At 39.3% G+C, this 260,805-nt stretch overlaps 3 protein-coding genes and 1 pseudogene across 8 annotated transcripts; all 4 read left to right on the forward strand.

The window, feature by feature from the left end:
• The first annotated feature begins 7,755 nt into the window (after nt 1-7,755).
• Nucleotides 7,756-12,706, forward strand: RIPPLY2 (ripply transcriptional repressor 2). The gene is made up of 5 exons (XM_058736162.1): nt 7,756-7,770; nt 7,901-8,036; nt 8,086-8,597; nt 8,922-8,986; nt 12,427-12,706. The coding sequence occupies exons 1-5, from the start codon at nt 7,756-7,758 to the stop codon at nt 12,572-12,574; spliced, it is 876 nt and encodes a 291-aa protein (XP_058592145.1). The 3' UTR covers nt 12,575-12,706.
• On the forward strand, nt 8,596-109,944 carry LOC131514504 (cytochrome b5 reductase 4). Of its 5 annotated transcripts, none has more exons than XM_058734616.1 (17): nt 8,596-8,883; nt 18,766-18,919; nt 44,420-44,520; nt 48,326-48,407; nt 59,201-59,230; nt 63,591-63,651; nt 65,310-65,367; nt 67,102-67,195; nt 70,559-70,591; nt 72,612-72,734; nt 88,571-88,711; nt 90,254-90,406; nt 93,199-93,349; nt 93,878-93,964; nt 104,888-105,046; nt 108,794-108,917; nt 109,416-109,944. In XM_058734616.1, the coding sequence occupies exons 2-17, from the start codon at nt 18,793-18,795 to the stop codon at nt 109,425-109,427; spliced, it is 1,536 nt and encodes a 511-aa protein (XP_058590599.1). In that variant the 5' UTR covers nt 8,596-8,883; nt 18,766-18,792; the 3' UTR covers nt 109,428-109,944. The 5 variants fall into 5 exon arrangements, with proteins under 5 accessions (XP_058590599.1, XP_058590598.1, XP_058590595.1 ...); XM_058734612.1 differs by lacking the exon at nt 8,596-8,883 and adding an exon at nt 15,064-15,289; XM_058734615.1 differs by lacking the exons at nt 8,596-8,883; nt 93,878-93,964 and adding an exon at nt 15,063-15,289.
• A 34,229-nt stretch (nt 109,945-144,173) lies between these two features.
• LOC131515440 (tigger transposable element-derived protein 1-like) lies at nt 144,174-185,190 on the forward strand (annotated as a pseudogene).
• Nucleotides 185,191-193,789: 8,599 nt separating this feature from the next.
• On the forward strand, nt 193,790-247,795 carry MRAP2 (melanocortin 2 receptor accessory protein 2). 2 transcript variants are annotated; one of them, XM_058734618.1, is made up of 4 exons: nt 193,790-194,034; nt 217,121-217,254; nt 229,744-229,843; nt 246,257-247,795. In XM_058734618.1, exons 2-4 carry the CDS (start codon nt 217,128-217,130, stop codon nt 246,648-246,650), a joined length of 621 nt encoding a protein of 206 aa, XP_058590601.1. In that variant the 5' UTR covers nt 193,790-194,034; nt 217,121-217,127; the 3' UTR covers nt 246,651-247,795. The 2 variants fall into 2 exon arrangements, with proteins under 2 accessions (XP_058590601.1, XP_058590600.1); XM_058734617.1 differs by lacking the exons at nt 193,790-194,034; nt 229,744-229,843 and having other exon boundaries at nt 217,142-217,254.
• Nucleotides 247,796-260,805: the final 13,010 nt, after the last annotated feature.

Here is a 260,805-nt window from a genome sequence, read left to right on the forward strand (position 1 = left end):
ATAAAATATCAGAAATAAATTAATGAATTTGACTCTGTTGTCGCTCAGACACAAATGAATAATTATCCTAGAAATGAGCACACTACATATGTACAGTCTTTTAAAAAGGAGTCGAGCTAATGAGGCACATATTATAATTTTCCTTAAATAATGTTAATAAAATCATGGAGAAAAAAGGATGTGTATAAACTGAGATTGGTCCTGCTTTCGTACAAGCAAAACTGGCATTATTCAGGAGGCACATGGTGGCAATAGCAGACATGAGTCATCACATTCCCCTCATTCCTTCACACTTCTTTTTCTCACCTTCCTTTCTAAGTGGAGACTAAGTCATACCCTAGTTGAGGTCATCCTGTCCATTGAAAAGGGGGGGCAACATCAGATCACACTCAAAATGGGAACCTAGTTCAAACTCTAATTTTTCTTTTCATTTGCAATTATTTCCTGGATAATAGAGAAGCACTTATCCATTGTTTTTATGTGGTTTTGATCTTTTCCATTTGTCCTCTTCTAGGACCACTGCCTAATACTCTTTCTCCAGAGTATTCTTCACTTTTCTCATCTTATGGTCATACAAAACTCAAAACAAAACAAAAAAACTTGTTGGGGCACCGGTGGCTCAGTTGGTTAAGTGACCAACTCTTGATTACGGCTCAGGTCATGATATCACAGTTTGTGAGTTTGAACCCCTGGTTTTGGGCTCTGCATTGACAGCGAGGAACTGCTTGGGATTCTCTCTCTCTGCCCTTTCCCTGATCACGCATGCTCTCAGTCTCTCCTCTCTCTCAAAATAAATAGATAAACTTTTTTAAAAAGTTTATAAAAACAAACAAAACACATTAGGTACACAGGCACCATGTATAAGGTAAATTTATAATACTTTTTTTTTTTTAGTAAATTACAAAAGTTGGTGGCTTAGATGTCTGTTAGAATATAAACTCCATGAAGGTAGGAAGCTTTGTTTGTTTTGTTCACTGACATAACCCAAGCTTCTAGAAGAGTGCCTGGCACATAGTAGGTGTTCAATAAATACTTGTTGAATGAAGTTTTTATATTTTTAATCCTAAAAGATTATGTAGAGCAGGCTACCTCATTGATATGTTATATAAAGCACATGTTTTAGAAATGGATAAATTTGTAGAAAGGCACAATCTACCAAGTCTGAAGCATGAAAAAATAGAAAATCTGAACAGGACAGTTACTAGTAAGGAGATTGAATTAGTAATCAGAAACCTCCTAATGAATAAAAGTCCAGGAACAGATGGCTTTACTGGTGCAATCTACCAAACACTCAAAGAAGAATTAATGCTAATCTTTCTCAAACTCTTAAACAATATAAGAGGAAGGAACACTTCCAACCTCGTTTTATGAGGACAGTATTACCCTGATACCAAAATCAGACAAGGATATCATAAGAAGAGAAAATTACGAACCAGTGTTCCTGATAAACATAGAGGCAACAATCCTCAACAGAATATTAACAAACTGAATTAAAGATTACGTTGAAAGGATCATATACCAGAATCAAGTGGGATTTATTCCAGGGATGCAAGGATGGCTCCATATCTATAAATCAGTCAACATGATACACAACATTAACAAAGTAAAGGATAAAAATCATATCATCTCAATAGATGAAGAAAAAGTATATGACAAAATTCAACATCCCTTTATGATAAAAACTCTCAACAAAGTGGGTATAGAGGGAATATACCTCACCATAATAATGGCCATATATGACAAGCCTGTATCTAACATCATACCCCATGGTCTAAAGCTGAAAACTGTTCCTCTAAGATCAGGAACAAGACAAGGACAACTGTTCTCACTGCTTTTCTTCAACACAGAATTGGAAGTCCTAGCCAGATTAATTTGCAAGAAAAATAAATAAAAGATATCCAAAATGCAAAGGAAGAAATACAACCGCCTCCATTTGAAAATGACATGACATATACAAGACCCTAAAGACTCCACCAAAAAATGTTAGCTAATAACTGAATTCAGTAAAGTAGCAAGATACAACATTAATACATAAAAACCAGTTGGGTTTCTATAAGCTAATAACAGAATATCAGAAAGAAAAATTAAGAAAACATTCCCACTTACAATTGTATTAAAAAGATTTAATTCCTAGGAATAAATTTAACCAAGGAGGTGAAAGATCTATACTTTGAAAACTTTAAGACATTGATGAAAGAAATTGAAAATGACACAAATAAATAGGAAGGTATTCCGTGTTCATGGACTATAAGAATTAATATTGTTAAAATTCTTTTGATACTCAAAGCAATCTACAGATTCAATGCAATCCTTTTCAAAATTCCAATGGCATTTTTCACAGAAATCAAACAACCCTAAAAGTTGTATGGAACCACAAAACACCCTGAATAGCCAAAGTAATCTTGAGAAAGAGGAACAAAGTTGGAGTCATCATGCTTCCTGATTTTAAACCATATTACAAAGTTATACTCGTCAATACAATATTGGCATAAACACAGGGACCACATAGATCAATAAAACAGAATAGATATCCCAGAAATAAACTCATGCACATATAACCAATTAATTTATGACAAGGGAGGCAAAAATATACAATGAGGAAGGAACAGTCACTACCATAAATGATGTCAGGAAAACTGGACAGACACATGCAAAAGAATGAAACTGGATCAATATCCTGCACATACATAAAAGTCAACCCAAAATGGATTAAAGACTTGAAAATAAGAGCTGAAACCATAGAACTCCTAGAAAAAAAAAACATAGGCTATAAAATCCTCGAGATCAGTCTTGGCAACGAGTTTTTTAGATCAGACACTAAAATCAAAGGCAACAAAAGCAAAATTAACAAGTGGAACTACATCAAACTAAAAAGCTTCTGAGTAACAACAGTAACCATCTACAAAATGAAACGGTAACCTACTGAATTAGAGAAAATATTTGCAAATCATGCATCTGATAAATCTGATAAGGGGCTAATACCCCAAAATATAAAGAACTCTTGCAACTCAGTAGCAAAAAAGCAAACGAGCCGATTAAAAAATGGGGAGAAGATCCGAATAGACATTTTTCCAGAGAAGATGTACAGCTGGCCAATAGGGAAGTGAAAAGGTGCTCGACACCACTAATCATCAGGGAAATGCAAATCAAAACCTCAATAAGATACCACCTCACACCTGTTAGAATGGCTATTTTCAAAAAGATGAGAGATAACAAGTGTTGTGGAGGATGTGGAGAAAAGGAAACACTTGTGCACTGGTGGTAGGATGCAAATGGTGCAGCCACTATGAGAAATAATATGGAGGTTCTTCAAGAAATAAAAAATAGTGGGACACCTGGGTGGCTCGGTTGGTTACGTGTCTGACTCTTGACTTCAGCTCAGGTCATGATCTCATAGTTTGTGGGTTTGAGCCCTACATCAGGCTCTGCACTGACAGTGAGGAGTTGGCTTGGGAGTCTCTCTCTGTTCCTCTCTCTCTGCCCCTCCCCTTCTCTCTCTCTCTCTCAAAATAAATAAATAAACTTAAAAAATAAATAAATAACAGAACTGCCATATAACCCAGTAATTGCACATCTGGTATTTATCCAAAGGAAATAAAAACATCAGCTAGAAAAAATATCTGCACCCCCATTGCAGCACTATTGTCAAAGCCAAGACATGGAAGCAATCTAAGTGTCCATCAATAGATGAATGGATAAAAGAAAATCAAAACCACAATGAGATATCATTGTTTTATATAGATATGTGTGTGTGTGTGTGTATATTACATAAGAAAGTAGTACATACACACACACACACACACACACACATATATATATATATATATATATATATATATATATAACATAAAAAAGAAGGAAATTGCGACATTGGGACAACATAGGTGGCCCTTTAGGGCATTATGCTAAATAAAATAAGTCAGGGAAAGACAAATAACATTTGATCTCACTTATGTGGAATCTTTAAACAAACAAACAAACAAACAAACCCACATCCATGTATACAGAGAAGAGATTGGTGGTTGTCAGAGGTGGGGGTGGGTGGGTGTGCATGAAATGAATGAAGGTGGTCAAATGGTACAAACTTCCAGTTATAAAATAAATAAGTCCTGGAGATACAATGTACAGCCTGGTGACTACAGTTAATAATAATCTTCTGTATATTTGAAAGTTGCTAATAGAGTAGATCTTAAAAGTCCTCATCACAAGAAAAAGAACCATAACTATGTGTGGTGATAGATGTTAATTAGACTTGTGATCATTATTTCATAAATATACACATATTGAATCATAATGTTGCACACTTAAACTAATATAATATGTGAATTATATCTCAATAAAAAGCACATATTTTAAATGCATTAGTGGGACTCATACAGAATTCTAAAATAGATTTTAAATGTAACATGAATAAGTTATATTGGCCTTGGACACACTGGAAACAAGCCTCAACATCTGTTTAAATAAGTGGAATAAATGAAATAAGTATATAAATGGAACACTTGGGATATTCTCTTTCTCAGTTTACCTACATTTGGTCAAGTATAGATTTTAACCATATTTTTATTAATTGGTTCTTCCTGTTTTCCTTCTGGTAATGCATTTTTTTCACAACTTTAAGACAATTGATATTGTCGCAGGTTCATTTCTCATCATCACATTACCCCCTCCTTTTTCACCCCAAATCTAGTCACCTTGATTAAACTTGTTTCTTGAGTAATCATGGGTGCATACATTCCAACTGCATGACAATCCTCCCCATGGCTTCTGATCACATTTCTTCCTTCCTCCTTGGGGACCCCAGGCCATTGTCCAATCCCCTTTATCTAGAGGCCTCTCCCCTCCTGCCTCATCTCTTCATCTTATAAACAGTTTCCTGCTTTTTGCACCCTAAAAACAAAACCCCTCTACTGACCCAGCATCCCTCTTATCTCTTTTTTCCTCTCAAAAAGGTAGTCTCAACATACCGTTTTTATTTTTTCACCTCTACAGCTCAACTTACTGTACGAAAGCTTTGATCTCCAGACCCTCAAGATATTTTAAAGTCACTATACCCCCTTAATTGCCAGATTCAATTAACATGCATCCTGGTCTTGTTTGACCCCGTGGTGGCATTTAATGCCTTAGACGTTTCCTTCCTCATTGCGAGTCTTTCATCCCATGTTTCCTCCACACCTGCTCCACAAGTGCACCTTTCACCACCTTCACCATTCCTTTTCAGGGAGGTTTTGTTTTGCTTTGTTCTCTTTTGCATCTCTTCTCACTTCACAGTCAAATGTTGCTCTCCAGAGCTCTGTCCTTGGTACTGTTCTCAAACTACAAAATTCCCTGGGGAGACCAATCACTCCCTACCGTTTTAAACCACTACTTCTTTTCTTATGACTTCTGCATTTAAATCTTGAACTCTCTACTGAACTTCCGACTGTATATCTCTGATTGTCCTTTGGATATCTTCTCCACCTATATGTTACTAGGTCTTTAAAAATCTATTAATTTTATTCCCTTTCCCCCTGTTACAACTGACAACTGTTCCAGAAGAAAGAGGTTCCATGAGCTCATACCCTTAAGTGAAGATGAAGTGGAGCAGATCCTACCAACCAAAAATAGAACACAGCATGACTCAGAAATAAACATTTGTTATTTTAAGTTTATGAGAGTTTGGAGTTATTTGTTATTGCTACAGAGTCCTGCCTGACCTAACTGATGCAGAATCCAAAAACCAAATTTATTATTTTTCCCTGTGCACAATTAAAAGAATAAAACAACATAAATGTATCATTTGCTCTTCCTCCTATATTTCCCGTTTTATCTGTCTTTGTTTGAGCCATTGGCATTTACCCACTTAACCAGGTTGGAAACCTGGGGAGCATATGTAGACTCCACTTTCATGTCCACCCACATTTTATGATTCAGGTAGTAGTGTAGATTCTATTTCCTAAGTATCCTTCAAATATGTTCTTTCATTTCCATCCTTACTATGCATCTTCTCATTACCTCTTGACTGAGCTATTGCAATGACTTTGTAAGTGATCTCCTTGTTTCCAGTATTAGGCTTTCTTAAATCTGTGTTCCATATGGCTGTCAGAAAGACTTTAATAAAATGTAAACTTTGACCATTCTACTCTCCTGCTTAAAATATCTCACCAGTGCTTACAGAACAAAGCCAAAATGTTTTATTATGGTATATTAGGCTCCTATCAGCCCAAGTCCTCCTATCTCCTCAGCCACATCTGTTCCAGCAGTCCCTACCCTCCAGAAGTGCTGCTCCTTCTCCTCTGCCTCCCGCACCACACGCACAGACTACACTATTTCTGTAATGATCCTTCTAGAAATCCCAATTTAGATTTCTTTTACCCTGAAAGGCTTTCCTGGTTGTCCCGAATAGACTTGTCAATTCCCTCCCTTGTACCACTTCTCTGGTTAAAATGTGCTTTTGAATCTGGCACTTTTCAAACACCTTTGCTTATCTGGCCATTGCAATGGTCATAGATCACAATGACTATAACCTTCTTGAGGATAGGGGAGGATATCTTATTCACCATTACATCTGGAAAGCACAGTACTTATCCCATTACAGACACCTTAAAAGATGTTTATAAAATTGAATGATGAAACATTTCATCAGATAGCTTAGTATCTGTTAAGGGTTTAGGTTTTTAAAAATAGCTTAAGGGGCACCTGGGTAGCTCAGTTGATTGAGCATCTGACTCTTGATTTTGGCTCAGATCATGATCCTAGGGTCATGGGATCTAGTCCTGGATTGAGCCCCACATTGAGCCCCAAGTCAGGCTCTGCACTGAGCTTCAAGCCTGCTTGGGGTTCTCTCTCTCTCTTTCTCTCTCTCTGTCTCTCCTCCACTTCACCACTTGTGTGTTCTTTCTCTAAAATTAAAAAAATATATAAAAAATTGCTTAAAATTTGTTGAGGGCTTTCCATGTGTGGCATTATAGCAGGCATTCTATAAATTTGATTTAGCCAACAATAATTCTAGGGCATTAAGACATGCATTAGGTACCTATCTTACTGATTTCATTATCTGAAGCAAACAATAAGTCTCTTAATATGTGGATCATTATAGATCTTGAAGCATTAATTACATTATTTTCCTACACAGTAGCTGAACGAATAGCCGAGACACTATGGCTTACATCCAAAAGTTTTATCTACAACTTTTAAGAAGCTCAGCTCTATTATTTAAAACATTTCCAAAAAAATGTGGCATTTGTATATCATCTTTCCTTTGAAGCATAACAGTTCTTACCAAGTATAATGGCCCTTTGTAATAAGTGAGGGCTAACTTAAATAAGAGAAACAGGGGCACAGAGAGGTTGACAACTTGTCCCATAACTTTTCAAGATTTCATTATCATTCTACACAACCCTGCCTCCATAAAATAATTTTCTCATTATCATTGAGAAACAAAATGCCAGCTAGTGACCGAAGTGTATACATGAAATTCTGGACTTATCGTCAGGGGGCCACTGATTAGATGTTGGGGAAAACCACACAAAGATATGAGAATTTAATACAGAGCTATATGCCTAAATCACATAACTCCAATCTCCAGCTCTGGTGGCTGGAACAGTCTTTTACGATCCACCTTTTGTGAATTTTTTTATTCTTTACAAATACCAGGCAGAACCCAGTCTATCAATACATTAACAAAGATATCCCTTTGTCAGGAGCCCATTGATTCACCCAGTTTTAATTCTGCCAGAAAGAGGAGTTAAGGCCATTCCTTTTCATTTAGTCCGCATGCCAGCCTTTAGAGTACGGGGATGCCGAGCTACTTGCATTTACCACATTCTAAAAAGGCCCGAGTCAAGCAATTACCAGCCACTTGGCCTTCTTGCAGAAATACACAAAACGTGTAGAATTGCTTCATTTTATCCCCTCCTAGACTCTTCACTTGGAAATTGGCTGCTCGGGCGAGTGTTGTTTTTTCCCCCCGCAGCCATGTGTCGAAGAGCGATTAACACTCGCTCGACAAAACCCATTCCCGGGCCATTTGGGAGTTGCACGCGTTCGCACCCGAGGTTCGGCCTGCCGCGCCTTCACGCGCAACCTTTTTGTTTCTGCGGCTAGCTGGGGAGAGAGGGGCGGAGAGGGCGCGAACCGCTCAGTATGCAGCAGGCAGCCGGGGCTATATAAAGCTCGGGTCTCGGACCTGGCGGGGGAAGAGGTCTGGCTTGCCCGAGAGCAGGCAGCCGCCTTCCGCCCAGCCCCAGCCCCAGCCCCGCCGCGCCATGGAAACCTGGCAGCCCTCGGCAAGCGGGGCCGGCGAGCGCGCACGCCGCCGCCGCCTGCCGCCCGCGGCCCCCGACCGCCCCGCGCCGCGCGGGGGCGCGGACTCCGGCTGCGGCGCCTCCCCCACCCCGGCCCTCCCGCCCGCGTCTCCCGAGCTCCTCCCCTCCGCTCTCCGCCCCCCACCCGCCCCCGGTCCACGCTCTGCTGTGGGCTCTTCTCCCGGGTCTGGGCTCACATCTTCCCTGCGCGCCTTTTGCCCCCCACCCCGCAGATCCGCAGGCCTCTGGAGACCTTGGGTTGACGCCAGAGGCGACGGGGAGGAGGGGGCGAGGCACCACGCGGCGGAGGCGGTGAGTGAGCCGCGCGCCTCGGGCCGCGCCTCCCAGGGGCGCAGATGATGTACCGGGACTGGGTATGCCCTGCCCGAGGGGGACACACGCCCGGCCTGCCCCTCGCTTAAGATCGCGCCGGCCCGAGGCCCTACCAGAGGCCCTGTGGGTCCTGATGCTGCGAGTTTGTCATCCAGAGCAGCGGACACACGGATACGGTCAGGAGCGAGGCTGCTGACAGCCCCAGGGTCACATTCCCTGCCGGCGCGAGGAACGCTAGATCGCGCGCTTTCCCCGTTTCTACAAGGTGAGTGATAACTGCGATTCGTGTCCTTTCGTCCCCAGATGCCGGATGGCCCCGGGATGACCGAAGCCGCAGGAAAGCTTTCCCAATACAGACACCCAGTCAGGTGAGTGACAGGCCTCCCCGAAGGTCTCCCGTTCCTCCAGCGGGAATCGCACCGCCTAGCTCCACGGCTGGCCTTGCAGCATTTCTGTCTTGGGAAATCTGTCTTCAAGGATCGCAGAGGTCCTTTACTAATCGAATTGACGAATGTAGTTCACGCTCTCACCTAAAAAAACTGTTAATCAGTGCACACTGAGCAAACTCTTAAAAAATATATTATAAAGATGGAAAGTGGATGGTGTCGTGAAAGTAGACCGGTGACAGCGTGTGCCAGCAAACCAATTTTTTCTTTTTTTTTTTAATGCTGAAGAGGTCCGGTGAAATTGACTTCACAACAGGCAGACTGTGTATATTCTTTTTTTTTTTTAAGTTTTTTTCCCAATTTTTTTTTTTTTTTTTTTTTTTTTTTGAGAGAAAGAGAGACAGAACGCGAGCGGGGGAGGGGCAGAGAGAGACACACACACGCACAGAATCCCAAGCAGGCTCCAGGCTCGGAGCTGTCAGCACAGAGCCTGTTGCAGGGGCTTGAACACGTGAACCCTGAGATCATGACCTGAGCCGGAAGGCGGAGGCTTAACTGACCGAGCCATCCAGGCGCCCCAGACTGTGTATAATCTTATTCTCTTGCAAATCAGACGGAAGAATGGTGTTCAAAGTGGCAGTTTTATGGCAAAATGAGCGTGACATGTAAGAGAAAATGGAGTGTAATGAAAATCCTAAAGATCGCTAAACACTGTAAAAAGGATAGAAGTTATTCGACATAACAATGAGGAGCTACTCTACTGTTCCTAGGCACAGGAAGTCGGCCTTTCTGTAGAATTCTTTGTAGCTTTTATTCAGGTGAAAGGTTATTCTGCAGTTTGCTTGCTTCAGAGAGCTGTGAAATGCAGACATGTATGATATTCATATGTACGTGCTTATAAACAGCATGTAGAAGGCAATATATGTTGATTAATTTCTTACCAAGTGCCAGCACTAGTAACGGACACAGGAAAAAAATAATCACACCCCTTTAACAAGTGTTGTCATGGTTTAGTTTGGTCAGTTTTACCTGTATGGGCCAAACATAAGCACCTAACTCCGCCAGAGGGAGTGGGGAAAGATCTGGAAAGTGTGTATGATAGGTTGTGGTTACCTAGCTGAGTCTCAAAGTTAGCCAGATGGATGGTAGGTGTGGGAAAAGGGGACAGAAGAAATAGCATAGGAAAAGGGATACAGAGTCATAGAACACCATAGCTCCCTCTGGGAGTATCAAGGAGCTGGAATTTGGGTAAGTGAAGGTGTGGTCATTCCAGCAGGTAAGCCAGAGGCCGGATCTCGCACACCATGGTAGAGAGTTTTGTCCTAATCCTGTATGTGGCATTGGGAACCCATGGACTTAATTCTGTAGATGGTATTGGGGGTTACTCAAAGGATTTTAACCAGAAGAGAAGTGTGATCAGATTTGTGTTTCAGAAAAAGCACGAAGAAAATGGTATATAGGCTTAGTGAGAACACTGAAGTGAAGTTGGAAGTTATTGTAATTCAGGCAAGATATGCTAAAGAGCCATTCTGACACATTGGAAGTGGAGCTGGGACTGACAGAATTTGGGAAAGGCTTGGGTGACATAATAGGGTTATAATGTATTGGATATAGTAGGTAAAGAAGAGGTAGAAAGACAGAATGGCTCCCAAGTTTGTGTCTGATGACTAGATGAATGCTGCACCAACAGAGTGGAAATTAGGGCTTAAAACAGATTTGGGGAACAAGATAACGAGTCTAGTTTTTCATTTATCACATTCAATGGGCCTATGGGATATCCAAATAGATGTGTCCAGTAAAGAGTTGCATCTGTAGGTAACGGGCCCACAGTCAAGATTTTAAATGGAAATACGGACAGCTTAGAGTCTTCAGTAAATGAATGTTTGGGGAAATCATGGTGGTGAGTAAGGTCTTCCGGGGGACTTCGGGAGGAGAGATGATCACTCTTGATAAAAAGCTTGGGATAAAAAACTGTATACAGTTTTAACCTGTATACACAGAAAAAGGGATCCACAAAGGAGACTGAGAAGAACCATTCAGCTCCGGGGGGAGAATTCAGGAAAGTGTCAAGTCCCTGAAAGAAAAATGGTCAGAGATTCTGGGAAGAGTGTGGTAACAATTAAACAACATTCTTTGGATTTGACAGTTCTAGTTAAGCATTAGAAAATCAATTGTTTCCTATATAAGAAATTCCTTTCTTCTTCTGAACTACTGTAGCCATTAATTAGTACTTCTTTAAGTTTATTTTATTTTTATTAATTTCTATCTTGAGTACTATTGTGTGTTTCATTTTTTTAATTTAATCACCTTCTTGAGGATAGGGACCATGATTTTTTTTATCTTTGAATGATGAATTATGTCTGGCACAAGGGATCACTAAAATTTTTACTGAACAACTGAATTATTGATGATTGCTTATTTAGGCATCAAAATTAAAAAACTTTTTTTTTTTTTTTACCAGTTGTCTAGAAACATTTATAAACTATATTACCTACTTTTCTGCCCTTTAAAATGGAGTATACTGGGCACAATGTAACCTTCTCTTTGTTAGAATCACTCTGTTATAAATGGGTGCCTGGGGCTGGGGCTAATTACCCTACACTAAAATGACTGCGCTGTTGCTGGTGAGTCAGCCATATCCTTCTTTTCTTTTCCTTGTATGAAAAATAATAGAAGGCCATATGGCAAGATTAATATTTGTCAAAAATTTGAAAATATGAGGTAATTGGGTTACATGAAAATTATTGTATAAAGCCAGTATTATTCTCAATATCTTAATATGGATTTTCCAAATTTAGTTGGATGGGGAAAAGGAAGGGAGATGTGATCAAGGTTGGGGTCAGAGGAAGCTTTTTTATACCCCTGGTGTGAGTGCATAGAAAAACTTTTTAAAATATTGCTTTTTGTACTTTTCTAAACTTACATTGGCTACATCTGTAACTAACAGTTAAATTTGTGGGTTTTAGTTGAGATACTAGATGATTTCCGCTTTTCTGGAAGGTGCATAACATTTTGTTGTCTTTATAAAATTGGCTATCAAAAATTTTAATGTAATAGTAGAATTCATTTTTTTCCGAAAGGAATTTGGAAATTTGAAGACAACCTTCTTCTGTATATTGTAAGAATAAATATATCAGTAATACCTGAAGAAAGCTAAATACTGATCTTATGCTCATAAAGGGTTTAGTGTGAATTTATTTGATCCAATTTATAGCTTGGATAAAGATTTAAAAATAATTAACTAGTTATTGATACTTTGGCAAGTAGACTCCCATGAAACCTGTGATAGTAACATTTTAAAACTCTATCTAAAGGCATATATCAATTGCTAAGTATGGAGCTCTTGAAATTTGAACATTTCATGAATATAAGGATTCTGAATGTGCAAAAATAAAGCATATTATGTTGTCTGCTTCTTTCAGACTATTTTGGCCCAAATCAAAGTGTTATGATTACTTATATCAAGAAGCAGAAGCTCTTCTGAAAAATTTTCCAATTCAAGCCACAATTTCATTTTATGAAGATTCTGATAGTGAAGATGAAATTGAGGAGCTGATCTGTGAAAATTAATCTGATTAGTTACTTTTGATGACATTAAAAGCTTATAGAATTTAAATTTAGTGTACAAATGTATCATAATCCTTTAAACTAATTTATTTGTATATAAATTATTAATAAAATGAAATATTTTGGAATTACAAAGTAGTTTGGCTTTTTTTTATCCTTACACTATAATCCAATGTTGGAATTGAAAAATAAGTGCAGTGTACAAATGTCTTGATTGTATTGTAAACATTTTAGGCTTACAAAAGATAATTTTGATCTCTTCATCAAATTACAAATTTAACTTTAGTTATAATTCTGCAAGTATTTAGCTAAAACTTTGCAGAGAGTGACTATATTTAATTTTCAACCTAATCTTGTAACATCTAGTATTTCTTACCGATCCTTATTAGATATTGTAGTTGCAGATGAATACTATTAGATAATGAAGAAAGTCACCTTATGTTACTAATCACACAATATTATGTGTTTGCTTGCAAATGGTGAAAAACACTTTAAATCATTGTCCATAATTGAGAGTGGGAATTAATGTCAGGGCTATTAAATTTTAGAGATGTTTAATGAATGAAGAATCAAGTCATTGTCACTTTAATACTCCTCTGCTGTCCTTAAATCCAGTAGTAAAATAGCATGGGTGTTCAATAATTGTAGTGCTACATTGAGGGATTCCCAGAACTAAAACAAAACAAAAAAAAAGTGAGTATGACTTACATGGAGTCAATAAAAGGGGAGCCAAAGGCTAGAATTTGATATTTTTCCATTTCTGTCCAAGGGGGAACGAAGAAATTTGGCAGATATGAAGTGATTTTCAACAACATCACCTTCCTTTGTTCTGGTTCCTTGCTCCTAATATTGTCATGTAAAAATTTTTCTCGTGGGAAGTGAATAAGAAATTGTCAGTGATTGCTTTTGTAAGTTTTTTTTTTTAAATCTTTTTAAATGTTTATTTATTTTGAGAGAGAGAGAGAGAACGTGAGCAGGGGAGGGGCAGAGATAGACAGAAAAGAGTGAATCCCAAGAAGGCTCTGCCCCTTCAGCGCAGATCCCAACGTAGGACTTGATCCCAGGAACCATGAAATTATGACCTGAGCCAAAACGAACAGACGCTTAATGGACTGAGCCACCCAGGTGCCCCAAGCTTTTTTTTTTTTTAATGTAGACTTATGAAAGAACACCTTATTTAATGAAAGAGAAAACAGGAGCACATTGCAAGGTAAAGGTAACATAGTAGATAGACTATGGTTGTGAAGTTCTTTAGCTTAAATACAATTTTTCACAATAAGCGTTTTAATCGCCAATAAAATGTTTCCTAATATCCCAGAATGGTGATAGGTAGACGTGAAGGTCCAAGATGGTTACCTGGCTAAGAAATCCTCTTACTTGAATGGCTAGATTCACACAATTTGCCTTCTAACCTTAAGGACAAGGCGGTTGAAATAGAGTAAGTTCAAATCATGTGTCAGAGTCAGGAAAAATTAGTAATGGCCTCAATTAGAGTTATTTACAAGTATATTTTTTCTCCTGAAAACGTTTTCTCTTCACTGGATTCTACACTCAGGAGGTGTGTGTACCCCAAGGGATATACAAAAAATCCACCAGGTCATGAATCTGGACTTTGATCATTAGGGACTGGTTTTTACCTGCATAGTATTCGAGCTTCTCTCATCAATATGTTGGAATAGTATGAAGAACCACCGCCATTTATTGATTTATTGGCTACTACTAACCAACTAGGCACTATACCAGGTAGTTTACATATGACATCTCATTTAATCCTTACTGAAATCTAAACCCATTAGGCAGATGGGGAAAATGAAACTTTGAGACACTTAAATAACTCGCATAAGGCCTTATTTATTAAATGCAGAGAGATGGCATTCAAACTAAACCTATTTGACTCAAACATAACTGCTCATCACTCCATTTGGGGTTGTATCAGTAGGCAATTCCTTGTATCTTTCAGTGAAGACAGGAAGTTAGATGAAGAGGAAATGCTTGTTAGTGGTGATCGGAGCAGGAGACTTTACTTCTTCGACTCATTCGTTAGTCATTAGCGGGGGTTCTTAAAGGTGAAGCTTCACCTAGTAGGAGTGGCTGTTTGCATTTGACACCTTAATTCTTAAAGGTTCTCTTTCCTGTACAGACAGGTGTCTTACAATAGAGAGTTTCAGAGAAATCAAAATGCTTTGAAAGTGTTATTTTGTTCCATATTTCAAGTAGTGTGGTGGTAGTGCTTAACAATAGACAGACACTTGTGTTCTGGTTTAACAGTCTATAAGAATTTATTTTCAGATTCTGTCAGCACCAAGGCTAAGGAACAGCTTCCCTCTGTCTTTAATGCTACCACGGAATAGCTGTCACCTCCCTGCGGTGCTGAAATTCAGAGTTCATGACTAACGAAGCATGCGTACTTCTCTCTGGTTCCTCCCCTGCCGGCGCTCCGTTCTTTCCTTCGGCTCCGCCCTCCACGGCCTCAACGTGCTGCGTCATGGCGCGCCTCACCCCGGGCGACCCCGGAAGTGGGTCGGGGGCTTGGCCTCTGCCCGGCCTCGGAGCCGGAGCGGTAGGTGTTACCGTAGAGGGGGTCGAGCCGAGAAATCTTGTCCGGCGGCGGACCCCGGGCAGGGCCCGGGCCAGGGGTCCAGGATGCTGAACGTCCCTTCCCAGCCTTTCCCGGCCCCCAGCTCACAGCAGCGCGTCGCCTCCGGGGGGCGTAGCAAGGTAAGCGGGTGACACCGTTGGTCTCATTCAGCTCGCCGCCCGCCGGCGTTCCTTGCTACCCAAAGGTCCATTCTCTCCTAAGGACCCCTCTTCCACCTCCTGTCCTCCGCTCTCGCCTTCGTTCCCTCCTGCCCTTGCTGGCGAGCTCTTTCTGATCCACTTATGTCTGCAATCATTGAGTTCTCCTAACCTCCCTCCCTCTCACCTACTAGCCCCTTTCCTTCCCATCCGCAATTCTCTTAATGTGAAGTCTTTTCCCGCGAATTAAATTTAGTCGTGTATGACTGGACCAGCACAGTGCTTGACGTTATCATATAGGTATTCAGTATTAGCTTCTTTCCCTCAGCCTATCCTCATCTCCAGTCTTTTGTTCTACACTTGCCGGAAGGAATTGTGAGTGATGTGGTTCCCTAAGAGAAGGGAAAGGTTGGGAAGTAGCGACATTGGCCAGTGACCATCCCTCCAAAGGTGGCAACTCCCGGAACTAGGCAAGATTGGGGAAGCGAGAACAAATGTCTACAGTCCTCCGGAGGGTTTATGGACACTTCTTTTAGTCATGCTCCCTTTCTACTTTTGGTACCTGTTTAATCACTGCCTTTTCTACTGATACCACTTGCTGACTTTGAAGCTAATATAATACACTTTAACTTTTAGTTAAACATAGTTACTGTTAGCAACAGGTGGAATACAAATGTATTTTATATTTACAAAATTTAATAAAATTGTCTCCTGTGTTCATTGCAACATTGATAATTACTCCAGTTATTTGTTAGTTCCTCATTCTATAACTTCATGTTTTGTTTTTGAAACTTCCACCTGCTTGGGCCACTTCCCCCCACCCCCCAATTCTGAATTCTTGGATCTTAGCATTATTTAGGATCTTTACCGACTTTTTTTTTTTCCCCCCTCCACTTAAACCTGGAGTTTGACTCTGGATTAGAATTATGGATTCAGGAATCTGTAGCTTTCATTAGCTTTTCAGAAGTCTGTAACTCTAACAATAGTAATAACATGGCTAAAATTTATTCGGTGCTTACTGTGTATGGTAAGTGTTTTGAGTGCTTCGTGTGTATTAACTCTTTTAATCTTTACAGTGATCCCATGAAATGGGTGCATTTGCTGTCTCTATATCACAGAAAGGGAACTGTTTAAGACATGTTGCTTTGGACCCCAAAACTTGATGTGATATGACTCTGGCTGGGACATTTCATTTATTGCTACATGTATCATCCAGCCATCTAATCATCTGACCCCTCCTCCTTGATGTTTGACCCGTTTCTCTCCTTAAGCTAAATTCTTGGCTAAATAGTATAGCCTTTGCAGAGAAAGAATATCTGAATTAGAATATGAGTTTCTGGCCTTCTGTTCAAACTACAAACCATGTTCTCAGCATCATTTTAAAAGAGAAAGGTCAGAGGCAAAGACAAAAGGTTCACAGATGGTGATTGCAAAGGTGAGTCTTTGGGTCCAAAAAGAGAACAAAATACAATTATTGTGCAATTCAAGAGGAAACTCAGACAACCTCCTCCCCCCCCCCCCCCCCCCACCAAGTACTTTATGAAATAAGGTAATCTTGCAGTGTTAGAACCTGAGTCTGGCTTGTGTGACATGGGTAGACATTGAGAAAATAGAAGCTAGTTGGGGAGGTTGTATATCATAATAGTTAAAAGCATAGATTTTTGAGTGAGAAAGACCCAGATTCTTTTCCCAGTTCCCATGACTTAATCTCTGAGTCTCATTTTTCTCAGGTGTAAATGAGAATAATAGTACCCATTTTATAGGGCTGTTCATAGGATTAAATGAGATAATGTTTCTCTTAGCACAATCTTGGTATATGGTATGCACTCCTCTGTGTTACTTGCCCTTAGGCTTTTATTCAGACCCCATGGATTGTTGTGGGATTGTTGTATAAAGCCTTCAGCACAGTGTGTGTTACAGAATATGTACTCAATATATGGTAGCTTTATTATTTCTACTGACACTAGTAAATAAATATTTATTGAGAACCTACCATATGCTGGAGATGTGGTCTCTGTTTCCAAGGATGTTAGTCTAATAAGCTCATAGGCTGCACAGACAAATAGTTACAAATGTCATAAGAATTGTAACAGTATGTTATGACCACAAGGGGTTAGGGTCAGAGAACACTTCTGGAGGAAATAATGTCTGTGGGAGAGAGGAAGGGAATTGATCCAGGCAGAGGAGCAGGTGTTTTATACTAATCAAGGAATCAGTTCCCATTTAGCTAAAGCATGTAATAGGAAGGAGCAGAAACTAAAACTCAGAGCTAGTGAGGTAAACTATGATCAGATAGAAAGGGCCTGGTAAACGAGGGAATTTAGAGACATTATTTATTGTAGAGTAGTGTGGAGAGCCACTGAAGGAGGGAGGGCCCATGACTAGAGTTGCTTAACTACTCAGTAGATTATGGAATCCTCATAGATAAGAGAGAGAAGTGATTTTGGTTTGGGATGGGAAAGATCATTTTCTCATACTTTACTTCATTTACTGGGACCAAGAAACCTAGAGAATTTCAGGGATGGTAAGAAGGGGATGATGTAGTTGGTAGGAAGGAATGTGAAATTGCAGTGGTACCACAGACCTATTAGTTTGGTTATTTGGGGGGAAATGAGTGCCTGCAGTAGGTAGGATTCCGGAAAGTGAAATTGATAAATATCTTAGTCAATTCCGTCTGTTATAACAGAGGGCCATAAACTTTATAAGGTGACTTACAAACAATGGAAATTTATTTCTCACAGTTTTGGAGGCTGGGAATTCTAAGATCAGTGCACCAACAACTTCAGTGTCTGATGAAGGCCTGATTCCTTGTTCATAGCCATCTTTTCCCCACATCCTCACATGGCAGAAGGGCTGAGAGCCCTTTGAGGCCTTTTTAATAAGGGCACTAATACCATTCATGAAGGCTCCACCTTCCAGACTTAGTCACCTGCCAGAGGCCCTACTTCCTAATATCATATTGGAGGTTAGGATTTCAACATATGAATTTTGGAGGGGCACACACATTCAGTGTATAGCAATATGCTTCCTTGAGTGTGCCTTCTTTTACATTAAACATTTCTCTGGTACTGTGTAACAAACTAGTTATATAAGTATAGGCAGGAGCTTAATTCCGTGTGACAGAGCCGGAACTAAGACTTGTTTTCTGACTCCAGGTTCAATGTTATTGTTTTACTAGATACCATTCTGATGACTGTTTGTGTGACAGAGTTTCTAAGCCCTACCTCATAGCCCAGGTGTTTTATATTGTTCTATTTATAATTCGAATATAGCAGAGATGATTTTGACAACCACCTAAATCTATTTAAAAAAATGTAGAATTATTGATTTGAATTTTCTTATTTTTTTGAATGAGGGTAAGAGTAACGAAGTAGCCTTAAGAGAAGTGGGAGGAAGGGGAGGGGAGAGCAGCTGACTCGAAGAAGCCACATTGAATTCTTCCCTTTTCCTTTTTTCAGGTCCCTCTAAAACAGGGCAGAAGTCTTATGGATTGGATTCGACTCACTAAAAGTGGAAAGGATCTAACGGGATTAAAAGGCAGGTTAATTGAGGTAACTGAAGAAGAACTTAAAAAGCACAACACAAAAGATGATTGTTGGATATGCATAAGAGGTACGTGGTTATTTATTTTGTACTGCAAATGGTTTTGGCTGGGCTTTCCAGTTGAGTGCCATATGACCTCATGGTCCTATTACTTGGTGTTACGATACACAATAAGAGAAGAAAAATATACCTTACACTGGGCTATGAAATAATTCTGAATTTGCACAGTATTTCTTAGATAACTATTTACATAGCATACCTGTGCTGTACTCCCTTTGAAAGAAAACAAGTGTTTGTGGGCAGTTTATTCAGTAATACTCTCTGTATAATAATGTCCTGCCTTAGTGCCTTGTAACAGAGTCTTTTTGAATGGGAGAAATTGTTCTGCCAGAAAAAAAAAATGTCTCTGAGAATCGAAAGTAAATCAGAAAGACTGTGTTTAAACCAAATCTTCAGTTCGCACATGAAGCAGTTTTTATTATTCAATATGTTTTTCTTAGCAATATTAATTACCTAATTTTTATAGCCTGTAGAAAATTAATTTTTTTAATGTTTATTTATTTTTGAGAGCCATAGCATGAGCAGGGGAGGGGCACAGAGAGGGGGAACACAGAGCTGGATGTGGGGCTCGAACTCATGAACCGTGAGATCATGACGTGAGCCGAATTTGGGCGCTTAACTGACTGAGCCACCCAGGCGCCCCTAGCCCGTAGCAAATTAGAAATGCCAAACCAGAAATAAGTGGATTGGAGAGAGTGAGCAGATGTAGAGGAGGGGAGCTGATAAAAGCAGACCTCATGGTCATCAACAACCTGACATCTCGGAGGGGAACAGAAGTAATAAAGGGCATGGAAATGTATGGTGGGCCTCCGTAGCAAGATCACTGAGTCATACAGACATGGTTAAATATGCCCACTACCCTCAGTTTAAAGAGTCATTTAGTCATGCAGTGCTGTTGCACAATTGTGATTTTATCATTGTGTAATTATGGTATGTTGTCAGTTATCCTGATCAGTATCCTGATCATGTCCTGTAACCAGTATGAGAGAGACCGTGTCATGTCAGTCATACTGTTCAGTCCTTCATGCCTGGCACATAGAGGACATCAATATGTGCTTGTTGAATGAATGTGCTTAACGTTGTTAAGAAGTTCTATTAGGGAGGTGTGTGGTTGTCATAGTAGGTTGGTGATGTGATCAATGGAAAGATACCAGTAGGGACAATGAGTTTGCTAGAGTTGCACAGACAGAAGCACAAACTTGGTGGCTTAAGCCACAGACAGTTATTGTCTCACAGTTCTGGAGGCGAAAGTCTGAGATCAGGGTGCCTTCTGAGCGCTGTGAAAAAGAACCTGTTCCATGCTTCTCACCTAGCTTCTGCTGGTTTGCTGCCAATCTTTGAAGTTGCTTGGCTTATAGAAGCATCAACCCAGTCTGCCTTCAGCTTCATGTTGCATTCTCCCTGTGTGCTTGTCCGTTTCCAAATTTCCTGTTTCAATAAGGACACCAGTCATGTTGGATTGAGGCCCTACTGTACTCTAGAATGACCTCATCTGTTATATCTGCATTGACCCTATATCCAAATAGGGTCATGTTCTGAAATACTGGTGGGTAGACCTTCAACATACGAATTTTGGGCTGTACACGATTTAAGCCATAACACATAATTAAAGAGTGAAAGTGTTTCCAGTGGCAGAGAGGATGGACTCTCCTAGCAGGTGATGACATAACAGAACAGCTGCTCAACCCCCCAGAGTTTCTCAGGGGAATACAACTGTGGCTAGTACCTACAGGCTGGAAGGAGGATTCTGCTAGATGCAAAAACCTCCTTTTGCCCTTTTAGAGGGTTTTTAATACCCTCTTTGCTCTCTTTCCATGCTGCCTACCTGTTTTAGCAGGTATAAGTATCTGGTACACAGTGACCGCCCCACTCTGCCTGAGTGTTCTCTGCTAGACTGGGCGAAGTGGAGGTCGGTGTCCCAGGAGCATCTCTCAGCTGGTCCAGGCCACAGGCACGTCTGAGTTCTGTTTCTACAGTAGGAAGCCACTTCTCCAGAAAACTCACTTCTCCTCCGTATCTTAGTGATGTTAGATAAATGAGGCATTAATGAAACACAGTCATACTTTACTATTCATTTAATGTACTGCTGGAGATAAGGGACTTGTTTGCTATGTTTGAAAAGCAATATGCACACTGCTCCCAGTTATGTATCTCCTGTAAGAATCGAATGTATGGTAGGACTGGTAAGGTTGTTGATTTGAGGATACATTTATTAAAATTTCTATTGGAGGATGTGTTCTACTCTACTGACAATAAGGCTTTTTTTCCCCTTTGCATAAAGTGTGTCTTTTTTCCTTCTTGACAAGTTCAGTTTATGTTATCAAGAAACACTCAATTTAGGCCCTTCTCTTTGAGCTTTCTCTCTAGTAGGAGAGGATAAATGACTGACTGTTAGACGCATCTGAGTGAAGTGTCATAAGAAGTTCTAAAGAAAATGACATCAGATTGGAGGGAGGGAGACACGTGGTAGTGATAGCCTGAAAGCTGGGGACAGGTTTTCACCAGAAAATGAGGAAGTGCATCTAAGTTGAGGGAAAGGCCTAAAGTATAAACACAGAAAGGTTTAAGATATGTTCTGGATGACCTCAACCGTAGCAATTTCTTACTTGACACATCCCCAAAGGTAAGGGAATTAAAAACAAAAATGAACTACTGGGACCTTATGAAGATAAAAAGCTTCTGCACAGCAAAGGAAACAACCAACAAAACTAAAAGGCAACCAACGGAATGGGAAGATATTTGCAAATGACATATCGGACAAAGGGCTAGCTAGTATCCAAAATCTATAAAGAGCTCACCAAACTCCACACCCGAAAAACAAATAACCCAGTGAAGAAATGGGCAGAAAACATGAATAGACACTTCTCTGAAGAAGACATCCGGATGGCCAACAGGCACATGAAAAGATGCGCAACGTCGCTCCTCATCAGGGAAATACAAATCAAAACCACACTGAAATATCACCTCATGCCAGTCAGAGTGGCCAAAATGAACAAATCAGGAGACTATAGATGCTGGAGAGGTTGTGGAGAAATGGGAACCTTCTTGCACGGTTGGTAGGAATGCAAACTGGTGCAGCCACTCTGGAAAACAGTGTGGAGGTTCCTTAGAAAATTAAAAATAGACCTACCCTATGACCCAGCAATAGCACTGCTAGGAATTTACCCAAGGGATACAGGAATACTGATGCATAGGGGCACTTGTACCCCAATGTTTATAGCAGCACTCTCAACAATAGCCAAATTATGGAAAGAGCCTAAATGTCCATCAACTGATGAATGGATAAAGAAATTGTGGTTTATATACACAATGGAGTACTACGTGGCAATGAGAAAAAATGAAATATGGCCCTTTGTAGCAACATGGATGGAACTGGAGAGTGTTATTCTAAGTGAAATAAGCCATACAGAGAAAGATACCATATGGTTTCACTCTTATGTGGATCCTGAGAAACTTAACAGAAACCCATGGGGGAGGGGAAGGAAAAAAAAAAAGAGGTTAGAGTGGAAGAGAGCCAAAGCATAAGAGACTCTTAAAAAATGAGAACAAACTGAGGGTTGATGGGGGGTGGGAGGGAGGGGAGGGTGGGTGATGGGTATTGAGGAGGGCACCTTTTGGGATGAACACTGGGTGTTGTATGGAAACCAATTTGACAATAAACTTCATGTATTGAAAAAAAAAAGATATGTTCTGGAACTTAGGTTAAGTGTTGGAGAATTATAAAAAAGAAGACTAGAAAAGTATGCTAGGTCAGATCGTAAAGGGCCTCAAAAGTCAGGCTGATGTGTTCTTTAAAAAAAAAAATTTTTTTAATGTTTATTTATTTTTGAGAGAGACAGAGACAGAATGCGAGTGGGTTGGGGCAGAATGAGAGGGAGGCACAGAATCCGAAGCGGGCTCCAGGCTCTGAGCTGTCAGCACAGAGCCCAACGCGGGGCTGGAACTCACCAGCTGTGAGATCATGACCTGAGCCAAAGTCGGACGCTCAATCGACTGAGCCACCCAGGTGCCCTAAGGCTGATATGTTCTTAATTTAGATGGCAATGTGAGGTATAGGAGGTATATGAATGTGGGGACAGTGTCATCCGAGTATGCCTCAGAAAGATTAGTCTGGTGGTGGATGTAGTGAATTAAATGGGACAAAAAGCATTCAGCTCATTACAGAAGTTCAGGTGGTAGTAAATGAACCAGAGTGTTGACAAAGACAATGCAAAGTAGGATGAATGGGAGACAAACAGGTTACTGGTAATTTCTAAAACAGTCCTAAATTACAGTAAGCATGTGACTAAATGCAGTCACCTTTTTCTTTTTAGCTGTTCTAATTAAAAATATTAATGATACTTTCTGAAAAGGGAAATATATGGCAAATTTAGCTTTGAAGGGCAGAGATGTTTGGGCCCAATTTTTAATCAAACCTATACCATAGGGAAACATGGTATCATGGTATCATTTCTCCCCCTTGTTAAAATATTCAAATTTACTTGTCTAACAATTGCCTCATTTTTAGTTCTGTTCAAACTTCAGCTGATTGGGTTAAGGGAGACACAATTAGTCTTTTTAAGAAATCTTATAAAATATACACTGTGGTATGGGTTTTAATGGCTAATATTATGGAGATTATTTTCCCTTTTGAGTATATATCAGTATTTTTGCACATGTTCAGGTTTGTTGAGTCCAGTCATATTCCTAAAAATGATGGTGTACAAAGAGCACTTAGCTGGCAGCAGACTAAACCATGAACTAAAATGTGAACACTGGCCTAAAACATAAGACAGTATATGGAGTTTCCAATTTGTTCACCTAGTAATCACCATTTTCTGTGAAGTGTGTAATTATTGTAATGTAATAGGAGGTAATTGGAATGTTGAGGGAATGGATAGGAGAGAGAATGCTTTTTAAAAGATCTTGTGGAATTTACCATTAATGCAGACTTTTGTAGTTTTCCTCATTATTGTTGTTTCTCTCTCAAGGACTAAAGGTGATTTATAAACATGTGAAACTTTGAGCAAACATCTAAATCACTCATCTGTGAGAGCTTCACAGAGCCTAGATCAGAATTTGTTTCCCCTGTAGTATATTTTGTTATAGTATGTACTCAGTGTGGGTAGTGGTGTAGTGATGTATTAAGTCATGAAATCATTTTTTGGCAGCATGGAATACAGCCTTTAATCGTGGTGAGAGTGAGGGCGAGTGTAGCCTGATACTCAGTAACAGTCATTTGAATGACTACTATTTAGAAAAAGTTGGTTACTGTTAAGTAGACTGGCCACTCTGTTACAAACTTAGAGGAGTAAGTTGTTCATAAGGGATTTAATGGATTTCGTTTACTACTTGGAAATAAACATGCTTTGATTTTTCCTAATGCTGATTATCATATACCAGTAAATTGAAGAGGCCTGCTTGAGACCACTGTAAAAGTGACTTTGGGGGTGCCTGGGTGGCTCAGTCGGTTAAGCATCCACCTTCTTGATTTCAGCTCAGGTCATGATCTTGTGGTTTGTGAGATCAACCCCTGCGTTGGGCTCTGTGCTGGGAGTGCGGAGCCTGCCTGGGAGCCTGCCTGGGATTCTCTGTCTCCCACTCTCTCTGCCCCTTCCCTGCTCATGCTCTTTTTTCTCTCTCAAAATAAATAATAAACATTAAAAAAAATGACTTCGAATGGGTCGGTGTTTTTCATGTTTCATTACTGATTGGAAAATATTGGCAAATGGATTCCAAGAAGTAGTATTTAGTCCTATTGTATTTCTAGTCCAGCTTCCTAGATTTCTAGGTACATTTACAGTAAACCTTTTAAAAACTTATTTGTGAGATGTTAGTATAGATTTTTGTGAGTACAGTCAATCCTCATTATTCATAATTTCAAATTTGCAAATTTGCCTACTCACTGCAATTGCTTGAAACCTCAGAAATCAATACTCACAGTTCTTTCATAGTCATTTGCAGACATGCACAGTGCAGGGAAAAATTTGTTTGACGCTAGCACACATTCCTACTTGAGGCGGAACAAGGTGATGCTCTGCCTTCTTATTTCTGCTCTCATACTGTAAAGATGTGTCTTTTTTTGAGGTCTGTTTAGTGCCATGTTTTTCATATCTTGTGCTTTTTGTTGGTGGATTTTGGTTTAAAATAGCCCCCGAGGATAGTGCTGAAGACTGTGATGTGCCTTACAGAGAAAATACCTGCGTTAGATAAGCTCCATTCTGGCATGAGTGACAGTACTGTTGACTGTGAATTGAATGTTCATCAACCAGCAATACATGTTGGATAAGGTGTCTTTAAACAGAAACACACTGTAAGCACAGTTATATGTTAATTATTTGAGAAAACTGTGACCAGAGGCTTGGAAGAACCTCATGCTGTCTTTTCCCCAAGGAGCACTGTTTCAGTATTTGCTAATTCATTGTTCACAGTGACTTTGTAGAACATAACCAGTGAGAAGAAAGAGAATTGACTAGGCTATTTTGTATTTATACTCCAGAAATAATAAAATAAGCTTTATTCTTTTTGGGTTAGATTAAAAGTCACCAGGAATAGAGCTGATTTTTCCAACAGTAGGCTCTTTTCTTGAGGTTTCCATAGGTCCTTGCTTTACTTTTATTTTGAGAAACTGCAGTATTATTTGTCTCCAGCAAAGAAACCTTTTTTTTCCCCCTAAGAACAGCTTTTCAAATTTGGAGCTAACTTTTTAATTTATAACGGAATGCATTATCACAGTCATACCGAGTGTATCTAAACACTAATGTATTGTTATTACAGTTAGCTTGGCTATGCTGTACACGGTCTGCTTTGTGTGCTGTTCTCGTTACTCCTCAACGGCAGATTTCCAAACACCTCTCTTCTGCTATCACTTGCTTGTTTAGGAAATACAAATCAACATTTTTTATAGCTACATTTCCCCTTACTCATTTCTTTTTTTTTTCTTTTTCTTTTAAATATACTTTATTGTCAAGTTAGCTAACATACAGTGTATACAGTGTGCTCTTGGTTTTGGGGGTAGATGCCCATGATTCATCACTTACATACTACACCCAGTGCTCATCCCAACAAGTGCCCTCCTCAATGCCCATCACACACTTTCTCCCGCCCCCCTCCCCCATCAACCCTCAGTTTGTTCTCTGTATTTAAGAGTCTCTTACAGTTTGCCTCCCTCTCTGTTTGGAACTATTTTTTTCCCCTTCCCTTCCCCCATGGTCTTCTGTTAAGTTTCTCAAGTTCTACATATGAGTGAAAACATATGGTATCTTTCTTTCTCTGACTTATTTCACTTAGCATAATACCCTCCAGTTCTATCCACGTTGTTGCAAATGGTAGAATTTCATTCTTTCTCGTTGCCAAGTAGTATTCCATTGTATATAGAAACCACATCTTTATCCATTCATCAGTTGATGGACATTTAGGCTCTTTCCATAATTTGGCTATTGTTGAAAGCACTGCTGTAAACATTGGGGTACATCTTCCCCTATAAATCAGCACTCCTGTATCCTTTGGTTAAATTCCTAGTAGTGCTATTGCTGGGTTGTAGGGTGACTGTTCATGTCTTCTGCCCATTTCATCACTGGATTATTTGTTTTTTGGGGGTTGAGCTTGTAAGTTCTTTATAGATTTTGGATACTAACCCTTTATCCGATATGTCATTTGCAAATATCTTCTCCCATTCCTTCAGTTGCCTTTTAGTTTTGTTGATTGTTTCCTTTGCATTGCAGAAGCTTTTTATCTTGATGAGGTCCCAATAGTTCATTTTTGCTTTTATTTTCCTTGTCTTTGGAGATGTGTCAAACAAGAAATTGCTGCAGCCGACATCAGAGAGGCTGTTCCCTATTTTCTCCTCTAGAGTTTTACTGGTTTCCTGTCTCACATTTAGGTCTTTCATCCGTTTTGAGTTTATTTTTTATATGGTGTAAGAGAATGGTCCAGTTTCAGTCTTCTACATGTTGCTGTCCAGTTCTCCCAGAACCATTTGCTAAAGAGACTGTCTTTTTTCCATTGGATACTGTTTCCTGCTTTGTCAGAGATTAATTGGCCATACAATATTGCGGGTCCAGTTCTCTGGGTTCTCTATTCCACTGGTCTATGTGTCTGTTTTTGTGCCAATACCATACTGTCTTGATGACTACAGCTTTGTAGTAGAGGCTAAAGTCTGGGATTGTGATGCCTTCCACTTTGGTTTTCTTTTTCAACATTACTTTGGCTATTTGGGGTCTTTTGTGGTTCCATACAAATTTTAGGATTGTTTGTTGTAGCTTAGAGAAGAATGCCAGTGCCATTTTGATTGGGATTGCATTGAATGTGTAGATTGCTTTGGGAAGTATTGACATTTTAACAATATTTGTTCTTCCAATCAATGAGCATGGAATGTTTTTCCATTTCTTTGTGTCTTCTTCAATTTCTTTCATAAGTTTTTTACAGTTTTCAGCATACAGATCCTTTACATCTCTAGTTGTGTTTATTCCTAGGTATTTTATGGCTTTTGGTGCAATTTGTAAATGGGATCGTTCTTGGTTTCTCTTTCTGTTGCTTCATTATTGGTATATAGAAATGCAACCTATTTCAGTACATGTATTTTGTATGCTGCGACTTTGCTGAATTCATGTATCTGTTTTGGCAGCTTTTTGGTGGAGTCTTTCGGGTTTTCCATGTAGAGTATCATGTCATCTGCGAAAAGTGAAAGTTTGACTACTTCTTTGTCAATTTGGATACCTTTGATTTCATTTTGTTGTCTGATTACTGATGCTAAGACTTCCAATATTATGTTAAACAACAGTGGTGAGAGTGGACATCCCTGTTGTGTTTCTGATCTCAGGGGGAAAGCTCTCAGTTTTTCCCCATTGAGGATGATATTAGCTGTGGGCTTTTCCTATGTGGCTTTTATGATGTTAAGGTATGTTTCTTCTATCCTGACTTTCTTGAGGGTTTTTATTAAGAAAGGATGCTATATTTTGTCAAATGCTTTCTGCATGTATTGACAGGATCATATGGTTCTTACCTTTTCTTCTATTAATGTGATGTATCACGTTGGTTGATTTGTGAATATTGATCCAGGCCTGCAGCCCAGCCTTACTCATCCATCTCTATTCTGATCTGTAGATTTTTACATTCTGATCCAGAGATTTCACATTCTCCACCATCAAATGCAGATAATCTCATCTTTGTTGATTTTATTTGTTCTGTTCTACTGACAAACGATTTGCTTTCTTTTACTCTTTTTCTCCTAAATTGTCGATCTTTTCCTTTTTTTTTTTTTTTTTTAAGTTTTCCTCTTTCCGTACCTCCCTTTCATTCACTAAAAATTCAATAAAGGAAAAAAAAAACTGGTGGTCTTGGGGTGTCATCTAACCCTCAGGTGTTTTGTTGGGTTGGCACAGTGTTTTATGAAATTCAGCCAACATCTTGAAATTTTCCTTGTGGGAATGTTTTTGATTACAAAATTCAATTTTTAAAAGAGATATAGGGCTATTCAAACTTCTTTTGTACTTATGTCAATTTTTGTAAGTTATGTTTTTTCAGTGAATTTTGTTAATTTTATCTCAGTTGAACATATTGTCATAAAGTTGTTTAGAACATTTCCTAATTACATCATTAATGTCTTTAGATTCTATAGTGATATAGTTCAGATATTGCTAACTTTTGGCTTCTCTTTTTTTCCTTGATCAGTCTTACTAGAAGTTTACCAATTTTATTAACTTTTGGTTTTGATTTTCTTTGTTGTTTGTCCATTTTCTATTTCATTGACTTCTACTCCTATCATAGGAAGGTGGCTATTTTAAGACTCTGTTTCCTGCAGCATTGGCATCAATATATTTATGGAGATAATTTGCAATAATGATATTTTTGGTGAATATGTGAATTGCCTGATTTCTAAGTTCTTATCTTTAGACTGTTAGAATCTACTGCCTCCTGTTTTGTATTCAACTCTAGATTGAGTCCTGGTTTAGCATTTGAGGGTTACTCACTTTAAGGGTTATATGTAAATTAATTCATTAAGAAATTACTATGGGGTGCCTATTACTTGTAGTTGTTTTTTTTTGTTTGTTTTAATTAACAATCATATAGGCTATCCTTCTGAGACAGTTTTTATTTATAGTAACCATGAAACATGGCTTTTGCTTTTTTTTTCTGTTACCTTATGTATAATTGTCATGCATAAAAAATAGAGAAGATGGAATCGAACTATTCCTCCATCTTGGCTGATTCATTTAATCAGTATTTCTTGTCATGCACTCTACCAGGTTCTAGGGATAACTTGGAAATATAAAATGGAGGTGGCTTTTAATCTTATGGAATTTACAGTCTGGTAGGGAACACAAAGCATTAATCAAGTCTGACAAGTATCGTGAAGGAAAGGTACACTGTGCTGTGAAGACAGCAGAAGATTGAGCATAGATCTGAAAGATAAACTACAGTTAATTAGGCAAAGAGGAATGGGAACAGTATTCCAGGCTCCCAGAAGAAGCATGTGCAAGGTCTGGGTGGTATGATCATATGAGAGAGAGATGACGTGCACACACATCATAAGTGTTCACTGTGAATATAAGGTGTTTAAATTAGTGATAATCTCTATTCTTTCTTCTCTTCTCTTGTATTGGAAAGACACACTCTTTTCAAAAATGTCATTCTTTCCAAGACATTTTCTTTCCTAAGGCTAGTCTCTTTGTGCTCTTATCAGTCCTCTCTAGCCTCCTCATGATCTTCGGCAGTTGCCCATCCAACGTTGTTTAGCATCCTCAGTTCTCTCTTTTCTTTCTTCCAGCAGTTTCTTCCGTTTAGTCTCCTCATGACTTTGGCCCTCTCTCACTGTTTCTTTCTCTGGGCTTTCTTCCTTAGCACTTGGTGCTGGACCACTATTAGACCATCTATAGCATATATATTTTTTTTTTTTTTTGGCCATTTTTAATAGTCTCCCTATTTAAATTGAGTTTTGGGATACTAATATACTGCTTCTCTCCCTACCCCAAGCATCTGGCACAGGGCATGGCTCCTGGTTAGTGTTCAGTAAATGTACCTTGAATCATGTGTATACAGTAAAACCTTGGATTGCGATAACTTGTTCTGCGAGTGTTCTGCAAGGTGAGCAAACATTCCTAATAAATTTTAACTTGATAAATGAGCAGTGTCTTGCAATACCAGTAATATATGATGCCAAACATCACATGATCACAACTAAGCCAATGGTTCTTCTCTCTCTCTCTCTCTCTCTCTCTTTCTCTCTCTTTCTTTTGCTGTGGGATTGTGGGTGATTGTCTCCATGCTCAGATGCTTGGTCTCAGGCTGTGGTGTTCAGCAGAAATCAGTGATTTTTCAGAACATTGGAAGGTGCCCACAACTGGCACTAGTGTGTTTTTTGTCACTTCAAAGCACCTATGGACAGACAGTCTTTTGCTTTTCCATAGAAGAGAAAGCTTAGGTAGGAATACTTTGCTTCATTCTACGTCAGGCTGCCTGCAGATATAGACCCTTTCCTCTGCTGCCTTATTGCCAGTTACATTAAATACAGTGTATGACAAGAATTTATTAATACTGTACTGTAGTCAGCATCCGTGCAAATGTATACAGTGGCCCCCATGCAGGAAAATGTTGAAAAGAAAGGCAGTAAGGAGAAGGAGGAAGTTTATGGAAGAAGGAGAAGATTATGGTGGAGTTAAGAAGGAAATCATCAAGAAGTATGAATGAGGTATGCGAGTAGCCAAAATTGCAAGATTTTATAAGAAGTCTCTGTCTGCATCTCGTCTGCAGAGGAGGAGGAGAGAAAGGTGGAGGAATCCCTCACTTCAAGTGAGATTAGGGAGATGTGTAAAATGTGGGAAACAGTGCAAAATTTTGTAGAAAAATACCACTCAAATAAGGCTGTAGCAGTGTAAGTGATGAATCTGTTTAACAATAATGCAATGTCACATTTCCATGAAATCCTCAAAAGGAGGCAAAAACAAGTGTCATTGGATAGGTTCCTTGTTAAAGTTGTATGAAAAGAAAAAGATCCCATAGAACCAATAGATAGCAGTGATTCCATTAGTGATAGTGAAAGTTGTCATACACAATAACCCTCCTGTCTCTTGTCTCCTTCACACCAGCTACAATGGTTTTCAAAGGTAAGTGCAGGTTAATTTTTTTTCTTTATATTTCATATTTTCTTTATTATATTTTATTATGTTACAGTTTGTAATCATTTTTATATGAATATTTTTGGGTTGTGGAACGAATCATCTGAGTTTCCATTATTTCTTATGGGGAAATTTGCTTTGATATACACGTGCTTTGGATTACAAGCATGTTTCTGGAGTGAATTATGCTCACAAACCAAGGTTTTATTGTATTTTGATATGTGTAGGAGTTATAAACCACATTATGGCTTTAATTATTTCACAAAATAGTAACCAGTTGAGAAACCTGATATTTGATGTTTCTATGTTATTGGCCCTTGGAGTTCCTTAATCAGTTTGAAACTTTGTTATTTGTGGATAGTTTTCTTATATAGGTTCAAGGTCCATTATTCATTTTTGAGCCCCATTTTAAAATGTATTAGTATTTCCATTAGACTCCTTTTTATGTTTCTATCTCTGTGAGGAAATTTCCCCTCCATTAAATGTCATCTACATTTTCTATTAGATTTTTTAAGATATCAATTATAGTTATTTTAAGATCCCTGTGTAATAGTGCCAACATATGCACGATCTTAAGTCTGGTTGTGTTGCTGTTTTTCTCTTTTAACAATGAGTTCTTTTGTCTTTTTTTTTTTTAATGTGACTTTTAATGTTTGATTGAATGTCACATGTTGCACATTGGTGAACAGTAGAAACCCAAGGTATTTACCCTTAGAAACAGGTGCGCTTTTACTGGCAGACAATTAGATCGAGTCAGTCTAGGTAGTAGTTGAGCCGGTTTGGGGGTTTATTGTTGCTAGTGTTACCATCAGTATACCACAGACTTCAAATTCCTCCAACAGTGAGTTACTGCTAACTTGTTTTTAGTGTGCAGCCTGCAGCGTTGGAGGGTTTTCTCATTGTTCCTGTTCCTCTCTTAGCAGACTGCTTGCCTTACATACCCATATAGGGTCTCCTTCCATGCTCTTGCCCCTCTCCCATTGGCGGACTTCCCTTGCTTGTTACTTGATGCAAGACTTGTGGTGGAGACAGAAGGGGTTTTGCAATTTCCCTGTTTTAGCCTCAGTCTTAGGCAGGTCCTGTGCACCTGCCCCAGAGGCTGAACTTTTCCAGTGCTTCTGTCACTTCCCCAGTGGAGATGCCCTCTGCCTTATACTCAGTGCAGGATCTAGAAAGCAGGCAGGTTTTCTGCCTCTCCCCCACCCCCTTCCTGACAGCTGAGCTTTGCCTTGTATCTGTAGAGAAGGAGGAGGACAGGGCAGAGGGTGTAGGCTGGGAGCAATTTCCCTGTCTTCCTTCCAGTGCTAGAAGACCTCTATTTTGTATTGGCACAGAATCTGGGCACGAGTGGGCTTTCTGTCCCTTCTCCAGTGTTTATCTTGCATTTGCCTAGTGTTGGACCAGAATAAAAGAGGAGCTGTGTTTTCTTCCCTTTCCAGCAGCAGCTAACTTTTGCTTGGTATCAATACAGGGACTCGAAGGTGAGAGACTTTACTGTACCTTCCCAGCAACAGGCAACTTTTGCTGCGTGTCAGGATTCAGTCTGAGGCATGGGTGAATTTCTCACTTCTGCCCCACCAGTAGCTGATAACCACCTTGTATTCATGCCGTCCAAAAGTGTAGACGGACTTTTCTTGGCACTTCTGCTCTACCCTCAAATCTTAGAGCAGGCACTACACACCGGTACCAGCAATATCCCTTTCTCAGCTCTGCTCATGCTGGTTCTCAGGAGCATCTCAGGGGGCGGGAGACTATGAAGAAGAACTTTGTGAGTGGGTACAGGATTTTCTGTGTCTGAGGCCCTCAGATTCTAAATTGGCATCAGTGCACATTTGACCCTTAAGCATTTTGTTAAAATTTCAGTTGTTTTATAGCAACATCTCTTTTTTCTGTGCTTTGTCAAAGATGAAACAATTCTTGTGTCCCATCTCCTCTGAGGGGCTCATCGCTCTGGATTTTAGATAAATGGTTGACTTATGACCTCACCTCCCTGATGGGCTCAAAAACGTGTGGTTTTTCTGGATTGTCTGGCTTTTTCTTTTTGTTAAGAGTAGGAACAAATTTTTCTTGTGGCTTTCTCTTCTGAATGTTGTCATTATATCTTAGGTAATCTTTGCAGCTGACTTACTTTAGAAAATAAAAAATAATCCAAAGCACAAGGACATATTTTCTTCTTTTTTTTTTCCCAAGTAATTAATAGCAAGTCAGTCGAGTGCTGGTAGCTATCACTGGTAGAACTAAAGCATGGGCAGGCAGGGAAATGATCCCATGGAATAGGGAAAACCCATCTTTTAGAGAGAGGGTTTCTTGCTTAATATGGATGTAAACTTTAAATCCAGCTTAAGTAGATAGTACATGTGGCTCTTGCTAATGATGTTTGCTCATTGTTCTCCCTAGGAGAGGTTTGTGAATTGTTTTCAAAATATTTAGACTATAACTGATTGCTCAGACCGTTGGTTAATTTTTAATGCTTTTGCTGATTAATTTCCTTTTAGATAAATATCAGGGTCGTTTTTACTTATACTAATGCCACAAGAGATGATCTTTGATAATTATGTCCTGTTGACCTTCTGAAGTGCATAGAGGCCTTTTTCACATTCTATTTAAATTTTCTCATGCAAACTGAGGCATTCAGGTCAGACTCTTTTAGCTTTTTTGTAGATTGAATTTACCATCATTGAAGTTGTTTGGTGGAATTAGAAGCTCCAAGTTGTATTCCGGACAGTTGTTACCTAACTTTTCTCTAGGTTCTGTAAAGTAGTGCTGGTCCCATTTTTCATCTTTCTTTTCCTTTTTAAAATTGCACCACAGGTTGACAATTTAAGTTGTTTAGAAACCAACCTTAATTTTAGAGGCTTTTTTCAAATGTTTGTCCTTTTATGTCGAGAGTGATGAAACAGAGCTAAATGGAAGCTCTCTGTGTGTGGACAGAACTTTTCTATGAATTGCTGCACTGGCAGGTGTCCCCAGCCTCCTGTATGCAAGTCTTTAGGGGTAGAATCCTCCTCCTCATCTGTAAATAAGTATTCTGAGGGCTCTGTGGGAAATAGGAGCTGCTGGGATGGTGGTGGTAGGAGGTGGATCTTAATGTTTTGACATGTAAACTTTGCTTCAGGTTTTTAGTTCTGACCTCTCCTCCAGTCCCAAGTGTGTTTCCTTTAGTAAGTGTTTCTCTGGTTCATCCTCTCTAGAGAGTAAACTGCACTTCTTGCAGGGTTGGGGAGGGGCTGGTCGCTTGGTTGTGTAGGATGGGGGAGGGGATTTAAGGCTTATGTTGCTTCTATATTGAATTTTGAGACCTTCATGCACCCTGACTTCAGAAGGGCCTGGAATCTCTGAGTCTTACAGTTTTGGGGGGTTATTTTGCACACATTGGCTTTTTATAGGTTCTCCTCCAACTTATACAAGCTTTATTTTTACCTTTCTTCATGCTGCTAAGTATGTTGTCACTCATGCATTTGGCTTTCAGGCTTCCAAAACTTTATTGCTGTCATCTCCTCTTCTGATTTCTGTGTCTTTATGGCTTTATGTGTTATTTGTCCTTCACTGTCATTTTAGAAACTTCTCAGGAGTGTGGGAGACAAACGAATGCTTTCAATCTTGAAATGCTTTCAAATCTTGAATTACTATCCATCATCTTGTAAGCCTAGTTTCTAGTTACTGTTCTTAAATACCAAGGCCACGTTTACTTTAAGTTGTTATGAAATCCATTTGTCTTTCATAAATTTCTTTTCCATTTTTCTCCGTTGAAATTAGCAAGGTATTATTACCTAGTTTTCTAAAATAATATGCAGGGTTGAGTTTTAGGTTATAGCTAATTGTCTCCTATTGGACTAACACTTCAGCAAACACCAACTATAAGCTCAAGACAAAATATTTTTTAAAAATAACTATCTAAAGAAACTGGCAAACAACCAAAACAGACAGAAACTAGAGGTTAGGAGTTATCCATATTTAGAAGAAGGAACTACTGGGTGAGTTTCCCATTTCGGATGGTATTTAACTTGAAGTCATGCCCAGCTTGGTACTGTAAGGATGACTAAAACTCAGGGGAAACTCCCAGTCGTACTGGCTTGAAGAACTAGATGACAGAGTTTGGGGCATCTGGAACAACTGGAAAGTGAGGGAGAAAATCCAGAAAAAGAGAAATCTAGAGATGAATATAAACTATCTAAATCTTGCATAGACAGACTCTGACTGTTCCAGTAAGGCTAAAAGCACTAAATAGAAGTTTCAGTTTTCATTCCCACAGAGGGGAAACAGAGTTTTGGGGTTTGAGTCCAATTAATTGCGTACTAAAACAATCATTCTCTTTGGAGGAAGGTAACAGAATTTAGAGTTTCTGCAACATATTATTTACAATGGCCAGAATATAATTCAAAATTTGCAGACATGCTGAAGAGAAAAGGCAATTATCGGAGAGTGACTCTGAGATGATCCAGATGTTAAATTTACAAGGATTCAAAAAGGGGCGCCTGGGTGGCGCAGTCGGTTAAGCGTCCGACTTCAGCCAGGTCACGATCTCGCGGTCCGTGAGTTCGAGCCCCGCGTCAGGCTCTGGGCCGATGGCTCAGAGCCTGGAGCCTGTTTCCGATTCTGTGTCTCCCTCTCTCTCTGCCCCTCCCCCGTTCATGCTCTGTCTCTCTCTGTCCCAAAAAAAAGCAAAACAAAAAAACAAAACAAAACAAAAAAAAACGTTGAAAAAAAAAATAAAAGGATTCAAAAGGATTTTAAGGCACCTATTATAACTATACTCATGAAAATAAAGGAATGCATGTATATAATGAATGAACAAATAGGAAATCTCAGCCGAGAAAAAGAAACTATAAAGACGTGGAAATTTAGCATTGAAAAATATAATACATGAAATAAAAATTTTTACTAAATGGGCTTAATAGCAGATTAGAGGTAACAGAAGTAAGATTTAGTAAACTTGCAGATAGATTAATAGAAGTTATATAATCTGAAAAAACAGAGAGGAAAATGATTAGAAAGAATTTGAACAAAGGCTCAGGGACCTACAGGACAAAATAAAAATGTCTAGTATATGTGTAGTCGTAGTTCTAGAAGGAGAGGAAAAGGAGAATGGGGCAGAAAAATATTTGAAAACATGATGGCCAGAAATTTCCCAAATTTGGTGAAACGCATGAAGTTGTCAATTTAGAAGCTTAGCAGATCCAAGCATAATCAATACAAACCATATTACATAGAGGCACATTATACTCAAACTGCTAAAAGCCAAAAATAAAGAGAAAATATTGACAACAGTCAGACACACACACACACACACACACACACACACACGGAAACAATAAAAATGATTTGTTGAAGGAAAAAAACCTACAGCATCAGCCCTGAATTCTGTATCTTTAAAGTTACAGAATTCCTTAAAGAGAAAAAGGAAATAAAGACTTTTTCAGATAAGCAAAAACTGAGAATTCAGCACTAGCTGACCTACACTGTAAGGAGTTTGACAGGAAGTTCATCAGGTTGAAGGGTAATGATACTAGATGTAAGCTCAGATCTTTAGGAAATGGTAAATATGTGAATAAAGAGGAAAAAATTACTTTTTCCCCTCTTACCTGTTAAAAAAAGGTAACTAATGTTTAAAGCAAAAATTATAAGATTCTACTGAATATTGCACAAAGTATAGGGAATGGAGAGTGGTAAATGGTTTTTATATTAAATGTAAAAAGGGGTACAGTATTAACTCAAGTGAATTGGTTATAGTTAAGGACATATACTGTATATCCCTAGAACAATCACTTAAAAAATAATGTAAAGAGGTATAACTAAAAAGTCAGTAGATAAAATGAAATTCTAAAAAATACTTTGTTAACCCAAAAGAAGGCAGGGAAAGAGGAACAGAGACACAGGCAGAAAACTTGGAAGAAAAAAAAGAAAATTTGAGAATAAGAATGAAGACTGATAAAATGGTAGCTCTGAATTCAGCCACATCAATAATCAAGTATAAATGGACCAGTTATTTGAATTGAAAGGGATTGTGTGTTTGTGTGTGTCAAGACCTAACTACATGATGGCTATAAGGGATACACTTTGTTGGTTTGTTTATTTTAGTGTTTTGTATAATTTTGTCTTTAGTTTTACATTCCCAGTCAAAACATTGGTTTCCAAAGTACCTTAGGTCAATTCCTTTCCTTTTTTTTTTCTTTTTTTATTGAAGTATAATTAACACACAGTGTTATATTAGTTTCAGGTGTATAGTATAATGATTCAACAATTCTATACATTACTCAGTGCTCATTACTATATGTGCACTCTTAATCCCGTCCATGTATTTCACCCATCCCCCAACCCGTCTCCTCTCTGGCGACCACTAGTTTTTTTTCTCTGTATTTAAGAGTCACTTTTTTTGTCTCTTTTTTTCTTTGTTCATTTGTTTTGTTTCTTACATTCCACTTACGAGTGAAATCATATGGTATTTGTCTGTCTGACTTATTTCACTTTGCGTAATCCTTCTAGGTTCATCCATTTATTGCAAATGGCAAGACCTCATTCTTTTTTTATGGCTGACCAATATACCACTGTGTATATAATATACCACATCTTTATCCATTCATCAATCAATGGACTCTTGGGTTGCTTTCATATCTTGGCCATTGTAAATAATGCTGTAATAAACATAAGGGTGCATGTATCTTTTCAAATTAGTGTCTTTGTTTTCTTTGGATAAATACCCAGTAGTGGAATTATAGATTCTACAGTATTTCTATTTTTAATTTTTTTGATGAACCTCATACTGTTTTCCACAGTGGCTGCACCAATTTGATTTCCTAGTGCCCGTACGTGAGGGTTCCTTTTTCTCCACATCCTTGCCAACACTTGTTATTTCTCATGTTTTTGATTTTACTCATTCTGACAGATACGAGGTGATATCTCATTGTGGATTGATCTGCATTTTTTTGATGATGAATGATGTTGAGCATGTTTTCATGTGCCTGGTGACCATTTGTATCTCTTTGTAGAAATGTCTGTTCAGGTGCTCTGTATAAGGGATACATTTTAAATATAAGGAGACAGAAAGGTTGAAATTAAATGCTTATAAAAACATATACTGTCTAGATAGTAAGTATAATAAGATTGGACTATATTAAAATTAGATAAAAGATATAACCAGACAAAGACAAGCAATCTTACTAGAGATAAAGAGTCAGTTCATTAGGAAGACTGTTTATGCCTTGTAACAAAGTTTCAAAATACATGAGACAAACATTAATAGTATTGAAAGATAGACTTAAAATCCACAATCATTGGTGCATATTTTAACACCCTCTCTCAGCAGTTGCTAGGAGAAACCAGATAAATATCAGTAGATGTAAAATAAAAATAATGTGCTATTTCTTTATTGAACACAAGATGGCAAAGTAGTCACAGTTTCACTTGCAAAACTGGATCTGCATTTGAATACTGTGAAATAAGCTATGATTTTACTGTGTTAACCCAGTAAACATGTTTCCTTTAGAGCCCTTCATTTATTTTAGAGCCAACAAAATGAACTGTGGTGAATAGTGAAATAAATAGAAATACTACAGGGGCTCCTAAGTGGCTGAGTTGATTAAGTGACCAACTCTTGATTTCAGTTTAGGTCATGATCTCGCGGTTCATGGGATTGAGCCCTATGTCTTAAAACTGGGAAAACTCGGGGCGCCTGGGTGGCTCAGTCGGTTGAGCGTCTGACTTCAGCTCAGGTCACGATCTCGCGGTCCGTGAGTTCGAGCCCCGCATCGGGCTCTGGGCTGATGGCTCAGAGCCTGGAGCCTGCTTCCGATTCTGTGTGTGTCTCTCTCTCTCTCTCTCTCTCTCTGCCCCTCCCCCGTTCATGCTCTGTCTCTCTCTGTCTCAAAAATAAATAAACGTTAAAAAAAAATAAAGAAAAAAAACTGGGAAAACTCTAAAGTCAGTTTTTAGTCTGATTTCTCATTAGTACAGGACTTAACCTCTATAAGATCTACAGACCATCATCCATCATGTACTTAAATAGTACCAGTGTCTCGGAGCTCACTGCTTATTTAAAGGTTTGAGTTCAATGTTCAGTATCATTTTTATACCTAAAAACTAATGTTGCCATTTTACACAGAAAGAACTCTTCTCCATCTTGGTAAATGCCTCTCGTTTTTCACATATACTTTTTATATTTGTTGTCATTTAAACCCTAACTGTTACTGCTGAAGACTAAGGCATCGTGCAACACAATGTTTAACTTTATGTGTAAGAATTTTAAAAACCCACAATAAAACATAAAAGAAAAGAAAATATACCAGTTGCCTAACCTAGCTAACAGTATTACTGTGATTGAGCATTAAATGTAGTCCTGAACTTCCTAGCAGCCAAGTAAAAGAGACACTGGTAACACTGGTCACATGATCTGAACTTAAAAAGTATTAAAAAGAAACAAGCAAACAAAAGGAGACTCATTAGTTTTTTGAAAAGGAGAAATCATCTTTGAGTTTTTGATACTGATGTTGTGAAGAATCTGAGTCCCTATATAGCGGTCACTGACCGCAGATGCTATGGTTTAGCAATATGCAGAAACATTCTTTAGCCATCCTCCCCAGCTCTAGGTAACCACTAATGTCCTTTCTGTCTCTTGAGACTTGCAAATTTGGGACACTTCATTTAAATGAAAGCATGAAATATATGGTCTTTTGTGTTTGCCTTCTTTCACTTAGTATACTATTTTCAGGGTTCATCCATGTTGTAGCATGTGTCAATACTTCAGTCTTTTTTCTGGCTGAATATTACTCCACATATGGATATGATACACTTTCTTTATCTGTTCATCAGCTCATTGACATTTAAGTTATTGTGAAGTATGTTGCTATGAACATTCATGTACACGTTTTTGCATGAGCATATATTTTTCTTTCTTTTGCGTGTCCACCTAGGAATAAATCTAGATCACATACAGTCTATTTTTAACCTTTTGAGGAACTGCCAGACGTGTTCCATTCTCGGCAACATTGTGTGAAACTTCGTTTCGGAGCACTCTTTTTCAGTTACCACTCCAACTTCCCATAGGTAGAAAAAGCCTTTTCCCACCTACAGAACCTGAATCACATATCTCAGATAAGTGAACTCACAACTGGATTGCAGCAAGCCTCAACTTATTCTCAGTGCCAGCTCTATAGCAGACACCACAGTGTAAGACTCAAGTGACATTTATACCTATTAATCTATCTCCCAGATGAGGCTCCCATACTTTTTCAGGTTATGTAACCATATGTGAACCCTAAAAGCTCACCAGTAAGGAGTGAACTGCATCCCCATGATTCAGGCCACACACCCACTAATAATTGGTCATTTTTTCTTTGTTCTATTTTATGTCAGAGAGTCTCAAAGCATGATCCAGGGGTTCCTGAGGGAGCTCAAAACTCTTTTGGTGGGTGGTCCAAGGCCAAAAATTCTTTGTAGTAATACTGTTATCTGCCTTTTAAAAAAAATACTTCTTTCACAGGTATATAAGATTAGGTGCAGAAGGTGACATGAGAATACAGGTGTCAACTGTTAAGCCACACTTTAAAGATATGTGCCAAAATTTAAAACAATGGCACTTCTCTAGTTTTTTTTTTTTGAAAATGTAGTTATTTTTCATAAAAATACCTATTATTTGGGATAACATATAGTGAGCTTATTGTTTTTATTTTTAATTTTAAAATATTCTTTAAATTTCTTTCTTTCTTTTCTTTTTCTCTTTGTCTTTTTCTCTTTCCTTTTTTCGTTGTTTTATTAAAGAACAGGGACAGGACCCGTGGGCAGAAAGAGCTGCCTTTTTAAATTTCTTAATTTCACTTATGAAAGGTAAAAACATCAATAGATATAAACATCATAAACAAAAGCTCCTTCGGGGGTCCTCAATTTTTTAAAGAGTGAAGAGATCTTCAAGTCCCCAAATTTGAGAACTACCGCTGTAAGTAAAAGTGGTATTTTTGTAGTCAGATTTAAAATTAATCTTTGTTTAAAATTCAAACATAGATTTAACTCTAAAGCCCCACATGGTATTCATTCAACAAAAATTTATTTACTGCCTATCACGTACATGCCAAGTATTATGCAGTATTTCTATGGTTTTAAAATTTATTTATTTTGAGAGAGAGTGTGTGTGCAAGCATAAGCTGGAGAGGGGCAGAGAGTGAGGGAGAGAGAGAACCCCAAGTAGTGTAAGTTTCTGAGGATGCAAAGCACTAATTGGTCATTTTAAAGTGCGTAATTTTTATTCTAAGAACTTAGTTGAGAGCTCGGAGTTCCAGACCTATTAACACAAAAGAGATAGTTTACTGCGAAAATATTGGCACAGGTACTACCAGTACATTGCCTAAAGAACTTAGTGTAGCCATTGTTCTGAGTGCATGTTTTCGATTGCACGGCAACTCTGCTAGGATGAGTTAGCTAAAAATGTACCCCTGAATATTGCTTGGGCATTTAAAAGGTGATGTATTTAAACATTAGAGCATATGTTCCTAATAAAACTGTTGCATTTTAATTTTAATTTTTAATAAGTTGTTCTTTTTTATCTATATTTTTCCCTTACATTGAGATATAATTGACATATAGCACTTTTTAAGTTTATGATGTACAACATTATGATTTGTATGTGTATATATTGTGAAATTAACTTGCTTTTATTAACAGTAGTCAGGCAATCTGTCCCTGGTTAGAATTTATAAAACAAAATCCAGAAAAAAAAAGCAGTACAAAGGAGGGAACGGATAGATAAGATGGATGGATGGATGGATGGATGGATGGGTAGATGGGTGGATGAGTGGATGGATAGATCAACTCATCAATAAAGTCAATAGATACTCTCCTTAAATCTTCCCCTGCAACTGAAGGTGACCCAAGTAGATGAGCACCAATGATGACCCAAGTAGTGCAGCACCAATTGGACTGTAACCAGAGGATCTTGGCCACAGCAATTTTGTACCATTCAGGATTGGTGTTTTATGAATCTCTTCCTGCCTATTTTTGTTCTTAATGTCATTATTAGGATTTAGGTTTTGCAGAATTTATTAATAGCCTAGCATAAAGTTGAGATTATGTCTGTGGTCCCCCAAATACTATCTGTTTAATAGGCAATCAGTTGTATACATCTGCCATACTTGAGCAACTAAAGCTGTAGGAGGCAGTTGTGTCGTTGCAAAATTTAGAAAGTTGCAAAATTAGTTTCTAAAAACCAGGTAGTAAGGATATAGGAAGCTAGAGGCTTGTAAAAAGCATATATAGTACAAACAGAATACAGTGAAGCACAGAAGGAGAGCATAAGGTTCGGTTCTTTGCATTTGTTTTCTTCTGCCACATTCAAGTTTTAGTTTTCAGGAACGCTTTTGAAAAGGAAAAGGGAAGGACATAAAATAGAGGAAGAAAAAGAAGAGTGAGCCTCGGCACCAGACGAAAAACATCATTTGCATTTTTGGAGCTAGGTTTATGTGTCATAATTAACAAATCATGAGCCAAGTGTGGTTGGATCTAACATTTCTTGGGCCGAGACATTAAGTCTCAATTCCTTATAGTGAGGGATTGTCTAGGCATTCCTGGTCTTGTCCATTTGAAGAGCATGGGGAGTCGTTCAGGTCCAGAGTGAGTTGATGAGAGAGGCTGAAGGTCAGTCTAAAGGGTCAGGAGGCTGAAGAGAACTTGTGTGGGGTGTTTTAGCCTTTCTATGCTGATTCTGGATAGCTGGCAGGGCTGCCTGCCTGTTTGTCTTTCTGCTGGTTACTGACAGGTAATGAGATTCCATCAAAGACGGTGCGTGATCATGTGTTCTAAGTCTCATGTTCTTGAGAAACTCTAGTCAAGGTTTGGTTACAGGGGAAGTTTGGGATTCTTTTGTCTGGAAGGCATTCTGTCTTTAAAAAATCAATTGGGAATAATTCTAATCCTAATCATTATCTCTGGCATTTGTGGACTATAGATTTCGAAGCACTAAACAATAGGAAAAATTCCTTCCAAATTTGGTGGAGAAGATGGATAGGGAAGAAGGAAGGGGGAAACTCCACTAGTTGCTTTTTTTTTTTTTTCCCTCAGACTTATTTGGAGGACTGCTGAAAGATTTTGTGAATTTACTTCTTTTTGTTGCCTAAATTGCTTTTTAAGCAGTTTTATAAAGAAATCTACCTAGTTGGTTATTCTCTAAAATTAAACTTGTGGAAAAACTACAGTGCCTTTTTGGGTCCGAAACCCAATCACTTCTTCCCTCCCAAGATTATTCTGTGGATGAACATTTTAAGTTATCTGAGGTGATTTAAATTCATGGAAGTCATAACATAGAGAGGGAAATGTCCTGGATAGAAGAAAACCACTTGTTCTCATGGCACCCTTGAGGTGTCTTCAGGGCTGGATTTGTCTACTCTGTAGTTTTCAAGTAAAGGACTAAAAAGCAACTCATTTCTTTGAGAAGGCTAGCAACTCCTAGCCTTCTTGCTTTGAGAACAAAGCAACTCCTCCTTTGTTGTTTCCTGTTCTTTTTTTTTTTTTAAATTATAACCATACATTTAAATGTATGAACAGATGAAATAAATACTCCGGGAAGATAAAGGGTTTATTAAGATCTAAACAATAATCTTTGTTCCTTGGGCAACCGCAGAAAAGAATTGTGCTTGCTTTCCCAGAGCATGCCTAAGTGGCCCAGGCATCCTTGATTGCTTGGCTTTCACTGAGATGATCAGACACATGGATGAGACCTTGATTCTTTTTCATCAGATTCTCCTATCAGGGCAGTAGAGGATGATGAAGTAGAAATATTAGAGAGAGAGAGCTTTTAAAAATTATAAACAGCGTTTGATTATTTCTTTGTGTTAGGAGGCAATTTTCTATAGGGTTTTCAGGTTATCTGCACGCCTTATGAGCAGAAGTACTGACTGTCTTTTCAAGGATGTGTGCATAGTAAACAACCTCAAGAGGTAGAGATAGTGACTCTAGAGCAAAGGACCACTTGCCTACTGTTTGCTACAATAAAGATAATGTCTTCCTCCAGAACGAAGGACACGTGTGCTTACTGCTCGTTATAAAAGACTCGACTTTCCTAAACTCAAATTTCCCCTCTTGTCATGCAGCACATTGAGTGTACAGGTATGATCTGACCCTCTTCCCAAAGGTCTGTAGGAATTGGGGTTCAGGGAACTCATGCAAATGCTGATATTGTGGCTACTGCTAGTGATGTGAGTACTAAACTGTCCTCTGTGTCTGATGTTTTCTGCCGAGGACCCATGAAACTGGCAGGCTAACTTGTTAGCTTGCGAGTATGGTGAAATCTTTGACCGTTTATGTTTTTAATACTTAGAAATAATAATTTGTTAAAAAGGATGTATTTGAAAAGATTTATTGAAACTTACATTTCTAGTTTGTATAATTTTTAAGAAGTTTTTTTATGATATTATTTCCTCTTGTTTTGATACAGGGTTTGTTTATAATGTCACTCCTTATATGGAGTATCATCCTGGTGGAGAAGATGAACTAATGAGAGCGGCAGGATCCGATGGTACTGACCTTTTTGATCAGGTAAGGTGGTGAAATTAATCATACTATTACAGTGGGAGGGTTCTCTTAGATTTAGCAGTGTGATAGTTGTAGAAAAAAAATAGTTGCACAAATTTCATATGCATTGGCTTGAATTTTGAAATTTGGGAAGATGCTCGAGAGTAACAACTGTTTAATTTGCCTTTAAATTATTTTACTATAATTTTAGAGATGGTTTCAAATCTGTATCCAGGAGTCTCCTCTTAAGTGCTTGCTGTCTCCTCTGCTAGCAGCTGATTACTCAGTTTTTATTAATTTTGATTATGATGATGATTGGCTTATGGACGACAGTAACAATTGGAAAAAAGAACACTTTTTCCACTTAGCTTCTCTGCCCTTAGTTTTTTCTCATTTGGGAATTGTTATATAATTGGCCTATCTTGCTGTACTGAATCTGCTTATCATGTAGAAAATCAGATGATTAATGAATAGAAAACTTATTTTTCCTAGAGTGATAGCAGAGATTCTGAATGTATATTTCAAAAAACGCTTATTTAAATTTGTCATCTTTCCCCTTACATTGACTAAAAATAAACATTGGCTCTTATACTATTTTAAAGTTACATAGAGTTATGTTTACTGCTGTCAATAGGGTGAACTGTTATTTTGAAACAATCTTGAGAACAGAAATTTGCTTTTGTCTCACATATACTTTATTTTGTATTTTGTGATGGTTATACACGTTGTAGTACTGTATTTCAGATACCAGAATCAGATTGGGTTATTTTTAGAGTTGACTTCTGAACAAATATAATTTGATTTCTGTTCCTTCTACTTTTTCATCCATTTTAGGATTTAATTTTTGACCAGGTTGCCAGAAATATAGTTTGTTTTATATTTAAATGTACTTAATGTGCATCTGCTTAAATAGCAGAATCCTATTTGCAATTAGTGTTCTTCCTGGGTTGGAGAAAAGTCATGTTTGGCCATTGGTCATAATAGCATTCTCCTTGGGACGTTCTTATTGCTGTTTTGTTTTGTTTTTTTTAATTTTTAACTTTTAATTTTTACTTATTTTGAGAGAGAAAGAGACAGAGAGACAGCATGAGCAAGGGAGGGAGAGATAGATAGAGAGAAAATCCCAAGCAGGCTCCACACTGTCAGCACAGAGCCCAACGCTGGCTCCAACTCGTGAAACTGCAAGATCATGACCTGAGAGCCATATGCTTAACCAACTAAGCCACCCAGGTGCCCCCTTATTGCTGTTTTAAGGCAAATTCTCATCGTCATTTGGTAGTTGTTATTGTCTCTCAATGCAAGCCAAATAGAAAAGTTTGGAAGCGTTTGTGTGAAAAATTGTCTGCCATACTTTTTTCTTATATCTATTCTGTAACCTCTTGATTCTGAATATACTCTTCCACAAGAAGATTCCTCAGTAAAATCTAGTCCTATTTATATTCCTCAGTGTTGTGAAGTTATATGGACCTTACTTAAGCAAAATTGTTTCGGAGAAGTCACAAGAACTGCTATAGTGTTAAATTCTTTAGCAGTTTAAACAGTATGTTAGTTACCAGATTGCTGCGTTCCCCTTGGCTTTCATAGGACCAGTGATGTTTATTTAAGACTTTCACTTACCACAGAAGTAAACAACTTTATATTCTAGATTCTGTGGTGAAGCTTTTTATATCTTTAAACACTAGAGAACTTATTCAGGGCTAGTATTTGAGTTGTACAAAGAATATTAAGTAATCTTTTCTCTGTCAGATTTGTCTTTACTTTAGATCCCGCTTCTGACCTCTTGTTGTGTATTTTCAGATGCTTGATGGGCAATTTGATAACCTGTTGGCACTTCAACTCATTTTGCTCTCAAATAATATCAACCCATCTACTTCTCTTTTATTCCCCCTCTGTTTTCCTCTTTCTGGTAATGGGGACTTGAAGCCACTTAAGTAATTTTTGCCTTTTCTCATTGTGCACCACTATCTGGTCACTAGCGAAATCCCATGATGCTGTCTTTAAACATTACATTCTTGGGGCGCCTGGGTGGCTCAGTCGGTTGAGCGTCCGACTTCAGCTCAGGTCACGATCTCGCGGTCCGTGAGTTCGAGCCCCGCGTCAGGCTCTGGGCTGATGGCCCAGAGCCTGGAGTCTGCTTCCGATTCTGTGTCTCCCTCTCTCTCTGCCCCTCCCCCGTTCATGCTCTGTCTCTCTCTGTCTCAAAAATGAATAAATGTTAAAAAAAAAAAAATGTTAAACATTACATTCTTTTCTCTCTTCCCACTGCCTTAGATCAAGTCATTATCACCTTCTCTGGCCCTACCATTGTAACACTGTACAGATCCCTTTACTTTCCAGTACCAATGTAAATAACATGACAGCTAGATTAGTGTTCTTAAAGACAGTCATCTTAGCACCTTGTTCTACAGCTCTCTGATGCTCACCATTGACAATGGGATAAATCAAAAGTCATTATCATGGCCTTTGAGGCCTTCAAAAGACTGTATTAAAGTTAATATCCTCAACATGCATTTGGCTTTGAGCAAATGGAAGTGCTTTGAGCCAATCACCCGTTCCATGATTGAATACCTCATACTTTTGCCTCCTTGGATATTCTTCTTCTTCATTTATCTGTTAAAATTCTACCCAATGCTCTAGCCCCAGGGATAATGCTTTACATGTCATTGGATGCTCCATAAATATTTGGTATATGGAATTTTAATTTATATTAATAAATGGAGGCTCCTTTATAATTATATACATATATTGCATATTTGTTATTTTAGTATATATTTACTAACTCAGGAGTGTACACAAGCATTCTCATATCAGTATTATTTGACCTGATTATTTTCCTGATTATCTACTATTTTATTGAATAATTTATTAGTTTTCTTTTACTGGTCTTTTACAATTCGACATCTAGGTTGTTTCCAATATTTTGCTAATGTAAACAGTGCTGTGATGAATATCCTGGCACTTGCATCTTCGTGTGTATGTGAATATTTTCTCAGGTAAATTCACAAATTACTCAGTGAAAGAGCTGCATATTTTTAGGCTTTTAATGTATATTGAGAAGGTGTCCTCCAGAGGGTGTTTAAATTTAATTCCCACTGATGAGTCAGGCAACAAATAATGGCAGTTGTTTTCCTTGACGTGACAATCTCAGCCTGTTCGTTTTCAAGAAAATGTCTGTCAGATACCCAAGTCTGAAAAACTAGTTTGTTTATCAGTCATTTTTTTTTCTTTTACATATAAATGGTCTTCTGAGACAAAAGCTCGGTTCAGTTTGCAAATCAAATAATTGCCTGGGTATTTTCCTTCAAGGTGAGGATCTTACTTTGCAGCAGAAGCGTTTTTGAGAACTTCTCATTTTGTTACACAGAATGTAAGCAAGGCCTCTACTCAGACGTTGAGACTTAAGAAAATTAATAGTTTCTTCTACTTCATAAAGCATATTCTTAAATGAAACCAATCCCCCGGCCCCCATGGGTATGTGATGGTGAAGAATATAAAGATTGAAACCTCTGCCTTGACTTGCCAGCATGCAAGCAGTTTTACCTACCATTGCCTTTTCCACATTAGTGCAAGCGTCAACAGTGGTGAAAAAGACAAATAACATCTTAGTATTATTATGAAACTAGTTGAGACCTCATGGGTATCTGAAAGGTCTGTACATGGCACTTGGAGAACATGGTACGCTGCCTTCCTGTCAGTCCCTTACTGGCTAATTGAATCTGCTTAGTTTTCCAGAGCAGTCTAAGTATGTTTAGTTTTGCTCCGAATAAAATTAGAGCATCTCATGGAGTCAGAGTCATGTCGCTTCTCTGTCATTTACATCCCACACCAGGTTCATCGTTGGGTCAATTATGAATCCATGCTGAAAGAATGCCTGGTTGGCAGAATAGCAGTTAAACCTGCTCTTCCTAAAGGTAAGTTGTGCCAAGTGCTAACCTGGCAGTGATGTGTAACACGCACATACTTTTTTTTACTTAGATTTCGACAGATAGATTTAAATAAATCACTATATTGTTCTTATTTTTCACCAGCCTCCTGGTGCAGCCACTGTAAAGATTTTAAATGAATAAATGAATGAATGAATGAAGCAATGACTTAACCTTAGAATATTGACAGCTTTTGAGAGAACATTCATACGTGTGAGGAATGAGCATTATGGAAATGAATGGACTCTATTTACTTCTTATTTAGTTTTCATTATTAGTCTTTTATTCTGTTGTTACATGGGTTAGCTAGAACACTTGGTTAAAGCTGAATTTTAGACTCGTTTTTGAGAATTTATTTTTTTGAATATGTAATATAGTCACATGACTCAAAACCCAGAAATTATGATGTTACACAGTGAAATTTTTCCTCCCAGCTTTGTCTCCCATTTGCCTTGAACATTCCCCTCCTTGCCCCTATATTATGGAAAACCCGTGTTCTGATTTTAAACTACTTTTAAAATAAACCCAATTCCCTACCCTAACCTTCTGACCTGACTCTACAATCTGTATGGTGTTGGAGATCACCTCTTTGCCTCCTAAGCTTCTTTCAGAAGAGCACCCTCTGAAAATTTTGGACATGCAACAGGAATAGCAGAAATGCTGCACTTAATTCTTGACTGTGGATAGAACAGTAGTCGTTTCTTTTACGTAACTCCTGACTTTGACACTCAATTAAGAATAAATTGGCTTATCTGACCTGAGTCTTCTGTTTATTAGTTCAGTGAATTTTGTCATTCAAGGCCTCCGTCAGCAGTGTGGAAATAGCACAGGCATGCCCAGATTTGAACCCTAGCTCCACGGCCTATTGACTGTGCAGTCTTTGGGCCAGTTTCTACCTCTGACCCTCAGTTTTCATCTGTACAGTGATTCATAGGACTAGGAAGTAACATGAGTAAAGTTCCTTTCACCGTGAGTGTAATAGATGCTCAAAAAGGATTATTTCTTTTTCTTCCCATTGTTACAAAACAAATAAGCAGTATGTGTGTATACCAAAAGCACACTAATGTGACTTTTAGTGTCTGGAAGTTCTTCCAAACCAGTTTACGTTTTAAGCCAATTCCTTTCTCCTTTTAACTAACTCCTAAATTCACTAATTCACTGCCAGCAGGAGACACAGTATTAATTCGAGTTTCTGAATGACTACTTTTACCTCATCCTGACTGTTCCTTATCTCATTTACATAATCTGGTACTAATGGTCATGTCTTCTTCTGTAGTATCAGAAAGTATGCGGGTTCCTGAGGCTCTTATTCCATAAGGGATGTGAAGTTAGAAAAAGGACTTTTCTGGTTTCTTTCTTCCTCTCTGGAAATGAAAGACAGATGACTCTCAAAATACTTCACCAAATATGATAAGCACCATTTAAAATAAGCGGATTGGTTCAAAATCTCCAGATATTTCCCCATACAAAAAGGGTAAGTTCAGGCAGCAATCCAGGGTGATAAGCTAGCTCTGAAGCCTCCGTTTCCTTCTAGCACTTATCTAGATGATCTGGGTATCATCTAGATTAAGAGCCATGCCAGAATGTTAACGGTCACACAGTGGGTGGAAGACCAGATTGTGGGTCTCTAAAAGCAGGGAGTTGGAACCGAGATCCCTTCCTATGGCTTGGACTCTTGAAGGTCTGTGTAATGAGTGAAATGGGAAAGCATGAAGAAAATCTGTCCAACACAAGGGAATGTCAGGTTATTTTGTCTGCCCTGACCTTATTTATGAGGTGACAGGGGAGAGGAAAGAGAGATTTCCTCAGAGAATTTGTAACCGCAGCCCTGCCTACATAAGAGTTGGGAATTCAAGTATATTCCACCTATGTGTTCTCAGAAACCTCAAACCAAAAAATAAAATGGCCTCCCATTAGTAGTTTCCCAGGCTGTTTGTCAGAGGTGTATACACATTTTTAATCGTGAAACACGCTTATGACCTAAAGCCCTCAAAATTCCCACAGGTACACATCAGATAATTATTAGTGTCCAATAAAAAATTAGACAACACATGAGGAAACAAATCATTGTTTCTTGTTTCTGCAAGAAACAAGAGTAGAATTTCACCCTTAGGGCTTCATTATTCATATACAGACTAAAACTAGTTATATTTGAAATGTTAAGGGCAATAAGAATCTATTAGTAACATGAGTAAAAAACAAGAGACTGTTAAAATTGTTAACAGAGACTGTTAAAATTTAATTGTGTTGAATTAAAAAACAAGAGAGAATTTCCAGAAATGAAAAATAGAGGTGGTGAGTTTAAAAATTACATAGTACAAGTAGCCAAAGAGTTTAGACATAGTAGAAGAGCTCAGCGAATGGCAAGATTGAGCAGCGTAAATTATACAGAATGTACCACAGAGAAACAAAGGGGTAAAAAAATATGCAAGAGGTGTGGGGGATCCAACACTTGTAATCAGATTTCCAGAAGTAAGTAGAAGTGAGACTGAGGAAGAGGCAACATCTTGAAGGGATAATGGCTAAGAATGTTCCAGAACTAATGTCATAAATCCTGAAATTCAGCAAGTTTGGCAAATCCCAAACAAAATAAAAAGAAATCCACACATGAACTCTTTGTAGTAAAACTGCAGAACACTGAAGACAATGAGAAGATCCAGAAAGAGCCAGAGAGAGACGGATTTAGTAACAGACCAGTGCTTAGTGAATTGACAGCTAAGCTACTAGGTGTAATTTATAAGCCGCCATAGCCTGTTTACCAGAAGAACAGTAGAAGCCAGAAAACAATAGAACAGTATCTTAAAACTGCTGAGAGAAAATAACTGGCAACCTAAAATCATTCAGTAACGAGGAGGATTAGATACAGGTAGGTAAGACTGAAAAGGAAAAATTAAAAAATAAAACAGCACACAAAACCAAAATCAGGAGGTTCGAAGGGTCGAGGAGACAGGCTTTCTGAATCCTAATCATAAAAAGGGAAACTGTGGTGAGTATTCTTTCTCCTCGTCACCACCTGGCTCAGGGGGGTATGAACACATTTCCTACGCAGAATGAGATATGGAGTCAGATATTTTGTATTCATAAATTAAAAGATTCCTTTTTAACACTGTCCTCAGCTGTCACTGTCCTTAAATATTGATTAGAGGCAGCATAGGATCTATAGAAAGCACAAATTTCATGAAGCTGACGGGGTCAGAGCACATCTCTGCCACTTATAAGCTGTTATGTTCTTTGGTACCAGTTGACAGATCTGAGAGTTTTCCCTCAGCAGTAAAATGGGATTTAAGAAGAAAACATCCTAACATTATTGTGAGGATTAAGCAAAGGCATGTTTGCTGACCACTAGCGCCTAGTAAGCTGCAGGGCGTTGGGCAGTGGAGCTGGTAGAAGTGATTGCCGCGGTCCTAGCTGCCTTCACCCCTCCACCCCTGCGGTACTGAGGCTGCTTACATTCTGTTCCTTTGTGTGTCCCTACAGTTATCAGGCGTAAACCAGCATGGACTGAAGTGTTTCACCTCGAAAGATGGTTCTGTTTCCGTAAAAAAGAAAGTATTATTGCTGGAGCATGTGAGATTAGGGCTGTGAATCCAGGTTTCACTCTAAAGCCTTTTTGGAGTGTAAGTGTTTTTGCAGGGTGAGGCCAGTAGCTGGGAGTGATGAGACAACTTGAAAAGCATTAGGAAGCAAAGACAAGAATTTTACAAATCAGAAAGGTGTTGATTCCAAGTAAGTGGATCGTTTTTGTTATTTGTTTTGTTTTGTTAACAGTAGAGACTCAAGATACAGTTTGGACTCCAGGCTAACCAGCAGGAGTAGAGCATGTAAAAGGAACAGAGTAACTAAAAAGAAAGATCTAATGTGTCAGAAATAAGGAATGTTCCTGATAATTAAGGTGAAGTTCCATTTTAACATAAGTACCAATTGTGCCTTTCGTGTATGAGCAGGGATTGATCATTGAACTCTGCTGGGCCTTATTGGTAGAAATTATTAGAACAGGGTAACTGTGTAATTGTCCAAACTGGGGCAGCTCTGAGCAGGCAGGGAGGCTCTGTGAGTAATCGTGGTGAGACAACAGGGGATAAACTGTGACTGGCAAACTGCAGCATGTGTTCACTCTCCGGTTGGAACTTCTGGATGAAATGGGAACAGAGGATGAAAAGAGTTGAAGGAGGAGCAGAGAATGAAAACAAAGATGAAGTGAGAACAGTAGGGGGAAAGAGACTGTCGCTGGCATGGGGATTTGTGGGGGGGAGATGGGCACCCAGGGGCTACACTGAAGGAGAATTTTAATGCATGGGCGTCTTTCAGTACCAGATCCCTCACACACTCTTTTAAGGAGGTGGTCTGCCAGACCCCAAAGCAGGGGAATCCAGAATTGCCATTTTATGGCCGTCTCCACAGCTGGGCAGTTCTGGGAGGATAGTTTTCAATTTATCTGGTGGTTTCTAGCGTGGCCGTGGTGAAATGCACAGGTATGTAGGAAGAAAACAGCAAAGCTAACTGCACCAGAATATAAAACATGATGCTGGTGGATCTTTATCAAGCAAAGAATCAGTGTTTTTTGTAATCCTTTGTTTGAAAAGCATTACCGTTTATATTGTGCTTTAAAAAGATCAATAATGAATAAAAGGAGAAACTTCCCTTGGAAAGTTAAGCTTCGGTTGATTATTTATTTATGTGGAACACTACATTCTCTGGCAAAGATGAAAAATGTTCTTGCTTCTCGCCCTGTTTTAGTTCTCAGCTGCCATTATTGTAGCTGCATGCCACATGTGGCTGTTGAATGCTAGGATGTGCCTCGTCCAAGCTGACATGTGTTAAAAGTGTAAAAGACTGCATTTTAAGACTTCATTGTAGGGGCGCCTGGGTGGCGCAGTCGGTTAAGCGTCCGACTTCAGCCAGGTCACGATCTCGCGGTCCGTGAGTTCGAGCCCCGCGTCAGGCTCTGGGCTGATGGCTCGGAGCCTGGAGCCTGTTTCCGATTCTGTGTCTCCCTCTCTCTCTGCCCCTCCCCCGTTCATGCTCTGTCTCTCTCTGTCCCAAAAATAAATAAAAAATGTTGAAAAAAAAAAATTTAAAAAAAAAAAATAAAAAAAAAAGACTTCATTGTAAAAAATGTAAAATATCTCATAAATTTTACATAGATTACATATTGAAATGATAATATTCTGGATCTATTGTGGTTAGTAAAAATACGTTACTAAAATTAATTTAACCTGTTACTTTTTGTTAATGTGGTCATTAGAAAATTTAAAATTATGCTTATGGCTTGCATTATATTTCTTCTGGGCAGCACTGTTCAAGACCAAATTTTTTAAAGTGGGTAACTTTAATGAGTCAATTCTTTGCCTTACAAAAGGAAGCATCTATGAGTTCTATAAATGGAGGGATTCTCCAATTGAATAACCATGGCCTTTAAATAAGGTACATTTAAATAAAAACCTCAGTATCTCCACTTTTATTTTTATACTTAAAAAATGTTAATGTAAGTAAAGTAAGTAATGTAAGTAAAGTAAGTGTACTTTAAAAAATTTTAATGTAAGTCATATTTTAAAAATACTAATCATATTTTCCAGTGGCATAGTGCAGTGTCAGAAATGTCTCTCTCTGTTTTTTTTTTTTAATTTGTCTTAAGTTCGTTTATTTTTTAGCTCAAGAGAGAGTGAGCAAGGGAGGGGCACAGAGAGAGAGAGAGAGAGAGAGAGAGAGAGAGAGAGAATCCCAAGCAAGCCCCCCACTTGTCAGTGCAGAGCCCAAAGGGGGGCTCAAACTCACGAACTGTGAAATCATGAACTGAGCTGAAATCAAGAGGTGGACACTTAACTGACTGAGCCATCCAGGTACCCCAAAAGTGTCTCTTCCTAATTTCTCATCAGTTTATCATGGTTTCTAATACTTTGTTTTTTGTTTTCATACCCATTCTCTCAAGCAGTTACTGATTGTAAAGCACTTGGAACCATATCAGTAGAATACTTAAAGGTGGAAGAGGGTTTAGAGCTGTTTTAACACCTTTACTTTAAAAGTGAAGATGCTATATGTTAACTCACTTGAATTTAAATAAAAACTTGAAAAAACCCCAATAAGTGAATAAAAATAAAAGTGAAGATACTGAGGTTTTTATGTATATGTACCTTATTTCAAGGCTGTAGTTATTCATTTGGAGAATCTTGCCATTTATAGAACTCATGAATGCTTCCTTTTGTAAGGCAAAGAATCACTCATTAAAGTTACCCACATTTGCATAATTTTTTTTAATTTATGCCAGTGATTTTCAACAGGGGTTGATTTTGCTACTCAAGGGGCCACTGTCTGGAAACATTTTGGTTGGCACAACTAACCTAGGTGCTCCTGGCATTCTAGTGTGTAGAGGAGAGGGCAGTGATGCCACGGAATAGCCTACCATGCACAGGATAGACTCCCACAACAAAGAATTGTCCAGCCCAAAATGTTACTAGTGCTGAAGTAGTGAGACCCTCTACTTTAGTTTTCTATTCTTAAAAATGATAGTATCCACAGCACATGTATGTGAAGCTGGTATGTAAGACAACTATTGAATGGGCTGGCTGCTGGCTGGAAGTTCGAAGTAGAGTCAAAGTTCTCTCATCGAGGAGCTTCAGTTTCTTCGGTAAAATGGGCTCAGTGGGTGGGGGGAAAGCAAGGCCAGCTGAGGCTTAACTAGTGGAGAGAAAGAGCAAGGTGTTGTGGTGATATGGACCTTACCAGATGAGTAAATTTGCTGTGTTAGTCAGGCTGCCTTAATTTGCTTTTGCTGCTGTCAGTCCATTGTCTGAGTGATTCCTGCCAGAAAGATATAAGGGAGAGGTCATTGAAAATGGGGGTGAGAAGTCCCTGGTCAAGGGCAGGTGCAAACCTGAATAGGAAGTGTGTCATGCTTTGTGGGTGCTACTGACCAGTGTTTGGTTTAGGTTAGTATTTGTTTTGTTTTCAGGGAAAGATGATTTTTGAACATGTGTATATTCATGTGCAGGTGATGCCAAATAAGGAAGGAGTGGTTAACCCTAAGAGGATATGACAAGAATGGAAAATAACTCATAAATTGGGGGATTGAATAAAAAATATCAAGTATACCCTACCTACAGAGAAACCACGAACTTCTAAAAATGCAGCTTATTCTGTGACTAGTTAAATGAGTAGTAGGAAGAAAACTGACCAGGAGTACCTACACATTCTAGTACTTTGAAATCTCTTTAACCCTGGAATTTTTCAGAGTATGTATTTCAACTATTAATTACTTATTTTAATTCTGCCAGTAAACTATTTCTAGGGTGAGGGGTAATTCTGAGCCTTGAAGTTTAAGGGATGTATAAAATTTAAAGGTAATTCAGAAGATGATTACAAAGATGAGTAAAGGAAAGTAAAAGGTAAAGATAGTTTAGAAATATTGAAATCATTAAATTTTATAAGATTTGAGAAATTAGTGTGTAACTTGAAACGAAAATAAGACTTAAGCCTCATTTATGTTATGAGGAGTTCCATTTAGAAATATGGAAGAATTTCTAGAGAAAAAATGATTATTAAACATATTGTAGAGAGCCAGGGAGCCATCTTCTGGCAAGCCTGAGTAGTTAAGGGAATATAGAATGCTGCATTTTGGTCTTGGTGATAAGATCTCTGGTAATAAGACTGAGCTCATATCTGGTGGTTACGTGATACTGACCTTTGGAAATAAGAAGATGAGGTATGTAGCTACATGTTAAATGCTCAAATATAAATACTCAGCATTTGTCTTCCTAGGATGCTTTTCTTCAGGGCCTCGGTGACAAATGCCTGGATATTGTCAAAACGTAGCTAAAATATTACCTCCTCAATGGAGTCCTTTCAAATTCCTTCCAACTAGAGATATCCCATTCTATGCTTCTAGGTATGCTACATACCTCTTTTAAAGCATTTATCATATTGTGTGTGTTTAAGAGAATGTATCAACATTTTATTTTTAATTCCATTTATTTAATTTTTTTGAATAAGTAATGTATTCACATGATTCAAGTATGTGTAATGCATTCAAGTATGTGTAAGTAATGCATATCACATGATTCATACCTCGGTCTCCCATCTACTGGTTTCCCCTCCCATGTATACACAAAGGTAACCATGTTATTCTAATTTCATTATGAATCCTTCCAAATTTATGGGTGCATAAGCAAACAATATATATTCGTATTTTCCTAACTTTTTATCAAAATGTTTTCACATTATGTCACTGTGTTTATTAAGATGATGGCCAACAAATATTTATTTTTTTAATATTTATTTATTTATTTTGAGAGAGAGCGTGTGCATAGGGGAAGGGCAGAGATAGAGGGGGAGAGAGAGAATCCCAAGTAGGCTCCATGCTCTCAGCGCAGAACTTGAGGTGAGGCTCAGACCCAAAAGCTGTGAGATCATGACCTAGGCCGAAGTCAAGAGTTGGATGCTTGACCGACTGGGCCATGCAGGCACCCTGATCAAATATTTATTTAAAAAATGAGTATACTGGTAAAACAGATTTTTTTCTTTCTTTATTGTGGGGGTCCTCCTGTGGCTTCACCCAACAGAGGTAAACTAGATTGGGGCCACAGTTGAAAATCCTTACCTACCCTTTTACCACAGAAGAGTAGAGTGCAGTCCGTAAACTGCAGTGCTGGCTTTCAAAATTACTCTGATCTCTCCAGAAAGCAGAGGTTCTTATCAGAGTAATGCAGTTTAACCAACATTATGAGAAAATACAAATTCTCTTGGCTATGGAATTAATGATCTAGACAGAACATCAGATTTCTTGTCAGTCTCATGTGACTAAAAGGACTCAGATGTAAATATGCTTAATAATAAAAATAGTCTTTTATTTCTATGTGTCAGTGTTTTGAAAGAGTTGCAAAAGTAGAGTTTTTAAAAGTAATTTAGACCGTTTAAGTAGAAAAATCTCTTCCTACTGGTACTTCTTGTATTAAAAAAAAAAAAAAAGATTCAGAAAAAATGACCTATGTAGTAGGATCCAGAAACTTCTGACAGGTTCAATCAATTCATGTCAGGCGGGAAGTAAATCATATAAGATAAACATATGTTTTTCCTTAGAAACAAATTATGTGGGGCAATTTTTCAAAAGCTGTGATCCTCTTAGATAAAAACAAATTGTTTTACTTGATAAATGACATTCATCAAACTGCCAAGTATGTGGTACGCCGAAAATAGATTTAATTTACTTTTATCTGTGTGTTTGTTGGTTGTTCTAAGATAAAACAAATAATTACAACTAAGTAGGAAAGACAGATGAAACCCACTGATGAAAGTAAGTGATCAAGCAAGGACATCAGTGATCCCTTGCAAACTGTAATGACTAGATTTTTATTTGGCACTTGATAAGCAGAGCTCATTTTGAGGTATAAGTCAAGTGGTTTTTAGGTCTTTTGCCTTTCCAGAAAGTATTAACACTAGCAATGGCATAGTAAGAAATATGATGCTGAGTCTTAGAGGCTATGAAGTCTAATCTTGGCTTTGTTGCTAAAAAGCTGTGGATTTCATTCAAGTCCTTGACCCCTGACTTTCAGTCTTAAATGAGGGGATCAGATGGTAATTTGCTGCATGTTGTTAAGATCCCTTTCAGCTTTGAAATTATTTTGGTAAAATAAAGAAAATAAAAAGAATAGTCATCTGGCCTCCTTAATCATGATTATTTTATGATAGTTGAGTGAAGCAGAGGTAATTGTGGTATCCCTGGTTGATTGAAAATCAGAACATAAAAGATTTGCAAGCCTTCATTTAAGTGGTTTAGTTTTTGTTTTCTATAAAACAAGGTTACCTCAACAATTGATATATTGATATCTACCAGTTTACTGCTTGGATATTTTGTTGGCTTGTCATTCTTTTCTCCTCCTCCTCCTCCTTTTTTTTTTTTTTTTTTTTTTTTTTTTTTTTTTTTAATTAACGTTTATTTATTTTTGAGACAGAGAGAGACAGAGCATGAACGGGGGAGGGGCAGAGAGAGAGGGAGACACAGAATCAGAAGCAGGCTCCAGGCTCTGAGCCATCAGCCCAGAGCCCGATGCGGGGCTCGAACTCACGGACCGCGAGATCGTGACCTGGGCCGAAGTCGGACGTCTAACCGACTGAGCCACCCAGGCGCCCCTTTTTTTTTTTTTTTTTAACTCTGTTAACTTGCTGAGGGTTTTATTTTGACCATATGGTGTAGCATCTTTGGTGGTCAAAATACAATGTAGATTTGTGAGTTGGTTGCCATCCTGAAAGAAAATAACTGTTAAATATTATTGTGTTGTACATACAAGTGAAAGTCTTATACTTTCATCATTTTGCCGTTTAAATTTGGAGTAAGCAATAATCTTTTTAAGTATTGACCTAGATTAGATAAGAAAGGTATAAGGTGTCTTTCTTTGAGTTGTTAGCATGAACATTTTATTTATAATGTGTAATATAATAAATTCTGAATAATTTTGATTACTTTGGAATATGATGACCTAAACAAAACTTGGGTTTTTATATGCTTTCTAAAGAAATTAACCAAGATATTAGAAAAAAGTATTCAGAGAAGTAGAGAAAAGCTCAGTGAAGTGGGAGACAAACACCTGTGGAAGAAATGGCCCAGCAATTTTCAGAATGAAGCTTCCTTGTTTGAAACATCGACCATCTATTTATTAGCCTTGTTTTTCTCCTCAGACCTGAACAGAAAGCTCTTCAAGGAAGGGGCTGTTATCTTCAAATATTAGCTGATACTCTCTTTGATGTTATAGTATTATTATCTGACTTTTCTTTTCTAAATCACTGTACAGACTATCATGAAGAAAAGAAAGTCTTAAATGGTAAGTCATATAAATTTATGATAAAAAATGGATCGTATTCTTATGAATTACATTCACATAGAGAATTGTTTTACAGAATTATTTGGGTAGTATTTGGATTTTTTTTGGGGGGGGGAGGATATTTTTTATACAAAAGATATCTTTACTTACCTAAACTTAGAGGCTTTGGCAGAACTTTATAGATCCCTTACTCCAGCCATTACTCTTAGAGTAAGTAGTCCCTCCTGGAACATCCCTGAACATGGTGTTCATCTGCCTGCAGCTTGAATATTTGTAGTGATGAGGAGTTCCATCCTCAGAAGCAAGACAGAACAAGTCATATCCCTCAGGCATTGAGGTGAATGCCAGTGTTTGCATATAGATGCTGAATAGCCTATTACTACTCTTTCCAGGCTCAGCAGCCATTCAGTATGACCGAGAATTATGACTGACATTCTCCCCTCCCCACCTCCAATCAATCAATCAATCAATCAATACATACATAAATACATACATATATACATACATACATACATACATACATACGATGTAATGGTCAGTATTGACTCTTAGGAAATGCCTGGGGCTACATTGATTGAACTACTTGTTTAAGGTATGTTTTTTTTTTTTTTTCCTCTATATTTATTTACTTATTTTTTTTATTTTTATTTTTTTCAATATATGAAATTTATTGTCAAATTGGTTTCCATACAACACCCAGTGCTCATCCCAAAAGGTGCCCTCCTCAATACCCATCACCCACCCTCCCCTCCCTCCCACCCCCCCCATCAACCCTCAGTTTGTTCTCAGTAAGGTATGTTTAGAAATAGGTTTTTTTCTCATGTTTGCAAAAGAAAGTTATAGAAATTCAACTATAAGCTAGATTGCCAGATTAGTTACCCTTCCTTTTTTAACTTGAGGAATACCGTCGTCTGTATTGTAGACTGACTTATTTCAGTTTTTGATGTAACACCTGAGGCTTTTTGTCTGATAGTATAGCACTGTATTAAATGAAGGGCCTATCTTGGGTTCCATATAATGATTGACTCTTTTGTGATAATAGGCATAAAACCATTGCTTAAAGACTAATTACTGATACACTGGGCATTTCCATTTTCACCACATATGGCTTCCAGAACCATTACTTTCCTGTTGCCCTCCTCTGGATGCACTGCATTTAACTAATACCTCGGTTCAAGGTGGCCTTAAGAATGGAATATTAACACATGTCCCTAAGTGTCTGGCTGGCACAATTACCTATCATGATCTTGTATTCTATAAGATTGTGATATTTATATTTATATTTATTAGCTGCTTCTCATTTTGGTTCATTCAAGACTATGTGGTAAGTCTGTGTATTTGCAGATGTGATCTGTCTGCCAGCAATGCCGTTATTCAAATAACTATTTTAAATCCTGAATGAGACAGATTATTGTGGTATTCCACTAGAGACCTGATCCCTTCAAATTAACAACAGTCATCAAGCAGCACTTTGGGGAAAGAATATCCATTCAGTCCACCTAACTTTAGTTAATTATTTTACTCTACCCTCATTCACCACAGATTCCTTCAACTTTTCTAGAATGATATTATATATAAGGTGTTTTATTTTGCTTGGCAGATGTTGAAATCAAAGCACATTCCACAGCCTATGACATTATTCTGTTCTAAAAAGACATATTTGTATGACATTGTATAGTCTTTTAGAATGTTTGGAAATTGTCTCCTTTGCTGTCTCATGAGATTTCAGGGCAAATTTCTTTACTAGTATAAATTTGAGGAAGCAGAAATGGTGGTTTTTGTAAGATCACAGTGCTGATACTAACTTCAAATCCAGATTTCTTGGTCCTAATCAGGTCCTAATAAGACCCTAATAAGATCAAAATTGAGTAACAATCTGTGAATCCTGTTGATAGCTTTTTCTTATGCAAAGTCTTAGATCGTGATGCATTTGTTTTTTATTTATATATCTAAGAGGCCTCCATATGATAAATGACATTAATCTCATAGTGAAATATCTTTTAAGTGATTTTTCAAATAATTTATTAAGGTTATCTTTTCTTATTTTTTGTCATTTGAGATAAAAATACATTTTCATTTTTTTTTAAATTTTTTTAACATTTATTTATTTTTGAGACAGAGAGAGACAGAGCATGAACAGGGGAGGGGCAGAGAGAGAGGGAGACACAGAATCAGAAGCAAGCTCCAGGCTCTGAGCCATCAGCCCAGAGCCCGACGCGGGGCTCGAACTCACAGACCGCGAGATCGTGACCTGAGCTGAAGTCGGACGCTTAACCGACTGAGCCACCCAGGCGCCCCAATATTTGTTCATCTTTAAATGATGACAGTAATTGTATCTACCTTCTAGGAATACTTTTTTTTTTTTTTTAATTTTTTTTTAACGTTTATTTATTTTTGAGACAGAGACAGACAGAGCATGAACGGAGGAGGGTCAGAGAGAGGGAGGCACAGAATCTGAAACAGGCTCCAGGCTCTGAGCTGTCAGCACAGAGCCCGACGCGGGGCTCGAACTCACGGACCGTGAGATCATAACCTGAGCCGAAGTCGGACGCTTAACCGACCAAGCCATCCAGGCGCCCCTACATTTTCATTTTTATAGTCCTGTTGTTATACTTTTAGTTTCCTGGTAGAGCATTCTTCTTTAGGATTCACTCCTAGTTAGTTCATAACTGTGGCTTTGTTATGTCCCATCTTGAGACTTCTTTTGTTTATCTGAATATTAATTATGTTCTGTAGAGTTGCATAGGAAGAGATGGAAACTGAGTGAGTAAGGCCTGGACTCAGGGCTCATGATCAGCCTCATCCCCCAAAATATGGCTGTTTGATATCTTGTGCTTGCACTTAAGTTGGATTTAAACAGAAGCTTCTATGGCTGGAAATAATCTTGAAACCTCTACACTAGTTTGTCTCAAAGATGCCTCCCCTCTCTGATTTTATATTACTGTGACTTTCTTTTAAAGTTTTTAATGTTTATTTATTTTTGAGAGAGAGAGAGAGAGAGAAAGCAGGGGAAAGGCAGAGAGAGAGGGAGACACAGAATCTGAAGCAGGATCCAGGCTCCGAGCTGTCAGCACAGAGCCCGATATGGGGCTCGAACCTACAAACTGTGAGATCATGACCTGAGCCGAAGTTGGTCGCTCAACCAACTGAGCCACCCAGGTGCCCCATATTACTGTGACTTTTTAAAAAAAATTTTTTTTAATGTTTATTTTATTTTTGAGAGAGAGAGAGCATGATCAGGGGAGGGACAGAGAGAGAAGGAGACACAGAATCTGAAACAGGCTCCAGGCTTTGAGCTGTCAGCACAAAGCCTGACACAGGGCTCGAACTCACGAACCACGAGTGAGATCATGACCTGAGCCGAAGTCAGACGCTTAACCAGCTGAGCCACCCAGGCGCCCCAACTGTGACTTTTGATGTGAGACCTACAGGATTCACCAGAGACGAAACATTAAATTTGTTTTCCTGCACAGTTTGAGGAATAGAAATGTAATTGTTGCAGTGATTTGCAACAGGCCTTTTAGCAGCAGGCCTCTTTTTTTTCCAAACTGATCCTTCCAGATACCAACAGCACAGTCCTGTTGTGGGAGGGAAATACAGAATGCTTTACAGAATCTCTAGAGTTCTTCCACATCTCTGAGTTCTCAACTAAAAATCACAGTTTTAGTGGGCTTTTAAAATGCTGTGTTGCTGCATGCTGACAGGATTGATTTCAGTGAGATTGTGGAGTGACTGGAACCCTCAGACATTTCTGGTATTAAATATAAATTGGTACAACCACTTTGGGAAATTGTTAAGCAGCAGCTAGTAAAGCCAGATCTACACACACCTTGTATACTTGCAAAAATGCGGATATATGTTCTTTAAGAATGTGCAGGTACATATACAAGAATATTTATAACAGTGCTATTTATGTATAATAGCCCAAGACTGCAAACAACCCAAATGTCCAGCAACAGAATGTATAAACTCTCATATTTGTACAATGTAGTATAAATACAAACTACTGATGCATTTAACAGCATGGGTAATAGTTCAGAAACCTCAAGGTTTGATTTATTGCTTACTATCAATCATACTTACTTGACATAATGCCAAACAAAAAAAGCCTCAGACCAAAAGAGAACAGATCTTGTGATTCCATTTTTATAAAGGTCAAATACAGGCAAAAACTAAGGATGCTAAAAGTCAGAATAATGATTACCCTTGGGGGGAGGGGTGGTGCTGGCTACAAGGTAAGTTTTTGTACATCTATGATTTGTGTCCTTTTATAGTATTTTAATAAGAATTTTACTAAAAAGAAGAAAAAAAATAAATGCTATCTAGATGAACCGTAGCTGTTTTGTTTTTCTTTGTGAAGGCATGCTTCCCAAGACCCAAGTGGCAGATACACTTGCCAAAGAAGGTTGTAGTTCTCCAAGGTATGGATTCTTGTTGTACTTTTTAAAAGCTAAATTACTTCTACACCAAAATAGACACATTAAAAAAATAAACAGCTCTGAGTTTGAGTTCATGCTTACTGTATTAATCATGGTTCTTTGACATAAGAACTGTAGTGCTCATTTATCAGGCATTGTGGGAGGATGGGCTGTTTTCTGTATGTGTGAATTTTTAGTATAACTAAAGTTTGATCCATTTTAAACACTTATGTGTCAATATTTGTGTTTAAGAAATTTTAAGTTAAAAAATTTCAAAAATATTTTTGACTTTAAAAACTATTCGAAAATATTTTTCTGATTATAAAATATACATTCATGGTGGAAAACTTGGAAAATCTAGAGAAATAGAAAAGAAAGTGATAAAATCAGTTGTAATCTATCAACTCTGGATGTATACTTAATATTTGGTCTTTTCCACCCAGCTTGATTCATATAATACCTATTTCCATATTATTCTATTTTGATAATACTGGCATTGCAATGTATTTTATGAGCAGTATTCCTGTGTCATATTCTGCAAAAGCCATTTTTTTGTCTGCTTTCCATCATATGACCATACCATAATTTATTCAACTACATTGTTTTTCATATATTTAGTTTGTTTTACTGGTTTTTATGGAAATCCTTCAAAATGTATTGAATGGCAACTGTCTTAGTAAATTATGTGATCTCTATATATTTTTGTTAATGTTAACATTTCAGATGCCCTCAGGGTTATATGTATTCTTTGTAATTTTTTTCTCTTCCTTTCTCCCCACTGCCAGTCTATAATATAATAGCATCCTGCTATATTTGTTAGATTTATTAAAGTATTTCATATGCAGTTTTAACTTACGAGCATAAGGAAATCTCCTCTAGGATTTACCCCAGGGTGTCCTTATATTTATAATAAGTGCAAAAACAGTATCAGTTTAATGAACATCTATTACAAAATGGAAGACTTGGTTTTACCTTAACTTTTACTGTTGAACCATTAAAAGACCTTGATGAATTATTAATCTTGATAATAATATATTTGTGATAGGGAGGAGTGAAGGTAATAAGCATGTAGATTTTGTCATGCTTCTTAAGAAAGTTATGTTGTGTTACTGCTCTTATATAAAAGATTTTAATATAATGTGTAACCTTTCTAAAAAGTATCTTTTCAAGGATATTGTTTGTTTCAATCCAAGTTGGAATAATTACCCCCTAATTGTAAGGCCTACCCCCATTATTTAGAACAAAGTTTACCTAGAGAAATATATTTTTCACTATAGCTTTTAAGCAGCATATTTAAAATCATATACTTATGTTGTCATATTGCATATTTTTAAGCCATATATTTTTTTTTAAACATTTTTTAAATTTTTTTAACATTTATTTTTGAGACAGAGAGAGAGCATGAACAGGGGAGGGTCAGAGAGAGAGGGAGACACAGAATCTGAAACAGGCTCCAGGCTCTGAGCTGTCAGCACAGAGTCCGACGCTGGGCTCGAACTCACGGACCGTGAGATCATGACCTGAGCCGAAGTCGAACGCTTAACCGACTGAGCCACCCAGGCGCCCCAAGCCATATATTTTTAAAATCACATATTTAATGACTTAATATGTGTTACTGTACAATTATTGATATAATTATTCATTCTTTTAATATTTTATAGCTATGACTGGTTCCAGACAGACTCTTCAGTGACTATTGTAATATATACTAAGCAGAAGGTAAACAATGTCTTTAAAATCAGAAAAAAAGTGAAGTCTTAATAAATGCCAGCTATTTTCTAAGCACTCTTTTTATATTATTAACTTCTTTACTCACGGTAACTCCATGGAGTAGATCCTTTTGTTATCCCTATTTTATACATGGGGAAAACAGAAAGATTAAGTAATTTACCCAATGTCACACAGTAAGTGGCAGATCTAGCAGTTTGAACCCAGGCAGCCTGGCTCCAGAGTATATACTCTTAACAGCCATGCTATAGCATCTTAAAAAAAGCTAGACTACAAAGTATTTTATGTACTTTTCCACGCACACAAGCATCTGTGTGTGTGTGTGTGTGTGTGTGTGTGTGTGTAAACATGGATAACAAAAGTGAGAATCCCAGTTAACTTCATTGTAAGAACTAATTTCTTGTGCATAAATTGGAATTTGAAGGACAGTAGAGACTATGATACTTGGTTTAGTATGCTTAAAACACTAATGGGATTCAGACACCCTCTTGAAACTAAAATTAAGGGGTTAATTGATTTACTAAGTACGTATTGAATTTCTGCTTTATTTGCAGCACTATTTTAGAATTCAGGGATCTAATGATGGGCTAGATATGTACATACTTGGCTTTCATGGGGCTTGCATCTGAGAAATCAGATCAATACACAGACAACTTACAACATCTGCAAACACATCCTTCAGCAACTGGCAAAGTTCTCACACTGGAGGAACCATGTAAATTTAAAGACAAGTTCTGGCAGCTAGGGATTTCTGAGAATGCATGCTACTTCTGCAGTAGCAGAACCACAGATGAGCTGTGAGTTCCTCTGACTGTTGCAGCATGATGTGACAACAGGAGTGATGGTAATCTGCTTGATACAGCCAAGAGGACCAGAGGCACTGCCTGAACCGCTTCCACTCTTTCTCTGTATTGTCTCCTCATCACACAGTCCAAAAACAAGAGGGCATGGCCTAAGGGGGTTGGGGTCTGCTCCCGTTGGTAATGTCAGTGAGGCACAGAGGATGAATTATTAAGGGAAGGGGGAAGATTTCTATGTGGAATAATGCATGCATTATACAGTATACATGATAGGTGTCACAATAACTTGTACCAAGGCTATGTAGAAATTAGAGCTGTCTAGAAACAAGAGGTTGTGTAATTTGCACAGCATCATGCAGTAGTAAAAAGATTAAAATGAAGATACATATCTTGATTTCTGGTCTGATTCTAATTTTTTCCAGAGTATTTATTCAATAAATATCTACTGAGCACTTACTAGGTACCAGACAATATTCTTGACAGTCTCATACATTCAGAGCTTAGAGATGAGTGGGTGAGATAGATATTAAGCAGAAACAAATATATAATTAAAATTGCAATATGTGCTTTGAAGGAGAACTAAGTTGTATGAGAGAGAAAAAACAGGAGTAGTATTTATTCACCTTGTGGGTTCTATAAAGAAATGCCTTATGGGGGTGCCTGGGTGGCTCAGTTGGTTAAGTGTCCAGCTCTTGATCTCAGCTCAGGTCATGATCTCACAGTTCTGTGAGTTAGAGCTCTGGACTGACAGTGTGGAGCAAAAGATAGATAGATAGATAGATAGATAGATAGATAGATAGATAGATAGATAGATAGATAGATAGAGCCATATGAACATCCACTGATCATCTTAAAAATATAGTAGTTATAGAAATTTGGGGCAAATTTTACTTTTTAATCTTTCTCTTTCTGCTTTCTGTTTAAGGATATTAATCTAGACTCAGTAATAGTTGATCATCAGGATGATTCCTTTAGAGCAGAAATACTTATCAAGGATTATTCATATATTATACATGTTGGTAAGTACTTTATTCTTTATTAATGGAAACAACTCCAGTTTCCCTTAATTCTGGCAATAAACTTGGTCTACACTCTAGGTAGCAAAAATATTTTATCTGATGGTGTCATTTTGTTTTGTCATTTTTGATTTATCTTTTTTCTATTTTTTTCTTTACACTAACAACAGTGCAGGCAAATGGCAGCCTGACCTCACCTTTCCCAAGTTTAAACAATTCAGTGCAATCAAAGTCAGTAATGATATGAAATATTTGTTGCCCTGGCTTTGTTAAATGTCTTTTACTTGATATCTGCAAACAAATCTCTTAGCCATCACTAAGTGCTGATTTCATTGGCCTGTTTTTTTTGCCAGCTCCACCACGGGAAGTGCAAGGTGGCACCAAAACAGCGTGGACTGTAAAGTTGTATTGTATCCCTCAGCTGCCTGTTCCTTCATAACCTGTTCCTTCATAACGTACAATTCACTCTGTCTGCTTTGAGAAATTAAAGATCAAAAGAAAGAAACCAGAACTAAAATCTGGAACCAAAGATGCCAGATTTAAAAAAAAAATTTTTTTTAAACATTTATTTATTTTTTGAGAGACAGAGAGAGACAAAGTGTGAGAGGGAAGGGTGGAGAGAGAGGGAATCACAGATTCCAAAGCAGGCTCTGGGCTCTGAGCTGTCAGCACAGAGGCTGATGTGGGGCTCAAACCCACCAACCATGAGATCATGACCTGGGCCAAAGTCAGACACTTAACAGCTTGAGCCACCCAGGCACCCCAAAGATGCCAGATTCTTAATCCACATTTCACCCATAATGACTCTAGGATTTCACCCTTTTCTGCTCCAGTGAAGGCGATATTGTTCTAGTTAGAAAAGAAGCAAACAACAACAATAAGAAAATTATGCTTTAAGCAGTCATTCTTTTTAAAAAAAAATTTTTTTAATGTTTTTATTTATTTTTGAGACAGAGACAGAGCATGAGCAGGGGAGGGACAAAGAGAGGGGGAGACACAGAATCTGAAGTGGGCTCTAGGCTCTGAGCTGTCAGCACAGAGCCCAACGCAGGGCTCGAACTCAGAGTGTGAGGTCATGATCTGAGCTGAAGTCAGACGCTTAACCACCTGAGCCACCCAGGCACCCCTTAAGCAGTCATTCTTATATGAAGAACATCATTTACTTTTGCAAAACAGAGACTGATTCTCCGGACCTTGGGTGACTCGGGATTCTGTTTGCTGCCTTACTGTATTTTTTTTTCCTGACTCTTTCCTTTTTTTAATTTTAGTTTTTGGTTTTTTTTAATTTACATCCAAATTAGTTAGCATATAGTGCAACAATGATTTCAGGAGTAGATTCTTTAGTGCCCCTTACTCATTTAGCCCATCCCCCCTCCCACAACCCCTCCAGTAACCCTCAGTTTGCTCTCCATATTTATGAGTCTCTTCTGTTTTGTCCCCCTCCCCGTTTTTATATTATTTTTGTTTCCCTTCCCTTATGTTGGTCTGTTTTGTCCCTTAAAGTCCTCATATGAGTGAAGTCATATGATATTTGTCTTTCTCTGACTAATTTCACTTAGCATAAGACCCTCCAGTTCCATCCACGTAGTTGCAAATGGCAAGTTTTCATACTTTTGATTGCCGGGTAATACTCCATTGTATTTATATACCACATCTTCTTTATCCATTCATCCATCGATGGACATTTGGGCTCTCTCCATACTTTGGCTATTGTGCATAGTGCTGCTATAAACATGGGGGTGCATGTGTCCCTTCGAAACAGCACACCTGTATCCCTTGAATAAATACCTAGTAGTGCAATTGCCAGGTTGTAGGGTAGTTTTATTTTTAGTTTTTTGAGGAACCTCCATACTGTTTTCCAGCGTGGCTGCACCAGCTTACATTCCCACCAACAATGCAAAAGAGATCCTCTTTCTCCGCATCCTCGCCAACATCTGTTGTTGCCTGAGTTGTTAATGTTAGCCATTCTGACAGGTGTCAGGTGGTATCTCATTGTGGTTTTGATTTGTATTTCCCTGATGATGAGTGATGTTGAGCATTTTTTCATGTGTCAGTTGGCCATCTGGATCTCTTCTTTGGAGAAGTGTCTATTCATGTCTTTTGCCCCTTTCTTCACTGGATTATTTGTTTTTTGGGTGTTGAGTTTGATAAGTTCTTTATAGATTTTGGATACTAACCCTTTATCTGATATGTCGCTTGCAAATAGCTTCTCCCATTCTGTCGGTTGCCTTTTAGTTCTGCCAATTGTTTCCTTCACTGTGCAGAAGCTTTTTATTTTGATGAGGTTGCAGTATTCACTTTTTTACTGTATTAATGAAATACCTTCAGTCCTGAATTTGATCAGAGTAGAAAAATGTTTTTTCTTTCCTATTTTCTCCATTCGGTAGGTTAATCAGACTGGAACCTTAAATTTTTCTTCTAGAAATAACCTGTCCTATTTTTTCTTAGCATGAGACCTAATGTATATTGCCTCTTGGGGAAGAATTTTAAACAAACACTCTGGTCTCTAGAAAAGTATACACTACTCATTAGTACTGCATGATTTTCCTTTAAGTAAAACCTCCTTGCCACCATCTATTATGTTTCAAATACTTTATGGCTAATTTTGTTCACACTGTAGCTAACAATATTGTAGCACACAATACAAAAGAAAAAAAAATTCCACAGTCAAAAATAGTCACATTTTTTACTCCAAAATACTTTTGGATTCTGATATTGGATTGGAAGGACTAATGCAGAATTTTAAGTTCCAGATAGCCTTGTTAACACAGTGAAGTTTGAAGCAGATGTCTGTGAAAATATTTCTTCCATCTCCTCCTTCTGGAACATAATTTCCATCAGGGCAGTGGTTTTTCTTTCATTAACTGTTGTATCCATAAAGCCTAGAAAGTAATACATACTCAGTAATTTTCTTTCAATAATTGAATGAATATTCAACCTCAGAGTACAATAAGAAAGGAAGAACTAAGCCAGACCCAAGCCAGGCCCGTATACACACCCATGCTTGTGCTCACACTGAGAGCACGCACGCTTCAGGTGCTGCACGCCTTCCCACCGTCCTCCTGTCTTGGTCTGTAGGGACGGCAGTCTGGGACCATACTTTGGACTAGTGTGGGTTACCTACTTGTTGGCAATTGAGTATTTGCTCTTCGATAGGGAGAGAAATTGAGAAGTTGAAAAAATGTATTTATATTTAAATACTTTGACATTTTGGTTGTGCAGTTTCTTTCTCCTGGCTCTCAATGTTTTACTTACCTTGAGAGATTTGAAACAGTGTATAAAAGAACCATTTAAGTGATCTTACATGGTGTTCATAGACTGTATGAATTGAAGTTGGATTTTAACTAACATATTTTTCTTTCCTAGAACTAAGCCATGAAATTGAAGAAGATTTTTCTGGTAAGCTACCAAAAAATAATTACATGTATGCATGCACACATACACACACACACACACACACACACACACACACACACACATGCACACAGGGGAGAGAGAGAGGGAAAGGAGGAGAAAAATCAGCATTTGTCTTATTCTTCATATGTATATTTTCATATTACAAAACAAAGATGTGACATTTTCTTTATAAACAAATATGTTAATGTTTATAAATATATTCTCCCAGGTTTTTTCTCCCTCTTTAATTTCCCCTTATTCCTTTCATCTCTCTACCCTTTCCTTTTTCTCTCCTTAGAAAAAAATTCCTGTCTTCTTTCCATTCTTCCTTCCCTCCTTATCTCCACCCCACTCCTGACATGCAGCCTGTAAATATACTAGACCAGACAAATTTTTCTTAGGTGTATATATTTAAATATGTAATGTTAACAGAGCTTATTAAATTATGAATTTTTCTGCATATAAAAGTGCAATGTGGATTTTACAAAGCTGTTAATAACATAAGATTCATAGAATGGTGGTTTTTTGGGTTTTTGTCTTTTGCTTTTAGCTTTATTGAGGTATAAATGACAAAATTATAATATATTTAATTGCATGATGATTTGATATATGTATACATTGTAAGAGAATTCCAAAAATCGAGTTAACACATCCATCACCTCACATATTTACTGTTTGTGTGTATGTGAGAACACTTAAGTTCCACTGTCTTAGCAAATTGGAATTGAACAGTATTATCAACTGTAGTTACCATAATTATACATTAGATCTTCAGACCTTATTCATATCTTAACTGAAAGTTTGTATGCTTTTGTCATCTTCTCCCCACACCCTACCCTTAGCCACTGGCAACCACCATTCTACTCTCTGCTTATAGGAGTACATGACCTTTTCTTTTTTCTTTTCTTTTTTTTTTTTTTAAGACTCTACATATAAGTGATACCATGCAGCATTTGTCTTCTCTGTCTGGCTTATTTCATTTAGCATAATGCCTCCAGGTTCATCCGTTTTGTTGCAAATGGAAGGACTTCCTTTTTTTTTTTTTTTTTAAAGCTGAATACTTCATTAGAGATATGTACACATATATCTGTAAATATATATACTTTTTTAAATATTAGTCCTTTCCTGTTTTAAAGTACTGTCAGAGTACCCTAGACTGGTTCTGTGCCTTCTTTTTTTCCATATAACATAGTAAACTCTGTAAATTGTATAAAGTCAAGGACCATGTTTCCATATTTGTTAAGCTTCAAATCAATGAATGTTCATTGAAATGAATGTATTTGACTAATCTATCTTAAAAAGTTATTGTTAAATTGCTATTGAATTATGTGTTTACAGTGAAAAAGAATAGAATGTTTCTAAACACAAAATGAAATATACTTTAGGTCTTCAAAAGTATATTCAATTCATAAAATTTTATCAATATGTAAAGTCTGTATCTCATTATTATACCCATATATTCTGCACTATCTTAAAAAGTCAAAAATAAAAAGATAATGTAAAGGGTTTTTAATTATTTAAGATTCATATGCACTTTTTAGTGATTCATGAGGCTTTTTCTGTGTTTACTAGGCTCAGTATTGATCTACTGAATTTAATCATAAGAACCTCTCAAATCTCAATTGAGAAATGTTAAGAGTATAAATAAATTAAATTTGCTCTTATGAGTCCATTCAATGACTAATTTATATGTCAGCCAGCCCCTTCCTTTTTTGTTTTGGTTTTTAGCTATGTGTTAATTACTTGCCATGTCTATATTTGAGCTTATATGAGAACTGTCAATACGTATTAGTTTGGCCCTTGATAAATCAGTTTGAAAGAAGTTAACTTGAATCATAAAGTAAGTTAAACTGGATTTAACATCACTTAAGGCATAAACAATTTTGATATGTATACAAAGTCTTACTAATGATCCCTGTTATTCCTATCAGATCAGGACATTTGTATTGTTTGAGAAAGATTGATTTTAGAATAATGTATTATATTTAGTTTCAATGAATACAAATGGAATTTATCTTTTCAGTGCGGGTTGTTGAGAATGTGGGAAAAATAGAAATTGTCCTAAAGAAAAAAGAGAATGCTTCTTGGAAACGTCTTGGTCACCCCCTCGAGAATCATAATTCGCTTATTCTAAAGAAAGATACAGGTATGCTGTGCTGTTATTTTGAGTCCTGTGTTCATGAAAATATTTTGTCAGTAGTACAACTGTACCAGAATTTGGAAGGCCATTTTGAGATGAACCTTTAAGAAGTTGAGAAAGAACATAGTGTCTTTTTTACTCCTTTTTTTAAAAAAAAATTTTTAGTGTTTATTTATTTAAGAGAGAGAAAGAGACAGAGTGCAAGCAGGGGAGGGACAGAGAGAGAGCGAGACACAGAATGCAAAGCAGGCTCCAGGCTCCGAGCTGTCAGCACAGAGCCTGACATGGGGCTCGAACTCATGAACCCCAAGATTATGACCTGAGCCGACACTGGCTGTTTAACCAACTGAGCCACCCAGGCGCCTCTCCTCTTTGTTTTCTTTTATTGAGGTATAATTGACATATAACATATACTAGTTTCTGGTGTGTAATGTAATGATTCGATATTTGTATACACTATGAAATGATCATCACAGTAAGTCTAGTTAACATCTGTCACCGACAGATTTTTTTCTTGTGATGAGCTCTTTTAAGAGCTACTTACTTAGCAACTTTCAAATATTCATTACTGTACTATTAGTCACCATGTAGTAAATTATATCCCCATGATTTATTTACCTTTTAACCCATTCTCCCATTTTTCCCAACCCTGACCCCTGCCTCTGACAGCCACTAATTTGTTTTCTGTATCAGTGAGCTTGGGTTTATTTGTTTTGTTTTGATTTTTAGATTCCACATATAAAAGAAATCATACATGTTTGTCTTTCTCTGTCTGACTTTTTTCACTTAGCATAATATCCTTAGGGTCCATCCATATTGTCCAAATGACAAGCTGACAAGGCTTTATTCTTTTTTAAAACAGCTGGATGGTATACCGTGTGTATGTATATGTATGTGTGTGGTGTGTATGTATGTATATAAATATATATACCACATCTTCTTTATCCATTCATCTATCAGTGGACACTTAACTTGTTTCCATATCTTGGCTATGGGGAGGTGCATGTGTCTTTTTATATTAATATTTTTAATTTTTGTTTTCTTCAGATAAATACTTAGAAGTGGAATACTGGATCATATGGTAGTTGTATTTTTAATTTTTTGACAAACTCCATTCTGTTTCCCATAGTGGCTGCACCAATTCAGATTCCCACCAACAGTGCACAAGGGTACCCTTATGCAACTCTTATTTTGTGTTTTTGAGAATGTCAGTTCTCAGAGGTGTGAGGTGACAGCTCATTGTGGTTTTGATTTGCATTTCCCTGATGATTGGTGATGCTGAGTACCTTTTTATGCACCTGTTGACCATTTGTATGTCTTCTTTAGAAAATGTCTCTTTAGGTTCCCTGAATTTTATTTTTAGATTTTAATCTATTTTTTTTTTAATTATTTTTTTTTTAACGTTTATTTATTTTTGAGACAGAGACAGAGCATGAACGGGGGAGGGCCAGAGAGAGAGGGAGACACAGAATCGGAAGCAGGCTCCAGGCTCTGAGCCATCAACCCAGAGTCCGACGCGGGGCTCGAACTCACGGACCACAAGATCGTGACCTGAGCTGAAGTCGGACGCTTAACCGACTGAGCCACCCAGGCGCCCCGATTTTAATCTATTTTCTAATCAGATTGTGTTTTTGCCATTGAGTTGCATGAGTTCTTTATATATTTTGGATCTTAACCCTTTATCACATATATGATTTGCAAATATTGTCTCCCATTCAGCAGGTTGCCTTTTCATTTTGTTGGTAGTTTTCTATTATTATAGAAGCTTTTTATTTTATTTTAAAAGTTTATTTTATTTATTTTTGAGAGAGCGAGCAAGCAGAGAGGAGGGGCAGAGAGAGGGGACAGAGGATCCAGAGCAGGCCTACACTGTCAGCACAGAGCCCGATGTGAGGCTTGAACTCACAAATTGCAAGACCGTGACCTGAGCTGAAGTCAGATGCTTAACTGACTTAACCCAGGGGCCCCTTGTAGAAGCTTTTTAGTTTGATGTAGTGTCTAACTTTAATTTTGCTTTTGTTGCCTTTGATGTCAGCTCCAAAAAATCATTGCCAGGATCGCAAGTAGCTTACCATCTGGTTTCTTCTTCTTCTTGTTACAGGCCTTACATTCAAGTCTTTAATCTACTTTAGTTTTCGTATATGTTATAAGATACTAGTCTAGTTTCATTGTTTTGTATATGGCTGTCCAGTTTTCCCAACACCATTTACCTAAAGGGACTGTCCTTTCCCCATTGTGTATATTCTTGCCTCCTTTGTCATAAATTAATTTACATATATGTGTAGGTTTATTTCTGGGCTCTCTATAATCTTCCATTGATTTATATGTCTGTTTTTATGACTACTATATTGTTTTGTTTACCATAGTTTTGTAGAATAGTGAAAAAGGGGAGTATGGTACCTCTAGCTTTCTTTCTTAAGATTTAAGATTGCTTAAGATTGCTTTGGCTATTTGAGTTTTTTTGTGTGATTTCATACAAATTTTAGGATTATTTGTTCTAGGTCTGTGAAACATGCTATTGGTATTTTGACAGTGATTACACTGAATGTGTAGATTGTTTGGGGGAGTATGGACATTTTAACAATTTTTGTGGATTCTTCCAATTCATGAGCATAGTATTTCCTTCCATTTGTGTCATCTTCAGTTTTTACCATCTATATCTTATGCTTTTCAGACTACAGGTCTTTTACCATCTTGGTTAAATTCCTAGGTTTTATTCTTTGTGATACAATTTTAAATGAGATTGTTTTCTCAATTTCTCTTTCTGATAGTTCATTATTAGTGTACAGAAATGCAACATATTTTTTTTTGTATATTGATTTTGTATCCTGTAACATCAATTATTATTTCTAACAGTTTTTTGGTAGAATCTTTAGGGTTTTTTTAAATATGTAATATGTCATCTACAAATAGTGACAGTTTTACTTTTTCATTTCTAATTTGGGTATTTTTTATTTCTTTTTCTTGCTCTGGCTGGGACTTCCAATATTATGTTGAATAAAAGTGGGAGAGTCAGCATCCTTCTCTTGTTCCTGACCAGCTTTTTACCATTGAATATGATTTTAGCTGTGAGCTTGTCATTAGCAGCCTTTATTAATGTTGAGGTGTGTTCCCTCTCTACCCACTTTGTTAAAAGTTTTTATTATAAATGAGTGTTAAATTTTGTGAAATGCTTTTTCTGCATCTGTTGAGATAATCATATGGTTTCTGTCTCCCATTTATTAATGTAGTGTATCACATTGATTGGTTTGGGGATGATGAACCATTCTTGTATCCCTAGAATAAATCCTTCTTTACCATGGTGTATAATCATTTTAATGTATTGTTGAGATCAGTTTGTTAATATTTTGTTGAGGATTTTTACATTTATGTTCATCATGGTATTGGTTCTGTAATTTTCATCTCTTCTGCTGTCCTTGTCTCGTATTAGGGTAATACTAGCCTTGTAAAATGAGTTAAGAAGCATTCCTTCCTTTTCTTTTTTTGGGAAGGATTGGTATTAATTTTTCTTTGAATGTTTGGTATTATTCACCAGTGAAGATATCTGTCCTGGACTTTGTTTGTTGGCAGGTTTTTTTTTTTTTTTTTTTTTAAATTTTTTTTTTCAACGTTTTTAATTTTATTTTTGGGACAGAGAGAGACAGAGCATGAACGGGGGAGGGGCAGAGAGAGAGGGAGACACAGAATCGGAAACAGGCTCCAGGCTCCGAGCCATCAGCCCAGAGCCTGACGCGGGGCTCGAACTCACGGACCGCGAGATCGTGACCTGGCTGAAGTCGGACGCTTAACTGACTGCGCCACCCAGGCGCCCCTGTTGGCAGGTTTTTAAATTACTGATTCAGTCCTTACTAGTAATTGGTTCATTCAGAATTTCTATTTTTTCATGATTAGGTCCTAAAAGATTGTATGTTTCTAGGAATTTAAATACATCCCATAGGTTGTCCAATTTGTTGGTGTATAATTATTCATAGAATTCTTTTATGATCTTTTACATTTCTGTGGTACCAGTTGTAATATCATCTCTTTTTTTCTGATTTTATTTGAGCCCTAATTTTTTTTTTAAGTCTAGCTAATGGTTATCCAATTTTATTTATCTTTTTAAAGAACCAATTCTTAGTTTCAGTGATCTCTTTTATTGTGTTTTTAGTCTCTGTTTCATGTATTTCTGCTCTGATATTTAATGTTTTTTTCCTTCTACTATCTTAGTGCTTCATTTATTCTTTTTGTTCTGGTTCCTTGATATATAAAGTTAGGTTGTTTTTTTGAGATTGTTTTCATTTATTGAGGTAGGCATTTGGTACTATGAAATTCCCTTTAGAAAACTGCTTTTGCTGTATCCCATATTTTGATATGTTGTATTTCCTTTTCATTTGTCTCAAAGTTTTTTTGATTTCTTCTTTTATTTGTTGACCCATTGATTGTTCAAGCATGCTGTTTCATCTCCACACATCTGTGAATTTTTCACTTTTGTTCTTGTAATTGATTTCTAGTTTCATACCATTATAGTTGGAGAAGGTGTTTGATATGATTTAAAATTTGTTCTGTGGCCTAACATATGTTCTGTGTGCACTTGAGAAGAATGCATATTTTGTTGTTTTTGGGTGGAGTGTTCTGTATATATCTATTAAATCAGTTTGGCCTAATGTGTCATTTAAGGCCAGTGTTTCCTCATTGATTTCCTTTCCGGTGTAAGTGGCATATCGAAGTCCATTACTATTAATGTATTGTCAATTTCTCCCAATTAGGTCTGTTAATATTTGTTTTATATATTTAGATACCCTAACCTCTGTTGGGTATATAATATTTACAAATGTTATATCCTCTTTTTGGATTGACCCCTTTATCATTATATAATGCTGTCTTTGTCTCTGATTATGGTCTTGGTTTTGAAGTCTGTTTTGTGTGATAGAAGTATAGCCAACTCAGCTTTCTTTGGGTTCCATTTGCATGGAAATTCCTTTTTTCATTCCTTTGCTTTCTATCTGTATGTGTCTATCTGAAGTGAGTCTCTTATAGGCAGTGTTTAGATGGATCCTGTTTTTTAATCCATTCAGCCGCTCTATGTCTTTTGACTGGAGAATTTAGTCTATTTACATTAAAATGATTATTGATAGGTATGTACTTTTTGCCATCTTGTTAATTGTTTTCTGATTGTTTTGTAGTTCCTTTCTTCTTGCTCTCTTCCGTTATGATTTGATGACTTTCCTTAGTATTATATGTAGATTCCTTTTTTGTTATCTTTAGTGTTTACACTGTAGGTTTTTGCTTTATGGTTACCATGAATGAGGCTTACATACAAAAATCTATATTTGTAATGGTCTATTTTAAATTGATAACAACTTAAGTTTGAATGCATTCTACAACTCTACATTTTTGATGTTACATTTAACAAGAACTTTTTTCTTGTGTAAATCTTAAGTAATTATTGAAGTTGCAGTTGTTTTTATCACTTTTGTCATTAACCTTCATACTAGCTTTATAAGTGATTAATCTACTACCTTTGTTATATATTTACCTTTACCGATGAAATTTATACTTTCATATATTTTCTTTCTACTAATTAGTGCCATTTCGTACCAGCTTAATGAAGTCTCTCTAACATTTCTTGTAAGGCTAGTTTAGTGATCATGAACTCCTTTGGCTCTTACTTGCTTGGAAAACTCTTTTTTTAATAGAGATTAAATTTTAGTCTCTACTATCTAATGTTTAGGCATTACAAAGTTATTAGGTAGTGATATCTGAATAGGGAAGCCTCCTTGTTCTCAGACTGTTGTTCAACCATTTACTCCTTCAGGTTCCTTTTTATGAAAGGTGCAAAAACAAGTTTAAGTTTATGCCTCATATGCACATCACCTTTTTTTTTTATATTAAAGACAACATGTTTATTGTTTTTCTGTTTATTTAAACCATTTTCTCAGTTTACTCCTAAAAGATGTAATTCATTTCCTTCATTTCATTTCTTCATTCATTTCTATTTTTTGTTTATTTTTTAGGTTTTTAATCTTAGTATAACATATTTATAAAAAGAGAATGCATATTATAAGTGTTCCACTTGATGAATTTTCACATAATGACATCCTCTATATTTGTTTGTTTTAAGTTTATTATTTTGAGAGTGAGGGAGAGAGAAAGGATCCCAGGCAGGCTGTATGCTGACAGTGCAGAACCTGCCTGACATAGGGCTCAAACCCACGAGCTGTGAGATCGTGGCCTGAGTTGAAATCAAGAGGCAAATCGACTTGGCCACCCAGGTGCCCCGATCCAAGAGTTTTAAAATTTCACAATATGATATGCCTTAATGTGGGTCTGTTGTCATTTATCTTACTGGCTCTTTATCCTTTGTGTTATTTTTCATTATAGAAACTTAAGACCTACAGTTCTGGGAAATATTGATTTTTCTTGTCTTCATAGTCTGTTTTTTGCTGTCCAGAATAAGAAGTATTCTTATTTGAAGCCTTTTTAAATAAGTCTTCTAACTAGCTCATCTTTTCTCTCTTATTTTCAGTATTGTCCTTTTGTTCTATATTTTGTTGGGTGATTTCTTTAGCTGTGTCTTTCTGTTCTTCTATTGACTTATTCATTTCTACTATCATATTTTTAACTTCTAAGAACCCTTTTCATTTCTGTTCCTTTGTTTTAGTATCATGTTCTTCACAGCCTCACTTATCTTTTTAAGAGTTACTGACAGAGTTTTAGAGTTTCCTTCTCCCTATTTAACCTGTGTCCCCAAAGTTTGTTTGTTTTAGTTTGTCTTTCATATTAGATGCTTTCTTTGAATGTCTTTTGATCCCTGACTATCTGCTCATATATCTGGGGGTGGAACTCTAAAAGCTGCTTAGAAACTTTGTGCATGTGGGTGAGACTTGTTAACAATAATATTACCTATATGGATGGGTCGTTTCCTTGGAAGAAGTTCGATGCCAGTATTTTGCAAAGTCTTAAGAGTAGACAGTGTCCTACTTTGCACTCAAAATTTCAAAAGTCTTATGGGGAAAGTGGGCTGGGTGTCTGTAAATTTAATTTCTTTTATTTGTTTGTTATCTAGTATACTATATTAATTTGCTAGGGTATTTGCATAGCAAAGTACCACAAACTGGGTGGCCTAACAAATTTTTCTCAGTCTAGACGCCAGAATTCCAAGATCAAGGTGTTAGCAGAGTTGGTTTCTTCTGAGACTTCTTTCCTTCGCTCATAGATGGCCATCCTCACATGGTCTTCCCTTCATGTGTCTGTGCCCCTCATTGCCTCTTTTTACAAGGACATCAGTCATACTGTATTAGGGATCACACACTAATGACCTCATTTTCACTTATTTAACCTTCTAAAATAACTTATCCCCAAATACAGCCACATTCTGGGTTACAACTTCAACATAGGAAAATTGAGGGGGACACAGTTCAACCTTGTAACGTATACCCAATCCAGAGACCCTTTGTTTTACCCACTCTAGAGAGTAAACTTCTAATATTTTGCCAGAATAGGAGAGGGCCAATATGTGTCTATTATAAGTAGGGCAGGACTTCATAAAGGGTGAGAGATGGGAGATTTCTTATAAGAACATCTGGAAGGTGGTGTCAGCTCCATCTTCACTCTAATTCCAGAGATAATTGGTCCTGCCAATTCCTGAGCCTTTGGGGATTTTTTTTTTTGTTATAAATGAGTTGAGTCTGGCTTTCTTTACTTCTAGTTTAGGATTCAGCTTTATTGAGTCTGTTGAATCAATACTAGTTACTAGTTACTAGTTATCTCTTTACTTTGTCAGCTCCTAAAGTTTTGTTGCATTTTTTAATTTCCATTCTTTCTGTCCTTGTAGTCTTATGCCTTACAAAACAACCGAACAACCTCCTCTCCCCACAAAAAAAAAAAAAAAAGAAAAAAAAGAAAAAAAAAACTTCACTATTTTTTTTAGGGGAGTTAGGAGGAATTCACTGCATGTATTCACTGTAGCATCTTTAAATATTTAAAATTATTATAGGGGTGCCTGGGTGGCTCACTTGGTTAAGCATCTGACTGTGGCTCAGGTCGCGATCTCGCAGTTCGTGAGTTCACACCCCGCATTGGGCCCTGTGCTGACAGCTCAGAGCCTGGAGCCTGCTTTGGATTCTGTGTCTCCCTCTCTCTCTGCCCCTCCCCCATGCTGTCTCTCAAAAATAAATGAATATTTGAATTTTTTTTAATATTATAAATATTTAAAACTATAAAGATATATTTGTGGATAATATTTAATTTCAGTAAAGTATCAGTGTTATTTTGAGTATATGTTGTGACTAGAAGGCTGTTTTAGGCACAATGTGAATTATTTTCCCAAGTGGAAGAACATACACTGACATGAGATTGAAGAGTACTTTTTTATAAAGAGACAGACTAGCAGCAGCCAGTTCTCTAGTACAACCTGAACATATTCTGAGGTAACCCCAAGTGAACAGATGCTGATGAATTTGTGAATGACTCCCTGAAAGAAGCAAATTTCAAGCAGTGTTGTGAAAGTAACTCTCAAAAAAGTAATAAGAAACTATGAAGGGTTTTCCAGGAAGAGCTTCAGACTGTTCCTAGGTACTTATTGTGCTAGGTATTTTGCAGGTTGTAGAGAAAGAAAAATGTAGGCCATGAGTGAGGAAAAGTCAAATAGAATTCTTTTATTGTGGTATTAGGAAGGGAGAAAGAACATAGAGAAATAATAGTGTGATCTAGCAGATCAGAAGAAAATAGATAAAAGATAGTGATGATGAAAAGAGATACTATTAAAGTGAAATCTCTTGCCCTGAAATGATGTATCTAGTGATTGAAAAATCATGGCAAACCAGATAAAAGCCAAGCCCAAGAAATAAATGATGCTAGGAACTAAGAGTGACCTCTGTTTGGAAGTTGTTAGAATGAGTATCTCTCAGGTTTTCTCTATAATTTCCTGAGGCTTCCTAGAAACTCTTTTGTCTCTGCCATACATTTCTGCTTGAGTCATGAACCACCATAGTTAGCTTTAGCTTTCTTGTCTAAAATTGGAGCAGTGCATGTATTTTTCATTGAATTAAGTTTTTCACCTTGGAAAATGACTAAGAGTTTAGGGGATACTTTTATTTATTTGGCTGAATTAGCAAAGATAATTTCTCCTTCCTTTCCCCTCCTTAAATGGTGACAGGAATTGTAGATTATTTTATTTACTAGCAAAGTTGAATACTTATATCATCAAATTATTGTGATTAACTTGCTGTCAATAACATAAAATGTTTATAGTCCATCACGTGGTTCCTAGGTTTTCAGTTTGTTGAAATTATTGACTTTATGATACTAGCATGCTGGCTTCCTCTTACTGAAATGTCTTAACTAAAAGAATTGTTGTTTGAAATGATATGTAAGTTGAAGACTTAATGCAGTACCTTCTCATGTCAAATCTAGAATTTACTTATACAAAAGATTAAAATACAGCAAAGAACATAATTAGGGAAGAGAAAACTACTTCATTTTTGCCTTTAATCCAAATGTAATAGGTGATATTTTAAACTGTTTATCAGTGGGACTAGACTACCACTTATAAGTTGGATGCCTCCCACTTTTACCCCCAAGATGACAATTATGAGCAAATAGTTGTGTCTGTGTGTGTGTGTGATGGTGAGGAACTTGTTTGTCTGTCAAGGTTCAGAAACTGATAGGTAATTGGGTTACTGTTTCTATACCCAACCTAAAATTTTATTTTAATGCAGTTACCTTTACTGTGGGGACTTTGATCACCAAAGTTAGTATTTTTTTTTTAATTTTTTTTTTTAATGTTTATTTATTTTTGAGACAGAGAGAGACAGAGCATGAACGGGGGAGGGTCAGACAGAGAGGGAGACACAGAATCTGAAGCAGGCTCCAGGCTCTGAGCTGTCAGCACAGAGCCCGACGCGGGGCTCGAACTCACAGATGGTGAGATCATGACCTGAGTGAAGTCGGACGCTTAACCGACTGAGCCACCCAGGCGCCCCCAAAGTTAGTATTAAAGATTTGCCAACAAACAACTCAGTACATGAATATTGGGATACAAAATTGTAAAAAAGAATTTTTAAATTTTTGTCATAATTGTGATGTCAGTAGCCACTTATAAACCTTTATGTTAAATATATTTATTGAATCTGTAACTGTCTTTTTAATGTAAATTGAACTATGTGAAATTGCTGATACTCTATTTTTAACCTAGGAAACTTGACAGTTTTATGTGGCTTGACCTATACTTTCATAACAGCTTCTTTTTAACAATTTTTAAATTTTATTATTAGTTTTTATTTTTTGAAAGAGAGCATGCGTGTGGGTTGTAGAGGGGCAGAGGGTGAGGGAGGAAGAGATTCTTCAGCAGGCTCCATGCCTGGTGTGGAGCCCGATGACACGGCTCAAACCCACAAACCATGAGATCGTGACCTGAGCTGAAAATCAAGAGTTGGATGCTAAGCCACCCAGGTGCACCTCATAATAGCTTCTTAACTACAAAAACCACACACACACACACACACACACACACACACACACACACACTGAGGTACTGTCTGTACTCATAAATGTGCTTGTTGACATACTGTAAGCAATCATTTAATTGAGACTTTCTGTAGGCCCATGATTCTGCAGGCAAGCTGCTTGCTCTCTCAATGGAACAGACCTTCTTGAAGGTGTAGGAAGAACCACCTCCTCACTGCTCCCCAAATTTTGCCTGTACATCCATGTTTCTTTGCTGTCTAAAATAAGCATTCAAAAGTACTAGAAATGAAGAAATACTGAAAATAGCAAAGAAAAACTTCTTGTGGTTTGTTCTCTTAAATTAACTCCTCTACCCAGCAGGCATGAAGTTGTCCTATACTCAGTAACCATACAATGCTTTCACATCTTGCTGTCTTATTTTCATCTCTATCAAAATGGCCCAAATGTGAAATCTGAAGAAACACAGAATAGATGGGGCAGACTGTAACTGTGTAAGAAATTATTTACTGTGTTAAGAGATAAATGGAAGAAGTTTAAAACCTTAGAATTCAGGTGATTCAGGGACTTGAGTATACAGTGTTGGCTGCATTACTAGTTGTGGAACGAGAGAAGAAAGGTGATGGGTATAGAAGTGTTCCAGTTTAGTGCCAGTCTTGCTAAATGGTGTGTGGTCTAAGACTCCATTGAATCTAGTCTTGGAGAAAGAGCCACCTTTCTACTACTGTTCACTGTTACTGTTTAACTCCACAAAATCCTCACTTTGAAAGATTTCATTCTCATCAGTCTAAGGTAGTAAAACATCTTAGTATAACTTTAGGAATATTTTTTTTTAACAGCTAAGACAAAGAGGAATCTGTGTTTTATTGTCAGTTTGATATTACTAAATTACCAATTATGTATGAAAATTCTCAGTTTTTGAGCATTCTGCTTCATTGTGTTTTATCCCAGTATATGAAGAGACAGATGTATGCCCACAGATAACTGTCATCCTTAGCGTTGGAAGACAGGTTGTGAATGTATTCTTATTCATATATACAAGAATGGTTTGGGCGAGGATATTAAAACTGTACTACTAGAGATTACGTGCAAGTTTTATCAAAATTAGTGAAAAGCCTAAATAATTTTTTAAAAACAACAAAATAAATGCAGTTATGTAACTCTTTTAAAAGTAATATAACTTAGGGCACCTGGGTGGTTCACTTGGTTAAGTGTACGACTCTTGATTTTGGCTCAGGTCATGATCTCATGAGTCCGTGACATCAAGCCCATGCCTGCCTGGCATTCTCTCTCTCTCTCTCTCTCTTTCTCTTTCTCTTTCTCTTTCTCTTTCTCTTTCTCTTTCTCTTTCTCTTTCTATTTTATAAATAGATAAGCTTAAAAAAGAAAATAAAAGTAGCATAACTCAAATTTGTTATTTCTTCAGTATAGGAAGATATTCTAATGACTTCATAAGTTTGAATTATTTTATCAGTAGTCAAAATGTTATACATTTGTACAGTGCTTGAAAATAGTTTATACTGAAGTGTTCTAAACATCATTCGTGCAGTCAGGTTCACTGCTTATCAAGGTTCACTGCTCATCAAGGTTACTGTCTTGGCACAAACAGATGGCTAGCAAGGCCCATACAGTATGAACTGTGACAGATTCTAAGTGAAATGTCTGTTGGATTGAATGGCTGTAAGTTGTGGTTTTTTTCCTGTTATGGACATATTTAGTACGTACATATATTTTTAAGTATTATAGATGTTAGTATGTTTTGGGTTGTTTTTTTTCCCCCAAGACTGCATTTTTAAGTATGTAGTCCCACTAACTGATTGCCCTATGTTGTTCAGGAAGATCTGGGAGGAATCGATGAGTAAAGATAGATAGCAAATTAGGAGGTAAGTAAATGACATTTAGGTGATTGACAGTAGTAATGAGTGCTAAGAAGAAGTATCATCGATCAAAACAGAAGAGAATGGGGATATTCAAAAAGAGATATATGTGGGATGAATCTTGACTTGCTGAACTGATTCCTTAATTTGTACGTTATATAGTAGGAACTTGTAAAGGATAGAAGGATAATCTATAAATTTATGCTTGTACTGACATAGTTAGAATGGGGAGGAAGGCACTAAAGAGCCATAAGCTAGTGTTGAACAGTGGTTCTCACACTTTTTGAACAAAGCTTATGAACTGGGGTAAGAAACTCATTAATAACTTCTTGCCTCTTTCCACATCTTCTCCAGCTGCTCTGTGACCTTGCACAAGCTATTTACCTTCTACAAGCCTCTGTTTCCAGTAGGGAAAATAAGAGTGGATAGGTGCTTTAAAAGTATGCTAAGTTGGAGTAGGAGTCGAAGACCAGATTGATGGCAGTGTGAACTTGTAAACCAGGGTTCTCTCTCTGCTCCTTCTCCCACTGAAGACTTCATCTGGATTTTAGCCTTGTGAAATTCTTTTCTTTAGAAGAACAGAAGAAACGTGTTTTTCATGTTTCTTTTCAACCAGAAGGAAAGAGTATGCCCAAATTATCATATTGGCCTTAGTATTTCAGTATTACCCTGAGTGATATCATATGTGTGTTATTAAAAGAAGTGAGGTATTTGGGATGGAAATTTTTCTGTCTCATGCTTTTGTTTCACTATCTTATATTTACTTCAGTTTCTCATTTTCTTGTCTAATTATTTATGCTCACGAAGCCAAAAACCTGACACTTAAATGATGGCATTGTGCAGACTGAACTAGTCAGCACATCTGCTTCATAGTCTTTTTTCCTCCTATGTTTCGGGGCCATCTGTCTATGCTGTCTCTCTCTTCAGTATAATTAAAAGATAAAAGCTTCCTTAAATGTTTCTGAAATTTTTAGAATCTGGATGTTCTTTGAAATTATAGCAGACTTATAGGCAAGATGTTGAAATTATTTCGTTGGTGTTAAATAGCAAGAATACTCTATGAACTCTAACAAGAAGTGTCAGTAAATTACTGTAACCCAGGGTTTTGTTGTGTTTTAAATATAATCGAAGAGATGCATACTTCCTGTAGCACATCCTTTCTGGCAGACACTAGAGTTGGCATTGTCATCAGAGGATGAACCTTTTCATCCATCAGTAAAGTTTTCAGAAGGGCATGATTACATTTCATTATAAGATAGCACTAAGGCCCTTAGGCCTAGGCAAGACAGGCACTCGCCCTGGACTCCAGACTTGGAAAACTCCCCAGTGGCTCTCTTCCAGTCACACCCCTCCCATAGGATGAGAAGTGTGCAGGGCCAAGAAATGTCCACCTACTGTTCACCCTCTTTCCTTCAACACTGCACTCTGAGCATCTGGAACCCAGAATTCATGCTCACGTTTCCTCAGATCCAATTGCATTCAAGGAGTGGCCAAGGCTATTTATGAGGAAAGCAAGTAGATGAGCTTAAACATAGGGGATGTGTATCCACACCCACATAAAGCTCCACTCAGTGTCAGACAGGGTGGGGGGGTGAGAGGAGAAGGGGGGCAGGCCATAGCTAGTCAGTGGGGGTGCAGCTCTCATCCTCTGCCATCTTCCTGCATGGAACTCCGAGAAATTCAAGAATCCTGAATTTGAACCTCACCTGCTAGGACATTATTTAACAGTTATTCATGTGATTTATAACTTTTAAATGTTTAGACATATAGTACATGGATCTCTGATTGTATTCTCACTCTGAGTCCCAGAAAGGAAGGGACAAGTAGATCACTTGAACCTGCATTTCTCCTTGTGGGTAAGCCTATGTCCATTGATCCTTTGTCAGTTGAATACTGGATTAGGTGCTCTAGGATAACTTTACAGTGATTCCTTTAGCTGTAGTCTGGTCCAAGCTATGCCCTGGCACTAGAATGAGGTGACTCGAAGAGTGCCCCTTGGTTTTGGTGTACAGTGCTATACTCGAAACTTATGTGCGTGCTGAGCTACCATGGAAGCAAGTGGAAAGATTTAGTGACTGGGGTCTTTAGGGCCCACAGGGACAAGGGAACATGAGAAATTGGATGATACTGTGGCCAAAATGATTTCTTAGGATTATAAGTGAATTTCAGTTTTCCACTCACTATTGATTATTAGGTGTTGGGCCTTCACCCCCTAAAATCTTGAGTAAATCTGTACCTACTTAAATATTTTTAGGTGTAAAAAAAAAAAAAAAGGTGAGAGAATAATTAGGATAAGAAATTATCAGAGTTAATTCCTTTCCATCTCTGTAAATGCTGTTTTATAAGAGAGGAAATAACAAAACAAACCAGCATCATCAGTCTGTCTGGTGTACTATTTATGTCCAAAAAAGAATTTTGTAAGTGAAAATGTTAATGCTTCCAGAATTCCGGTAACAAGTGCTTCTAACTTAAATGATATTAGTTTGTTCTATGTACAAATCATATTTCCTGAGCTTGGGATATTAATTTCAAATATTTTCAAAATTTATAGAAATACTTTGTTTCTTTTTATTTGTTTATACATTAGTACCACAAACTGGGAATTTTCATTTTTCTCTTAAGTTAATTTTTTGAATAATGAAAACTTACACCCTTATATATAAAAGTTTTGCTGTAATCATTTCTTAACAGTTAAAATTATATAATTTATATACATATATACATAAACAGAGAAATAGAATGTGTATTTTTCCTGTGTTTATCAAAGAAATATTTCCAAATTATTTAATAGTACTGATATTGTTAAACCTTAAATACTTTGAATTTCAAAACCATTTGGTAAGAAAAGACTTTAGAATGTAGATTTGTTGATTATCAAATATTTTTCACATCTGTAATTTAATTATATAGCTGTGAATATAAGGCTTAAAAGATGAAATTATTAAAATGAATTTAAGAAGAAATAAATTAGGCTTTAATTTCTTAGAATGTAATGCTTTTAATATGTTACAATTACAGAGATATGAGGAAATAAGACTTAGTGAAGTCATTTTTCAAACTACAGAGGTATTTACAGTTTTAAAAATAGATATCTCAGAAAATAAAATGAAAAAATTTCCAACTTTCAGATATTCAAACTACTGATGAATATTTATTTATTTATTTATTTATTTATTGTTAATGTTTATTTTTGAGAGAGAGAGAGACAGAGTGTGAGTGGGGGAGGGGCAGAGAGAGAGGGAGACACAGAATCCGAAACAGGCTCCAGGCTCTGAGCTAGCTGTCAGCAGAGTCCATCATGGGGCTCAAACTTAACGAACCGTGAGATCATGACCAGAGCCGAAGTCAGACACTCAACCGACTGAGCCACCCAGGGGCCCCCTGATGAATTTTTAAAGCATGTAGGCATTTTAGTGAAATTTGAGCTTACCTAAGTATAGAAGCTGAATCTGTGCTTTCACTTAGTCTAGTGTTACTTTATTTAATTTATTTATCAATGAGAGAAAATGAATCACTTTCTAGGTTTATACTACAGAAAGTGCCGGTTAATTTCCAAGGAAGGCGTTACTCATGATACGAAGCTTTTCTGCCTGATGCTGCCACCAAGCACTCATCTTCAGGTGCCAGTTGGGCAACATGTTTACCTCAAGTTAACTATTACAGGTAAGGTAAATAAAGGTTTTGGGGAAACCGTTTCTTTCCTTATTAGCAGTTGCAAATCAGTACTAATCCTTTTAGGAAGTAACCATTTAGGTTATTAATAAATGCTTCTGGCAGCTGACTGATTAATAGCCAGGTTCTAGGTTCGTAGATGCAGCGTTCCTGCATGTGGGAGCCGCAGCCCTGCCGTATCACTGTAGGGAGCGAAGAAACTGCCGGTCAGAGAGAGAGCTCCACCAGCACTGTTACTTATTACTGAGAACACTAAGGGAAAGAGGGGAGGGAGTGCCTAAGTGGTCCTTCAGGGAGACAGCCACTAGAAACACATCCCAGTATCTCTTAGTAACCACATATGGTTGTGTCATTTCGGAAGTTGAATGTGTAAAACTGAAAATGAGTGATGATTAGAAATGATTTCCTTACATGTGCTGCCAGTATAAGAAGTTCTATAAAGATAGTCCTTACTTGAATTCTTTCTCCCTCATTTTCATCCTAAAGTTACTTCATTTACTCATTTCAAACACCCTTCTTATCCTTCTAACATTTTCTTGGCCTTCTGAAGCTGCAGAAGGTCACATTCTCATGTCAGTTAGTCTTCTCTGCAGTCAGTCTAGCAGACTGCCAGCCGGGGTTGGTAGGTACAGTAGGTTCCCACAGCACTATTAAGTTTCCCTCCTCACCATCACCAGTGCCAGGCTGTCAGTCAGTAGCTGCTGTCTTCCCAGTGTGGTCATTGTCGATGTATTATAATCTTACGGGTGGATCAATTTTTAGATGTCAAGGAGCCATGTATAAAATTTTGGTCTTAAAAATGTGTGGGGGCTCCTCTTTCTTTGGAATTTGGCTAGCTAAAATATAACACAAATTCTTATTAGATTCGTGTTTTTTAATAGTATATTGTTGGAAGTAGTTGGATTAACATTTTTTCTTTCAGTTGCCAAAGCAATATATATTAAAAAATTAAAACAGCTCACAATGTATAAAGTAAAAAGTGAAATTCTTCCTTTTCTTAACCCAATAATCCCAATGGCCATCTGTAACCATTGTTAAAAATTCGGTGCATAATTAAAATTGTTATGTAAGTACCTTCTTACACCTCTGTGTAAACTTTTGATGTCTTTTTTTTTTTTTTTTTGTGGCCCATTACAAAGTTTATATGCTGATGGAATAGATGGATGTCTACATTTATTCCCATGAGTCCCTATCATACTGCACATAATAAATGTACATTGTTTATATGATAGGTAAAATATTGATTTGTTAAGTTTATTTCAGCATGCATAGGCTTCAGAGGGGTGTGTGTGTGTGTGTGTGTGTGTGTGTGTGTGTGTGTATACATCTAATGTGTATATGATTCTAACTACATGTTCTCTGTATATAGTATGTGTGTGCATCTCTAGGGAGAACATATAGTTAGAATCATATACATATTAGATGTACAGTTTTCAATATGTAGTGATAGCATCATAATATTTGTATGTTTTGTCTTTATTCAGGGCTTTTGAGATTTTTAAAATTGAATTTCTGTGTCATGACTTTTTCTAGGTACTGAAATTGTGAAGCCATATACACCTGTATCTGATTCCTTACTCTCAGAGTTCAAGGAACCAGTTCTTCTCAACAATAAATACATCTACTTTTTGATCAAAATCTATCCTGCTGGACTCTTCACACCAGAGCTTGATCAGCTTCAGATTGGTTCGTATTCTTTTTTTAAACCTCATTTCTGTTCTAGATAAGAGCCCGTGTTATACTTATCCTCTGGTTATCTCCATGTGGGAGTCTATCAAATATCTCAGACTCAACTTGCCTGAGACCAAAGTCATGTTCTCTTCGTCCCACCTAATCTACCCTTACTCCCATATTCCTCATCTTTATTATTTATAGCATCACAGTTCATTTTTGACACCATCGAGAGGCTTGAGTTATCCTTGAATCTTCCCATTTTCTCCCTCCCGATCTAGTCTGCCACTGAGGTCCAGTGAATCTACCTCCCAGTGGCTTTTTAATCTTTTCTTTTCCTTCCCTTCTGCCACCTTCTCGGATCAAGCCTTCATCATCCTTCTCATGACCTCTAACTGCTCTCAGTCGCCTCTAATGGAGTCCTTCTGTTTCTGTTTATTTGCATTTCCAAGATGCCCTGAGGAGAAATTTAATCATGTTTCTCTGCAGCTTTGAGATGTCTGACAGGTGTCCATTACTTAACGGTTAAGTCCTCTGCATGGCCTATAAAGACTTTCATGATCCCTCCAGCTGCATCTCTCATGTAACTACTTGTATAAATACAAAGTACTTATGCTACTCAGAGTTCCACAAGCTTGTCACCCTCATTCATAGGTACATGCAGTTGCCTCACGTAGGACACCCATCAGTCCTTCCTCTACCTGTCAGGTACCTTTTTTTTTTAAAGACCCAAACAAAATACCACTTCTTTTATGAAGCCACCCTTCTCGTGAACCCCTCAGTAACACTTTGTTCATAGTTCTCAGATAATAAATAATATTCCTTCTTTACAAAACTTTGAGTTTGAGGGTAAAGATTGTCTTCCTTATCTTTATAGTTCCTATACCTCAGCATGGCAATTGGCACATAACAGGCTCTCAATAAGTGTACTTTGAAAGAATTAATAAAAAGACTATGATGAAATCTATTGTGATTTCAAGACCCCTATTCCTGTTTCTATTCCTTTTTCTGTACCTTCAACTTTTCACTGCCTTTTGTTTGACAGTAAAAGTGCCCTTCCTGTTTTTAACATAGCATTAGCAGTAACATTGAGGTGCCAGTGAGATAGGTCATTAAAATTTGGAAATAAAGAAAATTTGTTGCTTTCTGGAAGTTAAGCCAGTCTCTACATAATGGATATGATTAGTCCTCTTTGGTTACAAAGATCAAAATATTGAATATGAATCAGAACCTAAAGAATCTTGGGATCCCTGCAAATCTAGTGAAGGTGACTATCATTTTGTGGTAGCCTGACATGTGATTATAGACAGCATGTGGAAACTGAACCAGTGTTATTATAACCTTTTCATAGAGATCGTGTGAACAGATCAGGGTGGAGATTTAGCCTAGAGCATGAAAGGGAAAGCCCAAAGAATAAGATGAGTGTTTTTTCAGTTTCATCCAAGGGAGCTAGACATGGCCCCAATACCTGTGTCCCTTGGAGGGACACACTGGCATGATAGTGATAACTCATGAAAGCCTCGTCATGGCTTAAATGAGCTACGCTATAAAATTATCCACGTCTTTGTTTCAACTCCATGTTCACCAAGCAACTCTTATATGATTATGTTGGCTTTCCAAGTGTTCTGATACTGAGAATGAGATGCCCTGGAAGGGGTGTGTGATGTTCAGGTCACTAGGTACAGATAGCCTTTTGTAAATCAATTCTGTTCTGGCCGGTATACTTTTAACATCTTGTGAACTGGATTAAAATCAGGTATCTTGCCTGAGTCTAGTTTTATGACGTTGAAGGACTGGACTGTTGACAGAAGTTATCAAGTTAATGTCATTCTGTGAGGCATCTTTAGTAAACAACCAGCTGACTTTTTCCTGAAGATGTTCTGATCTTATGGTCCTTTTGAACTATAACGGGGAGCTTCTGTTACCTTCTGATACTTAATTCATCAGTTACTGCAAGATCCTTACTATCCTGCTGTGGACAAGAAGGAAAAATTATGAACATCCAAGCATTTAAAGAAATAAAGCAAATTATTTGAAATTGTTTTTAAAACATGTTTAACTTTTCTATTTTTAAAATTACATTGAAAATTTCTGAAATGTCTTAAAGGCAGTTCTCTTATATGAGTGGTACATAGTGGTTATATAAAAATGCACTACAGAAAATGTTTTGCTCAAATATTTTTATTCTAGATTGAGAAGTAGCATGCTCTAAGTACAGTTTCTGATCTTGCTTTGTTTTTATAGGCGTTCAATTCAGAACAGCTGTTGTTCTAATAGGTTTTTCAAAGATTTCATGAAGGTGAAGTTAGCACATTTACTAACGTAAGATTTTAGAATACTTTTCTATTTCCATTTTCTCTCCTACTAGTTTTATTGCTATGGCTAAGAATCCATATGTAAGCAGTGAGTATATATTCTCCACCTTGTACCGTGTAAGACAGGTATACATAGACACTGCTTTTGAGGTGCTTATAATTTAGTTTAGCAATCAGTCCTTTACTGAGAATTTGTACTTAAGTGCTTGTCAGTAGTTTGTAAAATCGAGACTGCAGATGGTTTGGGAAAATAATGTTGGGAAATGAGTGTAATAAAACCTCATTATCAATTTGGTTATAAGGATATAATCCAGACATACTTGGGGGCTTAATGAGTATTCCCCAAACTCCTTACATACCTTAAAGACTAAGATGTAGTCTGAAAGTTATGAATTCATCCTGTTACTCCTCAGTGTTCTAAATTTAGCTAGGCTAACGTCAGTTTCCCTGATTTTTTTTTTCTTCTGATTTAGTTTATATTTCATTGTTTAGGAGATTTTGTTTCCGTAAGCAATCCTGAGGGCAGTTTTAAAATATCCCAGTTCCAAGAATTAGAAGATCTCTTTTTATTGGCAGCTGGAACAGGCTTCACACCAATGGTTAAAATACTGAATTATGCTTTGACTAACATACCCAGTCTCAGGTATGTAACTTTATCTTTTTTTTTTTTTTTTTTTTTTTTTAAATTTTTTTTTTTTTTTTCCAACGTTTTTAATTTATTTTTGGGACAGAGAGAGACAGAGCATGAACGGGGGAGGGGCAGAGAGAGAGGGAGACACAGAATCGGAAGCAGGCTCCAGGCTCCGAGCCATCAGCCCAGAGCCTGATGCGGGGCTCGAACTCACGGACCGCGAGATCGTGACCTGGTGTAACTTTATCTTTAATTACTATCCTTTATGAGGCTATTAGATTAGTGTAAGGTATTCTAAATTAATTGCTCAGTGGACCTTAATAGACGTATTCTCATTTCCTCATTTATCATTTCCTTACCCTACGTCTTCTAGTCCTAGCTGTTTTACTAACTTGATTCTTTTATTTTTGATACTTTGGGTTACCTAATTGGCACTAAAAAAACATTCATGCCACTTTACGTTTAGACTTTTCCATTCATGCATATTTTAAATGTAACTGAAATAGTTCTTTTTGAGTTGTTGTTGTTTTTTCTTTTAAGGAAAGTGAAGCTGATGTTCTTCAATAAAACAGAGGATGATATAATTTGGAGAAGCCAGTTGGAGAAATTAGCATTTAAAGATAAAAGGTATTAAACCGGTGTTAGCTCTGCACTTAAATATTCAAAAATGTATAGTCAGTCTAGGCCTTATCTCCTTTGATTGGAGTGCTTAATTAGCCAGGAAGCCCCATCAAAGAAAAAATAAACTAATCAATAATTCCCTCAATGCAAGTAATGTTAATATCCCTCCCCCAAAGAAATACTGTTCGGTAAGATTAATACGACATCATATATGTATTGATAAAATATATACTGGACGTTATGTTTTAACGTGTTACTTATTCTGAGTTGAGTTTCACTGAAAATGATCTAGTATAGCCAATTTGATGATTCAAGATTTTCTTGCTATAGTGGGTGCAAATCAAATAAATGTGATAAGATGGATCAAGCAAAAATAAATATATTTCCTTACTATAAGATTTCTTAGAGCCTTTGTGACTTTTCAGAGGGGGTCTTCCTTATGTATGTTTAGTTAAGATTTTCTTCATTTTTGTTTGTCTACATTAAGTAATTAATAGCTGTTAATACTGGTGGTCCTCAGTACGCACCTTGGGGAATGCTGGCATAGGCAATAGAAAAAAGTGCGAGCCAGGCTGAACTCTGGTAGAATGAGAAAGCATGGGAATCTGTTTCATTGAAGAAAGCCCTAGCACAGTCAGCTGAAATTAGATAGTTGAAATGGGCATATGCCCTATCTCCCCTAAAGAGAGTTAAAAGCAGCAGGAAATTCTGAAGGTATTGTTTGGAAGAGTGAATTGGAGGAGCTGTCATACTTTGTAAGCATATCTGTAGTCATCCAAAGCTATGTTTAAGAAATTCAGGACTTCATAAGGACTTCACACAAAATATCTGAAGTAAGTATGTTTAAGATTGTACAGGACAGATAAAATTCCAGGCTTTTTGAAAGTTCGAGTTAAAGATGTCAACAACTCAGCTGTTCTGGGACTCTGTTTCTTGTGACTACTTTCCAAACATCCTTGCTGTGGGAATGAATGGCCACCTTTCGTTTTTCCTCCCTCCTGTCTTCCATCCTCTTCCCCTCTTTCTCTTCATAAATAACGTTCACAAATTAAAGATGACCTGACTCACTTTATCCTTGAAGTATTGAGTCTTCTTACATACTTAAACCATAAACTTAAAAGTATTTGTATTTAGGTAGCCGTACAACAGTTTAGAGCATGATTTAAAGAAATACAAATTCCTAGGTTTTCAAGCGTCTTTTTCACACTTTTGAAAGTGGAAAGTTAGGCATGTACCACAAAGCCTAAAGCCTAAATTCTGGTTTTCATTCTACCCTTCACCAGCTTGGACCTTACTCAAAAATTACTTAGCTCTGTGGGCCTGTCTCTTTATCTTCCAAATGAAATAATGACATCTTTCCTACTTACTTCATAAGGCTAATGTGAGGATTGGAGAAGATGTGTAACTGCTTTGGAAACCGAAGCCCTACCTCAGATATTTGAATTGTGGCTTAGAAGAACTCTACGTACATGCGTTTCATTTCTGCATTAACTGAGCTCCTGTTTTCCTGATCAAACATTTAAAAGAATTTAAACAGCATTGCTAAGCTTTTTAACTGTAGGGTTGTTTTAAAAAAAATGTTTCTGGCAGCGTTTTGACAAAGTTATTTTTGAACATAGTTCCCTTGTACGAGAGGATCCATTTGCTATTATTTTCATGAACAGACATTGTACTTTTAGACTTTCAGTTGGAGCTAAACTTGATTTAAGAAGTACTTGGTAAAAAGAAATGTGTTGACAGCCTCTGAACATAAAGTGTGTTTTCTTTTGTTTCATTCTGTTTGTTTTGGTCTACATAATTTGGGTTGGTGGATTGCATAGGCTGGAATACTGAGGGTGAGGAAAGGCCCCTTTTTTTTCATATCTGGATGCCTGGCTCTAACAGCACTCACCAGGTGAGTGGACTCTCCAGCTTGCTGAGAGAAGTGATGGCGCTCTGACTTCTGGCCTACCTTTATCCTCCCTCTTCTCCTTCTGTTTCTCTTCTTACCCTCCCCTCGTGCTCCTGGGTGCTCGCTCTCTCTACTCGCTAACCTCCTCCTTCTTCTTGGAGACATAATTGTCCTTGCTTGAGGCACTCTGTTGGCACGGACTTCTAGTGTTGTATGATTGCCACTCCCTGGAGACTCGTGTCATGCCCTCACTGGAAAACAAAAAGGCCGTGCTTGTATGGAATGTTTACCAGGAATGTTACCATATTCTGAGGCTTTATGAGAAACCCAGCCTTAAAGGCTTATTGATGGGTTTTTAGCACTATTGTTGAGTCCCATACAAAAAAGGAAAGTAAAAACTCAGATTTAATATAAGGTTATTTTAATTAGTCACATCTGTATTTTAGTTAGTATTTAAGGGCATCTTTTATGTATTAAACCATCCTTTCCTACATCTTGACTTTCCTGTATCACTCCTAATTTTAGTAATAAAGTTTCTGATGACAAAATGTGACACCTGAACATATTAAAATAATTATTGGGTTGTAAGTATCTTTTTAAAAATCCTTCTAAATTTTGTAGTTAAAGCAAGTGAAATACCTTACTCTGTAGGATTAGGTCTCAGCCTTCCACTCAGTCCTTGTGGAACAAGAAGGGACAGATAGGATGGATATTGAGGCTAAGATATGATCTAATACTCTGATTTTCAGCAAGCATGCTATGCTTGTCCTCCAAGTTTATCTAGATAATATTAACAGATGAAATTCTTAGAAAAATCATTGCATAATGGGACCTTACTAACCTTGTGACCTCGGGCAAGTTATTTGATCTGACTGAGCCTCAGTTTTTCCGCTTGTAGAAATAAGGATATCAATTACCTACATCATAGAATTATTTGGCTACAGGGGTCAGTGAGACAGTTTGTGTAGGTGCCTAGCCCATAATTAGCGTATTTGTAACATTCATTCATTCATTAAATAAATGTGAGCTCTGCTATTTGCCTCTCTACACAGGGGCACAACAGTGAACAAGATACTATGCTGGCTAATTTTCTCATACAATCCAGGGAATGTATCTCTTCATTTACCCACATTGCTAAACTTAATAGAATTGCAAAACATAGGTACACTATAAGTACTTTTATGGGATGTTTCTATTTCAGTCAAGTTTCCATGTCATTAAATATAAAATTTGAACAGAAAACAGCTCACTTGAATTTTATCCAAATATGTCCAGTAGTTAGGACTCCATTCACAACATTTCAAATCTAGCAAAATCTCACACATTTATTTTTCTTAAGAAATTTGAGAGGAAACAGAAGGCAAAAATGTGTGGTAGTAGCTATAGTTAATTACTATGTAAACTGGGATCCAAATTAAATTTTGTTTATCTGTCTCTTGACCTCTGAACAGTGTTATGCATGAGGTCCCATCCCAGTAGAATGCCCTAGCTCTGTGAATTCTTAGCTTTTGCAAAATGATTTTTGAGGGGCAGGATAGCTTGACATTGAGATTGACCTCTGGACAACATTTTGTAATATATAATTTTTTTTTTAATGTTTATTTTTGAGAGAGACAGAGACAGAATGTGAGTGGGTTGGGGCAGAGAGAGAGGGAGGCACAGAATCCGAAGCAGGCTCCAGGTTCTGAGCCGTCAACACAGAGCCTGACGCAGGGCTCAAACTCATGAACCACAAGATCATGACCTGAGCCGAAGTCGGACGCTCAACCAACTGAGCTACCCAGGCACCCCTGTAATATATAAATTTAACAGGTATTTATTTTCCCTTCCCTTTCAAAACAGTCATTTTTGGAGAAAATAACCTTCTTTTAATAAAGCTATCTCCTTGTCTTGCTCTCTGACACACACATGTGTGCACTTATACACACTCATCTTTTTATTTTGTTTTTTAAATAATGTAGTCTTAGGGCTCCTGAGTAGTTCACTCAGTTAAGCAAACGACTTCAGCTCAGATCATGATTTCGCAGTTCATGAGTTCAAGCTCCATGTTGGGCTCTGTGCTGACAACTCAGAGCCTAGAGCCTGCTTCAGATTCTGTGTTTCTGTCTCTCTGCCCCTCCCCTGCTTGACATTCTCTCTCTCTTTCTCTCTGTCAAAAATAAATAAAAAACATTAGAAAAAAAATTTTAAATAATGTTGACATACTGATTAAACTTTTTATAACTACATTTTCTACTTAGTATATTATGCACATTCTGTGTGTCGAATATTTTAATGTTTATTTATTTTTGAGACAGAGAGAGACAGAGCATGAAAGGGGGAGAGTCAGAGAGAGGGAGACAGAATCAGAAGCAGGCTCCAGGCTCCGAGCTGTCAGCACGGAGCCCGACGCCGGGCTCAAACTCACGGACTGTGAGATCATGACCTGAGCCGAAGTCGGACGCCCAACCGACTGAGCCACCCAGGCGCCCCTGTGTGTCAAATATTTTATTTTATTTTATTTTTTTTTAATTTTTTTTTCAACGTTTTTTATTTATTTTTTGGGACAGAGAGAGACAGAGCATGAACAGGGGAGGGGCAGAGAGAGAGGGAGACACAGAATCAGAAACAGGCTCCAGGCTCCGAGCCATCAGCCCAGAGCCTGACGCGGGGCTCGAACTCACGGACCGCGAGATCGTGACCTGGCTGAAGTCGGACGCTTAACCGACTGCGCCACCCAGGCGCCCCGAGTGTGTCAAATATTTTAAACCAGTTTTTGTCTGCCACCTCAGTCTGTCTCTCCACCCTGTTCCAATGACTTTAGGGGACATTTATGTCTGAAAACATTTTTTATCATCACAACGGAGGGCATCTAGTTGGTAGAGTCCAGGAATGCTTCAACATACTGCATACACACAACAATCTCCCACAACAAATAACCAGCCCCAAATTCCAGTAGTGCCAGTTGGGAAAACTGGCACGTTACCATGATTTTTAATAGCTGCACTATATGCAGTCATGTAACCATACCATGACTTATTTAACCAGTCCCCTGCTGTTTGGCATAGTGATTACAAGCTGCTTTGTACCTCCATATGCAGGATAAAAATTCATCAGAAGAATCATCAGGTCACAGAATACCAAGGCTATTGATACATTTTGACAAATAGCCTCGAGAAAGGTAAATTACCAAGCACAGAATATTGTACTCCCCACACTTGATATGTTAGTGTCGTTATTTTTCCTTTAGAAAGGATGAGGTTAATGTTTAGGGCATAAGGGAAGGCGAAAGAGAAAGGGATTCCAAGCAGCACAAGGACAGGGGATTGTGTACCCCATTATGGGCACCGGTGGACCAGGCACATCACTTCAGTCACTTGTGTGCTCACTCTTTGCAAAATGTGCTTAATGTTGGGGAAAGATACAAAATGAGTAAGAATCCCCAAGTGGTGGTGAAGTTCTCAAGTTCGGCAGTAAGTGTAAAGTCTTGAGAGGAATGAGTCATATGTTCTAGAAGTCTAGGAGGAGGAGTGATTCTGTTTTTGTGAGGGTGGGGATGTCAAAGCTTCATAGAGGAAGGTCTGGGCTTTGGGGAGCAATTAGCATTTCTGTGAACAGGAAAAGAAATTTGTATAATAGGATTTTTTATAAGCAAAAAACCAAGAGGGCCAGTATGTTGAGTCCAATTATGTTGAACTGTGTGTGGAAAGGAAAACAATGTGAAATAACTTTGTGAAAATAAAACCATTAATTATATCCATATTAGAAGGAATCTTAGTGGTGATCACTTCTAATCCTCTTATTTTACAGTCAACGAAACAGGGTAGTTAAAATCTGGCAATGGAAGACCTTAAGCGTAATTCCTGTATTACACTTAGTACATGGGAAGTTCCGGCAACCTGGGAAGCACATCTCCCTTTATTACTGACAGGGTCTGTAGATAATGACTATGTTTCTGTACCCTGGTGTCAGCATTAAGACTAGCGATGTTTCAGTCTAATTGAGATAGCAGATGCCGATGATCTCAGAGGCACAAGTACATTGGAAATGTGCCTGAACCCCTTTCTTTTTCTCCAGCCTGTGATGTGCTCAAATATGTGGGCCCCTAATATGGACCCATAAGGGACTTTCTTCCTCCCAGATGTTCCTCAAATGGTGTGTTTCTTGGAATGTGTTTTTTTAAATGTCCATGTGTTCCCCTGACCAAAGGGCTCTGTGATTAAATAAGTCTGAGACAGAATGTGTACTATATTACCTTCTTGAAGATTTGTTGCGAAGTTAGCATATTCAAGGTTTTGAGAAATTCTGAAGAAATCTATTTAACTTTTCTTAACCCAGTAGTCCCAAACTCATTTGAGAGGTTAGCCTTCTCTTATGGATTACCACTCACATCTGGAAGAACACTAGTGTTTCATCAGATTCATTTTGAGAAATGTCTCCGTAATATGTGTATTTTATCAAATTTTAACCCCTACCTGTTTATTTTGTGAATTATTACCCTATGAGCAAATAACTAGTTTTCCTGTTGTTTCTAGTATTTTTCTCTTTTTTATTGGTTTTTATTTTGATTCCAGTATGGTTAACATACAGGTATACAATATAGTGATTCAGGAATTCTGTATGTTACTCAGTGCTCGTTGTGATGGGTGGGCTCTTAATCCCCTTCACCTGTTTCACCCATCTTCCCACCCACCTCCCCTCTGGTAACCACCAGTTTGTTCTCTATAGTTAAGAGTGGCTTCTCGGTTTCTCTCTCTCTTTTTGTGTGTTTGTTTTGTTTCTTAAGTTCCACATATGAGTGAAATCATGTGGTATTGTTCATCCATCAAAAAATGAAATCTTGCCATTTGCAATAACATGGATGGAGCTAGAGAGTTTAATGCTAAGCAAAGTAAGTCAGTCAGAGAAAGACAAATACCTTATGATCTAGTATTTTTCTTTATCTAGAGAAATCAGGAAAAGCTGGGGCTCCAAATACCCTGAAATACCCTTCTCTAGGCAGTGACTAATCACAGAAGCTTTCTGAGCAGAAAGTTGTAAGATGGGTTCTGGGTTTTTAGAAGAACTAATATAGCCATGATGTGTCAGATAGATTAGGGCTAAGGATATTAGAGCAGTATTTTAGTCGAGAGATATAAAGGCCTATTGCAGAGTTGTGGCACTAAAAATAGGAAGGCAGGAGATATGTGTAAGAAATGTGAAGGAGGTACATTTTGGAAGCTGATTGGCCGGAGGGGGAGGGAATCAGTTGTTGATGACTGCAGGCTCTGCAGTCATTTTAGATTGAATGCATACATTTGTATTTCAAGACTTTTCATCTTGGATCATTATCAGTCTACTTTAAAATAATTATTTTCAACATGAATAGATACTTCTCTAAAGAAGACATCCAGATGGCCAACCAGGCACATGAAAAGATGCTCAACATCGCTCCTTATCAGGGAAATACAAATCAAAACCACACTCAGATATCACCTCACGCCAGTCAGAGTGGCCAAAATGAACAAATCAGGAGACTATAGATGCTGGAGAGGATGTGGAGAAACGGGAACCCTCTTGCACTGTTGGTGGGAATGCAAATTGGTGCAGCCGCTCTGGAAAGCAGTGTGGAGGTTCTTCAGAAAATTAAAAATAGACCTACCCTATGACCCAGCAATAGCACTGCTAGGAATTTACCCAAGGAATACAGGAGTACTGATGCATAGAGACACTTGTACCCCAATGTTTATAGCAGCACTCTCAACAATAGCCAAATTATGGATAGAGCCTAAATGTCCATCAACTGATGAATGGATAAAGAAATTGTGGTTTATATACACAATGGAGTACTACGTGGCAATGAGAAAGAATGAAATATGGCCCTTTGTAGCAACATGGATGGAACTGGAGGGTGTTATGCTAAGTGAAATAAGCCATACAGAGAAAGACACTTGCCATATGGTTTCATTCTTATGTGGATCCTGAGAAACTTAACAGAAACCCATGGGGGAGGGGAAGGGAAAAAAAAAGAGGCTAGAGTGGAAGAGAGCCAAAGCATAAGAGACTCTTAAAAACTGAGAACAAACTGAGGGTTGATGGGGAGTGGGAGGGAGGGGAGGGTGGGTGATGGGTATTGAGGAGGGCACCTTTTGGGATGAGCACTGGGTGTTGTATGGAAACCAATTTGACAATAAACTTCATATATTGAAAAAAAATAGTAATTATTTTCACCAGCTTGTTTACTTCCATTGACATTTAGACCACATAGGTATTTACCAGAAGCAGGTCTACTTTCTCTCGCCCACTTGCTCTCTTTTTATTTTGCTTTGTTTGCACTTAATAGATTATCTAAATTTATTTTCAGGTAACCTTCTCAAGAGTTCTAGTCCTTTCCTGCATGTTGAGATCACAGGGCAGAAAAGAGTTTCAGAACATTTACTCTTATGCCTCACGGCTATAATTGGTTGCATACAGCAAATTGGCCCTTATTCATAATAACCCAGAAGAGAGGATTCCATAGTAATCATCTGTATCTTAATATGATAAAAAGGAATGCTTCTTTAAAATATTCCTGAGTCTTAATTTGGTATTGCTCCTATCCCACTTTAAGCTCTTCTAATCCTGTAGCGGCTAAGCAGGAGAGCATCCTCTTCACAATATCCCTAAAAATTATATCCATGTGGCTGTGTGTTTTTTCCATTAAGTGCCCAAAAATTATGGCCAAGGGACCGCTGTGTGAATAAATACGAAATGCATGGGAAGGTTACACCCTTTATGTAAGGATCTCAGTTATTTATCACCCTTTAGTAGATGCCTGCAGAACGTATGCCAATGACTAGGCTTTTTTTTTTTTTTCTTTTAAATATCTCAGTAAAGGAAAATTAGGTGAGAGGGACACCAGTATTAATTTATAGATCTTAGCAGTTTTATTCCAGTGACCAACTTGTTGGAAATAGAGCCAGAGGAGACAAGTTTTTACTTTTAATTTAACCAGGTAATTGCAATCTTTTATCCAGTTGTCTGTGTATAATTGGAAATGTCTTAACATAATGGTTCTGCAGTTGCTTTTGGGTCTCCTTTGATGATCTGCTTTGATGATGAAAGGCTATGGATCTTCTCAGAAAAATGCACTTATGAATTCACGTACAGTTTTTAATGTGATTTCATAGATGCCAGCATATGACTTTGTTCTTCCAGGCACATTTTTGGTTTTTTTGTTTGTTTGTTTGTTTGTTTGTTTGTTTGTTTGTTTGTTTTTTAGCCAATATGGCTTCTTTGTAAATAAGTTTCTTTATTCCTTCAAGTATTTTTGCACACTTACCTCAAGCCAAACCCGGAACAGTGTACAAATAGTACATTCTGGAATTATCTAAAACTATTTTAAATTTTAAATGCCAGCAACGAAAAATAAGTTAGTGAAAGAAAGTATTTGGGGAAGCTGTTTTGTACAGAGTAGAATAGATTGCTGCTAAAACCACATGGGGACCTTAAAGGTAAGAAATAGAACATAATTCTGTAGGGTTTTTAAATATAAAATCAGAATATTAGAACAGAGATGATATAGTTTTCCCATCTCATTCTGCAAATGAACAAATAAGACCAAGAGGCCTGGGTCTGGGTGAGAGCCTGGACTGGTTCTCCGAGCCCCTGCAGACACTCAGCGTTGGCCTGTGCTGCTCTGTGCCAGTCAGTTTGCAGGCACCTTACCTAAGCTGTCGCACAGCGACGTGAGGGCAGCGGCACCGGCCACGTCTTGTTTCTGTTCTGACATTTGGCTCCCTGGGCCCCCTCACAAGAGAAACTGTTCGCTTCTACTTTTTCTTAAGATTGATGTTAACGTATGATTTCTTTCTGCTCGTCTTGAGAAAGCATCTCAGTTATTCACTAGGAAATGTAGAAAGTCATTTGATCTGCTAAAAATGGTTAAGAATGAATTGTGTTTGCTACAATGGAGACCAGGTACAACATAACATTTTTAATTTACTGTGATTCTTTACCAGCAATTCACTTAACAGATCACAGAGCTGTGGGAAGAAATGGTCTGGAGTACGTTGTGAGATTTGGTTTGATGTTCTTATCTCTCATTTTAATTCTGTACCCATTTTTTTTTTCTTTCATGTGTTTCGTTTCTTAGTATCTGAATGCCTCCTGTGTGTTGGCCACTAGGGATGCAGTGACAGCCAGAGTGTGATCCTTGCTCTCATGGAGCTTATGATGTAGCGGGCAAGGTAGACATTAATAGGATAATCATCTTGATCACCACATATTTACAGGCTGAAGTAAGGGCTGCAAAGAAAAGGGAAAGGAAAGCATTCCTACAACACATACAACAGAGCACTGTGGGCTGCAGTGCTTCCCCCTTTGGAAATGATGCTTGAGCTAAGAACTGAAGGGGGGCGGGGCGGTTTGCTTAGTAGAAGCATTTCAGGAAGAGGATGGGCAGCACGTGAAGACTGAGCCAAGTAGACACAGTTAGGAGCCAGGACTTGGTGAGGATATGCTTATGGCAGGTGAGGCAGAGAAAGGTCTCCTGGATGAATCCCAAGCTCCTGGCTTTTGCAACCAAGTGGACCATGGCGCCGTTCACAAAGATAACCTCGGGTGTGGGATAGGGAGATCATAAGTTGATGTTGAAGACAGCAAGAAATGAATCCAGTAGGCTCTTGGGTCTGGAACTCCTTGGAGAGGTTTGGGTCGGAGATTAAAACGCACATGCCAATGGTAATTGCTCTGTTCTGTGATTTATACAGGCAGATTATGAATAGAAATGTGGAGTGCTTTGAGATCCCTTGGAACTCTCTTTCTAGTGAGTTCAGTAAATAACGCCAGATCACTCTTCTTATTCGTAGCAAAAGTTAACCCTTAGTAAATATGGATTTACCTATATGTTTTTGTTAAACTTTTGCTTATCATCTGTTCTAGTGCTTTTCTAGCAAGTGTATCAATTTATACACTTCATACACTACAGTTTAGGTATTCAGTTGTTCTCAAGGGGAAAAAAAGAAAATGTTTTCATGAACTTAAAACATGCTAATAATATGTTCAAATAATAGACTTAAAAAAATGTTTCTTTCCTCCAGATTTGATGTTGAATTTGTTCTCTCAGCACCCACTTCTGAATGGAATGGCAAATGGGGACACATTTCACCAGCTCTTCTTTCTGAATTTTTGAAAAGAAGTTCAGACAAATCCAAAGTCCTCATCTGTGGACCAACCCCATTTACAGAACAAGGAATACGGTGAGTAGCAATGTGGTACGGAAAAGAATGCCCAACACTGTGAAATGAAAGTCTTCCGTAAGAAGCAATCGACTTAGCTCTGTTCTTCCCATTCATACAAACCTGCACTACAGTAGTCGGTTACAGCCTAAGAAAATAGTAGTTTTTAACCTTCATGCAGGTGAGAGGTTGGAGGCCAGGATTATGCATAGAGTTAGATCTGGATGATGATCATTGCTAATGACTGGCAGTGTGGATACATGGTGCCACTTTTCTTATCTGGGACATAATTAATAAGCATTGTTCATCTCGTTGCAGCTTTCCACCTTTCTTCATTCTCTGCAGTTAGGCAAAAGCTAGTAAATAATACAGGGATTGAAAGCCAGACGTCAAGACAAAAGGAGAGACTAGAACATAAATAAGCTAAGACTCCAAGTTGACACTGGATGGCGAAGCATCAATGGTAGTGTTCATCTTACTCGAAATTCACCTGGCTCTGATTTAAATCTAAAATGACACTTTAAAATATTTCATTATTTATGTAGGCACTGTTGGGTGTATAGGTGATTTTAAAATATGACTGCCTCAACTACCCTGTTTTTCCTTGTTTGAGATATGACTAAACCTCACATTTTCTGGTTACTTTTCTCTCTCACCATTTTTAATTTTAATTAAGAAACATATTGACCTCAGTACATGCATTGAGAAATGTTTCTCTCTATGTTGCATTTAAAAAAGTATTTTAATTAAATTGAATTTTATTTCTGGATTGTAATACCTTCAGAAAAAAATGTTCTTTTGTATAAGCACTCTCAACTTCAAATTTTTTAAAAAATTACTGTTTAAACTTTTAATCTTTCAAAGCTGAAATAAAACTATTAAATTTATAGTGAAGACTAACAGTATGATTTGAAGTAAAATAGTTTTTCAGAAAGAAAAAGGCTAAAGGCTACATTCTTTTACTTTGTTGACACTGCTATTTAAAAAAAAATTTTTTTTAATGTTTCTTTCTTGAGAGAAAGAAAGACAGAGTGTGAGCTGGGGAAGGGGCAGAGAGAGGGAGACCCAGAATCCGAAGGAGGCTCCAGGCTCCAGGCTGTCAGCACAGAGCCCAGAGCCCGACGCGGGGCTCGAACTCCGAAGCCCCAAGATCATGTCCTGAGCCGAAGTTGGACGCTTAACCGCTTAACAGACTGAGCCACCCAGGCGCCCTGACACTGCTATTTTAGATGTATCTTAATGCTTACTTCATAGCAGACTGCAGTTTAATTATCATTTTAAATGATGTGAATCATAAACTCTTCAGCATTGAAAGAGACTGTGTCTTTAAGGCCATTTAGCCCAATTAACTGACTGAGGAAGAATCCCTGGTACAGCCTCCTATTAGAAGTGTGTTGTTTTCTCCCTTGAACAAAGGGCTATTTGCAGGCTCTTCATTTGCATACCCACTTCCTTGCATTCCGGAGCCTCAGTCTATGTGTAATTGAATAGAAGATAGCCAGGATCCTAGTACTTCTGCATTTATAAAATTGAATGTAATCTCTACAGCTTTATTTTCTCAGCTTTACCTCAGAGCTAATCTTTCCATGCTGCTAGCTGGCTTGCCAGGAATTGCTCAGGGGGATCACTGGTCATGTATGGATCCCTGCTTTTGCTCACAGTTGAACATGCTGTACAGAATTGCCTTGTGAGATGTAGCTTAATTCAAATAGTACAGACATACCTTTTTTTTATTTCTCTCTACTTACTGTGCTTCACACATACTGCATTTTTGTTACATACTGCAGATTGTGGCAACCCTGCATCACACAAGTCCATTGTTGCTGTCCTGCCAACAGTGTTTCTGTGTCACATTTTGGTAATTGTCACAGTATTTCACTCTTTTTCATTATTCTCACGTGTGTTATGGTGATCTGTGATCAGTGATTGCAACTTGCTGAGAGCCCAGACGATGGTTAGCATTTTTTTTTAGCAGTGAAGTATTTTTTTAATTAAGGTATGTACATTGTTTTTTAGACACAATGCTGTTGCACACTGAATAGACTGTAGTGTAAATAGAACTTTGCTATGCATTGGAAAACAAAACAATTCATTTGACTCGCCCTATTTTGATATTTACTTTATTGCAGTGGTCTGCAAGCTGAATCCACAGTATCTCTGAACGTGCCTGTACTTGGCAGTTCATAGCCTCTGCCCTGTGACTTGTAATTTAGGACTCCTGTTTCTTTGATTTCCTCGTCTCGATCATCTTAATGAATGTCTTGTGTCTCTTACTTGACATTTACGTGGGTCTCTTATTAGATCATAGGTTTTGCTGTCCTGAAAAATGACTCCTTTGGGGGCGATTCTCACTCCTTCAGGCCCTCCAAAATGAATCTCATGTCTGCTACAGAAGTATAACCATTTCAAACACAGTCTCCATATTTGGTGAAAATTCGTTAGGTTTGTATGATATGATAAGAGAAAGACTCAGAAACTGATTTTATTGTGATATAAAGAGCAAGATAATCACTTGCTCAGTAAAGGTACTTTCATCTACCAAATCCCCACTGTGTTTGTGGCACAGATGAATAAAACAGGCTCTGGTATTGAGGCCCACACTGTCTAGTGGTGGAAGCAAATGCGTGCATTAATAACTAAAATACGACTCTGAATATCATAAACCCTCTTACTAGAGGTGGAAACCAAGTGTTAAGGAAATTCAGGAAGAGGCAAGTTACACCTGGGCTGGTGTATTGGAGGGAGAGTTACTGCATGGTCAGAAAGACCTGTTGTTTGAGTGACAGCCAAAATGTTGCCAGTCACAGGAAGCGGGGAAGGGTTGGATGGGCCGAGGAACAAGCAAACCCATTAAGGGGCAGGTATGCAGAAGACTAGCCTGGTGTGGCCAGGCAGGGACAGAAAGTGTGGCTAGAAAGGTAGGTGAGTCCAAACAGTGAGAGGCTTGACCATTGCACGGAGTTGGCCCCATGACTCCTGCTCACACCCTTACTTTGTCTGAATATGTGTGTATGCCTAGAAGCCGCTAATTTGAGTTTGAATCCCAGCTCTGCCACTTGTAAGCATCTGTAATCACAAGTCACGTGTCCTAGAACCAAATACTTAACCTTTCTAAGCTTTAGTGCACTCACCTGTACAAGGGAATAAATTATAATACTTAGGAATGTGAAGTGCATAGCACAGTGACTACATATATAGCAAGTACTAAATAAATGTTTTTATTTTCGACTTTGTTTTCTTCTTTTTTACTGAAGTATAATTAACATACAGTGTTATATTAGTTTCAGGCATACACTATGATTCAACATTTCTGTACATTACTCAGTGCTCAACCTGTTTCACCCATCCACCCCCCTCCCTGCCCCCCTCTGGCAGCCATCAGTTTGTTCTCTGTATTTAAGAGTCTTTCTTTTTTTCTTTTTTTCTTTTTTTTTTTTTTTGGTTTCTTTTTTCTTTGTTTTGCTTCTTGAATTCCACATGAGTGAAATCATATGGTATTTGGCCTTCTCTAGTTTCAGCAGCATTTTAAACAGAGCTACTTCTAAGATTTCAGTCTCTATACTGTTTTCCAAATTGAATTATACTTTAGCAACATTTCTGCTTGTCTTGTTCAGTTTGGGAGAATGAGGATAGAGTGCTGGGGGATCAACTCCTTACTTTGAAAACTGGTGAATAAAGGGCAGGGGAAGCATTTAGTCTGCCTTTTCTGTGAGGTGTGCCACTGGGCAACTACATAATAAATTAGCAGATGTTCATTTTTCTCTATAGAATTCCTCAGCTGATAAATGAAGAAAGAGTTACAGGAGTATCACCAACTTCAGTCCCTCATGAACTAATGGGTGTATACGTAGATCCCCAATGGTTGTTAGCATCCAAAAAGAGAGGCAACCAGGTATGATGAGCCTCCTGATGGAAGAACACTACCTAGGAGATAGTCTTGTCAAAAAGAATTGAACCCGTATCTGATCAAGCCTCGAGATCCAATTATTAAAATGTGGGAAATAAGAGACACAGCAACATATTGTTAATGTATACCACAGAGATGCAACAAAATGGAGACTCTGGGTGGCGCAAGACCTAAAAATCTGGTTTTGTCAACAAACAAATCACAGGATGAAGAGAGAGAGATGGAAGGGATCTCGCAGATCGAAAGATACCTAAAAGACATCAGCTAATCACACTGAGTAGATTTTAGTTGGCATTAAACAAACCTTAGAATTATGGCATTTATGAGACAGTTGAAAATTTGAACACTGACTAGATATTTGAAGAGAAAGTGCATACTAAGCGGGGAAAATGAAAAAATACTATGGTTATGACGGTCAACTTTGATCTTCTTTATTTTTAAACATTTTGCCAAAGAAACATGTACTTTTTCTTTGTTTTCCAGGTTGCTGCATGATAGGAACTTTTCCAAAGAGGAGATCCATAGTTTTACAGCATAATGAAGAGCTGTCATTGTCCTTTATTCAACTGTTTTGTCTAAATTTGTGATTACTTAGTATTTTTTAAGAGAACATTTTTGTACATACTAACTAAAAGGTTAACTAGAATCCAGGTTTCAGTTTCTTCAATGAAATCAAATGTTCCTTCAGTAGAGGCAACTTGTTGACTTTATTTTGTACCATAACTTATTTTGCTATTGATATTTGACCTGGAATCGACCATGGCAACAAGTACATACAGGTGTCTTTTGTGATGAGTCACAGACTTCCTTACCATTTAAAGTGTATCACTGTACTACAGTAAACTCTGGTGTTTTATGACATGATAAAGTAAATGATCATTTTGATCACATTTCTATGCTGTAAAATGTCTTATTAGCAATACAGATTAAATTTTACATTGCACTGTTAACTCAGGAAATGATCATTTATGTCCTTGTTATTAACTATTAAAACATGGAATGTTTTAACTTATTAAGTATCAAAACATTGTGTGTGTGTGTGTGTGTGTGTGTGTGTGTGTGTGTGTGTGGCATTGATACCGAGTAGAATAAACATATACTTAAGTACTTTTTAATTCTTGTGGTAGAATTGTGTTTGAATTCAACAATATTGGATGGGTGTCTAAGGGAGACTTAAAAAGGCAGCAGGAAAAGATTCTGGAGACATTTCATATCTGCAGCTTGCAATTAGATGTGTGAGAGAGTCTAAGAGAATCTTAACAACTATTTCAATTCTTAGCCAAAATTAGGGGCATCAGGAAATGTAATGAAAGTGTAGCATCTGGTCCCATGACCTAAAATAATCTTTTGGTGCTCTGGAATGGGTTAAATTTTAATTCTTTTTGAGCCCATCTAGAACACTGAATCCTAAATGGTACCTTCCCTGGCTGGCTGCTTTCCCCACAGCTGGTGGTTCAGCAGGGAGCCCTTGTGAGCTCTGGTGTGTGGGTGATTCATTCTTTCCTCCAGCTGCTGTGCGCAGCCTTCAAATATTTTCACAGGTTGGGATTTAGCAGAGGGTATCAAGAAGAATCACCGTGAGCTTTTCCTGAGGAAACTGTTGAATGCATGGGTGGCTACTGCTGAAGCTAACTCAGATTTTTTTCAGTCTCAGTCAATACAGCAGCTCTGTGTGCACAGAAATGGGGGTGCAGGGAGCCAGCTCCAATATTCCTGAAAATGATGTGAATAGCTAAATCTTCACTGAATGATATACTCAGGAGAAATACAATAGATTTGCGTTCCTGAAATGACAAATACCCAGTTGATGAAGGCGCATGTGTGCAGGTGGCTGGTGGAATCCTTTCCTGTGCCTTCCTCTTCGGTATCCACCTCCAGCCACACTGTCATTCACCCAGGCAGGACAGAGCCGTCCTGAGCCCTCGTGGCTAACACGAACGTTCTCCAGCTTCTGCCTCCCTGCCACCTCCTTTTTCTCCTCTAAGAGAGATCATGAACTCTCTAGGCATGCCTGTTTTGTAGTTTATTAGTAAATCTATCAATTCCACCTCACCCAACAGTTGTCTCATCTTTTCTGTCCTTTTTTGTCTCCAATCCTTTTCTAATGACCTCAAACAAAATCCTGTTTCTTTCTTCCACATTCCTCTTCTGTGTTTTAAAGCAAAAGGGAACCCATAATAAGCATCTTCTGAACCTGTGTGTTCCTTATTCCCAAATTGGAGTCTCTGAGAATCATTGAACTTCAGTATTCCATATCCAGACATCTGGATGCCACATGGATGTTCCACAAGTACCCCCTCCCCCATAATTAACTCATACCACGGGCATTGCTCCCCAAGCCTCTCCTCTTGCATTCTCAGATTCACTGGGATTACCTTCCACCTAACCGGCTCTTCCAGAACCATTTGGAACCAGTGTCTCTCTTTCCAAACTGACTTCACCACAGCAGCTAGCCCTGCCCTATCATCCCTCAACTGGATTAGGACAGTAGCCTGGTTACAGTCTTGATCTCACTGAAATCCATCCTCCACTCTAGGGTCTTCTAGAAGGCCTTAGAGAGAAAATACCCTGCATAGAGCTTCATTCTCCCATTGTATACAGCCATATACTGAGGGGCACAGGTGGAAATGTGGATTGTAACTTCTTTTTTGATCAACGACTAAGACTTTTTTGATCAAACATTAAGACTCCTACATCACATGTTTGCAATAAGAAAAGGGAATTCAAAATCACTTTTGCCTAAGAATTCTGCTTGCTTGCTTTAAAAAAAAAAAAAATGTGTTGGGGCACCTGGGTGGCTCAGTTGGTTAAGCGTCCGACTTTGTCTCAGGTCATCATCTCGAAGTCTGTGGATTCCAGCCCCATGACAGGCTCTGTGCTGACAGCTCAGAGCCTGGAGCCTGCTTCAGATTCTGTGTCTCCCTCTCTCTCTGACCCTCCCCCACTCATGCTGTCTCAAAAATAAACATTTGGGGTGCCTGGGTGGCTCAGTTGCTTAAGCGTCCAACTCTTAGTTTTTGGCTCAGGTCATGATTTCATGGTTTGTGGGTTTGAGCCCTGTGTTGGACTCTGTGCTGACAGCACGGAGCCTGCTTGACATTCTGTCTCTCCCTCTCTCTCTGCCCCTCTCCTGCTCACACTCTCTGTCTCTCTCTCTCAAAAAATAAATGAATTAAGTTTATGTATTAGTTTTCTACTGCTGCCAGAACAAATTACCACAAACTTAGTGGCTCAAAACAGCATCCGTTTATTATCGCACAGTTTCATGGCTCAGAAGTCTGGGCACAATGGGGCTCAGCTGGGTCCTCTGCGGAAGGCCTCCCAAGGCTGAAATTAGGTTGTTCAATTAGGCTGCAGTCTTCCCTAGAGGCTCTGGGGAAGATTGTGCTTCTAGGTCATTGAGGTTGTTGGCCGGATTCAATTCCTTGCAGCTGTAGGATGGAGTTCCCCATTTCCTTGTCCCATTTCCTTGCTAGCTGTCAGCTGGGGGCTGGTCTTTTTGTAAAAGCTGCCCACGTTTCTTCCCGTGCTTTCTTTGTGGCCACTCCAGCACCCGCCCATCCAGTCCCTCTCGGGCTTCAAATCTTCAAATCTCGCCCAATTTCCCTTCTGCCATATCTTTTGCCCCAGCTGGAGAAAGTTCGCTACTTTTAAGGGCTCACATGATTAGATTGGGCCCACCCACAAACCAGAATAATCTCCCAATCGTAAAATCTTGTTTAACAGCTGCAGAGTCTTTTGCTGTTTAATGTAACATATTACAGTGTGCAGGCGTTAGGGATTGACACTTAAGGATGAGCATTCTGCCTACCACAGTCTACAAAGAGAACAGAAATTGTCCAAGGTAAGACTATGTTCTGTCTAGACGCTGCTATGGGCTCTCACTTTTTACCTCGGCATGATAGAATGGGACAGGAGTGCAGGGCGCTGTCACACTCCAGAATGCTCCACTTCCATATTCATTCTGGAGGCAAAGGCTCGGTCACACTTCCTCTGTGGTCTGCTACCTCTGCCACATAAACTTGTCCTGTCTGGGGCTGTACCTACTGAGGAACCACATGAACCAGACTCCGGCCTACTATATTTAAAATTCTAGTAACTTAAAAAAGAAAAGAGAAACCTTAACCAGTGCCAATCGCTTGGTATCTTTCGGCTCTGGTCTTACTGTGAATTCTTTTCACCCAGGGTTGCCAGTGTGACAGAGCTCAAAACAATACCAGAGCGATCCGTCCAAAACGCAAAAAGAAGGTTTTCTTTCCTGGTCAAGGTTCTCTTCTGCCACCCTGTCACCACTCGTGCATGGTGTGGAGGCTTTATCTGTGAGGCAACACACTAAGACTGGGGCCCTGCTGATGAGGCAGTGGTTCCATACCAGGCAAGCTGAGAGCACCGTAGGCGGCCACATCCACGCTTCCCGCAAGCACTCAGTTCTTAGAATGAGATGTCACTCAGAGAAGCTTGCCATTCCCCAGAACAGTCCCTGGTCCCCAGAACATTCATGTCCAAATCTTTCTGTGGATGTATTTTTTAATTTCCTTTGGACGGATAACGAGAAGCACAACTGCGGAGTCATACGGTAACTATATATTTGACTTTTTTTTAACCCTGTTTTATTCTGTATATATTTCTTAAAAAAATTTTGTTTAATGTTGATTTATTTTTGAGAGAGACATAGTGCGGTTGGGGGAAGGGCAGAGAGAGAGAGAGACACACAGAATTCGAAGCAGGCTCCCGGCTCTGAGATGTCAGCACAGAGCTCGACATAGGGCTCAAACCCACAAGCTGTGAGATCATGACTTGAGCTGAAGTCGGACGCTTAACTGACTGAGCCACCCAAGCGCCCCTGTATATATTTCTATCTCTGATGTAGAGACAAATACTTACTAGTTAGATAATTGTGCTTTTGAATATACTGTTCCAAACTTTTAAGGATATGCCAAGGTTTCTTCCCAAAAATATTTGTGCCATTTTACAGTCCCACCAGTGGTTTATGAGATTTTCTGGTTTTCTACATCCTCATGAACTTCGAATTATTAATCTTTTAAATTTTAGAGTGTACTGGTATCTTACTGCAATTTTAATTTGCTTTTGTCTGATGCCTAGTGATGTTGAACATATTATCATGTGCTTATTGGACATTGGTGTGTTGTCTTTTGTAGGGTATCTGTTTAAGTCTTCTGCCCATTTTCATTTTTTTTTATTTTAAATTTATTTATTTAAATTCAAGTTAGTTAACATACAGTGTAGTATTGGTTACAGGAGTAGAACCCAGCGATCCATCACTTCCGTATAATACCCAGTGCTCATCCCAGCAAGTGCCTGCCTTAGTGCCCATCACCCACTTAGCCCATCCCTCCACATTCTGCCCATTTTCAAATTGGATTGTTTTTCTTCTTGTTACTGAGTTGTAACTCAGCTAAAACTGAGTATATAAAGTTGTAACTTTATATACTCTCTATATAAGGCATTATCATAAAGATTTTGTATTTTCTTCCATTGTGTGGCAGCAAATCATGTGTGCTTTCACAGCTATTAGTGCTTAGGGCCAAAATAAGGTTAGAGCTATTTAGATTTGACCAAAATAAAAATGTGAAATAAGAGTACAGGTGGCAACTGTGAAGTTGAACTGTGAGTGACTGAAATTTTAGGAAGAGAACTCTAATGGCAGAATTGGGGGAGCATTCGAGAGCGGACAGGCTGAGAGGCAGGCAGCGGATGACAATTCTACTTCAATTCTACTTCAGTGGAAAACACATTAATAACTCTGTCACCATGTAGGCAAGTAAAATCCATATGCAATTTCTGTAAGCTTGGCTATCGAGAGGAACAAACCATTTATATGCAGTACATTCTGTCCATTGCTTTGTAGCAGCTGGACACGTGGAGTTAAATCTGCAAATGAGATGGCAACATTTTTTTCCCCAGTTCAAAGAACTATGTTCTGAGTTGGGAATTTCTAATCAGCCATGTCAGCCCAATGTTGATTAGAATAGCAAAGGGAGTGTTTGTATCTGCAGTACTTGCTGAAGCAGCCCGCGTAGACTTCATTACAATTCCATTTCCTCTCATTTAGACCATGCTGAGAAAAGCATAAATAACTGCTCTGCAGTTGCTCTTTAAACATGTCCAAGGGGAAAAGCCTGCTGAAATTTTTAGTAAAATATATTCAGGTGTTTGTTATGAGGATTTTCCACTTTCTGAGCAAGGTAATATTTTATTTATACAAGAAATGTCACAAGGCAGTCTTCAGAAGAGCACATTCTTGTGCTGTTTAGAAAACAAAATCCCAGAAATCATTACACATCTAGATTTTCATCATTACCTTTCATATATTAAGTGTGGTGTTTTTAAACATATCTACTTAAAATTTAAAATCTTAAATGTATTATTGTTAACCTTCGATGAGGTGGGAATTCTGTCCAACGAACCTTTAGAAGAAGGTATTCTCCCAGCACCCAGCTAGGGAGTGGCAAAGGAAACAAAAGACAGGGTTCTCAGTACTCACTGGGGTTTCAGGAAGAACAGGGCACAAGGGTCAAAAGCAACGTGTTGCAGATACCATCAGCTCACTCATAACAAAACCCCGGAGCTCTGCCCCATTGCACTGGACTGACTTCCTGAGAAACCCACTGGTTCCGGGAGTGCCACCATACTAGCTTGGGATGCAGAGGAAGGCCTTAAGTTTGTGTACTGCACGAGGTGTTCTGCGAGATGTAGAACAATATTCTCATGGGAGACATTTTCACTCTTAAAAGTTCTCTTTTTTGTTCTGTTGGTCATGAAATCTTAAATAAGAGTAGCTAATGTTTATATAGTGCTTTTCAATTCGACAAAGCAGCTCCCAACAACACTTGCAGGGGGTGCTGGTAAATGCTTAACAACCAGCTGTCAAAAAATCCACAAAAACAAAAAAACAAACCCTGAGATGTAGAAATAGCCAATTTCTATGGTATAAATCCTTCTTCCATGATGGTCCACTTCAAATGCAGGGCGACTGACTGTGGATTCGACAAAAGATGGGCATCATTGGCTCTGCCCAGAGGGTAACAGTCTCACGGAGGTTACAGACCTGGCATTATGCATGTTTTCATTTATCTCAGACAAACCTGAAGAGGTGGGTATTATTATTTCTATTTGGTGAGGAGGCTTAAGAAAGCCAAGTAATGAGTTGGAAATGGTAGAGCTGGGACTAGAATTCGCTTGGTCTGATGAGCTTGCCCACGGTCACACAACTGGTGGTGGCAGCTATTTCAGGGCCTCAGGGCCAGGTATTCTGATCGGGTGGCCTCCCTTCTCCTGAGGAAGCTCTCTGAATTTTGTCTTTCAGTCTATGAAATTACAGGGCTTTTCTCTATCGTCGGTTCCGGAAACCCTCAGAAGCACTTATTTCATCTGTACTTGTTTAAAAATTATTCAGAAGTGAGAAAGAAAAATAATGGCTGCTCTGGGAGAGGCAAAAGAGAAAGTATAGTGAAGACTCTGGACCCCAGTCTGTCCCTGCTCTTCTGGGTGGCTTTGGGAAATTGCCAGAGTCTCTTGGTGCCATGTTTTTCTCCTATAATATAGTGGGGGTGACTGGTGTCTTGTGCAGGGTAGGTGCTTAATAAGTGTTAGCCACTGATACTATCTCAAAACATTCTGGCTTTTTATGTACTTGATGAAACAAAGAAGCTGAAATGTTCAGAGGAAATCTCACAAGTTTTTGGTAAGTTCAGAAACATGTGGAGTCATTAATTAATGAAGAGGGGCGCCTGGGTGGCTCAGTTGATTGAGTGTCCAACTCTTGATTTTGGCTCAGGTCATGATCCCAGGGTCATGGGATTGAGCTCCACGTTCAGTGTGGAGCCTGCTTGGGATTCTGTCTCTCTCCCCCTCTGCTGTTCTTCCCCCGCTTGTGCTCTCTCTCTCTCTCTCTCTCTCTCTAAAATAAAAATAAAAAAAATCAATTAATGGACAATGTATGAACCATTGCTATCTGTTATACCAGCTGCATGTTATGAGTTGTTACAAACACATTGCAGAGTTTTGACAAACATTAGGTTTTGATGATAGTGCTTCCTTACCTTTTTAATAAAAACCAAATATTTCAGACACACCAAAAGGTAAAGAGAAAATGCAATGAACAAGCAAGTATTGCTTACCTAGCTTGAGAAACAAAGCATTTAAATATTGTTGAAGACTCCTGGGGACCACTCCATGATCCCATTTTCCTCTATACCACTCCCAGAGTTACTATTACTCTGAATTTTGTATTTATCCTCCCCGTGTATCTTTTTTTAATTAAGTATTTAATTTTAATTCCAGTGTAGATAACATACAGTGTTATATTAGTTTCAAGCATGCAATATGGTGATTTTACAATTCTACACATTACTCAGTGCTCATCATAATTGTACTCATATTGCCCTTCACCTATTTCACCTATCCCCCCACCAACTCCCCTCTAGTAACCATCAGTTTGTTCTCTACAGTTAAGAGTCTGTTTCTTGATTTGTTTCTCTGTTTTTTCCCTTTATTTTGTTTCTTAAATTCCACATATGAGTAAAATCATATGGTATTTGTCTTTCTCTGTTTATTTCACTTAGCATTATACTCTCTAGCTTTATCCATGTTGTTGCAAATGGCAAGATTTCATTCTTTTTTGTGACTAAATAATATTCCATTGTGTATATATGCCACATCTTCTTTATCCATTCATCTATGGATGGACACATGGGCTGCTTGCATAATTTGGCTATTGTAAATAATGCTGCAGTACACATAGGGGTGCATATATCCCTTTGAATTGGTGTTTTTGTATTTTGGGGGTAAATACCCAGTAGTGCAATTACTGGATTGTAGGGTAATTCTATTTTTAACCTTCTGAGGAATCTCCATAGTGTTTTCCACAATGGCTGTACCAGTTTGTATTCCCACCAACAGGGTATACAGGGTTGTTCTTCTCTACATCCTCACCAACACTGTTTTCTTGTGTTGTTGATTTTAGCCATTCTGACAGATAAGAGGTGATATCTCATTGTAGTTTTGATTTGCATTTCCCTGATGATGAATGATGTTGAGCATCTTTTCATGTACCTGTTGGCTGTCTGCATGTCTGTTCATGTCTTCTCATTTTTTAAGAGAAAGGATAAAAATCATATGATCATTTCAATAAATACAGAAAAAGCATTTGCCAAAATACAACATCCATTCATGATAAAAAAAAAAAACCTCAACAAAGTAGATTTAGAGGGAACATATATCAACAGAATAAAGGCCTTCTATGAAAAACCCACAGCCAACCTCATCCTCAATGGTGAAAAGCTGAGAGCCTTTCCCCTAAGGTCAGGAACAAGTCAAGGATGTCCATTCTCACCACTTTTATTCAATGTAGTACTGAAAGCCCTGGACACAGCATTCAGACAACAAAAAGAAATAAAAGACATCCAAACTGGTAAGGAAGAAGTAAAACTTTCACTAGTTGCAGATAACATGATGCTACAGATAGAAAACCCTAAAGACCATCAAAAAACTGCTATAACCAATGAATGAATTTGGTAAACTCAATATATAGAAATCTGTTGAATTTATATACACTAATATTAAAGCAGCAGAAAGAGAAATTTAAAAAGCAATCCCATTTACATGTATACCAAAAACAATAAGATACCTAGGAATAAGCCTAACCAAAGAGGTGAAAGACCTACACTCTGAAAACTATAAAACACTGATAAAAGAAATTGAAGATGACACAAAGAAATAGAAAGACATTCCATGGTCATGGATTGGAATAACAAATATTGTTAAAATGTCTATACTACCCAAAGCAATTTGCACATTTAATGCAATCCCTATCAAAATACCAATAGCATTTTTGACAGCTTGAACAAATAATCCTAAAATTTATATGGAACCACAAAAGACCTCGAATAGCCAAAGCAATCTTGGCAAAGAAAAACAAAAATAGAGGTATCACAATTCCAGACTCATATTACAAAACTGTAGCAATCAAAACAATATGGCACAAAAATAGACACATAGATCAATCAACTGGAATAGAAAACCCAGAAATAAATCCATAATTATATGGTCAATTAATCTCCAACAAAAGAGGAAAGAATATACAATGGGAAGAGGACAGTCTCTTCAACAGATGGTTCTGGGAGAACTGGACAGCTACATGCAAAAGAATGAAACTGGACCACTTTCTTACACCAGACATGAAAATAAACTCAAACTGGATCAAAGACCTACTTGCGATACCTGAAAATAAAAATACTAGGAGAGAGCAGAGGCAATAATTTCTCTGACATCGGCCATGGCATCTTTTTTCTAGACATGTCTCCTGGGGCAAGGGAAATAAAAACAAAAATAAATTATTGGGACAACATCAAAATAAAAAGTTTCTGCACAGTGAAGGAAACAACAAAACTAAAAGGCAACCACTTACTGAATGGGAGATGATCTTTGTAAATGACATATCCAATAAAGGGTTGGTATCCAAAATATATAAAACCTATGTATATCTTTATACTTTTGCTATTTATGTACCTATCCTAAACAATGTTCCCCATGGAACATACATCTTTTGTTTTAAAACTTAATGTGAATGATATTGTGTATGGTTTTCTGCTACTTGCTTTAATAGCATGGTTTAGGAGATTATCGCGTGTTGATAGATGTAGCACTAGTTCATTTTATCTGTGATATAGTATTCCATTATTAGTAGATAATATTTTAAAACTCATTTCTTCTATTGATGGACATTTCATTGGGTTCCAATTTTTTACCATCCTCAAATGGTTCATATTCTTGGACATGTCACCTTGTTCATACATGTGAGAACTTTCTCAGAAATTTATACCAAGGAGTAGAATTTCTAGGTCACAGAGGGCGTGTGCACCTTCAAGTTTAGCAAGGAAAACAACTCCACTTTCAAAATTGGCTGTGTCAGTTTCCCTGCTCACTCCCAGAATGTGAGAGTTCTCTTCATTTCATATCCTTAAAATGCTTTTTAATTGTTTAACTTGAGACGTATTCCAGGTCTGATGGATATGAAATGGTCTCAGTGTAGCTGTAATATGTATCCCCCTGATGTGCTGGGCATTTATTTACCTGTTTGCTCTCAGATCCTTACTCAGCCTTCCCCTCTTAGAGTGAGCTCATCTCTGAAAAACATTTCCCAAGGTCTCTTGCTGACGGGCTTCCATTTTCATTCAGCAAATGGGAAGCACAGATAGGAGACTGAAGAGGACAAACCAGGCTCTTTCTCCCCACACACTCTGCTTCTGGTGGGGTCTCTACCATTCCAGCTCTCTTTGTCCAGCCTGGATCATGGCTGCAACTCTGCTGAATACCCCCCGCCCTTTCCATTCAGTGACTGCTGGGCAGCCAGAGCCCTTACCTTAGGTTCTGAGAATACCATCTCTCTTCTCTTTTCTTTCCCGCCTAGAGGTTCCTGCAGTCATGTCTCCTGGTTGCCTTACGTTTTACTTTTCAAAGCCTCTACTAAATTTGAGTAGTAACTTTTCCTATCATTTAAAATCCTTTTCTACCCAGGAATTTTTGTTTTTTACTTTTTATAACATGTGCATTTCACAGTCACATGTAATATTCTTCACATGTCGGGTATTTAGCTCACCTGAAATCAATTTTCACATGTGATGTGATGTAGAGATCCAATCATTATTTTTTTTTTTTTCCATATGTGTAACCAGTTAGGCTCGAATCACGGTGTTCTGAAGCTGCCTCCTACCAACTCATGAGAGTCCATTGTTAGATCCTCAGGAACTTTGTTAGCTGATTGGTAAACACACTGCTGGCTTGTAGTGGTCACGGGCCAACACTACAACCCAGCTCTCCCCCAAACCCTGGGGAAACTGTTCTTTTAACATACCAGCACTCTACTGCACAGAATTCTTTATCAAGAATGCTTTTTGTACAAGTGCAGATTTTCAAATCGAAGGCGACAACTCTGTCATGGTTATGAAATCAATTTTGTGGGTTGCAGCAGGAATTATTTGTTTAATAAAATGGGGATGAATAGAAAATGCCAGAATGCATGGCAAATACTAATTGTAACTGTATTTCTTGAATCTTCTGTTTTAGTTGTATGCATATATTCGTGCGTGTACACACCACTGTTTGGTTTTGTGATAAAAAATGCACTTGTTTTTTAAATTGTTTTTTATTTTTAATTTTTATTGAAGTATAATTAACATATAGTGTTATATTACTTTCAGGCATACAACACTGATTCAACAATTCTATGTATTACTCAGCGCTCGCTACAATGGTGCAGTCACCATCTGTCACCGCATGTTACTACAATATTATTGACTATATTCCCTATACTGTACTTTTATTCTCCATGACTTATTTTACAACAGGAAGTTTGTGCCTCTTAATACCCTTTGGGAGCCACCAGTTTGTTCTGTCTATTGATGAGTCTGTTTTTTGGTTTATTTCTTTGTTCATTTGTTTTGTTTTTTAGACTCCACATATAAGTGAAATAATATGATATTTCTCTTTCTCTGTCTGACGTTTCATTTAGCACAATACTCTCTAGGTCTATCCATGTTGTCACAAAAAAGTAAGATCTCATTCTCTTTTTGGCTGCATAACATTCCATTGTGTATATATATTAACATCTTCTTTATCTATTAATAGACCCTTGAGTTGCTTCCATATATTAACGATCATAAACAATGCTAAAATAAACACAGGGGTGCAGATTTCTTTTCAAGTTAGTGTTTTTATTTTCCTTGGGTAAATACCCAGTAGTGGAATTATTGCATTGTATGGTATTTCTATTTTTATTTTTTTGAGGAAACTCCATACTGTTTTCCACAGAGCCTTTACCAATTTGCATTCCCACCAACAGTGCATGAAGTTTCCTTTTTCTCCACGTCCTCAATAACACCTCTTGTTATTTCTTCTCTTTTCAATTCTAGCCATTTGGACAGGAATAAGGTGATACCCATTGTAGTTTTGATTTGCATCTCCCTGATTTATTAGTGACATTGAGCATCATTTCATGTGTCTGTTGGCAATCTGTATGTTTGGGGTTCGTTCGTTTGTTCGTTTGTTTGTTTTGAAAAATGTCTGTTCAGGCCGTATATCCATTTTTAAACTAGATTATTTATTTTCATTTTTGGTGTTGAGTTATATAAGTTCCTTATATATTTTGGATATATCATTTGAAAATATATTCTCCCATTCAGTAAGTTGCCTTTTCGTTTTATCAATGGTTTCCTTTGTTATGCAAAAGCTTTTTATCTTAAAGTAGTCCCAATGTTTAACTTTGCTTTTATTTTCCTTCCCTGGAGAGACATATCTAGAAAAATGTGGCGAAGGCTGATGTCAAAGAGATTACTGCCTATGTTTTCTTCTATCATTTTTATGGTTTTTGGTCTCACATTTAGGCTTTTAATCCATTTTGAGATATTATCACATATGGTGTAAAAAGTGGTCCAGTTTCATTCTGTTGCATGTAGTTTCCAGTTTTCCCAGCACCATCTATTGAAGAAACTGTTTTCCCCCCACTGTGTATTCCTACCTCCTTCATCATTAGTTGACCATTTAAGCATGGGTTTATTTCTGGACTCTCTACATTGTTCCACTGATCTACGTGTCTCTTTTTGTGCCAGTACCATAATGTTTTGATTATTATAGCTTTGTAATATAACTTTAAATCTGAAATTGTGATTCCTCCAGCTTTGTTCTTCCTTCTCAAGATTGCTTTAACTATTTGAGGTATTTTTGTGGTTCCATACAAATTTTAGTACTATTTGTTCTAGTTCTATAAAAATACTGTTGGTATTTTGACAGGAATTTCATGGAATCTGTAGATTGCTTTGGGTAGTGTGGACATTTTAACAATACTAATTCTTCCAAACCATGAGCATGGAATGGCTTTCCATTTATTTGTGGCATCTTTAAGTTCTTTCATCAATATTTTCTAGTTTTCAGAGTATAGGTCTTCTGCCTCCGTGGTCAAGTTTATGCCTAAGTATCGTATTGTGTTTGGTGAGCAGAACCAGGTGCTCCAAGGCGCCCCCATGTGGGCTGTGTGCACCTTCCATTGTGGCTGATCTGCGTTTGCCTTCAGCCCAGTTGGCTGCAATGACCCACTTTGGCTGCTGTGCCGTCCACTGGGAAGTTTTGTCCCTACACTGTTGAAGGGCCTGTCTGAGGCCACAGCAGGCTAATAAGCGGGCAGGATCTGCACTCAAGCTAGCTGTGCACTGGTGTGTACAGTTAGTTATCTCCCTTGCTCCTCAGGACAAGAGTTCCTTTGGAGCGGCACCAGCCCTTGCTGGAGCTGCTTTGGAGAGATGCCTGACTGCTGGGCAGGTTGGGTGGGGGGGCAGGTCCTCAGGGGGACGAGGGTGGAGCATGTGGTGCTGGCACAATAGGTAGGTGTTTGCACTGGTTCCAGCTGTGGCTGGAGGAGGGAAAGAGAAATGGCACTTGCAATACTTTTGTTCTTGACCTTTCCTGAAGACTCTGCCCCTTCAGCTCACATTCTGAGATTAGTAAATAAATCTCCTCCACTATACCCCAGATGCTTTCCAAACTGCTGCTTCTGTACTGTGTCTTGGGCTGAGCTATTTATTATGTTGGCCCTTAAAGTCCCTTTAAGGGACTCAGTGTCCTATCCCCCTCCCCCAACAGCTCTCCCAGTTAAGCCTGCTGACTTTTAAAGTACCCAGAATTAAGCCCCACTGATCTTAAAAGCTACCATAGTTAGCCTGACTGGTTTACAAAGCCAGCTGTTATGGGGACTCAATTTCCCAACTCACGTTCTCAGTATTCGATCTGGATCGCTGGTGTGGGCGCTGATCCTATTGCTTCTCCATGCTTGTAGTGTTCCCACCGTTTGTGGTTTGTCTCACCAGAGGTTTGGTTCCCAGCCACATCTCTGCCCCTCCTCCCCTTTTTGGTGTGGCCTTCTCGCTACAGTAGACCTGTGGAAGGTCTATTCTGCCAGTCTTCACTTTGCTCTCTGAGTTAGTTGTGCAGATGTAGCTATTATTTCGGTGTGTCCGTGGGATGAGGTGAGCTAAGAATCCTCCTACTCCGCCATCTTCCTGACCACCAGAAACATATTTCTTGCTGTGGGTTGTCTGTTAAACAAGATGTGGAAAACACTAGACCAGTTTGTCCTTTGCTTTTTTATTTGCAAAGCCACTTCCGTCATTTGCCAGGTTTTCATATATGAATGCATCCATGCCTGAATTCTCTATTCTGTTCCTAGGTCTCTTTGTCTGCCCCTCCCTCTGCACCACACTGTTTCAATTCTTCTAGCTTTAGAAACAGCAACATAGCTGCTAGGATGAAGAAGTTCTCCAAAATTGTCATGTCCACTCTTGGTTCTTTGCTCTTCTATGTAAGCTTTAAAACAATGTTGTCAAGTTCCATAAATAATACTGTTGAGATTGTGACTGAGTTACATGGGCTTTATAACTTATTTTCAGGTAATTAACAACTATACAATATTTATTATTATCATTGAACATGGTCTACATCTCCACTTACTTAGAATTTCTTTAATGTATTCCAATAAAGTTTTTTTTAAGTTTATTTATTTATTTTGAGAAAGTGACAGCATGAGCAGGGGAGGGACAGAGAGAGAGGGAGAGAGAGGGAGAGAGAGAGAATCCAGAGCAGGCTCCACACTGCCAGCACAGTGCGCAATGTGGGGCTTGAACCCACGAACCTGTGAGATCATGGCCTGGGTTGAAACCAAGAGTTGAATGCTTAACTGACTGAGCCACCCAGGCACCCCTTCAATAAAGTTTTATAGGGGATTCTGGCTGGCTTAGCTGGTAGAGCATGTGACTCTTGATGTCAGCATTGTGAGTTTGAGCCCCATGGTGGGTGTAGAGATTACTTAAAAAATAAAAAAATAATAATAAATAAAGTTTTACAATATCCTTCATAAAGAGGTGCACATTTTCATTAGATTTATTTCTAGTACCTTATATTTTGTTGGTCTTGTATATGATATACTTTAAAATATGTATATGTATATTTTGGTATGTAGGAATGCAGCTGGTTTTTAGATGTTTATCATATGTCCAGTTTACGTTCTAATCTCAATTACTAATTCTAATAATTGGTCTGTTTTTCTCTTGAGTTTCTATTTAGATAATCAATACTATCTGAGAATAATGATGGTTTTGTTTCTGTCTTTAAAATTCTTACCTATAATTTCCTTTTTCTTTCTTCCTATACTTGAAGTTGACTGCACACCACCTCCCAAAAAAGAGTGATAGTGAAGTCTTTAGCTTATTCTTAATTTTAAAGGAATGCTTCTAATGTTTGACAACTTAAGATATGGCTATAGTTTTACAAATTTTATCAAGTTAGAGAAATTTCTTTTTATTCCTAGTTGGCAAAGAGTTTTGTGTTTTTTTATTTTATTTATTTATTTATTTATTTATTTATTTTTTATTTTTTAAAATTTACATCCAAATTAGTTAGCATATATATATAGTGAAACAATGATTTCAGGAATAGATTCCTTAATTCCCCTTACCCATTTAGCCCATCCCCCCTCCCACCACCCTTCCAGCAACCCTCAGTTTGTTCTCCATATTTATGAGTCTCTTCTGTTTTGTCCCCCTCCCTGTTTCTATATTACTTTTTCTTCACTTCCCTTATGTTCATCTGTTTTGTCTCTTAAAGTCCTCATATGAGTGAAGTCATATAATTTTTGTCTTTCTCTGACTGACTGATTTCACTTACATAATACCCTCCAGTTCCATCCACATAGTTGCAAATGGCAAGATTTCATTCTTTTTGATTGCCAAGTAATACTCCATTGTGTGTGTGTGTATATATATATATATATATATATATATATATATATATATATCCCACATCTTCTTTCTCCATTCATCCATCAATGGACATTTGGGCTCTCTCCATACTTTGGCTATTGTGCATAGTGCTGCTATAAACATGGGGGTGCATGTGTCCCTTTGAAACAGCACACCTGTATCCTGTGGATAAATGCCTAGTAGTGCAATTGCTGGGTCATAGGGTAGTTCTATTCTTAATTTTTTGAGGAACCTCCATACTGTTTTCCAGAGTGGCTGCACCAGCTTGCATTCCCACCAACAACGCAAAAGAGATCCTCTTTCTCCGCATCCTCGCCAATGTCTGTTGTTGCCTGAGTTGTTAATGTTAGCTATTCTGACAGGTGTAAGGTGGTATATCATTGTGGTTTTAATTTGTATTTCCCTGATGATTAGTGATGTTGAGCATTTTTTCATGTGTCGGTTGGCCATCTGGATGTCTTCCTTGGAGAAGTGTCTATTCATGTCCTTTGCCCCTTTCTTCCCTGGATTATTTGTTTTTTGGGTGTTGAGTTTGATAAGTTCTTTATAGATTTTTGGATACTATAGATTTTGGATACCCCTTTATCTGATATGTCATTTGCAAATATCTTCTCCCATTCTGTCGGTTGCCTTTTAGTTTTGCTGATTGTTTCCTTCACTGTGCAGAAGCTTTTTATTTTGATGAGGTCCCAATAGTTCATTTTTGCTTTTGTTTCGCTTGCCTCTGGAGACGTGTTGAGTAAGAAGTTGCTGTGGCCAAGATCAAAGAGGTTTTTGCCTGCTTTCTCCTTGAGGATTTTGATGGCTTCCTGTCTTACATTGAGGTCTTTCATCCATTTTGAGTTTATTTTTGTGCATGGTGTAAGAAAGTGGTCCAGGTTCATTCTTCTGCATGTCGCTGTCCAGTTTTCCCAGCACTACTTGCTGAAGAGACTGTCTTTATTCCATTGGATATTCTTTCCTGCTTTGTCAAAGATTAGTTGCCCATACGTTTGTGGGTCTATTTCTGGGTTCTCTATTCTGTTCCATTGATCTGAGTGTCTGTTTTTGTGCCAGTACCATACTGTCTTGATGATTATAGCTTTGTAGTATAGCTTGAAGTCCAGGATTGTGATGCCTCCTGCTTTGGTTTTCTTTTTCAAGATTGCTTTGGCTATTCGGGGTCTTTTCTGTTTCCATACAAATTTTAGGATTGTTTGTTCTAGTCTGTGAAGAATGCTGGTGTTACTTTGATAGGGATTGCATTGAATATGTAGATTGCTTTGGGTACTATCGACATTTTAACAATATTTGTTCTTCCTATCCAGGAGCATGGAATCTTTTTCCATTTTTTTTGTGTCTTCTTCAATTTCTTTCATTAGCTTTCTGTAGTTTTCAGTGTCTACAAAGAGTTTTGTGTTTAATGTTTAATGGTGTTGATTTTACCAAATGATTTTTAAATTCTTCTTTTTAAGTATGATTTTACTATTATGTTAAAAGTTTTATTAGGTTAAGGAACTTTCCTTCTAAGTTTGTAAAGAAATGTGCTTTTTAAAATTTTTTTATTTAAATTCTAGTTAGTTAACATATAGTATAATTTTGGTTTCAGTAGAATTTAGTGATTCATCACTTCCAACTTACAACACCCAGTGCTCATCACAAGTCGTCTCCTTAATACCCATCACCCATTTAGCCCATCCCCTGCCCATCTCCCCTCCAGAAACTCTCAGTTTGTTCTCTGTAGTTTAAAGTCTCTTGTGATTTGCCTCACTCTCTTTTTTTCCCCTCCCCTGTGTTCATCTGTTTTGTTTCTTAAATTCCACATATGAGTGAAATCCTGTATGACTTACAAATTCCACATATGACTGACTTATTTCGCTGAGCATAATATCCTCCAGCTCCATCCATGTCATTGCAAATGGCAAGATTTTATTCTTTTTGATGGCTGTGTAATATTCCTATATTCATATATATATGAATATTCATATTCCTATACATATACATATAATATATATGTATACACACACACACACACACACACACACCACATCTTCTTTATCAGTTCATCAATGGATATTTGGGCTCTTTCCATAATTTGGCTATTGTTGATAATGCTGCTGTAAATATCAGGGTACATGTGTCCCTTCAAATCAGTATTTTTGTATCCTTGGGGTAAATACCTAGTAGGACAATTGCTGGGTTCTAGGGTAGTTCTATTTTTAACTTTCAGAAGAAACTTCATACTATTTTCCAGAGTGGGTGCTCCAGTTTGCAGTCCCACCAACAGTGTAAGAGTGTTCCCCTTTCTCCACATCCCTGCCAACATCTATTGTTTCCTATTGTTAGTTTTAGCCGTTTAATCTACTGTTAATTTCAGACATTCTGACAGGTGTGAGGTGGTAGCTTACTGTGATTTCGATTCGTATTTCCTTGATGATGAGTGATATTGAGGATCTTTTCATGTGTCTTTTGGCCATCTGGATGTCTTCTTTGGAAAAATGTCTACTCATGTCTTTTGCCCATTTCTTAACTGGATTATTTGTTTTTTGGGTGAAATCATAGTATTTTTAAAACATTTTCTTCCATCTACTAAGGCAATCTGATTGTTTTCCTTTTTTTTTATTTTATCTATTTTAAGTTTATTTATTTATTTTGTGTGTGTATGTATGTGTGTGTGTGTGTGTAAGACGGAGAGAGAGACAGAGAGAGAGAGCACCCAAGTGAGGGAAGGGTAGAGAGAGAGGGAGAGAAATAAGCCCAATCTGAGCATGGAGCCAGATGTCGGACTCGATCTCATGACCACAAGATCAGAACCTAAGCCCGAATCAAGAGTCAGACATTTAACTGACTGAGACACCCAGGCACTCTTGTTTTTCATTTTAAATCTGCTAATGTAATCATTGATAAAATAAAATACAGACATATATTAAAAAGAGATTTTTCTGAACTTAACTCATACCTATGTTCTTGGGACCAGTTGGGTCATAATTATTGTTTGTTTTGTTTTTTTTAACATTGAGTTTGCTTTGCTAATGTTTTATTTAGGAACTTTATTGGTCAATGTTCACAAGTGAGATTAGCATGTTACTTTTATTATTTTTTTTATCATCCTAACTTGGTTTTAATATCAAAGTCATACTGGTCAAATAACAAGTGCTTTGAAGTAGACAATGTTTCATCTTTTTTGACCTTAAGGTAAAATTCTTATATGGCAGGAATCTGTTTTTTCAACTGTTGGTAGATCTCATTTGTCAAACTGTTTCACCATCTTTCATCAGCAGATTTTTATATTCCTGCTTGGTTGTCTTTAATATTTTTAAGTGTCTTTGGGGCTGTCTTAGTCCACTGGGTTGCTATAACAAATACCACAGACTAGGGCACTTATAAACAACAGAAATGTATTGCTCACAGTTCTGGAGGCTGGAAGTCCAAGGTCAAGGCACGAGCATGGTAGCGCTTTGGGGGAGGCCCTCTTCTGTTTCACAGCCAGCACCCTCTCACTGGGTTCTCACAAGGTAGGAGGGGATAGAGATCTCTCTGGAGCCTTTTTTTCACAAAGTACTAATCTCATTCATGAGGGCTCTACCCTCAGGGCTAAACCCTCTCCTAAAGGCCCCGTCTGCTAATACTATCACTTTTTGGGGAGTAGGATTTAAATATATGAGTTTGGGAGGAAACACAAACATTCAGACTACAGCAGGGATTCTGTGGGTTTTTTTTTTTTCCTTTGAGTCACTTTTGCTGACGTATTTATCTACAAAATGGTTTGTTTCATCTAACTTTTGTAATTCACTGGGAAAAATTGTTCCAAGTATTTTTCTTATTTTTGATATATCTGTAGTTAATGCCATTTTGTCATTATTTTGCTCTTCAGCTTTGTTATCTACTAACTGTGGCTGCTTCACCATGACTCTTTTTCTTCTTGGGACTAGAGAGCAGAGCTTGAGAGGAAGAAGAAGAAAATGTACTATTCTTGAAATGAAATTAAGCCAAGAAAAATTGAGGCTGGCATTTCCTCTGAGAAGTACTAGACTCAAGTCGTTTTTTAAAGGGAAAGTTTGAAACCCTTCTTCTAAGCTATTTGGAAAGCCCTAGAAGGTATTTTCTAGGGGAATGTAGTCACAGAATGCTAATGTTGTTTTTATTGTATAACAAATTTCTGTGCAATCTTAGAGGCAAAAGAAAAGGGATATTCTATTTTATTTACATGCTATGACTCATTGCAGAGCTCATAAACAATGCATTACAGCATGGCAGGCAAGGGAGAAGAAAGTAAGAGAGCAATGACTATCTATATAATTTATTTGTAAGTCACAGTCTGTGAGCTGAGCTCTTTCAGTATCTGGTATTTTGCCTACCTGAAACAGGTAGGCAAACCTGAAACAGTTTGACAAATGAGATCTACCAACAGTTGAAAAAACAGATTCCTGCCATATAAGGATTTTACCTTAAAGTCAAAAAAGATGAAACATTGTCTACTTCAAAGCACTTGTTATTTGACCAGTATGACTTTGAGCCCCTTTAAGCCCCTTGGCATATGCAGCCAAGACCCATACAAATGGGTTTCCCTACCTCCACCATCTGCACGCACCCAAAGGCTATGGAAGTATTAGGAATTGTTTATGCAGTCTTTATTGTCACCTACCAATTTGGTCCCTTTTGTAACTCAGAATTTGATGTTGTTTGAGCCCACGTTGGGCTGATACTTCTATCTCTCAATATAATGGATTTTTTTAATGTTTATTTATTTTTGAGCTACCAAGAGAGACAGAGCACGAGTGGGGGAGGAGCAGAGAGAGAGAGGGAGACACCAAATCTGAAGCAGGCTTCAGGCTCTGAGCTGTCAGCACAGAGCCCAATGCCGGGCTCATACTCATAAACAGTGAGATCATGACCTGAGCTGAAGTCAGATGCTTAACTGACTGAGCCACCCCAGGTGCTCAATAATGGATTGTTTTTTTTAGTTGAGGATCTCCTAGTTTAATGTACAAAATCAGTAGACCAACAATCAAGGTGGGTTACAATAAATGCTATATCAGAAATATGCAAAGGATGCAATGAGAGATAGAAACACAATCCCTCACTCAGCCTTAAGGAGTCATAACAGAATTCCTGGAGGAAGAACGGCAGCTTAGGTTATCAAGCAGATAGAATCTCTTTCAGAGTGGGCATGGATGGGTAAGAGGAGTTACAGGAGGAGGAGAACAGGGTTTGGCAGGGCTGTATAATGGCAGTGAGGCCAGACCTATCAAGGAGCCAGTGTTCCCATCTGCTAAACAAGTCTAGGAATGAGGAAGGAGACATGAGAGGAGAGGCGAAGGGGGACGGGACAGGAGGGGGGGGGAGGGGAGAGAGGAGGGGAGGGGAAGGGAAGGGAGGAGAGGGGAGAGGAGAGGAGAGGAGAGGAGAGGAGAGAAGAGGAGAGGAGAGGAAAGAGTGAAGGGAGGGAGGGGGTGAGTGAGTGGTGAAGCATTCCTTTCTTAATTGGAATGGCTGGTGGTGCCTTCCAGCACAGAAGATGCACACCAACTCTCGGGTCTCACACAAAGGGAGAGCAGTGCCACCTCTCTAGAGCAGAGACACCCTAAGAATGAGCCATCTGTTCCCATCTTACCTGCCTGGCTTGCCATCTTCGTGTGCTCTCAGATAACTAATTTGGAGATAAGATCTCTCTCCCTACCTATCCCTTGCCATTTGTTGCCTTTTTCTCCTACCTTGTCATTACTAGAAGGGGGAGTATCAGCTGAACCAGACCAGGGTGGTAGGAGATTGGGGCCCAGACTGACCCAATCAGGAAAAAGCCAGACATTAGGACATGAACACAGATGAGGGCTGTGTTGGCACACCAGCAGGCTGACCACACTATGTACTTAGGGGCAGCAAATAGAGGACCTGACATTCTCAGAGAATGTTCTATTTCAAAATAACTTCAAAGCTATTGCCATAAGAAATATAAGAACATAGTGTTAGAATTTCTAATTTTTTTTTAATGTTTATTTCTTTTTTTGAGAGAGAGAGAGAGAGACGAGCCTCAGACAGAGCATGAGCAGGGAGGGGCAGAGAGAGGGGGAGACACAGAATCCAAAGCAGACTCCAGACTCTGAGCTGTCAGCACAGAGCCCGACATGGGGCTCAAACTCATGGACTGTGAGATCATGACCTAAACCGAAGTCAGACACTTAACCAACCGAGCCGCCCAGGAGCTCTTGTATTAGAATTTCTTACACTCACATCAGTTTATATAAAGATCTTAATCTGCCCCTCTATGAAAGTGTGGTAAACTGGGACTAAGTCTCTAATCCAAAGGGTTTCTTGGGCAGAGAAGCTGTGATAAGCAGTCCCTGGCCAACCCAGTCACACGAATAACTGAGGTCTGTAGCAAATGATGCAAAACAATTTTGTAAGCCACATCTCCTTTATTCCTCACTAAACCCTATGTACTGCATTGTATTAATAATTCTTACTTTGTGGATGGGAAATCGATGCTAGGGGACATTACATAACTAACCCAGTTCCTCAGCTGGCAAGCGTAACATTCAGAACTCAAACCCAGATCTTCTCTCCTGAGCCAGTGTTCCTTTCCCTCCCCCAAACCATGGCCTCAGGTAACTCTCATAACCCTCTCTTCACCTCAGCTCTGAGAGGATGGAGGTGAGGCAGGAAGCCTTGTCCTTTAAGGTCTGACATACCAAGTGGAGCCTCAGGCAAAGGGAAGCACAATGCAAGTCCAAAGCAAGAGCAGAGTCAGAGGTCAGAGGAGCTCAGGCCAAGCCAATAAATTGATCTTCAGCCAAGACCAGAGTCAGGGCAGCGGGAATGTTCAGGTAGGAATGAAGTGGCCATACGGCAGAGCGCAGGGGCAGGGAGGGGGCAGGACTCTGCTGTTTTTACCTCAAAGTTTATTTGCATGCTGCTCGATAACCAGGAAAAAATTATTCCATTTCCCTATTCCCCTAGCTCTGAAATTGAGTATATAAGTGCCTTTTCTGTCAGGATGTAGAGATGGTTCTAGTCCTCAAGGTATTTACATCTAGAAGGAAGATAATGCATTTAAAGGATTCCCATATAAGGCAGGATATTAAAAGAAAAATTTCTATTTCTTTAAAACACAGAGGGGAGGGAGCTATTTTAGATTATGAACACCAACAAAGATTTTGAATGGGTTTGGTATTTGAGTTGGCTGGCCTTTGTCAGGCAGTGGGTTTTGATGAACAGAACTGGGAAGCCAACACAGTAGCCTGGAAGGGCCAGGGGTACAGTTTGGTTGTCTGTGTGAGGCTGCTTGATGGCAGGTGAAGTCTGTGGCCAATCACGGAGGGTCTTATGTGTCAAGATAAGGGGTTTGTATATCACACTAAGGGCGGTGGAGACCCTTGAATGATTTCCAGCAGGAAAATGGCATCATGAGAAGATAAGTAATGATCAGTGATACTCTCCCAGAGAAGAGCCAGTGATTTAGGACATAATGGCAGGGAATCAATACATTTTTTAAACTTTTTAACATTTATTTTTTATCATTTTTGAGAGAATGCAAGCAGGGGAGGGGCAGAGAGAGAGGGAGACACAGAATCCAAAGCAGGCTTCAGGCTCTGGGCTATCAGCATGGAGCCTGACCTGGGGCTTGGACTCACAAACCTGAGATCATGACCTGAGCTGAAGTTGAATACATAACCAACTGAGCCACCCAGGGTGCCTCTTGATGCATTTTTTGAAAATCGAGTTTGCTAGGCCCTGGTGCCCAGTTTGCTCAAACATTTAGTTTAGTGGTTGCTATGATGCTATTTTTCAGTGTGCTTAGTCAGTAGACTTTAAATAATATTGATTACCCTCCATAATGTAGGTAAACCTCATCCAATAAATAAGCTGCAGGCCTTAAGTGTTAACACTGAGGTTTCCTGAAGAAGGAGTTCTGCTCAAGGCTACAACATAGAAACCCTGCCTGAGTTTCAAGCCTGCTGGCATGCCCTGGAAGTTTTGGACTTAAGCCTTCACCATCAACTCTTACCTGAATTTCTAGCCTGCCAGCCAGGCCCACAGATTTTAGACTCACCAGCCCCAAGCCAGTTCCTTAAAATACATGTTGGCAGAGATAGTCTTGTGTGCACAGTTTTCTAGTTCCAATTTGGCCAAGAATGGACCTTGGCCTTTGAGATGAAGCTCATCACCTTGTATGGAAACACGTTTCTGCTTCCCACTCTGTTGACTGCTCCTTTGTTCTGCTTAAGTGTGTTGTAAGTGGCCCTCAGGCACAACCCCCAGCTTCCAGTATTTCAGACTCCACAGGGGATGGGTCAGTGTCCTTCTATCGTGTCAGGAAAGAGAGGCTCTTAGGGCAATTGCCCTGTGTCGGCTGTGCTGGAGGCTGACCCACTTGCCACGAAGAACCAATGTGCACTATTGGAGCTAATCTTGCTCTGTCTCTTCTCTATGTGAGTGAAGACTTGTTCCATCCCAGTGCTTGACTGCGCTGTATTTTCACCCTTGGTACTCTGTTTGACACAGTACTCTGTTTGACGGTAAACCCTTCCCTCTCTTATATGTGTGTATGTGTGTATGTGTGTATGTGTGTATGTGTGTGTGTGTATATGTATATATATACACACACACACATACACACATATAATATATATATACACACACACACATACACACATACACATAATTTCATATCCATTCACCTATCCATTTCTATATCTCCTGTTGGTTCCATTTCTCTGGAAAACCCTAATACACGCTCCAACTATTTCCCAAAGTATTTTGAGATGGCTAAGCAACCACCTTTAGTATAATCTGGCTTTACATTTTGTAGGTTTAAACCATTTTTTATGGCAGTCAATGAACCTTCAGTAGATTTGGGTATCTCCTTTATTTCCTCCCAGTTCATGGCTTACTGTCCCCAGGTCACTGCCCCCCATCTGATGATCCTACAGCAAATTCACTAAAAGAATAGAAATGATGGGTCAGCAGACTGACCTCTGGAATCTGGAAATAAGATTTAGTCTGCAACTGATACTAAGAAGTATTAACATAGCCTACCCTGCTGCCCATTCTGCCTTAAGATTCAGATATTATATGTTTATGAGAATTAGGTGGCATCTCTGAAGGAAACCAGAAGTTTGTGGAGTAAAACAGGATATACAGAGGTCTTAGAAGGTGTGACAAGAAGCTTACAGAAAGTGTGGTGATGTTGATAAGGGAAAAATGGAGAGGAAGAGATGGGACACTATTTCTCCAGGGCTAACAAACTATGGCTGTAATGAGGACTCTGTCTCAGGCCTCCCAGATGACACTGGTCCTTTCCATAGGCACACTCTGAGATTTCTCTGTGACATGGAAGACCTACTTCCTCCTCTTGGAGCCCCGTTGTCTTGTCTGTAACATGACAGCATTGGGCCAGATGATCTGGAAGTTCCTTTCTAGTTCTGGCTTTTTACAACTCTGTAACTTATTTTCCCAAGTCAGCTATGTGATTTGGAAGAGATGTTATTTCAGTGGACTTTGTGTTCTCTTAGTAAATGAAATTGAAATATTTATGTTTCGGTATTCAAATCCACCTTTGTGGGCTTTGATTAGCATGAACATGTTCTCCCTCCAAATTATGTCCAGACAGACTTACCAAATCATCAGACTAGTCCCATTCACCCTTTACACAACATCCAAGATGTTTGCACAGTGACTAAGGGGAATGGAGGTCCCTCCTGTCAACAAACAAAGAAAATAGCTTTTAAAAGTCATAAATGGTACATGGTAAAAAAAAAAAAAATTGGGCAATATACCAAATATAAGGAAAAAAGCAAAAAAGGCTAGAATTTCACACATCAGTGATCATTCTAACATGTATTTTCTATGTTTAGATGTACACACATACATAAATTTATGTAAATGAGATCATATATATGTAATTTTGCAATATTTTTAAAAATTTTGCAGTATTTTAAAAAATTTTGAAAACATATAATTAAAATTTTTATTTAAGGGGCACCTGGGTGGCTCAGTCGGTTGGGTGTCCGACTTCAGCTCAGGTCATGATCTCACAGTCCGTGAGTTCGAGCCCCGAATCGGGGTCTGTGCTGACAGCTCAGAGCCTGGAGCCTGCTTCAGATTCTGTGTCTCCCTCTCTCTCTGCCCCTCCCCTGCTTATGCTCTGTTTCTGTCTCAAAAATAAATAAAAACATTAAAAAAATTTAACAAAAATTTTTTTATTTAAAATTATTTTAGAGTTCAATAATTTTATTGAAAAATTTAAAAAATTATAAAATATTTAAAGGACATTGACATGAAAGGGAAGATTAACACATTTGCTTTCTCAACTCATAGTTGTACTATCCATGTCTAAAGATGCTGAAAAATGTGAAAATTGACACAATGGAGAATTCTCTGACTCTCCAAAGAGACTGGGCAAAAGTGTAAATGAAACCAATGACAAAACCTTTGTTTGCCTTGCTTAATAGACATTAATAATTTACCCGTTGGGTCTTACACAACGGAAAAATTTCAGATAATACAGAGTATCAACTACATTGTCCCTCTATATTGCCAATTTAGAATTGCCAGTTTTCACACCAATAACCTAGTGTTTAAAGCAGAAATAATTGAATATCTTAAATGTGGACTTGATGAGCTCTTAAATGCCAAAACTTATGTTACAACTTTTTGAACTAGAAATGAAAACTCCATGGATCATCTTCTAGGATATTATGAGACCAAAGGAGTACAAAGAATAATTCAGAGATACAGCCTTTAACAATTTTACTATCAGACATTGCTCAATGTCTATTGGGTGAAGAGTAAGTCAAAGAAACAGCAGAAGTACCAGTTTCCAGTATTACGGCAACTCCGTGCAGACTTTACTACAGACATAAAGACTGAGTTAACATCTCCTCTGCAGAATTGCCGTTTGCCTTACAAACAAACAGCTTAATTAGCAGATAGGAGACAATGGCGCCTGCTGCTTGCATCTTCTTACCAATCCTAGGCACAGACAAGACTTCTTTTATGTGAATGCTTGGCCACAAGACACAGCAGCACTGAAATATTCAAAGTATTGAATAACTCTTTTTGAATCTTATGGTTTATCCTTGGGACAACGTGTGACATTTTACTGAAGATACAAAAGCAGTGGTGTGTGAAACCACACCACAGTATGACCTTCACAGGGTGATTATGAGCATTTCATGAACGAGTTTTTGATCTAATCACTTTTTAAAAATGTTCATGTATTTATTGTGTGTGTGTGTGTGTGTGTGTGTGTGTGTGTACGCGTGTGTATAAGAGAGAGAGGGAGAGAGAGAAAGAGAGGGGAGGGGAGACACAGAGAGGGAGAGAGAATCAAAAGCAGGCTCCACACTGTCAGCCTAGAGACTGATGCAGGGCTCATGAACCTGGAGATCGTGACCTGAGCCAAAATCAAGAGTTGGACACTTAACTGACTGAGCCACCCAGGCGCCCCTTGATTAATCACTCTGTTTTTTTCGATCTTCATTTATTTATTTAGTTTTAATGTTTATTCATTTTTGACAGAGAGAGAGACAGAGCGCAAGTGGGGGAGGGGCAGAGAGAAAAGGAGGCACAGAATCCAAGGCAGGCTCTAGACTTTGAGCTGTCAGCACAGAGCCTGACACCGGGTTCAAAATCATGAATCGCAAGACCATGACCTGACCCGAAGTCAGACACTTAACCAACTGAGCCACCCAGACGCCCCGATCTAATCACTTTTAAAGTGATGAAAATGGTGCCTGGCCATAGTAAGCTCTTTATAAATGCTTATTAAATACATTTAAAAATAAATACGGTATGGCTTGTTTTTCCTTTAGAGGCCTGTATGATTCACAGTGGGGCAGGATTGGGGATCTCCAAGTACCAGAGTCTCTCCCCTCCAGCACCTGCTTGCCCCAGTGAGCTGCTCTCTGGACCTGAGTCCTGGCTCACCACAGACAGCCTCAGCCTCCCACACTGGGTTGCATCTGGCTACATCTGGAGATCGACCATCCTGCTTAGGAAGCAAAATTTCCACATTCAGGAAGTGGAATGATTGCCTTTCAAATACAACAGGCATATTTTCTGAGGTACCCTTCCACCTGTGTACAAATATCAAGAAGATCAAAAGAAGACTGAAAAGAGCCTCAGAACATTTCTGTTCTGTTCTCTCAGAACAGAAATTACTCAGAGAAACAAAATAAGGGAAGAAAACTAAGTTCAGACTGGGAATAAACATTTCTGGATTATGTTACAAATTTGGTTGTTGGGACAAATCATCCTGTTTAAAAGGATTAACAAGTCTTCTTTCTTGTCTAGTGTTCTCTTCAGGCACTGTGAAGGCGTCTTGAGAAAGTTTGTCTCCTAAAAGCATATAATCTTTGCCTGCAGTTTGTTCAACAGAAGTGAATAATTATTATACGCTTGAATCAGTCACATCATGTTGGCTGAGCCTTCAAATTACTTCAGACTGGATCAGTTGCAAACCTTTCTTTTTCCTATTTAAACCATAATATTTGGGGTTTACATACGTTTAATTTGCTATGAGCTGTTAATGAGGATAATGTTCTTCTTCTGAGTTGGAATAAAAGAAAAAATTTCTTAAATAAGCCCCTGAGGCCTAAGAAGTCTCATGGAACTTTTAGGCCCTACAGACAGGAACCAGGCACTGAAGAAGAAATATTTTATTTTATTTTATTTTATTTTATTTTATTTTATTTATTTATTTATTTATTTATTTATTTTTGGAAGAAGAAGAAATATTTTAAAATAGGTATCTTTCTAGGGCGCCTGGGTGCCTCAGTCGGGGTTAAGTGTCCGACTTCGGCTCAGGTCATGATCTCTCAGTCTGTGAGTTCAAGCCCCACGTCGGGCTCTGTGCTGACAGCTCAGAGCCTAGAGCCTGCTTCGGATTCTGCGTCTCCCTCTCTCTCTGCCCCTCCCCTGCTCTCACTTTCTCTCTCTCTCAAAAATAAATAAAGATTAAAAAAAATTAATTGAAATAGATATCTTTCATATGTTGCATCCACCATATTTTTTATACATAGGAACATTCCAGTAACTAAATTCACCTTTAAAGAATGAGTGGTCTTCAATAAACGTTTGAGAAGATGCTGTAATTGCTGCATGTGCCAAGAGATAACATGAGTGCTAGTCCATCGGCCTGCACAAAGGACTATCGCTCACTTCCTGGTGTGTAGCAACAACAGTGACACCATGGGCTCAGGGGTAGAAGGAGGAAGCTGTAACATGGCCTCCAGCGTGCCTGTGAAGAGTGACTTAGGATCTTCGAGTTAGTAGTTCAGGTGCTTAATACACTTAGTGCCCTTCTTTGACGTCCCTACTTGAGTCCAGTGACCAGAGAGAAAACTGGCAGTCTGTGTGATCTGTGCCCACCTGCGGGGACATTAGGGTCCCCTCTACATTCAGTACCACAAGTTTAGGAGCATAAACAACATTTACAAATGTCGTCTCATCGGTAAGCTCTCTTGCCTGGCATTTGACCTAACGTTGAGCGAGAAAAGCACGGTGGTCATTTTCTTTACAGTTCCCGCAGAAGGCCAGAGACATTCTCCAACACGCCCATTTCCCTCTATGCACTCATTATGGCTCACTGTCAAGTTACCCACATCTATCTGGAGTCTTGCAGTCTTCCGCACATTTCCTGCCCCGTGCGCAGAGTTGTGTTTCCTTTCATTTGTTCTGTGACTCCTGTGTGCAGACTTGGAGCGTGGCCTTCCTATCCTACTTGGGCATTCCCGAGCTCAGTGAGCAGATACACTTGCACTGCATCTACGTCCATGTAGTCAGAAAACCTCACCTGGATTTCCTCTCAGCTCTGGTCTTGCTACATCCATGAACCCTAGTCACTGCTCATTCATTTGGGGTTGTGCTCACACATGTTGTTTTTGTTGTTCAGAATATCTTAGTTCTAAGCACATGGGTGGGCCTCAATGAACACTTGTTGACCTGGCACTGGGTTAGATTAAGTTGGCTTTCTTATTCACTCATCCCATCCATGGTCATGCAAGGCTGTGGTGGAGGCAGGGCGAGATTGTGAAAAAGCAAACAAACGTGGGTTTTGTAGTCAGACATAGTTTGCTTTCAACCCTTGCTCCTTGCAGGCTCTGTAACCTTTGGCAAGTTGCCGTAGAATCAGAATAACAATGGCTCTTAGTAGTGAGTGTGACAAAGAAATAAGATAATATGAGAGAGCCTCTAGCCCAGTGCCTATATCCTGGCTCCCCTGCCTGCAGCCTCTTCCTATCTCCACACCTTGAACCCAGTGCAACATGGAGGCACTGACTCCAAGCAGCAGGGACATCCTCTGACTTCCTCTGGCTCTTCTCACAGGGGGCTGGGCATCTGCAGCAATGGGCAGTTGACACAGAGGCTCCTGGCAGATTCGATCCCTCTAATTAACAGATCTCATTAAGGACTATGAGGAAAAAAAGAAAAAACTATTTGGGGGAAAGTATTTGCAAGTCATCTGATTGATGAAGAATGTGTCCTGAATGTAAATAGAACTCTTCAAAACTCAAAAATAAGAGAACGCACTATTTCAAAAAATAGACAAATGATTTGAGCAAACATACCACCAAAGAAGATAGATAGATTACAAATATGCTCAGCATCATAAGTCATTAGGGGGAGGCAGTTAAAATCATAGTGATACCACTGCACAACTCTGAGTGGCTAAAGTTGAAAGGGCTGACCAGCCGGGGTTTGGTAAGGATGTGGAGGAAACAAAACTCTCACACACCTAGTGGTGAGAATGTAAATGGTACAGCCACTTGTCATTTTCTTAAAAATAAAAGCCTGTCTCTACTGTATGACCTCATCATTCCTCTCCTTGATATTTACTCAAGAGAAATGAAAGCATAGTCACACGAAGATTTGTAAACAATTATTCGTAGCAGCTTTATTCATAATGTCTCCAAACTGGAAACAATACAAATGTCCATCAACAGGTGAATGAATAAACAAGCTGGTATATCCATAGAATGAAATCCTATCAATGAAATAAATAATACTAGCTCTAAAGAGGAATAAACTATTAATACTCATGGTAACATGGATTAAACCTCAAAATAATTTTGTTGAATGAAAGAAGCCAGATCAAAAGAGTACCTGCTGTAGGCTTCCATTTACATAAGGTGCTAGAAAATGCAAACTAATCAATAGTGACACAGCATATGGATCAGTGGCTGCCACGGGGTCTCCAGAGAAGGCAGGCTGGGATTATGAAAGGTCACAAGGAAACTTTTGCTGGCGGTGTATAGTTTACTCTCTTAATTGTGGTGATGGTTTCACAGGCATATGCATACGCCAAAACTTTTCTACACTTTAAGTATGGGCAGTGTATTCTATGCCCATTATACCACAATAAAGCTGTTAAAAATATTTAAAGGAGTAAGTGGAGACAAAAAGAAGACTCTGAAGCAGTCAGTTCTGAGTGGCGCTGTAAGCATTTCCAATAACTAAACAGGCCACTGTGTCATCTGGTGACAAAAATGCAAGCACTTTTTAAGAACAATTCCTGATTTTTTGTTCCCACCCATCGGGACTACTCATGGTCCATTGCTCGGTGGCTCTGAGACTGCCCAGCACCACCCGATCCTGCGGGAAGGAGACCACACTACAAATCGGGCTCAGGGCACCCATTCATTGTAGCCACCATCAAGTTCCTCTTCTCATCTTTGCATTTGAATGGGAAAAAATGACATACAGTGTCCATTAGCTTCAGACAAAACCAACTTCATCTCCTCCTCTCCCCACAGAGACCTTTCCGTGTCCTTCTCTAACCCTGCCACAATCCTAGTGTCCCAATCCTCATGTGCCACAGTCCTCCGCAGTGTGTGTGCACAGGAAGTCATTTTCTGAACATCAGTTTTTACAAACTTTCTTTGGTAAATTTAAAAATGAGTAAATTTATGAGCACAAGAAATCAGCCTGATTCGGAAGTTATGTGTGAACACTTGAAATAGTTAATAAGACACATCAAGGACAATTAAGACCAAAGCTTCTTTGGTGCAGCTGCTCAGAGGAAGATTTTGTGACCTCCATTTCAGACTCTTGACAGTAATAATCCTGAGTTCTGGCAAAGTCGACAAAGTCACTCTTCTAGAAGAGAAGCTAATAGTGTAGAAAGTGAATAAAGAAATGAATACAATATATAATGTGAGTATCAGAAAAATAATTTCTAAAAATAGGGCTTTGGTTAGAAAAACACTTCGGGGCACCTGGGTGACTCAGTCGGTTAAACGCCCAACTTTGGCTCAGGTCATGATCTCATAGTCTGCAGGTTCGAGCCCCGCGTCGGGTTCAGTGCTGACAGCTCAGAGCCTGGAGCCTGCTTTGGATTCTGTGTCTCCCTCTCTCTGCCCCTCCCCCACTCACATTCTCTCTCTCTCTCTCTCTCTCTCTCTCTCAAAAAAGAAACATTTAAAAATTTTTAAAAAGAAAACATTTCAAAAAATAAAGCAGACTAGGTTTTATACCCTTGAGTATTAAGTCCTGGTTCCAAAAACTGCAAAACCTCATAAAGGAGATTCTCTCAGATGTCATACAGCAGAAAACTCCATTCTGGCAGTTGTCTGGTATATAAAGAAAGACAAGCTGGTCTAACAGGGAAGAGCAAGGATCTTTGACTCCTACAACTTAAGTTTGAATTCTGTCTCCACTGCTCACTAGCTGTGTGACCGCAAGTTATTTTTGCTAAGTCTCATTTTCTTCCTCCATAAAATAGGGATCACAATACCTCCTGTCTCATAAGATTTATTTTCAGGTGTGTTAACATAGGAAAACATTCAGCAGTGTTTAGTAGTAAGGACTCAATAAGTATCACCTTTGTTTTTTTTTGTTTTTTTTTTTTTTAATGTTCATTTATTTTTGAGACAGAGAGAGACACAGCATGAACGGGGGAGGGTCAGAGAGAGAGGGAGACACAGAATCTGAAACAGGCTCCAGGCTCTGAGCTGCCAGCACAGAGCCCAACGCGGGGCTCGAACTCACAGACCGTGAGATCATGACCTGAGCCGAAGTCGGAAGCTCAACCGACTGAGCCACCCAGGCGCCCCTGTTTTTATAGAATCTAAATGACATGTGCTTTAAGCCCTCATCTCCATTCAGAGTTCCCCAAACTTGCCCCATCACAACAATCTTTTGGGACGCTTGTTAAATAAACATACAGATCCCAGGACACCGCCTCAGACCTACTGAACCTGTATGTCCAAGGGAGGTGCCTGGGAATGTGCTTAACAAGAGGCTCCAAAGCTCCAGGCACATTTGGGAGACATAGATGATGTTAGCAAAATTCCATATTCCCTATATCCTGGTCTCAAACTTGGGGATCTGATTGAAATACAGACTCCCAGAATTCCCCACCCCCAGGAAATTCTGATTTAGCTTTGAGATGGAGTCCATGAAACTGCATTTTATTTTATTTTATCTTATTTTATTTTATTTTATTTTCTTAATGTTTATTTATTTCTGAATGAGAGAAAGAGACAGAACGTGAGCAGGGGAGGGGCAGAGAGAGAAGGAGACACAGAATCCAAAGCAGGCTCCAGGCTCTGAGTTGTCAGCACAGAGCCCTACACGGGGCTCAAATTTATGAACCCTGAAATCATGAACTGAGCCAAAGTCAGATGGTTAACTGACTGAGCCACCCAGGCCCCTCTATGAAATCTATGCATTTTATTTTATTTATTTATTTATTTATTTATTTATTTATTTATTTATTTATTTATTTATTTTAATTTTTTACTTTTAATTTTAATTTTAATTTTTTTCAATATATGAAATTTATTGTCAAAATGGTTTCCATACAACACCCAGTGCTCATCCCAAAAGGTGCCCTCCTCAATACCCATCACCCACCCTTCCCTCCCTCCCACCCCCCATCAACCCTCAGTTTGTTCTCAGTTTTTAAGAGTCTCTCATGCTTTGGCTCTCTCCCACTCTAACCTCTTTTTTTTTTTTTTCCTTCCCCTCCCCCATGGGTTTCTGTCAAGTTTGAAATCTATGCATTTTAAATAAGCTTCCCATCCTCAGAAGAAAAGGACCCTCAGCCCACACTTTGAGAAGTGCTGCCCAGTGCATACCCCATTTAGACTAAAAAGAGAACTCTAAGAATAGTCTGTAATCTTGGGAGAAGTGTCCTATAGCTTTGCTTCTATTACCAATTCACAGAATACATGAATTAGAATTCATACCAACTTAAATTGATCCCTTCTATGCCAAGTTCTTTGATTTGGAGTCAAAAAGTAATTCAAAGTCTGTCATGCATTTGATGCGTCTGTTCGGGGTTTGCATGGTTGTGCCTACGTAGGCCTTTTTATCTGCTCGGATCACCGAATCTGATTTAATGACTTGTAGGCACCCTGAAGGTAAGGACTGTGCTTTCTTAGCCTGTGTGGGATGCTAGGCATTTCTTATGGGCAGAAGGCTCGAGAGAAGTATGAACAAAAGAGGTGAGAGCTGGCCTGAGCACAGCACTCAATTCCCAGTGAGGCTTTGGCTTTGTGGTGCTGGACTCACCAGCTGCCCCAGCGCCCCTCCTCATAGTTCTGGATTCGCCTCATGTGCTGAGATAAAGCAGAAGACAGATCCTTATAGTGAGGTCAGGCTACGTGGACATTGTATATGTGGACTTGATCGCACGACACTGGATCGGTCAAAGAGAAACACACGTCATGTAAGCCGCCAAAGCATAGGTCTAGAAAGATGTGCCCGGATGTCTGAGCTGGAAAGTGTTGAGACCCGGAAGGGAAATACAACTCTGGCAGAGAATAGCAGAGAGCATTTCTGCTGATCCAGTAGACCTTGGCCATGAACCAAGAAATACTTTCATTGGGATAAGCGCGCAGTCCTCCACATCAAGTTAAGAGCCATAACAAAACAGAATTTAGGGTATAAGTACGATCAAAACTGTGTCACCAACTTGGGGGAGCTTCTTGCTAAGTAACTGACATTTCCAAATATGTATTAGTGTGTGTGACTCACAGACCTGAGGTTCGGATCACGCCATCCATCTCCTTTGGAAATGGACCTGCTCTACTCTTAAAAGCCAGCCCAGGCACTCAGTCTTATTTTTCATAACGTTCCAATTCAAAACTACAGTTCTTGAAGCTCATCTAAAATGATAATTCAGGGAGCTTTCATTTCCGTAGCTGTCTTTTTTAATATGACAACATAAGAGCTTGTAAGTTATCTCTGATAAGCAGCATCATTTAGAGAGGATGAAGGATAAAAGTTTGGGAAGCTCTGAAGTTTATTTCCATCTCTATTCCTCATTTGCTGAGAGAATTATGGCAAGTGATTTAAGCTCCTAGTTCCTGAATTTCTTCCCCCCATGGTCCACAACCAGTCACTGGGTGAATCATTTCACACAGCTCTCCTAAGAATGGAGAGTAACATGTCTTTCTACAACTCCACAGGAATCATACCTGCTGAATAATAAAGAGGACAAATAACTTATGTTTAGAATCATAGGTAATGTTGGAAATTATCAGGATGCAGGTCTTCTCACAAAAGTGCTAGGAATTTTAGTGTTCTGAATGAAAGTGTTTTTTTGCTTGTTTTTTAATGGCCACGCTGGTTTACACCAATAAACAGAAAATCTCATTATCCTTTTTCTCCCCACACACCTGCTTCATCTAGCTTAGAGGCAAAAGAAAGATTAATTTGTTTTGTATCATGGACAGAGAGTTATTCAGGAAATTAAACCATGGATCAATTGGAAACAGACATAGTTGGAAGTGATCTCATCATTAAGTTATGTTCCCAAAGACACACAACTCTCCCAACTTATAGAATTCAAGCCAGTTTACAAACCTTATGTATTTCTTTCTTCCCAAACTTCCATCCATCTCCATTTCCCTAAATATTTGTTAGAAATGTTTTTAGCTGTAAGAAACAAAGCCCAACTAAGAGTAGCTTAAATCATGAGGGTATTTATTATCTCCTTAATAAAGAGTCCAGAAGTAGATGGCTTTAGGGTTGTGTGATATTTCAATAACGCCATTAAAGACCCAGACTACTTAATCTTTTGCTTCACCATCCATAGAGTGTGGGCCTATTGTCCTCTTGTTTGTTGTCATTGGATACTCATAAAGTGCCCGGTATGACTCCAGAATCATATCCTTTACATTATTTTCAATGGCAGAAAGCAGAAAGATAGGGACAGGTGAAAAAAGAGGTGGTTTGGCCACTGTCGAGTTATACAAGGCATGAAAAGAAGAGGACTTACTCCTTAGCAGGGTGTAAGTGAGGAAGAGTTAGAGATAAAGAACAGTAATGACATTGAGCACTTTATGTCAAGCACGGTACTTTACAGTAGTTATCTTTTTAAATTCTCACAACAATGCTGTGACATCAGTACTATTAAAATATGCATTTTATAGAAATAAAAATTTGATGTAACAAAACTAAAAGTGATTTAAAAAGTGCTTTCGAATGACATTTATCCTACCATTCCATGTGCAATGTTTTCATTTTTGTCCTGGGTATGAGCATGTGTGACTCATACCCCCTTCAAGGAAGGAACTGTTGGCTCAGCTACTAGGAGCGTTGTCAGCGGACAACCTTCAGATGGAGGCCCCTGCAGGCAGACGATTGCCTTTCCCAAGGTCACCCCTCCCTGGAGTGTCCACATGTCCAATGACTGAGTTGGGTGGGAGTGTGCAGGACAGGTATTCTGGCCCAACAGGGGATAACCAATAGACTAATTTAGCTAGACTTCTCCCTCTGACCACCCTCCTTCTTGCCTTCCCTTTTCCACAGGTGATGATCCTAAGGCTCCCTGAAAAACATCTTAAACCCAGTTCGGTCTCAGAGTCTGCTTCCCAGGAAAATCAAACTGCGACAGTTTTGAATATCCTTTCTACCTCCTGTCTACAGGCATTGTATTTTTATTTTATATCATTGCAGACATACCCAAGTACTTTGAGTTTAATTTTTAAACTTAACATTCTATCATGAACATCTCCTCATATTCATAGCCTTTTTAATTTCCTGTTTAAGATGTAAAAATAAAATATAACCATATTACATATGTTTGAAAAAAGACGAGAAAGTTACCCACAATCCTACTACCAAACATAGCTGATTGACATTTTGATATATTTCCTTAATTTTTTCTTCTGAATAGTTTTATAAGGTTATAATCACAATGTATAAACAGTGTCCTTTTTACATTCTTTAAATTTTATCTATGTATTTTTATGCTCTTCCTTGAGCCAGAAAAGATTAAAGGCAAGTTATTAAATTACATAAATTTAGTAAAATGTAAGCCAGACATCAGCTAGGGCCTCCTATTCTTCAGATATTTTGGTAAACATATCCAATACTTGAACACATGACAAATGAGAATTCGGAGCCCTTCTAAGGTTTTGAGAATTTCCTACTACTCACTTACTCACAATTCTTGTTGCAGCTTCCTGTCTCCCTAAGGGAGACAACTGGCTCCCCAATCCTGCCATGTCAACCTGGGTGATAAGCACCTTCTCCAGTTGTCTTACACAAAACTCCCACAAAATAAACCAAAACCAAAATCCACTTTCAGAAAGCATTCTGTGACTTTTCTCACTTCTCTAAAGTTTGGGGGACCACTGGATGCAAAGCCTTCTGACATCTTGCTGTTCCCTAAGTCCTCTCTCTTCTCCTGGAGCAACTGACAAATTCTTCCCTTCACCTCACGTACGACAGTTCCACCCACTTTTGGGCTATTCAGGATGAGCGTCTATACCCCAAAGCAGGTGATTCCAATTCAGATAATTTCCTCAACAAGGGCAGGTCTTGACCTAAAGGAGTTTTCTGTTTTTCCAGGCTAAGAAAAGAGAAATGTTTTTGGATATCTACATTAAAATTAGAGGGTGAGGAAATAGGTCAGAGAGAAAACAAAAGGGAAAGAATATGATACCAGGAGAGAGGACAGGACATAAAGTGTATGTTATAAAGTTTCTGTATTTGAAGACTTGCTAGGGAGGGCTGAGGAGGGGTCAAAGTTAAGCAACATGACAAGGGAGTATTCCAATAACTTAGCAGCTGGTGGGACCTGAAGACCAGAAGAGATGGTGAAATAAAAGGTAACACCAGAGGGGTGCCTGGGTGGCTCAGTCCATTAAGCATCTGACTTTGGCTCAGGTCAGGATCTCATGGATCATGGGTTTGAGCCCTGTGTTGGACTCTGTGCTGACAGCTCAAAGCCTAGAGCCTGCTTCGGATTCTGTGTCTCCCTCTCTCTCTGCCCCTCCTTCGCTCACGCTCTGTCTCTCTCTGTCTCTCAAAAATAAATAAATATTTTAAAAAATTTTTAAAAAGAGAAAGGTAACACCAGAATTAGGAATCTGGGACTAGGGAAAGTAGCCCCACCTTGAGATAAAATGAGAAACTCTGGAAGGAAGTTCATTTTGGAGGGTAAGGCAATGCATATACCTTCACAGGTAAGAATCCAGCTTGATTTGTTTGTAAATGGACTTGGAGTATGTATAAACAGGGTACTGAGGGTGTTGTTTGCTCTATTCTGGCTCCTGGCTGAATATAAGCTTACAAATATAAGCGTTTGTGAAGAACTATGGAATGACACTGTATCATCACATCAGTCCAAAGAGAAGGGAGATTTATAGTAAGAGGTGGGATGAATCAAAACATTTTTGGTAGGGATCAGATGATAGGGTGGTATGGAGAGATGGATTAATGGGACTGGTAGAAAATTGTGTCTATGAATTCTAAAGTATCCACAATTAGGGTTTTTCTTTTTTGTTATTTTGCCTGTCAGAGTGTTGGTGTTATTTTGTGAAAGAGGAAAGCATCGTGCTGGGAATGAAAAACGATTTTCAGCCACTTGCTGCTTTAACTCTGTTACCCTGGCAACCAATTTTCTCAGCCAGGAGGGATGATTTTACTACAGAGACACCCTATATTGGACTATTGTGATTTCAAAGGAAAATATTTACAGCTCTGTCAGTATAGCTGTTCCAGTTGAGATTGTGACAGCATGGCCCAGTAAACTCAATTTCAATGATTTCTGAAGAGTTTTTCCATTATTGACTCCAAGTAACATCACTGTTTTAACCAAGAGCAAACCCCTGCAGCATGCATAGCCCATATTGGTTGGGGTTTGTTTATCTTTTTCTTTCATCTCTATCAATGATGAAGTTAGTTGATCCCCTTTGAAGTTGAAATCAAACCAAAAGATTAAAATAATTATGTGAGACAGTTGTGGCTGGGCCCAATGGACAGTTTTGTCCTCATCCCATGACCATCTTGGAAGAGAACTCAGGGGGCTTCTCATTTTTCCAAATGAAAAGCCTCTCCCTCAAGCATTGGTGATAAATGGACATTCCACTGCAGGCTTGGTGGGGAAGCTGGTTGACATCAGAGAGCTCGGAACCTTTCACTTCCTCCCCATCCTGGGCAATTTTCCTCTTGTCTTCTGCTGTAGCCTGCTGCAGTCTCCCCCTTCTTCTCCCACCTCCCTCCCTCCAGCGTTACCTTCCTGGGGTCCCCTCAACTCCTTCCACATCTCCATTCTTAGATTGACAAAGGGCACTGTAAACTCCTCCAGCTGGGCCTCATGCTCGTGTCCTCCAACTGTCCTATAAGGAAGCCACTGGTCACCATACTGCTGGCTTTGTGCTCAACAAATGAAAGCCATCTCTTACCAGAATCCTTCCTCCTTAGATAATAGGAGGTAATTATAAATTTTTTTTGTCAGTTGTTTGTGTTGAAACTATCTGAGTTGTTTTAGATTTCTCATGTGTTTGGTTTGAAAAGCAAGTTTCTTGGTTTTAGAAGTAAAGCACCTGTCCAGATTCCTGCAGTAACAAAATCTGGATGTACTGTTCTGCACCAGAAGTATAAAGAGTGAGACTAAGAGACTGAGCCTCTCAGATCCAGATATTTTTCCTCCTTCTAGTGTAAGATTGCTTCCAATCTTAACTAGCAAGGTGTGGTTCTGATTTGAACTGAACATTTATTTGATGATAGCATTCAGATGATTGCTTTACTGTTTATTATTCTTCCCATCCCATAGTGGTATTTTTTATTTTGAAAGATGATCTTACTAATTAAATTAATCTGAATTGATAAATCATTTGTGTGTGACAGGGAGTTCGAAGGGGGGGTATACTGAGAATTCTTGCATATTTCCAGCCCCATTCTGGAACCAGCCTTACTCCACTCTCAGTGTAGTTCGTCAGAGAATTAAACACATAGAATCAGCTTGCATACCCTCACTACTGAATAATTTTTTACTTTTCTCCCAAACTTTCCTTAACTTCACCTAAAACAGAGGGTCTCTCATTCACTTTTTATTCATCTATAGACTTGTTGAGACAATGTTATAAGCTTTGGCCATATGGACAAATATTATGGAAAGTACGTTGTTCATGTTACGCTTGAATTTGCTTGTGGCAGAGCTGACTTTTTTTTTTTTTTTTACTTATATTGCACTTCAATAAACCCCCTAGACCCAGAATCTGAGGTTCTTTATTTTTTTAAGTTTATTTATTTATTTGGTAATACCTACACCCAACATGGGGCTTGAGCCCATGTCCCCAAGATCAAGAATCATGTGCTCTTCTGGCTGAGCCAGCCAGGTGCCCCTGAGATCCTTTAGATTAACAGAAAACTACCACACTTTTATTTTTTGAGAAAAGCAAAAACTAACTCAGGACTTCAAAAATTTAAATATTTTGCATAATAGGGGACTTTCCCTCTGGATTCTTAGTCAAAATACCATTAACATCAATGCTTTCTTTCAATTTTAGCTGTCTGAATTAAAATATTTTAAGAGCCCTTATTTTTACTTCCCTTTGAAATACATGGTGCTAGAAAATACTAGTATAACACAGATGAAGACACAATCTATTTTCTAAAGCAACTTACATTAAAGTAGGGGAGCTAAAGGAGTAAATAAATATTATAGTATAATAAAGGCAAAGACAGAGGTAGACCTACAATGTTAAGGCAGATGACTCAAGAGTGACTAACTGGCCTGAAGAGGTGGGAGGAAGTCAGGAAGTTTTCTCAGGGGTGTTGACACTGGTATTTAAGGGCCAAGATGAGTTTACTTCATTAAGGTGAGATATGCATGGGCAAGAGTGCTCCACACTGAGGAAGCTGCAAGAAAGTAAATAAAATATTGACTGGCAAATGGAACCATGATTTAAAAAACAACACAACTTATTGAAAATCTATTATGTGCCAGGCATTATGTGCCACCAGTTTCTAGGTTATTCATAATTCAAAGCTCTCTAGGGAATGTTGTTATTATTCCTCCTTTCACAGGTGAGGACACAAAAGTTTAATGAGGATGAGTACCTGCCTAATGCTCAACAGTATGATTACACTGGCTGTTCAGCCCAATTGGGTCTGACTCCATTTCTCTTGTGCAGGTTCAAAATGAAACTGAACTTGCACGAGGACATAGGTATTTCTGCTTGATTCGTTGTCCCAATTAGTGATACAATAATTTATGACAATTATGGACAATTTAATCAATTATGATAAATGAAATGATTACGCAGGGACTTGGGTGTTCACACAAGCCTTTGAATGTAAAATATAGATTGAATTTGGTAATTGGAAACTTTGGATGAAGCATAAATTCAAATGTATTTTTCTGAGGTGTAAGAGACCCATTTCTAAGACCAAGACTTCATAAAGAGGTCTTATTTCTATTTGTTTTATAATTAGAGATATGGTGTTGATGAGCTCAAGGTAGAAGCATTTGTGGACTTTTTCACCTTTTTATCCTTAAGGAAATAAGCCAAAATGCTAAAATAAATTAGTAGTACATTAAGTTTGAAAGTTTTAAAAACACGTGTTATTAGAACACACACATACAAGTTATCATATTCTTCATGTAGGATATGCAACTGATGGAGCTTCACTTTCAAAGTATGCTTTTGCACATTTATATTCCAGACGGTACAATTGCATTGATGGCAAGCCCACTGTGCATCTTTTGAAATAGCATGTATTCTGATGTATTCAGGATCTATTCAGCACAGCCCAAGGATTGCCTTGGATTTTGTCCCTGACATTGTAAATATAGTAGAGCAGACTAGTAATCATCCCATTTCTTCAAAGGGTTTGAAATATATAGGCACAGAATTACTGTCTGGATTTTCTCATTTCCAAGTGTGCTTTTATACCACACTCTCCATACAGTCAGCATAATTTGAGGTCAGGTACTGTGCTAGTTATAGGCCACAATATAGGTTTCTAAGGATAGAAAGATATATCTGCCAATTTTAATGGGGCATCAAACCTCTATTCCACTAACCATCATGTAGTCTAATGAACAATAAAAGACAGAAATGTGGGCATTTGGCATGGGAAGGCATGGGGAAAACAACAAATTGTGCCACAGAGAGGCTTCCAAAAGTATTTCACAAAGGTCTTACCCTCTGAGTCTCAAGAGTGAATAGGAGCTCTCTAGGAAGTGAAGTAGGATGATATTTCAGGAAGTGAGATGAGTATCAGTAGAGGAAAATGCACAGGTTTTAAAAACAGGAAGTTATCACCAGGCTGGAGGTGAGAGTATGTTGTATGGAAGGAGGAAAGCAGGAATGGCCCAGCAATAGCCCTAGATTTAAAGGCAGGCTGGTGCAGAGTAGGAATGGCTTTGTATTCTTTGTATTCTAAACTTTTTAAAAATGTTTATTTATTTTTGAGAGAGAGAGAGAAAGAGCACAAGCACAAGAGAAGAAGGACAGAGAGGAGGGGACAGAGTATCAAAAGTGGGCTTTGCACTGACAGCAGTGAGCCCAATGCAGGGCTCAAACCCACAAACTGAGATCATGACCTGAGCCGAAGTCAAATGCTTAACCAACTGAGCCACCCAGGTGTGGACCAAAAGCCAGTGCAGGGTATTTTGGCTAGTGAATGAAGGGTTCTGTATTTCAAGGAGTGGTGGGCTTCAGAGAAAGCAAGTCTGTGTATTCTTTTGATAACCTAGCCCTGTATTTGCAGTCTTATTTGGATATTGAAGTGAAATCATTCATGCTTTAACTCTCCTATCTCCTGTTTTCAGGGAAGATGGCAAATGGCTAGCAGCCAGTTTATATGTAGGAGTTCTGTTCTATCACCTCTCAGTTTTCTCTTTTCTAAGCTGAATTATACAGACTCACTCTTCATTCCTTGCAGGGCTTATTCTCAAGTCTTTTGATATTGCCTTTTTAGCATTCCACTGACCTTGTGCCAAGTTCTTTTCCTCTGCCAATCTTCTTCATCTGAAAACTCATTAATTTATTTTTGACTAGGGAACATACTTATATAATCCAACCATAAAACCCAAGAGAATCTTTCTCTCCCTGTCCTTCATCTGCTCAATTCTTACAGTCCCCTCCCGAAGATAATCACTATTGTTAGTTTCCTATTTGCCTTTCTAGAATTTTTAGCAAATAAAAACTGATGCAATATATGTGATTTCTCTTTTTTTTTAAACAAGTGTTAGACTTCTCTACGTAAAGTTTTGCACCTTGTTTTTTTTTCACTTAATGTCTTGAAAATATGTCCAAAGCAGTTCACAGGGTTTTTCTTTATTGTTATTCTTCCTTTTTTAAATGCAAATTTTAGTTAGTTAACACACAGTGTAGTATTAGTTTCAGGAGTATCTAGCCTATCATAACAAATGCACTCCTTAATACCCATCACCCATCTAGTCCATCCTCCACCCACTTCTATCAATCCTCAGTTTGTTTCTCCGTCTTTAAGAATCTCTTGTGGGGGCGCCTGGGTGGCTCAGACGGTTGAGCGTCCGACTTCGGCTCAAGTCACAATCTCGTGGTCCGTGAGTTCGAGCCCTGCGTCGGGCTCTGGGCTGATGGCTCGGAGCCTGGAGCCTGCCTCCGATTCTGTGTCTCCCTCTCTCTTTGCCCCTCCCCCGTTCGTGCTCTGTCTCTCTCTGTCTCAAAAATAAATAAACGTTAAAAAATAAAAATAAAAAAAGAGTCTCTTGTAGTTAGTTTCCCTTTCTTCTCTCTCCCCCTCTCCTTACCACATGTTCATATGTTTTGTTTCTTAAACTCCACATATGAGCGAAATCATATAGTATTTGTCTTTCTCTGACTGACTTATTTCACTTAGCATAATACATTCTAGCTCCATCCATGTCATGGTAAATGGCAAGATTTCATTCTTTCCTATGGCTGAATAATATTCCATTGTGTTTATATACACCACATCTTTATTCACTGATCAGTCAATGGACATTTGGGCTCTCTGCGTAGTTTGGCTATTGTTGATAATACTGCTATGTGTTGGAGTGCAGGTACCCCTTCTAATCTGCATTTTTTAATCCTTTGGGTAGATACCTAATAGTGCAATTGCTGGATTGTAGTGTACTTCTACTTTTAGTTTCTTGAGGAACACCCAGAGTGGCTGCACCAGTTTGCTTTTCCATCAACTGTGCAAGAGGGTTCCCCTTTCTCCACATCCTTGCCAACACCTGTTGTTTCTTATGTTGTTAACTTTAGCCATTCTGACAGGTGTGAGGTGGTACCTTCTTGTGGTTTTGATTTGTATTTCCCCGATGATGAATGATGTTGAGCACCTTTTCAACTTCTGTTGGCCATCTAGATGTCTTCTTTGTAAAAGCATCTATTAATGTCTTCTGTCCCTTTCTTAACTGGGTCATTTGTTTTTCAGGTGTTGATTTTGAAAAGTTCTTTATGGATTTTGGATACTAACCCTTTATCGGATATGTTGTTTGCAAATATCTTCTCCCATTCCATAGGCTGCCTTTTAGTTTTGTTGATTATTTCTTTCACTGTGTAGAAATTTTTTACCTTGATGAAGTTCCAATAGTTCATGTTTGCTTTTGTTTCACTTGCCTTTAGCAATGTGTCTAATAAGTATTTGCTCCAGTGAAGTCAGAGAAGTTATTGCTTGTGTTCTCCAGGATTTTGATGGTTCCCTGTCTCACATTTAGGCCTTTCATCCATTTTGAATTTATTTTTGTGCGTGGTGTAAGAAAGTGGTTCAGTTTCATTCTTCTGCATGTTGCTGTCCAGTTTTGCCAGCACAATTTGTTGAAGAGATTGTCTTCTTTCCATTGGATATTCTTTCCTGCTTTGTCAAAGATGAGTTGACCATACGGTTGTGGGTCCATTTCTGGGTTTTCTATTGTGTTCCATTAATCTATGTGTCTGTTTTTGTGCCAGACCATACTGCCTTAATGACTACAGCTTTGTGATATAGCTTGAAATCTGGAATTGTGATGCTTCCAGTTTTGTTTTTCTTTTTCAGGATTGTTTTGGCTATTCAGGATCTTTTGTGGTTCCATACAAATTTTAGGATTATTTGTTCTAGTTTGCAAAAAATTCTGGTGGTATTTTGATAGGGATTGCTTTAAATGTGTAGATTGCTTTGGGTAGTATAGGCAATTTAACAATGTTTATTCTTCCACTCCACGAGCATGGCATGCTTTTCCATTTCTTTGTGTCCTCTTCAATTTCTTTCATAAGTATTCTATAGTTTTCAGAGTACAGATCTTTTAACTCTTTAGTTAGGTTTATTCCTAGGTATCTTATTGTTTTTGGTGCAATTGCAAATGGGACTGAGTCCTTGATTTCTTTTTCTGCTGCTTCATTATTGGCATATAGAAATGCAACAGATTTCTGAACATTGATTTTATATCCTACGACTTTGCTGAATTTATGTGTTAGTTCTAGCCATTTTTTGGTGGAGTCTTTTGGGATTTCTAAATAGAGTATCACGTTGCATGCAAATAGTGTAAGTTTGACTTCTTCCTTGCCTATTTGGGTACCTTTTATTTCTTTTTGTTATCTGATTGCTGAGGCTGACTTCCAGTGCTATATTAAATAGTAATGGTGAGACTGGACGTTCTTGTCTTGTTCCTCACTATAGGGGAAAGGCTCTCAGTTTTTCCCCTTTGAGAATAATATTAGCTTTGGGTCTTTCGTATATGGCCTTTATAAAATGGAGGTATGTTCCTTCTATACCTACTTTGTTGAGGGTTTTTATCAAGAATGGATGCTGTATTTTGTCCAATGCTTTCTCTGATTCTATTGACAGGATCATATGATTCTTATCCTTTCTTTTATTAACATGGTATATGATTTGCAAATATTCAACCAGCCCTGCAACCCAGTAATAAATCCCACTTGATCATGGTGAATAGTTCTTTTAATGTACTGTTGAATCTGATTTGCTGATATCTTGTTGAGAATTTTTGCATCCATGTTCATCAGGGTTATTGGCCCGTAATTCTCCTTTTTAGTGGGGTCTTTATATGGTTTCAGAATTAAGGTAACACTGGCTTCATACAATGAGTTTGGAAGTTTTCATTCTATTTCTATTTTTTGGAAGAGTTTGAGAAGAATAGATATTAACTCTTATTTGTATGGTAGAATTCCTCTGGGAGGCCATCTGGCCCAGGACTCTTGTTTATTGAGATATTTCTGATTACTGATTCAATTTCTTTGGTGATTATGGGTCTGTTCAAATTTTCTATTTCTTCCTGTTTGAGGTTTGGTAGTGTATGAGTTTCTAGGAATTTGTCCATTTCTTCCAGATTGCCCAGTTTGTTGGCATATAATTTTTCATAGTATTCTTTTATAATTGTTTGTATTTCTGCAATGTTGGTTGTGATCTCTCTCTTTCATTCATGATTTTACCTATTTGGGTCCTTTCTTTTTTTTTTTTTTTTTTTTTTTGATAAGTCTGGCTAGAAGTTTATCAATTTTGTTAATTCTTTCAAAGAACCAGCTCTTAGTTTCATTGATTTGTTCTACCGTTTTTGTTTGTTTGTTTCTATATCATTTATTTCTGTTATAATCTTTATTTCCCTTCTTCTGCTAGCTTCAGGCTTTATTTGCTGTTCCTTTTATAGGTCCTTTAGGTGTAAGGTTAGATTGAGTATTTGGGACCTTTCTTGGTTCTTGATATAAGCCTGAATTGCAATGTACTTTCCTCTTAGGACTGCCTTTGCTGCATCCTATAGGTTTTGGACTATAGTGTTTTCATTTTCATTTGCTTCCTTGTATTTTTTAATTTCTTCTTTAATTTCCTGGTTAACCCAACAATTCTTTAGTAGGATGTTCTTTAACCTCTATGTGTTGAGGGATTTCCAAATTTTTTCTTGTGGTTTACTTCAAGTTTCATAGCATTGTGATCAGAAAATATGCATGGTATGATCTCAATCCTTTTATACTTGTTGAGGGCTGTTTTGTGACCCAGTATGTGATCTATTCTGGAGAATGTTCCATGTGCATCCCAAAATGATGTGTATTCTGCTGCTTTAGGATGAAATGTTCTGAATATATCTGTTAGGTCCATCTGGCCCAGTGTGTCATTCAAGGCCATTGCTTCCTTGTTGGTTTTCTGCTTAGGTGTCTGTGAGGTTTCTTGCTGTAAGTGGGGTGTTAAAGTCCACTACTATTATTGTATTATTATCAATGAGTTTCTTTGTTATTATTAATTTATATATTTGGGTGCTTCAAGTTGGGGGCATATTTCTAATTGTTAGCTCTTCTTGATGGATAGACCCTGTAATTATGATATAATGCCCTTTTTCATCTCTTGTTACAGTTTTCGTTTTTTTTTTTTTAATGTTTATTTACTTTAGAGAGAGACAGACAGAGTGACAGAGGCAGAGACAGAGTGTGAGTGAGGGTAGAGCAGGGAGAGAGGGAGAGAGACACAGAACCTGAAGCAGGCTCCACACTTTGAGCTGTCAGCACAGAGCCCGACATGGGGCTTGAACTCACAAACTGTGAGATCATGACCTGAGCTGAAGTCAGATGCTTAACTGAATGAGCCACCCAGGCACCCCATGTTGTAAAATCTAGTTTGTCTGATGTAAGTATGGCTACTCTGGCTTTCTTTTGACATCTATTATCATGAAAGATGGCTCTCCATCCCCTCACTTTCCATCTGCAGGCATCTTTAGGTCTAACATGAGTCTCTTGTAGGTAACATATAGATGGATCTTGTTGGTTTTTGAGTTTTTTTTTTATTCATTCTGATACCATATGTCTTTTGATTGGAACATTTAGTCCATTTACATTCAGAGTGATTATTGAAGGATACGAACCTAGTGCCATTGTATTACCTGTAGAGTTGGTGTTTCTGGTGATGTTCTCTGGTCCTTTCTATTTTGTTGTTGCTGCTGCTGCTGCTGCTGCTTTTGGTCTTTTTCTTTCTCCACTCAAAGAGTCCCCCTTAAAATTCCTTGCAGGGCTGGTTTAGTTGCCATAAACTCCTTTAGTTTTTGTTTGTCTGGGAAACTCTTTATCTCTTCTTCTATTTTGAATGACAGCCTTGCTGGATAGAATATCCTTGGCTGCATATTTTTTTCCATTCAGCATGTTGAATATATCTTGCCACTACTTTCTGGCTTGGCAAGTTTCTGTAGACAGATCTGCTGCAAACATTGTCAGCCTTCCCTTGTAAGTTAAAGACTTTTTCCCTTGCTGCTTTCAGGATTCTTTCCTTGTCAATGCATTTTGTGAGTTTGACTGTATGTCTTGACAATGGCTGGCTTTTGCTGAAATTAATGGGAATTCTATATGCTTTTTGGATTTTGATGTCTGTGCCCTTCCCCAGATTAGGGAAGTTTTCAGCCATAATTTATTTACATAAACCTGCCCCTCTTTCTCTCTTTGGATCTTCTGGGACTTCTATGATACAAATGTTATCATATTATAATAAATTGCTGAGTCTGTCTTCGTGATCCCTGACCTTTGTTTCCCTCTTCCTTTCAGCTTCATTATTTTCCACATTTTTATCCTCTATACCACTAATTTGCTCCTGTGCCTTGTCCATCTTCATTTTTATGGCCTCCATTTGGGTTTGCATCTTGGTTATAGCATTTTTAATTTTGGCCTGACTAAATTTTAGTTCTTTTTTCTCTGCAAAAAGTGGTTCTCAGCTGTCTTCTATGCTTTTTTCAAACCCAGCTAGTATCTGTATGATTGTTGTTTTAAATTCTAGTTCAGGCATCTTATTTATATCTGCATGGACTAAATCTCTGGCCATCATTTCTTCCTGTTCTTTTTTTTTTTTTAATTTTTTTTTTAACATTTATTTATTTTTGAGACAGAGAGAGACAGAGCATGAACGGGGGAGGGTCAGAGAGAGAGGGAGACACAGAATCAGAAGCAGGCTCCAGGCTCTGAGCCATCAGCACAGAGCCTGACGCGGGGCTCGAACTCACGGATCGCGAGATCATGACCTGAGCCGAAGTCGGCCGCTTAACCAACTGAGCCACCCAGGCGCCCCTCCTGTTCTTTCTTTTGAGGTGAATTCCCCCATCTTGTCATTTTGGAGGAAGAAACAACAACAACAATAATAATAGTATGAAATAAATTTTTTTTAAAAAAATCAAATAAAGGAAGTTGGATCCTAGGTGTGTTTTGGTCTTCTTGTTAAGAGAAGCTTGATACAAAAAAAGAGAGGGGCACCTGGGTGGCTCAGTTGGTTAAGCATCGGGTTTCACCTCAGGTCATGATCTCACCACTCTTGAGTTCAAGCCCCTCATCAGGCTCTGTGCTGACAGCTCAGAGCCTGGAGCCTGCTTTGGATTCTGTGTCTCCCTCTCTCTCTCTGCCCCTCTCCTGCTCATGCTCTGTCTCTCAAAAACAAATAAACATTAAAAAAATTTTTTAAAAGAGAAAAAAGAAAAGAGAGAAAAAAATTACTAATTAAAAATAATAAAATAAAAAATTTTGCTGTTTCTGTATCCAAGAAACAAAAACAACAATAACAACAAAAACAAAAACAGAAGCAACAACAACAACAAAGCAAACAAACAAATGGACAAATAAAAATACCCAAATAAAGCTAGGTCCAGTTTCCCCTATACAGGTGAACATGGGGGCTTGATGGCTCCTGGTGGGTCTTTTGCCTGTGGAGAAGCTGTATCGCCTCCACCAAATGCACTCCAAGCAGGGGAAGCACTTCTCTCTGCAATCCAGGGGATCCTCAGACCTCACGCTTGATCCAGGGGCTCCACCCTGCTTCCTCATGGGAGTACCACCAGGGACTGACCTCTGAAACTTCAGACTCTGTGCTCCATTGGTTATGAGAAAAAACTGGCAAAAAACCCAAAAAACAAAAAACACCTTTCCCCCGTCAATGGTTTTGGGGGACAGTTTTCTTGTGCGGTCCCCTGTGTGTGTTTTCATTCTTTCTCTCTCGTTCCTTCAGGGAGTGCTTTCTTGCACAAATCCACTGTGCTGCTCTCTCTCCCCCTCTTTCTCCTCTCCGCAAAAATGACTCCCTCCCTTCTGTGGCACTGTAGTTCTTTTCTTGCCCAACTTCTCCATACCAGCTACCTGCTGTGTTCTTTCCCTCAAATTGTGAAGATTTTCTTTAATCCCCAGATCGATTTCTTGGGTGTTCAAAATGGTTTGATGTTGATCTAGCTATGTTTGGGGGACAAGACAAGTCCAGGGTCCCTTTACTATTTTGCCATCTTAACTCCTCCCTCTTCATTCTTTTTGAAGATGGTAGTAATCTATTGTATGACTACAACATAATATAACCAACCCCCAATTGATGGACAGTTAGTTGTGTGAAGATATTTGCTACACAATTTCACACCTGCAAACATATCTGGTGGATAAATTCTTGGGAGCGGAATTTCTATGTTAAATGAAATATATATACAATTGTAATTTTAATAGATAATGCTAAACCACACTGTCCCACTATAATAGGAGAGATCTTGTTTCCTCATACACTCACCAGTACAGTGTACTGCCAACATTATGATGTTTCCAGTCAAACAATGAAAACTCTTATGCTGGGGTACATTACATTTGCATTTCTCATATAGGTGAATGTGAAATACTTTCATTTATTTAAGGAACATTTTATAGGCATCATTTTCTTTAACTGTTTACTCATACCTTTGCTGATTTTTCTGTGAACTGTTTATATCCTTTGGCCACTTTTCTAAATCTTATTGACATTTTATGAACTTTTTATATATTTTATATTCATGTTGGATCCTTTTTTTTTTTTTTTTTTGTAAATTGTATTCGTTCATATCCCCTGTCATGCTTCTCCTGTATCATGGGGGCTGGAAGCTGAAAAGTACATTTATTAGGCTCACTTTCCCCTCTGGATGCAATTTATATTGTATGAATAAAATGCACACCTATATTGCTTTGGAAAGTGGAAAGAAGGCAGAAATCATGTTCTCTTCCAGCAGTGAAGGCAGATGAGTGGGTTTCAGCTGCCAGGAGTATTTGCAGGAACCTTCAGGTTCCCCTCCTGGCCACCTTCCCCAGGACTATAGAGGCACTGTGAAGTGGACTGCAGTTTCCTGGCATGCATCAACAACAAAAATCAGCTGAAAAATCTTCTATAGTTGAGTAAAGGAGCATAGTATAAAACTAATATTCAAAAATTATATATATATATATAATTCTCTCTATATACATACTTATAGTCAATATAACAGAATGGTGGAATGAAAGAGCCTATTAACAATAGTGACAAATAGGGGTGCCTGGGTGGCTCAGTCGGTTAAGCATCCGACTTCGGCTCAGGTCATGATCTCGCGGTCCATGAGTTCGAGCCCCGCGTCGGGCTCTGTGCTGACAGCTCAGAGCCTGGAGCCTGTTTCGGATTCTGTGTCTCCCTCTCTCTGACCCTCCCCTGTTCATGCTCTGTCTCTCTCTGTCTCAAAAATAAATAAACATTAAAAAAAATTTAAAAAAACAATAGTGACAAATAAGAGAAAATAGAAGAAACTAAAGGTAGTAATAATTAGGCAAAAACCTATATGAATTAAATGATAAAATGCTCCTAAGGAGAAATAAGACTTAGATAAATAGAAAGGCATTTATCTTCTCAGATGGTATAACTCATTAGCATAAAGAATTTATTGGGATTTTCCTTGTTACTTAGTCTGGTCAATTTTGGTGACTGTTCAGGAGTCTGGGTGGCTCAGTTGGTCAAGCATCTGACTCTTGATCCCGACTTAGGTCATGATCTCACAGTTTCATAAGTTCAAATCCCACATCAGGCTCTGTGCTGACAGTGTGGAGCCTGTTTGGGATGCTCTCTCTCACTCTCTCTGTGCCCACCCCCCACTCATGCTTGCTCTCTCTCTCTCAAAAATAAATAAATCCACTAAAAAACTTTTTTTTTTTTGGTGACTGTACCATGGATGCTTAAAAATATATACTCTCTATTTTTTGGTTTTTTTTTAAATGTTTATTTATTTTGAAAGAGAGAGAGAGAGCAGGGGAGGGGCAGTGACAGAGGGAGAGAGACTCCCCAGGCTCCACATTGTCACAGTGAGTCCAACGCAGGGCTTGATTCCACAAACCATGAGATCAGGACCTGAGCTGAAATCAAGGGTCAGGGACTTAACCAACTGAGCCAGCCACCCAGGCGCCTTTCTACTTTTTGAATATCAGATATCTATTAATTTATCTATCCTATTAATTTTGTGATCTAAGTTTTCTATATTCTTGTCTTTTTCCAATTTATCTCTCATGGACTGAAAGATGGATTAAAGTCTCCTGCTAGAAATGTTTTTGTCCATTTCTGGTATTTCCTATCCTTTCTGAATTATGAAAATGTATCTGTGTTATTTTGTGCTTAAGTAAATATTTCTAGCTGTCACACACTTATCATTAATTGCAAATTTTAGGAGTATAAAATGCCTTTTTATTGTCTCCTTTAATTTTCTTTTTCTGGTAATCCACTTACTCTGATATTACAGTTGAAATGCCTGCTTTCTTTTGGTTTATATTTACCTGATATGTGTAATTTTACCCATTTATTTTTCATTTCTCTGAATCACTTTGTTTTAGCTTGAAACTGTGTTTTACCTTTTGATCTAGTCTACAATTCTTTTTCTTTTCATAGATGAGTTAAATCCATGTATATTTATTAATTTGAAAAATAATAAATGGGCTTCATATTATTATATTTTTATAATAAAATTTATATATAATTTATAATTTTATAATAATTTATAATTAAATTATATTATTAAAATTTATAATTTTATAATACAAATTTATATATAATTTTTATTATAAAATAATAAGTGGGCTTCATCTTATCATATTTTTTATATTTGTTGGTTTTATTGTTTTAAAAAAACATTTTACTCCATGATTTATTTTCTTTATTTTGATATGGGTGTTTCATTTTATATTTAGAAAATTCAGTGTTTTGTGGTTACTTGTGTAATTATAAATATACAATCCCCTTAGCCCTTTAATTTTTTAGACACGATATCTCTTTTTCCCTGCTATGAACAGATGATTAGCTTATTTGCACATCATTCTCTCAACTTCTTCCCCCTGCCCTCCCAATTTTGATCAATAATATATTTTTAAAATTTACCTTTGTGCAACTTATATATGCTCGTATTTCTATTACTTCACTTCCATCTTTAAATGATTTCACTCAGATACATTACAGATCATTGTACTTACTCTTCCTCTCACCTTTTTCCCTTATGCCCATTTCAATCTGTGATACTTAAATCACTTTTATACTACTGGGCATACAACATTTACATTTCTCTATTGCAGGGAGGGTATAATGTTTACCATTTTGTTTCTGTTCCTCTAATCTTTTTATTGTCTTTTCTTATTTCTTTCTTTTTTTTTTTTTTGTAATTCCAAATATGTGTCGGATTTCCTTAGTCTGTTTCTGTATCATTTTCTCCCTAATTCTTTTCAACTTTTTTTTTTAATTTTTTTTTTAACGTTTATTTATTTTTCAGACAGAGAGAGACACAGCATGAACGGGGGAGGGGCAGAGAGAGAGGGAAACACAGAATTGGAAGCAGGCTCCAGGCTCTGAGCCATCAGCCCAGAGCCCTACGCGGGGCTCGAACCCGCGGACCGTGAGATCGTGACCTGAGCCGAAGTGGGACGCTTAACCAACTGAGCCACCCAGGCGCCCCCTTTTCAACTTTTAAAGAAATAATTTTTTTTTGTTTTGATTATTTTACCGTGTTTATTTGATTTGATTTGTGGTCCCTCCAATTTTGCCTTATTTCTATGATTTTTTTTCCTTTTGATTCTCTGCTTGTTTCCACTAGCTCACATTTCATCAATACCCATTGATTCGCCATCCCTTCCCTGAGTTCTTACATTGCTGTTTTCTGATCTCCTTATAGAGAGTTAATAGCTTCAATCATTTTTTAAGCCCATGTGGCTTCCTGTCCTGTTTCTCTCTCTCCACTTAATCAATGAAATTCTATGTTTACTTGCAACTTTTGCCATCAGAACAGGGATATATTATCAAGGCAATCTCTGCAATGTACAGCAATTCATGAAAATAGATGGGGCGTAAATGGAAAGAAATAGCGCTTTCTCTTTAATGGAAAGATAGTGTTTGACAAATATTAATAAAATACAGGGTTAGACTTTATGGAATTTTTGTTGACAAGACATCAGGTTTAAGCTTGTGTTTGAAAGAAGATTATAGTATAGGAAAGCAGTATGAAAAATGACCTAGTAGAAATGTAATGATTGTGGTCCTTGGAGAGAACCTAAGTCAGCAAATTCACTATTGTTATACAACAGCTGGGAACCCATGAGACCTAAATTGTGAAGCAATACCAACCCAAGTTCTTGTATATATGCCCAGGGAGGGATGTAATACCAATAGTTGTGAATAAGATGGTTTAATGAATTTTTTATATTTTTTAAATAAAATATATTAATCTAAGCTCTATAACCATGCTTATCTTGTATTCTAAATTTTACTGAAATGCTCAGGAAAGGAATATGCTACTTGGACACTTATGAAATATATCCTCATGGATGTGCTATGCATTCCTCCATAAATATCTCATAGTACTGTATGTGGCCTATTCCACAACTTTAGAAACTGTAGAAATCTCTAGTTAATAATATGCATGCTGAAGTACTTAGGGGATATGTACAGATGTCTGTAATTTACTTTAAAATGCATAAAAATAAGACAGATTGATCAGTGGACAGAGGGTGGACCAATGGATACTTATATGAAAAAGCAAGTATAGTGAAATGCTAATGATAGAATCTAGGTGATGTTCACTATAAAATTATTTCAATTTTACTGTTTACTTGAAAATTTTCATTGTAAAATGTTGGGGGCAATATGGACATAAAAGAGGGGTGCCTGGGTGGCTCAGTCGGTTGAGTGTCCGACTTCAGCTCAGGTCATGATCTCACAGTTCGTGAGTTTGAGCCCCGTGTCAGGCTCTGTGCTGACAGCTCAGAGCCTGGAGCCTGCTTCAGATTTTGTGTCTCCCTCTCTCTCTGCTCCTCCCCTGCTCACACGCTGTTTCTCTCAAAAATAAATAAAGATTTTTTAAAAATATAAAAAAAAGAAATTACTGTAGTTGTTACAATATATAATTACTACAGTTTAGTCGCTGGTTTCATGGTATTTAATTCCAATTGGTAAAGCTGGAGGAGTCAGTCACAACAGCTTGATGATTTCTCTCTATTCTGCCTTTTTCTCAAAGTTGTCTGATTGGCCTGCTAAATTAAGAGGTTGGGTTGTCCTAACTCAAATGTCCATGGTAAGAGGCTCCTGGCCAGGATCCCTTCAAGAATGGAGGGACTAACACCCAGTGGAGCCAATTTCAGTGGAACCACTGCTAAAGCAATTCTCCTATTACTATTTTGAAATCAGAAAAATTACTTCCCAAGCAATCTTGTCCTGGAATTACACTGGAAAAGCACAAGTTTTGTAGGTCATGGAGGAAACTTCCAAAGTGGGTATCCAATTTTGTAACCCCCAGTTAGTCATCCAAGATGTGGGTTCCATAAACTCCAACACTCTAAATTTTGGTCTCTTATCATAGATGGTAAGTCTGGATGCTAGATACCAACCTCAAATAGGATATTTCTAGAGCTTGCCCAAATGTAGCAACTCAAATGGGTTGTTTTAATGAGGCCAAAGGGTACTGGCCTAACAGATTTCTTATTTATTTTATTTTATTTTATTTTATTTTATTTTATTTTGAGGGAGGGAGTGTGCACATGTGCGTGCGAGCAGGGGAGGGGCAGAAGGAGAGGGAGAGATAGAATCTTAAGCAGGATTCGTGGCCAGCACAGAGCCCTATATGGGGCTCGACTAAAGATCATGAGATCATGACCTGAGCCGAAATCAAGAGTTGGATGCTTAACCTACTGAGCCACCCAGATGTCCCTGATGGATTTATTTTAAAAGCTAGTTGCTAAGTTATGGCCTTCTGTATAACATATAACTTGCTAACATCCAAATCTCATAGGTTAAGCCAAAGGTGTACATTTTAGTGGTGGATAGGACCACATTATGGTTACACAAGATGGGTTCTTGGCTTTCAATCACTTTTGTTAAAATCAGAAAGAAAAAAAAATTCTGACTGTTGTGAGTTGAATAGTGTCAACACAAAGATATGTTGAGGTCATTTTCCTTGGTACCTGTAACTGTGAACTTATTTGGGAAAAGGGTCTTTGCAGATGTAATTAAGATATAAATTAAGATGAAGTAGGGAGGGCCCCTTATTCAATATGACTAGCATTCTTATAAGAAGAGAAAACAGAGAGATAGGTAGAGAGGAACACCGTGTGATGATGGAGGTAGATATTACAGCAATGCATCTGCAAGCCAAGGAATGATAAGATATTGGCAACCCCCAGAGGCTAGGAGGGAGGCACAAGACAGACTCTCCTTCAGAGCCTCCAGAAGGGACCAAACTTGCCGGTCCCTTGATTTCTGACTTCTAGCTTCCAGAACTGTGAGAGAATATATTTCTGTTGTTCTAAGCCACAGAGTTTGTGGAACTTTGCTACAGCAGCCCTAGGAAACTTAGATGCTGACCATACTAAGGAGACCAGTGGATATAACCTCAAGGATCGATATGATCATAAATAATCTCTTCCTGTTTTCTACAATCTCACCACTCATTTCTTCATTTCTTAGAGCCACACCATGCTATCAGTGATGCTTTAAACTTCACTTAGAAAAGATTGTGAAATAAAAATACAAGTAAACATTCACCAGTAGAAACAGGTGACCCCAATATGTGGGTCATGTAGGTGCTTACTGCGACAACACATTGTGGGTTGGATTATGATTTTACATAGAGAAGGAAGCTTATCACTCCCTTGATAAAATTCATACTCTCCCTGCTAACAGGCTTCCTTTCTCCAAAAGAAAGAGAAAATGGAGAAAATAATTTTCTAGAAAGCCAAACAAAATTTAAGCAGGCTCTGGCTTATTTTATTGTTTCTTTTTTAAGTTTTTATTTCAATTCTAGTCAGTTAACATACAGTGTAATATTAGTTTCAGGTGTACAATACAGCATTTCAACACTTCCGTACAATACCTGGTGCTCATCACAAGTGCCTTCCTTAATCACCATCACCTATTGCATCCATCCCTCCACCCAACTCCCCCTCTGGCAACCATCAGTTCCCTATAGTTAATAGTCTGTTTCTTGGTTTCTCTCTTTCTCCATCTCTCTGTCTCTTTCTCTCTCTTTCCTTTTGCTCACTTGTTGTGTTTCTTAAATTCCACATATGAGTGAAATCATATGGTATATGTCTTTCTCTGACTGACTTATTTCACTTACACAATATACTCTAGCTCCAACCACATCATTACAAATGGCAAGATTTCATTCTTTTTTTATGGCTGAATAATAGTCCATTATATTTTTATACCACATCTTCTTTATCCATTTGTCAATTGATGGGCACTTGGTCTGCATCCATATCTTGGCTATTGTAAATAATGCTGCTATAAACATAGGGGCGCATGTGGCCCTTTGAATTAGGGTTTTTGTATTTTGGGGGTAAATAATCCAGTAGTGTAATTGCTGGGTTGTACAGTAGTTCTATTTTTAACTTTTTGAGAAAACTCCATACTGTTTTCCCCAGTAGCTGCACCAATTTGCATTCCCACCAATAATGCATGAGGGTTCCTTTTTCTCCACATCCTCACCAACACTTGTTTCTTGTGTTGTTGATTTTGGCCATTCTGACAAGTGTGAGATGCTATCTCATTGTAGTTTTGACTTACATTTCCCTGATGGTAAGTGATGATGAACATCTTTTCACGTGTTTGTTGGCCATCTGTATGTCTTCTTTGGAGAAGTGTCTATTCATGTCTTCTGTCCATTTTTTTAATTGGATTATTTAGTTTTTGGGTGTTGAGTTTTTTAGGCTCATTATATATTTTGGATACTAATCCTTTATTGGATATGTCATTTGCAAATATCTTTTCCCATTCCATCGATTGCCTTTTAGTTTTGTTAATTGTTTCCTTTGCTGTGTGGAAGCTTTTTATTTTGACAGAGTCCCAACAGTTTATTTTTGCTTTTGTTTCCCTTGCCTCAGGAGACGTATCTAGAAAAGAAAAAATGCTACAGCAAATGTCAAAGAGGTTACTGCCAGTGTTCTCTACTGGGATTTTTATGGTTTTAGGTCTCACATCTTGGTCTTTAATCCATTTTGAATTTATTTTTGTGTATAATGTAAGGAAGTGGTCCAGTTTCATTCTTTTGCATGTGGCTGTCCAGTTTTCCCAAAACCATTTGTTGAAGACATTGTCATTTTCCCATTGTTTATTCTTTCCTGCTTTACTGAAGATTGCCCATATAATTGTGAGTTCATTTCTGGGTTTTCTATTCCATTCTATTGATCTATGTGTCTATTTTTGTGTCCGTACCATGTGTTTTGATTACTACAGCTTTGTAATATAATTTGAAGTATAGAACTATGATGCCTCCAGCTTTGTATTTCTTTTTCAGGATTGCTTTGGCTATTCGAGGTCTTTTGTGGTCCCATACAATTTTAGGATTTTTATTCTAGTTCTGTCAAAAATTCTGTTGGTAGTTTGATAGGGATTGCATTAAATGTCTAGATTCCTTTGGGTAGTATAGACATTTTAACAATATTTGTTCTTTCAACCCATGAGCATGGAATATCTTTCCATTTCTTTGTGTCATCTTCAATTTCTTTCATCAATGTTTTATAGTTTTCAGAGTTTGGTTAAGTTTATTCCTGGGTATCTTTTTTTTTTTTTTTTTTTTTTTTTTTTTGTGGCTCCTGGCTTATTTTAAATAGGTTGTTTCTTTCTGCTTTTGTCCTGATTTTCCTCACTAAACTCACACTTTTCTGGTCTTAGAAAGGGAGCACAAATATACATGAAGCTATGATAACATTTTTGTCTTTAGAAACAAAAAATGACATTTTAAAAAAATCATTTAGAACCATGGGCAGATTTTCCTTCCCTTGTTGTGATTTGCATGGTAAAGTCTTTAAAATTGGGCAAAAGGATGAAAGTAGAAGAGTAAAACTATGGCAATTTTCCTTTGTCCATTCAAAGAGCCACAGCGCGGGGCGCCTGGGTGGCTCAGTCGGTTGGGCGTCTGACTTCGGCTCAGGTCATGATCTCACGGTCCGTGAGTTCGAGCCCCGCGTCAGGCTCTGTGCTGACAGCTCAGAGCCTGGAGCCTGTTTCAGATTCTGTGTCTCCCTCTCTCTGACCCTCCCCCATTCATGCTCTCTCTCTCTCTGTCTCAAAAATAAATTAAAAAAAAAAAAAAAAAAAAGAGCCACAGTGCTGGGAACCTGGATTTCAGGGCATCAGGAAATGAGACAGTGGACTTTGAACTTTCCCAGACTCTAGGGTCACTTGCTATTATTTGGGTTTAACACAGCTACTAATTGGCTAGGAGGAAATAATTTGTATTACCTGGGCATTTCAAAGTGTGTGGCCTAGGATAAGCAAGATCATCTTGAACAATGACAGGAGTTGGATTTTACCTGAGGAGAACTTTTTTTTCAAGTTTTTATAATTTTCTATAAAATGTTTTTGCTCTGTTGCTACCCAGATATACCCCTGTGAATATGTTCTTACAGCTCTCTCAAAGCATACACTAGCACTTTGAATCACAGCATCAAAAATCATGATTGAATTTTTTTCCTTTTTTTTTTGTTCGAAAGGCCTCAGATTCAGTTATAAAGAGACACGTGGAGCCCTAGGGTGATGGGTCAGGCTCATAAACACAAGTGTGAGCTCATAAATGTACTTTTCTGCTGGATATAAAAGTGCTAGTGTTGTAGCTGCAGGGGAATTTGATGGCACCCTTACATTGGGTGATATTGGGAGAGCCCTTTAGTTGGGGGTCTATAAACTGCATGGTCTTCTGAATCCCAAACCCTATACTAGTCGAAGATTATGTAATTAATTCATGGTTTTAGGTGTTGCCTCCCCAATCCTTATCTGTGTATCCACTGGGGTTAAAAAGGAAATGTTGAACATGTTTTCCTTTCCCATTTTTCTTTTTTACACACTGAGTTAAAGCCTTCATGTCCCCATTAGAATAGATGTTTTTTTCCCTAAAATTTCTTCTTTGACTCTCTAGTCTCAAATAAAAATGACATCAAAACAATTTCTGAGCACATACTGACTTTTCTTTCAAGGTTCTGTACTCCCATACTAATCCCATTTACAAACACATTGCCTATATTTATTTTGAATTCCCAGAATTCCCGGGTCATACAACAATAATCTAGCCAGACATTATTAGGGACATTAGGGAAGGTGGGGGAAAGTTGGCCTATAAAGAAAATATATCTGGAGGGCAGGGTGGGTGATGGGTATTGAGGAGGGCACCTTTTGGGATGAGCACTGGGCGTTGTATGGAAACCAATTTGACAGTAAATTTCATATATTAAAAAATAAATAAATAAATAAATAAATAAATAAATAAATAAATAAATAAAAAGAAAATATATCTGCCAGCTCCATCAGCATGAAGACTAGGGCCTTGTTTCTTTCTTTGTTTTTTTGTATACTCCATTGCCTTTTAGTGCTGGGTTGTCCAGCCTTATTCTACTCGCCTGAGGAGGCATCTCAGACCTTTATTTTTGGAACACAGCTCTGGAAATTGTTTTGTGGTTATTATCATTTACTTCACAAACTTATACATATTGCAGTACGTATAAGCCGTTAAAGGAATGAAGTCTTTCAAAAGGTATCGGGACTTTGCTTAGTGTAAGCAATACTTAGGCTGTAGCTCTCACCATTTTGCTTGGAGCCAAGGTGCTCTTCCAAGAGGAGATAATGGAGTTTAAAGTAAAGAGAAAGATGTTTGCTTGATGAGATTGTTTCTTCAAAACACTTGCTACTTGAAGCTGGATGAAACTAAGAACAGAGAACACAGCTCTGGTAAAGAAGAGGCTTTGCTTATCTAATTTGCTTTATTCTGGCTAGGAAGAGCCCTCTTCCTCTAGGAATGCTTACAGAAATTTATGAAGATTGTAGAAAGAAACGACAGTCCGTTCTAAAAAGAACATGTAGGCTGATTATATTTGAATAACACAATCTGCCAAGACTATAAAGTGGATTCTAGTTTCAAATGCCACTTCTCATTCTTTTTTTTCTAAAATTTTTAATGTTTATTTATTGAGAGACAGAGTGTGAGTTGGGGGAGGAGCAGAGAGAGAGGGAGACACAGAATCAGAAGCAGGCTCCAGGCTCTGAACTTTCAGTGCAAAGCCTGTCATGGGGCTCAAACTTGTGAACCACGAGATCATGACCTGAGCCCAAGTGGGAGGCTTAACTGGTTGAGCCACCCACTTGCCCCACGACTTCTCATTCTTAAGAGAATGGTGATAATTTAAAGGAAGTTGTCTTAGCTGTAGAACCTTCTGAGTTCTTTTTTTTCTAAGGCTTTATTGAAGAAACTTAGAAATCGAGAGAGAGAGAGAAAGAGAGAAAGGGAGAGAAAGAGAGAGAATCCCAAGCACGGTCTGCACTCTCATTGCAAGCCTCATGCAAGGCTTGATCCCACAAACCTTGAGACCATGACCTTAACCACAACCAAGAGTCAGACGCTTAACTGACTGAGCCTCCCAAGCACCCCTAGATTCTTGTGTGTGTCCCTGTGGCTCTTGTCCTCAATATTTCTATTGAATTAATTTCTGCCTTTTGTTCAGGGCACTTATTACTAAGTCTTTGTCTTATTATTTTTTTAATTGAAGTATAGTTGACAAATAATGTTACATTAGTTTCAGATGTACCACATAGCGATTTGACAAGTCTATACATTATTCTATGCTCACCACAAGTGTGGCTACCCTCTGTCACCATACAGCACTATTATAGTACCATTGACTATATTCCTTTTGCTGTATCTTTTATTCTTGTGACTTATTCATTCCATAACTGGAAGCCTGTATCTCCCACTCCTCTTCACCTATTTTCCCATTCCCTTCTACACCCCCACTCTGGCAACCACCAGTGTGTTCTCTGTATTTCTGAGTCTGTTTTTGCATTTTATTTGTTTGTATATTCATTTAGTTTTTTTTTTTAAAGATTCTACATATAAGTGAAATCATATGGTATCTCTCTTTCTCTGTATACTTAATTCACTTAACATAATACCCTCTAAGTCCAAAGTCCATCCACATAATCATAAATGGCAAGATCTCATCCCTTTTTATGACATTTCAATTCGTGTGTGTGTGTGTGTCTGTGTGTATACCACATCTTCTTTATCCATTCATCTACTGATGGACTCTTGGGTTGCTTTCATACTTTAGCTATTGTAAATAATGCTGCAATAAATGGGTGTTTATAAATCTTTTCAAATTAGTGCTTTTGTTTTCTTTGGGTAAGTAGTCAGCAGTGGAATTATTGGGTCATATAGTAGTTCTATTTTTAATTTTTTGAGGAACCTTCATATTGTTTTCTATAGAGGCTGTACAAACTTATATTCCTGGCAACAGTGTATGAGGGTTCCTTTTTTTCCCACATCTTCACCAATACTCGTCATTTCTTATTTTTTCTATTTTAGCCATTCTGACATGTATAAGGTGATATTTCACTGTAGTTTTGATTTGCATTTTCCTAATGATTAGTGATGTTGAGCATCTTGTCATGTGTCTGTTGGCCATCTGTATGCTTTCTTTAGAAAAATGTCTACTTAAGTACTCTGTCCATTTTTAAACTATATTGTTTGGGATTTTTTTTGGTTTTAAGTTGTAGAAATTTTTATGTATTTTGGAATTAACCTCTTACCAGATATATTATTTGCAAATATTTTCTGTCATTCAGTAGATTGCCTTTTTGTTTGGTTGATGGTTTCCTTTGGTGTAGTTCCAATAGTTTAATTTTACTTTTGTTTCCCTTGCCTCAGGAGACATATCTAGAAAAATGTTCCTATGGCCAATGTCAAGATATTACTGCCTGTGTTTTCTTCTAGCAGTTTTATGGTTTCGGGTCTCACATTTAAGTTTTTAATCCATGTTGAATTTATTTCTGTGTATGGTATGAGAAAGTTTTCCAGTTTCATCCTTTTGCATTTGGTTGTCCAGTTTTGCCAGTACAATTTATTGAAAGACTGTCTTTTCCTATTGCATATTTTTGCCTCCTTTGTCATAGATTAATTGGCCATATAAGCATGGGTCTATTTCTGGGATCTCTATTCTGTTCTATTGAGCTTTGTGTCTGTTGTTGTGCCGGTACCACGCTGTTTTGATTGCTGTAGTTTTGTGGTAAATCTTGAAATTTGGGATTCTGATTCCTCTAGCTTTGTTCTTCTTTCTCAAGATTGTGTTAGCAAGTTAGGATCCTTGTTGGTTCATAAATTTTAGTATTATTTGTTCTAGTTCTCTGAAGAATATTGTTGGTATTTTGATAAAGATTGCACTGAATCTGTAGTTTCCTTTTGGATCGTGTGGACATTTTAACAATATTAATTCTCCCAAACCATTAACATGGAATATCTTTCTATTTATTTGTGTCATCTTCATTTTTTTCAATCAGTGTTTTATAGTTCTTAGAGTATAAGCCTTTCACCTCTTTGGTTCGGTTTATTCCTAGATATTTTATTCTTTCTGGCATAATTGTAAATGGGATTAATTCCTTAATTTTTCTTTCTGCTACTTTGTTATCAGTGTATAGAAATGAAACCAATTTCTGTGTACTAATTTTGTATCCTGCAACTTTATTGAATTCATGTATCAGTTCTTATAGTTTTTTGGTGGAGTCTTTAAGGTTTTCTATTTGTAGCATCATGTCATCTGCATATAGTGACAGTTTTACTTCTTCCTTACCAATTCAAATGACTTTGATTTCTTTTCTTGTCTGACCACTGTGGCTAGCACTTCCAGTACTATGTTGAATAAAAGTTGTGAGAGCAGACATCCTTTTTTTGTTTCTGATCTTAGGGGAAAAGCTCTCAGTTTTTCACCATTAAGTATGATGTTAGCTGTGAGTTTTTCACATATGGCCTTTATTATGTTGAGGAATGTTTCCTCTAAACACACTGTGTTGAGAGTTTTTATCAGAATGCATATTGTACCTTGACAGATGCTTTTTCTGCATCTATTGAGATGATCATATGATTTTTATTCTTGTTGATACAATGTATCACATTGATTGATTTGCAAATATTAAGTAATTCTTGAATCCCCACAATAAATCCCACTTGATTGTGTGAATGATCCTTCTAATGTATTGTTAAATGTAGTTTGATATTATTTTGTTGAGGATTTTTGCATCTATGTTCATCAGGGATATTGGCCAGTAGTTTTCTTTTTTTGTAGTGTCTATGTCTGCTTTCGATATCAGGGTAATGATGGCCTCCTAGAATGTATTTGGAAGCTTTCCCTTCTCATTTTTTTTAATAGTTTGAAGAGTTAGGTATTAACTCTTCTTTAACTGTTTGGTATAATTTACCCCTGATGTCATTTGGTCCTGAACTTTTGTTTGTTGGGAGTTTTTAAATCACTGATTCAATTTTGTTACTAGTAATTAGTCTATTCAGGTTTTTTATTTCTTCATGATTCAGTTTTGGAAGATTGTATGTTTCTAGAAATTTATCCATTTCTTCGAGGTCGTCTAATTTGTTGGCATATAATTAATTTCTCATAGAATTTCTTTATAATGTTTTGTATTTCTTTGGTGTCAATTATTAATGCTCCTCTTTCATTTCTGATTTTATTTATTTGTGCCCTCTCTCTTTTTCCAGCTAAAAGTTCATCAATTTTGTTTATCTTTTCAAAGAAACAGCTCCTTATATCATGATCTTTTCTTTTGTTTTTTTAGCCTCTATTTTATTTATTTCTTCTCTGATATTTACTATTTCCTTCTTTCTACTAACCTTGAGCTCTGTTTGTTGTTCTTTTTCTAGGTCCGTTAGGTATAAATTTAAAAGTCTTTTTACAGTTATGAGTTAAAATCTGTTTCAATTACAGTTTATGCACTGAATCTTTGTCAGTTGGCTTATAAGGGAGGGTTTGCTCCCATCCAGTATGCTCTGGCTCTTGCTGACCTGTTTCTCAGGACCTGAGGCACAAATAATCTCTCCCCATTGAGAACACCCCCAATGTGCCCCACCATAACACTGCCTGGGTAACCATTCAATCCCTCCCTCTACCCAGCAATACCAACTCTGGAAATTAAATGTAATTACTTAATGTTCAATATCACGTATTTTCCAAAAGCTCTAAAATGAGGAATTGTCAGTTTGGATAAGGAGCCCCTCAGGATATAACTGCCAGATCAAGGAATCTCAGCATTTAACAAAGTCAACCCTAGAAATGTAATTTAAAGTTTTCTATAATTTACACTTGCACTTATAATTACCTTTTTATTGTCAGCCTTCTCCAAAACTTGTATGTTTTGTGAAGCAGGAACTGAGTTTATTTGGTCCACTAATATGTCCCAGGACCTAGTACAGAGCCAGGAATGTAAAGGCAATTAGTAATGTTTGCTTTTCTTCATATTGTCATAGTAGCCAGGACTGGTGCTCAGTAAAGTGGGATGAATCACAGATATTTAGTCTGTCTGATACATACTGGATTAACTTGCATTAACTTCTGAGTTTTCCTATTCCCATTTTTTGTATTTCCAGTCACATTTTATATTTCCACTCACCTAGAAGATGCTTTCAATTATTTTTTTATGCCAAGAACAGGTTTGGCATCTGGAAAGAGTTTATGGAATGAATAAACAGTCTTGGGAAGGTTATCTGGCATCTATAGGCAATACTAATTTGGAAGCCTGGACATATAACAGAGAACAGGAAAACAAATTTAAGACCCTCCACTCAGACCCAAATGATGAAGGCAGAACTGAGACAAGAGGGAAATTTCCAGGCTTTGGCAAGATGCTTTTGAATCAAAGCAGCACTTGCTCACTTTGTCTACTGTTTTGTGAGTGACCTCTGCTCACTTTCTGCTGGAGGTTCCCCAGCCCCCATGCCAAGGTTTCCATGCATGTATTTTCTTAGGTAAAGGAATATTTTAATTTTAAGATAGAGAATAATTTGGGGCGCCTGGGTGGCTCAGTTGGTTAAGAGTCCAACTTCGGCTCAGGTCATGATCTCACGGTCTGTGAGTTCGAACCCCGCATCGGGCTCTGTGCTGACAGCTCAGAGCCTGGAGCTTGCTTCGGATTCTGTCTCCCTCTCTCTCTGACCCTCCCCCGTTCGTGCTCCGTCCCTCTCTGTCTCAAAAATAAATAAACATTAAAAAAAATTTTTTTAAAAGATAGAGAATAATTAAATGCTTTTAAATTTTGTGTTTAAAATATTCAAAAAGGCAGCAAAGCAGAGTGGATAAGAACGTAGATTCTGGAGCAGACTCTAGATTTGAATTAGGCAAGCTATGTGGCCTTGAACAAGTTATTTGATTCCTTTCTTTCTCAGTTTCCTCATCTGGAATTATGGTAACAATACCTATGCTACTTCATATAGCTGTCATGGGGATGAAATGAGTTAATCTTTATAAATCTTATAAAGTACTCATAATAGTAAATGATATATAAGTGTTAAATATAAACAATTGTCTTGGCGGGGAGGAAGATAAGGATATTGCCATGTATATTAGCCTCTGAAGTTTCTTATTCTGTTGCAAATATTCTATATTTCATGTCTTCTCTAGAGTATGCATATATCCATGATATTTTCTTGCGATATCTACTTGAGTTATCAATTTAAACCTTGCATTTGGTGTAGAATTAAACGGCACTTGCCCAATGAGATATCTGAAATGGAGCCCACAGTCAATTGTTCTTTGATAACTCAGTTTTCATTCTGCTTCCACAATCTTGGGAAACATCCATTAGAAATTGGTAGAACTTCTGCTCTCTAATCAGCACTACACCCTGAGTTTTCCTCGGAAGCTGGAGGAAAGACCTGGTTTTCAAACAATGTAATTGCCGTTTAAAGACATACCTTGTTTAGTTTGTCTTGAGCCAAATCATTTCACCTGGTTCTGGCAGTGAAATGATAGCTCAGGTTCTCATCCACACTCCAGAGTTTCTAAGGTGACCAAAGCAATCACAGGAACATTAATATTCTGGATTTAATCAGTAGACATACTGCTTTATGATTCACTTAAGTTGTACAGCAGAATCCTTTCAGGAGGACTGAAGGAAAGTAATTCTCCCTCCGTCATGAGAAAGAAGTGCTTGTGAACTGTGTTGTTGTTATTGTTTTTTAAACAAGCAGGTATCTTACCAAGGTTGAGCCCAGAGGGATGAAAATGAAAATAAGAAGATATGGATAGAAAGTCAAAATGATTGGGAAGTCCAGGGACAAAGGTGGACTATATGACCTTATGTGGTAGGGTTGTTGAGAGGCAGAGCTGGAAGCAAGATGGAGGGATATGTGCCCAGGAACTCAATGATCCATACTCCTACCTGGAAAATATTGGTATCCATACTTGACATGGTTGTCCTGCTTGATTGACTACATTGATTCAAATATTCCATCCACCTGGCAAGATTTGACAGTGTTTGGCAAGACCATCCCTGCTTTGATGTTATGAGCTTAGCTAATTCAGTCAAAGAACAGTTTATAATGAAAGCCCTTTAATTTGAATTTGAGAGAAATCTGTTGGATGGGAATGGTATCTCCACTTGGGTTTCTAAATTCCATCCTTTTTCCTCTTAATATTCACCTAAACTATCTCTTTCAAGACCAAGTCCCAAGTCCTTACATATGGCCAATCTCAAAGGCGAGTCAAAATGAACACTTGTGTTCCGTTTATGGAGCCTCCCAAGAAGGCATATCGTTCACTCCACATCCTGATGCCTGCTACTTGAAATTTGAGCTCACCCCTTTCTCTTTCTTTACTGTATTCCTGGATGATCACAAAAATGGGACTATCACATCAGACTCACACAAATCATAGATCTTACCTAGGGTCAAATTTTATTAATAATTTCAAGGAGACAAGTAATCAAAAGGCATAGCATAAGCATAGGCCAGTCTAGGACTGTCAGTGAAGGTTCCTAAGCCCTTTTTCAAAGTACTGGATTGATTCTGGCCCAGATGAATATATGAGGTCTCTATAGGATGTGTGCTGGTCAAATCACTTACCCAGAAGTAGCCCATTTAAGTCTTGAAAACTCTCCATTTTATATTCAGCTGGTTATGTAGCTTGCATGACTTTTCAGAGAACTCTGCCCCCCAAATTCACAGATGCCAACTTTGTCTACCAGCAATACAGGTAGCCTTGTACTCATGCTAAAAGGTTTTTTAGGGAGACTCTTCCACTAGCAATTCAATTATTTTACCTGGCATAAAACCTGTCATTAGCATCTTTATAAAATTAGACCATGTCACCTTCTTTATTTCCTGGGGATAACCCTATGGAGAATGGATTACAGACCTGCTGTTAATCCTGTCCCAGACATAAAGTGGCTGCTTACTTGGAAAGCCTGGGGGAGCAATGCTCTGGGGAATCCAAGATGAAAGCTAACATCACGGAGTCCACTCTTCTTATCAAAGGAAAGAGCCATGTTATGAGACCTACTAAAAAAGCAGATAGTGGAAACTTTTCCTTTTTATTTAAGTTTTTACTTAAATTCCAGCTAGTTAACATATGGTGCAATATTGGTTTCAGATGCAGAATTTAGTGATTCATCACTTACATACAATAACTGGTGCTCATCACAAGTGCCCTCCTTAATATCCATCACCTATTTAACCTATCCTCCCACCTCCCCTCCAGCAACCCTCAATTTGTTCTTTATAATCAAGAGACTGGGGGCAACTGGGTGGCTCTGTCAGTTAAGTGTCCGACTCTTATTCCAGCTCAGGTCATGATCTCATGGTTCCTGAGACTGAGCCCCATGTTGGACCCTGAGCTGACAGTTCAGAGGCTGCTTGGGATCCTCTCTATTCCTCCCTCTCTGACCCTCCCCTGATCGCACTCTCTCTCAAAAATAAAATAAACATTAAAAAAAGGAGTCTGTTTTATGGTTTGTCTTTCTCTTTTTCTCCCTATGTCCATCTGTTTTGATTCTTAAATTCCACACATGAATGAAATTGTATTGTTTTTGTCTTTCTGTAAGTGACTTATTTCGCTGAGCATAAGCTATCCACATTGTGGCAAATGGCAAGATTTCGTTCTTTTTTTTTTTTTTTTTTTAAGAGAGAGCACAAGTTGGGGAGGGGCAGAGAGAGAGCGAGAGAGAGAGAATCCCACACAGGCTCTGTACTGTCCGTGCGGAGCCTGATGCGGGGCTTGAACTCACAAACTGTGAGATCATGACCTGAGCCAGAACCAAGAGTCAGACGTTTAACTGACTGAGCCACCCAGGTACCCCAAGATATCATTCTTTTTGATGGATGAGTAATATTTCATCATATATGTATACCACATCTTCCTTATCCATTCATCATTCAATGGACACTTGGGCTGTTTCCATAATTTGGCTATTGTAGACAATGCTGCTGTAAACATTGGGGTGTATGTCTCCTTCAAATCAGTATTTTTATATCCTTTGGGTAAATACTTAGTGGTGCAATTGCTGGATAATAGGGAAGTTCTATTTTTAACTTTTTGAGGAACCTCCATACTGGAAAACCTTCTGCTTGAACTGAGGACACTATTGCCCAGAGATTTCTTTCCCTCATTGTTTTGCTTGTGTTCCAGAGTTACATCATTTCTTATGAGAAGAAAGCAATCCAGCTCTAGAAAACACTCAGGCACAGAGAGAAACCACAGTATGAACCACAAGGAGCAGCTGCATTGTCTCCCTGGGAGATGTTCTGGTTTCATGGAAAGCCTAGTTGAGGCAAAACACCTTCAGATCTTATGGTGAAGTTGGTTGGAACCAACAAGTGTTGGTTCCACTTTTTATGTGGCTCTGAAATTGAAGCAGAATTAGTTGTTACTTGTGAGGTTTGGATGAGTGATGCTGTGTCATTAAAAGGAACATAAATAGATTCACTGATTTGCCCAGAGTACAAACTTATCTACTTTTGGACTGAACCTCAAAAGTCCAGATTCAAAATCTCATCTTTTCTCTACAAGGTAGAGACTGTGGCCATGTGACTGCTGTATCATGCATAACCGAGAACAATGGCTACTGCCCTCTGATGAGCATTTACTCTGTGACGGACTCCATTGTAAGCTCTTCACATAAGTGACCTCATTCTAGTTGCAACAGTCCTGGAGACAGTGTTTATCCATACTTTGCAGATGAGGAAACAGACACAGAACAAGTTGGCGCAGATCAGAAATTTGAACTGAGGTCTCTTTAACCCTGACCCCTGTTCTCATTGATTGTTACAGTGACTCTCCTCGATAGCTTGGATCCCATCAAACAACCTCATTTCAATAATTGATTTAAATTTTTTCCTCCACAAATGAACAAGAGTGAACAATTCTTTGGCCAGGGCACAGACAGCCATGAGTTTAGAGCTGTCTTCAGGACTGAACATTTGTGGATTTTCCCATCTACATAGATAGATGTGAATTTTAAATTATTTTCACCTGATGCCCTTTTCCTTCCACTGAATATTCCCCCTCTCTCATATTCATTTTATTATGCTTCACTTTATTTCACTTCACAGATGTGTGTTGTACAAATGGAAGGTTTGTGGAAACCCTGAGTGGAGCATCTATGAGTACAATGTTTCCAATGGCATTTGCTCACTTTGTGTCTCTACGTCACATTTTAAAATTTCTTACAATATATAAAACTTTTTCATTCTTATTACATTTGTTATGGTGATCTGTGATCATTGATATTTGATATTGCTCTTGTAATTGTTTTGGGCCACCACAAACCATGCCCACGTAAGATGGCAAGCTTAATCAGTGACTGTTGTATGTGTTCTGACTGCTCACCAGCCATCTCTCTCCCTCTCTTTGGGCCTCCCTATTTCTTGAAATTTCAACAATATTTAAATTAGGCCAATTAATAATTCTACAGTGGCCTCTAAGAGTTGCAAGTCTTCTTCACTTTCAATTAAAAGCTAGAAGTAATTATGCTTAGTGAGAAAGCACGTCAGAAGTCAAATTAGGCCAAAAGCAAGGCCTCATGTATGAGTTGGCCGAGTTTTAAATGCAAAGGAAAAGTTTTTGAAGGACATTAAAAGTCCTTTTTCAGTGAACACACCAATGATATTAAAGCAAAACAGCCTTACTGCTGATATGGAGAACATTTTGGTGGTCTGGATAGGAGACGAAACTAGCCACAACATTCCCTTGACCCAAAGCCCAATCCAGAGCAAGGCCCTAACTCTCTTCAGCTCTATGAAAGTTGAGAGAGGTGAGGAAGCTGCAGAAGGAAAGTCTGAAACTAGCAGAGGTTGGTTCATGAGGTATAAGGAAAGAAGCCGTCTCCATAACATCAAAGTTCAAGGTGAAGAAACAGGTGCTGATGTAGAAGCTGCAGCAAGTTATCCCAAAGATCTAAGATAATTAATGAAGGTGGCTACACTAAACAACAGATTTTCAGTGTATATTAAATAGTCTTCTATCGGCAGAAAATGCCATCTAGCCCTTTAATAGCTAGAGAAGAGAAGTCAATACCTGGCTTCAAAGTTTCAAAAGACAGGCTGATTCTCTTGTTAGGGGCTAATGCAACTGGTGATTTCAAGTTAAAGTCAATTCTGAAAAATTCTAGGGTCCTTAAGAATTATGCTAAATTTACTCTGCCTGTGCTCTATAAATGGAACAACAAAGCCTGGATGACTGCACATGTCTTTATAACATGGTTTACTGAGTATTTTAAGCTCACTGTTGAGACCTACTACTCAAAATAAAGATTCCTTTCCAAACATTACTGCTCATTGACAATGTACCTGGCCACCCAAGAGTTCTGATGGAGATGTATGACCAGATTCATGTTTCCAAGCCTGCTAATAGAGTATCCATTTTGCAGCCCACAAATCAAGGAGTAATTTTGACTTTCAAGCCATCTTATTTAAGAAATACATTTCATAAAGTTATAGTTGCCATGGATAGTGGTTCCTCTGGTGGATCTAGGCAAAGACAAGTGAAAATCTTCTGGAAAATATCCACCATTCTGGATGCCATTAAAAATATTCATGATTTGTTGTAAGAGGTCAAATTATCAACAGGATTAACAGGAGCTTGGAAGAAATTGATTCCAACCCTCAGGGATGACTTTGAGGGCATCAAGACACCAGTGGAGGAAGTAACTGTGGTGGGAACAGCAAGAGAAGTAGAATTAAGCGTGGAGCCTGAACATGTGACTGAATTGCTGTAATTTCATGATCAAATTCAAATGGATGAGGAGCTGCTTCTCATGAATGAGCAAGGAAAGTGGTTTATTGAGATGGAATCTCCTGGTGAAGACGCTGTGGAGATTGTTGAAAAGACAACAAAGGATTTAGAATATAATATAAACGTCATTGATAAAGCAGCAGCAGGGTTTTAAAGGATCAACTCCAATTTGGAAGACGTTGTACTATGGGCAAAATGTTATCAGACACCATCGCATGCTGTAGAGAAATGGTTTGTGAAAGGAAGAGTCAGTCACTGCGGCAAGCTTCATTGTCTTACTTTAAGAAATTGCCACAGCCACCCCCACCTTCAGCAACCACCATGCTGATAAGTCCACAGCCACCAACGCTGAGGCAAGCCCCTCCACCAGCGAAATGGTTAGTTTGCTGAAAGCTCAGATGATGGTTAGCCATTTTCAGGAATAAGGCATTTTTTTTAAATCAATGTATGTACATTATTTTTTAGACATAATGCTATAGCACACTTAATAGACTCTTATATAGTGTAAATATAATTTTTATGTGCTTTGGGAAACAAAAAAATTCATCTGACTCACTTTACTGCGATATTTGCTTTATTACAGTGGTCTGGAACAGTACTTGCAATATCTGTGAGGTGTGCCTGTATGTATATTTATAAATGCATATGCTATATTTTTGTTATTTATGTGTATATATGTGTGCTTATCCTTTTCTACTTTAGGTCTAATATGGCTTTGTCTTCAATTAATGAGGACTTGAAAAGGGAGCATGGTGCTACCTTTCCATTAACTTCTCCCTTTAAACAGAGAGCTACTAGAAACCTGCCATGGAAAGATGTGTTTACTTTTCTTAGCTTCCAAGGGTAGAGAATGCCTGGGATGGCACAAGATGATTCTACTTCTGGGTAAATACAACCCAGTGATTATAATGAAGAATTTAGTTAAAATACTGGAAAACCAAAGGCCAGAATTTAATTAAACAGAACACACTGAAATGCACTAAAAATCATGCTTTAACCAACCAATGCTCAAAATAACCAACCAATGCTTTAAAATGAAGATTAAGGCAGACCCTTGTTTCTCCAAGGCATCAGTCCCACCCACGTCTCAACCAAGCATTTCTATAATCGATACATGGATCCTTATCCTAGCCTTCTAGTTTCTTTAAAGTCATGTGAAATGTAACAACTTTCCATTTCTGAGGTACTATAATTTCACAAGAAGAGAATACTTTATTTTTTTGTAATTTTTTAACGTTTATTTTGAGAGAGAGCAAGAGAGAGCAAGCGGGGGAGGGACAGAGAGGGAGAGTGAGAGAATCCCAAGCAGGTTCCGCTCTGCCAGCATAGGGCCTGGATGCAGGGCTCAATCCCACAAACTGTGAGATCGTGACCTGAGCCAATATCAAAAGTCTGACGCCTAACTGACTGAGCCACCGAGGAGCCCCAAGAAGAGCATACTTTAAAAACACAACATAAAAACAGCATTTGAGGGGGCACCTGACTAGCTCACTTAAAGGAGCATACAGCTCTTGTTCTTTGGGTTGTGAGTTCTAGCCCCATCTTGGGTGCAGAGATTACTTAAATAAATAAACAAACAAACCTAAAAAAAAAAAAGAATAGCATTTGATACTTATGAGTTGTGGTTATCCATTAACAAACACTGATAAAGCACATGCTATGTGTCAGGCATGGAGTTTTAAAAATGAGCAAGATACAACATCAGTCTTTGTGAACCTCATAGCTTAGAAATTAAAGTGCATTAGGCTTGTAATGAGCACTGCTTCCGAGGTTTAATCTCTTTGCTACATTAAAAATGCAGTGATTTTAGGGAATTGGGGATGTGTTGCCCACCCTCAAAGTCTGTGGTGGGAATATAGGAGCACGAGTTCCTCTCCGCTGGCAGTGACAGGGCAGTGCTTGGAGCACTGGGGCAGGAGCTCATAGGGCCAGTTTTCATTTTTCTCCCACATGTGTTTCTGGGCAAGTCACTGACCCTCTCTGAGCCCTAGCTTCCTTGTGCATAGTGGGGAGAATCCTTGCTCAGCTCACTTCACCCAATCATCATGAGGTCAAATAAGAAAATACATGCAGAAACATTTTGAAGGTATTTTAAGGTACAAAGTTTTGTCTATTTTGCTCACTCCTATCTCCAGCATTTAAAACAATGCCCGAGGGGCACCTGGGTGGCTCAGTTGGTTAAGTGGCTGACTCTTGATTTCAGCTCAGGTCATGATCTCATGGTTCTTGAGATCAAGCTCTGCATGGGACTCTGTGCTGAGGTTGGGATTCTCTCTCTGTCCGCCCTCTCTCTGCTCGTACTCTATCTCTCTCTCTCTCCAAATAAATAAATAAACATTAATAAAATAAAATAAAACAGGGGTGCCTGGTTGGCTCAGTCAGTTAAGCATCCAACTTCTGCTCAGATCATGATTTCACAGTTCATGAGGTCGAGCCCCACATCTGGCACTGCACTAATGGGGCAGAGCCTGCCTGGGTTTCTCTCTCTCTCCCTCTCTCTCTCTGCCCTTCTCTCTCTCTCAATAAATAAATAAATAAATACTTTAAAAATAAGATAAAACAATCCTGAAATATACTGCATGCACAATGCACACCATCATTAAAAAAAATTCACATTTTCACTTTAAACAATTCAAATTTATGGTATTGATTATTTTCTGTTTTACAAAAGGAAAAAAGTCATTTTGTGTAACTTCTAACAGTTACCGCCCCTCAGGGCTGGAAAAGATCTCAGGGAGCCCACCCGTGTGGAGCCGCCTGAGTTCCCTGATTCAGTCCCTGCCAGGCGCTTGCACCAGCCTGTTCCAGATCACAGCCACTAGGGGGCCGCCTCGGGGCCACTTGGCAGAAGTTCACTCAGATGAAACCCGCCTCCACCTGAGGCCACAGATCAAGTCTCCCCAGTTCTTTCACCTTCAAATATTTAAAGACCGTCGTCGCCTCTTCCTGCCCTCAGATCTCTCATGTCCTGGCTAAATTGAGTGGTTTCTCATTTATAAACTCAGGGTGCTTAATAACTACATTTCTTGTTAACAGGATAAGTAGAGATTTACAGTTTATAAATAAAGACCAAACAAAACCCTTTACGAGTGTACATCTGTTACCCACAGCGGCTTTTACAAAGACAGCCGTTGTTGGCACCACGTGTGGGTATGCATCTGAAAAATGTCTGCAAATGTAAAATGAATATTAAGGTTAGAGGGGATAACTGCTGTGACTTTTGTCATATCTGCCATTATAGAAGATAAATACAAATATTGCAGCAAAACTTATAGTAGAAAAAAACCAGAATCTATCTGAGTGTCTGTCAATTATGAGATAGTTGAATGAATTATGGCACATACTTAATGAACCATTACAGTTACAGTAAAGGTGATGCTTACCAAAATTATAAAATAACATGGAAAATGCTTATACCATAATGGGATTAAGTGAAATACACATATGTATACACACACACATTTTTACATACAATATGATTATTATATAAACAGCCATGTTTTACAACAGTCTAAAAGCAAATGCAAAAATGCTAAAATTGGTAGTTTTATGGTGGTGAAGTTATAGATGATTTTCTTTTCCTCTTTCGGCTTTTCATAAAGTGCTGGTACTAATTTAAAAATAATAAAAATTTAAATGTTTTTACATTTATTTCAACAGTTCTTTGAGATTTTATACACAAATACACATACCTAGATACATGCATGCATGTGTGTGTGAGTGTGCACACACACTCACACACACATCTTCCTTCTGTTCCTTCTCCTCATTATTACCTACCTTCCTCACATTGAGTCAATTTCTACAAACAGAGACCTGCCTTTTGGTGGAATCAGAAATATTAAGAATAGTATTAGCAATAATTTGAGGAGAGGCAGAAGTATGCTGAATGCTTTTGCACATAGGGGCACATTTCTATCCTTGTTAAGCCTTAGTTTCCTCAACTGTAAAATGGGAATAGTGGTGATAACAGCAGCTATTTCATAAAATTATTGTAAGAATTAAATGCGATGTCTGCAAAGCACTTGGTAAGGCATGGGGTAGTGCTGAGTGTTATTGGCTTCTATTCTAAGATAATTCTAAAATTGCAATGGATTGAAATTGTGTGTGTGTGTGTGTGTGTGTGTGTGTGTAAACGTGTTAGTTGTTAAAGAAGGCTTGAGGGAAAGGTGGCCAATGGTGACAAGACAGTGCCTGAGAAGTAGAGGCAGCTGTCTCCAGGGAAGTCCCCCAGGGCCTGACTGTCTGATGCTCCTGGGAGATGAGGGAGAAACAGGAGGGTGTGGAATATACCAGACAGGTTCCAGACTGGCAGTGTTAAGGAGCCTGCAGCAATTCAGTGAAGGCAGGTGGCAGTGAGCTGCCGTTGAAGCAGGTAGGACTTTATGGACTGCATGTGGATCAGTTTATGTTCTGTAATGGCAGGGATATACTGGCTTGGTCGTAAACTAAAACTAGAGAAAGAAATCTTTAATGTAAAGATAATGAGTGCAATAGTCCCCTGAGGCAAGAGAGAAAAGTGAGAGAAAGGTAGACTTCGTCGGAAGGTGAAGCCATGCAGGGCTGCAAGATCTCATCTTGTCCTCACCTACCTTCCTGCATGGTGGCAGGCATGCAGACAGAGGCATGGATATGTGGGACATGCATGTGGCTATAATCTCTAATAGCAGAGCTAGAGATATGTTTTTCCATTTTGAAATAATTCATGCATGCCTAATATTGGCTGTGATATAATTTAAGGAATAATAGAAAGCAAGGAGCCAGAACAAACCAGTCTCTGCTTTCCATTTGTTGTCAGTGAGTCAGTGAGCCCAGAGCCAATAAACAGAAGCTTCGTCATTATCGTGTGATAGTAAACACTTAAGAAGCCACCAGAAATTCACTCCAAAACGCACAATTTGATTTTGAGAAAAAGAAATACGAGAGCGTTAGAGCCTGGGGCTACAAGTTATCACCACAAGGCTATGGTTTCTCCTTGGTGCACTGTGTCTCTCTCTGGTGGTGTAAAATGTATTCAGCTTGACATTTCAGAGAGGCTCAGAGCTCCATCTTCCTGACTGAGTGCCAAACATGAACAAAAATACATTAGATGTTTTGTCTGCTTGGTCCCACGCTCTGTAGGTGGAAGTCTGTGCAGTTCCAGAGGAACAATAGGCAGCAAGCGGAAAGCTCCAAGCAAATGTGCTGGCACTGGAAGGGAGGAACGGGATGGATACCGTGAGGAGCAGCCTTGTTTGTACACATGCAGGTGTATGGTGTGCCCTGGTGTCCTTGCTCCATGGAATAAAAGGAAATGGTTGGCAAGGGAGAGCAGTTTGCATAGACTCAGAAATAATTGTGCTAATTTAAAAACAACAATAATATAAAGCCAAGAGATGGCAATGAAATACAGTTTATGCAGAATAAGAAAAAAGGTGACAATGCTCAAAGCATCTAGGAAATTAGGTGGAGAGCTACCACTATTAATGACTTGGGAGAGATTCATGATTAGAACATGACCAACTGTAGCCTGAACTGCTCACATCTTAGAAGCCTCAGCATTTCGAAACACGCACCATTCTATTTTCTGAAGCTTAATTGAACAACTATGTCAATGAAGTGAGTTGTGCTTGCTTCTCCCTTGGAGAACTTTGCATGGTGGAACACCTGCGTCCATGTGTGTGTTGTGTGTGATTTTGCCTTTGATATGGGTTGGTGACGGATTATCCTATTCTTTGAAGAAAACAATCAAGTCAGAGAGGTAACTGTGTTATACACTTCAATATATGAGAACAATGTCTATTTTTCTTTCTCATCATTTCCTTTAGGGCGTCCTTGCCATGTTATTGGACTCTCTGAAACTGCCAAATTTTCCTCACCCAGACACATTAGCCGTTAGGGATGTGTCGTTCTCTCAGACAGGTCTGCATTTTTATTGCTTCCTGGCGGGGCCCTTTGGCATGGGTCCTCGTTAACCGGAAAATAAATGGAGCTGTCCCAGGTCCTGGGGCAACACTGAGCCCCCGCCTTCCAGATGGTGAAAGCTGCCAGCCAACCTATTATCAGCAGGTCATGCCAGAATCCACCTTCCTTTATTTCTTCTCTGCTTCCTTTCCCCCATCTCCTCTCCTTCTCTGCAGTAGATTTTCCTAACGTGTCCAGGTTTTCCCTCCATTCATTCTGTTTCTGAATCTTTGTGGGGTTTTTTTTGTTTTGTTTTGTTTTGTTTTGTTTGTTTTGTTTTGTTTTTTATTACTCAAACAGTTGGGATCATCCTTGCTGTGTTGCTGTGTTTCATCATTGTTTATCTTTTTCCATGAGAAATCTCTTCAACTAGAAGGTGCCATCCTGAATAGCTGGAAGGAAATAGCTCTTTCACTTTCTTTTGTATCCAACCTCCCTTCCTAAAAGTTCTCCATTCCCAGTAGAGTCCAGGTTATAATTTTTTTTAGTTTATTTATTTGAAAGAGAGAGTGAACTTCAGTGGGGGGTGGGGGAGAGAAAGAATCCCAAGCAGACTCTGCTTTGTCAGTGTGGAGCCCCATGTGGGGCTTGAACTCACAAACAGAGATCGTGACCTGAGCTGAAACCAAGAGCTGAAACCTTAGCTGACTAAGCCACCCAGGTGCCCCCTAGTAGGGTCCAGGATAAAGCAAGGTAGTCACCACTAGATGAATAAATGAATTTCCCAAAGGATGATTCAGATACAAAAAAAATTTTTGCTTCTAGTATTTATGTTGATTTATTTTCTTACTCTATTCCCTAGTATCTTATTTCATCAATTCTTTCCTCTCTCAAATCTTTCTTCAACGTCTCTCTTCCTTCTGGAAGCTCTCAATCTATAAACATGTTTAAGACTTTTTCATCTGAAACAAATAAATGAAGACAAAACAAAACAAACACAACCTGTCACTTGACTCTGCATTCCATTAATTTATTCAGCATATGTTACTGTGCTTCCTGGGTGCCAGGTGCTGCAGCTAGTCCCTGGTGGAGACAGAACAGTCCCTGCTCTCATGAAACAAGAGAGGGGGCCCCAAGAATAAACAGATAAAAAGAAAAGCTCCAGCTACAGCTTTGTTATTCAAGGCTAGGCAGTTTGGTGCCTCTGCTAGAATACCTCCCATTGACCTGAAGGCTGATGGGGTGACAGAATGTGGGGCTGGATTTCAGTCTCCTGGACTCCTCCTGTGCTTGCACAGAGGTCCCCAGCAGTCCCACTTCCAGCCCCTCCCCAGCCTCCTTAGAGGAGTAGCCTATAATTACCGTCCTTACTCTTTAACCAACAGTAATCTGACCTGTTTCCACCACATGACCTCTGTGCAAAGACCAATGGGCTCAAGTTCTTAATCACCTAACCTTGGGTCTTTGACACGAGTGCCCATTTCTCCATCAGGTTCCACCTTCTCTTGTTCATCTCTTATTTCTCTAATCGTTCTTTCTCTGTCTTCCTTCCAGGTTTGTGTTCTATGTTTCTGATATCAACTCTTTCTCTTCTCTTGTCTTTTCACTTCGTGTTTCTGGGAGGCAGTCTCATCCGTTCCCACTGCTTTAGCCACACCTCTCCACTCCCAGATCCCAAATTGTCTGCAGATTGTCACTCCCTTATTTCTAAGACCTGGCTTCAGGGGGATGTGACCAGTGTAGCAGCACGACATTCCATGCTTAGGAAAGCCCTCATTTGAGATTTAATGCTCTGTGGCCACTATACTGAATTTCTTAAAATTTTCATCTTTGGGGCGCCTGGGTGGCGCAGTCGGTTAAGCGTCCGACTTCAGCCAGGTCACGATCTCGCGGTCTGTGAGTTCGAGCCCCGCGTCAGGCTCTGGGCTGATGGCTCGGAGCCTGGAGCCTGCTTCCGATTCTGTGTCTCCCTCTCTCTCTGCCCCTCCCCCGTTCATGCTCTGTCTCTCTCTGTTCCAAAAATAAATAAAAAACGTTGGAAAAAAAATTTTTTTTTTAAAAATTTTCATCTTTGAATTTGAATCTATGTTTTGTAAATCTATTAGATGTTTAGGGCTGCCAAACAAAATACCACAGACTTGATGGCTTAAACAACAGAAATTTATTGTTTCATTGTTTTGGAGACTGGCAGTCCAAGATCAAGGTGCCAGCAGGGTTAATTTCCTCTAAGGCCTCCCTCTTTGGCTGGCATGTTGCTTCCCTCTTGGTGCCTCTTGCCATGGTCATCCCTTTGTGTACACAAGTGTCTGTGTGTCCTCACCTCTTCTTCTTATAAGGACACAAGTCAGATAGGATTAAGGCCCATTCACATGACCTCATTTGACCTCAATTACGTCTTTAAAGGCCCTATCTCCAAATATAGTCATATTCTGAGGTATTGGGGGTTAGGACTTCAACATAGGAAGGTAGGGTAGGGGCACAAGTCTGGTGGGGCAATGCACCGAGGGCTTAGAATCTTGGTTCACTGTGGTCCTGCTGTCTGGTAAAAGTTCTGAGCTGTCAGCTCCCTCCTTCTGGTATGTTGGCTGCCCAGCTCTGCCTTCCTTCTGCCCTTGGAGGGGATCTGGGTGCAGGTGCTGAAGGGTAAGGGTTCAGCCATCCTTGCCCAGGGCTGGCAATGCACTCCATGTTTGGAGGTGATTTGGCGGGGTGAGCCTTGTGCCCACCCCCAATCCTGATGTTGCAACCTCCTGGGGGTTACCTGTGTCCTGTGGATTGTGCAGCAGGCCACCTCCTGGCTCTGGGTCAGTCAACCCCTTTGGTAATTTGACTAAAGCTATCAAACCTCTTCCCTGGAAAATGCATGTACGTAGACATCCATGATTTTGTACATTTTAAGAGAGTAGTGGACTCCATGGACCCCTTGTGTTTTGGCTGTGCTTACCTTTCCAGCTTGCCCTCAGTACTGCTCTCACCATGATGCACCCCCCACCCCAAGTCATTGCGGTCATTCCCTGAATGTACAGTATTTTTTCGTGCTTCCATATTTTTGCAGATGCCCTTTGTCTACCATATGCTTTTTTTCATTATAAAAAACTATATCCTTCAAAATTAAAATTATATTCTATCTTTTCAGTGAATCCTTATTGTCATTATCAAAGCTAAAACAAAGTGTCCCTTTAGGACCTCTATGCATCTCTTTTATAAGCTATATAACACTGAAGTCTGAGTATTTTCCAATTTGTCTGTCCCTTCTACTAGATTGCAAGCAACTTTGAGTGCAATAACTCTGTTATTGTTCCTTGTCTTTGTTCCTCCAGTTTTATTGAGATATAAGTGACATACATCACTGTATAAGTTAATTAATGACAGAATCACTGTATATATAAACCACCATAATGGTTTGACTCACATGTATTGCAAAGTGATTACCTCAGTAAGTTTAGTTACCATCTATCCTCTCATATGGATACAGTAAAAAGAACAAGCAAAAACAGAAAAAAACTTTCCTTGTGATGAGAGCCCTTAGGATCTACTCCTAAATCTCAGTTTTCAAATTCCAGGATGGGGCAAATAGAATTTACCTCAAAGTAAATTGTTGTCAATTTCTATGGACAAGCAACAGCTATAGCTACGTGTAATTCAGTCTTGTCACTAAATTACCATGATCTTGAAAGCTATTTTGGAATGAAAAGACAAAAGTAAGAGACACTGAAGTTGCATTCTTATAGATTAATTCACAAAATACTCACTAAAGGTCCACTGACTGCAAGGTACTATGCTAAGACTTGTGGAAAAATTAAATATAAATCAGGCCAGGGGCACCTGGCTGGCTCAGTCAGTTAATCGTCTGACTCTTGGTTTCAGCTCAGATCATGATCTGACAGCTTTGTGAGTTGGAGCCCGGTGCTGGGTTCTACTCAGAACCTGCTTGGGATTCTCTCTCTCTCTTCTCTCTCTCTCTGCCCTTCCCCCCACTCGTGCTCTGTCTCTCAAAATAAATAAACTTTACATATATCTGTATCATCTATATCTATATATATAGAGAGAGGGGGGTGGCTATGGAGGAATAAGAGGAGACTATTTTAGAGCCAAACTCCAGGTAGGAAGATGTTGCTGGCACTGGGGGAGAGGAGAAGGGAATGGGTGTAGCTGTGGGAGGGCAGAAATACTTAGCAGAGAAACAGGAGTTCGACCATCCTACTGACGGTGCTGTTCCCACTGGATGCGGCAGTTCTAGCCTCTGAAACTGATGTTCAGTGGCCTCTGCCACATAGTGCAATGTGCCCCTGTTCTCTGCCTCAGGAGCCATTGGCACTCTGCCCCAAAGCGGCCATCAGATTCTGACTCTGAGGCGGAGACTGGTTTGCCCCTTTGCCTCTCAGCGCCCCCAATTTTGTGGCTCTGCTCTCTGATGTCGTGCTGTGCAGGCTCCACTGCATGGGTGACAGATTGCGTCTGCATAAACAGGAGCAGGAGCGATGCACAGAGTTAGGGAAGGACTCGAGAATCTCATCACAGATGGTCAGATTATGTCATTGAGAATTACCCTGTCTGAGGATGAGGGTGAGGATTATACACACACACACAGCTGTAAAGATGTTTGCAAGATGTTTCATATGACACGTAATAATGGAACTAGCTTTTTCAAAAAAGTCAGTGACACGGGGAATCTTTTTCTGACACTGAGAGATGGAGTTAATCACACCGCCGCCAGCCTGCCTGCCTGCGTGCTGCTAATGTTGCATTTTCCCCACTGCCCTGTGGTTCTGGTTAAACCATGGTTCTGGGGCACCAGGCTTCCTGAGTTTGAAGGGAAGCTCCTCCATTTACCATAATCTGTGACCTCAGGCAATTCATTTAACCTCCCTAAACTACACTTTCCTCATTTGTAAAATGGTAATAATACTGCCTGATAGGGCGCCTATGCGTAGTAAAGGAAATGCCTCCCACAATAAAGAACATCTCAGTGAGAGGAACGCAGCAAGGGCTTTCTCCCAGATGCCAGCAGGATTTGCTCTCTTATCTCAGTTCTTTTTTTTTTTTTTCAATATTTTTAAGATATAATTTATTGTCAAAATTGGCTAACATACAGTGTGTACAGTGTGCTCTTGGTTTATGGGGTAGATTCCCGCGGTTCATCTCTTACATACTCAAGAGCCACCTTCACTTGGGGCCACCTCCGACCACAGCCATCAACGTTCTTTATCCGCTCCCTGAGTTATTCTTTCTCGGTAGCATTTATTGCCATGGCGCATACTGCATATTTTATTTATGTTTATTGAGTGTCTCTTTACTAGAAGACAAGCTCCAGGAGATAGTATCCACAGCACCCAGATCAGCGTCTGGCATGGAATACGAATCCAGTAAAGATTTACTGGAAGGGAGGAGACAGCCACTTCTGCTAACTTGAAACTACTCTTTCTTGGTCCAGTCCTATCCTTTTGAGGCCCTGTTTGGGGGACATTTAGACTGTCCGTTGGCACCGGTACCTGGAAGCAAGAGAAGAAACTGAAATTGAGGTAATTCTAGCAGCTTGTGCTAGAGGAGCCCGGCCTTACTGAACTTGAATCCAACGCTGAGGATTTCTCATAAATCTCATTCATGCTGCCCTCTCCTTGCTCAGCTCATTAGTCAAAATCGGCCTGAGGGACCCGCTGCAGAGCTGGGGAGGGTAAAGAGTTCTCGGATCCCTTTTCCCTTTCTTGGCGGAAAGCTCTTATCCAGACAGCGAGGGGCAGGGTTCGGCAAAGCTCGCCTCCTCTGGGCCTCGGCATCCCCGGGCCAGCTCGCCTGCAGGTCGGGAGCGCGCGTCCCCGCCGCACCGCGGCGCCAGGAGCGACTCGCCAAGCCCGGGGCCGCGGGAGGAGGTGGAGGCGGTGGCGAAGCTCACGCACCTCGGAGGAGCGGCGCCCGCGGGCCGGGGAGCGCCAGCCGGTAACCGCGGGCGGGACGGGGCGCCCGGGACCACGCAGAGCCGAGGCACTGGGTGCGGGAGGCTTGAGAGAAGGCAGGCAGTCGGGCTCCGTTGGGTTTGGGGGTGGACTTTAGTTGGGGGATGTTTGGGAGGATGGGAGTGGGAAGGGGAAAATTGAGGCTTTGGAGGTGCGCAGGAGAAGAGTGAGACCCCGTGGAGAGCACCCAAGTTTGTAACCTTCCTCGCAGCCCGCTAATGTGAGCGTCCCGCCGGAGGCCGTCCGAAAAGGCTGGGAGCGGTGGCGCTCGGGGCTCGGGCTTCGGCTTGGGTGGGTTTCCTCCGCTCCACTGGGAAGGCCGTGGAACACCTTCCCCCGCCCGTGAGAAAACTTTCCACGCCCTGGTCTGCCTGCCACCTTTGTGCCCTACAGCTGAGAGCCCTTCTGGGCGCGGGGACTCTACGCATCCAGGGGAAGTGCTCTGTCCGCTGGCCCGGGGTGCACGCCCCCTGCGGTGGGCAGGTTTCTCGGAATCAACCCTGGCTTGACAGTTAATTCATTTCGTTTGCGCTAGGGAGCCTGCCTGCAGGTCATTTTACTGATTAGAGGGAAATACCGGTTTCGTTTTTCTTCCTTTTCCATCCTTGCCGCATAATTAATTGAGGAAGACAAAAGATCGCCTCGTTAGAAAGTTGTTTTGAGGCTTTGTGGTTTCCTAAGCAGTTTAGAAGACTCGAGGAATCCCAGCTATTACTCTGGATTTAATCTCATGACATAAGGAAACATTTAATGGTGTCCTGAAAGCAAAGGGGGGTTGGGAGAAATTGCCAATGCTATTCCAGGGAAGAGAGGGGAACTTCCATCTATAAATCCTTATGAAAACCCCAAAGGTAAGTGATAGTATTTCCAGTTTGCACGTGAAAAATGCTTAGGTTGAGATACAAGTTTTCCAACCGAATCCTCCAGTTAATAGTGGGAGTAGAGGCCTGGAAACTAGGACTGTGAAGCTAGTGCCCCTTAGGTACATCACAAGGGGGTCCTTACTAAGAACACAGGTAGGAAAGTGGCCTGGGCCTGCCACCGGTAAGGTCCAGGATGGGAGAGGCCACCATGAGTTGGAGTATCCACATCAAGGGGTTATGCCCTGATCATCCAATGTTTATGGAAGATGACAGGATACCAGCAGGTGGAGGAGAAGGCAGAGTTGCTCCCAGTTTGTTTCTTTCTGGGAGCAAAGAAATAAGACCCCTTTAAGAGGTCTTGAAACCCAAGACTGGGCTGGATTGTTCAAGGCCAAAAAACAGGCATCCTAGAGCAGTGAAAGCATTCACCTAAAGCAGGCTTGAGAGAGGAGAACCCCAACCAGACTTTTCAAAAGAGGGAAACATTGAATCCTGGCAGTGTTTCAGAACAAATTTTTAAAGGAGAAAGCTAAAGACCACCCAGGAAAGGATTTGCAAAGACAATTTATGTCAAACGATTTCTCTTTTCTAGAGACTTACCCGTTTGTAGATTGGAGCATGCCATACCTCGTTGTTTTTCAAATGTGGGTTATAACTCATATAGGGTAATGATATGAATGTAGTGAGTTGCGCCAGCATTTTAAAAAAAAGTTTATTTTTGGGGCGCCTGGGTGGCTCAGTCGGTTGAGCGTCCAACTTCGGCTCAGGTCACGATCTCGCCATCTGTGAGTTCGAGCCCCGCATCGGGCTCTGGGCTGATGGCTCAGAGCCTGGAGCCTGCTTCCAATTCTGTGTCTCCCTCTCTCTCTGCCCCTCCCCCGTTCATGCTCTGTCTCTCTCTGTCTCAAAAATAAATAAATGTTAAAAAAAAAAGTTTATTTTATTTATTTTGAGAGAGAGGGAAAGAGACTGGGGGAGAGAGAGAGAGAGAGAGAGAGAGAGAGAATGAATCCTAAGCAGGCTCTGCACTGTCAGCATGGAGCCTGATGCAGAGTCAGTCCCGTGAAATGTGAGAACATGACTTGAGCCAAAATCAAGAGTTGGATGCTTAACCAGCTGAGCTGCCCAGGTGCTCCATCATCAGCATTTTTTTTTTTAAACGTGAAATTAAATAGCAGGGGAGAGAAAACATCAAGTGCATTGCATGTGCAAGGGAGAGTATTGTTTTATCAAATGTGCGTGTGTGTTGTTCTGTGTTGTCCATCCTGCTGCCTCTGTAGGGGTGTCCATACCTATCCCTGGATGTCCCTCTTCATCCTTCTAGGCTACCCCCACTCTGCTCATGGTGCGGTTTCACTTTGCAAATTGTATCATCTGCACATTCTGGAAAATGTAGCCTTCCTCTTCCCCATTTCTCTAGGCCTGATATTTTGCCAATCAGAATTCCTTTATAAATTCCTTATTTTTAACCTTTTATTTATTTTTTTAGAGTTTTTATTTAAATTCCAGATAGTTAACATACAGTGTAATACTAGTTTTAGGTGTAAAGTATAATGATTCCACACTTCCATACAACACCCCGTGCTCATCACAAGTGCCCTCCTTAATCCCCATCACCTATTTCACCTATTCCCCCCACCTGCCTCCCCTCTGGTAATCATCAGTTCTCTATAGTTAAGAGTTTGTTTCTTGATTTGCCTCTCTCTCTCTTTTTCCCCCCCTTTGCTCATTTGTTTTGTTTCTCAAATTCTACACATGAGTGAAATTATATGGTATTTGTCTTTCCCTGATTGACTTATTTTGCTTGGCACAATACTCTCTAGCTCTATCCATGTCATTGCAAATGGCAAGATTTCATTCTTCTTTTATGGCTGAGTAATATTCCATTTGCTTATATATACCACATCTTCTTTATCCATTCATCCATTCATCAGTCGATGGACACTTGGGCTCTATAATTTGGCTATTGTATATAATGCTGCTATAAACATTAGGGTGCATGTATCCCTTTGAATTAATGTTTTTGTGTTCATTGGGCAAACACCTAGTAGTGCAATTACTAGATTGTAGGGTAGTTCTATTTTTAACTTTTTGAGGAAGCTCCATACTGTTTTCAAGAGTGGCTGCACCAGTTTGCATACCCACCAATAGTACAAAAGGGCTCCCCTATCCCCACATCCTTGGCAAAGCCTGTTTTGTTTTTTTGTGTTGTTGATTTTAGTCGTTCTGATAGGTGTGGGGTGATATCTCATTGAAGTTTTGATTTGCATTTCCCTGGTGATCAGTGATGTTGAGCATCTTTTCATGTGTCTGTTGCCCATCTGTGTCTTCTTTGGAAAAATGTCTATTCATGTCGTCTGCCCATTTTTAAATTGGATTATTTGTTTTTTGGGTGTTGAGTTTTATAAGTTCTTCATAAACTTTGGATACTAATTCTTTATTGGATATGTCGTTTGCAAACATCTTCTCCCATTCTGTAGGTTGCCTTTTACTTTTGTTGATTGTTACTTTTGCTGTGCAGAAGCTTTTTATTTTGACATAGCTTAATAGTTTATTTTTGCTTTTGTTTACCTTCCCTCAGGAGACTTATCTAGAAAAAGTTGCTACAGCTGATGTCAGAGAAATGACTGCCTGTTATTTCTTCAATGATTTTTATGGTTTCAGGTCTCACATTTAGTCTTTCATCCAGTTTGAGTTTATTTTTGTATATGGTGAAGGAGAATGGTCCAGTTTCATTCTTTTGCATGTGGCTGTCCAGTTTTCCCAACACCATTTGTTGAAGAGACTGTCTTTTTTCCATTGGATATTCTTCTCTGCTTTGTTGAAGATTAATTGATCATGTAATTGTGGGTTCATTTCTGGGTTTTCTATTCTGTTCTATTGATCTGTGTGTCTATTTTTGTGTCAGTATCATCTGTTTTGATTACTACAGCTTTGTAATATAATTTGAAGTATAGAACTATGATGCCTCCAGCTTTGTATTTCTTTTTCAAGATGGCTATTCGAGGTCTTTTGTGGTTCCATACAATTTTAGGATTTTTATTCTAGTTCTGTGAAAAACGCGGTTGGTATTTTGATAGGGATTGCATTAAATGTATAGATTATTTGGGGTAGTACAGGCATTTTAATAATATTGGTTCTTCCAATCCATGAGCATGGAATGTCTTTTCACTTATTTCATCATCTTCAATTTATTTCATCAGTGTTTTATAATTTTCAGAGTATGGTCTTTCACCTCTTTGGTTAGGTTTATTCCTAGGTATCTTATTGGTTTTCATGCAGTTGTAAGTGGGATGGTTTTCTTAATTTCTTTCTCTGCTACTTAATTATTAGTGTATAAAAATGCAACAGATTTCTGTACATTGATTCTGTATCCTGCAATTTTATTAAATTCATTAATCAGGTCTAGCAGTTTTTGGTGGAGTCTTTCAGGTTTTCTTTATATAGTATCATGTCATCTGCAAATAGTGAAAATTTTACTTCTTCCATGCTGATTTAGATGACTTTTATTTATTTTTGTTGTCTGATTGTTGTGGTTAGGACTTCTAGTACTATATTGAACAAAAGTGGAGAAAATGGACATCCTTGTCTTGTTCCTGATCATAGAAGAAAAGTTCTCACTTTTCCTCCATTTAAGATGATATTAGCTATATATGGCCTTTACTATGTTGAAGTATCCTCCCTCTAAATCTACTGTGTTGAGAGTTTTTATCACGAATGGATGTTGTTCTTTGTCAAGTGCTTTTCTACATCTATTGAAATAACCATAGGGTTCTTATCCTTTCTTATATTAATGTGATGTATCTCATTGATTGATTTGCAAATATGAACCACACTTGCAACCCAGGAATAAATCCAAGTTGATTATGGTGGATTATTTTTTTAATGTACTATTGGATTTGGTTTGCTACTATTTTGTTGAGGATTTTTGCATTTGTGTTCATCAGAAATATTGATTGGCCTATAGTTCTCTTTGTGCTTTCTTTCTCAGGTTTTGGCATCAGGGTAATGTTCACTTCATAAAATGATTTTGGAGGTTTTCCTTCCTTTTCTATTTTATGGAATAGTTTGAAGAATAAGTATTTTATTTATTTATTTATTTATTTATTTATTTATTTATTTAAACTTGTTTTACTTTTTATTTTTTTTAAATTTACATCCAAATTAGTTAGTATATAGTGCAACAATGATTTCAGGAGTAGATTCCTTAGTGCCCCTTACCCATTTAGCCCATCCCCCCTCCCACAATCCCTCCCATAACCCTCAGTTTGCTCTCCATATTTATGAGTCTCTTCTGTTTTGTCCCCTCCCTGTTTTTATATTGTTTTTGTTTCCCTTCCCTTATGTTCATCTGTTTTGTCTCTTAAAGTCCTCATGTCAGTGAAGTCATATGTTATTTGTCTTTCTCTGACTAATTTCACTTAGCATAATACCCTCCAGTTCCATCCACGTAGTTGCACATGGCAAGATTTCATTCTTTTTGACTGCTGAGTAATACTCTATTGTATATGTATACCACATCTTCTTTACCCATTCATCCATCGATGGACATTCGGTCTCTTTCCATACTTTGGCTATTGTTGATAGTGCTGCTATAAACATGGGGGTGCATGTGTCCCTTCGAAACAGCACACCTGTATCCCTTGGATAAATACCTAGTAGTGCAATTGCCAGGTTGTAGGGTAGTTTTATTTTTAGTTTTTTGAGGAACCTCCATACTGTTTTCCAGAGTGGCTGCACCAGCTTGCATTCCCAGAGAATAATAAGTATTAACTCTTCTTTAAATGTTGGGTAGAATTCACCTGTAAAACCATCTGGTCCTGGACTGCTGTTGTTGGGAGTTTTTTGATTACTGATTTGATTTCTTTGCTAGGTATCAGTCTGTTCAAATTTTCTATTTCTTCCTGTTTCAGTTTTGGTAGTTATATGCTTTTAGGAAATTGTGCATTTCCTCTAGGTTGTCCAATTTGTTGGCATATAGTTTTCATAGTATTCTCCTATAATTGTTTGTATTTCTGTGATGTTGGATGTTATTTCTTCTCTCTAATTTGTGATTTTATTTATCTGAGTTCTTTTCACTTTTTCTAGGTAAGTCTGGATAGAGGTTTATCAATTTTGTTGATTTTTTTCAAAGAAACAGTTTCTGGTTTAATTGATTTGTTCTAATGTTCTATTGTTTTTGTTTTTGTTTTGTCTCTATATCATTTATTTCTGCTCTAACCTTTATTATTTCCTTCCTTCAGCTGGCTTTAGGCTTCACTTGTTGTTCATTTTCTAGCTCCTGTAGGTGTAAGGTTAGGTTTTTACTTGAGATTTTTCTTGCTCATAAGGTAGGCCTGTATTGCTATATACTTCCCTCTTAGGACCACTTTTGCTGAAGCCCAAATATTTTGGACCATTATGTTCATTTTCATTTGTTTCCATATATCTTTTTATTTCTTCTTTTATTTCCTGGTTGACTCATTCATTGTTTAGTAGAATGTTATATAACCTCCATGTCTTTCTGGTCTTTCTAGATTTTTTTCTGTGGTTGACTTCTAGTTTCATAGTGTTGTGGTCAGAACAGGTACATGATATGACTTGGATCTTCTTGTATTTGTTGAGACTAATTTTGTGGCCCAATATGCTATTTCTTCTAGAGAATGTTTATTTTTGACCTTTTAATGTTTTTGGTATGGCAGTGACTTGGCAAGCTGCTTCCTAGTGCCCTAGTGCCCACTTTTGGGCACAATCTCCTTTACTTCTCACAGATAGGTGGATGTTGCTATTTACATTTTACAAATGGGGCTTCCCAAAGCTAGAGACATACAAATAATTTAGTCACTGGTCCCTGCTCCTCATTACAGATGGCCCAAAGAGTGTCCTGCCTTTGGAGAAGCATTTTGCAAAGTCTCATACTATCCCTAAGGATAAAGTAAGGGAATAGAGGATGTACAACAAGGCTCTCTCCCTGTCCCTGCACCTCCTTGGTATTATTTATCAGGAGAAAGACATAGAGGAGACATTTATCAGAGATGTGGCAAGTAAAAATCTGGCAGGATACTCCATGAGACACATTTTATATCTGGGCAAGAGATAATAATACTAGAAGGCTGAAGGCCTAGTCCTGCATTTAGGTTCACAGTCAATTTAAAAAGTAAAAGATGGAGTGACCCCAGTGAGTAGCAATTCATAATTCACGTAAAAGAAAAAAAAACCCAAGGATTTCAGTGGCTCACCAAGCCCTGAAAGGACCATAATGTAAAGTAGCTACTCAGTCGCAAACTTGGGTTGCAATGACAATGACAGGTCTTTTTTTTTTTTTAAACAGACATTTGTGTGGAGCTTATTATGTGCCAGGCATAATTATGAGTGTTTCACAATTTTATCTCAATCCCTGTAACAACTTCATGAAGTAGGGAATATAATTATCACCATTCTCCGGTAACAGATGAGAAGGCTGAAGCACAGAAAGATTAAATAATTTGTTTAAGATTACATAGCCAGTAAACAGTAGAGCTGGGATTAGAACCTGGGCCCTTAACTACTACCATCTACCTCAAACCTGTGATGACTGGATCATGGGAGCCTAGGCTCCCTCCACACAGCATCCCCTTCTGGTGGCCCCTTAATGGAGGACAGAAACTAACTTTGCAGCATCCAGAGCAAAGTGACCTAGATGATGAGGATCTAAAGACTAGGCCATGTGAGGAACAATAAGTATGTAGCCTGGCAGAGAAGAGCCTTGGCCAGTTATGAGACCAGTCCTCAGATATCTGGAGAAGAGGAAGTAGGTTTGTTCTCAGTATCAGATCAAGCCAATTTTAGGCGATTTTCTGTCAGGACTGAGAGAGTATTCCCCCCCAGTGAGAGAGTATTGACTTCCATGTCTCTGCCCCTTTCAATGCTCAAATTCCTCAACTTTACTAGATACATAAAAGTAAATAAACTTTAAAAATAATTGGAAATTATAGTCTATGCATTTGTATGTATGGGTATGTAAGTAGGGTACTGAAGTAAAGTTTTGACTGAGCCACACATTCAAATTATGTGAAATTCCAAAAGACAGTGCTAGACCACCAATTAGAAATTTTAGTGTATATATTTGAGAACTTTTGCATAACATACCCCACTGGCTGCTTCAAGAATATGAGGATTATGAGAGGAGGCTTTATTAAAGAGATTTATTCAGAAAGATCATTTCCTTCATCCCAAATCCAGCAAGGGGGACTTTTGAAGAAACACTAGTTGAACTGTACAGGTGTTTCTTGCATTTGGGGCTCATGTGGTGGCCTGGGCAGTAGGATCACCTGCCTTCGCAGAGTTTGTTAGGGCAAAAGATATCATAGACCTTCCTGTGGGACCAAGTGGGACCATGTAGGAAAGAGGGCTGACCTGGAGCCACTCTAAATTCAGCCCAGGAGTGAGGGCACCCCAGCAGCTAGAGTTTCCAGAAATCCAGAGACTAAGGAAGAGTGAGCAGTCAGCTGAAGGAAAGTGAGTATCATTAAAGTACCCATAAACAGAGGGGCCATATAGTCCCAGCCCCTACTTTGATTTTGGCAGGGTGATAAACTGACAAGCAGTTGCACATAAAGGGGAGAATAAGAAAAGAGATCAATATTCCCCCAATCCCTGCAGAGACTAGCGGGCAGCGGGACCTAGCTGGCATAGGGAAGGAGATTTAATGTTATAACCAGGTTGGAGTTTCTTTTATTTCCAGACTGCAAACTTGAATTCTTTTGGGACTTTGAAGTGGTTGCTTGAGCAGAAACGTCTACCCAAGGATCTACTCAAGTGTTCATCTGAAGACAGGGAGGATGAATCCACTGAATGCATTTTAAGGGGCAACAGAAGAGAAAAATAAAATTGACGTTTGATCAGGTCCCACAGCTGCACCAGCTCAGAGTATGGATTATATATGCTTAGGTCGAAACAGTAAAGAGTAACGGTCTATTCGCTTGATGTTACATGTACTCCAGACTTGGAGGTAGGAGCGTTTAGAAAAGGAAAGAAAATATTTACTTGCCCAGAGTGCAGGGATGTTAGGCTTCAGAAGATTGACTCATCAAATAAAAATACAATGAATACTTGAAAGAAAATACCCCATAAGATTTTCAGAGTTCTCAAGTGTCCATTAGTCTTTTGTTCATGGTTGAAAGCAACTTTCGCACATGATTATTGTATTCCCCACAGTTATGACTTATCTTCAGACACCCCATAACAAACAATCAGGAGAAAAAAATGGTTTCCCTTAGGGAGCCCAGGCTTATGGGACATATTCAAGGTTTTGTTATCTGGGGGACCAACTTTCAGACAGGATGGTCATGTTATTTTTAGCTTATGTCAGGGTGCAAAGTGATTTTTCTTCTTGACTAGAGAATAAGAACTGCTTAGTCCTATTGGAAAGAGGGGAAAGTATGCATTTTTGCTTCTCTTTCCTTGCAAACATGATTCTTCAATCCATTATGATGTTGCTGAGATGTGAAGTAAAAAAACAGAAGTTGAGCATCTTTTTATGAAATACTAAAATTATGGATTTTAGTTAAAGTCTGAGTTGAATTGTTGCTTGTGCCTCTGTTACCAAGATCTATGCGATTTTCACCTGACTGGAGAACATTAGTAAATTTTGTAACCCTTCAAGTGAAAATAATTTATAAGCTTCAAATAATCACTCTCCTCAAAGGTGACTTTGTTTTCTTCATGTCCTTGGTAACAGCAAAAACAACAATTAAAGGCAGAGGTGGGGCAGGCTGAGGGGGCTGCTTCCTACAGGTAGCTCTACAGTTGCCTAGTTGATCAAGAAAGAAAAATTAGAGATAAGTGAGGATATGTGGGTGTAAACAGCACCTGTATTTCTATGAATATTTGTGTAGATACCCCCCCCCCCAATATAATTCTCTTGTGTGGAAGAAAGAAAAAACCAAAGCAACAGGTGAATCTGAAGATCGGGATGCTGTATCATGTAAACCGACATATATTCCAACCAGTGCTCCTCTAAAGTCTCCATTAAATTACCTCAGTAGGAGAGGATAGTTAACCCATGTTTCTGGGAGTCTGAAGCATAGGCCAAGACCACCAGACGCAAATATGTATTTTTCTTGAACATTCATTTGATATTTGCAGTTTACTCTATAACATATCTGTACTTATTTAATTTGAAAATATAACCTTCTAAGTCTTTTAAATGCATTCTTTTGAATGCATTTTAAGGGGCACTGGAAGAGAAAAATAGGATTGACATTTGATCAGGTCCCACAGCTGCACCAGCTCAGAGTATGGATTATATATGCTTAGGTTGAAACAGTAAAGAGTAACGGTCTGTTTGCTTGATGTTACTTACATGTACTCCAGACTTGGATGTAGGAACACTGAACCGGGAGGATGAGCCAGGTATGTCCTGAGACTTGGGGGGCTGATATCCCCAGTCCTCAGCAGGCAGAGCAAGGAACTGGCATTTCTGACTGTTGCTTTGCAAGGCTCTGTCTGGCTGTCTTCTGGCCAGTCCTTCCTTGCAGTTGAGAAGGCCCGGGGGAGCCTGGAGCCTGGCTGGCCTTGCTCTGCCAGACTCTGTCTGCTTGTAATTAGGGACTGTACTAGGTTGGCAGTGGGTATGGTAGGTGGAAAAACTAGAAAAGACAAAGACATACACCTTAGTTTAAGAATCCCAGACAAAGGAGGATATGATGATCATGGGAAAGTGTAGCCTTCCTATGGTTCGGTCTGGAGCTCTTAAACCACTGCTTTGGTTTAAATTTCCTTTTCCGTGGAACAGAGATTGGAATACCTGGTCCTTCTCCTTTTGGCTTATTTGTCAAAAGAATGATTCAGCTCAGGGCTGTAAAGAACAGTGTGTGCTGTTTGGAGACAGATAGCATGAGCAGTAAATACAAAGTAGGCTCATTTGCCAGATCGTCCTTAAAGTGATTTAAGATATGGCCAGTCTCATTCTCCTTAGCCCTATTATGGTGAATGTTTCACAAACTCCACTAATTAAAATGGAAAGGGTGGTTGTTTCCCTAGTATTGTTAAAATGGTAATTCACCTGGCCATGATGTTTTATAATAACAACTCTATAAATCAGCATGAGAGTTCAGGGAGAGGCAAAGTCTTATCCTGAGGGAATCTGACTTATATACTCATTATTAAAGTGAGAGAGTCAGGTAATCCACATGACAGGATTTGAATGAAGGGAGACAATCCTCATGGGCTTGGGCAGGACTCTGGTGGGGGGCACTGAGCATTATTCTCAAAGGTTGGCAGGAATCCAGAGTAGGGGGTAGATGGCAGTCCAGGCTGGCAGGTGGAATAGAGTAGGCAAAGCTCAGAGGACTGTCTTTGAGCCCTCCCCCACCTGGCCCCTTGCTGTAATGAGCCTCTCTTTCATGATAATCCTATTCACGTATTGTCTGCCTGTGTCATCAGGCTTTTGCATTGCACCTTAACGTCTCTGTGTGTGTATTTGAAGGGGTGATATTTAACAGAGGAGAGTTTGGTTTCAAATAGAAGCCTGAATTCTTTCAGGGCATAGGCCTTGACTTTTGAAACCCCACAAAATCTTTCATAATGGAACTCATAGTGTTTAAAATATCCTCATTGGGCTGAATGTACCCATATTCATTTTAACATGTTCTTCTTGAAGGACATGTTGATGAGAACGTCACAAATTGTTGAAGATGGCATATAGTGGGGTAGGTTAATGACATTTCAAAAAGGGTTTTCTTTCCAGAAATTTTTTGTTGTTTAGTTACAGTAAAAGTGGTTGGTTTAGTAAGTCAATTTTCATGGGCTTTCTAGGACAGTTTATTATTTATCTATTTTTCATTTTTATTTATGTTTTTTTAATGTTTATTTATTTTTGAGAGGCAGCATGAGAGCAGGGGAGGGGTATAGAAAGAGGTAAAGAGAGGATCTGAAGCAGACTCCAAGCTGTCAGTGCAGAGCCCAGTGTGGGGTTCAAACCCACGAACCATGAGATCATGACCTGAGTTGAAGTCAGACGCTTAACTGACTCAGCCACCCAGGCGCCCCTATGACAGTTTAAATAATCAAAACTGTATTAGTTTGCTAGGGCTCTCATAACAAAATATCAAAGATTGAGTGGCTAAAACAATAGAAATTTATTTCCTCACAGTTCTGGAGACTTGAAGTCCAAGATCAAGGTGTCATCAGGGGCTGGTTTCCTCTGAGGGCTGAGGGAAGGATGTGTTCCAGGCCTCTCTCTCTCTGGTTTGTAGGTGGCCATCCTCTCGCTGTCCCTATGTGCACAAGTGGCCCTGGCATCCCTCCCTGTGTCCTTATTACTTTTTGTAAGAACACCAGATTGGATTAGGGCTCACCCTAAGGGCCTCATTTTAACTTCGTTCCTTTTGTAAAGGCCCTGTCTTCAAATGTAGCCACATTCTAAGGTTTGGGGTGGTTAGGGCTACAACATACAAATTTTAGGGGGACACAGTTCAGCCTGTGACAGTACTATATCCATACTGCACTGTACACACACACACACACACACACACACACACACACACGTGTACACACACACAATTTTTACAAATAGACACACATCATTGAGTTTGTGATGCAGATGGAAAACACTTGATATTTTATTAAGTTACAGAATCATAGATTCTGTAGAAGAAAATCTCACCACATCCCTCTGAGTCCTTTCCTTTGCTTTCAGAGAGGATGGATGTCTAAGCCATTTCGGGCAGCTTTCATGCGAATGCAATGGACCGAGACAGTGTAATGCAGACCCACGTAAAAGTATCTGCCTCCTATGAACATGTTGATGTCACTGTCAGCTTTCCTTTCTTGCAGAGGACTGCCTTTACTGTGAGATTATCTCTTTGTCACTTGGAAGGTGCTTAAAATGACTTTTTGCTTATGGAATGATAATTATTAATAATAGTCGTTTTCAAAAAATGTCCTTATTTGGCAAAATAAAAATATTGGCAGTCCTGTCTTGCAGATCCATAAATTCTAGCTGGTCTCCAGAAAACATTCCCCAGAGACTGGAGCCCGTTTTAGAAGATTATGGTGTTTCCTCTCTGTGACTTTAAATGCAATCCACAAGAAGGCTCTGGAAGCTTGGGAATAGTAACTTGTAATGGACTTCTGCTGAAATGAGGTTGGCTAATGACAGGGACAACAGAAGGTGAAGCTGGTCAAAAGGAGAGCTTGTGAAGCGATCAGTGTGTCTCCAGGACTGGTGGAGGTAAGGGGACCCAAGCCAGGGCTGCACCAGTATTCCCCCCCCCCCGCCCCCCCGCCCCCCCCGCCCCCCCCCACCCCCGCGGAAGGCTCTCTCTGGTATGCAGGAGGAAGATTCCTCACATCCTGGATAGAATATTCCTTTTGCATGGAAAGGGCTCACCACAAGGGCTCTGGAAAAGACCAAAGCTGAATCCTTGAAAGCTGGCCATTGCAGAAGGACCCACACTGGGAGGGATGCCTGGGTGTCCCCCAGGGTGGTCTTTTGCTTCAGGAGCTCTCAATTACACTTTCCCCAAGGACATTGGTTGGGAAGTGCTGATTTTTATTATTTTCTTATTAGAAAAAATTTTTTAGAACTTTTAAAAGTTTTGGCAAAGTATGTATAACATAAAATTCACATTGTTGTGTAACCATCACCACTATCTGCCTCCGGAACATTTTCATCATCCCAAACTGAAACTCTGTATCCACTAAATGATAACTTCCCATTCCTGCTTCTCCCAGACCTCAGCAACCACCATTCTACTTTCCACCTCTGTGAATTGAGTACTCTGTGTTCCTCGCGTAAAGGGAATCCTGCAGTATTTGTCCTCATGTGTCTGGCTTATTTCATTAGCATAATGTCTTCAAGGCTCATCCATGTTGTCACATATGTCAGAATTTCTTCTTAAGGCTGAATAATACCCATTGCATGGATATACTGTGTTTTGTTTATTCATTCAACTGCCAGTCTGCATTTGTACTGCCCCCCCGCTTATAGTTATTGTGAATAATGCTGTTGAGGACACTGGTGTACAAATAGCTGTTGGAGTCTCTGCTTTTGACTCTTTGGGGTATAATTCCAGAGCTGAAATTGAGGGATTATAAAGTATTCCATGTGTAAATTTTTGAGGAGCTAAGAGCGGCACCATTTTACCTTTCCATCAGCAACGCACAAGTGTTCCAGGTTCTCTCTATCCTTGCTAACACTGGTTATTTTCTGGTTTTGTTTCTGTTTTTGTTTTATAACAGCTATCCTAATGGGTGTGAAGCGAAAACTCATTGTGAAATACTGCTTTGTGATAGTTGGTTTTTTGATTTGACTCTAGTACTTTTAAACATACTTTTTCTGGGAGCACCTGGGTGGCTCAGTCTGTTAAGTGTCAGACTCTTGGTTTTGGCTCACATCACGATCTCATGGTTAGTGAGTTCGAGCCCCGCTTTGGGCTCCATGCTGACAGTACAGAGCCTGCTTGGGACTCTCTCTCCGCCCCTCCTCTGCTCTTGCTCTCTCTTTCTCTCTCAAAAATAAATCAACTTAAAAAAAAAAACAAATAACAAATAAAAAACATACTTTTTCCGAAGGCTTAGGAATAGAGCAAAAATAGTATTGGGGACCCAGAAAACCTTAACTATAACAGAGTGGTCAACTTGGGATTCCACTGTTTTGTTCAATATGCCTAGAATTTCTTGAAGTCCAGACCAAGGAAAGTGAAGTCCAGAAAGAGGTAGGAGTTAAACGTATGGCATTTCTGTGGTGGGGACCCCAGCCCACCATGGGAGTGGCCTCATTTGTGGCTACAGTAGGATGTCCTATAGAACAAATAGCACGGCATCCTGGCACTTGTGTAGTGGGGTAGAGTAGAGCTGTTTTATTATGTTACATAACTCCTTTGCTCTATTCCACAGCATCAGTTAATCTTTGGGTCTTAAAGTTTGTTTCCCAGACCACGTAAAGCATGTTCTCTGGTCTGCTTGGCCATTTTATTCCTTATTGTAATTCACCGAATTGATGCCATGGTTATAAATCATTCTCCTCCACTTGGTTAGTGTGTCCCAGTTCATTACCTTTCTCAGCCCTGGAGGATTGTGAAAACCTAGCTTCCTAAATCTTCAGAGCTGGGGCTGAAGCCCGGTTGCTGGGAGCAGTGTGCCTGCCGCCCCCACACCTACCTCAGAGCTATGACTCGTCTCTTCTCTGGAAATCCTTTCCAGATGGAGGCTTCATGGCTTCTCTCTGGAGTGTGTTTTCCCCTGTGTGGGTATGTTTCTCTTCTCGATGTCCAGCCAAAGTTTCTGTTAGGATGGGAGAACTCTGCTCTCAAGTTCAGGGTCGACTAAGAGAATGAAAGATAATGTGGGGGCTTCTCCACTGTAGGAGAAACTAATTCAACAAGTATTGTATTTCTGCTATGAGCGAGGCCTTGTGGGGGTTGCTTGAAATACAACAGTGAGCAAAGCAGAGGAGGCCCTGCCCTGTTGGTGCTTATGGAAAAGAGACCAGAGGGAAGAGGAGGGCACTGGAGGACTGGTCCATGCAGTCCTATCATAGTCTGTGCTGTGGTGCAATGCAAAGATCTATCACCATCTCCAAAAATTCTCCAAAGGGCTCAGGGATAGTCATTGTGTCCTAGTACCTAGTAGTCATGCAGTAAGCATTTGCTGGATTGAACTAGGGAGACTGACAGAGTCAGGAAATGCTAACTTTAAAAATTACTTTCTAGTCTATTTACTATTATGTGGCTTCCCAGAGCATTAAGGGGAGGAGGTGGATTTAGGAATCCAAACCACTGTCCTCCCTGAGGCACTAGCTGGTGGAAAAGGGATGCCCACTTGTTAATGAAGCATCTCTCCATTTCAGGTGTTGGCTGAAGTTTATCTGCACAAAATCTTAAGTCCTGTTTCTGGTTTTGGAAGTTGTTCTTCTATTGGCATTGATTCTGATTTTAAGACCGAGGTAGACCCCAGGCTTGAGAAACCTGCTCCATGTTTTGCTCCTGGAAACAAGTTACTGCTGTGCAGCAGAGACATGGGGATAGACAGGAAGAAGATGCACCCAGAATTTCTCTGCCAGCTGTCAGTCACCACATTTTTGAGGTCTGATGGGTAGCTGAGTACTTTCTAGGAAATACCCAAGAACTGCATAAAACTTGATAATGTAGAGAAATTTGGGAATATGTCCATTTCAGAAGGAAAGAGGTGTGTGCGTGTGTGTGTGTGTGTGTGTGTGTGTGTGTGTGTGTGTGATATCTCTAGGCTGAACTGAGTGGCTAGATTCAGATTTCAAAAGTAAGATGCACACTCAAGTCAAAAGATAGCAGGAAGAGAATACTTCAAGGTCCCAGAAGCAAGATCTCTTTAATTGGAAGAAATAAAAATCCACACCATGTGAAAGAAGTTGCTTACTTAAAATGGATTCACAGAAAAGAAATCTGCAAACTTGAGATTTAAAGTGATGAGTACAAGTAGAAGGTAGTGGGTCACACAGAATCTACAAAAAGGAAAAGTAAACTGGAGAACAAGACCATGTCTGCATTTTTTTAAAGCACTGTCCTTGGAGGAGACTACAGAGACTTTGATTTTGGAAGTTAAGGCATAATTTCTTGCTGGGATATGTTGCTTTTAGAAGTGCTTTAGGAATACCCAGGGACTCTGGTCTATCATGAGCCTGACTCATAACTTTGTAGACTCTCATCTGATCTCTGTGTGATCCTACCCACTCAGGTGTGGCCAAGGTGGGTGCACCATTAGTCTTGACTTGGGGGCCTACTCACATCTCTGTGCAATAAGGGAATTAAGCTTCTAAAGCTGTGATTCAGAAGTTCTGACCTTAGGCTCCCCAGCCACCAGAATCAGCCTAGCCAGGCTTTACCTTTGGTTTCTCAAATGCCTTTGCTTGGAGAGAGAAAGGGTGATGGGTGAAGAGAGTGACTTCTCTGTGTTTCGCTGGGGACGGTTGTTCCTAGGAATAGAAGAAAGAAAGAGATAAGAACACATAACTAATGAGAAATTTATGGCCCAGACCGGAATGGAGATTGGCATCCTGGGTGACATGCCCACTACTGGAGTTTGGGGGTTGACGGGAAAGAAGATAGTGTGGCTGCGGTTGGGAATTTTGATCTCAGATCTGAATGGGTTGTTAGGTCTTCCTCCACACATGCTGGTTACTGTGGGGCTTTGGATCTGTGACATTGGCCAGCAGCTTCTTGGAGTGACTTTCTGGCCATGCTGTCAGGTGTGTGTGTGTGTGTGTGTGTGTGTGTGTGCACATGCACGCTCATTTTTTAGGGTTTATAAGCATCTTTTGGATCTTTCCTTAATGTTCCAGTCCTGTGACTGAATTGGTGGTCACTTGGAAAGCACATCTGTTGATGTTTATACCTTAATATGGAAATCAAGGTCCAGCTTCAAGGAAACAGCCCCCATGGGCATGTGAACCCATCATGGCCCTGCAAAGGTATCGATGAAGAGCCTTTATTCACTCCATAGAAAGGTCCACGTCCACATGCATCTTCCCAATTTGAAAGAGGTGGAGAGAATTGCTTGACCTGTCTTTTACGAAGGACAGAGTGTGCCCAGGAGTGGTGTGGGAAGCTGGGTTGGAGGAGGGAAGATGAGATAATTGGAAGAAGGGATGAAAGTGTTGGGAATGTGTATGGGAGAAGGGGTGATGTTGACACGGCCGTGAGAGTGTCTGACGCCTGCTAATCATTCTGTCTGTGTTTGGGTTTGAGATCTTTCTCCCTCCTCCAATGCTATGAATTGGCCTCAACTACCACGTGTGCACCTGGAAAAGGTAACTTCCTTTTCAGGTGTGGCTTTGAGGTGCCCTCACAATTCATCACGGTTGCTGTTATTGGCAGGAGTGCTTTCAGCTCATCAAAAGAGCAATTGGTCTCCCTGCTGCCCCAGGAAGCTCGCTTAGGATTCATTTCCTCTCAAGAAGTTGTTTCTGGTGATGCTAATATTATGAAGAAATCTGACATTCAGGGAATTTGGGGAGGGGGTTGTCAGGAGCAGCAGAGGCACCGAAGGCAGCTGTGTTTGCTGTGTTCCGGAGACAGCAGCTGCCTGCTTGTCAGCTCCCCTGTGAGCTCGCCGCGGTGCTGTCTTCCACATGGGGTGTTAGGGCCCAGACACCGGGTTCCTCACCATGTGAAAATATCAGACTCTGGAGGCTGACATGCTGGCATTTCCCAAATGGGGAAACGGTGCCAGCTCGTGTTTCTGCAAAGCTCAGATAAGCAACCCCAGGCTTTGAAAATGGACATTATACAAAACACTGCCAGACTGCAGTCTTCTGTTTCTTTCATGTCCTTGGGGATTTGGTGGCCCAGGCTGATTAATTTGGGATGTGGATGAAAAATGTTGCCTTCTGGGCTTTTTCAAGGGTGCTTGGTGACTGCTTGAGAGGAGAGGCCAGAGACACGGTCCTCCAAATCTAACTGTGAAGTTTAAGAACCAAGATGAAATAGCTCGTGAAAACAGAAGCCTCACCCCTGCCCCCTTTTATCTAAAGCCTAAAATGGTGGCGGCTCTGGGAGAGGTTGTCCGGCTTGTCTTTCTGCTTCCCTGGAGAACCTCTGATAGGCTGGCTCTGCTTTTCACTCCTTCTTGTCTCCAGGTGTCTTTCAGCCCTCTACTCCTCTCTTAAAGGACGGCCTTTCCTCTTTCAGGATCTTTGCACATGTGACTTTCATTATGCTTTGGTCTCTATCCATCCCTAAATAGTTCTTTTAGATGAACAGGAATAGTGTAAGGGGGAGAAAAGAAGGAATGGGAAAACTCTTTCTCTGTGGTGGGTAAGGGCTTGAGATTTCTAGATATCTGCCTTTTTGTACAGATATAGCCTGTTTGCTAGTTCCTGGCCAGCCCTGTGAGGGTGGTGGTAATGCTTCTTTCTGACTTGAGAGAGTAGCAGGGAGACCTGCTGGGCCTGTGGGCCTGGGCAGCCACAGATGGGGGTCACTGCTGTGCAGATGTGGACAGCAGCTGACACAGAGGATGGAAAACACTCACTTTTATTTCCTTCATTGTTGTATGTACTTTTGCTATTTTTCTGTTATCCATTTTGACACTAGATGAAGCCTACTGCCTTTCTTTGCTCTGCTTAATACATTGGCTATAATGCCTGATTTCCAATAAAAATGAGATGATCAAACCAGACTTCATACTATTTTGCTTAAAAAATTGGAGAGGTTATTACCATATTTTTGACTTGATGGAATAGTGTGAATCCCATGATGTCCCTATTTCTCATTAAAACTTTTAAAGCATCTAAATGAATGCCTTTTGAGTTATTTTTATTATAATCGTGTTCATTTGTGTAGGGCACACAGATCAATGAACCACATAGTGAATTGGATAAGAATTGGCTGACAGGGGAGTTGGTGATGCTTGAAGAAGAAGTCTAGCTTTTCTATCTCAGACTTGCACTTCTTAGCTTATAATAATAGTGCTGGCTGCTATGTATTGATCTTAACTGGGTCCTGGCTACCCATACTTCATGCAACATCACATGTAATCTGATGAAGTTTTGGGGGGATGGGGGTTCATGGGGTCTGGAGCTGATGACCAAGAAAGAATTCTTGAAGACGTCTTTGGTGCAAAAATGTGACTTTATTAAAGCATGGGGACAGGACCCATGGACAGGAAGAGCTGTACTGGGGTCCTGTTGGGTAACTCATTATATACCCTCAGGTTGGGAGGGGGTCAGGGATAGAGTAAGTCTCTAAGGAATTTTTGGAAGTAAGGTTTCCAGGACATTGAGGGGCTAGCGGTTGCTAGGGAAACACCATTTATTACCATTTAATAAAACCTCAGTCATGAGACCCTTCAGATGTACATGGGGGTTGGTGCATAAGCTTGGGTTATGATTGCCAGCATATGTCTTGGGAGCAGTTGAGATAAAGGAAGCTGGCTTACGGGATCCTGGAGTTTGGGATAATGTTAAGCTAAGGTTCTTTTTTGCCCCTGGCAAAGTGTCATCCTTGAGGCACCTGAGCTCCTAGAGGGTGGTCACTCTGCCAGTCTCAAGGGCTTATCAATGGACGATAGGCAGTAAGGGAATTTAATTTTTCATTTGCTTTAGTTTCCCATATCACCATGGTAAGCACTTATACCCCTTTCCTTTGTTCTTGGGTAGCCAGGAGTGTCCGAGGAATATCACACGTATTCTACCTGTGGTGTGTGTGTGGGTGGGGGTGGGGGGAATGTTACCTTGTGCTTTTCCCCTCTGTCTGCCTCATGCTCCCTCATCATAATCTTTAAAGCAACTGCATGAAGTAGGTACTGTTATCATCATCATATTCCTGATGGGAAAATTGAAGCTTAGATCTTTTTTTTCCCCATTGCTATAAAGGAGGGTTAGAAAACTTTTTCTATAAAATAGCAGAAAGTAAATATTTTAGGCTTTTTGGGCCATGCTATGTCTGTTGCCACTACTCAGCTCTGCTGTTGTAATGCTAGAGAAACCATTAAAAAAATATAAAACGTAACAAGGATGGCTGCTGTGTTCCAGTAAAACTTTATTTAGGGACTCTGATATTTGAATTTGAATTTTCTTACATCACAAAATATTATTTGAAAATTATTTTCAACCATTAAAAAATATAAAAACATTCTTCAGTTGGAGGCTGTACAAAAACAGTTGGTGGGCCAGATTTGCTGACTCCAGTGTAGATGAGAGTTTGCAGGGAGGGAAGGAGGAATGAGTTAGGATGGGCTGGTAGGAAGCACATTCTTACCAGAGGGAATAGCATGTGTGCAGGGACAGAGAGCATGAAGTCTTTGAGGAACTGCAGGAAATACAAGCACAGTTTGGTAGGGTATGAGGCAAGATAAGAGGACACCAAGACCCGAGTCATGACCTTGTAGGAACTTTCAAGGATTTGGGGCTTTGTCCTTAGGGCAATGGGAAGCCATTAAAAGTATTAAGCAAAGGAGTGACAGGGGCTATTTGTTTTTTTACAAAGATTACTGGCTGATAAGTGAAGAGTAGATCACAAAGGGTCAGTAAGAGTAGAAGCAGAAAAACCAGTTAGGCAGCTCAAGAAGGGGACCGGGTGGGTGATGATGGTGTCTTCTAGGGACTGTAGCCAGAACCATTTCCAGGCAATATATAGAATGGTGGTGGAGCAAATATGAAGACCCAGGTCTCCCAGCTTCAAATCTAGTGTCATTTCCTGCATGGTGTGAAATTCTCCACATTCTTTTTTTTTTTTTTAATATATATATATTTTTAATGTTGATTTATTTTTGAGAGAGACAGAGACAGAATGTAAGTGGGTTAGGGGCAGAGAGAGAGGGAGACACAGAATCCGAAGCAGGCTCCAGGCTCTGAGCTGTCAGCACAGAGCCCAAAACGGGGCTTGAACTCAGGAGCTGTGAGATCATGACCTGAGCTGAAGTTGGACGCTTAACCGACTGAGCCACCCTGGAGCCCTTCTCTACATTCTGAAATGGACATGATGTTTATCTGATCTACCATTTATCTCTGAACCCTAGGACTGAAGAGCTACTCTCTCACACAATTCTTTTCCTCTGGAAGAAGTACTCATAAGTGAGGATAGTGTTTCTTATGTTTGAGATGCTAATTTTCATTTCCTGAGGAAATTTATTGAGAGAAATAATCTCTTGTTCAAACGATACAAAGACCAAAGATAATACTGTGGTAATGGTTTTATGTTATTTTTGTGCTGGTGCTAGAAAGGTTACTGAATACTTACTTAAAGGTCAGCTTTTCTTAAAATTTGTGTAGCTTTCTTTCCCAAATGAGAAATGGTACATTCTCATCTGCCTTTGAAAGAATGATTTGTTTGACTGGGTACTCAGTTCTGATACTGGCATGTATCTCTGGATCAGAGCACACCATCCTTTGAACAATATGATGCTGAGGGGTGAGAGTCTATTTCTATGGGGTCCAGGACCGGGGAATGAGGAAGAAAGGAAAAGGGAAAGATGAGACTCATGCCTTGGGGCAGAGGGGTGGTGGTGATTTTGCCTCAGCTTCTCTAGGGGTTGTGTCCTAGAGGCAGCAGTGGGTGATATTGACCCAAGGTGGGTAGGAGAAGGGGAACATCAGAAAGATCTTGGGGGTGAGACCCTGTGGTTATAACTTCTCAGTGAATCTTAGTTTTGGCTGATCTTTCATTCAAATTTTCCCTTATATTACTGCTATTTGTCACTTTGTATTATTTCTTCAATATAAAGCAAGGTCTGTGGGATCTGGGTCTGTATCTCAAACATCTCCTCCCGTCCCATAATGAGTACTGTCTTGTACACAGTAGGTGCTCAGTATTGAATACTGGCTCTGTTGACCTGTCAATTTTGGCATCCATGCTGCACAGTGCAACTTCTTGTCTCAGTGAAGTCAGAGTTTTTAAATCTAAAATCATCACAAAGACACTCAGGACATCCTGAGGACAGGACAAATTTCAGGAGTAAGCAGTAGGAAAGATTCGGGCTTCCACTGAGGATCTTTTCCCATTATGGGACTTTTGGTTGACCACTTCTCTTTTCTCCCCTCCCCCACCCCCAATTTCATTAGACATCAGTTGCTTGTCTTTATTTTTGCATAGCAGGTGCTCAGTATATGTATACTGTGCTAGTTCACTTCTGGTACTGATTTTATTTATTCTCTGTAGGTTCTTTGTGTACTCATGTAGGTGTAGGTAGGTGATGGGGCTGAAGTTGTAAGCTTGGAGACTTTGGTATACTGTCTCCTTCCTTCTCTTCCTTCTTTTATCAGTTATTGAAAGGGGCGCCTGGGTGGCTCAGTCGTTTGAGCGGCCGACTTCGGTCATGATCTTGCGGTCCGTGAGTTCGAGCCCCACGTTGGGCTCTGTGCTGACAGCTCAGAGCCTGGAGCCTGTTTCAGATTCTGTGTCTCCCTCTCACGGACCCTCCCCCATTCATGCTCCGTCTCTGTCTCAAAAATAAATAAACATTAAAAAAATTATCAGTTATTGAAAGTTGGTTATGTGCCAGGCATTGAGTTAAGTTCTGGGAGACAACAACAGAAGACATGGTGTCTGATTTCAAATCCATTCCAATCTAGTAGAGATAAAAGGAAACAATGGCTATTTGGTATGAAGTTTAGGCAGCCAGTAAGGACCTCTCCCTGACCTCATGGATGGGACCTCCCTGAGGCCTTTCCCTTCTGAACTTTTGAATGTAGGTCAAGAGCAATGAGAGTAACTGTGCAGTTGAGGATGAATTAACAGGTTCTACACTTGCCTTTCTCCATTTTTGCAGGGTAGAGATGTCTGCCCAGAGGTTAATTTCTAACAGAACATCCCAGCAATCTGCATCTAATTCTGATTACACCTGGGAATATGAATATTATGAGATTGGACCAGTTTCCTTTGAAGGACTGAAGGCTCATAAATGTAAGTCTTATATAATTCCCCATTGTAAACATAATGTATTTGTCTTAACTTGTGAAGTTCCCAGTGATGAATTTTCCTGAACATTCTTTTTACACAACTCTGTTCCCCCAAACCCCAGAAAGCACCCCCTTCCAAACAGCCTGGTTGCTCAGAGATGGTATTACATGAGGGACAAAGAACTTGAAAGATTCCCTTAATGGAGGAACATGAATCAGTGTCATTCTCAAACTGAGATTCTATTCTATTTTATTTTATATTTTATTTTATTTTATTTTATTTTATTTTATTTTATTTATTGTTTAATTTACATTCAAGTTAGTTAGCATATGGTGCAACAATAATTTCAGGAGTAGATTCCTTAATGCCCCTTATGCATTTAGACCATCCTGCCCACTCCTGAAACCCCTCCAGCAACCCTGTTTGTTCTCTATATTTAAGAGCCTTTTATGTTTTGTCCCCCTCCCTGTGTTTATATTCTTTTTGCTTCCCTTCCTTTATGTTCCTCTGTTTTGTCTTAAAGTCCTTATATGAGTGAAGTCATGTGATATTTGTCTTTCTCTAACTGACTAATTTCACTTAGCATAATACCCTCTAGTTCCATCCATGTAGTTGCAAATGGCAAGATTTCATTCTTTTTGATTGCCTAATAATACTCCAGTGTGTGTGTGTGTGTGTGTGTGTGTGTGTGCGTGCGCGCGCGCGCGCACGCGCGCGCGCGCGTGTGTGTGTATCACATCTTTATCCATTCATCCATCGATGGACATTTGGGCTCTCTCCATACTTTGGCTATTGTGCATAGTGCTGCTATAAACATTGGGGTGCACGTGCCCCTTTGAAACAGCATACCTGTATCCCTTGGATAAATATCTAGTAGTGCAATTGCTGGGTCATAGGGTAGTTCTATTTTTAATTTTTTGAGGAGCCTCCATACTGTTTTCCAGAGTGGCTGCACCAGTTTGCATTCCCCACTAACAGTGCAAGAGGGTTCCCATTTCTCCACATCCTCACCAGCATCTATAGTCTCCTGATTTGTTCATTTTAGCCACTCTGACAGGTGTGAGGTAGTATCTCATTGTGGTTTTGATTTGTGTTTCCCTGATGATGAGTGATGTTGAGCATTTTTTCATGTGTTGGCTGGCCATCTGGATGTCTTCTTTGGAGAAGTGTCAATTCATGTATTTTTCCCATTTCTTCATTGGATTATTTGTTTTTTACGTGTTGAGTTTGATAAGTTCTTTATAGCTTTTGGATCCTACCCCTTTATCTGGTATGTCATTTGCAAATATCTTCTCCCATTCCATAGGTTGCCTTTTAGTTTTGCTGATTGTTTCCTTTGCTGAGCATAAGCTTTTTATTTTGATGAGGTCCCAGTAGTTCATTTTTGCTATTGTTTCCCTTGCCACTGGAGATGTGTTGAGTAAGAAATTGCTGTGGCCGAGGTCAAAGAGGTTTTTGCCTGCTTTCGCCTACAAATTGAGATTCTTTTCAAAGTATTAATGTTTCCAGCTCTCCCAAACTGTGTGAACATTTGGGCCATCAAAAAGTAGTCTGGAACTATTTTGAAGAACCTTCTTTTCTAACACATGGTCAATAGCATCCTTTCATCCCTGCTGTTTTTCTGAGGCTGCAGAGAGCATTCTGTGTGTGTGTTCATAATGACAGACTAGAATCGCCTGTGACAATTCCTAACTCTGTGTGATAGGCATGAATTGTGCTTCATGTGATTGGAGCGATTAATGAGCCAGCACAGAGCAAGGAAATACAATTCTGTGGAAGGTTACTGTCCAACTCCAGTCACACTGCATGCTGACTGGCCAACACAAAGCTTCTTTGTTGGCTAAGAACTGCTGCCAACTCCCGGGTCTTGTTGTGGTGACTCCCTAAATATTCCAGAGATGTTAGGTTGTTTCAGAATGAATATCCATAGCACTATAAAAATTTTAGGTTCTTAACCAGCTCAGTTTCATGGGGCACATTAGGAGCTGTAAGAAAGACTAGAAATGGAGATGCAAATGTGGTAAAGGGAATGCTTTTATTCTGTTAGGATTTCCTGGATGCTGCTATTCTGACCTGTCTTGGTGTTCATGATCCTTCACTTTCACTTGATCCTCCCTTGCAAGGAAGGCTTTTTACTTGTTCTTTTAGCTTTATTGAGGTATACTTGACAAATACAATTATAATATATTTAAAAGGTATATGTGATTTAGTGTACACACACACATTGTGAACGGATTCCATCCATCAAGTTAATTGACACACCCATCACCTCAGATATTTCCCTTTTTATTTATTTATTTTTTGGTGAGAACATTTAAGTTCTACTCTGTTACAAATTTTAATTATGCACTACATGTTGTCAACTATACTGATCTTGTTATATGTTAGATCCTCAGACCTTATCCCTTTTATAACTGAAAGTTTATAACCTTTTATCAGCTTCTCCCTGTTTCCTCCACACCAAGCTCCTGGCAACCACTTTTCTACTCTGTTTCTTTCTCTTTCTTTCTTTCTTTCTTTCTTTTTTAATGTTTATTTATTTTTGAGAGAGACAGACAGACAGAGCGTGAGTGGGGGAGGGGCAGAGAGAGAAGGAGACACAGAATCCAAAGCAGACTCCAGGCTCTGAGCTGTCAGCACACAGCCTGAGCAGGGCTCAAACTCATGAACCACAAGATCATGACCTGAGAGTGAACTGGGATGCTTAACCGACTGAGCTACCCAGGTGCCCCAAGATTTCCTTCTTCTGAAGGACAACTAATATTTTAGTGTGTGTGTGTGTGTGTGTGTGTGTGTGTGTACCTATGTAAGTGATGGACACTTAGGTTTTTTCTATATTTTGACTATTGTGAATAATGCTGCAGTGAACATGGGAATGTAGATATCTCTTCAAGATAATGGTTTCATTTCCTTTGGATATATATCTGGAAGTGAGAAGTCTGAATCATAGGTAGTTTTATTTTTAATTTTTTGAGGAAACTCCATACTATTTATCATAGTGGCCGTACCAGTTTACATTTCCACCAAGAGTGTGCAAGTGTTCCCTTTTCTCCACACTTTCACCAACACTGGTTATCTCTTGTCTTTTTTGATAATAGACATTCAAACAGGGATAAGGCAGTATCTCATTGAGGTTTTGATTTGCATTTCCCTGATGATTAGTGATGTTGAGCACATTTTCATGTACCTATTGGCCATTTGGATGTCTTCGGAAAATATATATTCAGGTCCTTTGCCCACTTTTTAATTGGGTTGCTTTTTGGCATTGAATTGTATGGGTTCCTTATATATTTTAGATATTAACCCCTTATCAGATATTTGGTTTGCAAATATTTTCTCCCATTCTATAGATTACCTTTTCCTTTTGTTGGTGATTTCCTTTGCTGTGCAGAAGCTTTTTAGTTGGATGTAGTCCCACTTATTTAATTTTGCCTTTGTTGCCTTTGCTTTTGGTATCAAATCCTAAAAAATCATTGCCCCGACCAATGTCATGGAGCCTGCCCCCAATGTTCATGACCATTGTTTTGAACTCTCTATTGGGTAAATCTCTTATTTCCATTTCATTAAGATCTGTTTTTGGACATTCATCTTGTTCATTAGTTTGGAACATATTCTTTTTCTTCATTTTTCTTGACTCTCTGGGCTTGTTTCTGTGCATTAGATAAAACAGCTACCTACCCCAGTTGTGAATCGTCTTGGGTGGGAGATCAACTAAGCTCCTAGTTGCCTCTCAAACGTTTATGATTGTCAAAGCAAACTTCTTTGTTCTTAGGCTCCTAGTAGTTGAGGGCATGTCAAGACTTGCCTGTGTCCTCAAGGGAAAAATCGTGATCAGCACCTACATGTAGCCTGATTAGGAGCCAGATCCTTAGGCAGCAGCTGGGAAAGTATGCAATTAAACCCCTCCCAGGGAGAAATTGGGAGATAGAAGTTTTGTAACAGGGGCACAGGGGTGTAAGAGCACCTGGCTCTGGGAGGGCCTGAGTAGACCAGGTTTGGCCACTTGCAGCTGACAAAATCCAAAGGCAGAGAAATGAGTGATAGTAAAACAAGAAAGCAGTTATATCAGTGAGGCCATCATCAGGAAGACAGCTGACTAGCATCTCAAAGACTGTCTCCAAAGTGCTGAAAATACTTCCAGGTTTATATAAGAAAAATGGGGGACAAATGTGGGCAGTAGAGTCAGGTTATCATTGGTTTGGAGTCAATCATGGGCAGGCTTTTGCTGGCTCAGGGAAGTCCTTATTGCAGGATGGAGTAGTTTCGGTTTCCATCAGGGGATGCTTTGCCCCAGGATCTTTTGCCTGAATTAAGAGAAAAGCTGGAAAGAAATACTTAATTAATTAGAAAGTTGGAGGTCAAAATGGACATAGGGAAAGTCCTCTTTCAGTTTTTGCCTGTTTCCTCTCTTCTAGACCAAGTGCATAGCTGCGAAAGTGCTCCTGTGCTTGTTAAGAACTGCTTCTTTGTTCACTATAGTCCTGTGGGACTCCTGAATGTGGACACCATTGGTATCAGAGCCAGGTGACTGGGGACCTGTGCCTCGGGCTGTAGCCACAAAAGCTAGGATGTGAGACTTGTATACAAGCTCTTTCCAGGGAGATACTAGTGACTTGGTTTTATTACTGGAGCAGGCTGGAGGGAGAAGGCAGGGGAGGTGTTTGGCCAGCTTCCTTGCCCTCTGGAGAAGATGGCGGTGGGCACCACTAGATGTGTGCTAAATTAGAAGCTTGGCCCTGCATACATCTTTTAAAGTATGCAGACAAACCCCTTTCAGGGAAAGAATGGGAAATGGGCGTTTTTGTCTGCTTCCTCTGCATTGAGCCTCGGGGAGGTGGCTGTGGTGAAGGCTTGCAAGCCCAGGAATTACTGCTTCTTTGCTGTAGTCTGTGGGTTCTCATGGATATCAGCCCTGTTGGCTGTCAGAGCTAGACATTTTAGGGGTGCATTTCTGTAGCGGGAGTCTTAAAAGTGGGGCTCTAGATATCCTGTCCAAACTCTTCCCTTCTTAGGGAGAAGCTGGAAGTTGGGGGTTTCCTTCCAACTGTGTGTAGCTGTGTGTGTGTGGGGGGTTATGGCAAGATTGTGTTTCAGCCTTTTCTACCCATTTTCATGTATGTATTTTCCTCATTTGCCTCAGGTGTAGGAGTGGGTTAGTTTCCAGATGTCTTTCAGAGGGAACACCTCCATATGTAGCTGTATATTCAGTGTGTTCATGGAAGGAGGGGAGCTCAGGAGCCTCCTAAATCTCTATCCTGGTCAGCTGCCCCCTCCAGCTGAACTAGCCCATGTCCACACTTCCCTGCTGCAGGAAGGAGTGCAAGACCCCAGGCTTCATGAGTGAGTCCCTGGGGCCTGGAAACCACTGGTGGCTGGTGGCTGTGGCAGGGGTTCCAGTGGGGCAATTAGGGGGCAGTGATCCGTGGCTCCCACATTCCTGTCTCCACCAGTGGGGCTGCAAAGAGCTTCAGAGTAACTCATTTACTCAATCAAGGCCTTTCTGTATTTGTTCCTTGAAAAGTCATTAACTGAACCATATATCCTTCATCCCTAAAGTGAATAGTGATAATTAAATGCTTTCACTCCTTCCTTTTGTGCTGTCTACTCAGTATTTCTTTGTGAAAATTTCAAAAAGTGCATGAAATCCATTAGGATATGCTGTCATTGATTACCTGGTGGAAGGCTGTTGCTATAAGGGTATGAAATCATCCCCCTGTATTTATTTTAATTCTTTAATCTATTACTTTTCTGGGACAATCTTTAGGTAAGGCTACTTGTTTGTTAAGAATTTTAGTGGAAATCAAAATGACGGGGCAAACTGCCATATATTTCCCTACAATATATGCTTTTACAGCCTGGTGGCACAAATTGTATTTTTCTGTCTGTTTTCTCCTATCTCTTTTCCTTAGTTTAAGGGGCCAAGAAGAGAGGCCTGCTGCTATTATTTTGGTTGGTACATTTCTAGAGACAATTGAAAATCTTTTTTGAGGGTATTACATTCTAAAAGTGATTATAGCTGGCAGGAATTCTTGCACAATGTAGTCAGAGGTGTGACACATTACATACTTACTTTACCTACTATACTATTAATAAGAAGTGCTTTTGTTAGTTTTAACATTCACATCAGGAAAAAACCACAATGCCTGGGTGAGTTCTTACTGTTCTGATATGAGAGATCTGATCAAAGTGGGGGTCTTTAGCTTCAGCAACCTGACAATATCTGAGACACCTAGAGAAGAATAAGAGACAAACAAAAAACACAGCCATATAGGAAAATAGACAAGATTAAGCCACCTATCGTCCTGTGTATTTTGGTATACTCTCTTCCATTTTAATATGCCGTGGTTCTGACCTTCAAGTGTGTCTCCTTCTTTTGCAGAGCAAAATTCAAAGCCATTTAGGTGCAGTTTCAGAAAAATGGAAGCAAGACCTTTCAAGGGAAAGCATTTATTGAGGATATGAATGACTGTGACGATACCTGTAACGGATCATACTCTGCAATAGTAGCTCCATCTTTAGTTAGACTAGGTTCTTCTACCTGCTGAAATAAAGATTCCTACCTTCAAAGGGTCTTTCATCTGAGAGACAATCTCTGATGGTTATTGTGAATTCTCCTTTTGCCCTCAGTTTTGCATCTGGTATTAAACCTTGAAATGTATCAGAAGTGGACCTATGTCTGACATATATTTGTTACCAGCAGAATGGACATTCACTCATTTACTCTTTCTTTCAGCAAATATTTATTGAGCACTGGTTATATGCAGCACTGTTTTAAGCATTAGAGGTACAACTGTGAACAGAAAAGACAAAAATACCTCATCTTATAGATCTTGCTGTCTAGTGAGAGAGACAGGTAATAAATAAGTGACATAAACAAACCATGCCAGATGGTGATAGAAAAAAATAATAAATTAGAGAAAGGAGATGTCGGGTATGGAGGTGCAATCATATGTAGACCAGCCATGGAAGGCCTTATTGAGAAGGAGAAATTTGAGAAAAGACCTGAAGGGAGTGAGAGGTTGAATTATAAGGTATCTGGGGAAGAACATTCCAGAAAATTCTCCATAGCAAGAATGAAATGGAACATGAGAGGAACAACAAGGAGACCAGCATGGTGCCAGGGGAGTGATTAAGAGGCAGAGCGGCAAGAGAAGTCAGGCAACAGAGAAAAGGAAAGAGGTAGAAGAGCCTCTGATGTCATGCTAAGGACTTAGGCTTTTTCTGAGGTGCAATTTGGAGAAGAGGAGTAGAATCTGTCTTAGGTTTTACTAAGACCACTCTGAAGCTGGGGAAGGAAGAGGATGAGACTGGAAGCAGAATGCCATTCAGGGGAGCTATTTCAATAGTCCAGCTGTTGATGGTGGCTGGGCCATGGTGGGGACAGTGGAGTGGTGAGAGGTGCATAAATTGTGGATATTTCTTAAAGATAGACCTGATAGGATTTGTCAATGGACTGGCCATAGAGCAAAATAGAAAGTGAAGAGCCAAGGTTGGTTTGAAGTTTCGTGATCTAATTGGCAGGATGAATTGCTGTTAATTGAGATGGAGAAGATGTGGGAGAAGTAGGGACATGAGGAGCTCAGCTTTGGACTTGTTAAATTGAGACCTGTCAGACATCCAATAGGAGATGGTGGGGGAGGTGCTATGAAGGTATGAATTTGAGAGTCACAGCATATAAATGGTACTCAGAGTTAAGAGGCTGGATGAGTGAGTATAGATAGAAAACTGAAGAGGTATAAGGAATGAGCCCTGTGGCATGCTAACATTTGAAAGTTGGAGATGTTGGGAGGAAAATAGCAGAGGAGGCTAAATGGAACATACAGAAAGGTAGGAAGAAAACAGGGCAGGTGTGTTTCCTGAAAGCCAAATTAAGAAAGAGTTTCAAGAGGGGCGCCTGGGTGGCTCAGTCGGTAAGCGTCTGACTTCAGCTCAGGCTCAGGTCATGATCTCGTGATTTGTGAGTTCTGGCCCTGCTTCGGGCTCTGTGCTGACAGATCAGAGACTAGAGCCTGCTTCGGATTCTGTGTTTCCCTCTCTTTCTGCTCCTCCCCCACTCACACTCTGTCTCTCTCTCACAAATAAATAAACATTTAAAAATTTTTAAAAAAAAGTTTCAAGTTGGGGGCACCTGGGTGTCTCAATTGGTTAAGCATCTAACTCTTGGTTTCAGCTTGGGTCATGATCTCATGGTTCGTGGGATCAAACCCCACATTGGGCTTTGTACTGATGGTGCAGAGCCTGCTTGGGATTCTGTCTCCCTCTCTCTCTGCCCCTCCCCACTTGCTCTCCATCTCTCAAAAGAAAAGAAGAGAAAAGAAAAGAAAGAAAGAGCTTCAAGGATGAGACGGTGGTTTGTGTCAAATGATGCTTCTAGGTCAAGTAAATTGAGGGCTGTGATTTGACTGTTGGATTTATAACGTAGAAGTTATTGGCAATGATTTTAAAGCAGTCTTAGCGGAGTGGGTGGGAGTGAAAGGCTGATGGAATTGGTTCAAGAAAAAAAAAAGAGAGGAGAAGAACTGGAAATTGTATGTACAGACAAATCTCTTAAGAATTTTGCTATAAAAAAGCAAAATATAAATATTTTGCTATTTCTCTCAAATAGGACATTTAGGAAGGCCCTGGATAGGTAAGACAGAAACAAAGCCTCTGAGTCAGTAGGCTCCTAGGACCCATTTAAGTGGACCATTTGAGCTGTTGTGTCAAGCAACAACTGAAGGAGCATCCTCTTATTCTGAGCCATCAGTGGAGGCCATATTCCATGCTTTTTTTCAATGCCAGCTTGCAGATAATGCCAGCCACATGCATGGATGAGTTAGCAAGAAGCCAGGTCATCAAGATGAGAAGCAGAGCTAGAGCTTGTGAATGCTTAGGCCACAACTTGTCATTGGGAGCACAAAGCAAGTTGTGGAACACCACTGTGGACTCCTTTCCAGGAATTCCCAACAGAAAATTGACCCTAATGCATTAAAGCCAGAAGCAGCGTGAGGACAGTGCTGGCTCTCATATCCTGAACCCTCTCTTTCAAGTTAAGTATGAATCCTTGTTTTTCATACAACCATGAGTTGGAAAGGTCACAGTTTATTCTTAGGTGGTGGGAGGAGGGTATTGGGATGGGGTAGTTGTTCTAGTCCTACCCGGGAGTAGAAAAGATAATCATGGAGAAAAATGATCACACCAGTGAAAAACATGTTATCGTCAGCCTTCAGCTCTGTTTCATTCCATTCATTAATGGTCAGGTTGAAGGGAAGTTACTATATTATGACACATTCCATTTAGAATTTCCCTTGGCAATTTTCTCTACCCTTTTACTGTAATGATCTCTAAATAGTTCTGGTTCTAGACAGGACAAAAGTGACTGCTAGGCTCTGTTGAAAACACCCTTGGAAGGCTTCTCTTGGCTTCTTTAACCAACTGGCTGCATTGGAGCTTTACTCTATATAAACCTTTATTTTGAATCCTTTTTAGGAAAGGGTGCTTTGGAGAAGGCCAGAGGCCCTGTTTTCCCTGCCATGCCCATGCCCATGAAACTTGGCATATAAATAAAACTGTAAGAGAGTTTGGATATTCCTAGAATGATATGGGGATCTCTGATGTCCTCTGAAAGGGGCTCAGGGTAAGAAAGTACCGTAGGGTCAAGTCATGTGACAGAGAACAAGGTAAAGGAAAATTAATGGGAATAATTAGAGGAAGCAAAATTCCATTTGAAGGGGAATGTGAATAAACAGAACCATTTAAAGCATATTGTGATAGGAAATGTAGATGGCATGTTACTAAGGAAGTGTTTGGAAATGCTGTTGGATCACTAGGATTCTCAATTTCCAGCCACAGCCCTGCTCCTCCCTAGTCTGCTCCCTCAGGACTTCAAGGGAGGGCCATGACCTTCTCACGTCCCACATTATTGCTGCTTTTTGATCAACTCACTGGGGCACTAGAAGGGCAGAGAGAAGGAACTAGGCTGGGTTGAAGGCACTCCTCCTCCACCTCTGCCCACCCTGGACTAGAGAAGTGAAGTACTTACTGATGGGGATCCAGCCATTGTTTCCAATGTGAAAGCTGTCCTAATGAGAACACCTTCCAATGTGAATCAGCATGACTAGGTTAAACTCTTAACTGAGAATTTCAACATAACTCTGGTGTGACCTTTTAGAATTTGCCTTTGGTATCCAGGCAATTGATGAGGTACAGCATGCTGAACTGTCATTACCTGTACGGTGGTGCTTCATAGGCTGTGCCCCCACAATTGATACATTATTGTTGCATTTGGTTGTACTTGCATACATGTATTTTTTGGTACTTGTCCTTTTGTCTTTTTTAGACTTCATTTCCACTATATTATAAGGCAAAGTCTACAATTTCTATTTCTTTGGCACTCTTAATTCAAGGAAAGATTATATTAGTTTTGTATCCAGAGTGTTGAATAAACATTGTTGAACAAAAGTTAACCTCTCAGCAATCCTATACATGGAATGAAATATGAATTATTCGGAGTAAATTGCTAATCTGATTTCTTCACTTTAGAAAAAGGGTTATACACACATAATTTAATTAGTTTTTTTTAATGTTTATTTATTTTTGAGAGAGAGAGAGAGAGAGAGAGAGAGAGAGACAGAGCTCAAGAGGGGAAGGGCCAGAGAAAGAGGGACACACAGAATCTGAAGCAGGCTCCAGGCTCTGAGCTGTCAGCACAGAGCCCGATGTGGGGCTCAAACTCACGAACTGCGAGATCATGACCTGAGCCGAAGTCGGATGCTTAACTGACTGAGCCACCCAGGCGCCCCCACATAATTTAATTAGAATGATGGTTTACATTTAAACACATTTAATGTATAAGTGCCAACCATTTATTTAAAAATTTTTTTGTTTATTTTTGAGAGAGAGAGACAGAGTGTGAGCAGTGGAGGGGCAGAGAGAGAAGGTGACACAGAATCCAAAGCAGGCTCCAGGCTCTGATTGTCAGCACAGAGCCCAACGTGGGACTCAAACTCACAGACTGTGAGATCATGACCTGCGCCAAAATCAGACGCTTAACCCACTGAGCCACTCAGGCACCCCCCTCAATCATTTATTTAAAAAAATATTTCTAGGGGCGCCTGGGTGGCGCAGTCGGTTAAGCGTCCGACTTCAGCCAGGTCACGATCTCGCGGTCCGTGAGTTCGAGCCCCGCGTCGGGCTCTGGGCTGATGGCTCGGAGCCTGGAGCCTGTTTCCGATTCTGTGTCTCCCTCTCTCTCTGCCCCTCTCCCGTTCATGCTCTGCCTCTCTCTGTCCCAAAAATAAAAAAAAAATTAAAAAAAAAATATTTCTAAGCATCCTTACCATAATCTCACGTAGGTAAACTTCTTAGAATAGATCAGAAAATGAAAAATAACAACTCTGGTGCTTCCCCCAGATTTGAGACTCTATTATGTGTATGTCGGTTTGTGTAGACAATCCAGTCTTATCCTTGTTCCAAAGATACTTGTGACTATTACCCAAGATAGGATCAAGCAAGGGCCCACTGTATAGAAGCACAAATGTCACAGGGTTCAAAGGAGGGAGAAAACACATCAGTTAGGGAAGTTAGTCCAGACTTTGTGAAGGGGATGATGTAAGGAATGGGCCTTAAAGGATGGATACACTTTCATTAGCTCTATGTTGGGGAAAGTTGCTCCAGCCAGGTGATGGTAAGAGCTCCTGAAAAGGTGTGTGTCTTCAGAAGTTATGGCTAAGAGTTAAGGTAAATACAGGGACACAATGTTCCCTAGTCTAATTGGAAACATGGGGTTTAAAGTAGGGGTAAATGAAAAAATTGATGATAATTTTAACAATAATAGCTGACAAATATGGGGTACCTTTTTCTCAGATGTCAGATACCATATAAAGTGCTCTCTCTATACATGGAATCTCTTTTAATTTGGAAAAGGTCAGATCCATTTTTGCCAAAGAGTTTTTTATAAAAGGGAAATATTATCAGAGCTGTTGTAAAGTAGATTCTTACAGAGATGAGGCAGAAGGAAAGGTAGAAGACAGGGAGAGCAATTGGGAGGCAATTCGTATGTTCTCCTCAAGAAGTAATAAGCACTTGAATTATTCCAACATGAATGTAAGTGAAAATACAAAATGGGTTGGTTTGAATCAGAATTCATTTTAAATTTCATATTGCAGTCTCTGCTAAAAACAATATTTTCTAACTCAGGACACTTTAGTGGAATCATAAGGACCTAGATGGTTTACCTTCTGGCCTGGATTCCTTCACTAAGATATGGAAACCAAGAGTCAGTAAGGCCAAAGTCTCTTAGTGTTATCTGAGACAGAAACCCAGGGGCATGTGGACTCTTCCCTCTCCCTCATTCTCTGTACCTTATTTGTCCCCAGTTGACTAATGGGTCAAGATTGTCTTATCAGATTGTTGACTTCCTCTCTTATTTCATGTACCAGAAAGCTCAGTTTCCTCAAATGGTCAAGTTTTAAGCTGCTGTGAAATACTAATCCCAGTATTAACTGTTTACAGATTCCATTGTGATTGGATTTTGGGTTGGTCTTGCTGTCTTCGTGATTTTCATGTTTTTTGTGCTGACTTTGCTGACCAAGACGGGAGCTCCACACCAAGAGTAAGTTTGGGCCATTCCTAAATGTCACTAAGCCCCATGGGGAACTAAATAGATGGATGTGATATCTGGGGCTGGGGTTGCTTCCAGTGGTGGAAAAAAAGAGGCTAGTTGTGGATTTGCTGCCTGAACTCAGTTGCCTTTGGGTGAGACCCATCTTCCTCCTGGCACTTTGCCTCCTGCCTCTGAGGTTTTCAAGTGGACCCTTGTGAACCTAGGTTTCATGGTCCTTTCTTAAAGCCTTAAAGCTGCTTCCAGGCCTGATTTTTATTTTGAAATATTTACTAATTAGGATGTATTTTCTCCTTACTCCCAAAAGAATTTCGATGTCTCGCGAGACCAAAAACAGTGAGAAAGAAAGAAAGAAAGAAAGAAAGAAAGAAAGAAAGAAAGAAAGAAAAAGAAAACAGCAAAATCAGATGAAAACCCGTTTTAAAAGCATATCATAGAGCACAGAAATAGTTATTACGGGGTACTTAAATGAATTAATTATTGACAATAAACAGAGTTCAACACTGAGCTTCCTTGAAACTAGGATAAAAAGAGAAACCCTAAGGACTATGTAATTCTCATGGCAGGATAAAGAACATTTGAGTTGGGCTTTGGATTTATGGAGGAAATTATGACACGGTGGTTAAAGAACACTGAGTAACATCAGAAGGTATTTTCTCAGTTATAGATTGCAAAAAACTCAGAAATGTTTTAGAGGATTTTTGTTGTCCCAACTCTTCAAACAAAAGGAAAAATAACATGTTGAATCCCTTTTTAGTTAGTCCCAGCCAGCAGAAATAGCACACTCAAATTAGGTAATTAGATGTGCTTTTGATGAAGGGACTATCCACAGGTTGTGGCCAGATGGGAGGATAACCCTACAGGATATTACAGGACCTCACTCCAGGCTAGCAACAGTGAGGAGTAGTTTCCACCCTAGATCTGAAGGGGACCCAGGAGTCCTGTGGCCAAAAGGAGCCGTGACTTTGAGTTGAGGGACACAACTAGCCCATGTGACCTCTCAGGGAGGGAGCCTCAAATTAAGTACCAAGACCCTATTTTCCTCTCTCCTTCCCACCTCGCACCAGATCTCCATTGGATGATCACAGTAGCACAACCAGCAGCCAGTCTCCATCAGAGGTCAGCTTTCTAGGGCACAGAGCACAGAGCAGCATGGGGAATGATGGAGAGCCACCTGGGAGAATAAATTGAAGAAATTTAGCACAAGTCTGAACATTTCACATTTGGTAGCTCACTTCATCCTCATAGCCTGGTAACAGGATTCTCATTGTTATATTTCATTACACACTCTCCAACGTCTGTTCACTCTTCCGCCTGCACTTGCACTGTAACAAATGCCTGGCTAAAGAGAACAGTTCTGCCCTTCACTTAGCTATTTTCAGACATTAAGGTGTAGAAAAAAATTAAACAGTTTTTAAATGAAAGGAAAATACCATTTTATTGAAGCATATGGAGACATATGGTTGAAAATCTCTTTAACAGCCATTAAAAAGCCACTAAAAAGACATGGACCTTTGGGGTGCTAGGGTGGCTCAGTTGGTTAAGAGTCTGATTCTTGATCTTAGCTTGGATCTTGATCTCAGGGTCGTGAGTTCAGGCTCCATGTTGGGCTCTGTGTTGGGCATGAAGCCTACTTAAAAAAATTAAATAAAAAGACCTGGATCTTTGCTTTCTTCCATGTCCTTATAAAAATCTGTACATGCCTTTGCTTCTATTATATTGGTCCAAGGAATTTGAAGATATAGTGCAGGTTGCAACAGTAGTAAGAAAAGCTGAGGATTAATTCAGATTAGAGAACATCTCATAGAGTGGTCAGGGAATAACAACGCTATTATCTTCCTTTTCTTCAGAGGGACAGATAGATTTTTGAAGGACTATTGGGATGTGTTTGTTTAATATAGGATGCAGGTGATCTTTATGGTTGAGAACACCCTAACCCTGAATAAAACGTGACTTCATGTAATGATTAATTTTATGTGTCAAGGCCATGATACCTAGATATTTGGTCAAATGTTATTCTAAGTGGTGTGTGTTTAATGAGATAACATTTTATCCCATTTTTTTAAATGAGTTAACATTTAAGTCCATAAACTCTGAGCAAAGCAGATCATCCTCCATAAAATTAGTGGCTTCATCAAATCATTGGAAGGCCTTCCTTGAAAGAGAATGACCTCCTTCAAGCAGAAAGAAATTCTGGCAGAAGGCTGCCTTCTGACTCAAACTGTAACTTCCCTGGGGCTCCAGCCTGTCAGCCTACCCTTCACATTTTAGACTTGCTAAAGTCACAGTCACATGAACCACAGTCACATGAACCAATTCCTTAAAATAAATCGGTCTCTCTCTCAGTAGTTGGATCGGCAGACAGACAGAATACATCTCTCTCTCTCAGTAGTTAGGCACACACACACACACACACACACACACACACACACACACACACGCACGTGCCTGTTGTTTTTCTTTCTTTGGAGTCCTGGCTGATACATTTCCTTAATATGTCGTGGTGACCCTGGGTAGCTGAGACTTGGATTTCCAATCTTTCAGTTGGCAGTTCAGTCCTATTGCTACATGGTTTTTCTTTTGATGGTGGTTCTGGATAATCTCAATCAAAGAACAAGGGTCATTGTAACTCTATGCTTTTAATGAGGTTAAGGAGAAAGTCTAACCTACTTTTCCTTTAATAAAATAATGGATCAGCCCTCAGGGCCACATTTGAAATGCTTTTTTGAGTCTGAGGTAGTATAATATCTGGCATTTGGTTGCAGTATATCATAATAGAAAACTGAAAGAAGCAGACATGGGGCAAAAATCCCTAAATTGATCAGTTAAAAAAGCTTTTAGATCTTAGTAATTTTGACATTTATCTGGCAGAAATCTTCTCTAAAGGAGACATTATTTTTTCCACCCAGTCAACTTTAATATAAAACAACCAATTTAGGGGCGCCTGGGTGGCGCAGTCGGTTAAGCGTCCGACTTCAGCCAGGTCACGATCTCGCGGTCCGTGAGTTCGAGCCCCGCGTCAGGCTCTGGGCTGATGGCTCGGAGCCTGGAGCCTGTTTCCGATTCTGTGTCTCCCTCTCTCTCTGCCCCTCCCCCGTTCATGCTCTCTCTCTGTCCCAAAAATAAAAAAAAAAATTAAAAAAAAAAACAAAAAAAAAACGTTGAAAAAAAAAAAAACAACCAATTTAAGCTTGCCTGTGTGATAATTAGGCATGGAGGAAAGAATGATAAATCATTGAAAATAATAAGAGCTTTTTTTTTTTTTAATGTTTACCATATGCTGGGGTCTACGAATCACTTTATATGTATAATTTCACTAAGTCCTCACAGGAAGATGAAGTAAATCCTGTAAGTGTTCCAACTGTACAGATGAGAGAAATGGATCATTTGTCTGAGGTCTCACAGGTAAAAACAACTCTTGGCCCTGGCCTCAAACTAAAGCCTCTTTGACTCTGAAGCTCCTGTTACTAACCACTACATTAAATGATCTCATATCTGTAATTTTTAATCTCTTCCTTCTATTGAACCAAAGATACTAGCAATCAGATTTGCTTTCTTCTAGCACATACTGGGCTATGCATGGGCTTTAGAGTCAAACAGTTCCAGATTTACCTACTGAGACTTTGCACTGAATTCTTAACCTCTTTTTGCTTGAGGTTCCTCATTTGTACAAATAAAATAATATCTGTCTCCTAGCATTATTGTAAAGATTAAATGAGCTAATGCCTATGGAACTTCTGGATTCACAGTGGTACTCAGTGACTCTTACTCCATCCCTGGGGTGCTGGTAGAGGTCCTGCTGAGAGCTGGGAGTCTAAGTGAACAGTAGGAGGCGGAAGAAAAAGAAACCCATCCTCCCATGGGACATCCAGGCCCTAAGCATTCATGTTTTATTTGCACTTGCCAATATTCCACTCCAGCCTCACTTTGAGTATGTCTCTCAAACAGTGAGATGATTTTAGAAAGGAGACTAAGTAGAGAATCTTGGTGTTGGGTTGGAAGGACTGACATGTCTGAATTCTGACTGCTTTATATAGCAGGCTCTCTGGATAATTGGTCACAGAGAACAGTTATTTCCTCAAGTAGGTATCAGGCAGCATCCTTTTGGAATATGACTCTGTCACTCTGGGTAAGATACCTGATCTTATCCAAAGGATACAAAAATGCTGATTTGAAAGGGCACATTCACTCCAATGTTTATAGCAGCCTATCAACAATAGCCAACTTAGGGAAAGAGCCCACATGTCCATCAACTGATGAATGAATAAAGAAGATGTGGTGTATATATGTATTGGAATACTACGTGGCGATCAAAAAGAATGACATCTTGCCATTTGCAACAACATGGGTGGAACTAGAGTGTATTATGCTAAGTGAAATAAGTCAGTCAGAGGAAGACAAATATCATGTGATTTCACTCATATGTGGGATTTAAGAAACAAAACAGATGAACATAGGGGAAGGAAAGGAAAAATAAAATAAGATAAAAACAGAGAGGGAGGCAAACCATAAGAGACTCTTAAATACAGAGAACAAACTGAGGGCTGCTGGAGGGGATGTGGGTGGGGGCATGGGCTAAATGGATGATGGACATTAAGGAAGGCACAGGATGTTATATGTGAGTGTTGAATCACTAAATTCTACTCCTGAAACCAATACTATACTGTATGTTAACCAACTTGAATCTAAATAAAAAACAACAAGAACAAGAACAACAGCAACAAAGGTACCTGATCAAGTCTGCGAGCTCATAATGCACTAGTGCTGAGTCTACTGCTTAATTCTATCTTTTTCTCCGTGGAGGTGTTTCAGGGAAGGGTCTCATTATTGCTGGCACATGCAAAGAATATGTGCCTCTCTGAAAGTAGAGAGACACAAAGACGGCAGATACCACAACCCGCGGCTCTACTGCTTGTGCCATGCCCACAACAGACATCACTAATCGGCGGTGCTATCTACCTGCATAGCCAAGACTTAGCCTCAGAATTGTTTTCAAAACACTATTTTAGGCATCCATCAGGAATCGATCACAATTTAGCCGAGAGAGTATATGTAATTGCCATCCCTGGCTGGACCTTCACTTAACAATGTTCGATGGTAGGAGTTGAGATCCATTCACTACACTGAGCCAATGACATCACAATAAAATGGGCAAGTTTCTTCCCCCTGAAGACTTCAAACTGGGATCATATTGGCCTAAGAACTTCAATTCTGGAGTCACTGACCTTTCAATGGCTTTTGTGAAGAGAGGGATCGTGTAATAACCAGATGAGTTTATGAGACAGTAACGAACAACTCCTCAAATCTTAGTATGACACAACACAAGTTTATTTCTTACTCAAGCTACATGTTTGCTGTGGGTGGACAGAAGCTTCTCCTCTTATGTCTGCACTGTCTCCAACACTCAGCCTTCTGGGTTACTGTAAGGGGGAGAGCACCTGTGGAGGTCTCACACCTGCCCTTCCGTTCTTCAGCCAGGAAGTGGCACACATCCCTTCCTCTCCCAGCTCATTGGCCAGAACTAGCCACACCCCCTGACTGCCCAGGCTGAGAAGGGTAATCTGTGTGCCCAGAAGAAGAGAACCAGATACTGGTGAAAGCTAGTAAAGTATACTGCAGAGGGAAAAAGACTATTATAAAGCTGACATCACCTTTCCTAAAAGCTTTTAGGCCCAAGAAACAGCTTTAATGGGGATTATTTTCCTCCTGGAATATTCGCTATTGTGTGTGTAGGGAAAAAACCCTCTTACCTGGATCCTTTATGGACAATGAAGATAAAAGAACCATTTCCCCCTGCTTTCTTAGCTAAGGAGCCATTTACTCTGGCTGTCTTGTGAAAGCATTATAGCCCCATTATCATAAATCTGCCAGAGAGAGAGCAACAGGAAAGCCTTGGATCACATTTTTATGTTTAATGTTTTGAACTTCCCCCCCAAAACTATCAAACTCCAGATATCATATGTCTCAAATACCCTCCTTTTGTAGCCTTGGCTAAGTGCATCTTGTCCGAGTGGGGATGTACCTTTAGGCCTGAGTGCAGAATTGCTCATGACCTTATAAAAATGGAAATTACATTTTACTTTGAGTTGCAATCTACCTGAATATGGCACTCACTAAAGGATAGGTATAGTACATCTAAAAGCTAATAGCAAGAAATGTCAGTGCTTAAGGTTTCTGATAATGACCAAGGCCACAGGAACTAGCTGGCAAAGTGCAGACATAGTGAGTGGTTCCTGAAGAAGTGCTGACATTTTGAGAGGTCTACCACTATCAACAGGTAGAAAATATGACTATTTTATGTATCAGATTCAATTTATAACCCCCTTTTCCAGGAGTCACTTTTAATTTCCCATCAGTGAAGCCATGGCTTGCCCAGGACTGCGCTGAGGGTTGTTCTAATGTAGTAAACTCTTCTTACCCCAGAGAGACTGACACCTTCCTGGTAAGTGAGAACTAGCAACTAAAGCCACCAAAGGCACTGCCACAAACAGACAGAAGGGTTGGGTTGCCACCTCTAGGCCTTGTTACATGACATGAAGCTTTTAGCACAGGCTATGGCTCCATAAATATTAGTGGTTATTATTATTTTCTCAGCAGTTGTGGTCACAGAGGTTTAACTCTTAGTAGGTCTTTGTTTAGCCTAACAGATCTCTAAAGGACCACTGGAAATGACTTCTAGAAATACAGGTGCCCACAGGCTGAACTGCCCACCACTTTTCATGAGTAGGGTGGACCTGAAGACAATCGTGGACATACTAAGACTCAGCACACCAGCAGGCACTTCGTTTGCAAAACATTGTGATAAATCTGAAAAATCTCTGGAGGAATAACCCAGAGAATTACAGATGTTTTCCTTCTCCAAATGGAGGTGGGAGGGGTCTGTCCTCCTGACCTGATTTGTCTCTTGGGTCACAGAGGAAGGGTTCGAGAGGTCTACCACTATCAACAATGCTATACACTGGGGGTGGCTAAGCTTTTCATGGGAACCAGGGCTTTGGGCCACCAGCAGATACAGCTGTTCAGTGCGCTCATTGAGGGTCTAATGACTGCAAGGCCCTTTGGGAGATGCAAGGATGAACATAATCCAGCACCACAGTACATAGGAAGAAACGGGCCATACACAAATAGCTCTGACACGAAGCAGGAAGGGATGCATCTTGTAAGAAAAGGTCAGTGAAATACAGCAGGAGCACAGAGAAGGGATAGATTCCTTCTCATTGCAAGATCAGACAGTCTCCCTAGAGGCAGTAACATTTGCATTGGACAGTGAAGAAGGTATTTGACTTTGACAGATAGAGAAGCATGGAAGGGCCCATCAGGAAGAAGGAGCAGTACAAGCCTAAGAGAGGGACAGTCCTGAGTGCGTTTGGTGCCATGTGGCTGGGCCATAGGGTTAGCAAGGGGACTGGTGGGAGAGCACACCAGAATGACCAGCTGATGTAAGGGTGGGGGGGTCTGAGCTATCAGGCAGAGAGTCTGGGGTTCAGTGAAGGTTTGTGAGCAGGGGAGTGTCATGGGAGTAATGACAATCAGTGCAGGTGCCAGAGGACTGCAAGTTAGAGGCTGTCTGTTTGGGTACAGAATATTCCACAGGTACAGAAAATATATGACACATCTCATGGTAAGAAGAAGAAAAAAAAAACAGGAATAAGAACAGTCTGATCAGTCTTTTTATTCTGGCTGGGGGATTTCAGTAATGTTGCAACAAATAGATTAAGTCCCAGTTGTATTTCTTTTATTTTTTTTTTTTATGTTTATTTATTTTTGAGACAGAGCACAAGTCAGGGAGGGACAGAGAGAGAGGGAGACACAGAATCTGAAGCAGGCTCCAGGCTCCAAGCTGTCAGCACGGAGCCCAATGTGGGGCTCGAACTCACTAACCGCCAGACACTTAACCAACTGAGCCATCCAGGTGACCCCCCAATTGCATTTCTTTAAAAAAAATTTTTTTTAATGTTTTATTTATTTTTGAGAGAGACAGAGACAGAATGTGAGTGGGTTAGGGGCAGAGAGAGAGGGGGGCAGAGAGAGAGGGAAACACAGAATCTGAAGCAGGTTCCAGGCTCCAAGCTGTCAGCACAGAACCCGACATGGGGCTCGAACCCAAGAGCTGTGAGATCATGACCTCAGCTGAAATCAGATACTTAACCAACGGAGCCACCCAGGCGCCCCCCCCCCCCGCCCCCACCCCAGCCAATTGCATTTCTTAAAACAAGATGAAAATGAGGAATATAAGTTTTTTTTAAGTTTATTTATTTTGTGTGTGTGTGTGAGAGAGAGAGAGAGAGAGAGAGAGAGCACACAAACGGGGGAAGGGCAGAGAGAGAAGGAGAGAGAATCCCAAGCAGGCTCTGTGTTGACTACATAGGACTCAAACTCACAAACTGTGAGATCATGACTTGAACTGAAACCGGGAGTCAGACACTTACCTGACTGAGCCACTCTGGCATCCTGGAATACAAATTCTTAAAACAAATAAATGAAATAAATGATTACAAGGTTCAATTTCCTCTCAAAATAAACTCTTGTAATTTTTAAAAAGTTAGGATGACACAGGAGGCCTTCTCTTGAGCACAGTAGCTAGATCATCAATTTTATAATGACAAGATCTAGAATGTAACAAAAACAATTTAAAATGCTAAAATTATTGATGATTCTAAATTTTGTGGCAAACTGTCTTCGTTTGTTCAGGCTGCTATAGCAGAGTATCATAGGATAGAAAGCTTGTAAATAATAGAAATCTATTTCCTGCAGTTTCTGAAGGCTGAGAAGTTGAAGATCCAGGTGCTAGCAGATTTGGTAAACTTAGTAAATTTGGTAAATCATAGATTTGGTAAATCATAGATGGCAAACTTTTCACTGTGTCCTCATATGAAGGAGGGAGCAAGGGATCTTCCTGGGGCCTCTTTTATAAGGGCATATTCCCATTCATTAAGGTTAAGTATCCTTTTCCAAAGGCTCCACCTCCTAATACCATCTCAAGAGGGAGTAGATTTCAACACAGCAATTTTGGAGGGACACAGACATTCAACCTATAGCACAATATTCTTCAGTGTTCTCTCCTTTCCTCATGATAACTTATAACATGGTATTAATTGCCAGACCAGTCAACATCTCAAAGCTTCTCATTCTTTCAGTGTTTCAGTTTTTGAAGCTTCTGGCTTCTGGCTTTAACTGTAATTTTAATCAAGGTAGAATTTAAGATGTTTGGCCCTTGTAGTTTTTAATTTTCCCAAGTGTAACCAAAGCTGTAGAAGAACAAGTTGACTTTAAACTCTTTTAACTGATCTGAAAGGTGCCATTGAGCATTGTTTTTCCCTGTGCAGCTGAATTTGAGAGAATGAGAAAGTTGAAACTTGCTGTCTTCTCTTTTTCATGGGAGCATAACAACCCACAGAGCGGTACCCAGGCCATCTACAGGCTGGAAAGGCATCCTTAACAATACGGCATGTGTTTCTTTCCTAAAAACTAAATTAAGACAACATCCAAAGGCACCTGGGTGGCTCAGTCGGTTGAGCATCCAACTCTTGATTTCAGCTCAGATCATGATCTCAGGATCATGAGATTGAGCCCCACCTCAGGCTCCATGCTGAACGTGGAGCCTGCTTGAGAGTCTCTCACTCTCCTCCTGCCCCTCTCCCACACTCACTTACTTCTCTCTCTCAAATAAATAAATTTTTAAAAAGACTACATCTGGCTGCAAACTTCCCATGCCTAATTAGTGAGAATTCTTTGATATTCACTGCATTAAATAAATAAAAGTATTTTTGGTTGTTACTCATTAGGGCTATGCTGTTTTAAAAAATGGGTAGCCACTGAGGGGCAGTATTTTCACTGGCTTTCCTTGAAGCCATTCTTACGAATAAGTGGCAGGAAATCTTCCCCATGGAACTTGAGCCCTGCAGCCTCCAAGGCTGGCCAGTTGTAGAAAGTACAAGATACCCTTTTAGTAACTCTTCTGTATATGAGTTCCAAGGACCTATGTGAGAGACACCATGGAAGAGTATGGAACAGAGCTTGAGGATGTGGAGAGCATTGTAGGGGGCAGAGGTAGGGTGTTTCCTTGTACTGAAAGTAGGTGCAGGGCAGACCTGGGGGATACTAGTTTGCTGGACCTCCTGTATCTCTCACTCTAGAGTCCACACTCAGGATCTATTAATGGACCATCCCTTATTATTTTTTTTAAATTTTCTTCTAAATGTTTATTTATTTTTTTGAGAGAGAGAGAGACAGAGACAGAGACAGAGAGCAAGTGGGGAAAGGGTAGAGAGAGACAGAGAGACAGAGAGAGAAAGAGAGAGAGAGAGAAGGGAGGGAGACACAGAATCTGAAGCAGGCTCCAGGCTCTCAGCAGTCAGCACAGAGCCCGTCACGGACTTGAACCCACAAACCATGGGATCATGACCTGAGCTGAAGTCAGACACTTAACTGACTGAGCCACCCAGGTGCCCGCCGATAGACCATCCCTTATTAAGGCTCTCTTGCTCTTACTTTTTGACCTTATTTGGGTATGATGCCCTTGAATTAATTTCTGACCTTGTAGAAACTATAGAAGAGGCTGCCTGCCAAGCCAAGGGTTGATTTAGTTTCAAGATCTCTTCATCATTAAGTCATTTAAGAGAAATTTATTGAGCAGCTATTATATGCCCAGTACTGTGCTAAGTATTAGGAAATAGGCAAGAAACACATGATACCTGCCTTCAAGAGATGATAATGTTAATGAGGGTGCCAGATAAGAAAAGAGTATAATACAGAGTGAGAAGACAGATGGAGAGAAGCACCAATCTTCCAGGAGAACATTCTAACTCAGACTGGAGGACTCAGGGAAGACTTCTAGCAGGAGGTGACACAAGACATAATTCATGAAGGGCCAAGAGGTGATAGGTGGGTTCCAGTTCCAGTAATGGCACTCACTTCCTGACTAAGCTTAATCATTTCTAGCTTTTGACTGAAAGTGAGAGATTTGCAACTCTTCCTTTCACTTGAACACTTAGGGCCATTGTAGGGTTATTAACTGGCATAATTTCAATATTGCTATGTCTCAGGAAATAGGGAGACCCAAGGAGAGGAAGAGAGATGAGATGGGGAGTGGCTGGTCAGTGAAGCAGTCAGAACACACAAAGCATTTATTGTTTGCCGTCCTGTGAGGCCACAGTTCGTGGTGCCCCCAAAACAATTAAGAGATAGACATTAAAGACTAATGGTTGCAGATCACCATAACAAATATAATAATAATGCAAACATTTGAACTATTGTGAGAATTACTGAAATGTGACACAGAGACACAAAGTGGGCAAATGCTGTTGGAAAAATGACACTGATGGACTCACCAGATACGGTGTTCCATAAACCTTCAATTTGCTAAAAAAAAAAACAACGCAGTGTCTGTGACCTTGCAAATAAAGCAAAGGGCAATAAAATGAAGTATGCCTGTATTCTACTTTTTTGATGCTATTGTGAATGGATTTTTTTCTTATTGTCTATGACTATGTCTAAGGTCGATTGAAAGGAAGGTCTCTTAACAGTGCTGGGTCAAAAGGATAAACAAAGGGGTGCCTGGGTGGCTTAGTCGGTTAAGCGTCCGACTTCGGCTCAGGTCATGATCTCATGGTTTGTGGGTTTAAGCCCCGCATCGGGCTCTGTGCTGACAGCCCAGAGCCTGGAGCCTGTTTCGGATTCTGTGTCTCCCTGTCTCTCTGCCCTTCTCCCACTCACACTCTGTCTCTGTGTCTCAAAAATAAATAAACATTTTTTAAAAATTTAAAAAAAAAGGATAAACAAAGGAATCTTGACCCCTATTTCAACATGGTTCATATACCCACAGTAAAAGCTCCTAGAACAACTCTGTCCAAGAGCAGTTTTGTGATGATGCAGCTGTTCTCTGTGATGTCCATGCAGGTAACCCCTGGCCATAAGTAGCTCTTAAGCACTTGAAATGGGAGTAACAGAACAGAGATTCTGATTTTTTTTTAAATTCTACATAATTTAAATTTAAATAGCCACCTGTGGCTAATGGCTATTATATTGGACAGCATAGTTCTAGAAGAAAGCATGGGAGAATATTTTCATGAATTTAGGGTAGGCAATTATTTCTTAGAGATGATATAAAAAACATAATATAAATTTTAAAAGTTGATAACTTGAACTTAACTGAAATTTAAAGCTTCCACTCATCAAAAGACACCTTCAAAAATATTTATTTTGGAAGAGAGAGAGAGAGAGAAAAAACACCCATGGGATGGGCAGAGAGAGAGGGAGAGAGAGAATCCCAATCAGGATCTGTGGTGTCAGCACAGAGCCTGATATGGGGCTTGATCTCACGAAATGTGAGATCATGACCTGAACTGAAATCAAGAGTTGGATGCTTAACTGACTGAGCCACCCAGGCGCCCCTTAATTTATTTTTTTAATTTGCATCCAAGTTAGTATATAGGGCCACAATGATTTCAGGAGTAGATTCCTTAATGCCCCTTACCCATTTAGCTCACCCCCACTCCCACAATCCCTCCAGCAACCCTCTGTTTGTTCTGCATATTTAAGAGTCTCTTCTGTTTTGTCCCCCTCCCTGTTTTTATTTCTTTTTGCTTCCCTTCCCTTGTGTTCATCTGTTTTGTCTCTTAAAGTCCTCATATGAGTGAAGTCATATGAGTTTTCTGACTGACTAATTTCTCAGCAAGGATGATTAATGGAGCCACTTCTTAATCCTGAGAAAATGTAGCCTAGGTTATGGAAGAGCTGCTGCCCACAGCTGGGTTTCTGGGTCTGCTTTCATACTCGGTAGATGCTCCAGGCAGGCAGAGAAGCCTCAGCTGCTTCTTAGCCCTGGATTTGCAAAGTGACATAAGCCCCAGCATTTTAGTCATGCCGTTTCCAAATGTGTTAAGCCCTTCTTTCCTAGGTGACATTTTACCTTATTTGGTCACAGGTTGCCGGCACACTCATTCCTACTCTCAAACATCTTTTAAACCTGGGTGAAGTGACAATTAGGGGAAAAAAACCACTTACTGAAAGATAAGAAGACCTCTTAAATGTGCATTAAAGCAGAAGTTGTCAGTCCCTCTAAAGTGATTTTTCTCTGAATTCTGAATACGTGACTTGGTGAACATTGTACTCTTGTATAAATCATTGAGCTTCACATCACATTCGCTCAGTAGGCTATGATATTCACCTGATTTTTTTTGTTTGTTTGTTTTTAATTAAAAAGGATCGGGGCGCCTGGGTGGCTCATTCGGTTAAGCTTCTTTTTTTTTTTTTTAATTAATTAATTAATTTATTTATTTTTTAATATATGAAATTTACTGTCAAATTGGTTTCCATACAACACCCAGTGCTCATCCCAAAAGGTGCCCTCCTCAATACCCATCACCCACCCTGCCCTCCCTCCCACCCCCCATCAACCCTCAGTTTGTTCTCAGTTTTTAACAGTCTCTTATGCTTTGGCTCTCTCCCACTCTAACCTCTTTTTTTTTTTTTTTTTCCCTTCCCCTGCCCCATGGGTTTCTGTTACGTTTCTCAGGATCCACATAAGAGTGAAACCATATGGTATCTGTCTTTCTCTGTATGGCTTATTTCACTTAGCATCACACTCTCCAGTTCCATCCACGTTGCTACAAAAGGCCATATTTCATTTTTTCTCATTGCCACGTAGTATTCCATTGTGTATATAAACCACAATTTCTTTATCCATTCATCAGTTGATGGACATTTAGGCTCTTTCCATAATTTGGCTATTGTTGAGAGTGCTGCTATAAACATTGGGGTACAAGTGCCCCTATGCATCAGTACTCCTGTATCCCTTGGATAAATTCCTAGCAGTGCTATTGCTGGGTCATAGGGTAGGTCTATTTTTAATTTTCTGAGGAACCTCCACACTGCTTTCCAGAGCGGCGGCACCAATTTGCATTCCCACCAACAGTGCAAGAGGGTTCCCGTCTCTCCACATCCTCTCCAGCATTTATAGTCTCCTGATTTCTTCATTTTGGCCACTCTGACTGGCGTGAGGTGGTATCTGAGTGTGGTTTTGATTTGTATTTCCCTGATGAGGAGCGATGTTGAACATCTTTTCATGTGCCTGTTGGCCATCCGGATGTCTTCTTTAGAGAAGTGTCTATTCATGTTTTCTGCCCATTTCTTCACTGGGTTATTTGTTTTTCGGGTGTGGAGTTTGATGAGCTCTTTATAGATTTTGGATACTAGCCCTTTGTCCGATGTGTCATTTGCAAATATCGTTTCCCATTCCGTTGGTTGCCTTTTAGTTTTGTTGGTTGTTTCCTTTGCTGTGCAGAAGCTTTTTATCTTCATAAGGTCCCCGGTTAAGCTTCTGACTTCAGCTCAGGTCATGATCTCACGGTCTGTGAGTTCGTCCCGCATCAGGCTTTGTGCTGACAGCTCAGAACCTGGAGCCTGTTTCAGATTCTGTGTCTCCCTCTCTCTCTGAGCCTCCCCTATTCATGCTCTGTCTCAAAAATAGATAAATGTTGGGGCGGCTGGGTGGCGCAGTCGGTTTAGCATCCGACTTCAGCCAGGTCACGATCTCGCGGTCCGTGAGTTCGAGCCCCGCGTCGGGCTCTGGGCTGATGGCTCGGAGCCTGGAGCCTGTTTCCGATTCTGTGTCTTCCTCTCTCTCTGCCCCTCCCCCGTTCATGCTCTGTCTCTCTCTGTCCCAAAAATAAATAAAAAACGTTGAAAAAAAATTAAAAAAAAATAGATAAATGTTAACAAAAATTAAAAAAAAAAAAGGAAAACTCAGGCTTCTGAGAAGAATGCCTTGTCTGATGTCACCCAGGTAATCAGGTTGGAGAGCTGGTATAAAGTCCTTCAGCTGCTGGATTGCAAAGCTTATAGGATAACTGACCTCCAAAATCCAGAGGTCTATATGGAAGTAATATATGGAGTCCATACAGTCAGATTTTCCAGACTGTAAATTGCATCCAGGGACCCCTGCGTGGCTCAGTTGGTTAAACATCTGACTCTTGATTTCAGCTCAGGTCATGATCTCACAGTTTGTGAGTTTGAGCCCTGCATTGGGCTCTGTGCTGACAGTGTGGAGTCTGCTTGGGATTCTCTCTCTCTCTTCCTCTCTCGATGCCCCTCCCCCACTTGCTCATGTTCTCTCTCTCAAAATAAATAAAAATAAACTTAAAAAAATTGCATCCATGCCCTCTGCCCCATGAGAGCTTGGTCATAAGAACTTTATCCTGAGTGATAGGGTGGGAAGGAAGAGATTTAGAACTAAAATCATGGAGATCACATGCTTGTTAAACAGACTCTAGAATCTAATTTTTGTCAGCTTCTATTCTGGAGTTGAAAATGTGCTCAGTCATGATTCTTACCCTTAAAGAATCACTACCTGTGTGTGAGCAACCTTTGTAGAAACCTGGAAAGGATGGTGATTAAAATAGATGGGTGTCAGGTTATTCAAAGCTCTAATGGGGTTAATCGACACTTATTTTATTCATTCATTCACTGACTTATTACCATTGAGTTGCTAATTGGTTCCACATTAAATAAAACAAGGAATTAGGAAAGTGGGTTTTATTCTCACTGCCATTACTAACTGGTTTTGTGACTAAAGGGGGCAATCTGATGGCTCTTTACCTTAGCTCATGTATTTGTGAAATGGGTATCATGATTCCTGCCCTAAGTGACTGCACTGGTCAGTTTTGAGAATCAAGTGAAATACATGGACATGAAAGCACTTTGACAAATATGAAACTTACCCTGTAAGATAGCACTGCTGTTCAGGCTGATCTGATGTAGGTCAAGGGCCCTAAACTTGACCATCAGTGGTGATCCCTGGGGATTCTATGAAAACACAGCCCCTACCTCTGGAGATTCTGAAGGTCTTGACCCAGGATTCTGCATTTTTTTTAATTACGTTTCTTTATTTTTGAGAGGCAGAGAGAGACAGAGCATGAGTGGGAGAGGGGCAGAGAGAGAGGGAGACACAGAATCTGAAGCAGGCTCCAGGCTCCGAGCTGTCAGCACAGAGCCTGATGCAGGGCTCCAACTCACGAACTGTGAGATCATGACCTGAGTCAAAGTTGGACGCTCAACTGACTGAGCCACCCAGGTGCCTGCCCTGCAGGATTCTGCATTTTGAGAAGTACTTCAACTAATTCTGATGCAGGTGATCCAAGAGTCCCAGAGAAGCATGGCTGTTTGATCCAGAATATTGGGGGATTCCTCAGCAAGGTGTCTTTTCGGGATGGTCCAGTTGTCTTGGGTTTATTTACATGTTCAGAAGTGATATCTCTCCATTGTGGTATTTGTCTGTCCTGTACAGAGGCACATGCTCGAGGCTCAGTGGAAGCATGATGGTCTGCCCAACATGCCAAAACCCACAATTTCTGTAGGTGAACAAGCTGGTATGTAAGCACTCTTTTATTTTCCTTCTCTCTACAGCAATGCAGAGTCTTCAGAGAAGAGATTCAGAATGAATAGCTTTGTGTCAGACTTCGGAAGACCGCTGGAGCCAGATAAGGTGTTTTCTCGACAGGGCAATGAGGAATCCAGGTCTCTCTTTCACTGCTACATCAATGAAGTGGAACACTTGGATAGGGCTAAAGCTTGTCACCAGACCACAGCCCTTGACAGCTGTGTTCAACTGCAGGAAGCCATTAGAAGCAATGGGCGGCCAGAGGAGGAGTTGAACAGGCTCATGAAGTTCGACATCCCCAACTTCGTGAACACAGACCAGAACTCCTCCTTTGGGGAGGATGATCTTCTGATTTCAGAACCACCTATTGTTCTAGAAAATAAGCCAGTTTCCCAGACCTCACACAAAGACCTGGATTGAGAAACGTACTCTGTAAAGTGTCTTCCTGGAGATGTTGGATCCGTCTTTGTAAAGCAAGAAATCTCCACTGACCAAAGTTGTTTGTGTGTGTTGGGGGGAGACATGGGAGACAGAGATAGAAAGAAAGACACAGAGAAGAGAGCCCCCTCAGAAAAGAGCTGAAGAAGCTGAGCTTCTGTGCCTTTAAACACAGTTCAGGCTTTTTTGAGAATAAAGTATTTGCATGGTCTCACCTTCCTTGTTGTTGAAAAGTTTGGCTGCACAGAGTGTCAGTGTTCTTGAATGGGGGTTAGCATGCTGCATTCCAGTCTGGCCCTGCCACCACCACGCTCTATTTTTAGCAAGTTGCTTTACCTCTCTGGGCTGCCACATTGTTCATTGTAACATGAGGAGTTTGAAGTAGATGACTCATCCCAGCTCTAATATTTTGTGAATTTGTGACTTTGCATCCAGAAGAAGCTGGAATGTACATAATGCAGTATAAACCAGGGCACTGCCTCCTATCTCTTGTAGGATGCCCTATGTCAGTACCTTCCACTCAGCCCTTAACTGAGCCCAGCTTTTGTCAGAGGTCCAAGCATCTATGAGGAGGTCAGAAGACACATCTCTCAGTCACCATGGCGAACATTTCTTTGATTGTACTGAAACAGCTCTTCTGAGAACCTCCAGCCACCCATGCTAAGAGCTAGGGCCAGCCCTGCCCCTCTTCTCCCAGAATCAGTACCAATTCATGGTACATCGCATGGCACTCTTGTTCCCAGAAATGTAGAGAAGGTTGTCAGCTCAGTGAGAGGAGGTGCCTTTTGTATCTCTGTGTTGGTGTGCGTCCGTCATAAGAAGAGTACTTGCCATGCTATTTACTTGGCAGATGTGTAGGTGATAGTCATGTGACTAGTGTATGGACTTTGAGCTGAGATGGTGAATGGGTTGTAAATCCCCACCAACAGATATGCAGGGTGGCCTGGTGCAACACAGAGTTAATTTCATGAAAGAGTCCAGTCTGCACGCTGGTATTGGAAACAACTTGGTTTTGCACACACAGTTGCATGCATGGCCAACTGCTAATCTCTGGGTGGCATTTTCATTATGAATTTGTTTACCACCTGTCTTGCTAAAGCTAAAAAATAAATGCATTTGCACAGGAATTTTCTCTGGTTCTTTGTCCTCACACATCCAAATTTTTCATTTCCTTTAAGAATTATTCCATGTTTATAATGCTTCCTAATTTCTGTCATCTCTAGGAGCCCAGTTGGTCTGAGTCATGCACCAGATTTCATTTGGGAGTTATCCCACCAGAAGAAATCCCTTTTCTATAATATCTTTTGAGGAAAATATTATTCTTTAAGACTCTAACATTAAACAGTAGAGCAAAGCATGGAACATTTCTTGTAATTAGCACATTTTTGCAAATAGATACTTGCTATTTTCATTAAAGAATGCTGATTTTATTAACTTTTACTAATATGAATATTACTATTCATCATTTAAACAACCAAATATAAATCATAGGCTATTTCTTAAGATTCAAAGCTATTTAAGTGGTATCTTATTTAGAAATAGATTCATTAGAAGAGTGTTACTAGAAGTTGGAAAAATACCTATGACCATGCCATCATTCTTATTAACTAAATGTCAAAAACTGTGAAGTGTATAAGATTTTACACCTCCTATAAGCTATCAGAGTAAGCCAGGTCCAGTTTTGTGGATGCTGGCAGAAGACATGAGACTCCTGGCTCAGAGACAAAGAACTTCTTACAGCACAGCAGGCAACATGTTCTTCATGGTCATGTTGGATCCTAAATTCATTTCCTATTGCTACTGTAGCAAAGTACCACAAATTTAGCTTAAAGCAACACACGTTTATTCTCTTACAGTTCTAGAGCACAGAAGTCCAAAATCAGTGTCAGTGGGCTAAAATCAAGGTGTCATCACAGCCGTATTCTATCTGAAAGCTAGAGAAAAATCCACTTCCTTGCCTTTTCTGGCTTTCAGAGGCTACTCACACTCTTTGGCTTAGGACTTTGTATCACTCCATCCTCTGCTCCTACTTTATACCTCTGTCTCTGACCATCCTGCCTCTCTCCTATAAGGACCCATTAAGACCCTTATAATCCAATTGCATTAGATTACCCGTGATAATCTCCCAATTTGAGATTCTTAATTGCATATGCAAAATTCCTTTTGTCATGTATGGTAACATACAAATTCAAGGATTATGACTTGGACATGTTTTGGGAGGGTGTTAGCCTACACAGTCTTCCCTTTGGCCCCAAAGATTCATGAGCACCTCACATGTAAAATACATTCACCTCATCCCAGCATCCTCCAAAGTCTCAATTATAAAGCATCAACTCAAAGTCCAATTTATAGTCTAAATCTTATTAGCTCAAAAGTCCCAATTTCATCATCATAATTATCTAACTCAGGTATGGGTGAGACCCTGGGTATGATCCATCTTGGGAAAAATTCTCCATCTGTGGCTTGTGAAACTAGAGAACAAGTAATTTGTTCCCAAAATACAATGGTGGGACAAGCACATCAGACCAGTTATAGACATCTGTTCCAAAAGGGAGAAACTGGAAGGAAAAAAGGACTCACCAGTCCTAAGCAATTTTGAAATTCATTTGGGCTAACTCCATTCAGTTGTCCTGGAAATAATCCTCTGTGGCTCATGGCTTTGCCCTCTGGGCCTGCAGCTCTGCCCTTTCAATCATCCTTTCTTTTTCTTAAATGTATTTGTAATGGAGAAGTTTATCAACCTGTTTCCCGCATGTAGAACTTTGGGGGGGGTCTCACAGCCTACTTTCATCTTGTCCTCTTTCTGTCCCTTAAAGCCCAATTTGGCAGTGTTTCTCCAGGTGTCACATTCTCAAGAACATTGTGAGACTTCTCACTGTGTCACATGTATTCATTCCATTAGACAAGAGGCACAAATTGCACCACAGAATCATTCCCTCTTGAGGCTGGGGCATGACCTTTTGTAACTCCAAGCTGGTCAGGGGAAGGTGGCTTTTGCTTTGATCAATGACAATTCTCCAGAGAATGGAGAACTAGTGGACCAACACTGCCCCCGAAGCTGGGAATGACAAACCGGCTAGTAAAGGAATCTGGGTGGGACATCGCCAGCACCCTTATAAACAGTAACAGATGACATTTATTGGGTACCAAGCAGCCTCTGTGCTAACTTAATTTTTGTAACCCCACTATGAGAACTCTCAATACAGAGGATTAAATGATCCTTTTAAATATAAGTTAAGTCCAATTACCTCTCTGCTCAAAACGCTGCAATGGGGGCATGTGGGTGGCTCAGTCGGTTAAGTGTCTTACTCTTGATTTCGGCTCAGGTCATGATCCCGGGGTCGTGGGACTGAGCCCTGTGTTGGGCTCCATGCTGAGCATGGAGCCTGCTTGGGATTCTCTCTCTCTTCCTCTCTCTCTGTGCCTTCCCTGCTTGTGCTTGCTCTCTCTCTCTCTCTCAAAATAAATAAACATTCAAAACTCTGCAATGGCTTCCAGTGTCACTCAGCAAAGAAGCTAGAGTCCTTATACTGACCTTAAGGCTTTCCTCCCTCCGTCGCCCAGCTGATCTCATCTGTTCTCCCCCAGCTCACCCTGCTCACCCTGCTCCAGCCCACTGACCTTCCTGCTATCCCTTGAAAACATCAGACATTTGTCTAAGGGCTGTTGCCCTGGCCAGTCTCTCTGGTACATTTTTCCTCTAGATGTCCACTTGGCCCACTCTCTCACCTCTTTTAGCTTTTTCCTCAAATGCCCCCTGTTATGGGTCAAATTGTGCCCCCTCCCAACCTACCAAAATCACACGTTAAAGTCCTATCCCCTAAAGGCCGAGAATGTGACCTTATCTGGAAACAGGGTTGGAGCAGAGGTCACGAGGGTGGGCCCTCATCCAATATGACTTGTGTCCTTATAAAAAGGGAATATTTGGACACAGAGACACACATAGGATGAAGTCCACATGAAGAAAAGTCGGGAGAAGATAAGCCAAGGAGAGATGCCTGGAGCAGACTTCCCCTCAACAGCCTTAAGAAGGAAGCAGTCCTGCTGACTGACACGTTGATCTCAGACTTTCAGCCTCAGAATTGAGAGACAGCACATCTCTGGCGTTGACATCACCTCGTTGTAGTGCTTTGTTGGATCCCTAGTAGCAACAGCCCCCTCCTCAATGTTCTTAGTGAGGCTTACGCTGGCCATTCTTTCAAACTGGGCACTGCCTTCCCCTTATTCCTGGCCAGAACACTATCTCCCTGATCATACTCTGTTTTTCTTTCTCTACTGCACTTATCACCTACCATACTGTACAATTTATATGACTATGATGTCTGCGGTTTCCTTCGTGTCCCTCTTACTAGGCTCTGCCAGGGCCAGACAGGTGCCTGAAACACAGGAGGCAACCGGTAAAAACTGGCTGGAGGGAGGGATGGACTGTTTCTCATATGTATTTATATTTATTTTACAGGCGGGAGAACTAAGGCTCTGGGAGACGCGGTCTGTTTCTCAGGTGCAGAGTTGCCTGGCGGCAGACCAACCTGGGTTCCAAGAAATGGAGAACCTGGTGAAGGCTTGAATGGGTCTCTCGCTGTTGGTTAGTATTTACTTGATTTTTTTTTTCTGTCTCCAACTTTTGACCTCTTTATGTATTCTTTGTAACTTTCAATCTGTTTTAAATTTGAATTGTGCTTTGTTTCAGGCAATCTGTAAGTCTTTTAACTCGCAGGTTTGTTCCCTATTGTGATTACTGATGATGTTTGCTTCCTAGCCTCTTATTTTGTGATTTCTATTTACTTGGCTCTGCTTTTCTCCTCTTTTCTTTACACCATGCAGCCGTGCTCAAGAGCAGGTGGTCTGGAAGTAGTCTGTCTGAGATGGGTTTCATTACTGGCTAACTGTGCCATCTTCACCAGGGTGCCTAGATACTGTTTCCTCATAAACAAGAAGGGATAACATCCACCTAAAAGTTAGTGAGCAGTAAGTGATAAAACATATAAAGCACTTAAAATAGTGATTGACCTATTCTACATGCTCCATTTTGGCTCATTTGTTTTTATTCTCTCTCTCTTTTTAAAATTTAATTCTAGTGTAGTTTTTATTTTCTTTTTAAACTATCTATTTTTTAAACAACTGTTTGAGAGATTACTCTTGAATTTTAATAAACATACTGGATACTGACAGTTCAAGTCTGTTGTTTAACTTGTGGAATTTGATGTACCAATTGTTGTATATATTTTGTTTCCCTAAGTTCTGTTGGGCTCTTTTAAAACAATCCACCTGTTCTTTTCTCATGAGGTCGTAATATTTTCCATTAAATTTTCTATGATTTATATTTTTAAAGGAGGATTTAGCCATAGTCATGTTATGCTCTCTTTTATTGTTTCATAGTTTAAGAAACTTGTTAATGTTTATTTGAGAGAGAGAGAGAGAGACAGAGCGCGAGCAGAGAGGGCGGTGGTAGAGAGAGAGCAAGAGACACAGAATCTGAAGCAGGCTCCAGGCTCCAGGCTCCAGGCTTTGAGCAGCACAGAGCCTGCAAACCCACCAACTTTGAGATCATGACCTGAGTCGAAGCGGGTCGCTTAACTGAATGAGCCACCCAGGCACCCCGATTGTTTCATAATTTTAGGCTCTGGAATACTAATCATCTTGGGGGTTTTTGGGTTTGCTACTTCTTATAGTCAATTGTTTCCAACTGGTGTGTGTGTGTGTGTGTGTGTGTGTAGTTGCATGAGCTTCTTTACAGTGAGCAGTATTTTTTTCTATGATTGTCTCACGCATCCTGGTTTTATAAAAATTTCTCTAAGTGGGGTGCCTGCGCGGCTTAGTTGGTTAAGTTTCTGACTTCAGCTCAGGTCATGATCTCTCTGTTCATGGGTTCAAGCCCTGTGTTGGGCTCTGTGCTGACAGCTCAGAGACTGAAGCCTGCTTTGGATTCTATGTGCGTCTCTCTCTCTCTCTCTCTCTCTCTAACCCTCCCTGCTCTCTCTCAAAAATAAACATTAAACTTTTTTTAATTATTTAAAAAAAATAAAAAAATAAAAATTTCCCTGAGTGATCAATCTGGAATTATGTTATTTTTAAACTTTTGCTTGGGGCTTCCTGTTTCATAAATAGGAGTATAAATTTGGATCCCACCGGAGGTTTTGTTTTTCTTAGGAACCCTGGTACAACCAATGTCCTCATCCCTTACCTATGTCAGTGTATGGAGTTCCTTGTCTCCCTTTCACTGAAGGGTCTCAGGAAAGCAAGACAGTTTCTATGCCTGGTATGAACCCCTTTTTTCTGAGTGGGTATTTTAACCCACTTGAGGATGCAGATTAAAATCCTGTCCCCAGGGTGCTGTGTGTGGCATCAGCTCACAAGCTTACCATTCTGGCTTTAAAAGTTTCCTGTTTATTTTTGTCATCTGAGAATTCTTTTCTTCATGGTTAGCTCTATATTATTTTTGTTGTTTTATTTTACCCAGTATTACTGAACGTTTTCCTTTGTAAAGGGATCCAAATTAACTCAGTTTCCCGTATTTCGAGAACTAAAAGCTTCCGTTCTGGAATATCAGTTTGATTTTTATTTATTTATTTATTTATTTATTTTTTAATGTTAATTTTTGAGAGAGAGACAGCAAGCAGGGGAGGGGCAGAGAGAGAGAGAGAGAGAGAGAGAGAGAGACAGAATCCAAAGCAGGCTTCAGGCTTGGAGAATCGTGAGATCATGACCTGAGCCGAAGTTGGTCACTTAACTGAGCCACCCAGGCGCCCCTCAGTTTGAGTCTTTTAAAAAATACATTTCAGTATATTTCGTAGGTGCAAATCTTTATCCTTTTATCTATTTTGTCCACCATTTCCTCTAGTTTATCGAACATATTGAAAGTGATTATTTTAAAAGTCTTCATTTGCTAACCCTGATACCTGGACCACTTGTGTTTGCACTTGCTAATGTTTCCTATTCTTGTATTATTAAATCATATAGCCTGGACACTTTGCATGTCTGGAAATTGTTTACTTATTTGGCAGACATTGTGAATGAAATCGATTGATGCTACAAATGATGTTGTCTTCCACGAGAGAAGCTTCCCTACTTCCTGTTAGGCAGGTACAGTTTGGGGTGATCATCTTGCTCCAGTCAGCCATTGAGGTAGGTCAGTACTCAATTGTTTTTTCAAAAACGACTTTGAGGTATACTTGACAGAATGATTTTTATGTATTTAAAGTGTACTTTTTAATACACTTTGACACCCAAGAAACCATCACCACAACCAAGATAATAAATATGTTTATCACCCACAGAAGTTTTCTCATACCCACTTGTAATCCCTCCCTCCCCACCTCTTCCCCAGGAAACAATTGATCTGCTGTCTGCCACTATACATTAGTTTGTATTTTCAAGATATTTATATGAATGCAATCATGTGGTATCTACTCTTGTTTTGTCTGGCTTCTGACATAATTATTTTGAGATCACCCATGTATTTTTTTTTATCCATTTACTTGTTGATAGATGTTTGGGTTATTTACAATTTTGGCTATTATAGATAAAACTTCTATGAATATTTGTTTACAAATCTTTATATTGGCATGTGCTTTTATTTTCTTAAGCACCTAGAAGAGGAACATCTGGGTCATATGGCAGATAGATGTTTCTTTTTAAGAAACTGCTGGACATTTTCTAAAATGGTTATATAGTTTTAAATTCCTCACAGTGTATAAATTCTGGTTTGTTTTGCTTTCTTACCAACACTTTGTAAGATCAATCTCTTAAAAATTTAGCCATTCTAATATATGTGTTTAGTCCTATCTCATTATGGTTTTCAATTGCATTTCACTAATAATCAATGCTATTCGGCATCTCTTCATAAGCTTATTTTGCATCTGGATATCTTTGGTAAAGTGTCTTTTCATGTCTTTGGCTCATTGTCTTATTTGGGGTGTTTGTTTTATTACTGACTTGAGAGTTCTTTATTTTGGGTATAAATCTTTGATCAGATATATGATCTGCAAATAGTTTCTGTCAGCCTATAGCTTGTCTTTTTGTCTGCTTAATAGTGTCTTCGAAGAGCAGAAGTTGCTTATTATGGTGAAGTTGAATTTATCAATTCTTTTTAAAATAGGTCATATTTTTGGTGTCATGTCAAAGAAATCTTCACCAAACTCAAGGTCATAAATGTTTACTCTTTTTTTCTTTAAGTTTTATAGTTTTAGGTTTTATATTAAAGTCTATGATCCATTTTGAGTTCATCTTTACATATATTGTGATGTATGATCAAAGTTTATTTTTTGCATTAGGAATCTGATTGTTTCAGCACTATTTGTTGAAAAGAACCTTTTGTACTGAGTTGCCTTTGCACCTTTACTGAAAATCAGTTTTCCAGCATGCGTGTACATGTGTTGGCTTATTTCTGGATATTCTATTCTGTTGCATTGTCCTATTTGCCTATATTATGCCAAATCATACTTCTTGATTGCTGTAGCTTTATAGTTAGTGTTATAATCAGATAGTGTAAGTCCCCGACTTTGTTCTTCTTGTTTGAAATTGTTTTGACTATCTGGGGTCCTTTGTGTTTCTGTCTGAATTTTGGAATCAGTTTTTGGAATTTCCTTATATCCTGTTCTGCCAAAATTCCACCCATTTCTTAAGATCCATCCCCAAAGCCACATTTTCCAAAAGAAGCTTTCCAGGTCCCAGGTGAAAGGGATTTCTTCTTTTTCTCCTGTGTTCCATTCACACTCCATATGACACTTAACTGCATTTATTCATACTTGGCTCTGTGTACTTTTCTGATCTTCTTGCCATCTAGTAAACTTCACCGGATCAGAAATCTTGATTTGTTCCCTCTGCTGAAAAAAGAGCTTTAGCCTTTGCAGGTGTGAGCCCTGCATTAAGAGAGATCTGCAAAGATATCTAGCTCATCTCCTGCATATTGTCAAGGAGTCCAACAGATTTAGGATGGTTTATTGTTTGTTATCTCCATGTTCTGTCAGGCCTGATTACTTGTTGCTATTACTGCACTTTCAAAGAATAATAGGATAATCATTGTCCAAATATCAAAACATATTCTAATTGACTTGTGTTGATAATTATGCAGCTGTGTCAATCTATTGTTCACAGAGTCCCTCTTCATTAAACTTTTGGGAGAATGTCATATCTTTAAAGATGGCAATGATACCTTTGTATACTAGGGCAGGGATACCTCGACTCAGACCTACTAAATTTCCACTGGTCCCCTTCAGCTCTATTCTAGTCCTCAACTGGGGGGAACTTGTAGTAATGCCCCTACCTTCTAAAAGCCTATTATTCTCAGGAAGATTTTTTCTAGGAGTATAGTCATGTTCTTCTTATGGGAGAGATTTAGCTCAGTGATCTGGCAGTATGGGGATATATTTAGTCTGATTTTATAGAGTCTAAACTGTTCCATACTTATTAGGAACAAATACAACAAGGAAATTGTTTTAGTTTCTAACATATTAGCAGCTTAATTATATGAGTAGGGAAATCAGCTATCTCATCATATTCAGGCATCATGTCGATGTGATACTCACCTTGAATAATGGTTTCTCCTGTGAGGAATTTGAGGTTCAAATTCACACTTATGAATGGCTTTTTGGTTTTCTCCCTTAGTCTTTCCAGATTCATTACATCTGGTGAGATTATATAAATCCTGTTCATTTGCAAGAGAGCACTAATGTTGCTTAAAGCATCATGTTTCAAAGGCAATTTGTTAGAAGATAGAAATCTCCTTGTTTTTTTCTAAAATAAAATCTGTTAGTGGTTAACGAAAATTTGCCTTAAAACCTTATATATATATAGTGACATAAAATTTTTAAAAAATGATTAACCATTAGGTTCCATAAACACTATAGCAGTTATTTACTTCTAAGCCTATTTCTGTGGCAGCTCTGCAGTGATTCCTTTTTTATTAGAGTCCTTAATTAAGAGGCCTGTGCCATTGCTGCCATTATCATCATGGAACTGATTCCTCTAGAAGATCCTAGGAAAATAAAGAGATGAACAGGGATGAGTGTATGTGTATGTATACAAGGAGAGCTATAACCAGGCAGTAGATGTAGAATATATGTTCCGTTTAGAGAAGAATATGATCGTGAAAATCTGGTGTGGTGAACAAAGGACATGGTGGGGGGAGATAGTCAAATGGAAAGGAGGAGGACATAAACAAAGGTGTTAGTATAGACGGCGTGGTTAGAAGATTAGAAGATTGGTTTGAATGAGAGGAGTGTGGTAGGCAGAGTAATGCTCTCTGCTGACCTTCCCCAAGGTAGCCACCTGTGAAAAGGTACTCACATGGCAAAAGGGACTTTGCAGGTGTTGTTAAGGATCCTGAAGTGGGGAGATGGGAAGAGCATCTGGATTGTCCAGGTAGAACCAATCTAATCATTTGGGTCCTTAAAAGAGGAGAACCTCTCCCAGCTGGGCCTTCGGTCAGAGGTATGGAAGAATGCTCAGATGCAAGGTTGCTATGAGGATGGAGAGAGGGGCAATGCCAACATATGTAGGTGGAAAAGAAGGAAAGGCAGGACGAAACAGAGAGACATTTTCTCCCAGGGTCTCCGGAAAGAATGCAGCTCTGCTGATACTTTGATTTTATCCCAATGAGAACTGTGTTGGAACTCTGATCTACAGAATGGTAAGATGATAAATCTGTACTGTTTTAAGCCGTTAGGCTTGTGGTAATTTGTTAAAGCAGTAATAGAAAACTGGTATAGGGAGTATTTGTGTAATAGATTAGAGGTCTGGAATGGAGTGTGGAGAGGAAGCCTGGGTCACACCGAGTGGTGCCTTGAAGGATTAGGGTAAGGATTCTAACATTTACACCTAAAAAGCAACTGGGTCAAGTGGGAAGCCTGTATGCATCAAGCAGAGCTTTAGAAAGAACTGCCTGGCAATGTTGTTTTGCAGGCTATTTGGGGTGTGGAAAGCATAGGGGCAATTTCATCTCTACACTAAAAGGAGTAAAATGGTGACAGGGTTTCAGTGCGGGTGGATGTGGGGGTGGAAAGGGACAGGGAGATACAGGCATTATTTTGAAGAAATTGGCTACAGGTTTGATGACCACATGTCGAGGAGAGTTAGTTGATGTGGACTAAATATGTCCCCTCAAAATTTATATGTTGAAACCCAATCCCCCAGTGTGATGGTGGGGCCTTTTCGAGGTAATTAGGATTAGATGAAGTTGTAAGGGCAGAGCCATCATGAATGAGAGTAGTGCTCTTATAAAAGACCTGGAGGACTTGCTTCTCTATTTTCCACCCTGTGAGGATACAACAAGCAGACAGACCTCTTCAATCCAGGAAGCAAACTGTCATCGCACACCTTGATCTTGGATTTCCCAGCCTCCAGAACTATGAGAAATGAATGTTTGTTGTTGAAGCCACCTAATCAATGGTAATTTGTTCTAGCATCCCGAATTGACTGACAGTTGAGAATGCCTCAAGGTTTAGAACTGTCTGGAGAACGTTGAAACCCAGGGGAGTGGGCAGCTGGTTTCAGGAAGAAATGTGAGGAGCTGGTTTCAAACAAGTTGACTTTTTGAGAACAGTGGGTAATTCTGGCAGGAACTGGGAATAGGAGCCAGCACTCAGAGAGGAAAGGTAGAGCTGCAGACCCAACGTTATCCTGTTGTAGAGTGCAGATATAGTCTCTGGGGACTGGAGGGAGGCGAGGGTTGTAGGTGAAGGCCAGGGCACAAAAAGCAATTCGTTTACTAAGCCCCTACAATGTATAAGGGACTGAGTTGCTGTGAAGGCTCTGATCCCAAGGCAGGGGATGAGCACCTGCTGGTTCTTATTAGGGATCCTTACATGTGGCCATGATAATGAGCTTAACAGGTAAGACATGGGCATGCAAATCTGTGATTATTTACACTTACTGCCCAGAGCTGGTGAGGAAACCCTGTCCCTGGGCTTCATTCCACTCAGTCTTTTCTAATAAGCAGGCTCAGTTTAACCCTTTTATGAATATTCTTTCCCTTATGACTTTACTTTTGCCTACCTTACAAATTCTTCTCCAAAATCCCTTCCAGACCTTTCTCCAAGAACTTAAACACAGATCATGTGCAGTCTGCTACCATCTGTCCCCTGCATCAGGATTTTCTCGTTGTAATATCAGTACCCTAAGGTGGGGACTATTGGCAGGGGACCATTGGCAAGTGACCATTAAGAGTTCAAGTGCAAGGAAGGCTTAATGAGAATAGCTTGCTGGATCAGAGTCCTGCTGTTCTTGCCTCTTCACTTTTGTGCTCTAGAGATGGTTAACTGGTACACTTTTTGTTTTGTTTTGTTTTGTCTGCTTCTCCACAAAGTTGTCCATTTTGCTTGTTCCTGAATTTACTAATTCATTTTGTTCTGATTAAACTCCATGTTTCCTTTCCTCCTATAGGTTTCCCCTATCTATAGAGTAGATACTGCCCTTCAAACTTATTTCTTAACAACAATCCTACAAAGTGAGTGTGGGTGGGAAGGAATGTTCCCTCCTATCTGTATGTTTATTATTATTATTTTTAATATGAAATTTATTGTCAAATTGGTTTCCATACAACACCCAGTGCTCATCCCAAAAGGTGCCCTCCTCAATACCGATCACCCACCCCCCATCAACCCTCAGTTTGTTCTCAGTTTTTAAGAGTCTCTTATGCTTTGGCTCTCTCCCTCTCTAACCTCTTTTTTTTCCTCCTCTCCCCCATAGACTTCAGTTAAGTTTCTCAGGATCCACATAAGAGTGAAAACATATGGTATCTGTCTTTCTCTGTATGACTTATTTCACTTAACATAACACTGTCCAGTTCCATCCACATTGATACAAAGGGCCATATTTCATTCTTTCTCATTGCCATGTAGTATTCCATTGTGTATATAAACCACAATTTCTTTATCCATTCATCAGTTGATGGACATTTAGGCTCTTTCCATAATTTAGCTATTTGAGAGTGCTGCCATAAACATTGGGGTACAAGTGCCCCTAGGTATCAGCACTCCTGTATCCCTAGGGTAAATTCCTAGCAGTGCTATTGCTGGGTCATAGGGTAGGTCTATTTTGAACTTTTTGAGGAAACTCCACACTGTTTTCCAGAGCGGGTGCACCAGTTTGCATTCCCACCAACAGTGCAAGAAGGTTCCCATTTCTCCACATCCCTTCCAGCATCTAAATCTCCTGATTTGTTCATTTTAGCCACTCTGACTGGCATGAGGGGATATCTGAGTGTGGTTTGGATTTGTATTTCCCTGATGAGGAGTGACATTGAGCATCTTTACAAGTGCCTTTTGGCCATCTGGATGTCTTCTTTACAAAAGTGTCTATTCATGTTTTCTGCCCATTTCTTCACTGGATTATTTGTTTTTCGGGTGTGGAGTTTGGTGAACTCTTTATAGATTTTGGATACTCGCCCTTTGTCCGATGTGTCATTTGCAAATATCTTTTCCCATTCCATCGGTTGACTTTTAGTTTTGTGGATTGTTTCCTTTGCTGTGCAGAAGCTTTTTATCTTGATGAGGTCCCAATAGTTCATTTTTGCTTTTAATTCCCTTGCCCTTGGGGATGTGTCAAGTAAGAAATTGCTGTGGCTGAGGTCAGAGAGGTTTTTTCCTGCTTTCTCCTCTAGGGTTTTGATGGTTTCCTGTCTCACATTCAGGTCCTTTATCCATTTTGAGTTTGTTTTTGTGAATGGTGTAAGAAAGTGGTCTGGTTTCATTCTTCTGCATGTTGCTGTCCAGTTATCCCAGCACCATTTGTTAAAGAGACTGTCTTTTTTCCATTGGATATTCTGTCCTGCTTTGTCAAAGATTAGTTGGCCATACATTTGTGGGTCTAGTTCTGGGGTTTCTATTCTATTCCATTGGTCTATATGTCTGTTTTTGTGCCAATATCATGCTGTCTTGATGATGACAGCTTTGTAGTAGAGGCTAAAGTCGGGGATTGTGATGCCTCCCGCTTTGGTCTTCTTCTTCAATATTACTTTGGCTATTCGGGGTGTTTTATGGCTCCATACAAGTTTTAGGATTGCTTGTTCAAGCTTTGGGAAGAATGTTGGTGCAATTTTGATTGGGATTGCATTGAATGTGTATATAGCTTTGGGTAGTAGTGACATTTTGACAATATTTGTTCTTCCAATCCATGAGCATGGAATGTTTTTCCATTT

The sequence above is a fragment of the Neofelis nebulosa genome, chromosome 6 (genome assembly GCF_028018385.1).
Source record: "Neofelis nebulosa isolate mNeoNeb1 chromosome 6, mNeoNeb1.pri, whole genome shotgun sequence".
Taxonomy (NCBI): Eukaryota; Metazoa; Chordata; class Mammalia; order Carnivora; family Felidae; genus Neofelis; species Neofelis nebulosa.

Excerpts from the sequence above, each read along its gene's own strand:
- MRAP2 (XM_058734618.1), top strand. The coding sequence starts at position 217,128 with ATGTCTGCCCAGAGGTTAATTTCTAACAGAACATCCCAGCAATCTGCA. Across the intron at positions 217,255-229,743 it reads AGGACTGAAGGCTCATAAAT|ATTCCATTGTGATTGGATTT; the intron begins GTAAGTCTTATA and ends AACTGTTTACAG. Across the intron at positions 229,844-246,256 it reads ACGGGAGCTCCACACCAAGA|CAATGCAGAGTCTTCAGAGA; the intron begins GTAAGTTTGGGC and ends TTCTCTCTACAG.
- RIPPLY2 (XM_058736162.1), top strand. Across the intron at positions 8,037-8,085 it reads TGCACGCGTTCGCACCCGAG|CTGGGGAGAGAGGGGCGGAG; the intron begins GTTCGGCCTGCC and ends TTCTGCGGCTAG. Across the intron at positions 8,987-12,426 it reads CAATACAGACACCCAGTCAG|ACTATTTTGGCCCAAATCAA; the intron begins GTGAGTGACAGG and ends TGCTTCTTTCAG.
- LOC131514504 (XM_058734612.1), top strand. The coding sequence starts at position 15,215 with ATGCTGAACGTCCCTTCCCAGCCTTTCCCGGCCCCCAGCTCACAGCAG. Across the intron at positions 65,368-67,101 it reads TAATATATACTAAGCAGAAG|GATATTAATCTAGACTCAGT; the intron begins GTAAACAATGTC and ends TTTCTGTTTAAG. Across the intron at positions 93,350-93,877 it reads ACTAACATACCCAGTCTCAG|GAAAGTGAAGCTGATGTTCT; the intron begins GTATGTAACTTT and ends TTTTCTTTTAAG.